This window comes from Strix aluco, chromosome 25, assembly GCF_031877795.1.
Source record: "Strix aluco isolate bStrAlu1 chromosome 25, bStrAlu1.hap1, whole genome shotgun sequence".
NCBI lineage: Eukaryota > Metazoa > Chordata > Aves > Strigiformes > Strigidae > Strix > Strix aluco.
In genome coordinates this window covers 4,523,660-4,799,314 of record NC_133955.1, presented here as the reverse complement: position 1 = coordinate 4,799,314, position 275,655 = coordinate 4,523,660, and the positions used below count along the sequence as shown (strand labels likewise).

The 275,655-nt window shown below is 53.5% G+C and overlaps 7 protein-coding genes across 24 annotated transcripts; 3 read left to right on the top strand and 4 right to left on the bottom strand.

Annotated features, from left to right (window-relative positions):
• The first annotated feature begins 22,808 nt into the window (after positions 1-22,808).
• LOC141934509 (green-sensitive opsin) lies at positions 22,809-28,486 on the top strand. Its single transcript, XM_074850012.1, has 5 exons — positions 22,809-23,297; positions 25,142-25,310; positions 26,724-26,889; positions 27,011-27,250; positions 27,459-28,486. Exons 1-5 carry the CDS (start codon positions 22,937-22,939, stop codon positions 27,588-27,590), a joined length of 1,068 nt encoding a protein of 355 aa, XP_074706113.1. The 5' UTR covers positions 22,809-22,936; the 3' UTR covers positions 27,591-28,486.
• A 96,480-nt stretch (positions 28,487-124,966) lies between these two features.
• Positions 124,967-176,667, bottom strand: GRM4 (glutamate metabotropic receptor 4). Of its 8 annotated transcripts, none has more exons than XM_074850332.1 (11): positions 176,531-176,667; positions 167,128-167,910; positions 158,083-158,299; positions 146,578-146,713; positions 143,878-144,032; positions 143,420-143,560; positions 137,436-137,636; positions 136,396-136,532; positions 134,910-135,845; positions 129,012-129,258; positions 124,967-125,848 (listed from the first exon to the last, which is right to left on the bottom strand). In XM_074850332.1, the coding sequence occupies exons 2-11, from the start codon at positions 167,644-167,646 to the stop codon at positions 125,799-125,801; spliced, it is 2,739 nt and encodes a 912-aa protein (XP_074706433.1). In that variant the 5' UTR covers positions 167,647-167,910; positions 176,531-176,667; the 3' UTR covers positions 124,967-125,798. The 8 variants fall into 8 exon arrangements, with proteins under 8 accessions (XP_074706433.1, XP_074706434.1, XP_074706435.1 ...); XM_074850333.1 differs by lacking the exon at positions 176,531-176,667 and adding an exon at positions 175,176-175,205; XM_074850334.1 differs by lacking the exon at positions 176,531-176,667 and adding an exon at positions 174,093-174,136.
• Positions 176,668-197,537: 20,870 nt separating this feature from the next.
• On the top strand, positions 197,538-206,803 carry HMGA1 (high mobility group AT-hook 1). 6 transcript variants are annotated; one of them, XM_074850355.1, is made up of 6 exons: positions 197,538-197,615; positions 197,846-198,021; positions 202,708-202,816; positions 203,663-203,746; positions 204,214-204,264; positions 205,610-206,803. In XM_074850355.1, the coding sequence occupies exons 3-6, from the start codon at positions 202,715-202,717 to the stop codon at positions 205,664-205,666; spliced, it is 294 nt and encodes a 97-aa protein (XP_074706456.1). In that variant the 5' UTR covers positions 197,538-197,615; positions 197,846-198,021; positions 202,708-202,714; the 3' UTR covers positions 205,667-206,803. The 6 variants fall into 6 exon arrangements, with proteins under 6 accessions (XP_074706456.1, XP_074706457.1, XP_074706460.1 ...); XM_074850356.1 differs by having other exon boundaries at positions 197,547-198,021; positions 202,711-202,816; XM_074850359.1 differs by having other exon boundaries at positions 197,547-198,021; positions 203,666-203,746; positions 205,613-206,803.
• A 365-nt stretch (positions 206,804-207,168) lies between these two features.
• On the bottom strand, positions 207,169-209,199 carry SMIM29 (small integral membrane protein 29). Of its 3 annotated transcripts, none has more exons than XM_074850352.1 (5): positions 209,145-209,199; positions 208,374-208,546; positions 208,248-208,273; positions 208,053-208,158; positions 207,169-207,606 (listed from the first exon to the last, which is right to left on the bottom strand). In XM_074850352.1, the coding sequence occupies exons 2-5, from the start codon at positions 208,482-208,484 to the stop codon at positions 207,544-207,546; spliced, it is 306 nt and encodes a 101-aa protein (XP_074706453.1). In that variant the 5' UTR covers positions 208,485-208,546; positions 209,145-209,199; the 3' UTR covers positions 207,169-207,543. The 3 variants fall into 3 exon arrangements, with proteins under 3 accessions (XP_074706453.1, XP_074706452.1, XP_074706454.1); XM_074850351.1 differs by lacking the exon at positions 209,145-209,199 and adding an exon at positions 208,785-209,117 and having other exon boundaries at positions 208,366-208,546; XM_074850353.1 differs by lacking the exon at positions 209,145-209,199 and adding an exon at positions 208,785-208,883.
• Positions 209,200-213,217: 4,018 nt separating this feature from the next.
• Positions 213,218-246,265, bottom strand: NUDT3 (nudix hydrolase 3). Of its 4 annotated transcripts, XM_074850377.1 has the most exons (7): positions 245,741-246,265; positions 245,254-245,573; positions 233,787-234,209; positions 231,797-231,907; positions 223,806-223,850; positions 222,965-223,049; positions 213,218-221,971 (listed from the first exon to the last, which is right to left on the bottom strand). In XM_074850377.1, exons 3-7 carry the CDS (start codon positions 233,895-233,897, stop codon positions 221,802-221,804), a joined length of 522 nt encoding a protein of 173 aa, XP_074706478.1. In that variant the 5' UTR covers positions 233,898-234,209; positions 245,254-245,573; positions 245,741-246,265; the 3' UTR covers positions 213,218-221,801. The 4 variants fall into 4 exon arrangements, with proteins under 4 accessions (XP_074706478.1, XP_074706480.1, XP_074706477.1 ...); XM_074850379.1 differs by lacking the exons at positions 233,787-234,209; positions 245,254-245,573 and having other exon boundaries at positions 245,741-245,908; positions 246,030-246,262; XM_074850376.1 differs by lacking the exons at positions 245,254-245,573; positions 245,741-246,265 and adding an exon at positions 241,729-241,958 and having other exon boundaries at positions 233,787-237,256.
• A 2,493-nt stretch (positions 246,266-248,758) lies between these two features.
• RPS10 (ribosomal protein S10) lies at positions 248,759-255,255 on the bottom strand. The gene is made up of 6 exons (XM_074850380.1): positions 255,183-255,255; positions 253,994-254,143; positions 253,349-253,520; positions 249,848-249,925; positions 249,409-249,464; positions 248,759-248,846 (listed from the first exon to the last, which is right to left on the bottom strand). Exons 2-6 carry the CDS (start codon positions 254,141-254,143, stop codon positions 248,805-248,807), a joined length of 498 nt encoding a protein of 165 aa, XP_074706481.1. The 5' UTR covers positions 255,183-255,255; the 3' UTR covers positions 248,759-248,804.
• A 1,281-nt stretch (positions 255,256-256,536) lies between these two features.
• PACSIN1 (protein kinase C and casein kinase substrate in neurons 1) lies at positions 256,537-274,000 on the top strand. The gene is made up of 10 exons (XM_074850296.1): positions 256,537-256,724; positions 268,808-268,940; positions 269,337-269,493; positions 269,636-269,871; positions 270,031-270,186; positions 270,538-270,713; positions 271,036-271,156; positions 271,240-271,364; positions 271,679-271,872; positions 272,228-274,000. Exons 2-10 carry the CDS (start codon positions 268,878-268,880, stop codon positions 272,335-272,337), a joined length of 1,338 nt encoding a protein of 445 aa, XP_074706397.1. The 5' UTR covers positions 256,537-256,724; positions 268,808-268,877; the 3' UTR covers positions 272,338-274,000.
• The last annotated feature ends 1,655 nt before the right edge of the window (positions 274,001-275,655 follow it).

Below are 275,655 nucleotides of genomic sequence, written 5' to 3'. Positions count from 1 at the left end.
ATAAAGAAAGTAATGAAAGTGGCTGAAATACTGTGGCGTAATATCAGAATTTAATTAAAGATAATGAAAAAGTAGTGATGAATGCATGCAGGCTGTCTGTGCATCGCCGTTTTTATGATCGACACATGATACCGGAGTGGTGGAAACTTGGTGGACCCGCAGGAATGGGACCTGCAGCAAGTGGGAGCTGGTGGGGGCTCCGGGAGAGCTCAGCGTGGACACCCACTGCTTGCTACCATGAGGCTGGAGATGCTAAACTGCCTCTGCGACATAAAAACTTCTTTAGGGATACTCCTCCTTTCACACCCACTTTGTTGCCGTGCCCTTCTTGTTGAGGGCACCAGACAAAGCTTGCCTCGCTCTTCATGATTTATGCAAGAAAGCATCAACAAGATGCTGAGATTTGTTAATTTGGTTAGCAACAACAAATATACACTTAGTAGAGGCCAGGGAGCCCATTAAAAGAGCATACTCAGTTCCGATGGGAAGTGTGAACGTGCTAAACCAAGCCTCCCCTGCTCACTAACTGGAAAGCACAACTGACAGCTAATAATGTGGAGCAGTGTCTAATGTAAATACCGAATTAGAATATGCTCTTAGTACACAGTTTCTGTAAGCTCACAGCTTTCAGTTTGGAGAATCTCTGCCTAGACATGCAGATGTATGCTGGCATCTAAGCCTGAGCTGATACAAAGCCATGAATTAAGTGAACTCCTCCTGTTTTGGAGAAAAAGAACAATAGCAAAAAAACCCAAAACATCCTTTCAACTTCTTGTGTTTCTGGAGGTCAGGGAAGTTACACCAGGGCAGAGTTTGGCCCAGCAGCCTCACTGCATGACCTTTAGAGTGGAGAACATGGGAGTGGTGTTTGACAACTGGAAGGCTGGGGAAAAGCTGTGATTCCTCTGCAGAAGGGAGGTTGGCAGTGCCAATGCTCAGCAGGAGCAGATGCCTCTTCTTTGTGGAGAGAAATCCACGACCTCTCTCCCTTCCTCCCTAGCAAGACAACCCTCGGGAGCATCCCTGCCTTCCCTGGAAGGTACCTGGACACCACGGAAAAGGAAGAAGGAGAAGACAGCCCTCTGTCTCTCAGACGTGACAGAGCCTATATCCCCATGAACAATCACCTATTTGTTCCCATCACCCTGCCCACAGTGCCGATGATGAGGCTGATGGTGGATTTTCTGCTTTTTGCAGCCCCTTCGTCATCCCCACAGCTCTGGGCAGCAGCAGAGGCTGCTGGGGCGAGCACAGGCCTGCTGATGCTGCAGATGGGCTGTGATGCTCAGAGATGCTCGACTGTGAAAAGCCAGTTTCCCAGCCCACGGTGTAGCTCTCAAATATCTTGGCTGTAAATATCCTGAGCTGGATGTGGGAAGATGGGACAGCGAGGAGGGGACAGCCTCCACCTTCCCTGCTAGCCGAGAAGCTGCCTTAGGCCTGCTGGCAGTGACTCAGATATCAAATGGGAAGAGCAGGCGTGCTGTGCCGTCTGCTTCTCCTCTTGAAGTAGCAAGACAGGTCTGGTGTAAGCAGAGGGGTGGAAATAGATCTGCACCATCTTCATAAGGTGCCTGGAGAGGGGAGCATGCTGCACCCCAAAAAGCACGGGCAGCAGATGAACCCTTCCACCCCTGACTGAGGGGCTGCTGAAAAAAACCCGCCATCCCACCCCCTCTTCTTATCCCATGGCATTTGGACGACAGTCCTGCATATGTCACCAGGGGAAGTGTCAGATCTTACTTAGGAGCCGACTGTGCCAATTTAACACCCTGTCACTCACAGCCACAGCACAGGTGTGACCCAAGAACACCGCTTCTCATCCTCCCGATCATATGTCATGTCCTCAGCCTGATGAGCTTCTTATTAGGTTAAAAAGTCAGCACTGATTTCATTTTTTCCTCTCCTCCTTCTCCTCCTTCCCCTGCCTCTTTCCCCCCAACTGTTCAGCTGCTCGTCCTGCAACGAAACTCTTGTTTGGTTTCTAGAGCAGCAAGATCTTCCTACCTGCTTGCAGCCATGGACTTAGGTGCTGCTGGCTGCCAAAGCAGCCTCCCAGGGCACTGTGGGTACAGCTCTGTCCTGCAACAAAACATTTTGCTTCTTAACAAGAGATATAGCCCTGACAGTGGGAATCGTTCCTGGGAGGATGGTTGGGGTCCATCCATCTTCTCCTTCCAGCAGAAGAATATCTGCTTCTTTCCCACTGCTCAAGCCCCTGAGGGTGGAAGGAATTTAATTCCAAAAGCTGAAGGCCCCCTTGCGCCTTGGTACCTATTTGGACAGCAGAGTTGTTGCTGCAGGACAAGACAGGGGGTTCATACGGTTACTGTTGCAACCAGCCGTACATCCCTGAATTCATTTATAGCTGGGTCGACTGGGAAGAGCCATTGGCACAACTGAGGGCCAGGACAAAAGCAGACCTTCGCTGCAGCAGCTTGTCTGGGTCAAAACGTAAGAATAGAGGGAGCTATCCCAGCAAAGTCACACTGGTGGATCTCCTTATGGAAGTCTCTGCAGCATCAGCCCCACCATCACCATGGTGGGAGATGGTCCAGGAAGCAAATCCAAGAGGCTCATGTTCGCTTTCTTCCTTGCTATCACTGGGCAACGTTCCTTCCTAGATGGCCCAGGGGAGCCTGGGAACCCACTTGAGTGAAAGAGCTGGGCAAGAGGGGATGCTATTGACACCTCTGACCTGCGGTGGAGCTTATGTAGGGTTTCTAGGAGCACTTTGCCCCTTAAGGGGAAGCTCTCCTTGTTTTCCCGTGGCAGGGCAAATTAAGGCTGGGGTAAAGGTTGGGGTCTTTCAGAAAGTACGAGTCAACAGTGCCCCCTTTGAAGCAAACAACTTTGTCTCTGATCTTGCCAAACTCTGGTGTAAATGTGGTGCAGCTCCTCCAGGGATGTCCATGCCAGGTCTCCCATGGACATCACTCCACTGCAGACTGGTTTGCACTGCCTGAGCTCCTATAGCCCAGCAATACACGCAGTTGCTTTCACCTTCAGCCTAATGGAATGTATTATTTTCTATCTTCCTCCCGCTCAGACTCATTTACAGTGATTTCATAGCTCAACCTGCCTCAGCAATAATCCCTGCAAACTTTGAGTTACACTGAGCTGATCAGTCCATGGACTAGGAGTGCGCCTTTGAATCAAATGTTAAAGCTGGCATCCACTCTATGCTGGATGTTACATTATACATTGGGAGATTTCTTTTTTCCTGAGGGATGGCTTGCAGCAGAGAGCATACCAAGGAGTGTTGTTCTAGCACAAACACAGCTATTTAAATGAGCCACAGTGAGAACAGAATTTGTGTTAGGTTGGGAGGATAAAATTGGATTGAAATTGGATATACTCACATACATACCATTGGTCTCATCTGTCCTTACTTTACATATGTTGGATTTCCTGCTGCCAGTATAGAGGAGCAGCTCTAAAATAAACCAAAGGTATGTAAATGGAGAGCAATATGTTCAAGTGGAATTACAATTTCACCTCTAGGTTTGTTTGAGAGGCAGAAATAAGGCCAGAGCTCTGCATTGTTTCACACATGCTGTGTCTGTTCGCATCATAGCTATGGGAGAGGTGCTCCCCACAATGATATTTAGATTTATATCGCCTGGGTGAGTAAGAGCACAGGTAGGAACTGCAAATCAGGGCTCCTGCTTTCCCCCAGCAGTGTGGGAGAGAGTGCCCTCCCGCGTCCAGAGCAGGGAGCCTGCTTAGGGCCGCCCAGGTCCACTTGTGTCACCAGTTTGGCTAGGAAATCTGGTAAATATTTGCCTCAGTTTCCCTCACTGCCAAAAGGGAGGACTAAAACTTATTAGTCCATGAAGATTAATTACTCAGGCTTTGCAACATGCTTTGCACTTCTCAGAAGGACGGTGATATTCTCTAGAACTGGAAACCCTCCCTTCTCTTCTTTCCCACACTTGCTGCTTGCCATCTGGCTGAGAGGCATGCAGAAAAGAAGACACAAATCCTCCATTTAATTATACTGCGCATTTTATTATCTCACCTCAGATTTTGTTGTTAATCTCTTTTACATATTTCGTTTACATAAGTGGAGTCTTTTAACTTTAGCAAGCTACATCGCTTTCTCTTCTGATTCTGCGGATATCAGTCAGCTAAAAAGAAGAGAGAGAGGAAAGAACAAGTGTCCTTAAATTTGTCATTCAGTCTTTCCTAGGCTTTATATATTGTTTCCTCCTCCTCAGCTCCCCAACTAAAAACCTGGAAGGCAAACTGAAATCAGCACAGCCAAAGCAGAAAAACAACTCCCACAGGGATGGGGGGGAGCCTCTTGTTTGGGACATTTAAGCCTAGATAAGACAAAGGTCCAGAGATAACACTAGTGAGAGCCATTCCACCACTCCTCAAGTCTGCAGGCAAGAATAGCTACATAACATACTGCCCCTGGATATTTTCTGTTGCAATTCCCGTACACCAAGAACAAAGCCCAGGGCTGGATTTGTTAGCCCTCAACAGTTTGAATTGCAGCTAATTCTGGCTGTAATTAAGTGCTAGTGTTAAGCCCCTGTTCGGGGAGCAAGGTGTTCAGGTCTGACTGCAGGTGCTGAGCTGCCTCGCAGGTGTAACTTGCGTTATAAGCTCTGTTGGAAATTGCACACTGAAGGCTGAGGACTCTTTGGGAAGAGGAGTAGGAAAGTGGGAAGCAGCGCCAAGGGCAGCTGCTGGGAAGTGTTGCTAACAGTCAATATCAGCTCTAGGGCACAGACAGCACCCTAAGAGAGCGAATAACCTTCCTAGAAAAGCATGTACATGAGAGCGGGTGGGGTATCTGGGGACTCAGTAAAGTGAGCAAACATGACACAAAAGCCCTTCTGAGGAATATAAATATCTCCGTGATGATAAGCTGGTGAGAGAAGGGAAAGGCAGAATTCCCAAGGCAGAAATCAACCTCCTGACAGTACCGTCTGGGGTGTCCTGTAACATCTCTGCTAGCAGTTTCTCCAGGACATCTTGGTATTTTTCCAGCTGCCTTGGGGTGAGCCACATCCCAGCTCTGACAGGGACAGCTAGCTGTGGAGGAAGGCAGAAAAGTCAGAAGGAAAAGCTGAGGAGAGCAGGTTGGGGTGCTTTGACCCCACTTTGCTCAAGTCAGTAGAGGGGCTAGGGCTGATTTGAAGGGGAGAGAATGATCCTTGTATGGGGAAAAGCAGCATTTTGAAGTCAATCCAATCTTGTGCTGTTTAGAGTGCCAGAGTTTTCATGCATTGGGTCATCTATGGGCTGATTCAGAAACACAGATAAAGGTACCTCCTGGCAACAGAGATGTAAAGAAGAAAATAATTTCTGAACCTTATAATCCTCCGCTATCTCACACCTTGACCATTCAAGCCATCAGCTTTACTGATGCTGGTGAAGCACCCTGCCCTAGTAAAGTCTGAGGATGAGACATCATCCTGCCTCCAGACTGACTGACTTTGAGCCAGCTGTGGCGAAGTAAATAGAGTTGTTCAGGTCATGACTGGAGGCACAGGAGGGCCTGTGCTTGCAACGGAGGTGGTGGGGGGGTGAGTGTTAGACACTGGGATGTGCCAGTTATTTAATGCTTTGAACTGTGAATCCTTGCCGTTTAAATCCTATTATTGATTGTTGCTGTGCCACGTTTGTGAGAGTAGTTGCACATTAACCTGTGTCTTGGCCAAATTCCAGTCTAGCTAGTCCCGCTGTCTGTCCCGCTCAGTCTTTCCTGCAGTTTGGGGTGGACCTACGCTCTCCTTTTGCTGGCAGAGAGAATGGCCAAGCTCACCACAGGAGTGGCTGTACGGTCAGGGCAAAGAGTTCCCTGTATTCAGGTGGAAAAGCACAATTTTCAGCCTTGGCTAACCAGGTAAGCATGCCTTTGAGGGCTTAGACTGGCACTTAAATCCCTAAAATTGGCAATTTTCTGCTCTGTATACAGACTTTGGGGGAGTGTGGCTGTATGAGCCCAAGTTTATAAATAAGGTCTTGCCAGTGCAGAGGACCATGAGATCAGAGGTGACACTGGGAAGCTAATCTGGACCTGGGTGAAAAAGCGACAAGTTAAACCCGGAGCTGAAGCAGAGCTGCAAATTCCTGCCTTGCAGTTGGCTGCTGTTCACTGAACGGCAAAGAAAAACCTCATGTTGTTTCCATCTCCCTAGGGGAGAAGCCAGGTGGGTCTGAGGGCTGACCAGGCTGCTGAATATCCAAGATAATTTATAGGGTGGAGGCAGAACCTTTCTCTGGTGCAACCTCGCTCAGTTGCCTGCCAGGAAATGGGTGGTATTCCTTTACATTGACTGTGAGCGCCCTGGTTACACCCGCTGTCTTCTCATGCAGCACCACCCAACACTGCTCTGTAGCCAGCCCCTGCGGGCTGACTCTTGGGCTCCTTGTCCCCCTCTGTGTCCTCGTGGGCTCCTTCGAGTCGCGTGGTTCAACGTACCTGGATGGTCTTGACCTTGTTGACATCTGCAGCGGGTTGCTCAGCGAAGCCTTCCTCTTCCAGCTGCTGCAGCGAGGTCAGGGATTTCTTCTGCCCTCCTTTGTTCCTCTCCTTTTCCTGCAACTTCAAAGCAGAGAGCAAACGGGGCAGCGATGCTGGGACGCAGCATCGTGCGGATACCAAACCTGTGCTGCACCGAATCAGCAGTGTGATGCCCAGAGGCCAGGAGCCTGCGGAGCTGGGCACAAAACCAGAGGGACCGGAGGTCTAACCGCTGCCTGGAGCCAGTGCAGCATCCTTCCGCAGGACCACAGCTCACTGGGAAGGGACCCATCAGCTCTGGTCAGCGTGGCCTTGGGGACTGTAATTCTGACATGCAGCAGAGGCTGCAATGCTGGGTGTAAGGTCAGGTTACAGGACTGCGTGTAAAGATCTGTAGCAAACATGACCTGGTAGATGACTCCTTTGATCTGTGCAAGATAACGCTGTCGGCAGGATGTGGTAGCCAACTATAGTGACCTTACAGAGCTGTTCCAGAGGGCTGGTCCTGGTTCTTTCCATAGCAGTGGCAATGAAGTTTAACAAAAGCCTGCACAGCCTCACTGCAAATGGAGAGCTCTGTGCAGATGTTACGGTTTACCAGCCTTTCTTGCAGGTCTGTAATGTGAGTCTTTTCCCATTTATGGGGCTAAACTTGGCTTCAGAACTCTTTCTTCCCAATCCCAAAAGAAAAGCCAAAGTTGCTCTGGGATATGACAGACACAACAGGACTTGTAAAATACAGCAAAGGCTGTGTTCAGTGTCAAACTGACTGCTTGCTGTGCGCTTGATTCAGTTTGGGTGTGTGCTCAGAGGAGAAGAGCAGCCTTCGAAAGACTGATTTCACCCACGTACATCTAGAAGACCCTCAATCACTAGCAGACACGTAGCTACAAGGGTTGTGATGTATGAACAATCGATCTGGGGATTGTGCCTGGGTCCCCATCATCTTCCTCAAGGAGGCTGAAGGATGACTGTACTCCCCCCACAAAAAGCAATTGCTATCCAGTGAGCGGGTAGGTGTTGGAAACAAGATTTCTCCCTGGTATCAATGGGTTGTGTCGTGCGGGGGAAGCTCACTTCGGCTGTGTTTAAGAAGATGCAGTCTCTGAGGCTGCCTGCCTGACACCTTTCAACAGTATTAGTTTCACATCAAAAGAAAAAACATTCTCCTCTCCGCACATCCCAGAGGTGACAACCATCTGGAGGATCGTTAATTATTTGTTACAACAAAAAGACCCATCAGTGTGGTGATGGGAGGCTTCAGCTTCTCTATAAAAATTACAGCCACTAGCATGGAGGAAAGAAAAACAAGACCCACTAACTGCAGATGATAATCCACACAGGTCTTTTAGTTCTTATGTCAAGGAGCCTAGGCTCTTCCTTTCTAGTCTCACATCTTAAAAGTTGTCTCTTCCCTCTCCCACAGCCCTTAACTTTGGGACAAGTGGGGGACTGCCAGTATCATAGTATCTCCTGTTTGAACAGGAGGGACAGATGATGGGAATGACAGTGGCGCCGTGTGCACTGGCAGATATTGGGGCATGAGGGAGGAAGAAACACCTTCCCTGGTTTATTCAGGGCTCCAGCTCCTGCAGTACGTTTCTTAGGTGTTACCTGCATTTTCTGGAAGTCGCTCTGGGTGAAAAAGGGCACAAAACCTGCGGTCTGTTCAGCCAGCATAGACACCACGTACACCAAGAGCAAACCGGCCACCACCTTCTTTGAAACCATCATGAGAGTCTGAACAACACAGGAAAGAAGATACCAGGGTGACAATGGAGAGGGCCATTTGACAAGAAAACCCCTTGGCTTTTGATCAGCTGCAATCTAATTTATTCACCAGCTAGCTAGAGGTATATTTACTCTTCCAGTTGCTCCTGAGCTGAGAATAGAAGTGTCTTGACTGACAATTCTCCTCTCAAACCTTCTTCTGTAAACAGATTTGTTCTTGAGCAATATCTCCAGAGACTTCAAGCCCAGCCCTTCAGTACTGTTAAAGACTCCCTCTGTTCTGCAAGCTTTAGCCCTCCAGCTGTACTGGTTTAAGACCTGCACACATCCAGCGCAAAACGCTCCCATCAATCCCACTGACAGCGAGGGAGACAGAGTGATGCCGTAAGAGAGAAAAACCTTAAGACAGCTGTTTTGTTAAATTTTGTTTTCATATTCCTCACCCCTGAAAATCTTCCTTGATGGACTGAATCTTTTAATAAGCCTCATGGGGTCCAAGGGAGCTGGGAAGGGCATTTGCCAGCCTGGCTCCATAAGAGCCTAGTATAAAGGGCTTTAAAAACTGCCTTCTGAAGTGATTTAACAGCGACTTCACGTCAGAAGAGGACTTACGTAAACATTAAATGTTCTCTTTAAATATTAAAATATTCTCTCTGGATGAATTTAATGAAGTCTGGTCCCACAGCTTAACTACTCTACCTGACTGGAGCCAGATCCTTAATTAGTTTCAGAAACCTCTTGGTTTGGATGTTATTGAAAGGACATTGTTAGGTCAAATTTGACCCCTAAATTAGATTTCCCATAAATATCAGCTAGTATTGAACCGAAGGCTAGTGGAAGTTAATAAATATTCCTTTTCCGTAGCTCTTGCCAGCCGTGAAGGCGGCTGTAGCCCCTTTCCTCTCCCTTGTCACTGCTTAGGACAGCACTGGTGCCATCTCCCCCCTGCCCAGCCACACTGGGTCATCAAAGCTCTCAACTGCGTGGGGACATCACCCTGGGTGACCCCACCAGATGTACCATTTGCTGCAGTGATCAAAAGGGGATTTCGCAGGCTCTCCCCTTGTAATACAACACGTTGATACGCATATGTGCTGATAACATGGTGTTATCTCAGTAGCATCAATCTTTTGTGCCTTTTCATTTATTCTATCACTGCAATAAAATACTGCTAGATACAAAGAAATAAACCCAGTCGCCTCCTTCATCTCTTATTGACTATCCCTTTGTGAATTGATTTGCTCCCTCTTCCCCCGGAGAAACACCCTCAACACATTACTCCAGTCAAAAAATGTAATTTCTGAATGTCCCTTCCTTATTTTGTAAGCAGGACATGTCTTTCAGACCTGAGATCTCTAGCTCAATGCCTCTCCAGGCAGATATGTACTTTGTTGTTAGTGAATTGGCTTCCCAGCTACAAAGAGAAATCACAAAGCAGGAGGATCCCAAGTTCAGCATCAGCACAACAAAGTACTGCGGTCGCGTGGGGCTGGGTGCAGCATTGCCCAGCTCTGCTCATGCCTGTGTAAAATGGGGTGAAATGCCAATTTGGGGGCAGGAAGGGGTGAATATCCACCTGGTAGTGATGTGAGCACAGTGACAAGACAGCACATTTATCTACCGAGCTGTCTTCCAAAAAAATCAAATCATTACTGTCGATAGGGGCTGTCTGTGACTCATTTACTGTCTGTTCAAAGCAGCTCCTGAGTGCAGAGGGCACCCAGGGCTCCCTGCGCCTCTGCAGCACGCTTTGGTGTCTGCTGGGTGCTCGTGGCAAGCAGGGAGGCAGGAGCTGGTGGAATCGATAATCCCATGATGGAGGATAAGCAGAAAGCACCTTTCCCCTTGTTTAAGCATTGATTTTGTTCCCCTCTCCTTGTCAGAGCTCTCTCTACTGAAGCCAAAGCGTGCTGGTAACACCATCGCCTACCTGAGCACCCATGACTGCCCACCCCACCGAGCTTGCAAAAGGGAGCAGAGACCGAGCACCCACCTGGCGAGCGCAGCCACGGGACACTGAAGGTCAGATCTCTTCTTGCTCCTGTCCACACCTGGATGCTCCTGCTCGCTTTCCCACCCTTTATATACATGTAGAGGCACCAGTGGGCCATCACTTACCTGCGCAGGTGCCCACACTTCCAGCCGAGCTGACGAACGGCTGCCTGGCCTGCATGGAAACGAGTTGCCAGACAGGGAACATTGTTAGCTGCATTGGATTTTTAGGAGTTTCTCGTTTCCAGGAAGATCCCCTTTCCTCCCCAAGCTTCTGCCTTTAGGCTGGCAGCTGTTCTCAGTGGGTCCCACAGCTGGACAGGGGATCTCTGCCTCAATTTCCCGGTCTATAAGATGGAGAAATGCCTCTCTCCCAGCTTTTCTATTTAGCTTATGAGCCCTCCAGGATAAAGCATTTCTGATGTCAGTGTACAAGTGGTAAAATGATGCCTGTGTCTTAATTATATTCTACTGTAATGTGGACAAATCACAATAATAACAATGTTGCCACAAAATAAGCATAATGCAGAATGAAGCTTGACCCACCAGCATTACAAAAAGCCCTGGTCCTCATGGGGAGCTTCAACCACTCCAGTATCTGTTGGAGGGACAACATAGCAGGGCATAAGCAATCCAGGAGGTTCCTGGAGTGTGTTGATGATAACTTCCTTCTCCAAGTGGTAGAAGAGCCAACAAGGAGAGGTGTTGTGCTGGACCTTGTCTCACCAACGAGGAAGAGCTGGTGGGGAGTGTGAAGCTCAAGGGCAGCCTTGGCTGCAGTGACCATGAAATGGTGGAGTTCAAGATCCTTAGGGCAGCGAGGAGGGTGCACAGCGAGCTCGCTACCCTGGACTTCAGGAGAGCAGAGTCTGGGCTTTTCAGAGACCTGCTTGGTAGAGTACCAAGACTGGAAGAATGAAGAGAGGGACTTTTTACAAGGGCATGTAGTGATAGGACAAGGAGTAATGGTTTTAAACTGAAAAAGAGTAGGTTTAGATTAGCTATAAGGAAGAAATTCTTCACTGTGAGGGCACTGGAGAAGCTGTGGCTGCCCCTTCCCTGGAGGGGTTCAAGGCCAGGTTGGACGGGGCTTTGGGCAACCTGGGCTAGTGGAAGGTATCCCTGCCCATGGTAGGAGAGTTGGGACTGGATGATCTTTAAGGTCCCTTCCAACCCAAACCATTCTATGATTCTAAGAAAAAGCATAGATTTAACGTAATAAATCCCCTGGCAGGATCTAGAGCTAAATATTAAAATAATAAATAAAACTATACATGCTGAATCTATCACCAAAGAGCTTTATAAACTGAACAGACAAGTGGAGACATATCAAAGCAGTCCAGGGGATTTATCTGCCCACTTTGGGTCTTCATGAGGTCCCTTTTACATCATAACTGAGCATCTCACAGTCCCGGACACACCTATCCCCCTCAGGGACACAAAACTGTGCATCGACATCACTCTCCAGACAAATGAGGTGCAGAGAGAGCAAGTGACTTGCGTAAGATCTCATCTTTGCTCTCCCAAGACCATCAGACAGGCACTGATGCTGGACGGTTTGGGATCAGGCCAGAAACGTCCTGGTGCTTCTCACAGACAGGTTGGCTACGTGTGAGGAAACCTGAGAGCAACCAGGCGAGAGATGCAAGAGGGAAAAATGAGTTGGGAAAGCAATGAAATCCTCTTACATCAAATGGCTTTATGGGGTATTACAGCAGGGGTGTGCAGCAGCATTCCTGCCTGGCTGGCTGAAAGCTAAGCACTGGCGGTATGTGCCGGAGGCAAGGGGGAAACAGCTATTGCCCGAGCCTGCAGAATGACTTTTCTCACCTAGCTCCATCACAGCTAGTCAATACGACATGTACACACTGCCCTGCACGCTGGTCCTCACAAGGGACTTGCTGCTGTCGCTACAGTCAATAACGCTCAATTTGGGCCAAACCCCTCCTTAAAAAATGTGGCAGTCACTAAGATGCTTCCCAGATCCCTGTGCATTTACTGCAGCTTATCACCAGGCAATGAAGTGGTCCTAGCTATAAAACTTCCAGAGAGGTCAACATAGTTTTTCTCCCTGGGACCATGTGTATGTGCGTCGATCAAAAGGACATCTCACACGACAGGTTATTTTTTTTACCCCCTCCCTTTGCTAAAGAATTTGCACAAAGCCCATTGGACACTGGTTCTCATTTTAATTGACTTTTCCAGCATTTTTTGCATGGTTATGATGGATGCAGCTGACGAGTCAGCAGATGGTGTTGGGAAGTGACAAATTAATTACCAAGAAAGGTCACTTTTTCAAAGCACTAAACTTTCCCATGTCTTGTCCCCTTTTACCTCAAAAATGTGGCTGGCTGGCAGGTTTCCCATCCATCTGCAAAGAAGCTTTCTGCATTGGAAAGGACAACCTTTAAAATAAAAAGGGAAGATAAAAATTAATCATATCTGTATTAGCTGGATGCTGTCTGCCAGATTCACCTCTTAATTATGCAAGAGTACTCAAAAAAGAATGGAAACGGAGACCTGAAAATAAGGGACCTGACTCCAAGACTTCTTCAGTGGAAGCACCAGAGTGGGTGGGAGCAACAGACACCTTTTTGCTCCGGGTTTGTCCAGTCCATAAAAACATTTTTTCGCATGTCCTCATTGCCAATGCAAAATGAGGATAAATGAAAATAAAAATCACTGGAAATCTCAATCCCTAGCATTATAATGCAAAAAAACTGTCCTGCTGCAGTCCCTGTAACAATCTGCAGGCTGCAGGCCCCCTGAAACTCTCCTTGTTTTATGAAGCAAAATTGCAGCAGAGGTTAGAAGCTTAACAAAAATATGATGTACCAAATGGAGTTGCTTGCAGTTCTGCTCGTACCTAAAGTTAAATGGTTGCCATAATTGGGAGTAATTTTAACAGGAAACTGGCAGTAGTAGTAAAGTCCATTAAGCCATGTATCAATTGCAGTGTCAAGGAATCAAGAGAAAATGAGCTCCCTGTGCCAGCGACACTGAGCATTTGTCTCCATGTCCTGTACTTTTCCCTCCAAGTTGCTTCGTGCTTGGGGTATTTTGGCAAGTGGGTTGCATAAAAAACAGGAGGTAGAAGCCAATATGAGTCTGAAGCTGAATTTCAGCCCTAGGCTAACGCAGCGGGCGGAAGGCACGTGGGGAGAGTGTGAAGGACTGAAATCCTGCACTGCTGCTCCACCTGGCTCTTGGTCAGGCATTGGGGTGTCCCCCAGCAAAGCTCCCGATTTGGGGGTGAGCGTCAGAGCCATAGCACTAGCCCCGACAGCCGCGGGGGGACATATCACCCTCTCTTCCCCTATATCTGACAAGCTCCTTGGATGGGGCTGGCACGTATGAGAAGGGAGGACACGGCTTTGCGCGTGTCCAGTTTGCTCTCACAGCCCCACCAGACCACAGCAGCCATCCGGCTTGGAAAAAGTGTGTCTCCCAGCCCCAGTTCCCCTTCCCGATGCTCACAGGAATATCTATCTCACCCTGCTCACATTAAATTATTTTTCCTTGGAGTCAGACGGGTCAAAAACCTGGCGCATGCTCTGCTGAATTGAACGTCTGCAGTCACACAGCTGAAGTCGACATGGGTAAGGAGTTCATTTTAGGCTCCCTGCTTTGGAAGCAGGAGCAGAAAGCTCCTTCTCACAGCCCAGGCACCATCCTCCAGCTGCTGTCTCTGCATGGACGCATTACAGATTTAGCAGGCGCCGCTGTCTGTGGCTGCTGAACGTTCCTGATGAATAAAGCACCAGTGGCAAATTTTAATGCAGTTTTCAAAATATTAACGCTAGATAAATATTTGAAGAATCACAGGCTTAAAACACATGTTAATTTGCAGCATAAATATTTTAAGGGCACAGACTTCCCCCTCCCGTCCCCACGCTTGCCTCGCGCCCACTTCAATTCCTCCGCGGTGTAATTCACGGCTGCGCAGCAGGGCTGGGTGAGAATCAATAGCAGGGATTTAACTCCTGCTGACTCCCCAAAACAGTTCACCCTTCTGGTTCTAGCAGCAAATAATGATCTCTTAGATTAATGGGGAATTTGTCTCGCGTTGTTTCTCTCTCCTCCCACTCTGCCTGGTTCCTACAACCAACCCAGAGACCGGAGGCTCTTCTTGCTGACGGCAGTGAGCTGTGGACGTCAGACGTGGGGAAGGAGGTGAAGGTTTGGATGTGCAGCAGAGGGTAGGAAGCATCCCACCGCTCGCGTTTCAGAGGCAGCGATCTCAGTTTTACCTGCGGCTGCAATGTGCTGCCACTCTTTCAGCACCAGCATCTCCAAGAGACCCCAGATGGAGCGGCATCCTTGCAGCAGACCCATCTCCAGCAGGATTGCGCCGATTTACATCCTCAGCAACTCGCTGAGCTCCTCTGGGCCTGCAAGGCACCTACAAGAGCTTCCCACAGACGTTCAAAGCCTGACAAATGGGTGCTGCACCCCGTAATGCCAAAGCCTCTTTGGAAACCAGGCCTGAGGTGACCTGAAGTGGACACCCCCAAACTGGGGACACCTGGAAATTCTGCCTGTTGCCTCAGTTTCTCAATGGAAGGACAAAAGAAAGAGGAAAACGTGTTTCTGGACATAGCCTGGATGGATTTATCTTCTCTACCAGTGGTGGAGGAGACAGGCACTGGCCAAAGTGTCCTATCCCAGAACAATCATCTTCCGTTGGAATTAAAATTTTTAAAAATCCCTTTTTGTTATAAAACAGATTTCTATGCTTATAAAAACTTTCTAGTCTCTCAAATAAGGAAAAAAAAAGTAAACAGGAGAAAAATGTTTCCTTGCTTTGTTTTTCTTCATTTTTGGTCACTCCTTCGCCATTCTCTCCCAATCTGGAACAAGTGAAGAGAGAAAGGAGAGGAGGTGAGAAAACAAGATGGGATGCATCTCATCTGTTTCCATTTTGGTTTTCAAATCCAAACCACCGGGTTTTCACTTGAAGGCTCAGGAATATTTTTAGAAATGGTAGAAAAATGCAGTTTCATGCGCAGTGAGGGGCTGCGGCTGGCTCGTCCCTCGTGGCTGGCAGCTCTCCCCCCGCACCCCGCTGCCCCGGCCTCCGAGATGCTGCAGGCACAGGGCTTGGCTGGGGGTGACCCAGGGGCAGGCGAGGGGTCACAACTGGCCGTGGGCCACCCTGCCTTCATCTGATAATCCGAGTCCTGGGCTGAGGCTCTGAGGCAGGGAAATCACTTAGCATTTCAGAAAAGGAGCTCCCTACCTCACTCGCAGGGAATATTTATTAGATTTGATGAAAGAGCAATTTAGCCTTTACACACACCAGGCACCCACTGACCTTTTATTTTCTTATTACCTCCTTTTACCCCCCCTACTGTTCCCGTATCAAACAACAATATATCAGGTTAAGCATAGCAAGACGAAACACTAAGGCACCAAGAAGTGCATTAAATCGCTGCTTTGCAGGGCCGCTTGCGCTGTCAAATCAGCAGGAGGATGATGTATGATATTCTTGCTCACACGCGGGATGCAAAATTCAGTCCTGTGGTCACCGTTGCAGATGAAGTTTGCAGGTAAGCCCCGTCTCGCAGCAGAAGGCAGCGGTTGTTTTGCTGACAAGGGGAGGTAAGAACCGTCAGGATCCAACATCCAGCTTTTGCAGTTGTTGTCCATGGGGATTATCTGTCCATGGGAGAACTGTAGCATGAAAAGGCATTGCTGTGCTCAGTGCTGCCAGCCCCCAAGAGATTTCCTGATACAGTGGACTGGATTATGCTGGATGCCCAGGATTTATCAGTGCTTTCAATTGAGAGTCACCCGTCTCATTCCAGAAACCCTCAGCAGTTAATAGCAGTTTATCTGCAACACGGGAGAAGAGTTTGCTGCTGCTTTATCTCCTTTCAGGCTTTCAAGGCACCAGTTCATTCTGCAAGGCAACAACGAAACAGGGTCAGATGACTTCAGGGTGAAAAAGAGACAGCGCATGTGGTAAGTCAATGTGCTCACTGGTGAGTGTTTCTCATGGGAGAAACCTGGTGATTAGCAAAACCGCAGCATATCCATCCCAGCTGGGACATGGGGCCAGGAAAACCAAATGGAAAACTCTGACAACAACAGAAGGATCTGCAGAGACATTTGGGCCTGTCCAGCCAAGTCTGATTCCAGCACAGGACTCAAATTTGATAAAGTGCCCATTTAATCCATGGATATTTTGCTTAGGTGATGAATAGCAAACTCAGTGAAAAGCCTCTCAACCACAAAGGCTTTGGAGAGCTAAAGAGTAAAGATTGGAAATTAAGGAGAATAAATATTAATGAAAGGAGTAGAAAAATCAATAATTTTCCCAGATAATCCTGCCATTGCTTTGCTCATCGTGTGGGGCTGTTGCATTTACTGTTTCTCTCGTGCTGTAGGACCACGTGCTCACAGGGTTTGTGCAGGGATGCAGCTGCTGCACGAGCTATGCAGGGACTGGAGGGAGCACACATCACACGTGGAAGGGAAGAGGAGGCAGCAAATGGGAAGGGAGCAGGAACTGGAAAAGAAGAGGGTCATTGTACCAATGTGGGATTCAACGTGCAATAGGAATCGGTGCAAACCCCTCCACTGGTTTCGGTGGCTGCAGGTCAAGCCCTGAGCAGCACCGTTACATAAAGGGATGGGGAGAAGCCCGGGATGGGCTGGATGAAAGAAATTAATCCAATTACAAGATGAAGGTTAAAGGGAGAGAAAGGAGACGTTTGGTCTGGAGCAAATCCCTAGAAGGCTTTAAAGCAGGGACAGCAAAAGGACAAAAAATTAATTGCAGTCCAGGATATCCAGCCACCACCAAGAGGAATAGGGGCCTCAAAATGGGGCGAAAGCCAGGGGATGGGGTTCTTCAGCTGTCTGAGAGTAAGGCCAGGGCAGTGACATGAGGGATTCTTCCCGGAACACCCAAAGTACCACCAGGACAAGGTTTTTCTGGGAGCCTGAACACCGGGTTGGCTGTTCATGGTCCTACAGGGACATTGGAGCATGGAGCCAGCCCAGCCCGGCTCCAGGGAACAGCCCTGCTGGAAAGCAGAAAACAAACAAGCAACCCCCAAATTTCCTCTGTATCATTTCCCAAAAGATTATAACCTAGCTGGCTGTGTCACAGCAGTCTCCAGGCTTCCACAGAGAAAACCAAGGGCTCTGCACTATAAATGAAAAAAAAAAATATTGACCCAGTTATGACAAAACTAAACAGCATGTATAAAGCATCGCTGCAGAGGGCTACGAACATCCACAATAAGGCCCTCAGGAATAACAGGGTTCAAGTTCAAATGAGATTTACAAATTAAAAATAAAAGAGCTGGATTATTTCTATTTGCCTAAATCCCCTTTTCTGACTGCTCAGCCGTTCTAAAAGCTGGGCCACGGCAGGTGCTGCTGGACCCTGCAGAACGAAGGTGGTGGTGCTGTGCTCTTGCATCCCTCTGGAATTAAATGAAAGCCTTTCTTTTGCCTCTCTGACTTTGCAGTTAAGTACCTGCCACTGGTTGGGCAAAACAGAGCTTGGAGAGGAGCTGGACATAGATCCCTGACTCCCAGCTCTCCCTATTAACTCCTGCCTAACACCTACCTGGCTCAAATAGCCCATAAACCCAAACAAAATCCAGCAAGGGATTGACCGCAGTTTGCAAGACAGGAAGATCTCACAGGAGCTGACAGCATCTTCTCTCTTGCATTGTCCAGCACTCTCGTTGCTCCCTTGCACAGCTGCTAACACAGAGAAATGTGCTTGTGCTGCTTGGATTTGCTGGGCTGGGCTGGCTGCTCATCCCGTGGTGCTGCGTGGCCGGTGAGACTGTCTTGCAAACCTGCCTACTCTGCTACAGCCCTGGTTTATCACTTAGTTAAAAGTGTTGACAGCACCACACGGAGTGGTGCAAGTTCACAGCTGAGCCAGCATTGCTCAGCTCCTTGGCAAGAAAATGACGGGTCCCAAAGACTTTGTATCTCTCCAAGGAAATCCTACGGTGCTTGTAGAGATGTTACCTGGATCAGCAGCAGGAGGAAAAGCCTGGGAGGTGACAGGGGCCTGCTTGCTTGCAAATACCATGCAGATGAGATGAGGTTGGCAGTGGTGAAGCTCTCCCCACTTCCCAGCTGCCTCCTGGCTCTGGTGTATCCACCCCCTGTGAGGCTGTGCTGGTGGGGAGAGCCTGGAGAAGGAGTTGTGAGGGGGAACCTGCACGGAAAACAGGAGCTGGGATTCCTCCTGCCCAAACTTTGTGGGTGCAGCCCTTTGGGGGCTGCAAGCAAGGCAGGAGTCAGGCTTCTGTGTGCTCTTATTTTGGGGGGACAAAAGCAAGGGCATGGTACAAAGAACTTCCCTCTGCACCACCAGATCCTTGTCCTGGATGGAGGCAAACCCAGAGGAGCAGCAGGCAGCCGGTCCCAGCATTGCGGCTGCTGGCAGAGGGCACAGCTGCCACCTCAGAGCCACCAGCCACGGCTGGGTTAATCCCTGCTGGGGGAGAAACGGCCCACCGAACCAAATTGTAAATATATCTGTGTCCTCCTCCTCCCTGCCACACATTTAAATCTATTTGATCCACTCTAATGGATTGATCTACAAGTTTGTGCACACACATCCTGCCTTGGACAGGGCGGCTGGCAGCGCCTCGCCCATCACGACCTGTCAGCTCCACTCAGTCTCACCTCCACCAGGGAATGAATCCAATTACAGGATAAAGGGTTTTCTTCCCCTCCATATGGTCTCTATAACGCTCCAGCTTTATCTTTCTTTAACCCCTTTCCTGGCGAGGAAGCTCACAAACCCAGCATAAGCAGCTCAGTGCAGTGGCCACACATGGCGGCTATCTGATATGGGGAAACAAAGTCTTCCCAGGGCAGCCGGGGGTACCGGAAGGCACCACAATATTTGCACCTTCCTCCCTCTTCTCCGGCCCACCAGGAAGGAATGAGTCCCTCCAGAAGGGAGATTCAGAGCAGCACATTACAAAACCAGCCAAAAATCACAAAAGCAACGTGATTTTGCATTCAGTGGTGGTGCTCACGGCCAAGGTTTAAGATCCTGTGCATTAGTCCACCACCAGAATCTAGGCACAGATGTTTGCTTCATGACTGAGTTCTTTTGCTTTTACATTTCTCTACATCTTGCTCTGCAAGTCGTTCCCTGTGTGCCCTTGGGCAAGTCGCTCCCATGCCTCTGCCCAAGCAGCAATGAAAAGCCTCGCACAGGATGGGGAGAGGCACCGCAAAGGGCTCCCAGCTGCCACCGCTCTGGGAAATCCACCTCCCCTGGCACATCCCCATGGTTTGCTCTGCCTGTCGCTCGAGCCCAGTGAACCAACCGTATCAGCTCAGTGCAAGTTAGTTATTTGATTATAATTATCATTTCTTGCTTTACACAGGACATGAAAGCCCAGAGCAGCTCAGGGCTCCGTCACGCATTGTGCTGACAAACAATGAATAAGAGACAATCTCATCTCAAAGAGCTTACCAAAGCAGAAAAAACCTGCAAGAGGGAAGGAAACCTTTCCTCTTCTTAAGGACAAACACAAAGAAAGCAAACCTCTCCTCTCACATTAAACAGGGCCTGAATTTTGCTATTGCCGCCTTTGTCATAGAGTCAGCATAGAAAACAATTGAGAGCTCTCTGGGAGACAGCCCATAAAGTCCCCCTGCTAAGAGACACCAAATTAAAGGCATCACTTTCCATTTCTGTGACAGAGACGCAGAGGGAACTGAGGTTGCATTCAGGACACGTCCTGGAGGAACCAGCTATCCCCTCCGGTGTCATTTTCCTACACTGAGTTTATGCGAGGCCTTCAGCACTGCTCCGGCTGTCACTGACCCGCGGAGAGCTCTAAATCCACCAGCCTTGGGATATCAAGCCTCAGCTCGAAGGGGAAGAAAGCTGAGTCCTGAGGACAGCTGGGAAGGGACAGCCCCCTGTTAGCATGACAGAGGCGACTCAGGCTTACCTGCTCCATATTCAGCTCCCAAAAAGGGGAAGTGTCCTGGTCTAGATCTAGTTGAAGGTCTGGTGGAAGTTCTCTTGGTCTGGTTGTCATCAGTCCTCTGTATGAAAGGTTGCTGGGTACCATGCATGAAGCCAAATCTGCTCCACACCTCAGTGAGTGGAGAGGGTCCACCGATCAAGGAAAAGTCTCTGTGCAAAAATACTGCTGATCCCTTCCCCCAAAGACAGACTGTCATTTCACCTCTTCTCCCCATAGCTGTGCTTCATTTCTACAACTCTTTACTCTTTAGAAGACAGGACACCACAAAGGTGTGTCAGAGTCTCACAGAGATGGGAGGTGAAAATTACTTTCTGGGAGATGAAAATTAACGTTCCCATGAGATAACCCTGTTTGTATACAAAGCCCTGGATTTGTGTACAAAACCTTGGAGAAACACCAGAGCTTTCAGATGCTGCTGGCACTCACAGCAAGGTCCAAGGCTTTTGAAGGTGGACCATCAAAGTGGTCTTCAGCTGAAAAGAGTTGCTTTCTACCAATGGAAGTTGTGAGGGACACACTAGAATCGAGATGCACATCTGTTTATGTGTGTAGGGTTTCTGGGTTCTCCTTTAATATTCAAATATTTTTGCAAAAATGTGCCCAACTTTTACATGTCCAGAAGCTTGACTATGGCCAGGAGAGGCACAGAATACCTCCGGGGAAAGCTTTATGAGAAGTAAGGCCATGGGACTTCTCCACAAGAAACTCTTCCCCTCAAGGAAGACTTAGACTGGGAATTGCATAACTGGTGGTTTCACAGGACATGCAGTGAGATACTTCTGAGAGGCACAGATATCCCATAGGGAGTCCTTGTCGCAGGGCACCTGAAGCTGATGTGACCCACTTACTCTCAGCACATCCTAGTTCTGCTCCTCTTGGATCTCTGCAGACAGATCAGCGGGTCAGCGATTAGGGCATCATTCATCCCACCCACACCCCTTAGCCTTCCGCTCCTGTCCTCTGGCTCTGAGACACTCCAGTCTCGCAGAAGACCTCATTCATCCAGCAAGACAGCATTGACTTTTTCCATCCACCTTGCCTTGGCAGAGGGCAGCGGTGAGGAGGCGGCTAACAGCTTACCGCATTAACAGATCAGGGCCATTAATGTCACCAGATGTCAGAGATTAATGGAAGAGCTTCCCTAAGGCGCCTTAGGCAGGTCTCCTGGAGAAGGAGCACCCATGACCCAGAAGGAAGAAATAGGGAAAGAACTTGGATGGGATGGAGCATTGGTGCTCCAAGCTGGCACCGACCCTGCTGAGAAGGGTTTCAGTCTCGTGTGTGCTGGGATGGGGATCCCACATGCCGTGCTGAGTGCCAAGAGACTGGGAGAAGCATCTTTCCATCCTACTTGCTCTCCCAGTGTGGCTACAGGCTGGTGCTGGTCTCTCTGCACTATCTCTGGAGGGAATTTGGGACATCAGCATTGCTGAGGCTTTACCTTCCCTCCCCAGGGGCACTCAGGTGCTGCTTCTCCAGCAAGTAGTGGCACTTTTTCAGGCTGGTTTCAGAGCTGTGGTTAAGGGCCCACCCTAAACCCCACCAATCCTTGCAAAGCTGCAACCCAGATCAGCATCCCACTTGCTGGGATGGGGAGGAGGCTCGGGCAGGAAACACTCGCCAGCAGCTCCTCGGGAGACGGGGACCCCCGGGGCTGGCCATGCCCCATCCATCCCTGCCTGATAGTGTGCTCCCTCCTGTCCTGCCAGAGATCCTTGGAGGATCAACTGAATAACATACATCCTTTAGCCCAGGGAGGAGGCAAAGCAGAGGAGGAAATTCAGTCCTTTGCACTCTAGCACAACCAGGGTGCATGATTCAGGGTGTAATACAGCCAAGAGACCTGCCCCCAAAATTCTGTGTTTACCAAGATTGCAGTCTGTGGGATGGGAAGCGGCTTTCCCTCCTGCTCCATGCAGAGGTGGTCCTTGGCCATGTCAACAGAGCCCAGGTTTGCTCTGTGATGGAGACATGTACCCATATGGGGCAGCACCCACATTGAACCAGGCACCCAAACAGGCAGAGCCAAGCCCACACCTCAGACCTGCAGAGCTCGGTCCAGTCTTCCCCCAGTGCCCTCCCCAAGGTCAGTGGGGCAGAGCTGGGTGGTCCTCAGTCCCCAAACATTCCCATGGAGTCCTTCAGCCACTCAGGGACACCCCAAAGGCTGTGACCCACGACAGACCTGAGCACAGATCCATTTCCCCATCAGTTGCCCAAAGCAGTCACTCCCCAACTCACCACCGCTCCTCCTCCCTTTGTCGCTCTTCCAAAGGACTCCCCACTCCATCCCTTCCTTCCCCCAACTCCTTAAACAATATTAAACACTTAATGGCAATTAATACGCTTTAATGCAGGTTTTGGGGCCAACTGGCTGCTTAGAGGGTGCTTAAACCATCAGCCCCTCTCAATCCTGTTGCCCTTGTCATACAAAGTTAGCCGAGCCCCTAATCCAGCCTCCCCCCGCACTCCCTCGAGGAGGCCGAAGGGTATAAAACCTCCCCTGGCACACGGGCACTGCCAACCCTCGATGCGGAGCAGGGGCAGGGCACCACTTCCCATCCCCTCAGGATTTACCGTTGTTCTTAATTTATTTTTTTTGGATTGTGAGGGGGGAAAATCCTTTAGTTGGGTATTTTTCCACATTGAGGGGTGGGGCTTCCTGCTGTTTTGTTTTTTTAAATTGGGGTTGAAGCAAAGTTAGCTACAAAATCAGAGCAGCTGCTAGAACATTGGCAGGATGAATGGGACGGAAGGTATCAATTTTTACGTGCCTATGTCCAACAAGACAGGGGTGGTGAGAAGCCCCTTCGAGTACCCCCAGTACTACCTAGCTGAGCCCTGGAAATACCGCACCGTGTGTTGCTACCTCTTCTTCCTCATCTCTACTGGTTTGCCCATCAATCTCCTCACCCTCCTGGTCACCTTCAAACACAAGAAGCTCCGGCAGCCACTCAACTACATCTTGGTCAACTTGGCAGTGGCTGACCTCTTCATGGCCTGTTTTGGCTTCACGGTCACCTTCTACACTGCCTGGAATGGCTACTTCGTCTTCGGCCCCGTTGGCTGTGCCGTGGAGGGCTTCTTCGCCACGCTGGGAGGTAAGGGCTGCGGGGTGGGAGCTTGGGTCTAAGGGCTAGGCTTGGCAGTGGGTGATCTTTCTTCTTTGGGGCTTTAGGAGCCCAATTCCACCCTTTCATCATGCTGTCGGGATGCCTGCAATGCCTGCAGTGTCCCTCCTGTGCAGAAAGCCATCTCACAGGCCGCTGCGGTGTTGCAGCTCGTTGCATGGGGCAGCGCTCACCACGCAAGGCACTGCTTCCCTGCGGCTTAAAGACAGGGATAAAGAGAGAGATTTATGCAAGTTTGATCTTGATGCCAAGACGTGCCCATCTCACAACTAGCAGGGCAGCAGCAAGGAAACGAACCCCAGGAAGGGATCCTTGTTTGCAGGATCAAGCCTGGGGTGATTTGGCCACGCTGCCCAGAACGCATTCAGGGGGTGTCACACCGAGGTGGCATGGCTAGCAGAGACCCGCTGGGAATGACCACATCATGTCCTTGAATCAAGGTCAAGCATCTTTGCCAAAAGCCTTTTCTTGGGAAAAGGTGAAGCATTTGGGAGGGTTTGGGGAGGGAAGAGACATCCCCTGGGAGAGGGACCCCACAGAAGGGGTACAGACATGGAGAGGAGGAGTTCAAGACAAGGAGAGGGGTCACAGCTTATCTAGGGGCTAAAGGAAGATGTGGCAGCTTTTAACCAGAAGAGAAGAGCAGCAGCGTGGAGGGGAAGGAGGATTCAGAGTAGCACAGAGCCAGGGAAACCAGGCCCAGACTCTGCAGCAATTGCTCAGCTCTTGTCCCAGTTGTACCCGATTTGGGTGCCCTTGGGAGCTTCCTTATTTCACTTCTCAGGGACATGAGAGTCGCTAACGCTTCGCCCTGCAGAAAGCCCCCGTGCAAAACAGGGAAAATTCATTTTGCACCCTGTGCCCACGCAGCCAGCCGGGCCCACACAACACCTCGTGATGGATCTGACAACCGCTAATCCTTGCTGCAGAGATCCATAACCACTGTGAGGACTTCACTTTTTTTTCCCTAAATGGGGCAATTTCCTGCAATGATGCTGATCTGGAGGAAAAAAAAAAAAAAAAAAAAAGGATATTCTGCCAGCCAAAACAAAGCAAAATGTCCTGATCTAAGCCAAGGATTGAGGAAGGGCTTGGTCTTGGGTCAGAAGATCATATGGGTCTGCACCATTTCTGATCAAGTGAGCCTGTGGGCTTTCAGGCAGCATTACCTGCCCTTCCAATGTTTGTATCCAGTAAAGAACAAGGAGGCTCCTGTTCACAGGGAAGAAAGTTTGATGGGAGGCAGTCACTGTGCGAGCAGCAGGTCTCCAGCGAATCCCAGCACAGGGTGTAGTTATCAGCAGATTATCACAGCTGGGGGCATTAGCAGGCTTACAGCACCGACTAAACGCTCCCAATCCCCTGAAGTTTAATTATCCCTTATAAATACATGTGCACGCATGCCCACCCACACAGCCTCCCCCTGATCCAGCACTGGCGGAAGGCTCATGAAATACACATTTACAGGCATCAACAGGTTTAGATGCATCTGGCATCTTTGCCGGAAATTGTGCTTCCTCACGCCCAGGTGGAATTCACCCCCTTGATTTTTAAATTATTAAAAAACCATCACGATCCCCTCCTCCATTGCCAGCATCCCGCTGCGGCACAGACGCTCCCCTCGGCTTCCAGACCTTTTGCACGTTATGGCTGGGAGATTCTCAGTTATTGAGTAGGATGCTGGTTATCCCTTGCTGATCCCCAACTCCTCAGTTCCCTCTGCTCTTCGCTGCAACCACGAGACCATGAAGGGAAGATCAAGCCCAGAGGAGCTCTTACCACCACCATACAGTCTCTTTCTCTCCCTCCCGCAGGCCAAGTCGCCCTGTGGTCCCTGGTTGTCTTGGCCATAGAGCGCTACATTGTCGTCTGCAAACCCATGGGAAACTTCCGCTTCTCCACAACCCACGCCATGATGGGCATCGCTTTTACCTGGATAATGGCCCTTTCCTGTGCCGCTCCACCCCTCTTCGGCTGGTCCAGGTGAGTCAAAGGATGCTCAGCAGCAGCCCCAGCTGCTCTGTAAGCACACCAGTGGGACAGGGGATGCACTTGTGGCTCAGATGTGAAACTCCCTGGGCTCCAGGCGAGCGAGGCAATGGGGTGAGTCAGAACAGAAATGGGACCTCAGTCTCACGATGGCTTGGTGTCCTCTAACCAAAGGCAGCCACAGGCTCAGCATCTCCAGCTGCAATAGCCCTTCGTGTTCCCTTTATGCTCTGCAGAGAAAGGGGCTTTGATAGGCACAGCTCGCCTCACCCGTGCTGTGAAGAGCCCATTTCTCTCTGCAGACCACAAAGAACGTTCGGACAACCAGGCCAGCAGGGAAAACTGCTCCAGGGGTGCAAACCTGGGCTTGCTGATGTGCTGCCACACCAGCATTGTTCCTGGCAGCTCCGCAGCACCTTTCCCAGCACCCTTGCCCCTCTCCCCACGAGCCCATCTGTCCCACTCCCAGCACCAAAGCACATTTCAGCCCCCCACCAACAAATGCCCCTCACCAAAAACAGGCAGTGCTGGCTGCTCACACCACAGGCTGCTCACTGGCTCCAGCGAGTGGGTTCTCTGGGCAGCCAAAGCCTATGTCTGGCTCTTGCATGTACCCGCATCCCTGGCTGGCAGCTGATGCAGCAGCCAAAGGCCCCCTGGAGTGTAAGGGAGGAGCTGAGGAGATGGAGGCAATTTCTCTAATGCTGCAGCTCCAGCCCTTCCTGACACCCCGCTGCAGAGCTGCTCTGTGGGGTCATCGCAAGCCCCTACCAGCCCTTTGGGCATGTGCAAGAGGTGGCTTTGGGGCAGCAAAGTCCCTTCACCATCCACCTGCGATGAGGCACAGAGACATGGTCCCTCTCCAGCCTTGAATTGGGATCCCTGCCCAGGCAGCTGGTCCCTGGCTCCCAAGCAGACCTGAGCTGCATCCCTTTGAGCCAGGGCCCCTCCAGCCACAGGCTGTGCATCCCTCCACCCTGTGCAGCATCGGGGACAAAGCCCACAAGAGCTTGGACCCACCAAGCTGGTGGGTCTCATCCCCACTCAGCATCCTTCAATCTGCAGAGGGAGGGCAGGTGGCTCCCGGCAGGCGAGTGCTCAGCCACGTAGGAAGGAAATAAACAGCCCATTCCCTGTGAGAAAGAGCGAGTGTGACAACAGACCGATGCCATATGCCCCAGCACAACACATCGGCAGGGCTTGTGCTGGCCCCAAAGGTGCTGCGCGCTGCAGAGCCAGTGAGACTGGGTGCACAGGGCACAGAGGAGAAGCGAGGGAAGAGCTCACCCAAAACACACATGTCCCTCCTCAAGCACCGTCCATCCTTGGGGAATTTGGTCCCTAAGTTGATCCCCTCTTGTCCCCAGGGAGGGTCCTGGCAAGGATCTTAACCTTTCTCACTGGCAGATACATACCGGAGGGGATGCAGTGTTCCTGTGGCCCTGACTACTACACCCACAACGCCGACTACCACAACGAGTCCTACGTCCTCTACATGTTCATCATCCACTTCATCATCCCAGTCATGATAATTTTCTTCTCCTATGGGTGCCTCATTTGCAAAGTCCGAGAGGTAACGTTGGGAGGAGGCATGGGGGGCTAATGGAGACAGGGTGGGCAGCTCGGGCAGGAGAAGGAGGTGGTCCTGGGGCAGAAAGCTGCATGGTGCCCCTCACCACCCCCTCTGCCCGCAGGCAGCTGCTCAGCAGCAGGAATCGGCCACAACCCAGAAGGCCGAGAAGGAGGTGACAAGGATGGTGATCCTCATGGTGCTGGGGTTTATGCTGGCCTGGACGCCCTATGCTGTGGTGGCGTTCTGGATCTTCACCAACAAGGGAGCAGACTTCACCGCCACGCTCATGGCAGTACCTGCCTTCTTCTCCAAGAGCTCCTCCCTCTACAATCCCATCATCTATGTCTTCATGAACAAACAGGTGAGATGCCCATCTCGTGCAAGGTGAGCCTCTGCCCTTGGCTTACCAGCACGTCTGGGATTACCACAGGCACCTTGCTCTTTCCCAGAAGTGGTTGAATCAGCCTGGGGGGAGCAGCAAGCTCAGGGGCTGCTGGGGGCTCTTGGTCCCACAGCACGTCCCCGCTGGCCCTTGATACCATCGTTCTCCATTTCTCTCCCCTCTTCAGTTCCGTCATTGCATGATCACCACAATCTGCTGCGGCAAGAATCCCTTTGGGGATGAAGACGTCTCCTCCACCATAGCCCAGGGCAAGACCGAGGTCTCCTCCATCTCCTCTAGCCAAGTATCACCTGCATAGACCATGGACAGTTTGAACTGGGGTGATCCACCAAGCTCGGGGACCAAGCCAGACACCCACAATCTCATTTCATACTGTCACTCCCTTGTGCACCAACACCCTCCCCGGCACGAAAAGTGACCTGTGCATGTACTGCAGTAGCTCCCCCGCCTCGGGCAGGCCCCCAGCCCCAGGCACGCTCGCTGGGACACCCCTGCACCCACTGGTGCGAGCACGGCACACTGAGCTCTTCCACACTGACACAGCCCCTTGCAGGGGAACCCAGCTCCCTTCCCCAGCTCCCAGGAGCTGGTCAGCATTTGGGGACTGTCCCTACATTTCCTGAGCACCAGCAAAACCCCCTGCTTTGTTCACATCATGTTAAAACAGCAGCAGCCAGTGGGAAACCCCAAACTGTGATATTTTCCTCCCTGCCGCCCTGAAACGCGCTCCCCGCTAGCATCCCCTTTCCCTGGCGCTCAAGGGAGTGTCGCAGAAGTATTCAGGCCTCATTTGCAAAAACTAAGTACACCAACAAAGCACCAGTGCAAAAGCCCCAGAAGCATGAACCCATGGCTGGAGTGGTCCCGACTGCCCCTTGGCAGTGCCCGAGCCTGGGGCTCGCCGGAGCTGCACACCCCGCTGCTGGCACAGCCGATGGAAATCAATACCCGTAGTCTTCATCAATCAATATAACAAATGGAGCTGTGAGCAGCCTTCGCTTCAAGCCTCACTCCCTGTATCCCCAGGACAACACTGTAGATATATTTTTTTTGTCTTGGAACCTGTAAATATTTGCTCACATACTTTGAAGTCTCTATCTTTCTCAGCCCTTTTCTTTCTCCTCCTCCTCCCGACTCCAAGACAGAGAAACCGTCTTTCACCTCGACTCCTGCCAGCCGGACACGCACGGTCAACCTTGGAGGGTGGGACCGGTACCCAAGCACTTTCCTGTACATATTTTATAAATAAATAATATCGTGTCAACACAAGGACTTCTACGGTCAAGAAGTAGGGATTAAAGAAATAAACAGAAGCAGTACAGAGAAAATTACAGATGCTCAGTCCTTGTCCTTTCTCCTGGACTGCGTTGACAAGTTGCTGGTGTCCAGCCAAGCAAACACAATGCTGCTGTTGGAGACGCAAGCCCGGAGCTGTCTCAAAAGCCACGGGAAGGGGGATCTGTGGGTTAGTCCAGCCCAGATCACAGAGGGCAGAGCGGTGACCATCCTCAGCAAGTGACAGCCCCGATGATAGCTGGAGCACCAAAGGAGTTTAAAGGCAAAGAGACACACAGACAGGCCACAGGACAGCCGGTACCACCATTTGTACCACGGCCCTTGCTGCCCAGCCTACCACCAGCCATTATTTTTTCATCCTTTAATATTTAAGTATCCCCCACGTAGTCTTAAATAAAGCTTCAGCAGAGAGCTTTTTGCAGAGTTCAAGTTCCCCTCCCTGCGGGGCCCTTCGAGTCAGCGTCGTTAAGGAATTGGCAGAGTCAGGGAAAAATTGTTCCCTGTGTCAGTGAATTTGTTACCGAGCTGGCTGGAGAGCAAGCCCGAGCACATTCATTGCCGGAGCTCTTGCCCTCTGCCACCCTCCCCGTTTAGCACACACGTGTCCTCTCTCAGGCATTCTTCCTCCTTTTTTTGGTCCAAAGCAACCAAAAATAGTGGGAAGCCCAAGGCTCACCCCTGGGATGGGAATGCAGGAATAGAAGCCACCTTTTCCTCCAAACCACCAGTGCAGCTGTGCCCTGGAGGGGTGGGTGGTGGAAAAGGATGCTGCCCCCAGCCCCAGCTCTCCAGGCACCCTCCTGCCTCCACATCCAGAAGGTCTGCGCCTGCATCCATCCAAATCTGGGGTTCCTGGCCAGGGCCCGACACGGGGGTCACCGCAGGAGCAGGTCTCGGCACCACTCCTGCACCGACAGCTATACTGAATAATTCATGGCCCTCTCTCCCCGGTTCTCAGGAGCCTCCTTTCCTTCGCCTACAAAGCAACAAGCCCATTTCCTTTTGTTCTGTGAAGCGAGGGAGAAGCAGAGGAGCAGAGGCACCGGGGCTTTTTTATAGTGAGTGATTGAACACGCCGCGTTCAAAGGAGGCCTCCTCGGCATTGCTTATCTCACCCCCTGGACTTTTGAGTGTAATATATTATGGAAACGCAACCCTCCATAACCACACGCCCTGAACAGAGCACGGTGCCTGGCTGTGTATCCCCCCCTCCCCGGCTTTTTTTGCTTTTTTTAAATGCTGCAGTTATAGTGGAGGGCTGCTCGCCTTTTGCTGCCATGCAACGACACTGGAAGAATTCGCAGAGATGTGGCAGACCCTGGAGGGGGATAACAGCAGCCTATGACCCCTAACAGGGAGCTCCGGAGATCTGGGGACCAGCTCGGGGAGGGCAGAGAGGGATTTCCCATGGGCAGGAGAGGGATGGAGCAGAGTGTCCCGGCCCTGTGGCTCGCTGGGCAGATGCCAGCAGCGATGCCTTCTGGCCACACTCACCAGTTGTGCCACGGCCCGTGACACCGCGGCAGCTGAGCCAGAGCCCTTCGCAAAGCCAGCAGAGGTCACGAGCACCCAGCCCACCAGGGATGCTTTGCAGAGGGAATTATCTCCAACGGAATAGTTTTACCTCCTTGGTGCATCTACCCCGCTGCAAGGAGCCTTCGTGGGGTGGATATTGCCTGGACAGGCTGTGTGTGCGTAGTGCCCCGAGTGTGGCTGGCTGGTGATGCTCTTGAGGTACAGGCAGCTTGAAATCAGGCAGGTTGAAGTCATCCCTGATGCAAAGGAGGAGCTGCTTTATTTGGGGTGGAGGCTGCCAATGGGAATAAAAAGATAAAGCCACCCAAAGAGCGCAGCCCTTCTCCATCCGGGGTGGCCCTGCAGCTGATGATGATGCTTGTCTCCCCTTGAGCAAATCCCTGCAAAAAATTAAAACCTCCAAGTTGCAGCACTGGTTTCTCCAAAACTGCAGGGGTAGGGGAGGAGTGTGGCAGCCAGACAATCTGCAACCAAAAGCTGAAACCTCATCCAGTCCTTATCGATTCAGCCGTTCAGTAGCAGAAAGAATCTCATCGAAGGGGTTTCTCTTTTTGTCCACCCCTCCTTGTTTTAAACACTGTTTTTTGGAGGTGTTAAGTCATAATTTTCTTGCAACTGCCCGCCAGGCTATGCTCCCCTCATTTTTCAAATCCAGGGACTTTTAAAGATGTTCTTTATCGATCCAACACTTATTTATATGCAAACAATAGGAGAAGATGGTTAGTTCAGTTATTAAATTTAGAGAGCTGGCAAAAGCCATCAGAAGATATATCACTTAATGGGAGATTAAGAGGGAAGCAGCAGGAGCCCAGATTTCTGACCCAGTGTTTCAGATTGTTTTGTATATGTGTATCTATGTATTTTTACTGCTCAGATGGCAACATAATAAAATGATACAATTGTGCACTTTGCTCACCAGGTTTTATCACTAATTGATTTTGCAACAGCTCATCTAACCTCAATTCCAAAGGCTTTTATGTGGGCTCCAAAGGGGACTATCCTGTCCAGTGGCAGCTCTTGGCAGAAGGAAAGTCAGGGCTGGGGGCTGCAGCCAAACCAGGGAGCACAATGGGCACAGGGAAGAGCTCGAGCTTCATCCCACCATCCTCAGCGAGACAGAGCTTGGGCACCATCCCCTCGCCACCCTTGGCGTGAGGAAGTCAGGCCCAGCCTCTTCCTCAGCCCAGCCCATGGTGTTTGCATGCCCCAGGCAAAACTGCCCAGGGCTTGGACCTTGTGGCAAACTGAGCCAGCCGAGAAGCTGTGCAGGATTGGACCTGGCCCCACCCCGGAGAGCTGGTGGCACATGTGTCACTCCTCACCCTCTCTGCTGGGACCGTGGTGTGCTGTCACTGCTGCTGCTGCTGCAAGTAAATCAATATTTCCCATGATTTGGAAAGGCAGACAAATGGGAACCTGATTTCAAGATTCCTTAACTCATTTTCATACAGTTAAGCTTTAATCCATCTTCATTACGTTTCCTTTTCACTGAAGCTGCTCATATTACAAGGACAAGACACGCAGTGACAATTATTTGTTCTTTAAAATTTGATGAACTTCATATACAGATTGGATCTGGGCACAGCAGAACAGCTTGGCATATCCACGAAATAACCATTTGGGTAAATAACCTGGGGCAGGAGCTACCCTATATGAGCCCTTGGAGAACCCACACCATTTCCATATGGGAAATCTCCATGTGCACCACCCCCAAGGAACTGGGAGATCCCCAACCCAGCCACAAGGTCCCAGCCTTGAAAAACCATTCAGGAGTTCTCTCTTTCCACTTTTCCATAAATACAGCGATATTTTCAGACATCGTTTGCTTGCAGTCAGCAGGGATCATTCCAGCATCACTCATTCATAGCAGGTAATTGCACACAGAGCAGGTACCGTCACCTTCTCCAGCGCCGCTGGCCTGAGGTTGCTCAGCAGGCCCTGGCTGCTACCACCTAAATTCACATTCAATTGAGGAAAGCAGCCAGACTTAGCCAGGAAACCGTGACAGCTGGAAATTCAGGCCCAAAGGGCATTTCAGTGCCTAACTCTTATCCCCGCTGCAGCTGGGATTGCTCCTCCTTAGCGGGGTATTGCTGTCTGTTTTAGGAAAACCGCAGTAATTGGCTCCATTCATTTAAAATCAGTTATCATTTGTGCAAGCAGCAGTCAGGGGAAAAGCAGCTTGTAATTAATAACATCCCTAATTTAGGAGAATCCACAGGGATGAGGAGGGAGAGCTCAGCAAGGAGCTGTTCTTTGGCCCTCGCCTCCTCCCTGTCCCACGGTGGCTGTGGGTGCAGCCCAAAACCCCACGCCAAGGTGCTGGGACAGGCGCAGGGTGTGAGGCTGCACAGTTTGAGACAGGATCCTAGCCCAGTGCCATGCCATACAGCGCTCATCCTGCCCCGGGGCTGATCCCCTTCAGGCTGGGACGTTGCTTTCTGGGGTCTCTCCTGGGATATATTTATCACGTCAGAGAGCAGAAGTGGCAGCCGGGATGCCGGAGGGTCTGGGTCTGTCTATTTGTCTCTGCCAAAGGAAAAACGTCTCCTTGTCTGGCCACACCAGGAGCCCTGGAAACAGCAAGATTAAGATTAAAAAACTCTCCCCTTCCCACTGTGCCATCACACTCACAGGCTGGGGGATCCAAATCCTACTCCAGCCCCTTTCAGGGGTGCATGGACCCCAGTACCATGGGGAGAAGCTGCCCCTCAGGGGAAAAACTGTTGGGGTTACAGCTTGGGAAAGGCCAAAATTTCCCCCTGCCAGTGCCAGGGGACGTGCAAGGGGCACATTGCAGCACCCCAACAGCCTCTCCTCCACAAAGCTGAACCAGGGAGACCCAGGCAGTGTTTGTACCCCCCAGGAGGGTGCCTGAGCACCCACATTTGTGCCACTTTCCAGAATGAACATCCCCAGCCTGTGCCAAGGCTCTCCGAATCCATCACCGCTGCCTGTGTCACATTAGCAGCAATAAAAAGATTCAAACAGCAATTCCTTACTTTTATGAACAAATGGCCCTGGATGGATGATTCAGGCAGCATTCAATTTCCAGAAGAAAGTGTCAGCAAAAACCCAGCCTCTTTCATGTAGGTGGATAACTGCAAATAAAAGTAGGGAATTATTAGCACTTAATACTTGGTGGGTTTTTTACTCCCTAGTGCTCTTCTCTGGTAGATGCCAAGCACTTCAGATAAACTAACAGGCAGGGGGGCCCTTGCTGAGGGGAGATTCACAGATTGCAGTGATGGCTCTGGGCACTGAGACCATCCCCATGCAGCTGCCAGGACTCTCCTCCAGCCTGTCCCCTCCAGAGCCCGTTTTTTTTTCCCCTCCCCACAGCCCCTTCTCCCATCTCCTCCATGCCCCATCCATCCCCTCCTCACCCCTGACCTCCCATTGACAGCTCGCTGCCACCAACATGGGAACCTCAGGTCCTCCCAGCCCCCGGTGGCACGAGCCCCCAGCCCCGGGGGGCTCCAGGGCAACTTCCCATGAACCCAGGGCTGCTCCTGCCTGTGAACACACCAGCCTCCTCCAGACTCTATTTCTCCTTCATCAAGACCGCCTATATTTTTCTTGTTCATCAGACTGACAAATGGGCAGAAAACAGACTTCTGGCTATTTCCTGCGCAAGCTGCCCACTCCTCCTCTCCCCTTGGTGATGACTGAGAGCTGAAGAAGCAGGAATAGCATATAAATTTCCTCCCTCCTTTAATAAATACCTCTATTACCTAGCGCGTTCTCCCAGCTCTCTCCAGCTGGCTGCTGCAGGCTCCTTCTCGCTCGCTTGGTGGCTTGCTGCCCGCCAGGCAGACGTGATAAACTGAAATTTTCATTTCTATGGGGAATAAACAGCAGGACTGAGCCCGGCTGGCTGAAGGGGCTGGGAGCAGCACAGGAGGGGAGAAACCCACTCTCTGGGGTCTGGCTGCAGCTTTGCATCACCACGCAGGGAGCCAAATGAATCCATTTATTAGGGAAGGTGGAGTTGGGGCTTGTCTGACTGCATGGCAGCAGATCGTGTCCTCTCTTCAGACACCCTGCCCTGGTCCTGAGGGGGAGGAGGATTCCCACAGCCCCCAGGGACCCCGGCGCTGGGGGTGCAGCTGGGCTCATCCCAGGCACTGCCGTGCGCCTTGGGATGGGCCTGAGATTTAATGCAGGAAGGGAACAAGGAGAAGCCATGCTTAAAATCTCACCAAGTCGGTGCAGGGGGAGCAGAAGGGTTTGATGGCAGAGAGAAAGCCATGGCAGAAGTGATTTGCACTGTGGTCAGCAGCAAAAGCGGTCTCCTGAGGCAGCTTCTTTCTGCTCAGGAGCAGAAGTGATTGCAGGTGACTTCTGTTGGAAAAATGCTGATGGCAGAGAAAGCTGTGACATCTCGGGAAAGGTGAAATGCCCGTCTGCCACCCCTGCAGAAGGCTTTGAGCACAAGGAGAAAGCAGGGCACCCAAAGGAAAGGCATTGTTGAGGTAGGGGATACAAAGAGAGACCCCACACCCATGTTGGAGCTCCAGCTCAGGGCCTCTGGAGAGCCCACGCTGGCACGGCTGGGGTGGCAGGGGATGGTGTCTCGGTAGCCCTGCAGCTAAGCAGCCTCCTCCAGCAAATCCAGGGTGCCCCAACCTCCTGGGTCCACATAACTCCCTTCTGCTGGGGGCACAGAGCAGGAGGGGAGACAGCCCCCAACTGACACCCACAATGCAATCAGTAACATTTGGACAACGTAAACCATACCAAAAAAGCCATAAAAATACAGAAGCCAGATGAAGCGAGCTACAGACCTTGGGGCACAGGGCAATCTGTATGATTTTCAGCAAGATGAGAGCATCCTTGCAGTGGAAACCCCCACGGGTGTCACTTGACATCAGCGCAGCTCTGCAGGCGCCATTGCATCTCTGCCGCCCAGAGCTCCTGCCCAGGATGCGTCAGCGCCATGCAACAGCTTGTTTACTGAGAGGCCCTGCCCAGAGGCAACTCCTAAACACATTTCACTCCATATGATGCTACAAAGCATCATGCGAGGGGCAGGATTTGTCCCCTGCCTTGCTTTACTGAACAGCCTTGGCACGCGTGCCTGAGCGGGGCGTCCGAGAGTGTCCCATGCAAACCCGACTGCTCCACCCCGCTGAGGCTGCCTGGATTCCCATCCTCAGCTCCAGTGCACAAATTAAAACAAGCCACAAGGCTGGGAGCCTGATCCCTTGCTGGGTTTCTCCTCCCTTTATTCCTAACCCTCTCCAGCTGCTGTTGGGGTCACCCAGGACAAGGCTTACTTTGTCAAATGAAGAAAGCACTGCAGCAGGGCAGCAGAGACCTTGCTCCATCCCTGCCCCAGCTGGTCTGTGAGACAGGTAAAAGCCACCGGCTTTTTACACACCCAGTATCGCCAACAGGCCCTCAGGGATCAGGCTACCCCCTCTCTGCATCGGGCACATCCCCTGTGCTTTGTGCAAGCAGAGCTGCTGCAGTCCCACCATCCCTTCTCCCACCCACCAAGCAGGCAGCGCTGCTGTCCCTGTTCCCTCCAGAACAACGTTCTGCTGCAGCCCACGAGCCGCCCTTGGCTGCCTTCGCCCTCGCAACTGGATTGATGGCAGTGCTTTGCTAAGCCTGAAAAAAACCCACTTTAAAAAGGAGTATTAGGGGGTGGTAGCCACCCAATTTCCCCCATAGCCGGCACTTGGTGTGTCTCATCTGTTTCCTGGAGTCTATTTAACTTCTAAATTTAACAAGCTCCTAAACAAGTAATAGCAGCAAGTGGCAGCGCCTGGCTCCCAACCTGCAAGTGGCATTTCAGGGGCCAGGCCGCCATCAGCACAAGCAATGGGAAATTTCTCAAATGTCTCTTTGATTTATGGCTCTAGTTAATTCTCCAGGAGGCCTGCAAGCTGCCCCAAGTGCATGAAACCTCAGAGGGATAAATAATTTACCAGGTGGTTAAATATTCTTTAAAGTCTAGAGAACGTCAGCAGGAGCGCAGATTTTGGGGAATAACACAAAAGTAGAGATTGAGGACAAAAAGAGGGGGAATGGCCCGAACTGGGCACTACCGTCAGCTTAGTGCTGAAGAAGCACTAAAATGCAGCAGCAGAGCCAACACTGCAAGAAGGAAAGGACCAGGATATCCCATCGCTGCTGCATCTCCATCCAGCAGGATCAGACACAGCAGGGAGCAGGCTTGGCCAGGGGTTTGAGGGGAATATCCCACCCAGATGTGCCCCGCCAGCTGTGCAGCACAGATGCGCAGCGTGGGCTGCTCTGCTGGTGCCAAAAGCTTTTATTAAATGGGGAGCAGAGAGGGAAGCAGGGGGAGGCAAACAGAGAGGCCGCCTCGCCTGGCAGGGCTCAAGCAAAGCCACGTCTTGCGTTGGGCGATGCTGACGCTCAGTGCGGAGCAGCTCCAGAATGTGCCCGGCACAGGCTGGTGCCCTTGGAGGCCCTGGCATTTCGGCAGCAGATGCTTGATGAAATGGGATGTCAAGGGGATGATTCCCACCTCCTCTTGCTCTTTTACCCCCCCTGAGATCCTGCCAAGGTACTGAGAGCAGGGAGGCTCTTACACCCTGCGCTGGAGGGGAACGACCAACCTTTGGGCTGATGCCGGAGGAAGACCACGGTGCAAGAGCCACCGCCGACCGAAGCGGAGGGATGGAGAGGAGAAACCAAAGTGCCCCCCTGCAAGCCTCCCAGCACCATTTCAGCCTCAGGTCAGGATGTTTTGGGACTTCCAAGAGCAGCAGGGCAACGCCAAGCCCCACCGGCAGCCCCGAGCCCCACCAGTAGCCCACGGTGCGTGGCAGGAGCCCACGGCACATGCAACCTTCCCACGGCACCGGGGCTGACTGCCGGGGAGCCCGGGAGAGGTAGATGGCAGCAAAGCCTATTTCTTGCAGCAGCCGGGATGCGACAGCCCGGTGCCCACTCAGACGCCATCCAGCCATGCAGGCCACCGCACCGAGCGGGTGTCTACAGACAGTCCACTCCTTTGCTTTACCCACAGCCTGAGTTTTCCACCACAGCTCCTTTTCCCCAGGTTTCTCTCCTTAAACATGATTCAGAGTTCAGGACAGATCTTAATTTCTCCTTGGTTAGGATGTGTCAAGCAAATTAGCCAGCCAGGTGTATTTAAAACACCTCTGCCTGGTGCTCAGCTCCTTGCCTGCCTCTCCTCCTGTCCCCTCATCCCCGGAGCAGGGAGCTGGTCACCCCTGGGTACCCCTGCAGCAGTGCCCAAGCTGCCACCCTGAGTTCAAGTTTAGGGGGGGACAGTGACTGTCCTTTCAGGGAACACACGGCATTTCGCTGCAGACAACCTGTCCTGCTCTCCCCTCGCAGGGAGGAGATGACCAACCCCATTCCCTCACTACGTCTCCAATCGTCCTCCCCAGCCCTTTGCTGAATTTTTCCGGTGCCTGCTGTGGCTCAGCGCATGATTGAACAAACCAAGCAATGCTTTAAGGAACAGGTTCACCCCAAATCCTTCCCCAGAGGAGCCCTGTGGGGTCCCTGCCCCTGTGGGTCCCACGCTGATGGGGAAGATGGGCAGGTCTGGCTGATGAAGACTGGGAAGGGGAGCCCACACTCAGTCCCAGTGGGTTTCTCATAAGTGCCCCTGATAAATGGATAATGAATAATTCACTTTTGGCTTTTGCTTTATGAAGTATTCATTGCATTCAGGCTTCCTGAGGTAATTAACTATCCTATGAGCCCTGTGTAACACAACCCGGCCACAATCCATCTTCAACACTTCATTAGCAGGTCCCCACACCACTTTAATAAATTAAAGTGGAACAAATACACAAACAAAGCTTTCCCCTCGCTGGGACACCCCAGCCCCCAGGGAGACTCAGCCATCGCAGCCCCAGCGGAGGGAACTTCCACGATGGGAACACGTGGGTGGGTGCCAGGGTTGGACCGGCACAGGACAGGCACCGTGGTGCTGGGGACAGGCCACATATCCCCACCACAATGAGGGATTTTTTGCAGCTGGCTCAAGACAACTGGTTTCTCCAATCCTGACACACTAAGGCCTGAGCTCTCAGCAGTCCTGGGGCACTAGCACCCCCAAAATCAAGCCATGCAGGGGTCTCCAGCAGAGACCTCCCCTTTCAGACCAAGGCTGTCCCCTCTTCTTGCAGAAATAATACAAAATTTTACCCCTTCTCCCTACCCAGCTGCAACACCCCACCACAGAGTTACTCTCTTTGGCTTCCCAGCTCACCCATCTCATGGCCCCAGCACTCCAGGCTGTCGTCACCACTCCAGGCCCATCCCACCCCACATCCAACAAGGGACAACGTGGGCTGGATCCATGCATCGAGTTTTGCCCCACTTTGGGCAGCCCCAGAGAGACCCAAGTCACTCATGCAGCCACCACCACCGGTCTCAGCCCAGAGGTGAGCCCACCACAAGGTGACACAGCCAGCAATGAGCACAGACAGGAGCGAGACTCATCGCTTTGATAGATGTATAAAAATTTCCTCCAGCCGCTGTTGCTGAGTCAGCCTTTCTGACTTCTATAATTTACAGCAATAAACAGCAAGATAAGAGCAGGCGCATGTGGGACACGGCTAACCTGGGCGTGATGAGCGATGGCTCTGCCAACAGCCCTGCTTGCAGGGATGGCACCAAGCTCAGCACGTAATTAAAGCTGGCTTCTGGAGCCGAGCTCAGCTTGCACCAGAACGCTCAACGCCAGCCCCTGACTGCAGAAGGAGCTCAGCAGAAGGGGCAAGTGCCAAACCTCAGCACCGGGGTCTCCTGCATAGGTTCTACAGGGGCTCTACCAAAGCCCCAGGGGGCATTTTACCAGCCCCAAGATCTCTGCACAGCTACACCAGCTCCTCTCCCTGCAAAGCCTCCCCATGTAGCAACCAGCCCTTTATCAAGGGCAAAGTCCCAGGTATGCCCTGACTGCTGCTAATCTCCAAATTGCCCCAGCTGGGGCTCAGCCCCCTTCTCACACCCACCAGGGCTATCAGCTCCTTTTCTTGCCCTGCTGCCACCCCCAGCTGGCTTTACCCCACTCCCTGCCCTCCCCAGCAGCTTCATGCCACTTTTTCCCTGTTTTTTTTGAGGCAAGCGGGGCTGCTGGGCTTGTCATCTCCACTACCACTTATTGCTGCTAAAGATGCATATTCCCAGGGTCCAGGCCTTGCCCTTGCCCATCACGCCTGTTCTGCCTCTGCCAGCGTGTCCCTGCTGCAGCTATGACCAGTCTCATTTCTCCTTGCCTCATCAGATGCCTAATTGAAGATCATCCCCCATCCCACCAGCTTCGCTGTGCAAAGCCTGGCCTGGAACCTCCATTCCCAATGTGCTGCTCTCCATGGGGCTGCCTGCACACACGGGCATCCTGGCAATCCCAAAACTGGATTCTTACCTCTGGCATCAGCCCGGGATGGGGTGGACAGTGAGAAGTGGCACCCCAAACACAGGGAAAAAGCATGTGCTGGTGTCCCCTCCTTAGGGGCTGAGTGACAGCACCACACCCATTGCTAAGAGTCATGGTGAAAGAAACTCATATCCCTGAGCTGGAAAACTGATGGGATTTTATCTCAAAGTAGCCAAGCAGCTCAATGGAGGTCATCCTCTGGGTTAGGAGAAACAGCCGAAGCAGCTCAGCCTCTCTCCATTGCCGGAGGAGATGGGATGTCCCCGTGGAGCCACTTCCACAGCAGCTCAAGCAAATATGGCCCTAATGGGGAAGGCACGTGCGCTAAATCTGGAGTTGTGTATCCTGGCCCCAGGCTAGGCCATAATATACCTTCCTAGTCTGGGTACACGTGTTCTATCTTGTTATAAGCCATGTTAAGGAAAAAATTTAATAAAACTACTATATGGTAAAGAAAAAGCAGCGATGCTTGATGAAGATGTCTGCCCAGGCAGCGCAGCCTCAGGTGGAAGGGCCGGGCTGCACATCCCAGCGGGGCTGCGGGATGGAAGGAGGCGCGGAGAAGGAAGCCATGGGGCTGCCGCGGCCCCTCGGACAACCGCCTCCTGCGGCCAAGAGGGGCTGGGGGCAGCGGGAGCTGCAGGTCGGGGTTTCCAGGTGCCTTGTCCCACGGCCATGTGTCTGCCCGGGTGCCATGATCCGCTGCAGTGTCTGCTTCAGGAGCTGTGCAGGGTGCAATCTGCAGATGTTGGGTTTTGCTTTAATGCACTGCGTTAGCCAGGCAGAGCCAAGGCATGCAATTTTCATTATATGATATCAACATTTAGCTCTAGCACTGGCAATGTCAACCCTAATTATTTTCAAGAAGTCTTGAGGGCTGCAGGGATAAATCAATATAAATAACATGTTCATAAACTCTGAATCGTGTTCCTAACAGCATTATGGCTTTAATTTGAATCTCAGAAAGAGGGAGCTTGGGTCAGGTGTCCCCCTCCCTTTTTCTTTCACTTATTAATCTTCGCTGTTTGTCCTCATCCCCCACATCCCACGAAGGAGGATGCTGTGGGATGAAACGGGGAGAGCAGCTCGAAGCTGGGATGGCTCCGTGCTTTTCAGCAGCAAAAAGGCGACGGCAACCTGCCAGTCCCACCCCGGGGAGGCACACGCCGAGGCCCGCCAGACAGCCACCGGCACGCGGCCGGATTCGGGCCCGAGACGCTCTTTTCTCCGGCGCTCGGGCAACCTCCTCCTCCCCGGGCTGCGGCGATGGGGCTGTCTCGCCTCCCCCGCCTGCGGTGCAGATGGCCCGGCATATGGGCAGCCTCCCCTCGCGCTCGCACCTTGTAAGCAGATTCTGTCAGGTTTAAAGAGGAAAAGCTTAATTAAGCAGTTGTGTGTGTACAATTACGTCCTTAATTATCTCCGCGTTTCACTTGTTTGTTGTTTCGTGTTTGCAAGAAGTTTGGTAACAATCAGGGGCGACCGTTCCCTGAAGCAGGAGCTTTCCCTTCTCTTATTTTTTCCTTCTCTCTCCCTCCTGCCTCATTTTAGGGATTTTTTCTGGACTGAAGTGAGCTGCAGAAAGAGCCTTGGCTGGGCAAGACCCCGTGAGCCCCGAGCCCTCCTCGCCGGAGAGTTTCATCATCTGGCTGGGTTTCATCCTCCTCAGCTCCTGCTTTTACCCAAACCAGAAGCAGGTTTCCAGAAGTGCTGCATACACAAAGTGCAAATCGAGCTGGTAAAAAGCTGGTTTAGCCAATTTTTAGTATTTCACCTGTTTGCGCTCCAGCCAACGCTCCAGCCCAGCCCCGGCACAGCGCTGGCTGGGAAGCACCAATCCTCGCTCCAAACACTCTTGAGTATCAATAGACCCTGTGAGAGCATCGGCAGGGATGGTGCTTAATTGCACCCGCACCCAGGGACTTGCATCCAAGGGACAGCCCTGCCTAATTAATTCCTGCATTTATTCCATTCCACCCCATTTCCCAGCTTGGGACACTTCTCCGTCCCACAGCGAGCCAGGCATTGTCCCCAGGGCCATCTCGGTGTCCCCTCGCCACCTCCTCACTCCCAGGCAGGGTTTAGAGCTGCCTGCAGAGATCAGGGACAAGAAGTAGCAAAAGCAACCGGCTTAATTTGTGGCGGTGCTTTTATTTTATGTGAGGAGCATTAAACAGTCATAAACATCCGGAGTTAGATATTGGAGCTGGGAGTATTTTTATTGTTTGTAAGTCCTCGAAATTTTGCCACGTTTATGAAGCTTTTATTAAAAATAACCCCAAATTCTTGCTTCTCTAATTGAGTGTATTTCAAAAAACATGTGCCCACTTTTAATATGCGTGTATATGTATATCACCATCAGTTAATTTTTATTTACTTTGTAGTGAAACTCATCTTCATCCTTAATTCCCAAGCCCATATTTGCTTTAAAATCAGAATTGGACCTAACAATCAGCCATATATTTAACGTGCCATTAAATTCTCAGTTCTGCTTTCACAGCTTTCAAACCAGTCGGCTTAAAATACAGCAGCGATCCCCCTTTTCCCGGTGTACCAGCAGGCCAGGCAGCGAAAATGAATCTTCATGCAGCTGAAAGATGTCAAGTGCTGGGAACGAGCCCAGAGAGAGCAACAGAAATGATTGGGGGGCTGCAAAGTGAGACCTACGGGCAGGGATGGAGAACGCCGAGGTTGAGCAGTTCAAAGACAATAGAGGGGAAACACAATCACAGTTTTCAAAGGTGCAAGAGCACTGCGGGAGGGGAGAGGTATAATCTGTCCCCTGGGTGCACAGAAAGGAATAACAGAGGTCAGAGATGGAGAGATTCAGGCTGGGCGGGAGAAGAAGCTCTGTGGAGAGCTAAGCACGAAGAGGGAGGCAGATGGGGAAGTCTGGGGTCTTTGGGAAGAGGCAGAACGAGCGAGCGGGAGTGTTGAGCAAAGCTCAACCTCATCACATCCCTCCGACCGCCATGCTCTGTCCCAGCCCTGACAAGGGGCCGTGTCCAAGCCTGGAGCTGCAAACGGGGTAGTGGAGTTGGCCATCCCTGCCGCCGGGCTGGGGGGAAGCAGAAGAAACTGGGGATGATCCAGTTTTCCCTATTGCCAAGTTTCCTTGAAAACCTGCCCGCTTGGAGGGGCAGCAGGGAGCCCCCCTCTACTTCTTTGGAGTGTGGTGAGATGTCAGCCCGTCCCCCCTGCCCGCCTGCCTGCTGCTGTGCTGCACTTGGCATCCCCAAAGGGTGCTCGGGGCAGCTCCGCTCCCCCCTCCTGCCCCGCTCCGCTCCCCGTCCCTGCCACTGCAGGGGGGAACCCCAGCAATGGGGGCCAGAGCCGGCGAGTGCCACCGAGCAGGGCCTGGGGACCCCCGTGAGTGGCACCTTGATGTTGGGGAAGAGAGGATGAGGAGACAAGTGGATCACAGCCTGTAATTAAACACCCAGGGAGGAGGTCTGTGATGCTGGAGAAGCCTTTCATCCAGCAGTCAAAGCACGACTTCCCAAGGGATGCAGTGAAGGCGCCAGCGCTTGGAGGCTTTTAGTGATGTCTCACCGCAGCCTGGCTCTGGTTATGGGGTGCAGCGGGGAGAGGCTCTGCGCAAGGAGCCGGCAGCATCGGCGTCAGAATCAACACAGCAAAGTACCCACTGCTTCTACCCAGCCCTCAACATCAATCATGCAAGGGCGGCTCAGGATGCAGGAGATGCTCATGGCTGGAGCACAGGGTAGAGAAATGCATCTGCACCCCAAAACCATGTCCCCGGGGATGCCGAGGAGCTGAATTCAGGGAAACCAGGGCTTGTGTGGCCCTGCCGTCTCACCTGCGCTCCAACACTTGCCACCGACCTGCCCAGGCATCGTTGCGCTCTTCGGCCGAGCACACTGCAGAAATTAAACCAGCCAGTGCTGACGGCAAAAAGCAAACGCGATATTTTAAAGTCCTTCTCAGCGTAACAATCTCGGGTACTATTAATAACACTTGTAAGGGGCTGTTCTTGAATAGATATGATTTTTATCTTGACGGCGTCTCTTTAAATCATTTTTATCCCCACGAAGTTTGCAAGAAGCATATTTTCTGAGCACCATTTATCTTGCCAAATATCCACCACCCCTGTTTATTACTCACTCCCTCTTTAACTGCTACCGATGGGACTGGTCCCCACCCTCCACTTCGGCACTGGTTCCCAGCTCGTGATGCTTCTCTTCCCTCCCTCCCTCCGCCCTACAATTCCCCTTCGACACGTGTTTTATTGGTGGCAGCAAAATGAAATCAAATGCTCAAATCTCTGTGGCTGAGAAACCATCAGGAGGTAGGAAGGGGTGTGCGCTCGGCTGCCAAACATCCTTAGCGTATTTGCTCCTCTCATTTCTTCAGTTAAAATTCAAGTTAATAAAAATGCAGAAAATTCTCCATTTTTCTCTGCAGAAAAGTGGCCACAACCCCTTTGCTGCTGCAAGTAGCTCTTGCCAAAGAGCCGGTACATCACATCATCCTCTCCCTGCTACATCCCTCAGCAGCTCTACACCTTCAACAATTTTAGAGGCTCCAGACCCTGGGAAGGGACCCCCAGAGTTATGACAAGCTGCGGGGATGGGTGGGTTTGGGCAACTTCTTAATAACTTTTACACAAAGGCAGCCTGGTGGCTCTTAAATCATCCCCCAAGGGCTGCACCCCATGGGGATACCGCCTTGAGAGTGGAGAAAGGGGTTGCAGGGCTACTCACTGGGGCTTCTCTGGCAGTGGCTGTTTGGAACCATCTTGCTCCCAGCAGCTGGAGCCAGCGGGGCCGGGAGCGCGGCGCAGCCCTCGAGGAATCGATCGGCACATCGGCGCGCGCAGAAGCGAAGCGGTGAAGTGGAAACGTGGCGGAGCCGGGGAGCAGCAGTGCCGCCTCCGCGCGGGTGGCTGCAGAGGAAGGGGACAGGAGGAGGGTGCGGGGGCATCGTCGCCCACTGCGGTGCTGAGGCTGCATCCTGGGGAGCTCCTTTCTAGAGGGGAGCAGAGCCCAGCCACAACGCCTCGGGGATGGTGGATACAGCCGATATCATTTGGCACAGCCTGGACAGGCCAGCACAGCCTCAAATGAAGGTCTCAAAGGGTATTTTGCCTCCACCATCTCCTTGCAGGGGCATGAACTACCCCAAATCCACCCCCCCTGCCTGAGCCACCCCCTCCCCTCTTCACTTGCAGCTCCTAAATCTTTCCCCCACGGCATGGACACTTCAGTAATTGCCAGGACAAGCCGCTGGAGCACATCAGTCCCTTGTGCTTGCTGGGCTTCGGTCCCTGGGGAAGGAAGGACCATGAAGATGGTGAGTGTTTGATCAACAGCTGAGCTCGCAGCCACAGCAGCATCACTGGCTGTCCCCAACAGTGTCCTTGGTGCGACAGATGGACAAAGGCACGTGAAAACTTTGGGGCAGGGAACGTAGAGCCGGGCAGCAGGAGGGGCGGCAGCAGGGGGCATTCCCGCTGTCACATCCATCACTTGCTTGGAAATAAAGACTTTTTTAGAGGAGAACTGCAGAGAAAGGAGCGGATTCTCTGATACCACTTGGAAAAAAACAGTTCTGCTTTCAGATGGCCCACGCTACTCCCTCGGCGGGGCGGAACATGCCCCAGTGCTCAGGCTGGCACGTGGAGACCAAAGGTGTGTGAAGGTGCCTGTCGGAGCAGGGCTCCGGGATGCAGGAGATGCAGGTGCAGCACCAAGACCCTCACGGTTTTAAATGCCTAAGGGAAGCGCATCCCCATCAGGGACCGTGGCCTGAAGGGTGTGATACAACCCCTTTTTCTGCCGACCAGCCCTGGGCACACCACGCTGGCTGGCATCGCATGGCGAGACGGAGGAGACAGCAGAGCAGAAGGTGGAGCAGCCCTGGGCGAAAGCAATGGGTTGCAGCACGTAATTTAATTGGAGTGAGAAGGGAGGAGGGAAGAAGGAGCGCCACACCAAACAAAAAGCCGATGAGAGCTGGGAGTAATAAAATATTCCGAAACTAGATTAAGAAATTACAAGTGGGGAAGGCAGAGCACTGGCTGGGTACGCGGTCCCGCCACAGCTGGGACCGGAGCACACACCTCCCCGCGGTATTGTGTGTTTTTATCGGATGAGGCAGCTTGCCATCCTGCTGTGAAAATGAATCTGCTTTTGGTGTATGATTAAAGCCAAGCACTCCCGCTCCCCTTGTTTCTGAAGGCTTCAGAGGCCTTTTTAAAGGAACACCTGTTACCAGGACCTGGTTAATGACTCATTTGGGGAATACTTGAGGCTCTTCTATGCTTAATAGGTTTTGCATGAGCAGAGGAGGGGATCCAGGAGAGACTTAAGCGCCTGGAAGCAGCGGGGTTCATCGGTCCCCACAAGGATTTGCTACTCAAAGTGATTGCCTTCGCCCCCAGTCCCGCTCTGCCCTGCAGGGACGGGACCATGTCACGCCGCGGGGCTTTAGCCGGAGCACCAGGGAGGTGTTCCCCACCTGTTCCTGGCTTGCCAGCAGCGGAGGAGCTGGCTGCGTTGCTGATGGGTCTGGGAAAGGCTGGAAATTTCCAGGTGCCGATGAAGCCCAGCCACGCAGCCACCCTGAGCGGGTGGATCGGCCGGCTGGCAGCTGACAGCTCCTGACCTTTGCAGCGCTCAGCTGGAGCAATAAAAATGAGATTCGTTATCTCCTTCTTAATACGAATTTTTGGTGAAAGACGGGAGTCTTCTGAGTGTTTGCGCTGCCAGGCACAAGCAACATGCCACTTCCTAGCGAGAAAGTGTGAGGTGGTGCAGTTACAGAGCACAGGCTCCATCTCATCCTGCTTGTCTTGCCAAGAAAAACCATCCATGGGGATTCCCACCCGTTAGCAGGAGGCAGCGCAGCACGGCCAGCCTGAGCGTTGTGCCAGGGCAGACAGCACCACTGGGAGAGGTCCAGTGCCCACCACCGTGCAGAGAACATCGGTACTGGTGGGCTCGGCATGGCTTTGTAGGATGGTGCCTTGAAACCCCACCACAAACAGCCACTGTGCTGCAGCCACTTCCTTTAGGAAGGACAAGAAAGCGCTCAAGGGGTGGAAGACGGTGAGCAAAAGGAAACCATCTCCTTGGAAAATGAGTCCAAGAGGTGTGGAGGGCCGAGCAGGGGCTCTGCCCACGGGCTGAAGAGCAGCCAACAGAGGAGTGGACGCTTCTGCACATGACACAGGCATGGCTCCTTTTGTAGGGAGTTTTTCCTTCCCAAGGTGTGGGCAGAAGGCACCTCCCTGCTGTCAGCAGTGCTGCCGGTGCCTGGCAGTGGGTAATTAAAGCCTTTTATTCGGTGCCTGGAGGCACGGAGGCATCAAGGGCTCTTATCAAAGAAGAAACCCAGCGGGCTGGCTTTGTGCAGAGGGGAGGGAAGAGATGCCAAAGCTGCCTGTGCTGGTTTAAAGAAAGTTTTGGCTTCGTTCTCCTCTCCTAACTCTTTAAATCCACCTTGTGAACAACTAATCCACATTTATACATTGCTCCACAGCGTTCAGCTGGGTAGAAGCCAACTCCTCCTGCTGCAGTCGGGGTCAGCATGAGGGGTCAGCCCCAGCACGTGGCTGAGCGGCTCCATCACCCCACAGCGGTCCTTGTCCTCCTCTCTTGCCCTGGATCAGGTTCAAAGGCCCCATGGCTCTACGTGATAAAGGGAATTTCTCCCACTCACCCCAAACATGCACCTTGCATGGGATGGCGATCCAGGGGTTCCTCTAATCAGCTCTGATGTGGCATCTGGAGATGCTCAGAGACCATCTGCAGTGTGCAAAGGACAACAGCAGCTGCTCAGGATGGGCAGGAGGATCTGTGTCTGGGGATGGGAGGGACAAACAGCGCCCAAAAAGTGCTGGCAGAAGTCCTGGCCGCAGCCCTGTAACACACACACACATGCAATGCTGAGGCCACACACAACTCAGTGCATTGTGGGTGGCAGATGCCTGCTTTGCTGCAGCACTCCAGGCACAGCACCCCAAGAGTGGTGTCCCCAGCCCAGGTCTGGGGGACCCACACCTTCCCCACAAGGTGACAGTGGCAGGTCAGGGCTCAGCAACCCTTGTCTTTTGGGGAGCAGGAGGAGCACAGAGGGGACATGGACAGAGCTCCGAGGTGGAGTGAATTTTCCAGCTCTCAGATACAAGGAAGAATCATAATGTCATTTATCATCTTTAAAGATACGCAGAGTTGGCGAGAGAATGAATTCTTCTTCATAACCCAGTTCCCAGGATATTTTTACTGTGCATCATAAATTATAATACCTTTTTATTTTTGCTTTATGGCCTGTCCCTTGCCAATTCTGGTGATCTACATCCTCATTCACCCCCCCCCCCCTCACAGTGCTTTAGGAACAATCCCTGCCTGTCTATCTCCTCCTCCCATCAGCTCCCCAATCTCTCCCCTTCCACCATCTCTTTTTCTCCTTGTCCACCCACGCTCTGCACCAAGATGGGGCTGGAGAGCTGTGAGCATCATCAGCCCAGCAAGGAGTGAATGGTTGGCACCTCTGGGCTGCTACAGAGCCTTGGGCAAGCATGGCCCGTGGCCACCGCTCCAACCCACCACTCTTGCAGCAGCACAAGCCCCCCTGCAGTGGGAGGGAGACCACTGCTCACTCCTGGCAGCACTGCACCAGCCCAGCAGCTTTCTCAGGACCTCCCGGGGTTGCTGAAACAGCCTCGAACACACCTTGCCCCAATACACCTTGTTTTACAACACATCTCCAGATATTTTCAAGGCTAGGATGGCTCTGAGCTTGCTTAGCTTGGCCCTGCTTCAACGCAGCCTTCTTTCTCTCTGTCGTGCATGGTTTTTGAGTCCTGTTTGGTTTTCTGCACCAGTGACAGCCCAGGCAAGGCAGTGGTGTGGGCCAGGGTGGGGATTTCAGCTCTGTTTGCATCTAAAATTCAAAAGGGAGCAGCCCAGTGCAGATGAATTTATGTAAAACTGAGCAGCCCTGCCTGAGCCAGCTCAAGTGATCCCAAACCCTTGGTATGAACCTCAGAGGAGATGCAGCCCACTCAGGACAGCCTTTCACACCACCACTGATGTCTGCTTACTGCTACCATGATGCCCGGGACCCCATGGAGATCCCACTGCTCGGCTCAGCATCACCACAGCACGATGATCTCGGCAGCCATCACTTACTGTCAGCCTCGCCAGCATCCTCCCATCCCCACCGCCAGATGGGACCAGCCCAGCTGAAAGGTGCTCAAGGGCATTTCCCCCAGCTCTTTCTTTGCAAAACCCTCTCCCATTACAGAAAGAGCTGTTTGCAACCCACACTGGGTGTGCAAACCCCCTGCAAGAGAGGGGGTACAGCGAAACAAAGAGACTTTTTAGAGACTTCAGGATCCTTCCAGCAATTACAGCCCAACTCCGCACCCGTGGTGAAAAATCAGTCATAAAGCAGAAAACAGAGGGAGGAGAGGTGAGTGTTTATCCCTGAGAAATATGGAGATTTGCCGCGATGAGGCTGGCTAAGAACATTACATTCGGCATGCTAAGCCGGAGAGTTTCAGCAGGTTTATTCAGGGCTCAGGCGTTAGGCTCCCTATCAGGAGAGAGGCTTTAAGCGTGTCGGGGATTTACAGGCAACAAGAGAAGAAAACAGCTGGCTCCTTGGGAATAGCCTGGCAAGGCTGACATCTCAGACAAGACTGTATTTTCCTTGCACTATAAGATGTTTAGGGGCAGTGACTGCCTTTCCGAGGCCGATATGGGATTTCCAGGACTAATGAAAAAAACTCAGTCGCAGTCATTCACATTTCCCATCTTTTTTCACAGAAATTTGTAGCCTGAGCTAAGCACCCGGCAGTGGGAAGTCTCTCTTGCTCAGACCCACGCAAATGCAGCCTCCATGCCCTTAAAACAAGCATGTGGGATGGGCAGGGAGGAACAAGAACTGCTAAATGTGTGGCTATGGGCAGCTGGCAGCGAGTCAGCGGCGGGATGGGAACCGCACTTGGCTCCCGTCCTTCCCCACCACATCTGGGACTTTGCCGAGAAAAATTAGAGTACGGGAGCAGGTTAACAGTCAGGAAAATTATTGCTAACAACACGACCAGGGGCTTGTTCCTTCCCTTTTTATTGGAGACTGAGTGATTACTTGTAGGTAGTTAAAAGGCAGGAGCTGTGTGTTATTGCAGGGGATGCTCGGGAGTAACAGGAGGCTAATTAATGAGCAGCTCTTGCTGGCTGCCGGGGGAACATTCCCAAGGGCCATGCTGCAAGCCGGAGAGCGATGCCAGCAGAGCGGGTTTGAGCAAGCGTGTCGAGGTAGCACAGCACGGGGGGATTGAGGAGGCTGGGAATGAACCTGTTACTTGGCGAGCGATGCTCCCGGCTGAGGTTTTGTGTGGGGCATGGGGCACTGAGATGCTCAGGGTTGGGCTGCAGAACAACTCAGGCCAAATTGCCACTTCAGCCCTGGGAAAGAGAGGACCTAAGAGGCTCGTTGGCATCTGCCAGTGGGTTTTGGTGGAGCAAATGGGTCATCTCAGCCTCGCTCAGCCCTGGTGCATGGGCACCAGCGAGCACTGGGCTCGGTGGCTGCATCTGAATGCGACCAGTTCTGGGACTCCCAACTTCTGATGGGGCTGTAGAGGTGGGGGCCAGAAGAAATGGCTCCGTGCATGCCCTAGGACATTTCTAAGCAGATGGAGACAGGATAAGGCCTGCAGTGCCTGAGGACATGGGGACACACAGGCCGTGGGGCTGCCACAAGCAGTCTGCCCTGTGAGATGAGCGCGCTGGGAGAGGGGCGGGTGGGAACAGGACAGCAGTGACAAACGAGTTTAATTCCTGGGCAGACACCGACAGGAGGGGGTGATTAATGGGAGGAGCACCTCGTCGAAGCCTCAGGAGCTCAGGGAGCTGTTTTGGTAGAGGATGGAGCAGCAGGGACCAAAGCTTGGAGGTGGCAGGCTGGGAACCAAGTTAGAGACCAGCCTCACACCCGGGGGACAGGACATAACAACCACGCACAAAGTCCATCTCCCTCCTGTCCACTCTGTCCCTCTGACCATCTCCCAGATCTGGGTCCTCCCCAGAGGTTCACAAGCAGGATTAAGACCCTTCAGTCATTTCTCCTGTCCCCTTCTCTCTCTCTTACCCCATCAAACACACACACTGGCACATCTGGGGCTGGTGCACACTCGTTCCAGGACCCTGTTGCTCTCAGGGGTAGATGCCAGCCAGGGGACAAGCCACCCAAAGTGATGGCGATGGCCTGCCCCCATGGGAGGCTGCTGCCTTGCCCTACATCTGAAACTGAGCAGCTGAAAGAACAGCAGAAAATATGGGAGGCAAAATATTTAATGTGGGTAGCTGCGCAGAGGGCCATAAAGAACCTGATTAACACTGCAATCATCAGCCACTATTTCACAGTAACAATAAAGCGTCCCAGCTGGTGCTGCTGCTGGTTTTGGGTGGCCTCACAATGCAGCGATGGCCAGGTTTGCACAAGTAGGTTCATGGGTGCAAGGAGGAAACCTCTGTGCAAGCACCACTTCATCACCAGCAGGTATTCTGGGAAAGTCCTGTCCCCACAACCCGTGGAGGAGCACTCAGCCCTTGGATGTCCTCTCTGCATGGGGCAACACAGCCAGCTTAGAGAGGGAAAGGGAAATGTGTTTTGAACCAAGTTTTTCCAGCAATAAACTTGGTTCTTGCTAATTCAGCTGAAAGCCAACAGCACGTGGAGCCCATGGGAGCAGGGACTGTGGGGAGCAATTGCGACTAGCACCAAGACATGGATTTGACCCCATGCGAGGGATCCAGGAGATGCTGTCTGGAATATGGCTCTGCGGCAGCAGCACGGCCGCGGGACAGCAGCAAAACCATCAGACTGAGCAATTAATTACTGCAGCAATTCAGAGCCTTAACACTGACAGCCAGCTCTGCCCCAGTGACCTGCAGCAGGTCCCTGCCCATCGGCACCTGCCTGCTCCCCACCTTCAGAGGGGGAATTGAAACGCAGCCCTGGAGACTGCAGCAGCACCGACTGTGCCGGGGCACCCGGCACCTTCCCTCCTGCACACAGATCCTTGCCTGGGCTGCTGCTCTGACATTCGCCTGCTGCTGGCCCCATCCAGCTCTGTCCCTGCTGCAAGATCAGTGCAGAACTGGCTAAACGGGAAGCTGGACAGCCTCTCATGATGTATCCACGCTGGAGGATTTGGACTTCGCAAAGACAAAGCAATGCCATCAGTGCTGGCTCAGCTGGAGGACCACAAGCAGCCAGGCTGGGTACCAGGGGTCCAGCCCTCATCTCCATCCCCGTCCGGAGCCGCCGGTGCCCCCCACTCCCCCCAGTGCGTTAGTCACTCTCAGCCTTGGTCCAGCTCCAGCTGGCTCCTCCGCCTGATCGGGGAGACAGTCCTGGGCTGACAGCTCACCGTGAGTGCCAGGAGCAGCCCCTCATGCATTGGGCACAGCAGCTGTTAGCACTGATTAAAAAAGGAGAAACCCAACAATTATCAGCCTGTGACAGCCAGTCCTGCTGCCCGCAGCCAGGGCTGCCGGAGGCAAGGGAAGGTGAGCCAGCCAGCCCGGGCAGGGAGGCTGGGTACCCACTTCCTCCACAGAATCACAGAATCATCTAGGCTGGAAAAGACCCCGAAGATCATTCAGTCCAACCATCAACCCAACACCAACCGCTCTCAACCACACCATATCCCCAAGCACTACGTCAACCCGACAACTCCCTGGGATCCCCCAGCACAACATGGATAGGCCAGAAAACACACATGTGCAACTCCCACACCAGTCGTGCCCACAGCGTGCACGTACCAAAGGTGACAAGCTCCATAACGTAACGTCTGCACGTGGCCGTAGCTGCATATAAATCTGCCAGGACACAGCACTGCGTAGGCTGGGGGGCACCCAAGGATCTGGGTGTGCCTTGCCCAGCGTGGGCCAGCCCAGGGCGTGAGCACAGAGGCAGGTGGGTGCACGCTAAGCACACGCATGCCACCCTGGGTGCACCGGGCTGTACAGCGCAATCATATCTGTGTCTGGGACACGGCTGGACACGCGTGTTGCTGCCGCGCACGTGGCGAGTCCCTGGGAAAGCCAGGGCTGCAGCCACAGCTGCTCCTCCGGCTCATGGTTCTTGGCAGCCCTGCGTCTCTGCGGAGTTTCTGAGCCGCCTTCTCTCCCACTGTGCCTGGCCTCCTCATTAATATCTACCGGTTGAATTATTTATTACAAACAGATGTTAGAGTTTAAAGAGTGTTAAGAGGATATCCTTGGCTAATCAATTTATTTTTAACTAGTTTATGTATTTATTACAAACAGAATTTGGACTTCAGCTACCATTTTAAATTATCCCTCATTCATCATAGTGCTGCATGTACTGCTTGGATGCTCGTGCTGTGTCCTTGGGGACCATGAGTGAGCCACAAATCTGGTGTTGGCTGGCCAGGGAGTGGGTTTGCTTATTCCCTCTTGCTTCCAAACACGACATAAAATTCAGACACGGATCTGAAACACATTGCAAACTCCCCCGCAGTGAGCTTTGCCTTCAGGGGCAGCAGAGAGCTGCAGCCGGGCTGCGTCGGGGTCTTCTGGCAAAGAAGAGAGGAGGGAGATGTTGGTAACAGGTAGAAGACTCCAGGCCACAGAGGAAGGAGGGGGAGAGGGACTTTGAACATCTCTCTCCATCTCCCCTGTCCATGCAACCCTCCCCAGAGCCATTCAGGCAAACCCTTTGCCATATCACCCTCCTGTACCAGGTGCCTCTCTGGGAGCACTCCGGGATGCTCCTGATTCACACCGCTGAGAATCTGACCGTGAAAATGCCCTGAAGGTAACTCTGGGAGGAGACCAAGCAAAAGCCAAGACAAATTAAGTGGGTGTAGTTTGTGCACCACAGCTGCTATCTGCAGACCTCATGACCACAAACCCAGCATGGTCTCCAACCCCTTGAAAATATTAAGAGCAACTGGGAAGCAGGAGCAGGGGTAAGGGAGCATCTCCCAGGCTCCAGCCACAGCCAGAGGCTCCCAGTCCCATACTGGGCTGTTACAGCCTCTGCTGCAACCTCAGCCCATGCCAGGGCACATTTGGGAGATGCCAAAGCACATGGGCAGGAAGGCGGCTCATGTGAAAACACAGCCCACATCCCACCAGACATCACCACCTTCACCAAACGGCGCACAACCAGCAACAGATGCTTTGCTGCTCACTGCCGGAGCCGTTGCAAATCCCCCGGGTGAATCCCAGGCGTCTCTGCACCAGTTCATCACCCTCTGGGAAGCACCAAAGTCCTAAAAAACCTGTCAGCCATGAGGGACTCGAACAAGGTTTCAGCTTTCAGCTTGTCACCATTTCCAAGAGGTATTGTGGAAAAAACAAGAAGGGGAGATGCTGGAGGAGGAGGAAGATAAATGGGGCTGAGAAGGAGGAGGGGGAAGGAGAGAGGTGGGAGACAAAAAGAGGAGAGGATGAAGCTGTGCATTGAGCATCGCAATTAAAGCCACCCTGAGCTCACCCAATTAAACTGACTGGAGAGAGGAGGAATCCCAAAGGATAATTTCCTGGCAAATTGCTTGTTTGTCTCTCTCAGTCTCTGACGCTGGAATGCTTTTGTGTCAGTCAAGCCACGGAGTTGAGCCCTGGGGAGAGGAGAGAGCAATGTTGGTAATTCAGTGGCCAAAAGGCATCTCTTCCTAGAAACGTCCTCAAAAGTACCATAAATCTGAGTAAACCTTATCCATAGCTACCCCAAAGCAGCGAGAAGAGACAGGACCAGGAGGGATGGGGATGGATGGGGCACCCTAACCCTCCTTGATCTGTGGGATGGACTTTCTGCCTTGTCACTCCCGTCAGGGCACTGCTCCTCATCTGTGCTGGTGGCGTTGCCCCTCTGGCTTGGGTCTGGGTCCCCTCACCTCAGCAGGGGACTGGCTTGCTACAGCCTGTGCAAGGACTCCGTTATAATCTGTGAAAGAGTAAATGTGCTTATGTGTATGGGAAGGAGAGCGGAGTTAGGGAATTACTGCAGAAGGAAAAACGCCAGGCAAATCAACAACGGCATGATGAATGCTGCGTCCATCTTGCTCCTCTCCTTGGCTCATCCATAATTCACAGCAACCTCGAGAAGACGCAGTGGAGGAGCACAGCCACCATGGCCACAGCCCCGTGGTGCCCACGGCTGGGCTGCTCCAGCCCGCAGAAACACCAGGACCGTGCTGGGGATGGGGAAGGAAGGGGGCAGCCAGCTGGGAAGGGCCATGAGGTTTGGGGGAGTTTCTGCTGAGCTGCGGAGAGAGCCATGTGTCCAACTCCTGTGGGACATCTCTGCGAGACAGGGGGTTTGCAGGGACACCTGGAGCATCCAGCCTCGTTCACAGAATCACAGAATCCCAGAATCATCTCAGTTGGAAAAGACCTTGAAGATCCTCCAGCCCAACCATGAACCTCACACTGACCGTTCCCAACTCCACCAGATCCCTCAGCGCTGGGTCAACCCGACTCTTCAACCCCTCCAGGGATGGGGACTCCCCCCCTGCCCTGGGCAGCCCATTCCAACGCCCAACAACCCCTTCTGCAAAGAAATCCTTCCTAAGAGCCAGTCTGACCCTGCCCTGGTGCAGCTTGAGGCCATTCCCTCTTGTCCTGGCGCTGGGTCCTTGGGTCAAGAGACTCATCCCCCCTCTCTGCACCCTCCTTTCAGGGAGTTGGAGAGGGCCATGAGGTCTCCCCTCAGCCTCCTCTTCTCCAGACTAAACGCCCCCAATTCCCTCAGCCGCTCCCCATCAGACCTGTGCTCCAGACCCTGCACCAGTTTTATTGCCTTTTTTTTGGACAATTTATTCATAGAGTAGTGCTGCGCTGCAGAGCAGCCCCTACAAATGCCCACTGCCTTCACCTTTTTCAAGGATCTAAACATCAAAAACCCCCAGCTGGTGAGCAAGGATCAGATGAGGTCCTGTTCTTGCACTTGTCGTCCGAGGCAGAAGCCTCCCCCTTCCGGGGAGCAGCAGAAAGGTGTCCCAAGGCCCAGACAAACAGCGTGTGCACAGAGCTCCTCAGACATCTTCATTCCGCACACATGGCCCTGGCCATTCCTCCGTGCTGTCAATAAAGCCAGAGGCAAACAAGGACCTGGAGATTTACTGCTCTTCAGTGCTAAGGGCCATGCTGGGTGCTTAAACCCTGGAGTTATGGGAATCAGTGGAGTGCTGTAATACCTGGCTAGACACAAATGAGCAGCTGCCGTGGCGAACAGTTCTGGCTCAGAAAGTGCTCAGGGAGTCAGAGAAAATGCAAAACCCCAGAGCGTCCAGCGACAAAGCCCAAACCATGAACCAAAGGGAGGAGACAGAGCTCAGAGAAGCAGCTTCAGCTCCAAGAAAACCAAAACCCACCAATAAACCAGGCAAGAGCTGCAAAGCAAGGACTTTATTGCAGGGGGCTGAGGAGCACTCAACAGTTTGAGCTCTTGGACACCCTTGGTATGGGTGGGAGCTGGGTTAGACCCTGAGGCTCTCACAGTGCATCCAGGATCCCCCCAGCAGCTTGCCCAGAGGGCAACGGGGGGAGCCCTGTGCAGGTATCGGCCCCCTCCCCAGCCCTCCTTCCCTGCTCCCCACAGCAGGCAGACACCGGCAATCAGCGGACTCCAGCTGCTTTGCCAGCACTGAGTCTCAGGCAGTCAATCAAAGCATCAGCTTGAAAGTGTTAAAGGCCCGTGTCTGTCTTTATTATAATCACAGCACTACACCTTGTCGCCGCGTGTGCCCTAATGCTGCAATATTTTGCGCATGATTTCACCAGCTGCTGCTGGAGGCATTAGGGAGCTGATGCTCCTTCGCTGCTCTGGGTGTTTGCTTGCTTGTTTGCAGTTAAGCCTCTTTTTATACTGACTCTTCTTTATTTATTCTCTTTTTGCTTTACAGAGCAGTTGCCCCCTCCATGGCTGGTAGCACCTTTACCGACACTCAGCCAAAAAGCACACAGAACATCAAACAAGGAAGGCTTGGACCCAGGGCGGGAGAGGCTCAGCGCTGTGCTGCTGGGGCTTGAGTTAACGTACGTGGACTTAACACGAGGATTCAGCCTTGTTGGCATTTGCCATAATCCCTGGCCAAGCGCGGTGTGCAGGAGCTGGTGGGGCAGGAGGAGACTGCTCAGCTCCCCAGCGGGGAGAGCACAGGGGGGACTCCATCCCCCAGCTCCTCTGCTCTCCCCCTGACCCCAAAAAGTGCACAGGGTACAGCCTGGAGCCCCTCCTGTCCTCCTCTCTGGCCATAGGGGAGGAAAAAGCCCTATTCAATGGGCAGCTCAGCCTGGGTGTCTCCAAAGAGCTCGGGAAATAATAATAAATGCAGGGATCAACCATGGAAACTTGATTAAAGAAGGATAGCACCTACCAGAGAGCTCCACAAACACGGGGCTTTTCTGTCTGACCCTAATGCAGAAAGATCTCGCAGGCAGTCAGAGCACCCAGAAGTGCTGCATGGCTGGGACTGTCTGCTTTAGGGCACCCGTTGGCCACAGACACGATGGTCCTATGCAGTATCCAAGGACGGGCACCTATAGCCTGAGGGCACAACACCAAAAAAATAATCTCACCTTTTTTTACTTTCCCTAAATGCTACCACTGTCCCCTGATGGGCTGTCCCTCACAACTGCCCCCACTCCGGCCATCGGGTAGAAAACAGAATATTGTAGGAGATTAATGACCTTAAAAAAATGTAATTACACAACAGGGCTCTGCTCTTAATAACTGCGTATTTTACTTGTCAATGTGCCTTAATTGAAAATGAGTAGGCGATACAAGTTGCAGTGGAGTTGGCTGGCAAGCCTTTAACGCTATATTAATTGTAGTAATTAGCAGTCACTTTATGTTGGAGTCATCTATAAATAGGGGGTCCATTAGTTTAGCAAGAGAGTGTGATTTAAAATGCAAATAAAATTCCAACTATACATATAAATCACTTCTTTCCCCCTGCCCCCCAAATTTAGTCACGAAAGGGCTGTGATGCTGCTCTGGATGAGCTCTGATGAGTTTGCCCTCAGGAAGGGAAGCGGTTTGGTTGTTTGTCATCGCAGGAGCAGCTGGGATGGTCTCAGTCAGCACCCCAAGGAGACCCTGGCAGAGGGGTTTGCCCCCAGCAGTGACTTTGTTTGGTGTTTCCTCAGCTGTGTTGTTCTGCCAGGTTGCTGGGTGGTGGGCAGCACCCAAACCAGCACCCCGGCACTCACCAGCTCATGCCTCAGGCTGCCCAAGGTGGTTGGAAGGGTGTTGGATAAATCCCAAGAGTCGCACAGTGAAGAAGCAGACCACAAAGCCAAGTGCTCAGCGTCTCTGTCCTAGCGTGGTGGGAATGCTGCAGGGACCACCTTTTGGGGAGAAAAACCACCCAAGAGACGTAAAGACACAGGGAAAGGGAATGCAAGCACCGGCGGAGTGAGCCATTGCTCCAGCGATAGGGGCCCCATCACACCCAGGCACGCTCTGATGCTCACAGCCCGTTAATGACATGATCCACTTATTTGATTATTACCAAAGAAAGAACAAGTGAGAGAGAAAGAAGGAATATTCTTTTATTAACACAGAATCACATTAAATTAAATCCTGTAATACCAGGGACAAAGTAACACGCTAAAATAAACTACTGAATCCAAAAATCCAAAAAGCAGAGCTATTAAAAATTAAAAAACAAACACAAAAACATCTTTTTCACTGCTGACCAGTTCTTGGTTTAAAAGACATCATCCATTGCCCCCCGCTGGCATGGCTCCTGCCTGCTGCTGGGGTGCAAATCTATTCCTGCACAGCTATTCTTGAGAAGGGAAGAAACAGCGATCTTGGGGAGAAAAAAAAAAAAAAAGAAAAAAAAAAAAAGGAACAAGCAAAGGAAAAGGAGATGAGAGGTCTATCTGCCACAGGAGCAGCTCCCATTCAGGTGCTGTAAAAAGCCCCAGCACATTCTAATTGAAGATTTCACCCATTCAATAATTTATCTTCCTCAAAATTGACTGTATCACACAGATGAGAGAGTGGAAAGGAGCCGGCAGTTCCCTTTCCTCCCCACTGCTCTCCATGGGCATTGTGGGCTGAGAGAGGAGATGGGTCGGTACCCCTGAGCCCCCCGCTCTGCTCACCCTACCTCTGCCCCAACCTGAGACCTGGGAGAGGGGCTGCGATCCTGCTGCCCCCACCACCTCTTTTTTGCCTCCCAAGTCACTGGACTGAACCAATACGGAACAAACTAATTCCTCCAGACCTCGTCCCATAGTCGTTCCCCCATTGCCCTCTGCATCCCTTTCTCCTGTCCCTTCCTCTCTGTGCCATGAGCAGCTCCAACCATGTTTCTCCAGGGAGGAGGAGAAGGAGGAGGAGGAGAGTGAACCCCAGGGCACCCTCATCCCTCCACAGGATACAGCTCTCCAACCGGCACAGCCTGTCTGGGAGAAGAAATCCCACAGTGTGCAAAGGGGAAGAGGAATAATGCTCCTCCATCCACATAATGAAAGGCTTCTTGAGACATAACAGACAGGAAAAGCCCCTCGGTCACAGCCTTTGCAACGAGCTCCTGCTAATTACGGCTTTAGCTCCAAGCACATTCCCTCCTGCCGGCACTGGGGAAGGAGCTGCAAGCACCAGAGCCGTGCCGCTAAGGAAAGGGGAGGCTGTCTGCCACGGTGACTCACCAGCGATGCCAGGTCAGGACTCAGTCCCCTCTTCCTTCAGGAGGAGATGCACAAAGTCACGTTGTTGCACGGAGCAGCAGTGTGAGGGGACGGCCGAGTCTGGTGGGGCAGGAGGAGAGGGGTCAGCTTTGGGTCGGTGAGGGGAAAGCATCCTCTCCACATGCCCAAAGTGGAGATCTTGGGGAGCCCACATCCACCCAACCAGGAGGATCAGAGAACAAAGACAAGAGTGAAGGGAAGGTGAAAGAGCTCGCATGGATGTTTCTGAGCCCATATTTGAGCCCAGTAGATCAAGAGTGCTTCACCTCAGCAAATTCCCGCTCTGCTGCTTGACAGAGATGCAGGAGTTTCAGCTGCTGCTTAGCAAAAGCTGAATGAGCAAAAACCAGAGGAGGGGACTGGGCTCCAGCTCTGCCCCAGTGTGTCCAGCAGCACAATCAAGGTCCCCAGTGTCACTGCTGTGAAGTCCCAATGGCTCCCCAGGGAAGGACCTGGCTGGTCTGCCCTGATGCTGCATCGGGTACTGGGAAACCTCAGCACCTCCAGCTCACCGGGTCCATGGTTCAGCTCTGTCTGGAGCCACGAAACGCCTTAGCTCAGCCTTCCCCATGTGCTGGGGCTCGGCAGCCTGGCTCTGCACTCTCCCTTGAGCGCTTCAAACCACAGGCATGGGGTGATAACACCTACCTCTGGCTTCAGGGAGATCAGGAGCAAAGCTCTGAAGCCAGCAGAGCTGGGCTGACGGCCTTCAGAGACCAGCATTTCTTATCAGGATTCTTGCTAAGTCTAGAGAAAAAAAACACCCCGAGTATTGCAGTTTACTCACAGAGCGGCCAGACACAGAGCAGTGATTTGCCTTCAGATGCTTTCCTGTGGCCCACACTTCATCCATGTCCACAGGCTCTCTTTGGAGGATTCATAAGAAAGGCCAGAGTGAAGCTGAATATTTGTAGATCCATCATGGTTGCTTTGCCCCTGGCAGCCAGCTGGAATCATCATATGGTGAAGAAGTGGGAGGAAGCAATCAATAAAGTGGATGTATTTTTACCCCAAAATCTTCCCCAGACTTGGAAGAGCAACTCAAGTTTCATCAAACACATGAATAACCAAAGCAGGCGACAGGTCTTCTGCTGTATGCTGCCTTCTCCGTAGGAATTTAATGGAGAACCTGGGATTTATATTGCTCATACCCTCAGGTGTGAGTCCTTTGTGACGACGTGGCTTTCCCTGACCCCTCTGCAAACGTGTCCTTTCCAAGGCTCAAAGGAAGGGAGCAATGGCTCTGTGAGTGGAGTGAGTTGTGCTTTGAGTGCTGCCTCTCAACGACATATTTATCATAAGAGGGACAGGGAAAAAAGAAGATGAAATAGCATGAAAATAAATACAGAAGCAACTTTGGCATGGAAGGCAAAACAGGATTGATCTTTTGCTTGACTTACTCTGAAAATTGCTTCTCCACTGCCCGTTTATGCACATTAATTGAACGGCTGGCCCGGCTGCGCGTCTGTTTAAGTCCTCAATCAATCCCCTTTCGGATGACTGCTAGATCAATAGGGTGGTAATTTAATAAAGGACATTTTCAGTTGGCTTTTAAAAGCCACTGATGGGATTTAATTCTTTCCTATTTTTTAAGAAGAAAAGGGGCAGTGGGAAAGGAGAACCAGGGGTCAAACCACGATCCATTGCATTCCCCTCCCAGCAGCATCCTTTTCAGACAAGGCTTGTGGTGAACTTCTCAACTCTCCTAGTCATTCTTCATCCTTTTTGAGACGCGGCGCAGCCGCCTGTGAGCAACACAACAGCACTGGTGTGACACTGCCTCTGTCACAGCTCCCACAGGTTGGCAGCAATTTCTAGGAAGCAAATTTTAGGATCGTGCCCTTGTGCACCTCCCACGAGCAGCAGCAGTGAGCTAGAGAGCACCCGGGAGCCCGTCCCATCCTCTCCCTCACCAAAGCAATGTGAGTGAGTTTGGCAGCACTGCTGGGACGTGCGAGAGCACCCTCATCTGTGCCCAAACTCCAATCCTGCCCTCAACATTTGCACTACAGCGATCAGTCCTCCAGAATCTTCAGAGATCCTGGGGCAAGGCAAGCTTCAAGCCAGTGCACCAAAGTACTGGGGACAACACACCCATCTCCAGTGGCTTTTCCCAGCTGAAAAAGCTGCCAAGTTCAGGGCAATCAATGATGCCTCAGGGTTGTCTGTCCCTTGCAGGAGGTTAGTCCAAGGGAAGAGGCATGTCCATGCTGGATGTTTAATCACTAGGTTGAAAAACCAGAATCAGAAAAGCTCTACCAAAAGCTCCTTCAGAGTCATGAAGTGTGTACACTACGGCTTCACCAGGCAGGAATTAACATCTCCCTGTCCACTCCAACCTCTTTTCTCTTGTGCTGCTGGGTTTCAGCCCAGAACTGGTCCCTGTTCTGGAGTGCCTGGCTGGCCTTTGATGTGCACCAGCCTCCCGCTCTGTTTAATGTCATTCTTTATTCCCAGCACCTACACAGTTCAGCAATGAGAGCAATGCACCCTCACACTAGCACGGCCAGATTCCCCCTCCCCAGCCTCCACCTCCAGCCTGTCCATGTTTAATTTCCTCTAATCGCTTTCTTCACAGCTATCCTCTCTAAACCCTTTATCTTCCTCCAGGCTGCAATTCCCTCCCTTTGCTACTTCTCCATTTCCTTTCTGTGATGCTTTGCCCACAGCTATCAGCATTACAGTGGTTTAACCAGTGCTGTGCTGGGAGAAAGGATTATGTCCCTGCCTTCTGCTCCAGTGCCCCTGGCCACACATCCCAGGAGTGCCTTTCCCTGCCAACTACCAGCGTTCATCCCAGAGGCCATGCCAGAGCCAGCTCTGCCCGCAGTGTTTCAGTCCAGCACCACTCAATCATTTTTTTTTGTCATCAATATGTGGCTTTTAGATCATGTCCTCGTTAATCTGATTAATGGTCTCCAGGCTTGATGCATCTCTACACTGCACTCAGCTCCTTGCATGGCTTCGCTGGACTGTGGCAGAGCTTCCCCTCAACACAGTTTGCTCCAACCCTTAGGCTCAACCCCCAGCTTCAGCAGGGTACCATGGGGCTGGCAGGGTGAGGGACTGAGAGATGTGGCTTCCTTCCTCCCCATCCTGCTGGGATGATCTCTTGGAGGAACTTGCTTGATGCTGATACCACTGGAAACCCTTGATTTGATGACAGGCAGGTGGGCAGCGAGCTGTGGTTGCTGCACCGAAAACATCCATGTGATCTGGCTGCAAAACTTCCCGTATTTATTTTCTTACGAGCCCTCATCAGCGCACAGGGAGCTGACACGGTGCCCAACGGCGTTCCTGGGGCAGTGAGGTCCTGAAGGCTGTTCCTCGAGAGAGGCTCTGGCTGGACACCCTCACCCTGCTCTGGAGCATCAGCCGTGCATCACAGGAGAGAAACTGGAGGAGCCCAGATCTATAAATAAAAGACATGAATTAAACATGACTCTTGCATTTTCAAGGGTCAAATGAGTATTCGGTCACTTAGCAATATCATCTACTCCCACAGAGGGAAAAAAGGGAGAATAACAATAAGTGTTTATCATTACTTGTTGTTTATCAAGTGACATTTTGAAGGACCAAATCTCAGCCCTGCTGTGAGCGTGGGAGCAAAACTCAGTACCACGCACAGTTCCTTTTAAACACACAAACCTCCTCTAAAAAAGGCAGGTGATGACTGCCCCCATTTTAAAGCTGGGCAAAAATATTCACAAAGATGCTAGATAGATTAATTTGACATACTTTGGCAGAGACAGGAACACAGCCCAGCCTTGCAGCTTTACCAGCCTGCTTTCCAGGCAGGGAGCTAACGAGACCCACACATCTCCAAGGGCAATAGTAAATCCTCCTAGCAAATGTGCCCTGCGATGGCAGTTCCCAAATTTCAGGTGCTCCTCTGAAACATCTTATAAACTCCCTAATTTGTCTTCAGTCTGCCCAAACAAACCTCCCAGCACACTGCAATGCAGGTGCTACTGGTGGAGCTGAAAAGGCCATGAACACCACCTCGCTCGCGCTCCCCAAATACCAATTGCCAGTCCTATCAGGGAGCGCAGAAAAAACAATGAATGGCGATGGATCAGAGGTGTCAAGAGCTTTTCTGCTCCATTGCAATCGCTACAAATCACAGCCAGATTTTTCATTTCCAGGCTGGTAATAGATGAGAAGAGGCCCAAGTCAAGCTCCTAACGCCTGAGACTCTCCCCATCTTGCTGGAACAAAATAACTTCCCACAACCCCAATCCAAGCTCATCAGTGGAGAATGAAGCCATAAAAGTCAGAGCTGCACATCCAGCCTCGCAATCCCGGCTTCTGTATTTCAGGACTCTGTCAAGCACGAGAAACTCCTTCTCACAATGCTGAGACTTTACATGATGAAACCTGCCCAGAGTGAGCTGAGTTGGGGACTCCAGAAAACTGACAGTGCTTCCTGCTCTGGTGTCCATCACCATCAGCTACAACTGCACCAGTGACATGCCCTAATTGGTTTTAACACACAGGCAAGGCGGGAGAGCGAAGGGAACCACCTATTTATCTGCTCACGGGGCTGCTTCATCTATATGTCACTCCCCATGTAGGAGAAATTTCATGTAATATCATATTTCCTTTGGGTTAATTTACTTACAGGTGTCAGATTGACTTAATTCCTGGTCTCCTTAATTGGCCCCACTGTTAATACCAGCTCGCGTGCCTCTGCTTCTCTGAGGCCTCTGTTGCTCTTGCTGCAGCAGCCGCCACCTCCTTCTCCTTCACCTGCCAAAAATATCCCAGCACCAGAGATCTCTTGTGGAAGGCAAGACCCTCCCCATGTGTGCGACAGATCAGCGGCAGCCTGAGATTGAAGCTGCAATTAAGAACAGCGAAGGCACGAGATGTTCGCCCCCAAACGCAACCTGGTGCCTCGGGAGTCTGGCACCGTGGCAGACTCGGGACTGCACGGAGGGGTGGGCTCCAGGCAGATGGGGCTTCATCTGTATTTTTAAAAGAATAAAGACACTGCTAAAGTGGATCTTATCAAGAGCAAGGTGCACAGCATTTCCAGCCTTTGGCCCTGGGAAATCCTTGCCCAGGCATTGCAAACGCTCACAACCTTCGCAGCCTGCCCAGGCAAGAGCCCCCAGCACTCCCAGCCCCGAGCTGCTTCCCAGGACTATCGGGAGTCCGGTGGCTATCAGGAGTCCAGTGTTGGTTGCGTGGTGCAGCACCTCCTCCCCTTCCAGCATACCAGCCTGGCCTCGCAGACGCTGTGAGCAGAAACCCCCAGGCACACCAGCTCTTCCAGGCTCAGACTCCTGAAAAGACTTTTAGAGTGAGCAGCACTGACAACAAATGTATTTAAATTACAAAAAAAAAAAAAAAAAAAACAACCCAAAACCTGATCTGCTTTTAAATTGGAAAATAAATTAATTGCACAGAAAGCAGAATAAAAAATTATTAAAATCTATGTAGTCTTCCGTATTTTCCTCCCAAAATTAGCAGGCTGGATGCTCAGCTGGTGTAAATCTCCTTTAAATGGCATTCATGTTAATGATCCTACCCTGATTTACACCACAGGAGAAATCAGCTGCTTCTATGCCTGGGCCTTTTCGCACATCTGTCCTTTGAGAATCAATAAATAAAACTTGAAAATAATATTCATCCACCATTTATTCTGCTTAATTATTTAAACTTCAGATGCTGGAAATAATAAAGGAGTAATAAAGAAGAGATTTACCATCCACCACAATTGCTGGAAGCATCCCATGTTATTTCGTCCTTTATTTTTTAATCTCTCTCTCTCTTTTTCTTTTTTTTTTTTGACTCATCAAATTGAATCAATTTATTAAAGTTGTTGCAAAACTGATTTGCTCTGATCTATTGGTGGTGATGAAGAGAAATGGGCTGCTCTGCTCTCCCGTGTCCCCCAAGTCCCGCTCATTAAGAAGGATAACGCTTTGCCATCTAGGGAGCAGTTTGCAGAATGCCTGAATGGTAAAGACTGATTAAAGGCAAGACGTGACTTTGGAGGGTAAATGATACTTGTGATGATGAATTGCAAGAAGGATACAGCCAAGAGATCCCAGTTCCTAGAAGACAGGCTGCAGAAGACAAATCCCTACAGAAATCTGACTGAGCTTTCACAGTAACTTTGGAAAGCTGGGATGGGCAAAGACAACTTACTTTAAAAAAGATATTTTCCTTGATCTCTGGCCTCCCTAGAGCAGCTGGACTGGTGGCAGGAGGTGAAACATCTTGCCCACTGCCCAACAAATGGCTGGGAAGGGTTTCTGGATTTTTGGAGCTCTGGTCTTGGACAGATTCATCCCTCCAGGCTCCATCAGGACCTCCTGACCCAGCCCAAACTCCACCTGAAAAATCATGCTATGCTTCAGCTGCTGGAGGATTAATGAACCTGCCGGCAGCGCCAGATGAAAAGGAAAAAATTGCGCAGTGAGACACGAGCTGATAAAGCTGAGTTTCTGTTAAACATGGGGGCTGGGATCAGGGAAGGGTCCTGCAAGGAGCCGGGCTGCGGAGCAGGGAGAACCTACAGCACGCCAGCCCGAGCTCCCCGGGACCATGAGCAGGAGCGGCAGACAGCTCTCTGAAATGAGAAAGTCACCGTGCCAGCTGTGACAGGCTCTAATCCCAAGTGCTTTGACAGGCCTGTCACCTGCCATGTTCTCCCCGCACCCCGCGGAGACGAGCCGGGTGTCCTCATCACGCCAGCTCCTCCAGCCCATGATGCTGAGGTTGTGCCCCAGGTCCACACCACATGTTTGCTAAGACTATTTCTGGTCCCACCATCACCCTGCCCGGCGCATCGCATCCCCCATCTGCACTCCAGCAAGGTCCTAAGAAAAACCAAGAAGCAACCAGGTATCCTATGATCTGCCAAAAACCCCAAACCAAGCAGGTTTTGCTGTTGCTTATCCCCGGGGTCACACACCTCCGCTGACGCCATGGCCACCAGCAATGCCAGCACATCACCGGTGCCAGACTGGCACGACACATGGCAGGATTAGGTCTGCACGCCTCTCCCCGCTCCCTGGCCTCGTGCTGCCAGGTGCTTCCTCTCTCCCCGGTTGCTGTTTCCAGCTGCCTGCACGTCTGCCTGCAAAGCCCCAGCTCCCGCCGGCAGCTGCTTTGCCAGATGGGCTGGCAGCTGCGACGCCACCACCCCCCTGCTCAGCACCGACCCGCCGGCAGCCCCCCATCCCGCGGCGCTCCCTCACCAAGCTGGCACTGATCCTCTGCACCACGGCAGCTATGGCTTCTGCAGAGAACATTGCTGCAGAGCCCATGGGACTTTGTGACACAGGTTTTTTGGGTCTCACTCGCCTTCAGCTTGCAGGTCAAGTCAGCCCATAGCTCTATGCATGGGGTGGGGCGCACAGAGACACAGTCCTGCAGAGACACAGTCCTCCACTGCGGGTGCCACCCTTGCAAGCAGCAGGATGTTGCAGCACTCAGAGGCACCAGCCGGCACGTCTTGGCACCCCATCAGCAACGGTGCCAGCACCCATCGCCAAGGTGGGTTCCCACCCCGGGGACTTGGCAAAACCCCCGGCAGCCCCATGGCTAAAGCGATGCGTGGTGCTGGACAGACCCACTGATGAACCCACAAAGCAGCTCACAGAATCACAGAATCATCTCAGTTGGAAAAGCCCTTGAAGATCCTCCAGTCCAACCATGAACCTCACACTGACCATTCCCAACTCCACCAGATCCCTCAGCGCTGGGTCAACCCGACTCTTCAACCCCTCCAGGGATGGGGACCCCCCCCTGCCCTGGGCAGCCCATTCCAACGCCCAACAACCCCTTCTGCAAAGAAATCCTTCCTAAGAGCCAGTCTGACCCTGCCCTGGCGCAGCTTGAGGCCATTCCCTCTTGTCCTGGTGCTGGGTCCTTGGCTCAAGAGACTCATCCCCCCTCTCTGCACCCTCCTTTCAGGGAGTTAGAGAGGGCCATGAGGTCTCCCCTCAGCCTCCTCTTCTCCAGACTAAACCCCCCCAGTTCCCTCAGCCACTCCCTATCAGACCTGTGCTCCAGACCCTTCGCCAGCTTTGTTGCCCTTTCTCTGCTGCCCTTCCCCTCGCGCTCCCCGCCGGGCTGAGTTACGGCATCGCTTCCCCGAGGCGGGTGCCAGCGGGACGGCTCCGGCAGCACCAGCACAGCTTCCCTCCTCCCCCGCTCCCCGACCCATTTCCCCAAGACAGCTTTTGCTGGGTGCAATCGGAGTGACTCGCACCATATGCCGCAGATCCGAGCGCCCACCAGGTTCTGCTGGCTTTTGAGAAAGAGGCAGCAAAGTGTCAGGACTCGTGCGTTATACGTTATACGAAGCATGTCGGTATCAGAAAGAGGGCAAAGCTGCCACCCGCCTCCCAGCAGCCTGCCTGGGGTCCAGCTCGGTGAGATGCTCAAGCCAAGGAGGATGCCAGGAGAGAGACTGGCTCTCCGGATGCCTTGTGAAGGTGAAAGGCACCCGTTTCTGCCCCTCCTGAGTTTGCCGGGGCCCAGTCGGTGCTCAGCACCTTTCTGCCTCCATGGGAAAAGCAATTAAGCCCCTTCCAGCAGCAAAGGCAGATGCGATACCAGGGGGGCTGTATTTCCCAGATCAGAAAGGCAGTTTGGAGTACGGGTCTCTGTGCATCAGAGACGTTAGCTGAGGGGAGAAGCAGACTGGGCTTTCGGGGCACAGCGCTTGCTGCAAGGCAGACAAGCGGGGCTTTCCATGACCATAAATCCCCCCAGGGCTCTTTTTTGCTGTGCTGAGGAATCGGCACAAGCACCGCATCCCTGTTTTGCAAAGAGTTTCACCAAACATCAGCCAAATGCACAGTTTGCAAGAGCAGCCAGGCAGTCCCAGGTGACAGGTACAAGCCTAAAAAAAGAACAAAAACTATTCATAAGATCACAGACCCTAATCCTCAAGTCTCCAGCAACAAAGGTCAAACAAACAAGCCCCAGCCCAGCCAAGGGTGCACCAGGGCCAGGGACTCCCGGTCCACCACCTTCCATACAAGGTCATTGCAAGGTCATCTTTCCTCTCCCCCGAGCAACAGAAATAAATTAAAATTGAAAAAGATGGGAAATTATTCACCATGGAGATTTTGAGAGCCAGCAATTAATAAATAAAAATAAGTATTGCTAATACCAGGGCTTTATACAGCATTTTAAATTGCAAATTACTCCTGAAGCGTGTATTATTAATTAAATCATTTGCATCCACTATGGCCCTAATATATAATTATTTATCCTGATAAATAATTTGTGGAAGAATGTAAGGCTGCACTAGACTTGCAATAAGATCTTTTTAGCAAGTGGACTGAGTCTGCTTACTGCAAAGCCTTGTCTATATTTATAACCACTCAGTCCCCGGTCCCCCCCGGAAAGGCGGGTGGCCGGCTGCTGTCCCAGGTACGCAGGGACCTCGGCAATGTTCACGCAGCCCTGATGGAAACTCTTGCAGGAGGTTTGGTTAGATTGTGCCTTTTGGGTTCAGCAATCTGCTGGTGGCCCTGGGACCGGCTGTGCAGGAAGGAAGAGGAATTGCTGTATCAAGCTCGGCTACCAAAACCCCCGCAGCAGCAGGCTACCTGAATCCTTTCAGAAGATGCTTTTGCAATCCCTTCTCCCTCTGCCAGCACTGCCCTGAGTGATGAGGCTGGTTTACGGCTCAGAGCATCTGATCTCCAGCTTCTGTGAACACAAACAACAATTTTCCATCCCACGCGCCTTTCACAAAAATGCCTTGTTTTCAGGGGTGCCAAGGCCTGGAGGCGTTTTGAGGGTTGGGCAATGGTGGCGAGCTCACGGCCAGATGGATGTTTGGACTCTGTCCTTCCAAATCCCACTAGAGGCACCAAATCCACATCTGTCATCCTCGGACCCTGCAAGATTACAAGCTGCCAGAGGAAGGATGCTGTCTTGGCTGGCTGCTGGATGGCCGGAGAGGACAGGCTGGAGGCGCGGGTGGGTTCTGTGGTCCCTCAGGCTCCTGCCTCAGGGCTGCTGCCAGACCCCGGACAGACCCAGGGCAAAGATAAGAGCTATTCAACTGTCTGAAACCAAGGACAGACCTTGAGTTGGGGAGAAGGAGGTAAAATGAAGAAGGAAGCCATGAATTAGCATAGGCTCAGAGACCAGCCTCCATCCCAAGTGCCCACCATCTCATGCTGGGGGCTCAACCTGGGACCCAAGCTCTCCCCCAAAGGGGAGGACCAAGCGGCCCTCCCTGTGAGAGATGCAGGCTCATGTTTTGCTTCGGAAAACAAATCCTTTCAGCAGAGCCATCCCCTCCGCAGAGGTTAATTTATTAGCAGGGGAGGGAGGAGCCCCGTTGTTTTAATGAAACGTTTTGGCTGGGTGCACAGAAAATGTATTCACCTAATAGACCTATTATTCCTCCTGTATAGCAGACCAACTTCCCCATTGTGTTTTATCCTTTACTGCGTTAGAAATTTAGTCTTTTATTCTGCCTTCAAAGCAGAAGCTGCCAGGCAAATGAATGTACGGGAAGGTTTCAATGGATATAAAGCTCAAGGCATCCCTGCGTGCAGCAGGCAGCTCCGTCAGGCAGCCCGGAGAGGCACGAGGGACGCATTCACCATGAACCTGTGCTCATTTTCCCTGCTCTCTTCCCCAAAAATCTATCTCGGCAGCCTCCCCTATAATATACCCATCCCTGGGGTGACTGCATGTGACAGCTGCAGTTAATACTTTCCTGCCACAAGATGTTCCAGCGTATCTGTCCCTTTGGTGTGTAAATTACAATTATTTTCGGTGCAAGGGGAAGGGAGATGAAGTTAGCTCTGTTTTCCGGCTTGGAAGGCCTGGCTGAAAAATTACACTATGCTTTCACAGCTGTTTCTCGTGCATTAGACATAACTATTTTAAAGCGGTCCTCATCAGAAAGTGATCACTCACGAGGGATTTCCTCTGCCTCCTGCCCCAGCCTGCCAGATGAGGAGTCAGGATTCCTGTCTGGGAGGCTGATGCAGAGGATGGCCATGAGCAAGGCTCCTTGCCTCCACCTCCCCACCTGCAAAATGGGGCGACCGACCCAAATCCCAAAGGAAAGACAGCGTGGGGACAATGCAGACCAGGGCAGGGAGCTGAGTGCTACAAGAAGCAGCATCTCCAGAGCATTGGAAAGCTGTAGAAAACAAGACAGACAGAAAAAGGGGAGAGTATTCAGCACCTGCTCTTGCTTTTGTAGCACCGCTGCGGCCGCCTCCCCGCCACGACACCAGGCTTAAATCAACATACGCTTGCAAAAAGTCTCCATTGGCACAAACTGCACGGTGCCAGCACCAGGTATCATCAACTATTTGTTCTGGACATTAAAAATACAGCCCTGGTTGGAGGTTGTTTTCCCTCAGCTCCTAACCCGTAAGAAGCCTCCGCTACCAATCAATAGGTTTTTAAGTCCCTCCGCCTGGGAAAAAAAAAAAGAAAACAAAAACCAAAAAAACAACCTCACAACTAACAGATTAATCCTGTCAAAAGAGGGGGAAAAAAGCCACCTAACAGAATCACAGACCGAAAAGTTACAAACTAGCAATAGGTGACAAGTAATTATAGAACAGGAAAATGTATAGGGAACTCATTTGGGTGAGCCGCGACTGATTAACAGTTGCAACATTTATTTTCTTTATTTATGGCCTGGCATTGCAGAAAATTGATACGAAACACCCCATATACTACACGGCTGGTGACATGTTCAGCAAATGAAGAGTCTGGGAAGAAATCAACCTGAATTATACCCACTGTTACTCAACCTCCCCTTTGCGCCTCTCCCATCCTTTACAGCAAGAAGCAGCGGTGACACAGCACCACTGTGGCATCTCGGCATCCCCCGGCTCAGCAGTACGTGGGGAACAGCCAGGTCACACCTTCGTGGCCGTGACCTCCTGGGTAGAGACCCTGCAGCTCTTTGGCTAGCACCCGCGCTGTTGGCAGCACTGTGTGTCCCCCGCCGAGGTTACGAGGCTGGGTGAGATGTCTGTGCTGGCTCAGCAGCTGCACTGCCTCACCCTCCTCTGAACCCAGCTCCCCGGAGGGTGCATGGCTCACTCTGTGGTTTAGAAGTTAATTGGGGTGGGATTTAGCCCACGACCCTTCCACCTAAACACCCTGGCAACCAACAGAGATGCTTAAATAGGAAGCAAACCCCTTCCTCCCTCTGCTTTTACCTTGCTGAAAAGCATTAAACATTAAAATTAACGTTTGAGCTTTTTGCCCTTCAATGAATGAATAGCAGCAGCTCATCGCAGGCTGGTTTTGCTCCAAAGAGAAGTGCATGAATGTGCTGTAGCCCATCTTCACAGGACCAAGGGCTGGAGCACCCAGGGAGCAGGATGAAGCCCACACCCCATCGGTCTCCCCCTTCTCAAGCGCTCAAATCCACGTTCTACAAGGAGAGCCACCCCATTCCCAAGATAAAAGAAGGACCATGAAAGGCTCCCGGTCCCCTAAATCAGCTGTGGTTAAAAGGCTGTTCTCACAGGCAGCTTTCCCCAGGGATGAAAGGCAGCCGTGGCTTTGATGGAAAACTCACTGTCTGCAAACAAAAGTGACTGCGAGCAAATGGCACCTTGCAGAGTGCTCTCCTCGGGGTGCAGGGGGGGCCCGGGCATCCCCCAGTGATGGGGAGGGGAGACAATGCTGCAGGCAGGCTCAGGAGGCAGAACAGGCAGCGCCAAGTAACTTCAGCTCCGTCACCCAGAGACCCAGTGAAACAGGCCTCCAGTGCAATGTTTTTTGCATTGGAAAATGGCTTTTTATAGAAACTTCTCAACAGCTGTAAAAGTTCATTATATCTGGAGGGGGAGAAGCTTTCCAGCATGCTTGGAACAGAACATCTCCTTCTTGTTTGCCTTCAGAAGTGCCATCTCTTTTCAAGATCCTGTGTTTTGTGCTGGAGCGTGAATGGTTTTAGTGCAAAAAAGAGTTGAAAGGAGAAAAGCTTCAAATTTGTTAAAACCAGAATACTTCAGTTCATCCAAAACAGGTTTAAAAATTTATAATTTCCTTACATTCTCTGTACTGCAAATGTTTCCCTCTGCTACCATTTCCCCACGAACAGTGGTTTCCCAGTTTCACCCAGGTTTGGGCATGTCTGCACTTACCCTGCTTCTGCTTAGGCTAACAGGGTTCCCCTTTCCTGTGCCCGGGCAACTCCCCTCGTCTCTTCGGTGCCATCTCCACTCTGCCTGCTCCCGCCAGGGCTGCTCAGACGCTGTCGGCACTATGGAGGACACTGCAGCAGACTGAAATACATGGGTGAGGGTCAGTAGGTACCACCTGTGAGAAAAAAGTGACATTATTAGCCCCCAGTTTCTGCTGTGTAAGTAGAAGTCGCCTCTGACCTTCTCCCTGAGTTAGGTAAAGCTCAGAGTGCTCCTTTAAGAGGGATGCTCAGTTATGAAACACGGTTGATTTAAATGCAAATTACTGAAAAAATACAACTTTCTTTATTAAAATGCAAATTGCACGTCAAGGCTGCTGCCTCCTGCATGTTTCCCTGGCTGCTCGACAGCGGCTCCAATCGAAGCCCCGGGACTCCCGGGTGCTGCCAGCACACGGCACCTCGTGCTGCCACCCCGGCGTTTCGGCAGAGGAGCCGGCGCGGTGACTGCTGAGGGGACGGGGTGCCATAGCTGAGCCCTTCTGGAGGAGCTGGGTGGGCGCAGTCCCGGCGAGCGTGGCACAGAGGAAAGTGCTGCCTCGCTGCACAGCACGTTTCCCAGCCTGACTGCCTCCCTCCAAGCTCTGTGTTGTGAAAGATGTCAGTCTGCTACAGCCTCATTTTATAACAAGATGTGGAGATCAGGTGTCCCAGAACTGCTATTTTGAAGTGAATAATTATTGTTTTCACATTTCCTGAGATCTTTTCAGATAATTTGTTCCTATAGGAGCAGAAAAATTAAAAAAAAAAAAAAAAAAGAGGTGACCAGGATAGATGCCAGGGAAAGCAGAGGCACTCACATCTCATAGCAAGGGTAGGTCTGTGGCCAGCAACACCCTTGGGACCAGGACCCTGGGTTTGGTTCAGGCTTGCTGTATCGCAGAGCCACCGAGCACACCAGTTACCACTGGAAGAAGCCCGTAGACCTGAAGGGCTCAACCCTGTGTGGGTCAGCGAAGCCATGGGGAGAGGGATGAGGGATCACATGCAGCAAACACCCTGTGGACCCTGCAGCAAGCACTGCACAGGCACAGTGAGGGTCTCCAGCCTCACTGACACCGGGTTTCTCCAGTGACACGCGAGCAGTGACCCCCACAATCCTCCAATCTACCCGCATGACGCTTGCAGAGGCTCACAGTGCCCATGTCCCCCTGTTACCTTCCCACAGCGGTCTGGTGTAACCAGGCTCTTAGTCCCTATGAAGCAGGGGGAGAGTAAAACCCACAACCATTTCCAGCAGGATCAGGAACCGCTGCTGAGTGGTGGGGGAACCAGCACCTTCCAGCCGCTCACTGCACGGCATCACCTTGTTCTTCACCAGGACACTGCTGAATCTGGATTTTTGGGACCGAGGCAGAGATTCATGGGGGAGTCCCTCCCTTGCAGCGTTTCCCAGTAACACCCCATCCTCGCAGAGCTGTGAGATACCGAACAACCTGCTGGCAGCCCCACGATTTGCCACTTTGCCCAACTCCTCTAGGAAGTCCTGGCTGTTGCACTCAGCCACCAGCTGGCTCAAGTTGCTGGAAGATTATTAAAGATAGCAGGGACTGGAAAAGGTCCAAAGTGGCTCATTCTTTCCAGTAAGCCCATTCCCCCAGGAAAGCATTTAATTGCTTTTTGAATGATCCCACAGCCTCTGCAGGAGCCTCGCCTGACCACCCAACCATCCTGGTATTTATTCCTCCATGGGGCCTGTTTGGACTTTGTTTTCCTTTCACTTCCTATTACTGTTCCCCTAATCCTCTCCTCCAGCTCTTTCCTGCCCTTCATCCTGCATCTCTTGCTCTGTCCTTCTTCGCTTTGGCTTTCAAACATCCTTGTTCTGATATTTAGCAAGGGAAATGTCACCACAAGACACTGCGAGGCTTAGAGATGGACCTGAAATCAAATGCCTACACGTAAACAGCCCAGAGCACTGGCAGGGTGCAGCTGAGCAAACAAAGTCCGGCAGATCACGACAGGACAGGAGCAAACCTCTAATTAATGACCTGAGGAAGGGGCTGCCCCAGGTATGTCTGAACTCCCTGCTGCAAAACCACTGGGGCAGGGACTGACCACACAGCCTGGGCTGGGGGCAGGTCAGCTCCCGTCCTGGTCACCTCTTCCATCTTGTCTGTTTTGTAGGAAGAGTGATGGGGGAGAGGAGGCAGGGGCTGGTCTCCCCACCATGGACAGGAACCTGTGCCAGCTGTTACGGGATGCTAAAGAAACCTGGAAGAGAGCACCATAGGAGAACAACTTTCCTACTTTCAGCTATTTATGGAAATACCTGTTTTGCTTAGGTTATTTTAAAAAATATATATAACAAAGCCAAGGACCAAACAGACCCGTGAAGCCCCCACACCTCTGTGCAACTCTGGAGGAAGTTCTGCCAAGCGAAGCCCTCAGGAGCTGTCTGACAGGTCAAACTCTCCGTCCTCCACCCCCTTCCTTCCGCACCACCACCGTTTAATCACCATTTGGTACTTAGCATCCAGCATAATAGGCTCATCGTCAAGCATATGCCAGCTTCGTGAAGCATTACTTCATCTATCATTGTCTCCCAGGCTGTCTCAGCTACCTCCCAGGCATCAGTCCTGCACCTCCCCAAACACTCTGTGCAAAGGCACCAAGTGGGCTCTGAGCCAGCGCAGAAGTTAGAGCTCCTGAAGAATGAGCTGGACTTGCTGTTCCCTAAACAAGGCCCTGCCTGCTGCTAGTAGAGCTGATATATTTATTTTCATTAAATTTAATCCAGGGATATTCTTCTCCCACCTCCCCTCCAGTTTGGTTGCTGAAGCAGCAGGGCTTGGGAAAGGAGCCACCTTCCAGTTGATTTCTTATTCAGAGAAGCCAGGTCCATGTTCCTGTCCCATTTAATTAACATACAGGGAGAATTGGGTTGCACTGGAAATCACTGCGCTCTGCCTCACCGCACATCACAGAAAGCTGCTGCTGAGTTTCCTGCTCCCAGCCTCAATGCAGGAACAGCAGCACCGGGTCAGGGCAGAGGCTCTCCCCAGTTGGTCCACCCGCTGTGGGGCTGTCACCTCTCCTCCCACCCAAAAATCCCTCGTGCCAGCTGAGCCATCAGCCCCAGCTAGAACAGGGATGCTCCGAACCGCTGCCACAAGATTTGCTTTTGGGCTCCAGCTCCTCCCGGCCCAGGAGATGAATTACACCAGCTCTCCCTACCTGTCACCCAGCCTCTCCCAGGTGGCAGGATCTGAATCACAAATGAAATATGTCTCCATCCCCCTTGTTCCTCTGCGCCTGGTTTTGAAACAATAGCTAAATAACCTCCCTCTCCTTGGCTGCATAAATCACCCGGACAGGCTGAAGTGACATGGCCAAACAGCTGAGGTTTGAGGCAGTTTTTCTGGCCAGGGATAAAAGTAATTAAAATAAGAGCTAGAGAAACTCTGTGATCACCTTGACTTCCAATGCCAGGCTTGAGTTTAGCTGAGAAAAGATGTATTTGGGGTTTTGGTGGAGCTGGCACGGCTGCTGCGGGTGGGCGCAGCACAGGGATGCAGCCAGCGGGAGCTTCTCAGGGTTTGCTGCTCCATCGACAGAGAATTTAGGGGACCTGATATTGTTTCTCTGCCCTGCCATGGGTCACTGGAACAGCCCTTGTCAAATCCCCTAAGCAGGGCCTGCAGCACCTTCAGTGTGCAATGACCTGCAGCGCTGAGGTAAACTGGCATGGGAAGGAGGGAAAGTTTTAGGGCTAGACAGAATAAAATACTTGTGTAATCAGTGCTAAATTATGTAGCATAAGTTACAGGGAAAATATCCTTCAAGACTAAATTTCCCATTGTGAAGAATTGCTCCCTGTTTAGAAGCACACTAATTATTCCCTTAAACAAAGATGAGCTATAAGTAATTTAACGGTTTTATCACTCACACTTTGCAATCATGTAACTGAGTGAGTAGCAAAAAATAAATACCAGAATAAAACGAAGGTGGCAGATTCCCCTCTGAGAGCAAGCAAGGACACAGGACTGCATTTCCTGTGGTTGCTATAATTGGCACATTAGGAGATCGGGGTGACTTGGGGCCCAAGGGACACACTGCCCAGGGAAAGCTCTCCCCCGCTCAAGCTGCAAAGAAGAGATGTCAAGGCCCCATCCTGCCCATCGCCGGTGTTCAGTCACCCTCCCCTGCCTGGGTCTGATGCTTTCCAGACCTGGCAAAGCTTTCAAGCTCTACATGGCAGAGAGCCCCATGGCTCTGGGTAATGACTAAAGCAGCCCTTTGCCTCCAGACCTGTTGAGCCCACACACTGGTGATTCTGTTTTTCCTAGGTGTTTAGGATGATGGCTAGATTTCACCTGCTGAATGATCCGGCTGCTCTCAAAGTCAGTGCAAGGAGGTCCCTCCTGTTCAGCTGAGCTTCAGGTCAGGCCGTGGATTGGTAAAGAACAAAAGCCTAATCCTGAATTTCTCACCCTGCGCTCCACACACATTTCAGAGCCGTTTCTGCATTGACTTTCAGAGCCTTTGAATCCGGCTTTCCCACGCCAGAGACCCAGGCTGGGGCTATGCGTTTAACAAGAATGTAATAAAATGCATCTCTCCCCTAGTAGTTAATTCTTATTCAATGCATTCTTAATATTCAATTACTATTTATGTAACATGTGGCAAAGGATTATCCTATTAAACCTAAATTAAGTGCTTCGTTCATTAATTAATACATCTTATTTCAAGTGCTGCCAACATTTATCCCTGGAAACGTAATATTTAAAACCAAAATGCACAAACGAAGGAAAGGGAGCCTGTTTGCTTGTTGCTTTTACATTTGCTTAGAGATGCTAATGAGTTATGGAGCCTGTACAGTATTCACCATCAGCTCTTCAGGAGGAGAACCTTCCCAGAAGAGCAGCAGAGCAAAAAGGCCTGGTACTTTAGAGATGGTGTCTCCCTTGGTAAGGAGGCACTGGAAGGTCAGTCTCTTCCATCCCTGTGTTTCCTCCATTTCAGTTTTAACACAACAGGGAAAGCTCTTCTCTTCCCCAGTCCTACATCCGTCTCGAGAGCGTGCTCCGCCGAGCAAACACGCAAGCAACCCCCAGCTCAGGTTTCCTTGGGGACCCCAGGTTGTCACCATCCCGTGGACACAGCAGCATCACGGAGCTCCCAGCTTTGCGGGGTCAGACCTCAGCATGTCGCTGTTTGTGGCTGGTGCTGCCTGCACTCAAATCCTCTGCAGCACTGCGATTACTGCCAAGGGACCACTTGCTGGTTATTACATCCCTAAGCTCCTTGGAGAGCTACATCCCGGCATCACTTGACCTCTGCAGAATTACCCAGGGAGAAATTGTCCCGTAAGACCTACAACACTGACAGCAAGCGCTAGCAAATAGCATGAAGTCTAAATTAAGTCAAGAATCTCTTTTCGAAACAAATTCCTTCTTGAAGAACCAAGCCCAGACTTCATTACAACAACTCAATTATACACGAGGCTGAGCTCCAGTGCGCTCGCAGAGACAAGAAGTTCACTGCGAGTATTTCATGCTTCGCTCAAATTATAACTTCCCTTCAATGCAAATGGGAGGTTCAGCGAACAACACACATTTCCCCAACACCGCCTGGAAAACAAATTACAACAACGTCTGTTCAGAGGCAGAACTGGAGATTCTGTATTGGCAGAGCCTGGCCTGGGCTGGATTTCTGTGAACTCACTCCAGGGACATTTTAGGGTGGAAAAGTGGGGTTTGATTCCAAAAGTCCCCCATCTCTCAATAAGGGGAAGAGCAAATATGAGGCACAAGAGCTGTAAATAAATTTTTTAAGCCCCCGGGTCTCTCTATGCCAAAGGAACTCAGTAGGACTAATTTTTTTTCAAGCCATCTTTCACTCCAAATGATGTCTTCTGAAATAAAACGACACTTCTGGCAGGCTGCAGCTTTGCAGGAGGAGAAGCCGTGCTCGCAGAGGCGTTCAGGCCGGGCCAGCTGCCATTCTCCCACTCCTCCTCCCCGGCAGCATCCCCGGGGCCGCAGGAAGCTGAGCACCCCACTCACACCCCGGGGACCTCATCGGCACCCTCCCCACCACCAGCAACGCTGCTGAAAAACCCCCATCCCCAAATTTCCACTTTCGAGAGGAAAACTCAGAGCAGCAACTTTCACCTACCAGCAAACAGGGACCCAGAGACCCCTCATGCTGCAAAACCCAGCTTAGGAAATATAAACAAGGGCTTCTGTACCTTTTTGGAAGCACCAAGGAACTTTTTTGTCTCCTTTCCCTCCTGAGTTTCCAGCTGTCACTATCTCGGTTTCCATCAAAGCAACAACTTCTCCTGGGCTCACAGGGAGGTCACGAGATTTCGTGTTCTTTACAAAAATCCATCAAACCACCTCTGAAAAACCAAAAAAAAATAATAAAAAAAACCAACCTGCAGGAAATCTTCCTGCCTGTTATTTTCTGGATGAAGGGGAAAAAAAAAAAAAAAAAAAAAACCAACAAACTAAAAAGAAGAAGAATTTACAGGTAATTTCCTTGTCAAAAGTTCCTGTCTATAAATACAATCAAGATAAGACTGACATTGCAAATAGCTCCTTTTCTCTCCTGAATGAATTATTCAATTCACCACTGATCCTCTCTAACTGCTTTATATTGCCTTCTGCTTTCCTTATTTATTTTACTTTATTTAGTTCTGTAGAGAAGCGCTGCCAATAATTGAAATGAATTCAGGCAATTGCAGGATTCAACAAATCCCTCCCGCAGCCCCCTCAGCTCAGCCCAAGCCCCCGAGCTCCTCATCTGGCCCCTTCCCCACTCTTCTCTCCAAGCTGCCGTGAACCATCTCTGGGTCAAAGCACCTTGCATTGATCCAGGAGTTTTTCTTCCCCAGGAGCAACCCCTGATGGCAGCAGCATCGTGGCTGGTGTCTGGGTTATCCCTCCCTTGGGATGGGAGCTGTATTTTGGGAGAGGTTTATCCAGGCTGCAGAGAGCCCTCAGGGTTAGGGGAGCCCTGTGCACCTGCCTTCCCATCCCCAAAGGATTGAGGAAATCTCATCCAACACCCCGGGAACGGTGATAGCCCCGCTGAGTTGTAAACTAGTCCAAATCAAGATGCAAATTTATGGTTTAGTAGATTAGAGACAGCTAAATTCAGGCAAATTCTCCTTGGTCATGTCCCTTAATTGCTCATCCTTGCAGAGATGACAGCCTCTGTTAGGGAGCGGGGGGAATCACAGCTCCGCGTGCCTGCAGAGGATTTTTTAAGACAGACCGAGATCCTAGTAACACATCAATAAAGAGCCACGCTGTAGACAGCATTTGAAAGCAAGAGAATAATATTACTACTGAAAAAAAAATACCACTCCGCAACCGCACCAAAAGCTAATAAAAATATTACTTGAGAAACAGAACTGTTTCGAAGCAGCCAAATAATATCCACGATGATGATTCAATTACACAGAAGATTAGTGTCGGTCTGTCTGTGGAGCCAAAAGTTTCTCAGTGAGGTTTTGAACTGAGGAGCAAGTGATAACTTCATAAACCTGAGCGTAATGGGGGTGGGGGGCCCAGAAGAACAGAAAAGGGGGAAAAACCAAACCAGTAGCCAGACAAATAAAATCTCATTCTAATCACGAAACAAATCATGTGGATTTTTATTTTTTCCCCAGGAGCAGGTTTCAGCCAGGGCAACATTTCTTTAGGTTATTGATTAGCAATTAGAGAGGTGTTTTAGCTGCTTCTCTGCTGTGTCCCTGTTATTCCCTCCAGAATTTCAATTGCACAAGACCTATTTCCACCCTGCAGCAGGGCCAGGAAAGCATTACTGCCTGACCCCACGGCCTTACATTCAAGTCCTCACTCTTGCCAAAAAGCCTCAGGGAGGAGTGGGGAGGCAGCTTTTGGAAGAAGAAAAATACTTTGGAAAGGATAAGAAATAATCTTGATTCAATCCAGCAGGAAGCTTCCCCCTTGGCTATTGAGAAGGAAAGGATACTCTTCCAGGGAGGTAGCTGCTAATAGGGAGAGCGGTGCTGGGGACCACAGGCAGTGGCTCCACGAAGGTGCTGGGCACGGGACTGGGATGTGGAGGTCGCTCGGCTCCGTGAGCACACGCAGTTTAACCTGCCGGTGCCTCCGTTTGCCATCACCCGCACTGGGTGGCCCCGTGAAACACCCCGGTGACGTCTGACAGCCGTCACAAGAGCAGCGTGAAGGGCAGGAGGCGGGAGGGGAGGCTCTGCGGAAAGGAGTGATGGAAACCCGCATTAAAAGCCATAAAACCCCAAGCACATCCCCGCCAAGAATCGACGGAGGAAAACCACCGGCGTCTCTGAGGAAGGACGCCTTTAACAGCAATTTTCAAACCTTTTTATTTGGTTCCTGTAAAAAGGGGAACTTAAAAGGAAAAGAAATAACAAACTGATTTCTCTTCAGATAATTCACAAGGGCTCCGAGTGCATTGTAAATGTATGCCTTTATCCAACAGGCAATTTGATGAATTTCATAGACTGCTTTTGTATTGCTTGTTTGCAGAGCAACATCCTCTACGGAAATTGTGGCTGGCTTAATGCTCTCTTTAGCACACAGCATAATTGCCCCCTGCAATTTGTTGCCTGGAAAGGTTACCAAAAAAGAAAGGAAAGGAGAGAAGAACAACTTCCATGCCACAAAGATGATCAGGGGCTGGAGCACCCCCCCTGTGAGGACAGGCTGAGAGAGTTGGGGGGGTTCAGCTGGAGAAGAGAAGGCTCCGGGGAGACCTTAGAGCGGCCTCCCAGGACTGAAAGGGGCTACAGGAAAGGGGGGAGGGACTCTTAATCAGGGGTGAAGGGATAGGATGAGGGGTAATGGTTTCAAACTGACAGAGGGGAGATTTAGATTAGATGTAAGGAAGAAATTCTCTCCTGTGAGGGTGGTGAGACACTGGCACATGTTGCCCAGAGAAGCTGTGGCTGCCCCCTCCCTGGAAGGGTTCAAGGCCAGGTTGGACGGGGCTTTGGGCAACCTGGGCTAGCGGAAGGTGTCCCTGCCCATGGCAGGGGGTTGGAACTATATGATCTTTAAGGTCCTTTCCAACCCAAAGTATTTGATGATTCTATGAACTTTGTTGACTGGGGAACAAGGGAGAAGGAGAGAGAGAAAGTCAATGGCATTTGAAATGCAACTTATTCCAGGCCAAGGCACGTAATTGCAGAAGGGTGCAGGCCAGTCCCGCTCCTTGCAGCTGAGGGGCTTCCCCAGCACAGACGAAGCCATGGCTGATGGGAATCAAGCTATGTCAGCTCCCTCAGTTCACCCAATAAGTCCACGTGTCCGAGGCAGCCTGTCCACCTGTGGTGGCATGGGCTGGACGTCCCCCCTCACTCTGCACGTACCCCCAGCCCATGGGACACATGGGCAGAGCAGCCCATAGACCCAACCGAGGGCTGAAACACAGACACCGGAGAGAGGGGAAGCAGGAGGATGAATGGCAAAAACCAATCAAGAAATCAGCAGAGGAAGGGAAGGAGGAAACCCCAGAGGAAAGGCTGGAGAAGGGGGTGGAGAGGGGGCAGCTGGCAGGAGGAGAGCGTGCCGGAGAGGGAGGATGGCAGAGGGGAGCGCGGGAGGCGCAGAGACGGCAGGCAGTGTTTATTAATTTTCTGCTTGGCTGCGTTTGGTACCATAGCTCCGAGATCATGGAGCCGCTCCACACTCTATTAAATAATTCAATCTGTGAAGAATCCAAGTGTGTAAGCGAACACTCTTATGCATCTTAAAATTTAATTGCAGAGCTAAACAAGATTAAGTGCAAGGAAGACATAAAAGATATGAAAATAGATGCCACGGCTTTTGTTTCTCTTGCTGCCCGAGCCCTGCACAGGAACCTTTCCCCATTTTTCACACTACGCCGCTAAAGAGCCTGAGCCTCTTTTCATCTGCTCCCCCCCTCCTCTTGTTCTATTTACAGCTGTGTTTGCAAGCAGCAAGCTCGCAAATCACTTAATATCCATTAGAGCAGCTCCATTCACCCTGCTAGACTCCTGCTCTGGCAGCCTTTCCATTATAAATCCTCATGTTCAAGGGTTTAGGGAATCAGCCGTGAACACTTGCTCCAGCAGCCCCTTTGCCCAGCTGGAGCCCGCTGCCTCCCCCTACCCAGGCTGGTGATTGCTTCCTCGTTCCTGAAATGCTTTTATCCCCCTGCAATGCCCCCCCATGCATGCTCGGTACCCGTAAACCAGCAGCTCCAGCGGGTAAAGCTGAGCGACCTGCAAGCCAGGTGTAACCCAGTGGCTGCCTACACAGACTGGGTCGAGGGGATGAAAGCATCCCCGTGCCAGCACTGTGCTGGAGCAGCCTCTGCCCTGTGCCACTGCCTGGCAATTCTGCATTGGCACAGCTGACTGGTGAAACCTCAGTCAAGGGGCAAGAGTCTTGGTTTTCAGTTGGAAAGAGGTGGCGAGCCTGTCTCTTGGGACTGGAGAGCAAAGGACAACCCATTACTCAACGAGGCTCAAAATCCAAGACCCCAAAACCAAGCAGAAACACTTGTTAGTTCATTCCCAAGCCAGCCTCACATCTGAGGTGCTGGTGGCTGAGAACAGCCTTCAAGGTTCAAAGCCCAGATGTGAGCATTAGAGATTTGCTCAAAACATCTGCAAGTGCACGAAAACACCTGGTCCTGCCCCAAAAGCAACATGCCAGACTCAGAGCTTGCCCAGCAGCCCTGGCAGCTGGTCCAGCCATACTCCCACCTTTCATACTGAATCCCAGGGGCATCACTCAGCTCTCAGCCACCGCAAAGACCCCCCAAGGGGGGATTTTGGGGTGCAGACACAATCCTGGTGGGAATACAGGGCTGAGCATCTCCTTGCTTGCTCAGGGTCTGCACCTCCCAGCCCTGCTCCTCCGTTTGCTCACAGCTGCAACAGCATCGCGGGGATGGCTGAGCTGAGCATCGTCTGGGAGGGCAAAGAGGGAAGCGGGAAGAAGGAAATACAGGATAATAAAGGGGGAATAACGGAGGACTTGAAAGCTGCCTTTGTGCTCCCGTGGTTTAATAGGAAAAGCCTTGTTCCTGCTCACTGAGCATGCTGGCCATCAGCCTCTGACACAGGCAAGCACCTTTAAGCACTTCTGTGGAGAAGAGAATAAAACCCAAGTGGGGCTGGAGAAGCTGGTGTCACTGCAGCAGAAGGAAGGAAAATTCCACTCCATTTCATAGACAAAGAATCTGTGACCCATCGAGGCCAGAATTCACACCCATGGAGAAATCGGAGAGCCTGCTGCCTCCAATCTGCAGGATTTCCCCAGCTTTTCACCCAAAAGCTTCCCACTGTCCCTGAGCAACAGCCAGAGCTCTCCCCGGGGAATGGAGACACTTTGGGGGCCTAGGGAGACCCTCATCCCTTCACCAGGTGACAAGAGACCTGCACAGATGTGAGTTTGGGGGCGATCAGTATTTTGTGAACTTCTCTGCTCAATGAAGAGCTCTGTGCAGAGGGTAAAGGAGCATCTGAAACACTTTCCATGTCGAAGTCAGGAGGGGAAGGCACAGGCTGGGCTCTAACACCTCCTTTGACAGCAGCACCCTGCTCTGGTCGGCCTTCTGCGGCTTGTCCCAGCCCTGTTCACCTGCCTTTACCCACACTGGGCTTCTCCCAACCCCAGTTAGCTCGGCACGGGTAGCCAGTCAGGATCCACATTCGAGTGTGATCAGTGCTGCAGGAAATGCTGAGCTTTAAGCGGGTGTTTATAATGTCAGCAGCATTACCCCGTGGAGTTATAGCCACATGCAGTGGGAATCATCGCGTGCCATTTATTTTACACCAGCACGCACGGGAGCCGTACAAAATGTCACCACAAAAAAAAAAAAGTGTCACACAAAGTTGGCGCATTTTCTTATCTTTGCTGAAAGATCAATCAAAATGCTGACTCTTTGCACAAAAAGCAAGCTCAAACATCTGCAAGCCCGCCTTCACCCAAACAAGGCGTCACTGGAATTTCATCTTTGTTATTACACACAAGCTCACAGATGTATTAATATAATTTCTTGCAAAGGGCAAGGAGTGAAACGTAAGGCTACTTTGTCTTCATTTGTTTTGCTGCTGGGCTTTTTGTTGTTGATGGCTGCTGTTACATGGGCTGTTGGGGATGCAAACTGCCACAAAACCTCGCAAACTTTCACTGCTTGAAGTCTCACCAGAAGCCTCCCTCTCCCCAAAAGAGGAGGAGTGTTTGCTGGGCGGGGAGACGAATAGCAGAGCAGCCGAGACAGCAAATAAATAAACTGCAAGCAAATAAATAAGCTTGGTGCACCAGCCCATTGCTGAGGCAGGTGTGTTAGTGACAGGGGACCCAATAGTGCTGGTTAGACATGCCCTCTCCCAAAAAAATTTCAGAGGCAGCACATCATTTCTCAGGCCCATCCACCGCCCCACACGCACATCCCTGCACACACCCCTCCGGTGACAGATTGCTGTTATAACATTTATAGTGATTGACGGATGGCATAGCAACAAGTGAATTAAACAGGCGCTCGCTCTGACATGAGTGGCGGTAAATGTCATAAAAGATCAACCATTATATTCCGAACATGGCTTTCCTACCTCTGAGCGAAACCGATTTAGGTGATTTAGTGGAAATGAAGACTGCGGAGAGCACACGGAGGAGAAGGGGAAGTTTGGAGCGGTGCTGAACTCCGTTCAGAGCCTCACCAGGAGCCACAGTGTCGGCATCCATCGGTTTCTATCTATCAGGTAGAGGCCCGAGGTCACCCCCACAAGAGCAGAGGATCATCCCATCCCCCCAAATAAGAGAGAGACCGTGCACGGGCACTTCTCAGCTCATTTCATGCCAGGGTACTGTGTTCCCTCCCTTCCCTGTCACATAAGCATCACACTGGAAGCGGATGAGGCCAGTAGTGCAGGTGTGAGATTCATCCACTGGCTGTTTCCAGATGGCAATCCAAGACATCCTGATGCAACCAGCCTCCCAGGACCTGCCTGCCTCATACAATGTCAGGAGACAGTTAAAAACCTATTGCTTTCACTCAGCATCCCCAAACAACCCAAGCCATGCGCCTCTTCCCAACTCCGTCACCCTCCCAGCACTCCTCAGAGACAATCCAAAAAAAAAAAAAAAAAAAAAAAAATCTGTATTCCAAAGACACCTGCCCTAAAAATAATGTTATTTTGCAGTAGTGCCACTTTAAATCTTGAGCAATTGAAAAACCAATTTGCACTTAGAAACATTCAATTTGTTTGCAGGTGTTTTCCCCTTAAGTCACACTGGGTAATCGGGGCTGGCAGAGCACGCAGGGGAGCCCCAGACAGGTGCCACAAGCTTTGGCACCAGTTGATCTGAGGACGGTTTGTGAGACATGACAGGAGACTCACAGGGCTGAAGGAGAGCTTCCACATCAGGGAAATTAATTTGTCATGTCAAACGAATGGGGTGAGATACAGGGGCTGAACAACACAGGGACTCACCCACGTGCACATACAAACCTTCCCCATTTGGAGGGGAGATGCTGGTCCTATGGACATGGTGGGGACGGAGGGGGACACAGGGGATGGAAGGGGACACAGGGGAAGTTCAGCTCTTTGCCCATCTGAGAGATGGGAGGTGAGAAAGTTCAAAGAGGGGAAAGGGGCCAAGAGGTCCTGCTGTGGGAGAGCTGCCCTGGGTGAAAGAGGGCTGACAAGAGGGCTGTCCCACAGCAGAGCATGCAGGGTTAATGAGTAATCAATGGATATTTTGATTAACTGTTCATCTGTCACTAGAAAGTCCCATGTACCTAAGGCCATGAGTTTGAGCTGGAAGGGATGAGAACGCCAAGAACTTCAGCTCTTTGCAATAAGAGCTCGAATCAGCTATTCCCAAAGCTTACCACAAGAAAACTCAGTGCAAATCTCAACTTGTTTTGTTCAGGAATTTTCTGATTTTTGTTCTTCTCCCACCCAGCCCCAGTTCCCCTGTTTTCCAAGGGCACCTCATACAGTGCACATGGAGAGCAGCATTGCCCAAAGCAGGGCAGCTCCATCCCACACAGCTTCAGCCAGAACCCCCACAAGGGCCCGAAATCACAGCTCCGACTGCTCCCTCCCGTTGGTCGATCTTAGGCCAAAGACAAGACAACCTGCAGCATCTCCCACCGCGATGCCCCGCTCCCTGCGCTCGCAGCCGTCTGCGTTTGCCATCGGATGGAGCTCAGCTGGCGGACGCTTTCTTCTCTTACCAACAGCTATTTGCTGTCGGCACGAGGACAGGGGATTACCGGTGAATCTAGGAGATGCTCTGCTGCATAATGAGGGTCACAGAGCATCCGCAGGAAGCTCACGACTGCTGACACGGGATGGAGCTGGGATGGAGATGCTGAGACACAGTCTGCCACAAGATTTTCTCTTCCCAGCAAGAAGGAAGAGCGACTAACCCCAAACCCAGCTCATACATCAACTTAATCGTCCTCCCTGACACCCAGTGCCCCAGTCCCTCACCTTCCAGGCAGCTGCTTTAAGGTGTGCAGCTATTGATCCTCCGGATGCCCGTGTGATTGGAGTCTAAAAATCTAATGCCTGAGAAGTCCAGCCGAGCCCAAACCTCTCAAATCATGTTGACACGTTTAGGAGGTGCCGGGCGCTTCATCCTCCCCGGTCCGATATGTAATTATGTACGTGTCACCATGATGTAGGTGTTTGGCAGGGCAATAAAACCCCAGGGGCCCTGACAGCCGGCCACTGCCGTTCCACGCTGCCCGCGAGAGCGTTTGCTGCCAATTTCTTTCTGTAGTTAGACTGGAGGAAATAAAGCTCAATAAAGCGGCGTGTGGATCACAGTGGAAAGTTTGTCTTGAAAAACAGGTGGAGGAGATGTCAGAGGGCTGCTGTCACCCCGGGCCTGCACAGGTTTAAGTGTTATTCACCTTCTCTCCTTCCTGCTGCGAGGTTAGAGCCAGGCAAGGCTAGGGAGCAGGTAAGGGCTGAACAGGGCACCCTGGAGATGCAGGATCTAACCCTGCACCTTTCATTTCTCTGCTTCAGACAACAGCAGCCTGATCCCACCAGACCCTGCTGTTATCCAGAGATTGTCTTCCTCTCCCCCTGCACGTGGGGATGGGGACAGGTCCTGGAACCTGCTGGAAATGTGGGTGCTTCCCTCTTCGTGGGCTCCAGGGCAGCCCAGGCACGGTGGGGTCCCAGTGGGATGCCCTTTACTGCCTGTCACACACAGCCCGTCGGGCTGGCAAGGGCATCGATGGTGGCTGGGTTTTAGCATGGCGCAGCCAGATCCACACCAGCCCTTTGGCCAGCAGCCTCGCGCTGGGCTGCAGCAGCAGCCATGGCAAATTCCCTCGCTGATTCCCTAATCCCTTCGAAGCCCTCGAAGGCTTTGTTGCTGCTTGGGAAGTTCCCTGCCAGCCAGTGCTGGGAGGCAGCAGAGCTGCTCTCCTGGCTGATGTTCCCCCAAAGAGCACAAACAGTTCCCAGCAGCTCAATTCCTCCCATCAGGGCTCAGGAAGCACAATTTTTCTTCACTAATATATCTTTTGCTTGATGAGCTGTCGATGGCAGGAGGATTTAATCTCCCATACCCTTGCTCTCTCCCAAATCCACTAAGGTGAAGGCACTTTATTACAGAATCACTCAGCTGTCCGTTTCTATCGATCACGCCTTGGCATGGGTGACCTTGGATCGATAGGCTGCCGATTATTTAGTGCCTGTTTGCCCACATCAGATGCCAGCAGGGCAGGCACCAGCCTGCCTGCACCCAGGCTCTGCCTACAACAGAGAGCCCAGCACAGCTCCATCCTCAGGAGCTCACAGGCAGGAGCAGGAACCCACAGCCAGTCTCTAACACCAAGTCAAGATGCTGGGGTTTGCCATCGGGGTACAATTGGTCTCTTTTTCACGGGGACTCAAGCCTTGGGTTTGACATTTCCCAGTTCAAACACCCGTACCCTGCTCTCAGGGTCCATCCCCAGCAGCACAGCTCTGTTGCGGTGCAGACTCACCCCTGGCTCTGCCCACAGCCCCTGGGCAATCTCCTACCCACAGCTTTGCCTCTCCTAACCCAAGATCCCCATCAGGAGAAGGGCAGCGAGACCCATACCAGATTCAGTGATGTGCAACACTGCTCCTCAGCCCAAGGGTGCGGGCGATTGCCCCCACTTTGCTCTCAAGCCAAAACTCCTCTCTGCAACTACCTGATGATTCATCCACCTCCAAGAGATGTCCCCTCCAACCAGCTACTGCCTTTTTAATCAAATCCTTTACTTCCCTTTCCCTTTAGAAGCCAGAGCCATTTTTCTATTACATACTGATTGATCAAGCCTTCGCGAGCAGGCTGTCAGCATCTTCTTGATACTTCATTTCCAATCCCCACACAGCAGGTTGCTGGGCTGAGCCCACTCGCTCCAGCAGCAGCAAACAGATACATAAATGCACACAATTAAGGAGAGAAGGCAAGGGGAAAATTGATCCTACTTTTGATTTTATGCCCCCAGCTCAAAACCCTGTATCAAAGAGAGGGAGCAGCCAGCGTTAACCCTGAAACAGATGAGCAGAGGAGAAGGACAGAGAGGTGAGCCCGTAATGTTGTTCAGTACCAGGAGAAAGACACTCCATCCTTACGCTTTGCAAAAAAAAAGCAGGAGAATAGGAGAGTCTCCAGGGCTCCAGCATACCTTGTGCTAATGAGTTGTTTTCCACTGTAAGAAACAAGGAGAACAAGCCCAGTTTCTGATAAACAAGGGCTGTGGCTACAACAGGCCAAAGATCAGCTGCCCCTGAGGAGAATGCTGACGAGGTGGTAAAAACATGAAATGAAACCCTCCTTTCCCTTCCTCCCTATCGCTTGGCAAAGTAAATGACTCTGAGGTGCGCAGGTGCGGCTAGAAAAGGCACAGCGGTCCCTTGCCCGAGGCGGGGTGCTTCCCCTCCAGTGACCCAGGCAGACTGGTAGCTGCAGAAGCAGGGATGGGGTGCCCAGGGAGAAGTGATGCTGCATTTCAGCCCCTTGCCCCATGCTGGCTCTGGCTGCAAGGAGACTGGAGCTGGTTGTGCTCCCCTCATGTACCAGGCAGCCAAAAGTCCTGGGACCAGAGTTGTTTGTACTGCAGCAGCTCTGATACACACGGAAGAACTCAGATAATTAGCACCAAAAGCAGCTCCACAGTTCCCTCCTGCCCATCTCCTGACAGAAGCAAGCAAAACAGTGTTGTAACAGCAAGGAGAGAGGAGAAAATACATGTTTTCTCCCTTGCTCTCTCCCTCCTTCCGTTTCTTTTCAATTATCCTCTGCTAAGCTGCTGCGGCACTGGCAGTCAGTGAGACTCCAGGCCCTGGCCCACCGCGGGCTCCTGGGCTCGCAGCAGACCCTGAAGGGGCTTTGGGAGGGCGAGTTGTGCCCGTGCTCTGCGGGACGGACCCAGGCCATGAGCCCGCCTGCCCGAGCGTTGCAAAACCCCACGTCACGCTGAGATCGAGGCTGGACAAGTCTATCCTCACTGCTCTTTAATCAAGTGCCAGCCCCAATTTGAGCACAAGCCAGGGGGGTGCTGGATCAGGCCACACACCCCCCCCAAGCCCAGCCTTTCCTAGCTGCTGGCGAGCAGCTCAGCACTGTATCACCCGCTGCCCGCTGGCAAAGAGCTGCCTTATCTGTGCAGGCGCGAGAGCAGGGCTGCCCTGCCTATCAGCGATCGGTGGATTACCAGGAGCTTATCAGTTTATTAAGGGACAAAAGACACTTAGCAGAAGGGTTTTGAGACAGTGCGAACGGAACGGCTGATAAGAAACAGCCCCAGCTTCTTAGACATGCCACGTCTGGCACATCACAGGCAGCGGGACCCTGTTACAAAATAAGTATGTGCACCGAGAGCTTTGGGCAAACGATAGCGCTCATGAAAGTCTGACAGTGCTGCCTTCATCTATGGGGAGGGAGGGATGGCTCCTGGCAGCACCACCCACTCGCCCCGCTGACAGCCCGGCTGCAGGACTGGGCTCGCTAAACCTGGCCTGGCTGCCTCCTCCTCCAGCTTCTCTGGGGCAGTCGCTGGCCCACAGGCTGCACCGCCTCGACGCTCAGCCCGCCGCCTCTCACTGGGCTGTGCTACGGACCCTGCCGGGCATCAGCCAGGACTTTTGGGGTTCCCCAGGTGGGGTGGCAGCGGACAGGCAAGCACTTGTGGTGCTCAAGAGCAAAAAAACCCAGTGTGGACAAAACACCAAGGCAATGCACATGAATGCATCAGTGGAAAATACCCAAGAGTCTTTAATTTTCCTTCCAAAGTTTCAGATAACTCCATTGCTTCTTCTCCTCCCTCCCCCCCTTTTTTTTTCCTGTTCCTTTTAATTAACAATGTAATGGAACTCAATCCATTTGCAATCTATTCTGGCAAGAAACAACCCTCCCTGGACTCCAAATGACCTGACTAATAGGGTTAGAGGCTGTAAAAAGTGCAAGACAAAATTTTTAGCTTCCTCATGCTAATTATCTTCTGTGAGCAACACAGCTACAATGCTACACAGAGCAGCACTGAGCCGCACAGGCTGCCGAGGGGACGCGCAGGGACAGGCGAAGGCTGGCTGCCGAGGGGGAACACGCTTCGCCTGGTCACACTCATTGCATTTCAAAGCTTCAAAAAAAAAAAGATCTGAATTTTCCCTTGCAGCACAGGATGGATTGAACATAGGGCACAGTCTGGCTTCGTGCTCCTCAAGCTCCTGGAACACGCAGCCCAGTGTGGCCAGTGTTTCTGGGCATGGGAAATAGGGAAGGAGGAGGTGCAGAGGGACTGGGAGACGGGACAAGCTGGTGTTTTGCCACTATAATGGTAAGAGGGGAACACGGATAAATAGGCTGACAGCTAATGCTATTTAGAGAGGGACAGACACAGCAGGTAAATAATGATAATGATCTTCTAACGAGCTTGCATCTGCACAGCACCTTGCCTCCAACTGAATCCCAAAATGCTTTACAAAAAAAAAAAAAAGTCCAAACACAATCCCCTAGCCCTTTACTTGTTTATTGCCAGAACTGAAGGTGTGGTTTGGGAAATACCGACTCGTCCTGATGCTTTGCTGTGCCCAGCTCTGGGTGAGAGCACCCTGTACCCCCAGGACAGCTCCCACACTGCATACCAGGACATGGAGCAGTTTCCAACCAGCCACCAAGGCTCCTGCCTTTAGGAAAAGCCACTCCTGCACTACATCCTCTGTTTTTTCCAGCCAGTTGCCTCCAAGTTCTGGGAACCATCATTTAGGGCCTCCTGGGCTATTTCTTTTGGTACGTGACCTGAAAATGAATGCTCTGATCCAGCCCTCGTTTTTCTCCCAAACTCAGAGCAGAAGCTTTCAACATACCTGTTTTAGCACCACCTCCAGATCCCGACCATCATACAGGTTAATCACCATTGTAAACCCGAGCTGTTATTACCTCTCTGTAGGCTGGGAATATATGTGTTCCCCCAAGCTGTGTTCTGAAAGCACTTGTCTCCATAGACCTTTGGGGTAAAAGTTCAGGGCTATTTCTTCCAGTCCAGCTCTGCTCTAATTTCCAACTCTATTTGTTCTATTGAGTGGTTATCAAGTTAAAAATGCAAGGACTATAGATTTCTTTCCAGCTTAAATATCTGAAAACAAGTGTGCTAATGAGCAATCTGACCACCATAAAAATGATTACTGACAGCACTTCAAGTACCCAACTTTACTGCCTTTAAAACCACTAACAGCAGCAGAATACAACAGAGCCATCAATCCAACCTTGGCCAAGGGGAATTTCTAGATGAATGCTTATAGGAGAAGAAAACAAGCAGAGAGGAAGAAAGAAAAGCCAGGAATCCAATCATCTCTTGCCAAAGCTGCTCTAGTCCTTCTATGACTATTTCAGGTTTAAGAAGGAGGCCAAAGGGTAAGATTTTCAGGTGCTCCTAAATCTATTCCACCACTGCAACTCCGCACGGCAAAGTATCACTCCGGTTGCTTTCAAAGACCTTCTCAATGGCCATTGCCATCCTTGCAGCATCTTCTAATGATGTCCAGTACAAAATCCCAGGGTCTCACATCAGCCATGGCTCTGCTGAGATGGCAGATATCAGCCATGGGTCTGCTGACCCCAAGGCAGCTCCTGGCAGGGTCTTCCAACCATGGGGTCACTAGGACATAAAAGGCCAGTGTAAGAGTCTGAAAAGGGGAAGGAGACTCAAAAGCTTTGTGTCAGTGGGAAGCTACATTAAGCCCAGGGAGGGCTTGCTGAGCCCCAGCTCTCATTGCTGGGAGAAAGAGAGGTTTCCACAAGCGAGCAGTCCATGCATACGTGATCTGGATCTAGTACGGAGATTAGCAACACTCTGAGCACACGCAAGCTGAGATTTATAAAGTCACTTCCTCCAAGGCAGATAAACATCTTAATCTCTTAGTCCACTTTTAATAAAAGCTTGACATTAAAATATGTTTACACATTGTTTTGGATTTGCTGGGGACTTGTGGCTTCAGTCCCTGGCTGCTGTTCCCTGTGGTCGCAGAGATGATCTGGCTCTTGGCTGGAAAGGCAGCTTCCACCCTGCAGAAATGCAAATGTTGATGGACTGCGAGGGAAGATGGGGCAGGAGGCTAACAGAAACTAGAGACCCAGGTCTGGGGATCCGCTGTGCAGACTGAGGGTAGGTGCTTCATGCACCTAAAGACGGGAAGGAAGTGGTTACAGGCAACGACAGACACACAGACAAGGCAAATACCACTTCCACCTCCTTGATTCTTTGTGCTCACTCTGACCCAAGAGGACTGGCTGAATGCCATGGTCTCCAAAAAGCAGAGACACATCACCCTCTCCTCACAGCCGAGGGCTCCCATGCAGCTTCGGGAGCAGGACAAACAGCGGGGGACAACACTGGCCTCATTCCCAGCCCCTAAATTCACCTGACCCCCTGTGCAAGTGCAAGATGAAGATGATGCTAGTGCTGCTCACCCACGTGTTGGCTGTCCTGTCCCATCCAAGTGAGAGTTCTGCATCCTCCCAGCACCCAGGACAACAGGGATTTGAATTTTTTTCTCATAATAAGCCTGAGCCTCAAGTTGCTTCTCTGTTCAGATGGGCAGGAGGAAAAGGGTGCCAATAGCCAGAGACTGCCATCAGCTTGGCACCTCTCCCAGCTCTATATTAAAAAAAAAAAAAAAAAGGTGCTTAAACTAAATAGGATCAGCCTCAGCAGTGTCAAGAGCATCAGGCCACAGGATCTGCAGCCCTTGGTACCCTGAAGCCAGCCCTAACCCTGCCTTAGCCATAGCCTAGGATGCTTCCTCAGCACAGACAGGGTAATCCATGGCATTCAACACCCTCCCTGCAAAAAGAAATTCACAGTATGGCATTTTAATCTATAATAAGCAATCTAGAGTCTTTCTTGCCCCAAACCCTACCAGGCTGACATAGAGGCATAACGTAACCGGAGGTCGATGAGGAAAGCACATAGCCCTTTAAGACTCCTGGAGCCAGACGAGGACCCTAATTGCAAAGGCTGGTCTGAATGGCGTGACAGCAGCGATGGACACGAAGCAGGCTTCTGCTGCTTCAAGGGAGGGAGGAGCAGGGATAAGGCAAAAGCCAGGCACCAATCTCGATCCCAAGGAAAACTGGGGTGGGGGGTTCATCACCTTCTCACACACCGAGTGGGAGCGGAGCCTTACTCCATTGCCCATCCCTGCTCTCCGCAGTGCCGCAGGGACCCTGCTGCCCCAGGCACAGCAGAGCCTCAACCAGGGCTTCTTCCTGCTGCAGATTTCCTCCTACACTCTCCCACACCCATCAGGCAACCAAGCTAGGCTTGTCTTGGCAGGTGAAAAAAAAAACCAACAAAACACCGAACCAAAAAACCCCACAGAGCTACTAGTCTACAGACTTCAGCTTTGAGGTATTTAACAAAATCCTGCCCTTCTCCAGTGCCTGATAACTGATGTTCCAGTTTACGCTGCCCATCTGTTAGGATATAATCCTCACTGAAGAAAATAGGGGGCATTAAAAAAAAATCCTGCACCATTTAAACGCATTATGGAGATTTATAGGTATTTCATATGCTCCTTTGTTCCTCTAGTGATTGCCTATTTTAGGGCGCTGCTCTGTTTTTGCAAACAACCACCTATTCTTTCCCTGCCATCATTTTACAGCCAATAAAAGGGAGCGGTGCCAAAGACAAAGTTATTTAACACATAGTTCTAACATCCTCTGGAACAGACAGACAGGAGGGACAGAGCCAGCACGAGGCCGTGATCCGAGCACAGATGGGATCCTCTCCCCGTGCCCTGGCACAGTCGGCAGCTCCTGCGCTGGCACGAGCAGGGCTGGCTTTACCCGACGCTGGGAAGGGTGGCCACAGGGATTCTCCCTGGGAGAGCAGAGCATTTTTAGACCTCTCAGGAGCTGGAGCAAGCCTGCAGCCTGCTTGCAGGAAAGGAAAGGGTGGGCATTTTGTGAGGACAGGCCTTGGATGGCAAATCAAGTTGATGTTCACACAGGGAGAGTGCAGACATGCGCTCTGCCCTCTCTGTCCTGCTGGGTGCTGCTGCCAGGACTTTATCTGGGGAGTGGGCAAGACAGCTCTTGCCTCCCCTCTTTTTACTGCTGCCACCAGCAAGAGGGAGGAACCAGCTCTGCCTTCTCCCACCCAGCTGCCTTGTGCCAATGCATCAATATGTCCCATCCCGTTCCGCCAGCCCTGAACATGAGGAGACCCATGGGCTGGTGGGAAAGCAAAGACGCATCCTACAGCCGTTAGGTAACAGGGAACACACTGGCCTCATCCTCCCGTCCTGGGCACCACAGGGCAGCGGGCAGCACTGCCAGTGCCCACATCCCCAGGCAGGTCCCTGCCAGATCCATTCACTGCGAGAGCAGGTCCGGGAAGAAACTGTGAAGGATGCAGGAGGGTGCTTGAAAATGGCACCAGTGACTCTGCCACCTCCCGCAGCCACACTCGAGATGAGGTCTCTTTCCACTTCGGCACCAAAGGGACTCTCTCACCTTGCTGACAGCATGAACATGCCACAACAGCACAGGCACATGAACTATTAAAAAGGTTTTTCTGGGTAAGATTGAATGAGGCCAGAATTGCAGGAGGAGGAGGAAACCAGCTTAACTCCAGATTCAAGGCGTAAGCAAGAGATTTCCATGCTGGCATCTGGGCCACAGCAGACAGATGAAAGCAGAGCTGGTTCAGGGTCACGTCCTGGGTTGTCACTGAACTGTTGTCCCTCCGCTTCACTCTTATCCTTTGTCTACCCATCTTGTCCATTTAGATTGCAGCATCTTTCACATCTACTAAGAGCACATCCCCTCCAGCACGAATAGCTCCAGTTAAGAAGGCCTAATCGCTGTTAAAACCGCTGGAGTGGAATCATTAGTACAAATAAAAAGGAAAATAAAAGGGAGGGGGAAGGGCAACAATCTTCCCCCTGGTCCCTACCCATCCTCGAGAGCCCTGCATCCGCAGCAGCCAGGCAGCCCATGCAAAGGGTCACGGTCCCTACGCAGCTCTGCAGAACTGTGGAGGTTCCTGCCCTGTGCAATCAGCCAGGAGCAAACAAAGTTCCCAATCCCAGCGAAGCAGCAGCACACAGCAATCCAGCCTGACTCAGAGGGCACACTAGGATTACAGAAAACACACTCCTGGCTTCAGATGAATTAGAAGCAAACCACAAATTGCTAAAACCATTGCAGGGGATGAAAGCAACTTCACTACTAATTGTGTTCAAAAGCAGCCCAGCTTTGAGGATTGGTTTTGCAAGAGCCACCGTGGGCATTCTTGCTCTGCTGTGGTGGATTGACCCTGGCTGGATGCCAGGTGCCCCCCAAAGCTGCTCTATCACTCCCCTCTTCAGCTGGACAGGAGAGAGAAAATATAACAAAAGGTGTTGTGGGTTGAGATAAGGACAGGGAGAGATCACTCACCAATTACCATCACAGGACTTGACTTGGGGAAAATTAATTTAGTTTATTACCAGAGTAGGGTAAATAGAAATAAATTGAATCTTAAAACACCTTGCTCCCACCCCTCCCTTCTTCCCAGGCTCAATCTCACTCCTGATTTTCTCTACCTCCTCCCCCTGAGTGGTGCAGGGGGACAGGGAATGGGAGTTGCAGAGAGTTCATCACCCATTGTCTCTGCTGCTCCTTCCTCCTCAGGGGGAGGACTCCTCACACTCTTCCCCAGCTCCAGCGTGGGCTCCCTCCCACAGGAGACAGTCCTCCACAAACCTCTCCAACACGAGTCCTTGCCATGAGCTTCAGCTCTTCACAAACTGCTCCAGCGTGGGTCCCCCCGGGGGTCACAAGTCCTGCCAGCAAACCCACTCCAGTGTGAGCTCCTCTCTCCACGGGGCCACAGGTTCTGCCAGGAGCCTGCTCCAATGCGGGCTGCCCACGGGGTCACAGCCTCCTTCAGGCACCCCCCTGCTCCGGCGTGGGGTCCTCCCCAGGCTGCAGGTTGGCATCTGCTCCACCATTAACCTCCACGGGTGCAGGGCACAGCTGCCTCACCATGGGCTGCACCACAGGCTGCAGGGGAATCTCTGCTCCAGTGCCTGGAGCACCTCCTCCCCCTCCTTCTTCACTGCCTTTGGTGCCTGCAGAGTCATTTCTCTCACATAGTCTCACTCCTCTCTCCAGTTGCAATTGCACAGGTTTGGGTTCCCCCCCCTGCTTCTTAAATACATTATCCCAGAGGCGCTACCACTGTCCCTGATGGGCTCGGCCTCAGCCAGCGGTGGGTCCATCTTGGAGCTGGCTGACATTGGCTCTGTCGGACATAGGGGAAGCAATTCCAAGTCAGATTTGCTTTAAAACCCTCCTGCATTTGTAAGCCTTGCTGCCCAAGCCCTGCACTCCTGCTGGGATCTGAAAGCCCAAAAGTTGAACTTGCTGGCTCTGATCAGCCACCTGTAACGGGTCTCCTGCCACACAAAACCAAGTGACTCTGGCTGCTTTGCAGAAGGCACGCAGGGAGCCAGCTCCTCTGCTGGCACCTACGGCTGGCTCGGCAGGTCCAGGGGGACAAACAAATTGCAGCCACCAGACCGGGCTGACACGGGTACAGAGGCACCCACAGCGACAAAGCAAGAAAGGGTTGTTTTTATACACCTTCTTGTCCCCAAAGGCTGAGAATCCAATCGCAAATGCTGGATAAATCCTGCCCTCGCACGCAGCAGAGTTCATGCTCAGCACATAAGGTAAGGAAAATTTAAGAGCTAGGGAGGTTAAAGCATTTCTCCTGGGGGCCAGTAAGCACAAGACACTGCCCTGCTACACTGCACAGGGCTAATCCAATCTCTCCTCTCCTTTACAGCCCCAGTCCATAGCTTCCTACAACAGACTGGGAGAGGATGTATCAGGGAGCTGCACAGCACCTCACAGCCCTGTACAAGTCCAAACTCTTCAGCCCTCTGCAGCTGGGTTATGCAGAGGAAGGACAGAGCGTGGCGAGGGAGCAACCCACGGACACCAGCAGAGCACAGCTTGTGAAGCCCTCCAGGGCTCTGGTCCAGGCCACAGGGAGGAGGGAAGGGACAGAGATGAAGAGGGAAAACAACATGATTCCTTCTAATAAAACACTGATTTTATTAGCTAGAAAAGTCAAATGGCTTTGCAGGAGAATGAAAACCAGGGCAAGCTGCCCACACTGGCCAGATGTAAACTACAAGCCACAAAAGCACCCGAGTCCTTGACACAACTCCCAGACAGATGCAGATCACTCTGCTGCTCGTCCCAGCAGCTTCTTCCAGTTTAAATTATCCAGCCTCTGTCCAAGAGAGGTGCTGAGGCTATGCTCTTAGACCAGCCTCTTGCAACTGCATCGTCAAAATCCCAGTTACATATGCAAACACAGCCATCCTTGGGAAAAGCTTGGAGCAGGTCACCAGGAACAATCCAGGTCCACATTTATCCAACCCAGAGCCTCTCCAACCTACGCAGAGAGCTTTTCCACCAAGAAGCTTCATGCAGAGCTACAGGCTGATCCAGAAACAGAAAAAACTCAAGGCTGGCGGTGGCTCTTTAGGGCATGAAGCTGTGTGGCACTGAACAGACAGCAGCACGGAGAGGGGAGAGAAAAAAAGCCAGTGGTCCCAGAGGGATCACTACAACTCCACGCTTTCTCTTGACTCTTGTGAGCATTGGTTTCTAACAACTTCCCTCCCCATCTCAACCCAGTGCAATTCTCTCATCTCCCCCCGCACTGAGGGCTCTGACAGTCTCTAAGTCATGTACCACGGCCAAGAGAAATCAATTTGTGATGAATCAGGCGGTTCACTGGCGACATGGATTGCCACTTTTCACAAGTACTGCTTGGAGATCACGCAAATACATTCACCAAGCAAAACACTTCAGAGAGCCTTCGCAAGCAATTAGAGTCCCCGGGCTCCCGTCGAGGAGTGTGGGACATTAAAGGGAACATGCTCTGCACAACCACAGAAACTCAGATTGGTTTGTTGACACCAGGAGATTAGTGTTTTTCTCCTTACTTGCAAGACTGCTCCCAGTTCCCAGGGAAGGGCAGAGAAGTCTCCTGCAGAAGAACGCTGGTCTTACTCTATTTATATGGTCTTTCTCAGGTAACTCTTTCCACTCTGGTTTTGTCAAAAGAAGGATCTATCTTTGAGTCTCAGCCCTTCCCATCACCTCTAGGTCAGGCATGGCCATCCTCACAGCCTCCATCCAAGGTGCTACCACCCCAGGAGACCGGGCAGTCCGGTTATCATCCTTGGCAGACAGAAAACACAGTCATGCTCTCAAGCCTTGGCAAGACACCAGCTCCCATCGAGTCCACAGGGATTGTACATCCCCAAATCCCCTCACTGCTTGGACCTGCATAAGGGACTTAGACAAGTTTGTCCATGACAATCGATGAGAAAGGGATGAACCTGCATCAACTCACGCCCCATTCACCAGTGCTTCAAAGCCCTAGGCTGTCCTTGCTTCACCTCCATCAGCTGTTTTATACCCTCCTCCCATCCTTGGAGAGGTGACCTGCAGGGAGCTGGCACAGGACACCCTGCTGCCCAGCAGGGACAGGGGTAATCACGCCAGTACAAACACGAGGTTGTATAATGAAGGCATATTTACATCCTAAAGCTTGTACAGCGTTGACTGAACTAATTTCATTTAAGTCAGCAATAGGTCAAGCCAACAATAACTTGCCTCTGTCAGACCTAGTAGAAGGCCCGGGGAGAGTTGCAGGAGGAAGAGAAGGAAACCCTTTTATCCTAATTAAAGCATAACCCAGCATAGCTCAGCTACCACCTTTCCAACACCTTCCACCAAACTGCTTAATCACAGGCAAATGAGTTTTGGTAATTACAGCAGGAAGTGATTTATCTTGGGGTCCAGAGGTTTAGTAGCATGACCTGAAGAGAAAGCTGGTGTCAGCAAAGAGAGATGCTTACTTGCAGGGGGATCTCCGAGCCACGCAGCCAAGCTCCAAGTCTCTAAATCCCTCCCTGATCCATTCCAGAGCCAGTAAACATCATGTTTATGTCTGCTCAGCAGACCCCTCCGGGGATCGTCTGTTGTGTGCTGTCTGGCACCAAACATCTTCTCCAGGAGGGAGCAGGAACATCCCCGGGAAGGGAAGAATCAGCGCAGGAAGGCAGCCACCTTCTCCACGCACAGACAGTTTTGACCTGGCTGAGCAATCTTGTCCCAAGGCTGTCTATTTTTTCCTCTCAAGACAAATAAAGATGTTTCTTCCAAGCTGGAAGGGGATTTGACCACTGGACTATCCCAGCTTAAATTTTTTCATGCAGCATTGTTTTGTTATGGCCTAAGAGAGCCAGACAGGCCACAGGGGCACTTCTGTCCCTGGTCACAAATACCCAGGGAAAGCGGTGAAAAAGGGCACATGCAGCAGCTCTCCCTTCCCTATATTCATCACCTGCTTCTGCAAACAGCTGGGAAAGGAATTCCTCAGCTTCACTAGGGTCTTGTCTCAGCAACTGTGTTTAAGTCAATATTCATTTGCTGTATGCGGCAACTTTAGTTGGGTACTCAAGAAAACAAACACTCCTGCACAGCACTGTCTGGGAAAAGCAGGTTTTGACTTAGCAACATCTCCAATGACTTGCTGTGGAAAGGTCTGGAGCACGTGCTGCTTTCCTTAGCAAGCCGGGGAATTGGTGCTATTGACTTTAGTCAGTAAGATCAACATAATGTTTGTTTCTGTACACGGTGCCGGCAATTTAGACTGAGCAAAAGGTTCTGCAGCCAGCAACCCTAGCCCAGTCCTGCTCAATGCTTTATACATGCAAATAAGCACAATGGCTTCATTTGAAAGCTCAGCATGAATTTTCCATCTCTAAAGCATCTCCAAGGAAAACAGAGCACAGAATTCATTCATGACAGGCCATCACAGTCTATCTCCTAGTCCCTGGCTCAATGTCCCTCAAAATCAAGAGGAAAATCCTTTCCCCCAAGCTCTGAGTTTGGAATTAATGCCAGATCTTGCAAAGCACTCAGGACCTAGAGCGAATTCAAGGGCTGAACACTTAGGAAAGCTGCCTGTCCAAAGGCTGCCCCAGGCAGACTGGCTGCTCGCAGCCACCACTGCTTTCTCTGGCTGCCAAGAAGCCTTTTCTACAGTCTCCCCTTTTTTGCCCAGAGCCTTGTCCTACATAACTTTACCAGTTACAAGTGAGGGACAACACACCCTGAACCTCCAAGCAGTTCCTTCTTACCAGTTTAAAAGAAAAATTAAAAAAAACCCAGCAACCGAAAAAACCCCAGCATATTGTCACTGTCATGCCAACAAGCCCCCACGAAGACAAGACACTGCTTTCATAGCTACTGCATGTGTGCGAGGAAGGGAGCTGAGGCCAAGAGAGCCCACATGCATCAAACTCTCTCACACTTTGGACATCTCTGCTGATCAGTTCTGAGATGCTGAGATCTGTTACTGCCTACCAAAAGCTGGGTACGTGATCTTGAGCCCAACACAGCTCCCAGTAACAACTCCTATTCCAAATGCATATAGGAGATGGGGCTGATGGAGCTGAAACAACTTGATGGCCAGTACAGGCAGTCTGCAGCAAAGGCAGGGTTAGAGTCAAGGGCTCCAGGCCCCCAGCCCATCCCCAGGCAGCTGCGGTCAGCCAAGTGCCGAGAAGCTCGCAAGGGAAGTTTCTGAAGTGTGTTTATCAAAGCGAGCTAAATAAATACTGCCGCTGCTTAACAGTCCTCTTGTAGGCATTTACAAACCCAGGCACTCAAATGTGAGGAGTTTATCTAGCAAAGTGCTTTCTTCTGCACTGGATGCTGCCGGGAGTTTTGCAACACAAGTCGCAGGTGGGGAGACAAAATCCAGCTCAGAGGTTCTGCCAGATCCAGAGCAAGAAGCTGAGCAAAACCTGACACCAACACTGCTCACAGGGCCTGTATACGGGCATTACTGGCATCCACCACACGCCCTGGGAGATGGATAAACCCTGGTTTCACAGCAGGGAGAGAGAAGCAGCTTGTGCAGAAGCGGGATTACTGCTGCAGACCACCTCTCCTGGCAAGTTTGCATGAAGGGCTGAGCAGGGTCTTGGCTGCACACCCTGGAAATCCCTGCAAGTGGCAACCCACGTGCTCAGTGGGAAGCAGCTTGGTCCTTTGGATTAAACTGGCAGAAGCATTAAAAAAAAAAATCAGAAGCTTCTGTTACACCCAAAAGCAGCAGGTTTATGCACTTTTGGAAACACTTCCTCTGAAGAGTGGACTAGATCAATACATAGATAGGAAGCACAAGCAAAATACAGTCAGAAGTCCCTTGTCTTACTCCACACAAGCTCACATGGAAACAAAAAAAAACCCCAAACAACCCATCACAAACCAAAAAACATTACAGTCAGGAAAGCCGAGCAGGAACAATGAATTCTTGATTTCCCATATTTTATTTTCCCCACCAGCAACTTCCAGATCAAAACCACTCAGTTTACAAGAAACAGCAAGTTCATTTTGTCCCCCCAGCTCAGGCTGGGGTCTGCAAGTCAAGCTGAGCTCTTTCCACTTCATACGCCACCAAATCCCCAATACGAGATCCTCACATCAGAACCATGTTTACAACCACAAAAAAATGAAAAAGGACTTTCATTTGTCTCTCTCAGGACTCCCTGAGTCGTCCTTGTTATGGAGCCTGTCCTAGGGACTGTGGCAGTGACCCCAGCACTCGATGCTTCGGCCACAGCCTCTCAGCAATAAGCAGGACAACCCCTGCCTCCACGCTCTGTCCAGAGCTGGGACCAGTGCAGAACTTGCACATTAATTAACGGTTAATGAAGAGGATCAGAGTGCAGACATCAGTGCCCTCTACTGGGACCAGTCAGAAGGGCTTATGGGGGAGTTCTGGGCACCCTGTGCAGCTCCCAGCAGGGCTGGATGTGCCCAGGTTGGTGCAGGATAGAGGCGATGCCCGCTCTGGAGGCTGGTGGGCAGCATGCCCTCCCCAGGCGCCTTCCTCCCAGCTCCCCATCACCATCCCACCACATCACCTCCCCACACAGCCCCCCCGTCCCCGAAACTCTGTGTTTAAGACTTCTGCCATCAGGCAGTAAGAAATCAAATGGTCTTATCAGAGAGCATTAGGACTAACATGCCTTGGCCCGCTGCCTCGCTACCGAGCCGTGCTCCAACCAGGCTCAGCGCCTCGCAATCTCCTCGGCAAGGCACCTCTGTGGCTCTGAGCTGAATCAAGTTTGACAGTGCTCAGAAAAAGAAGATCCCGAGGGAAAGGAAAGGAAGGGGGAAGGTGGGCTTTACAATTTATAAAACCACTTTCAGTTTGACTGCATTAGCTTTGCCTTAGGCTCCAAAACATGACGAAAGCCAGCCAGCAAGAGTGGGGAATGGGGGAGGAGAGGGGGTATGGCAACGAAGGAGAAAGCTGTAATTGCAATTGCTGGAATTCACTTTTAAAGCTAGCTGCTGAATACAGTAAACACACTCTTGAGTCCAGGGAATAAGCATTGATTTTTTTTGCAAGTGTTCCAGTGAAAAGCTTCAAATCAATCCTGTTCTGTCAGACACTTTTGCCTCTTGGCCTCCAATTACTCACTCTCTACATCCACCCTTCCCATTTCTCACCTTCGCTGGTGATGCTGAAGGAGCACTATTTTACCAGGTATCCCACCCCATACCAGCCAACGGGACCAGGAGGAGCCGGAGGGGCCCACAGGGAGCCAACGCAGCAACGCACAACCTCAGCATGTGAGAGACTTCGCCTGCAAAGCACACGTGGGAGCGAGGGACAGCCACGGTACGGAGAGAGGGTACGTGCGTGCATGGGTGTTTCTTCCTCCATACATGCCATGGGAAATGTTTTGAAGGTTCAGTCAAGCTCTGCACACACACACACAGTGCTTTGTTTTTCCCTTGCCTCCTTCCAACCCACAGGGATGCCTCACAGTGAGGTGCCGAGTCCCAGGCTGAAGCCCTGGGCAGAGCACAGGACACACGGGAACTTTTTGGGTTTTTTGAATTGAAACTTCAGAGTCTGCTGCACAGAAACACCACGGACTCCGTCTCAGGAGAAGCCTCTTCTCCGACTCACCTCCCAAAAAGTCCTCCAGCTCTCCAGGTGCCACAGAATCAAGTACATTCCCAAAGCTTCATTTTTTAGCAATGGCTAAGTCAAGGCAAAAGATTGGATTTTTCATTCCAAGCATTTGTAGGCTTGCTAGTAGCATTCGGTCTCTCCCAAGTTTCTCAGAGGCAGAAGTTAAGAGGGAAGAGCTGTGTCTGGTAACACACGCTTGGCCAGCACTTCCCCTGCTCAGGTAACACAGATCCCAGTGAGTCCTACCAGCTGCAGAATCCCAGCTGGCAAGCTTCAAAGCAAGGGAAAAAAAAATTTGAGGGAACAACTCAACACTCTTGTAAATTCTGCAGAGACATGCTGTAAAGATTTTACAATAAGCATGGCATTGACTTTGATTGTCTCTCTGTGTCTAATTTGGGAAGATAAGATGTGCGAGAGAAGAACCACTCATGAGCTATTTGTTGTAGGGTTTTTGATGCTTCCTAGGACTCTACCCCCTGGATTGCAGCATTTCATTAATCTGCTCCAGGAACAGAGGAAGGAATATTAGGTAGAAAGCAAATCTAGATTGTGGGCTTGGGACAGCAAGCCCCGTAATCACACAGAAGATGAGACACATGCAGTCTCCTATGAACTCAAGGCGAGGCAAAGCTGATTATTTGTCACGTTTTAATTCCAGGTGAGCCTCAACAACTGCTCCTCTGCCCCTGTAGCAAAGGGAAAGCTTCAGCTCGCCATGATCATGACATGCTCTCACACTGTGGAGACAAGGGGACAAGTGCTCTGCCAGGGAAACACCACCCATCACCCACCCCGCAGGAGAGCCGAGCTCTCCTTAGGTCACACTTGCAAGAACTGATCAAGTACATCCCGCTAGAAAGCCACAGCTGAAATTTCCTGGGCTCTGTGCTTCTCTAAAACAAACACTGATGGAAGCAGACACTTGCATCCCATGGGCTGCTGCCACACATGCTCTCCCTCTTTCTGCCTACCTCTTTGTCCCACACAGATCAAGACCTCCTGGCACAGAGAATTTGCTTTCACATACTTAACTGCAGGTGTGAGGAAGAGTTACCATTGTAGTGACATGACCTTCAGCTATTCACAGGCTAGACATTTCCTTCTGACAGCTCCCACATTCACCCTCAAATTATATGTACTGTATATGACTGTTAAGAATAATCACAGTATTTGTAGTGGTGTGTTAGGCACCAAATTATGTATAGGCAAAGCGATTAGAGAGCAGAACAAAGTGGTTGTTCATGCAGCTAATGGCCAAAGTACCACTATTTTCTATCAAGACAATTTGCAGCAAGCATAGCATCTTCTCACTCCCCAGCCAGGAGCAGTATTGCGTGAAATCTTCAAAAACAAATATGTTATCAGAAGTCTCAACAGCAGAGCTCAGAGGGGGTTGTAACAGCCTTGATAGCTTTTAATTCTTCTCACCCCACCGCCTTTCCTTTCTGGCCCAAGTAGCTTCTACTTCGATCTTTGACTGTGCATTGCTGCAGCTCAGTTGTGTGTCTAACTCTTAATGGCATAAAAACTTCTGCTGACTACCATCTTTGGAGAAAAACCTGCTCTTTAGTTTGTTTACTAAAAATCAAAATCAACTATCCATCTCAATTTCCTGTCCTACAGCCTTCAGTCTCGGTCTCACATGCAGTCTCATTTCCCAGCAGGAAGCCAGCATATGCTCAAACTGTACACAGCATCTGTGACACTGTTACCAGTTTTGTCACTGGTAAAGACCTCTGGGTCCACCCAGAGCCTCGCACAACAGAAGCTCAGTGCTGCAGCAGGTCCACCACAGCCCAAAACCTTTGGCCCACCGTGGTCAACTACTCTCCCTCCTTTTATCCATGGGTCTTCTCCAAAAATAAACCCAAGCAGCTGCCTTTGAAAGCCTGCCTAAGCTTGAGCTAGAAGGCACTACCCATGGGGTAGGAAGAAAATACTGGAACTTCTTCTAAGCAGATGAGGAATCTCAGGCTGGGGGCTGATGAGCAGCTTGTACCAGCGATGGAAAAGACGGGGTGCAGCAACTGCAGGGAAGGAAGTGGTGAAGCTTTGGAAGTAGAGGAACAGGAATGCCGGTGCCCTTGATAGCTCTCCCGCCAAGGTTGATGGAGCTGCCAGGAGATACAGCATGTTCTCTCCTATTGATCTATCAATGTCTGCTTTACAGAGAAGGGATACTCACTTCTGATAACATAGCAAGGTTGCCACTGATGAAAATCAATGGATCTGAGCTACACAGCCTTCATTTAATTAGATCACACTGTAAATACGTCGGGAGCAGAGGAGAGACATTCTCCACAACCACCTCTGCTCCGTGTTCCTCTCTCCAGTTTTAGACAAGTATCTTCCTGGGATTATCAAGATAAATGGCCTTGATCAACAGACTTTTGCTGTCTGTTCTGTAGCCAAAGAAAGGAAAAGTGTACTTCTCCATCACCTTGGTCCACAGCTCGTAAAGCCAGCCAGGAAGAGAAGGACACTAGAGATGTACAAGCAAATTACTGGCAATTAGCTGTGTGAGGATGTGGATTGGATTAAGACTGAGTGCGAGATCAGGCAGCTTTTTACAAGCTAAATAAGCAACAAGCAGTTTGAGAGAGATTTCTCCCCATTTACAAGGCCAACCAAGGCCAGGTTAATTAATCTCTCTCTCCAGTTGCCCTTCTCACTAGGGCTTGTTCTCCGCTTTGAGCAAAGCACCCGAGACAGCTGCTCAGATCTCTCACATTGCAGGGTGATGAAAACAAAGGCACAGATGAAAATTGCTTTAGAGCTTAGTCTCTCAGAGAAAACAAACGTGCCCATGCTGTAATTAGGACTAGGAACGCAAAAAAGAACCAGATCTTTGACTGGTGCTTAACCAGGAATAGTAAATAAAAATAACAGCAATCCCTTCCCACATACACACACACACGCACACACACACAAAAAAAAAAGGCAAAGAAAAGGCAGGCCTATTTTTCTGAAGCTCGCATAAGAGGTTGGTTCATCTCTCTTGATCCTCGTACAAAGGCAGATCCCAGGCACAGACTGTGGTTCTGTGCATGCTAAAAACCAGCAGCAATGCCCTATCAAAACAAGACATTCAAACACACACTTCTCCCCCTGAGGAGAGCTTATACACAGCACAGACACGCAGTTACGGTGCTTCATGAATTGCTCAGAGCTATTCAGATCCAACAGCCAGGGCTGCAGTACAGAACATCATCTTAGAGTGGTGGCACAGCCCCCTGCAATGCTCCCAGCCAGCAGCAAGCAGCTGGGTTAGTGACATGCCAGCACTTCCATTTGGAAGCTGCCCTTCCTGCTCCTCCTCCAGACATGTTTTAAAGCATTTAGTAACAGTGATAGATTCTCACACATTTGTTTTAATGAAAAGGTTCCTAGCAGTGTTTGCTTTAACTTGCCATTAACAGCACAATTAGAGCTGCAAGGCCGAGCTGAACAAGTGCCTCAGCCAGCCCTCTCTGCACAAACACTGCTTCCATCCCCTTATCTTGAAAAGGCAGCACATCTCAGCTCCTTTTCTAGAACTTACGCAGAAAACAGAAGGCAAAAGTGCAGCAGGCACCAGCACCAAACATTTCCACAGCCCTGCAGTAGGCCACCAGTTAAACCGACAAGCTCTTAACACAGCTAGTAAACATATATGTGCAAGTCTCCTGTCTGTGGAGGACTGTAGAAAATTACAAGTCTCTGAGTTTACTGGTGGTTTGGTAATAGAGTTGACGGGCAGCATGATCTATCTGGCTGTCCGGAAACATCAGTCAGCATCAGGATTTGCCCTGTCCCAAAAGAACACCTCTGCTCTCACAGAAACCCAAAGGGCATAATCTGCAAAAGGGCACACAAAACAAGCAGCAGGTCAGAGGGTTGCAAGAGCTCTCCTGGCACAGCTACCTCGGTGGTAGGAGAGTCTGCAGATACAGCAGGGCTGGCAAACCTTTTCTCACAAGAGATAGGCTCCCAACCCTGCTGTCTTCCATCTCTTTCAAGGTCTCCCTTCCAAGCGTGTCGTACCATCCATCAGCCCCGGCACAGCTCTGCAGCACCATGCAGTCAGTCTTCATCTGTGCAAGAGGCAGGTGCCAAAGTCTTGAGTCACCAGGCTCACATCCCTGCCACAGCCTGCCAGGGTCCTGTGAGCTGGGGCCGCAGGGAAGGAGCACGGTCTCCATGTATGCCTGCTGCCCCACAGGATCCAGCCACAGTCACCAACACACTTGCTGAAAGACTGATGCATTCCAGGGAGGAATAAGACACCCTTAGCAACAGCTCTTCCTCCTCAGCATAGGTGATCTAGAGAAATTGTTAAAACATGCTTTTCTCCGGGTTTTTGCGAGGGCTCTGCTGACAGAGGGACAGGCCCAGGGAAAGAGGCTGTGGAGTGAGGCATTCATCCTACAAACAAGGGGGCAGAAGGCAAGGGCGGCTTGATCAGGAGTTGTCAGCAGTTTTTAGTTGGAAAGATTACAGCAGTGATTCTCAAGGTAAGGGCTCTCTACGAAAAAAAGGACAAGGAAGGGGAAAAAATACCTTTATTTCTAGATTATTTTATCTCTTAGACCCCTTGTTATCAATTTCTTTGAGATATGGCCATGCATGTCAGCAGGCAAGTAGTACTCCTTCGTACTGGCTGCAGAACAACTCTAGAACAGGAAAACTGTCCCTGTCCCAGTGACCTCAGTGATTGACTCCTCTTTTTCTATTGCTCTTTATCAGGGATAGAGAAAGAGTAAATGGAGCATGAACTGAAAAAAGAACAAAAGTCAACAGAAAGGCTGAGTTAAGTTACAAAACAGCACATCTCCAAGACTTGGATTCTTTTCTCAAATGTGGTTCAAATTGGCTAATGTATTAAAAGATTACTGGGGTAGAACGATTAGGATAGATGGACAGAATGCAATCACAAGTGCCTCATTTCTCTCGGAAGCTCTATTAATGGACAAGAAGCCCTTTCGCACATAGATAAACCCAAAGTAAAGGGTAGCTGTAAGGAAGACAGAAGGAAAATGCCTTCCAGGGACGATGCCTTCCAGTTTCACCAGCAGCTTGCCCGGGCCTTCTCTAAGCTTCCCTGCATCAGCATGCACACAGCCCTCTGCAACAAAGACAACTTCCCTGTCACACATCCATAGCAACAGCTGATCTGTAATTAATCATAATGCCAAGTCAGCCCTGAACTTTTTCCACTCTTTCCATGTTAATTTCTTTAATTTATTTCTGTAATATTGCTAGTCTCATGACTTAACTTTTCTCCACGCGACTGTAAAGGGGAAAGATCTGGTAATAATTGCACAGCCATATAAGACAGGAAATCATTTCACACGTCAAGTCCCAAAGCCCGCTTTGATCTGGGGCTGCTCATGTGAATGAACACAAATCAATTGGCTGTGGTATTGACACCGTAGATGGGCCATAGGTGTTCTCCTCCTGTTTCAGGCGACATCAGGACCCACAGCCACAGTTCCTAGAGCCCCAGTACTGGGAAACATGTTCCTTGTCCTCGCTGACTTTGACAGAGGTATGCCAGCTGGCATCAGGGGAAGATTTATCCCTTGTCACACAAACCTGTCCTGTGCAGAACTCGACAGCAGCGGTGGGAACACTAACACCCAGGAGCAGAGTTATCTTAAGTGGATTTAGCAGACCTGGGCTCAGTTCTCAGATTTAATAGCCTCTGGCCTGGGATGGCCTGGCCCAAAACATGACACAAGCCAGTCTGACTAGATTTAGTTCAGGGCTCCACACTAGCACCCTCTGCAATGCTGCTTCCTCCCTCTGAGCTCTTCCAGCCAATGTTTGTTAAGCCTTATCACAAACTGTAAACCTCAACCCAGAGTTCCCGTCACTGCCTCAAGCACACCACCCAAGCGTTGTTACATCTGCACGACTCAAGCAAATCATTTAATCTCAGTACCTTGTTTCCTCTAAGGGATCGTTTCTCCTCTGTTTCTTCATCTCTGGGATAAAGACTACCCCCAGGTTTAGATACAGTGTCTCGCACCGAGGGTCCCTGGCCGTGCAGATGGGGTGTAGCTGCAATGGCGCTGCAAACGCTCTCCCTGCTCCCAAGCCCAGACAAGCCAAGATGCAACAGCCATCTCCCCACGGGAGCTGCACCAGCAAACAATTCGTTCCCAAGTGACTTTTACACAAGATACAGCTTCCAAAGGCTAATGACAGCACACGTGCTCCCGCAGCACGTGGAGCTGACCGAATAGTTTATCGCCTTCCCCTCAGCTTATTACACCTCGGCAGCTTTGTATCTGGGAAAAAGGAGCACTGAGAAACCATTTCCCTCTGAGCTCTCTAGCAGGGCCCGGCATGGCTTTGAAAGCAAAAAAGCAGGCAGATAGACACAGGCGTGGTTTCTTCTGGGTCAGGTGGCTGCTTTATCTCCGCGAGAGGTCTGCACAGGCAGCGGCAGTGCAGGAGCCCCACACACATCTTGCCAGTGCAGTCACTGGTCCATTCAGTTCAGCTTTTCACAGGGAGAACACGGTGCCTTTGAAAGATTTCCGATTACCAGCAAAAAGGTCAGGCAGCACATCAATACTCTAAGCAGGCACAATCCAGGGAGCCACGCAGATACTCCCCTGCACACCCCAGGAAAAGAGGCAGCACCCCCACTCACACAGCGCGGATGTGGACAAAGAGTCTGACTTTACCTATCAACTGCTTCTGATTTCCCCGAAGTACCATCACCCGGTTTTGGGGAAGTGCAGGCACAAGGGGAGACTCTTTGCCCTGTGAGGGATAACAGGGTGACGAAGCTGGGCCACAGCAGTTTGGCTCAGGACACTGAGCAGGTGAGCCAGAAGCGGGACCAGGTCCCTCCATCACCCACAGGGCACCACGCAGGGAGCTAAGCCCGGCCTGTCGCATCCAGAGCGGCTCCTCTGTGCAGCGGAGCTGTGCTCTCTCAGGCGGAAGAGACTGCAGCTCCCCTCCGCACACCGAAACCAGCTCTGTTGCCAGTTCCTTCCAGTATGTAAAACAAAGAGATGTCAGCTCCTGGTGACAATGAAATTACAGTTTAGGGGAGCCTTGTACCTGTCAGGAAACAAAGCCCTGACCCTCCAGGCTGTCTCCAGAGCTCTGCAGATTGCTCAAGCACCATTGTTACAGGTTTTGTTTCTTCTTGCAAATGTGGGAAGAGAGAATCATCGTCAGCCACCAGCAGCAGTAAATACAGACGTGGTGGAAACAGCCTGTGAAATTAATGGAAATGTCTTCTTTCCTCTGCGAGGAAAAGAGGAGCCTTTGGCAAAAGGGCTGGAAACTCAGAGAGTCTCCTGCCTTCTTCAGCGATAGTGCCACGACCTCCAGCACGTTGGGAGAGGAGAGAAAAGGCTCAGCTGACGCAGCATCAGCCCCACATCCTGACCTCCAGCTCTGCAGGTCCCCACGGGACGCGGCGCACACCCCAAAGGAAAGAAAGGCGAGAAATGCAGTGTTGTGGCAGGCACGGCCAAGAGCCCTCCCTCACCCAGAGAAATCATCTGGGTCTGGCGCAGCAGCAGGGATGGCCGGGAAAGTGAGCTGGGGAGGAAAAATGACTCAGATTTAACTCAGGTGGGCAGCAAAAGTTCAACCCTGTTCGGTCCTCGGTGGGGGTGAACTCCAGTTGCCAGCTCAAGTTAAGCCCAGGGTGCCTGGCTTTCCTCTTCTTTCAGCTCAAACTCAGTACAGACTTTTTTTCCCCTCCTCTAGTGCAGATCAATCTATGGAAATGAGCTCCAAGACAGGATTGTGTTGTTTGTGTATGCTTTAGAGATGCAATATAAGGCAACTAACGGCATTCTGGAGCCTCAGGCAAACTCCCTGCAGAGAAAACACCAACGTTTTTATAAAGCAGCTTATTCATTTTGCAATGCAGACCCCCCCCTCGGGCTGAAGGAAAGCAATGAAGACAGGCTGGGCAGCGGCTGCCGGTGGCACCACACGGGTGGGCCCCGCTGCTCCACGCTAGCAAAATGGCTGCAGCGTCAGCGTGCAGGTAGGCTTCCCTGCATTGACAGCAAGAAGCTGGGCTGTTGTGGAGCACGCAGAGGGAGAGTTTCTAATTAAAATCCCCCAGGAAACTGCTTGGGAAAAGAAAAAGTCACAACTGCAAAATTTCTGACTGAACCATTTCATTTTCGTTTTATACTACAATAGGAGGAATGCAAACAATAGCTGAAAGGAAACACTCTGATTGTCATGAAGCAAAGTGCCACATTCATTTTTTCATCAAACATGGATGAACCCTATTAAAAAAAAAAAAAAAAAAATCCATTTCCTCACTTCATTATCTTCCCCCCACAGAAAAACTGTCCCCTCAGGAAAGCTCATTGTCGGCTCCATTCCCAACCACTCACAGCTCTGTCGCCCTTATCTGCGACCCCGAAGGTGCTCTGGCTGCTTTTGTACCCAGACCTGAGCGATCTAGCAGGGAAAGGCTCAGGAACGGGCTGGTCCCCACCCCGAGGGGCGCACCAGGCCGCCATTCCCTCACCGCAGTGCCAGCACCATCACAAAATGGCCGCCTCCCCTCATGAGGCCCATATAGCGCCACAGCTTCTCCCCATCAGGCCCGCCATGTCCGGCTACCAACAAAGTGCTCATCCTCCTCCACAGCGGCGAAGAAGAGGAAAATGAAGAAAATTTGGCCAGCATCACTGCCATGAGGACCAGGAGGGCCTTGCTTCCCACCATGGCGCCTGCCTGGGGCAGCCCCTCGCAGGGTGACAGGGCCAGTGACACCCGTTCAAGGCGGGATTCACCCGGCCGTGCTCGCTTACACTGTTACCGTGGTAACGTCCGCCCGGTACAGCGCGTGAAACACTCCATTCGCTTATTGATTGAGCCGCCGTCAAATTCAATCACAAGTGAAAATGGATTTTTTAATGCGACTATTAGCTGCTTTTGAAAGGCAAATTGAGTTCAGTTATACCGAGTCAGCCATCAAAAAACAATTTGCCGTCAGCCAGACGGTCCGGTGAGGCACGCAGCCCGGGGAGAGCCGCGGAGGGGAGGAGAGGCCGCTCGCCCACATTTCAGGAGGCCTGAGCCGGGAATGGAGGGGAAAGAAGGCTTTTTTCCTCCTCAATAATGCACTGGGTGAGGAAGATGAGGTACAAGGCTGGGCTTTGAGGAGCTGGCATGGACACTGTCCCACGTCTTTGCAACACAACAGGGCTGGAAAGCCATCACCTTCCCTGGGGGGTTCAAAGATGGCAATATCAATGATGGGGTTCATCTTAAAAACCCAAGCTGGGCTTCAGGATGAGCAAGATGGAGGCTCTCCCCAAACATCAAGGTGTACGAGAGAAGCCAAGATCAGCAGGATACACGACGCAAGCAATTACAACAGGCTCCTGTCCACATCAAGAAGACCAAAGTGAAGCCAAGCCAGCATCACCCACCTCCATACCACCCCACATCCAACATGATTCAACAAAGCTCATTTCCTTCTAGCAGCTGGAAAATAAGATTTTTCCCTCTTTGATTAGGGAAGCAGATTCTCATTACTATGTTAAGTGAGGATCAATATTGCAGTCAAGTCTGAAATCAGCCCTGTCTGGTGAGGTGCTGAGCACACCAGTTTCCCCAGTTCAGGGCTGAGCACCATCCCTGGGGGGCACAGACAGTGTTGCTCCAAGATGGCTTCAGAGGGGCCAAGATGTGGTGATGCAGGAAGGTGGTAGGACAGGACAGAGAAGCTTTTTTGCTAAAACTTCAAGATCAGACAAAACGACTCTAGATGGGGCTGAGTTTGCCTGTATGCACATATCTATATATAAAAAACTCTATCTGTAAAAAACACTTAAAAATACATACTTTTTTTTTCCCTACAGAGCTCAAGAACTATAATATAGTTCATTAATTATAAACACAATTTTTCAGAAGCCCCAAGAGCCTGACTCAAGCAGAACTCAAATAAATAAATAAAAATCCAGCTTAATTTCAGGATGCCGGCCTTTCCCATTGTCCTCTCAATCCTGTGAGCATACTTACTCACAGGCATTATTAAAAACTTGCAAAAGCAGTCCAGGAATTTCAGTAGTGGCATAATGCAGAGAGATCTGCTTTCAGAGAGTCTGTGCTTCCTGCAAAGCTTGTAGTCTCAGCTAATGAGAGCTTAACCACATGTTTGTGGCAGATGAAATAGTATCATTTAGCAATTATTATCATTCAAACATTATTTATTTAACCTGCAGCTACATTATATTGACTGCAGAATTGCTGTCATTTTTACTTCTGATGGCTCTCTTATCGAGCCGAGGTTGAGAAATTGTGCTTGGTGTTCCCAGCACAGGAGACGTTTTCTCCCTGCACGCTCACCCTCCCTGCAGCCAAACCCAAGTCTCTGCTCCAAGGCTGGTGTTTGGTGTTGGCATTACAGGCCATCTGACACCTTTTCCTCTGCCCCATCTTCCTCTGCTAGGAATCCATTTGGGGAATTAATCCTTTCTTACCATCAATACAAAGCACCATGTACCAAAGGGTTCCAGATGCTGAAGGACAAGTGGACTTTATGCCACCTTTGCAACCTCCCCAGCTGCTCTAAAAGTTCATATATAAGAGCTGTAGAGGTGTAGCAGCAGCTGAGGGGCTCTGTGCACCCCAGAAAAGTCAAAATGTGGAGCTAACAGCCTGCCTTGTGCTGAAAACCCTTCTCCAAGGCAGGCTGCAGGGAAGCAGCAAGGTGGGTCACTGCCACCATCCCTGGTTTTTGCAGCAAAATAAGTACTGAGGGGTGCATTTCTCAAGATCTGAATGCCAGCAGGGTAAAAATCTGTCCTCCATCTCTCTCTTGGTACTGGTTCTTCTCTCACACATCCCTCCCCTGAAGCCTAGCGAGATGTATTCACACAACAGGAAATCCAACATTCTCCTTCGCCTTTTTCTTTTTTCCTCTCTTTTAATTTTCCCCAGATGTAAAGGATGAAGTCATCTCTCCTCCGGTGATGAAACATCTGCCTGGAGAGGCTTGCAGCGCAAGGCAACATATTTTGATCACCGCTACATCTAATTACAGAGAAGAGAAGAAAAAAAAAAAAAAATCACAAAGCTGGGTTTGGAATTTTTTTCTCCCCAAAACACAAGGCATCTGAAAAATAATAGAAAAGCAGCAGCACTGACAATCAGACCGGAGGCAACTTCCCCATCAGCCTTGCAAAACAGCCCCAGAATAGAGAGCCCACTTGGAAAGAGAGGGATTTCAAAGAGTGAGATCAGGGAAAGATTAATTACTCATGCCAAGGTCACATGAGAACCAAATTAGAACCTCGGTATCCTCAAAGCCAAAGATCACTCAAGTCAGGACACGGCAGCAGGCCTACGCACCCACCCTTTTGGGTTCACCAACATTTATTCAAGGTCAAGTTCTTGCTGATCCCTCACACCCAGTCCAATGCACAAGGAAAGGAGGGATGGTGGTGGAGGAAAGACATCTGCAAGAACAACACTAAGCCTTAATGACTGACAGGTTTCAAGACCAACCAAATACTTGATCTCCAGGAGCCAACATGCAGAGGGAGCAAAGGCTTGCTCTCAAAATGGAGAAACACTGCCTTACCCTAGACAAAGCCAGTGACATTGCTCCCAAAGGAAGTCGAGGTTGTTGTAGGGAAGGTCTGAAGGCATTCAGGTACAGTTTAAAGCAGGCAACAGCAGCGGCAGAGCCCTCACATTGGCCTCAGTTCCTGAAGAAAGCGTGCTGTCAACAGGAGAGGTCTCAAAGGCACGGCAGGCGTCACCACCCACATCCCCTTGATATTCAGGAGGGGCTGATTGCTTCCCTTGTTTATCTCTTTGAAAATTTCACTGTGAAACATTAGTGGGGTGCAGCCTCCAGCCACTCTACATGTTGTTCACCGCAGGAAATAGAGGTTTTAGAAGTTCAAAATAAAGCCCTAATCACAATTGTTGCCATTTCCCTGTCTTGCTCTTCAAGCTCAAAGGGAGTCCATGGCTAACCAGAAACAAATACCACCTCTAACAAGACCTTGCATGGCAAGGAACCAAGCGCAGACACCTGGGGAGCCTACTCAACTGCTTCACTGGAGATGTGATGACAGGCTGTTTATAGCAGCTTACAGAAAGGCAGTGCAAAATAAACAGAAAGCTACCTTCCTTCCACCCCTCTCCCCACTGAATTTCAAGGGAAAACTTGATTTCTTTCTAAATGTTTCAAGTTTCCAGAAGAGGAAAACAAAACACTGTCTGTGATGAATGGAGTTTGGCAGCTGTTTGGGACAGGTATGGCACTTAAAGCCATGGGAAACTGGCTCAAAACCTTCAGATGCTGCAAGGAAACAAACAGTTGATGGGAAAGATGCCTGCAGACAGGCAGGGGGGTCCCAAGTCCCCATTTTCTTTCACAGATATTTGTCGCCAGCGTTCTGCTGGCAAACCGTCCCCTATCCATTTTGCCAGCAAGCTCTCTTCTAAAGCAATTGCTCAAAGGATCATATTCACCGCTTCTTATCCTGCTTGAGCGTAAAGACACACAAGTGAGCAGCAGGTGCCTGTCTCAAGCAAACAACGTACACTGATTTAATCCAAGTCCATCTACACACAACGAACAGGCTGAAATAGCTGGAGCATACAGACCTCATCACCACCGTGAGAAAAACCAAAAGGATACACTTAGAAATCATGCCTGCCATAGATGTTCTGGGCTGTTCCTGAAAGGCCACATCCCTCTACGTTGTAGGTTTCCACCAAGTCATGTCTGTTCAGGAAAAGAGAAAAATATGACCCTGGGGCTTTCCAAAATGGAGTTAGTCCTCCAGATTCTCCCCTTTGAGCATGTGCGTGGAGGGAGCGCGTAGTCATCTCTGCAGAGCACCACGTGCTTCCATTCCTCAAGCAGCCCGGATATAGTGTTGACAAGGTCAAATGCAAGAAGAAAGCTCACCCAGGGCTAATGGGAGGCAGAGATTTGAAAGATTAGTCACCATCCAGATGTCTGCGTTTGCAGGGAAATAGAGAAGTGCTGGAAAAAAAACACCAGCTGATGAGGGGTGGAGGACATGAGAGACGCAAGCTGGTGTGGGACTCAGACTCTGGTGCTCAGTCCCTGGCTCTGCCCCCAATCCACACAGCATCTGCTTTCCTCTCTGCATGCCCCCAATTCACCTCTTGGTCTCTGTCTCCTCTCGGGGCACTGGAAGCTCTCTGGGGCTTGCAAGGGCAAGTTCTTCCAAGCACGACCAAAATCCCCAAGTCCCAAGTAAGCAGGGTCAAAGGGAGAACTGGTCCTGACCCTTCGCAGGGCAGCCCTGAGAGTAAGAGAGGTTTCTTCTCAGCTATTTCTGCTGTCTTGCAGGACACAGGAGAGTGTTCCCAAGCTGATCTGCCAGTCTATTTGGAGCATCAATGTTTGCCTAAGCAAATAGCTCGGAAAGCTCCACAAATAGCAGGAGAGTTGGCTAATTGGAAAGAAGTTGGAGAATCACAGAGAAAAACACATGTGGGCAGCACCAAAGGCGACAAAGAGTATGGCTGAAGGGGTCTGGACACCCCAAGGGTGCATTTGCCCTCCATAAAATGTTATTCGTGGTCCCAATGCCTCTGTCAACAACACTTTCTGCATATGCAAATAGGACCATACTCCTGCAATTACATGGCAATCAGAGGCAAATTACATTCTTGCTGTTTACTTTCAGTGTCCTTAATTAATCCGGTTATTAAACGATTAATGAAGCTTGTTTGGTGAAAAACTCATAGCATTTACAGCAAGAGCTCACACATACACCCGGCTGGCATCTGGCTCTGCAAAACCGGCACGCTGGGCTGGAGGCAACAAGTCCAACCTCAACCCCCGCAGCCAGCAGAGCCGGGGTGACCTGCCCCACGGCTCAGAGGGGCTCAGGGCTTGGGTTTTCCAGCCAGCCCTCCACTCCAGCACTGCCCCACAGCCAGGCAAGGAGCTCCGTCCTCCTGCTCAAGCTAACCACGCAACCTCAGCCTGCTGCCCACCCGAGCAATGCAGCTGCCACCCCAGCGTCTGGACAGCCCTCTCCAGAAAGGCTGGGATAGTCTGGAGACACAGACCCACCCTCGCTTGCTGCTTCTCTCCAAAGGCCACAGAAACCATAGCGGCAGCCCCCACCAGTGCAAAAGCTGCTAGAGACGATTCCCAGCTCCATGCAGCCACTGGCCTCCGTTTTCCCTCTGCTAGCAGCCAGCTCCCAAGACACCCTGCCCTCCCCAAAGGTCACCCCAGCTTGTGTTTGGTTAAGCTGCCGATAATTAAGTGGCATGTTCATCTAATGATCAAATTGCTGCACCAGGAGCATGAAAGACTGAGGAGAACTAATTAAGAAGCTCATTTGCATACTCCAGCGTTTCCGGTGCATGTATGAGGTTCCCATAGCAACCAGTACAAAAGCTGATGATGGTGTGTGGGTTTTATTGGGTTTTAAGTGCTGTTCCTTCCTTTTGTTATCCCTAGCAGATAACAAAGGCTCTGCAAGGAAGGTGGTGTGACACCTGGCTCGGGAGGGGGATTTCTGCACAGCGAGGAGGAGTGCGAACGTGCTGCAAGTGTAGCGGGGGACTGATCCTACTCACAGTGCCATTCAATTCAGATACCTGGAGAGGTATTTTGGAGATGGATGCACAGCCTGAGGACACGCTTGAACATAAATCCCTGACCTGGTACTGCTCTATCAAAGAGACTTTCATGAGTCATTTTGGCCGCAGCTCCATAAGGAGCAGACAGCTCCGGAGAGAAGTTTTGTAGGGGATTGCACCAAATTTCACAGCATCCCAGCATACAAATACCCTGTGTTAGGGGCTGGCTGCAGGGACCCCAGGTTGCTGCTTGCAGCATCCAGAACGTGTCAAGCACCATGGGACTGGGCCAGAGCCCCTAAAGACTGCATCCCAGTATGGGCAAGAAGAAAACTGGGCATGTGCCAGTGAGCATGTCAGCTCAAGTCGCAGCAGGTTCCCATCACTGGAACACAGTCCAGCACCATCCTCCTTTCATCATGTCACTTTTCCTAAGCACCATGATTTTTTTCCTGCTTTGTATTTCTGGCAAGAACCCTTTGCATTTAGATAAGGAATAAAGCCTGGGATCAGATCTGAACTCTGCAGCAGAGAAGATCAACGTTTTAATGAATTAAATATATTCTAAACTAAATGTAACCTCTTAGCGCTCAAAAATTTGAGCGAGACTAACTTAAAGAAAAAGCCAACAATCCAACTCATTTCAGCTCTCTCTGGCTGTGAACTGGCCACAGGCCAATCAATTATCTTGAATTTATTCGTTATTCAACTTCCCTCCAAAAGCCAATTTCCAGGCTGTGAATTGTAGGTGAGCAGTTCCTCTCATTTCAGACCAGTTTGCGGGGAAGCAGCTTCGCTGGGCTGCCCAGAGCAGCACTTGGCCGAGGGCCATGCACAGCGTTACATGGGCTGGAGCGAGGCAGGACACTCTAGCTGGCACGTTTGGTGTTAGACACTGCCGGGGGGATTTAGAGGGACATAGGTTGTTTGACATCCAGCAGCAGCATTTACAGATGCAAATACAGCCCAAGCTGCAAGGAGCATCCCCCAAAGGCTGCACAGCCCTGCCAGGCCTGGGAAGATACATTTAATTCCTCCCCATTAATTTGTTATTGTGCAGGGAGGACATACAGTGTGAGCTACGTAGCCCTGCATCAGCAAAGCATGTTTTGTCACGGAGACCAGATGCCTGCAACTGAAACACGAAGACGCAGCATGCACACAGATGTTTGCTCGGCTTGGCAGGGTGGTCTTGGGGGTGGGAAGCTGCAGGGGTGAGACCTCAGCTGTTCTGCTCCAGGCTAAGCCCACCCTGGGCTGCCCCCGAGCCTGCAGGTTGGGGTGCAGGCGGAGCAGGGCTGCCCCCCTCTCCCAGGGCGCTGGAAGGAGAACGATGCTGAAGACCACAAGCAAGGCAGCAGAGGAAGCAGCGTTGGTACTTCATGCAGCGCGCACACACCCCACAGTTACACTGCAGCTAAAAGGCACCATCAGGGCTCGTGGACACCCACAGCTCTCACACCTCCACTTGAAACACTGCACCTTGCTGTTACCCACGCTAACACAGAAGGCACCCTTCCTCTGTCTCCAGTCTACCCAGCACCCTGGGAAGATCTCCTAAGCTTTCAAACTGGAAGAAATCCCCCTTGCCCATCCAAAGCTGTCTCCTCCCCTAACATTGTTTTCATTTCCCCCTCTCCCCCCCTTTTTTATTCTCAATAAAAACATAATTACAGGCTTTTAAAAAAAGCAAATTATAGTGACATACTTTAATTATCTCCAAGCAATGGAGGACTAAATTACACAGTCAGGGAATCGGAGGTTACCTAAAAATAAAAGCAAGAAGCTTCATTAAATGCTAATTGCAGCTTTCGCCACTGAAGTGAGATTTCAACACAATCTGCCATTGACTCGCTTGGCCATACAAGAGAACACTGGCACTGGGGAGAGACCCTCTCACACACCACACACATGCCTCCATCCACGGCTGCGGGCTCCAGCCGCAGGGACCGCTTCGCTGAGGGGAAACCAGGCAGTCGGCGTGTGCAGCTCCACCCTGCCGCTGGTCCTTCCCCAACCGCAGGGCTGGGGTGCTTCCACCTCCCTCTGCAGCACCCACTGTCCCCCTGAGACTACTCAGAGGCATCACCCATCTTCTCATAGCACTGATGTGCTTATCACAGCTCTCCGTCCTCCACACTGCATTCCCACAGCCCAGGAAAATTAAGTTCAAGATCTCCATTTGTATCTTCAAAGCTCCCAGTGGCCCAACAAGGGCCTGATGCTCCAGGCCAGAGGTTTCAGCTGGCAGCGGGTCTCATTGGGAGAAACGCTTCATAGCGCAGAAATTAGCTTGACTTGCTTGCCGCAGAGCTGGTCCCCCACTGCGTAATGAACCACAACATCTGCCACAGGCTTTGCTGCCTTCTGCTCTAAATGCAAGTCACACCTTGCTCTGAGCAGCACTCCGCTCTCCTGGGGCCAGAATGGCACTCTGTGGCTCTCCCTGTGGGAGAGGAGCTGGATGGAGACCTGTCTCAGAGCACGGAAAAAAGCACTTTCTACTCCAGCCTGCTGTTTCCATCCCCCTCCTCCAGATTTGCTTACTAAGGAGCTTTGCCATGACTTCAACAGGAGGTCTGCAGAGCCAGGTGGCAGGGGAGTGATTTTTCCCAAGTCAGTGCTATGGAGGAGCAAGGGATGAGGTGGCAGGCAGACTGAGAAATTCGCAGAGAAATTATTTTGTTTTTCCATTTCCTATCAAGTTGGCCTAATTGTGCCGCTAAAGTCTGTAATTTGCCTCTCACAGAAGAGAGTTAATGACAGGTTCCACGCTGCTGCTGCTCCACGCGGTGCTGGGGAGATGAGCCCACACACAGCTCCCCATTCCAGCCCCTGGCTGGGCCGTGAAAAGGGCAGCAGGACCCCAAGAGTTCCCACTTGTCCCTGGAAAGGGGAGCTCAGGAGATGAGCTGGGGGTTGGGAACAGCAGCCAAGGCCAACAGAAAGTTCAAGGAGGGAGGAGATACAAGCACGCAATGGAGGGAGACAGTACCAGCTCTGGTTTCTCCCCCCGCTTCTCAGATTCCCAGAAAAAGTTAAAAACACGCAGGTCAACCACTCAGGGAACTCAGGCAATTACTGCTATTTAAATTCAACAACTCTTCACAGAAATAAGGGGAAAAAATCAGACAAGTGCTTTTAAGCTGTAAAGGAGGCAAGGAGGAGAAACAACAGCACAAATTTCAGGACAAGCACCTTATTTTAGAAAAAAAAAAAAAAACCCACATAAAGTACCAAAAACTAGGAATATAGTATCTAGGAATCAGTATCTACTCTGCTTTTCTTCTGCCCAGCCACAGGCAGCAGAACTGCCCTCAAAAATATTAAGGAGAGCAGAAACCCGACACTAACAGAAACCAGCTATCTCCCCCAACTGCCCCAGCAGCAGCTATCACCTCTCTGCAGATACCAGCACCAGAGCCTGCCTAGATCCACGTCGCTCTACATCCATCTCAATTGCTTATAGACTGTTCCCTTTTAATTAGCTTTCATAATCAAATAAGAGTCTAGAATTAAACAGCACTGTATCATGAAACGCGGTATAAAATTAACCAGCCATGTTCGGAGGTCACTGCATCTGCTGCTGAAACGCACCCAGCCCTGGGAGGGATACAGGTCTATTTAGCAGCACACGGTAACGGTGCCAGTAAGTGTAGGTTTTAGCTGGTAAAAAATGGGGCCAATTAAAATCCTGTTTCAAGACCAGCGAGGTTGGATTTGTGCAAATATTTTGCATATCTGTTTAAGAACATCTTTATATCATTTAAGCTAAAGTCTGTAAGGAGTAAGACTGAATCACTGCAAAGCACACTTGCACCAAAATAAGTACCCACATGAGGACTCTTTTGATTTAACACCTCACCACATCCATCAAGAAATCGGGGTAGCTATTGTGTTTCAATAGGGTCTGATGCAGAGGGGAATATGAATCTACTTGAAACCACATTCAAAGTTTAGCCAAGTGACTTCTTCCCCAGGCACCAAGCAAGCATCAAAACCATCCCTTTGGGATGTGCTGTCCCAGCCACCAAAGCCCAGGCCCCGCCACCCAAAGCAACAAACAGCCCCTGGAGCCGCTGTGCATCGCTGGCTGCCAAGGGCCATAGCAGAGCTCTCCCTTCTCCACACCTTTCTTCTCCAACACCCCGCAACAGCACAGCCCGAGCAGGGCAGGACACACTCCAGGGCTGGCTGCGTTTCCTCAAGGAAGCAGTTTGAAGGCAGAAATGTTTGAGAACAAGAGAAGCATAGAGCAACACCTTGAAGAACTATTTGCACATGAAAAAAAAAAAAAGCTTATTCAGCAGAGCAGAGCAGTTAGATCAGCACAGCTCTCTGCATCCCCCCTGGGTAGAAAGCATCAACCCTGGGCAGACGACCTCGCTAGCACAGGTCTCCTCTTTCCCACTGCCTGTCCAGCTCTGGTGTCGGCACCATGCCCCGCAGAGCTCCCCAGACCATGGGGACAGACGAGTCTGGAAGATCTGCTTGGTGGCAGCATGGTCAGTCCCCAGCCACAGCCTCTCCAGAGGACTCAATGCAAGGGAAGGAAAGGAGATGCTGCAATTAAGGTAGAATCAGCCTTTCCAGTCATTATCAGGCAGAATTCAGGGTGGAAAGCTGCTTGTAAAGACAGTAGAGCAGCATCTCAGAGCTGGAAACAGCAGCAGAGACAGCAACTCAGGTTCTCTGGGAGCCCTCTGAACCAGGCGGCATTTCACAACCGATCCGACAGTGATGGATGCGGAGGGAACGGAGCAGTTGTTTTCTCCTGAGAAGCTCTTTTGACAAGTGTGATCTTATCAAAGTTTCAAGCTTTTCATTACATTTCTTTTTTCTTTTTTTAACTCCTGCCTTCAAGCCACGCTCTGTCCTCTCCATGCCGGCAGGGAACAGTCACGTTTTCCTTCTGGCACTGATCAATGGCTGAAGCTCCCCGCGGTGCTCAGAGCAGCACTGAGGCCTCCCCTCCCTGGGGCACACAGCCTGTGTGACCCTCCAGAGCAAGAGCTGAGCTATGATTAATACACAAATAGGTCTAGAAACATGCAAAACACTGCAGGTAGCTTCATGCAGGCTCAGAGAAGGGAATATATGGGCACCTTTGGGCTGGGAGAGACATATGCAAAAGCACCAGGAGACATCCCAGAACCCTCATTGCCTCTGAGAGGTCAGGACACCACTGTCAGCTCCAGGGCTTCTGCTGGGCACCTAAAGCAACAACCTGCCCAAAAGCTAGAGGAAACCCACCTCTCTGGGGCAGGCAGCACCACCTTCCTCTGCGTCCTTTCCCCACCCTCCATCAGCTCTCCAGAAGACAAGCTTGGACCATCCTCTCCTTACCCAGCAGCAAAAGTTTTGGGCCCCTCACTCCAAAAAGGCCATTGAATGACTCGAGCGTGTCCAGAGAAGGGCAACGGAGCTGGTGCAGGGTCTGGAGCACAGGTCTGATGGGGAGCGGCTGAGGGAACTGGGGGGGTTTAGTCTGGAGAAGAGGAGGCTGAGGGGAGACCTCATGGCCCTCTGCAACTCCCTGAAAGGAGGGTACAGAGAGGGGGGGGTGAGTCTCTAACCAAGTAATAAGTGATAGGACAAGAGGGAATGGCCTCAAGTTGCGCCAGGGAAGGTTTAGACTAGATATTAGGAAGTATTTCTTTACAGAACGGGTAGTCAGGCATTGGAATGGGCTGCCCAGGGAGGTGGTGGAGTCCCCATCCCTGGAGGGGTTGAAGAGTCGGGTTGACATAGCGCTGAGGGATCTGGTGTAGTGGAGAACTGTCAATGTTAGGCTAATAGTTGGACTAGATGATCTTCAAGGTCTTTTCCAACCTAGACAATTCTGTGAAACAAGCACAGCCACCCCCCTTTCCAAGGGCCTTTCCCAGAGCACAAGGACAGACACCACCAGCAAATACAGCAAACCTCCCCAAAACAGGCAAAACCAAAACTCTTTGAATAGCCACATATCTTGCACTCCAGGCTGTGCTATCCCAAGGACAGGCTGGAACCAGGCTGGGCAGAGCTGCTTTTGTTAGCTGGGAACTCCATAATTAGCCCAGGTTGGTCTTGATGGGGAGGGTGGAGCTGGCCCTGCCTCTGAAGGGGGCAGGGGGCGGGGTGAAGCCCTGGAAAATCCCTCTGCTCCATCCCTCCAACCTCAGCCTACAGCTTGGAGAAGAGCAACAGAGGAGAAATCAGCCCCTTCTGGCCCAGATCCTGCCCCAACCCCTGAGCACTGGTGCGACACAGCGTGTGCCCCAGGGCACTGTGCCAGGGTGGTGCTGAGCTCTCCTCTCCCTGTCCCAGCCCCTCTCGCAAGGACCCCAGTCGCAGCAGGATGGCCTGGGGAGGAAGGACACCGAGCCCCATGCTGTTCTGGAGCACTTGGCCACCCAAAACCTTCCCTGTCAGCCAAACCCAAGACACCTCCTGGAGCCTGGAACGAACAGTCACCAAGAGACAGCAAACGCTGAGTGCAAAACCATGGTTTTTTTATTAGAAATCTCCTCGTATAAAAATGATCATGCTCTACACAGTCATCGAATAATTCATAAACATCCAGGCACTGAACTTTGTTTTTTTTGTGTGTTTTTGTTTTTTGACTGGTCAGTACATAAAGCAGACATATTTCAATCCATATGGTCATCACATACATTAATTAACCACCTATAGAAATCAGCACTTTGAACACAGTCTAGGTTTTATTTTATTTTATTTTGTTGTCTGTTTTTTATTTAAATTTTATGTATTTTTATTTACTTTTCCTTTTTGCAACATATAGAATTTGGTAGGATATGGGAGAGAGAGTGAAAAGGGACAGAGGAAGACAGGAACAAAAGAAAATGGAGGATTAAAAAAAAGAAAGAGAAAACAGAAAGTTCTGCACAATCACAAACAATCTCACAAATTCCAGAAAAGGGAATATGTTGGGTGTCTTTTTTTTTTGCCAAGATACAGAAAAAAAACCCCAAAGATTTGCTGAAGTCCGTCACCTCTTCCCCGTGCTGTGTCCCCCCCCGTTCAACTGTTCTTCTTCCTCTGTGGGGAGGCATGCATTGTCACGGTGGTCGGTGGTTTATTTTTATTGTTTCTTTATTTATTTTTTTTGCTGCTGTTGATTGCCATCTTTCCCGGGAGCTCTGCCCAGCGGCCCCACCAGGAGCGTGTGTCCCCCCCGCTGCCACCTCCCCGTCCCGTCTGGGTCCCCCTCCAGCGTCCTGCGACGAGCGATGTGACTCAGCTCCCTCCCGCGTCGTGGCATCCGCAGCCTCCCTCTACACCAGGCAGTTGCGATCGCTGGAGCTAAATCGCGTGGTTGCTATAGCTGACGTAGGTCTGTTTGGTAGCCAGTGCTGGAAAGAGAGACAAACCTCACATGTATCATTAACGAAGCCCACCCTCCCTTTCTGGCTCCCGTCCCATCACCCTGACCCAACCGTCGTGCCAGGAGATGCTGGCGGGGATGCGACGTGGGGTTTGCTCATGGATCCGGCCAGCGCTGGCACTCAGGATCGTTCCCTGTGAGGGCACTGAGCCGTGGCAGAGGGGCTGAGCCCCACGGCAACCCTTGGGGGCTCCCTAAAGACAGCTCATCCCGAAGAGAGAGCCCAGGATGTGACACAGGGGATGTGTGCTCAGGCTCCCATTCACTTCCCTCAGCAACCTCTTACAGACAAACCCGCGGGTGCTCCCTGTTCCCAAAAGCTCAGCTTGCCCCAGCCCTCCAAGAGCACAATTTGGGGTCCAAACTGGGTGCCCCGCACCCCTGCACATGGCTCCATGGCAGCTGGGAGTTGAGCAGCAGGGCACTGCCAGCGCCAGCAGCGGGCGGCATGAAGCCAACCAGCCTGGCTGCATCCCTCAGCCAAGGATCCCTGTGCCCGTGCGCGGGTGCTGGAGGAGCAGAGCACATACACAAACCTGCTGCCACCTTCCAGCTCCCCCAGCCCTTGGGATGGGGTTGAACACGCCAGGAGAGGAGACAGCAATGGCTACAAAGCCACCACGAGTCCCAGACTGACACCAGAGGAGCCGCAGCAAGGCCCAGTGCCAGGAAAACACCAGATAGCAATAAATCCTCCTGCTCCCCGCAGGGCTGTACCTCTGCCTTCGGGCTTGGAGGCTGCAGCATATCGCTTGCTTTTAGCAGCAGCCACAGCTCCAGGAGGGGTGGAAGCGGCAGCTCGCAACGCCCTGGCTTGCCTCAGCGCTTCGGCCAGGCACGATGCTCTGCGGAGATCCCACCATGGGGTCCCCAGGTACCGCGGGGCTCAGCAGACACACGGACACCCTCCAGCCAAGGACAGGGATGAGCACTGGGACAGAGAGCAAAGCCCAAAACACCACAAGCAGCACAAACAGGTCTCCTCTGCAGAGACCAGCACCATGCAGAGGGGACACCCAGCAGCTCTCCCTCCGTCTCGGTGCCTCGCTGACAAATGAACCTTGCTGCAGATTTCAGACTGGTATTCCCAGATAACAATTAGATAGGCCATAAGAAATTAGAGCTGACAGAGCTATTTGTTAGCCGCAATGTTTTCATAGCCAATCTGCCCATATCAAAGCCCTGCGAATTATTTATTCTGTTGTTTATTTAAGGATACGTGACCCACCAGTGACAGAGTGAAAAATGGCCCCTCGGTCCTGCACTGACAACCCCACTGTGCCTCCTGCCCCAGCACTGATGCCGTGCCCAGCTCCCCGCCTCAGCACACCTCAGGAGCACGCTGCCAGCCCCGCTCACACCGAGCTCCCACATTCCCCATGCGAGACACATCGGAGCCAGAGATGCGGCAGACGGGAGGCTCAGGTCTCCCTGCTCCTGGCACATACGATCCTCAGAGCCTCCTGCTGCGAGTCCCGCGGGGGAGAAGGATGCTCACTGCAACAGGGAGCATATGGGAATGTTTGGGTTCAGGTCCCAGATGAGGCGCTCGCTGCATCTGGGCCTCGGAGCCCTGCTGCAAAGTGGGCATTGGCCCTTTGTGCCAGCAAAGCCCCGGCCAGGAGCTGATTGTGGCTGGAGGGAGACAAGGTCACGCATGCACAGCGTCACAGCCTGTGACACCGATGCCATGGGAAGTCTGGCACCAGGACAGGGCTGGCATGCTCCCAGCAAGCCCGTACTGTGGGGAGCCCACAGATACCCCCAGTCTGGCGTGGAGCACAGACGAAATGGGGGCAGACCCCACTGCCACGTTGGCATAGGACATCAGATCACACAGATCTGCGACAGCAGCTGACAAAAGCCACCTCCAGCACGGGCGGCGAGGGCGGTCTGACCATGTTGCTGCCCTTCACAATGCAGATAGGTAGATGAAAGAGCCGATTATGCAGAGACATCGCGTACAGAGCCACCGCCAGTGACAGCCATTACACAGGGCGATGTGGATATGGAGGTTATTCAGAGATGCCAAAGGATATTAAATAGCTCAGGCTGGAAAGAGAGCGAGCATGGGATTACAAAGGCAATCATGGCTTTCCATGGAAATGTTTGGTCTCCATTCCACTGATGCTGGAATCCAGAAACTCTGCTGGTACATGAGGAACATTTGTATTTCCATGGGGTTTTCTTCAGATTTAGCCCAAATGGGATTTCCCTTCTCAAAGGACCCCGGCAGCATTGGCTCCAACCTTTCCTTCTTCCTGCAAGACTCTGTTTTTGGAAACCCAAATGCAGAACAGACACGCACCCACTTTCCCAGGGTTTCCTGAGCCCCCAGCCTCTCTTCCCAGGGGAGACTGGTGGCTGTTCCTGTGTCAGCCTTAGCTCCAGCCTGGCCCCCCAAAACAGCCCACGGGCAGACACCGAACACCCTTCCCCATCAGCCACACCAGAGCCTTCCCCAGAGCAGCTCTGGGCACCCAGGGTGGGCTGACATTAGGATCCTTCTCCAGGAGTTTGAGCAGATTTCTGTGTGCCCCAGCCAGCATCTCACCCAGCAGTGGCATGAGCATGTCTCCAGCGTTATTCCCCCTGCCACCCACCCAGCAGCATTTCCCATGGGTAACGCAAACAGGCCTGTGGAGGGATGGGAGTGCCAGGAGTGATCCTGATCAGAGGGAGTCAGGACACATCTATCTCAGCAATGTGGCTGTGGTGATGGGAAATGGTGTTTCTTGGGTGGGAATAAATTAACAAAGGGGGAATCTCCCTTGCCCACAGTCGGAGATGACGCTGTCCCCTCACCAAAACCTGGAATCCCTGCACATGCCCCGGCTGGAGCGCAGATAACCGCAGCACACCTCCCTCGTCGGGGTGGCTTTGGGCACGGCAGGGAGCAGAGTGGCCCCCAGCCCACAGGACGCATCCCTGCCCAGGCTGTCCTCACTCCTGGGGGATGGCAGGAGGCAGCTGAGATGTCCCTTTGCCAAGGAGCAGTGCTGCCGGCACTGCTTGCGCCCATGGAGGACAGCACGGCTACGGCCCGCCGGCGAGTCAAGGCTTTGGGCTTCCTGGCGTCACACCAGCCCCCAGCAAGGCCAGCTCCCCAACCCTGCAGGGAGCCACGTTACCTTGTGTTTCAAGATTTTCGCAGAGCTCCGATTTGGCCTCTCCATTGGGGCGGAAACCTCCTTTCTGAGAGAACTTGTTGGACATGGTGGCTGCTGTCACCACTGCCTTGAGGCTCCGCTTGCGCTTGGGGACATTCTGCTCCGGGTGGAAGAGGATGATGTACACCTTGGGCATGTAGAGCATGCCCAGGGACACCGAGGCACTCAGACTCACCGAGATGGTGAGCGTCGTGGTCTGGATGTACATCTGCAAGACACAAGGGCACATGCTGAGACCCACCACGACTCTGTAGGATCCAGAAAGGGTCAGCTGGGAAAGGACAGGAAACAGAGGAAGGTGAAAATGTTGTGGTTAAATAAATAAAGGGGTAGGGAGCCAGGGTTGGAAATGTTGGCAGTTTTGGACCTTAAACATCAGACTCGATTTGCTGCACGGGTCAAGCTGCACCTAGAGAGGCCTCCAGCTCACTTTTGTTGTTTCCCCACCTGCAAACACAGGGAGGCTGTGCTGGTGCCCTGACCCGTGTTTTGGGGCCCTGGAACAGCCTCCCTGCACTGAGACCCCTCAGCACCCATGCACGCTCCCACAGAAACCTGCCAGCACCCCAACTCAAAAACATCAACCGAGACGGAGTCCCTGCGCCCTCTTCACCCTCCCTCTCTCCTCCCCAGCACTCACAGCACCCTCCACCAGCCACAGGGCAGGAGCTCCAGAGCTGCGCTGATGGGCACAGCAAGGACACCCACTCCCAGGGCCCAGTGCGGGGCACCCCCTGCTCCCCCATCGGCCTTCAACAGGTAATTCCCATTCCCCAGCTGGCTCCCTGGGCCGTTGTCATGTAAGTCACATATTACACACCGACGTTGCCTTTCTGCAGTCAAAACTAATTTCACGCTCACTGTCCAGGACTAACAGTGACAGATGTTTTGCAAAATGAAAGCCCATTAATCTGACTGTAGAATAATCCATTTTTCTATGGAAAGCGTTTGGCAGGCTCCTCACAAGCCGGGGGCATCTGAAGCAGGCAGCAACGGGAGGGAAAGAGACCCCCTCCCTCCACCCATCCCCACCTCTTGCCCGGAGCAACACAGGAGGCCAGGCAGGCAAGCCCCTCCGTGAGCATCCCTGCTCCCCGCACAGGGCTCCATCCTCTCCAGCATCCTCTCCTCCACCGCGTAGCTCACAGGCCAGGTCTCCCCAGGCCAAGCAGGGAGAGGGCTCTGAGTCTTCGGGTGCCTTTGCACACACCTTTTTTTCTTTTCCAGCTGTGCTTGGACACTGGGGCTGTTTTGCGGGCTGCTAACGAGGTATTAGAAGGAGGCTGAAGGCAGTTTCTGAACTTTATCCCATGGCTCAGTCACAGCGTGGTGCCTGGGGTTTCTTCTGCAGTTGTTTCACATGGGGGATTTAGTGTGGTGCAAGGAGGCAGGACCTGGAGGAGCCAGGGGAAGCCCAGGAGCTGCAGCGTCAGTGAGGGCAGGGGGTCCCCACCTCCCCAGCTGCACACACTTAACCTGGGGGCTCATTTTCTGGAGGCAATAGAGTGAAAAAGTGATTGAGGACAGAAGCTGAGCACAGAGGCTGTACACGGCTCCCTGGAGAGAAGGTGCATGGAGGCAACTCCATCCCATGAGGCGTCAGCTCCCGGCCAGGGCTGTCATCCCACCCCAGGACCTGTGGGTCCCAGCTGTGACCATGCAAAGAAAACAAACACGGGGGCCCAAAGCGTTCCAATTCAACCCAAAAGAAAACAAGTAACAAAGCTTCTTCTGAGTCAGTTGCAAAGTTTCATTTGTCCCCAGAATAAAACCTCTTGCTGTCACATGTGCTGGTTTGTTTATTCCACCTTCTCTCTATATGCATGCAGAGTCAATCTAGGCAGTTTTTGGAAATAAAAATGTCATTTCATCAAGGAAAGTCAAAACATATCTCTGTGCCAGAATATCTGCTATTTTTTCCTTTTTTGTTTTTTTCCTTTTTTTTTTCCTTTTTTTTTTCCCACCGAAACTCTCCAGACATTGCCGCAAGTGTCCTGGACCAGAAGGACCAGACTTGCTGGGAATGAGGGCAGCACTGGGACACCAACTCCAGGCACCCCAATCCCTGTCCCAGGGACCAGCACAACTCTGCTCGGTGCCAGCATGACACGCCATGGGACACGACTGAGACTCCACAGCCCTTCACCTCCCCGGCTCCCCCGCCTGCCCGCCCTCCTGCTCCTCAACAGATGCCTTTCGGAGGAGCCTCACTTTTCAATCCAGCAATTTCCATAATTCCTGCCTCTGCAGCGACTCCCACCTGTGCCTCGGGACTCGGAGGCGTTTCAGCGAAGAAGGAGAGAGCAGCTGAGTTTGAGCTCAGACAAGACATCTCCGTGCACGCTTCCCCCTACGCGCCTGGGTCAGGGCTCCATCTCCCAGTGCCACCGGGGACTCCCCTCTGCCAAGACCCAAGGTGCCACCAGCTCCAGGCTCCCCATGCTCCCCCCGTCTCCCATCTCTTAGCCCTCCTCAAACCCCTGCAGCACTTTTGGGGTCTCACAGGGCCACCGTGGCTACCTTCACCCTAATGATGCATTTGACAGAAACAGCCCGCGCTAACCTCAGCAGCTTTGTGTCACACCACAGCAAGTCCCTTTTCAGCTCAGAGAGAAATATTTTTAGCCTGGAGTCTAAACACAGCCATGAAGCACTGCACAGTTAACCTTTTGCCACATCAAAAAATGACCATTTCTCACCATTTTGGTTCCTACTCTCTTAATTGGTTTCCAACCTAGGACCCCACTTTGCCCCTCTGTTAACGACACTTGCGCTTCCTCCAAAGCCCTTTGAGGTGTGCACTGCAGTTATCAAAGAAGTTACAGCTCCTGGTTCAGCAGCATCCGCTGCTTCGTGGATAGGATCAAAGAACACAGCCCATCTCTGACTCAGGACGATGATGCTGTGTCGAGGGACTGCAGCAACCCTAAATGACCCAGCACAAGTTCCCAAGCCCAGAGCTGTGCTCAGCCTTTGCCCCAGGGATGGATGAGCCCATCCTGCCCTGGGGGGAACAGCGCAGGCTCAAGGCACAGCCCTGCACAGCTTGTGTTTGTCCCAAAGAAAATCTCTGCCATTAATTGGCAACCCCCGCCTCTGAATCCAGGCCTGACCCAGCTACGAGAGATTTTGCACTGCTGTGAGTGCCATGGAAGGGAAAACCCACTCAATCCTCATCCAGCACTGCTAACTAAACAAACCACTGGACAGTCCTTCTCATTCCTTCTTCCCTCCCTCTTTTCCCCTGCTGAAAGCAAATGTGATAAACAGAGAACCAGACAATGACACCACTGTTCAGCTGCCGCCTTATCAGCGCAGGAAATTGTCTCTTTCTTTAGATCCTCTGTTATTGCTATTTCTGTAATCCGCTGGGATCGGCAGGGATAAGAGGTTCTTTTGAGAAAAGGCTTGGGGGACTTGTTATAATAATATGCCACCTCCATGCAAAGTTGTAGGCACAAAGTAAAGCAAAATAAAATAAAAATGGAGATTTTTATCCAGCTCCTCCAGACTGTGAGGCAGCCTGGGCTGCAAGCTCAGAGGGGGTGGGGGCAGAGGTGCCGGGCGGCCTTTGGAGGTGTGGGTCTGCCCCGTGGCATCCTCAGGCCTTGAGCGGAACTCCAGCCGTGTTCTATGGGGAGAACAACAGCCCGGCCGATGCTCCTGGCTCTTCTTTTCCCAGGTGTGCTGACCCTCCACGGAGCCCAGCAGGGCCCCGGTCCTGGCAGCAACAGGGCGAAGGCAAGGGGATCCCTCCCTGCGGTGGCCTGTGGGTGCCCCCCCAGCACCACCGCGGGGTGATGCCAGTGCCAACACCCCCAGTTTTCATCCCAAGGACATGCTCAGAGCCAGATCCTCTGTGCAGGCTGCGTAATGACACCTTTTTGACCTTTTTCTCCCCAAGACTGTAAACCAGCAGCTAAAGCATTGTGGCAGTACCAAGCACCCAATTGCTCCGAGCATCCCTTTGAGCACGTGCATCACCCTTCAGCCATGGCCTGGAGACGCGCCGAGCTCACGTCCCCCGGCGGCACGGCCGAGCGCCAGGCTGAACCACCACAAACCCCTCCTGGGATTGCTCAGCGGACGCTGTGGCAGCAGCAGGCTTTGAGAAAGAGAACTGCGTCCAAGGGGAGTTGGGAACATCACTTTTTCCGCCTCTAATCAGCTTGTTAGCAGCCTAATAACAGAGAAGCCCTGCACATTACAAGCCCCCGAAGTGAGGCACAGCCTGTTGTCGAATTGCTGCTTGACAGCCAGCTTTCGGCAGCCCTAAATTATCCCATGACAAGCTGCAGTGAAGAGGTGAGCAACCTTGCGCATAATCTACAATCATTATCATTTCCATCTTTATTACCCACAGTATGCCGAGCACATTAAGGAGGCTTTAAGGGAGCTTTTGTTTTGCAATAATTTCTTAAAAAACCTGCTTTCTTGTTAGTATCTCCCCTGCCATCTCATCAAAATGGAAATGCTGCAAAAGGCTCCATTTATTTCCTTTAATCCTTCACACTTTTAGCCAGTGCGCTGGCTTGGTAGAGACTTTTTGGTCGAGCCAAGGTTAAAGGTGCTGGTACAGACCTGGCCTCCTCAAGGGGTTTGATGCTCTGAGCAGAGACAGCTCTCCAGGACGTGCATGAAACTCTGGTGTCCACAGCAAAAGATCTCTCAGCAAACCACCCCTGCCCCTTTGCAATAGGTGTTGCCAAAAGTTGTGGTGTCAGCACCTCAGCATCACGGGGGACACGCTCAGGGGAAATTATCCCAGTCATGATGGGTCCAGAGAGGGAATCCAAGCAGTAGGTCACTCTGGGGATTTCCAGGGAATAGCAACATCGAGGTTTATTTGTCACAGGCAGCTCTGGGCTGGCAGGCGTGAGCTGTTTGCGTTTAACATAAATGCGATTCTTGTTTTGGCTGGCAGGCAAAGGGGATTTGGGTCTCATTCATGAGATTTTTCTTCTTTGTTCTCATTCCCTCTCACATGAGCACAGAGCTTCATCCAGGCTGGCCTCGGTCCCGTGGGTACTGGCACCAGGACCACCCTCCAGGAGCCGAGGACAGGGAGGAGGACAGACAGACAGTTGTTTCACAGCACAAATCCACCTCTTGGATTATCAGGCCTGGCCTCGTCTACACTGTGTGCAAAGTCACATCCGGAGGCACAGGGGATGTTCACACCCCAAGCCCCTCAGCAAGACAGAGCTGCTCCACGCCCCCCTCAGCGTTGTGCCACCCTGCCCACTGCAGCCCAGCCGAGCAATTTGTTGTCAGTGCCATGTTGCCAAACACACAGGTGTTAATTAAAATCACAGCAAAATGGTAATCGAGTGAGAAGTCACAATCTGCCCTGCACCCTGGCAAGTGAGGGGACACACTGAGGGGTTGCTCCGCTCCCTCTCCTCTTGCCCTTGCCCTCCACTGCTTCCAGCTCTCGGGGATTTCAGAGAGCAGCTCCATCTCTCCAGCCTCCATCACTGACTCAGCACCAGGAAAAGGTGCCAGCTGGGCAGTGCTTGGTACCTTTTCCATGCAGAAATGGTGCTCATGACACTGGTTCTGCCCTGGGGACTCATCCTCCCCAAGCCCACACAGCAGCAGCACTGCTACCCCGTCTGGAGCAGGGCAGCGGGGTCAACAGGGCACAGAAAACCAAAGGGAGAGGGACGAAATGAATCAGGAAGGTCTCTGCTCCCCAGTAGAGCAAGAGATTTGCCAACCAACTCTTCCCACCATGATTCCCAAGCCAGCAGGAGCACAGAGAAGCTCCCCTCCTTGCTTAGGACATGTCAGCCTCTCTCAGCCCTTGTCCTTGCAGCCCACAGGGCCACCAGCCAGACCTCTCCCCTCCTCCCTTACCTTTTCCGCTGACTGCGACGTCCCAAAAAATATAGGGATGAAGGCTAACCACACAATGCAAGTAGTGTACATGGTGAACCCGATGGGTTTGGCTTCGTTAAAGGTCTCTGGGACCCCGCGGGTCTTAATAGCGTACACAGTGCAGGTGACCATGAGAAGCATGCTGTACCCAAGCAAACAGATGAGGGAGAGGTCCGAAATGTCACATTTGAGGATGCCCCGGGCAAAGTGGGGGTTTGTAGTCCGCTGGTCCTCGTAGTCAATGACAGAGTGGGACGGGTCTACGATGAACCAGATGCAGACGCCGACGAGCTGCAGCGAGATGAGGCTGAAGGTGATGACCAGCTGGGAAGCAGGGCTGATGAACCGGGGGGCACTCACCGACTTCTTGCCCTGCTCAAAGATGCGGTAGATGCGGTTGGTCTTGGTGAGCAGGGCGGCATAGCTGATGCTCATGCCCAGCCCGAGGAAGATGCGTCGCAAGGAGCACGTGCTCAAGTCGGGCTCAGCGATCATGAGGAAGGTGGTGGCGTAGCAGAGGAAGATGCCCGTCAGCAGGACGTAGCTCAGCTCCCGCCCCGACGCCTTGACGATGGGCGTATCGTTGTAGCGCACGAAGGTCACCACCACAAAGAGGGTGGCGATGATGCCCACGATGGCGATGAAGACAGGCACCACGGCCCAGGGCGAGCTCCACTCCAGCTTGATGATGGGGATGGGGGTGCAGCTGGTGTGGTTCTCGTTGGGCCGCTCGTTGAAGTGGCACCGCTTGCAGTGGAACTCGTCCAGCTGGTACTGGTAGCCGTCGCAGCGCTCGCAGTGCCAGCAGCAGGGAATGCCCTTCACCAGCTTCTTCCTCTCGCCTGGCTTGCAGGGCAGGCTGCAGATGGAGCTGGGGAGCTGGCTCCCGCCCCCCGGCCACAGCATGTTCTCCACCTGCGGGGAGAGACAGCACCAGCCCCACTGACGCTCAGCATCTGTCAGGCATCCCTGGGGCACAGGAGGGATGCCCTGCCTCTGCTCGTGGCAGTGTTGCCCAGATTCAGCCCCTCACCCCATCAGTACATCCGATGAAGGACCCCAGCCCTACCCAGCATGGGGACAGGGAGGTGGTAAAACTCTCCATCAGCCTTTTGGGTAGAGTCAACACCAGAAACCCAAAACAAAGTTCCTCCTTCCCTGGGAAAATGCCCTCTGCTCTGTTCTGGCTGCTCCTTCCCTTCTCAGGACTGTAAAGTTGGATGCCCAGAGCCTGTGGGATGCAGTCACACGCACTGATGGTGGGTCACCATGGCTGAACCACAAGGGTGTACTCAGGGGACACCCTCCCCCAGGTTTGGCTTCCTAACTTTGCACCCATGGGCTCCCTGGCTTCCAGCTGTTACACCCTACATGGCCTTGATGGGTGCAGAAGTCTGCAGGACCTTCCCCGTGGCACGGACCGTGCATGGCCACACCACAGGCACCAGCCAGCCCCCAACCTTACTTTTAGGTGGAGGTGGTCGGTCCATTGCCCGATGACTTTGTACTCAGGAGTGGAGTTCCTGATCTGGTACTGGTAGATGTCATAACGCCCCGGCGCGTCTCCATTCTCATTGAATGTCACGGGAGTCCCAGCAATGCCTGCAAGAGAGGGAGGGCTCAGCACCCACAGCACCTGCCACAGCACCCTGGGTGATGAAGTTGAAGGGGGCTCTGGTTTGATGTTTCCCCCTTGGTGTGGGGTCTCTCACTGCTGGGAGTGCCACAAGCTGCCAGGACAATGCCAGCACGGGCACAGGGTGGAGGAAGCAATTGGGGAAAAGAAAACCAACCCCAAACCCAAGCTGGTGCAGGGACCTTAAGGTATCAACCCACCAGCCCCCCAGGAGCCAGAGCTCACTGAGTGATGCCAGGCACCGAGCGCTGTTACGCCAGCTGGTTTACTGCTCCTTTTAAGAAAGGGGGGAAAAGCAGCTTTAAACTTAAATCAAGTGAACTGTGCAGATAAACACTAATGAAAGGAAGGAAGAGAAAAATCAAGCAAGAGGGAAAAATAAATAAAAGAGACACTGCAGAGGAGATCACAGAGTGGAGATAAATAGAAGTAATAAGGAGGACAAGACAGAAAATGTTTATTAAGGAGATAGAGCAGAGGAAAAGATGCATTTCCAGAGATCTGAAGACAGACAAGAACATGGCAGTGTGATTCAGCGGGACCTCTGCCAGCAGTGGTGTGAGGAGGTGGCAGGGGGGAGCGGGCACAGGGAAAGGCCAGGCAGGCAGGACGGCAGGGCGAGGGCAGGATGGCTGCCAGGTTACTCTCCAAAGGCAGATCCAAAGGAGATGTGGAAGCTCAGACCTCCTCATTTGCTGATCTGCTGTAAAACCACCTCATCTCTGCACCCAGCATTTGCAGTGTGGCGGGTGCCGAATGGTAACACAAATAAATTGTGGGTGCTGCTGTGTGACCCATAACGGGGGACAACCTGGGACACCCAGCCCCACGGGGATGTTCCTCCCCCACCACCCCGGGGATGGACAGACCTGAGAAGTTGACGCTGCGGATGTACTTGAGCAGCTCCACGCCGTCCACGGGGTCCATCCTGGGGCACAGCCCCACCTTGCCAGGGCACAGGTTCTTGTGCATGTTGTGCAGAGCGTGTCCCATGGCGTAGACGGCATCGATGACAAACTGAACCTTGCCCTCCTGCTCGTACGAGGAGTCCTGGCCGATCCGCTCTCGGTCTGCGGGTACACATAAAGCAGGGCTGCCATACCCCTGCCATCCCAGCCATTCCCCACAGGGATATTTCTGCTGCAGCCAAACCCTTGCAAATAAGCCCACTCTGGACTGAAGCAGCTGGAATTTCCAACTCCATTCCCAAAACTACAAACCCATCAGCCAGCCAGGGCACCTCTTTCCCAGGGGGAAGCTTATGCTCCCTAGGCATGTCCCGGGAAGGAGCAACAGGGCACAAATGCACCTCTAACACCACCAAACTGCTCCCAAAACAAAACCTTCATTGCAGATATGTTTCATAGTGTCAGACTAAGGCATTGGCTGTGTCTGCACTGCCAGGGCTCAGGGCTCGAGCTGAAAGTCCTCCCATCACCTGTGTGAAGAGGGACAGCCGGGGGAATGCTGTGGCTCTCACCTCAGCCCCTCTGAGCACCACACCGGGAAGGTTTGGGGTACGTGAGCTGGCCTCTGAAGGCAGGAGGAGGGTGACGTGCAGCCAAAAAACGCATTCACTGAAGAAACACCCAACCAACCTCCCTGTAATGTAGTTCTGAAAATGTGGGTGCTGGCACTCAGCTGTGCTTCCCCATCTCAGTGCCATGGGACATCCCCATACTCCCAAGTCCCCCCCAGCAGGATGCAGGCTGGGCTGTGATCGATGTCCCATCTCACCCCTGTGGGCTGACCTCCTTCATCCTGCCAGGAGCTCTTATTGGCTCAGACTCTTATCAGCAGCGTCAAGGCACTGCCAGGCAATATCCACCACTGGCTGCGTGTCCTTCATCTCAGTCTCGAAGCCTTCTGTCACCCTGCTCCCCTCGTCACCCCCTGCCACCCTCCCACGCCGCTGACCCCGCAGCCCTTTGTAGCCTCCCTGGCCATCCCAGCTTGCAGGATCCTGCAAGGATCTGGTAATTACCAGCGACAGCTGCCTGCCTCTCCTGTCATAAGTGCCCTTAATGGGACTAGAAACATGTTAATCATTTAGCAAAAGACACCGATTAATGTAGCACGCTGTTAATTACAGCTAAGAAAGCATCTCCCCTGGGGCGACACCGCGACGGAGAGCCACGGCCTCTGCACCTCCATCACCGCCTCTGCGGCACGGCCGGGCACCCCGCCAGGCCACAGCTCCTTCAGCAAGAGCGAAAGGGAAGGAGGGTTCCTCGGGGAGCTGAAGGCACAGCCTTCATCCTCCGGAGAGGCAGAGGCATCCTAGAAAGCCATCCAAGGGTGTCCAAAATTAATTCTGGCTTCACTGTGCACGGATGCTCCCTGATGCAAGGAGGGGATTTATGGTGACTGCAGGGACCAGGGCACAGAGCTGGAGCAGCCAGAGACAGAAAAGGCACAAGCAAGCAGCGGTTGCTGATTCCCTCCCTCCCCGCTGCAGGAAGGTGGGATGAAACCAGCACTGGATGCGGAGCAAATCTCCGCCGAGTGGGGACGGCCCTGAGAGCCGCGCGCCCGGAGGTCCCTGCGCCGGGACGGAGAGTGAAACGTGCCACTGACAAGACACTAAAGCAAATTGATAGTGAACTGACCAACAAGAAAACATGATATCAGGGAGGTGAATTTATAGCCCATCCTTCAAAGTTATAAAAATGCTTTTGGACTACGTGGAGATTACTCATGTGAAACCCGTCAAGTTATCCTTTCTTCCACATTATTGACAAGAGCTATTAATCTTCTCCCTCAACTTTGGGCCTTTCCCTGCATTCATCTCTCAAGGCGCAGACAAGCCACTCTATCTTGTCAAGATAATTACCCATTAAAAAAAGGGTGTAATAGACTATCTAGGGGACCTGAGCCTGTGGGTACGTCCCAGCCCCGCTGCCACCCCCGGCACTGTTCTGCTGCCCCACAGAGGCTGCCGAGCCCAGGGGACACACAGGAGCCAGGACTTGTCCCTTCCCAGCTCCTCGGCTTCCTAGCAGACACCTCAAATCCCAGCCAGGTCCCAGCAAGTAAAATACAACCCGCTGTGATAACACAGGCTGTGGAGGCTGAATTTTCTTTCCAAACATCCCTCTGGCTTGCAGCGAGCAGCGTCAGCCCGGCGCAGTGGGAGAAGCCGGCTCCAGTGCCAAAACTGAGCCGCTGCAGATAAGCAGACGTCTCCGGGGCTGTCTGTCGGGCACCTTGCCCCAGGCCCCAGCTGCTTTTTGCAGACAGGAATTAGGCTGGTGCACAGAGAGGGCAACACGGAGCAGAAAGCTGAGGCTCATTCCTGACATGGAGACAATAAATCTGCGCCAAACTTGCAGTAGATTAGGGCCACAAAAGGGATGTGACCCCGCTGATTATAATAGCAGGGTCGTGTATCGTTCTACAGGGCTGATAATTAATTTTCAAGTGCGTGATGAGCCTCCCCAGGCACCCCTCAGAGGACGGATGCAGCTATCTTCTCAAGCGGTGGATGAGACGGGATTAGCATCAATTCCCATCACATCGCCGGCGCCGGCTTTCGGCAGGAATTAATCAAAATCGCTCACAGCGCTGCTCCGGAGAGCTGGAAGACAGTGTCGCCTCTGAACCTCTGACTCTCATGGGTGCTGGCAGCAGCACCCAGCACCCATTGCTGCGTTTTCAGGCTGGGTGAGCCCATCCGGGGCACAGGGACTGTCCCCCCATGAGGGATGCTCACTGCATACATCTCTGCAACGAGGGCTGGAGCTGCCCTCGCAGCGAGGTTGGCAGTGCCCATTTGGACAGCTGGTGGGTCTGAAGGAAAGCTGAGCAGAGGCATTGCCGGGACATCTCTGCCCACTCAGACCCAGCCTTGGTCAACAGGAACATTTTATCTTCTTAACTACCAGGTGAACAGTGCAAATCCTCCTCCGTTGGCCTGGCTGGGGCACGCTGTGCTGGAAAACAGCCAGTGCCACAAAAAAAACAACCCCATATTAAGAAGAGACAGGAGAGAAGCAAAACAGAAAGGGAAAAGAATATGAGGAATCACAAATAAAGAAGGAAAATCAAATAAAACCTTCTCCCCCCCAGCCACGTTGCTGCTCTGCATCTATCCGCAGTCTGGTCAGGCAGAGGTGAGCGCATGGAGAAATCCCCAGCCCTGCTTCAAAGCAGAGTTACCATCCAGCCCTGCTAAACGAAGGCCATTAATTAGCTCTCCTGGAAAAAGATTAGCCCGTAGGGCCTGGGAGCACCCTGCAGTCCCTCTGCGGGTGGGATGTGGGGGGACGCAGCCCTGAGCCGTGCCCCGTCCTCCTGCCCTTGCCACCCCATCAGCCCAGCAAACCCAGGGCTGCTATCGGCTCCTCCATCCCCACCCGCAGCATCCCAGCACCTCCCCGTCTGCATCCCCACGTGTGTGAATTATTAACAAAGCAGAGGCTGGCAGGATCCTTTCCAGCCCGGCCACGAGCAGGGCTAGCACCTTGCCCAACCCGGGGGGATCGGGGACACAGCCCAGTAGAGGGAGGTTGGAGGTGGGGAAAGATGCTGAGGAGATCCTACTGCAAAAGCAGCTGGGAGATGGGTCCTGGCCTGACCCCGGTCCCAGCAGGACAGCCTGGGGATGGAGAGCACAGGTCCTGATAGGTGCTGGGGTTGGTCTCGGGGGTAACACGAGCAGTTGCCAGCAGGAATTGCCCCAAAACCTGGTGCCCACCCCAGCCGTTGCCCCTCCGCTTCCTCCCAGCTCTCCCATACATGAACGAGCACTGTGAGCTGTCCTGTGCAGTGGTGGGACACTTCAGTTTCTTTTTTGGGATACAAAAGCAAGCAAAGCTGGAATTCCTCTGTGCATGTTGGGCTCTACCCAAACTTGAGGCTCATGGGGAAAGTCAGTACAGTTCTCTCTAGAAAACAGCCCCAGACAGGACATTTGCATAAGCCATGCAAAGCAGGAGCACGTAGAACCACACAAGCTGGTTATTGCTTCATCGTGCATTATTTCTCCTCTCCGTTTATCTGCCAAGCAAATGTTCAGGAGATAATTTATTTGCTGACAAATTCAGATAATTTAAAGACAGCTCCTAGGACATTTGCCATATCATGGTTTCAGCTGCCTCCACTAATACCTTGGCCCTGAAATATTGCTTGTTTAAATGCTACATTACTATGAAGATGAAGAGATCAGCAGTTTGCAGGACCTGCTCATGCATTTCCTGGTGTCGGGGATTTCTTGATGCAATCAGGAAAAATGAGGAGCTCTCAGCTACCCAAGGCCATGGGCACAGGCAAGTTGTCTTGCATGCCCTTGCTGCTTACGAAGCTCACACCTATGCATTAGCCACAAGTCTACTTGGGGAAGCTGCAGCACTGGAAATGCCTTGTGGGGACAGAGATGTGTCCCCAAATCATCAGCTGAACGTTTGGGGAATGCCTGCAAGGGAGGGGAGGTGGAAGCACCATCCCTCTCATCCTCAGCAGTGGAAGAGGGGAAGAAAAAAAACCCCTTAATGATCAAACTTTCCAGGCACGGCCAGGCCCATCCACCTGCTGGCATGCCACAGCTTCCACAGACATCCCTCCCATGGGAACAGGGGGGACGTTCAAATGTCTCCAGGTCCTGCCACATCACAGCCTGCACGCCACTGTGTCGTTATCTGTCTTCAGCCGGTGCCAAGCAGGCAGTAAATCTCTCCCATCTCTCAGTAAACATGTCACCTCCTTGAGCCTCCAACCATCACCTCAGCAGCAGTGCTGTCAGCAAGACAGATCCCCTGGTCACCTTGTTTACTGCATTAATCCCTACAAGCCTCTTTTAGCTGGAAATAGCTAAAAATGCACAGTGGGGGTTAGGAAGAGGCTCAGGGGTCCTGGGATCAGGCTCTGCCAGGACAAGGTTCCCTGCCTGCAGCAGCACAGGGGCACATCCACAAAGCAGTTTGCAAGGAGACACGGGCAACGGCCACTCCAGCACGTGCCCTGGGGTGATCACCCCCTCTCCGGGCACCCCTGCACCCTCCCTGCGGGCATGGGCATGCTGAGGCCACAGCCTCAGTGCTGGCTAAGCCAGAGCCATATCCTGACCCTGCACTATTCATTGGCCTCATTTCTCTGCAGCCACCGCAGCTTTTTGACTGCTCAGGTGAGAGAGGAGCTGCCTGTAAGGGAGCAAAGTGGCTTCAGCCTTACATGGGTCAACGGTGCTTCTGCCAAGCATGCGATGGGAAAGAGGCAGTTGTCCCAATGCTGTGAAACAATGCAGAATTGAGCCCCAAATCCCCCAAATCTGCGTCGTTTTGTACCCGCAGAAGACAGGGCCAAGGGAAGGAAGAAGCGTGTGTGAGCAGCCCTGGGAGCTTCGCACAGGAACTGTGCCTCTGCACACACACAAACCAAGCAGGCTCCACACGCTCCCTGGATCACGCACAGCACACAGGGATGCACGAAAACATCTTTGTGCAACACTCCTGTCCACTTTTAAGCGAGGCGCTGCCATCGCAAGGCCAGCAGACACAGGAGTACCCCCACAGGTGAGCAGCTCTGCATCCCCCACGTTCCCCACGCTGCAAAAGTGCCGGCGTTTCTCCAGCTTTCCCCAAATTCCCACCTGGCTTTTTGCTTAGACCAAAAAACCATGCTCATAACTGAGTCCACCACACATTAATTGCCACGTAGCTGCCTTGAGCTGGGGTGGCAGCTCCGGAGCGATAAGGACGTGGCTGAACTGAAAGGCCATAAGGGAAAAATAAGTGAAACTTTTCTAACACCTGCCCTGGGCTCTCTGCCATCGCCTTCACGTCCCCGTGCACCCCGTGTGATACGGCACCACATGCCCACGAGCCTCCGCTCGCCTCGACACCCCTATGGCTCTTACTGGTGCACTTCTTGATGCTGCTGCCTTTCTTCAGTGCATGCCGGCTCAGCTTGCAGTGGAAATTTTCCTCCCAAAACTCAGCAAACCAGATGTTTCGGCGGTTGTTGTCCAGCGTCCTGCTGGAGAAGTAGCGGTCGAAACCTGCCCGGGGAAGAGGGGACGGAGGGGATAAATCTCTGGGATGACAGAGAGATGCTTAACGTGGCCCAGAAGTCTCCAGACAGAGGGGAAGGAGGGTCTTGTGGGTGATGGGGACTAGGGACTCATAAGAGCGTGGTGGGTTTGTGTCCGAGCTGCCACTCAGGCAAAGCTGCAGGCTGGGAAACCCACCTGGGGAAGACCCACTGCAAAACACGGAGTCTTTCACAGCCAAACCCTTGCAGTTAAGGGGATGCCATTGGGGGGGGACCACCAACCCAAGGCGAAGCTGAGGGACCCCACCAAGCGCAGCCCCTTACCTCTGACAGAGACCCGCTTGGGCAGGATGGTGACGGAGCCCTCGGCCACCTCCTCCAGGTGCAGGACCGGGGAGATTTTGGAGCCCCAGCTGTCCGAGCCCATCCAGATGAAGTGTCCTGTCTGATTTGCCCTCTTGGCCGCCTCCAGCACCCTTCTGCAGAGAGAAGCAACAGGCGCTGGCACTCGTTGGCACCACAGGGCCAGGCACTGGTTTGTGTCCAGCCCTAGAAAAGCGGGGACGCTGGCACGGGGCAGGGCTCAGCCCTGTCAGCACCTCCCACACTTGGTCGGCACCAGGCACCATGCACGACCTGGTGAATACAGATACATGAGAGCAAACCATGCTGCTCAGCTCCTGCACCCTCTGTCCTCCCCAGCCCAGGCACACAGGCTGCTTCTCCCACCTCATTTGCATATTTGCTGACTGGTAATTGAATTTCCCCCTTAATTACCCAACATTAGGAAAAAAAAAATCAGGTTATGCCGCAGCAGGCAGGAAAAGCAGCAGCACTGGAGAATGCACATTGCTCTCAGCTCCCATCGGCATTGCAAGCCATGAGAGAGAGCCAGTGCGGCCAGTGCCCAGGCTAGAGCTCAACTGGGCTCTGCTGGGCTCAACTGGGCAGCTGAGCAGCAGTGGGGAGCTGGAGATACCATCTGTCCTGCTGAGCATCCCTCATCGTGGCCAGATACTCAGTCCCACATGCTTGCATGTTCCACCGGTGCCAGCCAGTCCAGAAAATCTTAGTAGGTGGATGGGAGATTTCCTGGATCCGACCCTCGGGGCTCTTTTTCCCCAGGGCTCACTGTCCCCTCAGGGGCTTCTGTGGGTCCACAGCCCCATGGGAGCAGGGCCCAGGGCAGCTTTGTCTCCCCATCTCCCCGTGCAGCGAGGAGGCAGGGTTGTGCCTCACCCCCCGCCATCAGGAGCTGATCATTTCAAGTCCAGATGGTGTTTGAAACATGTAATAAGGGGAAAAAAAAAAAAAAACCACACATACAAATTGAGCCGAAAGTGGAGACAAGACAGGAAGAGGCAGACGTGCTCTGGGAGCCGCGGGGCCAGCAGGCAGCCGGCTGCTCAGTGCTCAGCCCAGGTTGCCCTGAGCTCCGGGCGCATCCCACCACAGGGAGGTCAGCAAAGCCACGTCCTGCTCCCAGCACAAGCAGCATCCCCAGCTGCCCGCGGTGGCAGCATCTCTCCGGGACACGTTCCTGTGAGACCCATCTGAGCCAGGCAGAAATTTGAGCAATATCCATCCCCGGAGCGTCTTGCTCAGCCGCATGGCCCCGCACATTTTGGGAGAGGCCACACATCATCTTCCAGGTTCCGCAGCCCAAGCTGGCACGAGGGTTGGGATCACGGCAGTCTCCATGCCCTGGCTAAACCCACGCTTACCCGGCGCGAGGTGGGTGTGCGTAAACCACTGTTCATGGGATGTAATCCTATTTGGATGGGTAAATGTTTACAAACCCGTTAATGGGGCTTGCCATTTACACAGCGAGGTAAATCCCCCGTTTCTCACCACACACCCGCGTAAATGTCAGGTTTGCAGACATTTCTATTAAGGAAGGAAAAAAGAAACTCAGAGCGTTTGCACATCTGATGTAAACTGATTTAAAATCGCAGTTTACCCACATTTACATAATGTTTGCTGATTAATAAATTAGATACTTAGGAAATCAGGGGTAGTTCCATGTGAATCATTCTGCTCCATAAACAACGGGAGCTGCAAGACATCACTTCGCCTGCAGAGCAGCTCATCACCTCGAAGCGTGGCTGTGTCCCCAGCCCCGCCAGGCAGGCAAGGCAGCAACGGGAGGTCCCCAAAAGGCCCCCCTGGACCCATTCCTCTTCCACGCTGGGGGCTGAGGCTGCACAGCAAAGAGCAAAGCAGAACCGGCGCCTGGATCCTGCCACGGCCAGCGCTCAGCGAGGCCCCACACCAGGGCTGAGCCAGCCCGTGAGCAGTGTGAAGCAGCCGGGTCGTGACAGCAGGGGTTCCCAAAGCCAGCAGAAAGTGGATTTTTCCTCCTTTGAGCTCTGTGTTGCTGTGGTTTGATGGCAGCAACATGCCAGGCAGCCACTCTGAAGTCAGCTCTGGTGGATCCCTGCTGCAGACACGTCCATGCCAGGCTGCAAGGTGCATCCTCTCCCCATCATGGACATGTCTGTGCCACGCTGCAAGGTGCATCCTCTCCCCATCACAGACACGTCTGTGCCACGCTGCAAGGTGCATCCTCTCCCCATCACAGACACGTCTGTGCCACGCTGCAAGGTGCATCCTCTCCCCATCACAGACACGTCCGTGCCACGCTGCAAGGTGCATCCTCTCCCCATCGCAGACACGTCTGTGCCACGCTGCAAGGTGCATCCTCTCCCCATCACAGACACGTCCGTGCCACGCTGCAAGGTGCATCCTCTCCCCATCACAGACACGTCTGTGCCACGCTGCAAAGGCAGCTACATAGGCCCATCTGCTCCACGTTGCAGACACATCTACACCACGTTGCAGACACATCTGCACGCTGCAGGCACGGTCGGCTCCTGCTGCAGTGCCCAGCTCCTGCCATGAGCACCCTGCATCCCACGACCCGGCCAGCAGCATGCGCAGAGCATGTGTCGGGCTCGCTGCGGGTGCCCTGAAGTACATTCCCCCCACCAGCCTCCCCTCCCAGCCAGGCCGGCCCCTCCGCACCTGATATCGTCTTCGTTAGCAAAGATGATAACGGCCCGCGCATGGGAGGTCTCCAGGAGGCGGCGGATGATCTTGTCGAACTCTCCCGGCTTGGGCTCCCGTGGGATCTTGACGGACTGGGCCACACACACCCCGCCTGCAGCAGAGAGAGCCCCAGCACTGAGACACCCCCACCAGTCTCCATCCCCTGGGGACAGCCCCTCTCCCATAGCTCCTCAGCCCCACAACAGGGGCTCACCTACACCCCAGCCACAGTGAGGGGCTCAGCACCGTGCCATGTCCGCAGCCCACTGCCCCCAGAGCCCCCTTCCCACCACCCAGGCCCCTGAGACATGTACTCAAGCCTTCCCTTTACACCTCCACTCCCAGGTCACTGCCTTCACCTCTCCTCTCCCTCACAGCTCAGCCCTTCTCCGCCACCTTTCCTCCCACCCCGCAGCTCCTCTCTGCCTTCCACTCACTCCTCTTAGTACTTGTCACTTCGACCCACAACCACATCACGCCCCGGCCCCCTGACAGACACACGGTCCCATCCCAGAGTCTCAAAGAGGGTTTTCCAGCCAGCTCCAAGCACCAGCCCCTCATCAGCCCAGGACTGGGTTTTGCAAAGGGCCCTGCATGTGCAGTGGTCAAATACTGGCAAAAACAGCCCATGGGAAGAGGAGATGATAGGCTGCAGCCCCGGAACGAGCCCTTCGCCCCTGAGACAACAGCCTGGCCCTGCAAAGGGTTTTATTCCCATCCCTGCGGCACCAGCTGAGCTCCCAACTCAGCTTTCCACGGGGCGATTGCAAAAGCAGCTAATTAAAATTAAAAGCGACAAGGGGAAGCTGGCAATTGGAAGAGTCCCCACACATGGCTGCTGGGCTCCCAGCCTCCAGCTCTGAAAAGCCAGAGCTCTCCTGCTCTGGCATTTTTGCAGATGCCAATAAAAAGAGAGATGGGAGAGAAAATTAAACATTGTGGGACCTTCTGGATGTAATTGATGGTCTCAATTTGCATAGTAAATGACACGGCTCATACCTCGCCTGCCACTAAAAGATCCCAGCTTAAGCAAAGGTCAGAGTAATTAGCACATGGTGGCAGGGAGAGATTTCCCAGCTTAGGCCCCTGGAGAGGAGCAGGGGGAGGACGGGATGGGGACAGACATCGAGGCAGAGGCCTCCGGGATGGGATGGTTTGCTCCTTTCCTCAGGGCTGGAGGAAAACTGGAGTAATTTGGCCCCTTGCAACCAAACAACAGAGGGAGGGGGGAGGATCTGATGGGTCCTGAGCAAAGGAGGTTGCAGGGATGGGGATAACAGCATCCCCCAGCGAATACCTGCTGGCCAGGGTAGCATCGCTCACCCCTGGCCCTGTGCAGCCCAGCCACGGAGAGGGGGAGTTTTGGGGTTTTTTTTTTCCCTATGGTAAGAAATTGGGCCAATTTGCTGTTTGTTTCCCATATGGGGAACCAGATGGATGGAGAGGAGGGAGTTGGATAAACAGACTCCCGGACAGACAGATCAGCCAGGCGAGACGGGCAGCAGCAGGCAGCAGCAGGCAGCAGCAGGCAGCGCCGGCAGGACAGGCACGTCCCTGCCTGGGGGGCACTTGGCCCTGGTCACCGCCGAGCCCCCGGCCAGGCCAGGGTGGCACCGGCTGTGCCGCCAGAGACTGCGGCTCCGGCTAAGGAGCTGGTGCAGCTTAATTACAGTTTCCATGGCAATAAAAGGAGAAAAATCCAACAAAAGCAGCAGTTTGCAAACACGAGAACCTTCCAAAAGCCCCGGCGCAGAGTCGGGCAGGTGTGTGCACATGGGAGTGACAGCTCAGGGCTGGCACAAGCGCACTTCCCAGCACGGCCAGAGCAAACCCAGCTTCCAGACTTTCCTGGGACAGCAGCAAGGCTTTACGTGGGGGTCCTCCATGAGTGTTTTATTCCTCTCACCCCAAGCAGCAGCTTTGAGCATCCTGTGGCACTTGCAGGGGCAGCAAGTGGCCCTGGGGGAACTTGTGGCAGGGACAATCTTCTTGTATGCATGGGAAGAGGGGGGGGCAGAGGAGACGGGCCCATAAATAAATAAGAAAAGAGACTAAATCGATGGCAATTCAGAAATGACCAAGTTACTCGGCAGCTCTGTTAAATCAAACTAATGAGGAATGTAACAAAGAAGGGATATGAGCAATTAGGACGTAATGAGGACCTTATTAATGCAGTGGCTGGAGAGCACAGAGCATGTGAGGGGGAACGTGGCCAGGCCAATGGGGTGGGAAAGCGGGGATGGGGGACCCAAAACAGTGGCTGGACGCTGGGAGAAAACTGTCCCAAGGATGGACATGGATGTCTGCAACCCCTGGCTGCACCACCTGGGTCCTGCAGTTTACTACAGCTCACCAGGGCTCTCCAAGCTTAAAAACAGCACAGACCCAGCGCAGGTAAAAGGCCCTGGAGGGTCTGGGAGCCCCACGTTCCTGCAGCGCCCTCCTCCAGCCCACGCACTGATGCAAACACCACTTAACGTTTTTATCTTCTTAATTAATGAAATCTGCTTAATAATGAAAAAAAGAGGTCAAGAGGGTCAGGGGGAGGTGGCTGGGGTGGGCAGAGCTGCGCGTTTCGGGGCAGCCCCGCTCACCTCCAGCAGCCCAGGCTCTCAGCGCCTGCATTATTCATGGCCCCTGGGCGCCGCAGTGGGAAGGGGGATTTGCCAAGCGATGCTCCTACTGTCTTCGCACAAAAATCCATTTAGTCAAAACACTCCTTTAAAGCAAGAAATCAAAGCGAGAAGGCGGCAGCGATGGGGAGGAGGTGGCTGCTCTCCCTCCTCCAGTGGGACAGCGCAGCATCAATCCCAGACTTGGGCCAGGGTCTGGCTCTGGGAGAGGGCAGGAGGTGAGGAATGGGGATCTCTTTCCTCCTCCAGCTTTGGGAAAGGACCAAAGAGGAGCAGGGATAGTGGAGAAAGCCTCCAGGAGCAGCATCCCACAGCTGGAGACAGGCAGATGATTTAAGGATGCTCAGACACAAGATCCCATGTGTGCCATCCCTACGGATAGCAGCATAGGATGCAGGGCTCTTACAGCAAGAAACAGCTTCAAAAAAACCCAATTTGGACCCATTCCCAAACCTCCCGCAGGCTCAGGCAGCAACCAGGCACCTGGAACTGCAGCCCCAGGGTCCAGGAGCACCCAAAGCTGCTTTTGGCTCCTGGCCTGAGCCCCCGCAGCAGTGGCAGCCCGGTCTCATGGTGGCAGAGCCAACAGCTTTGCAAGGAGGCTGCTGGGAAGAGCCAAGGATGAAATATTCAGCAGCCCACATCCGGGGAAGCGGAGACTGACAGGGAGAGTGAAATGGTGGGGACATAATTACAGGAGGTGGCCAGGCGTGCCTGGTGCTGCCGCTTGCAGCCCTTTCTCAGCCGCCTGACAGAGCTCGCCATAACGAGCCCACTCCGGTTAATAAGCAGCGGTTGTCCCGTCGCACCCAGGCGGGTCTCAACGCAGATGCTCATCAGGGCAAGAGGGAAAACCTCCTGTGCAAAACTGGGATGTGCAGCAAGAGTGGCTCTGCAAAGGGAAGGGTTTGCTGTGGGGCTCATCCTCCAGCAAACAACCCACCCTCCTGCCAGCAGAGCCAGGGCAGCGGGGAGGCGTCTGCACCCGAGTCCCACCTTGGCCCCGGGGGCAACACCACAGGGGTCGGCACCCAGTGCCACCCAACAGCCCCGTGCACCCATCCCGGCTGTGTTAAGCTTGCCTGTGGGTGTATCACCCCCACCCCGGGCAGGGCAAAGCCCTCCAGGAGCAAACCACTGCCTGCACCATCCTCAAGCCCGTGGCCGTGTCCCTCCTGCCAGCGTCACCCCCAGCCCGGGGGGCTCTCGGCCTCCGCCGGCATCCCCGCAGCTCGTGCCAGCCGCTCGCCGGGAGCCTCGGGGACTCTCCTCATTACGGTGGGGTTAACGCGTGTTGTCAAACACGGGTCAGGGTTTAATCTCCACCATTACAGACTCGGTGGGAGCGCAGCTGCTCTGGGAAGCACGACGCTGAAGTGCCCTCTTGATTGCAGGTAGATAATAAGCTTTTGCTGTCGCTAACGTACACCATCAATCAGGGAGCGCTCTGCAGGGGCTCCCCACAGAGCCGGCGGCTGCCAAGAGCTGGGCGAGCGTGGGCCTGGTGCGTTGGAGAAGGGGGGCCTGGCTCAACCACATTACGAACAGCAATGTGAATGTCCCCCCTACCGTGACGTGCTCCCCAGGCACCCCGAGGAGGGGATGGGGCTCTGCACAGCAGCCTTTGGCAAGCAGCACCTGCGCAGCTCCCCTGCATGCTCCTGGCCTCCCCTTCCTAACCCCAGCCATTTAAATGAGATTCCCAAGTTAAGGCTTAATTGGCAAGTGGCAGGCTGCTCCCCTGCCCCGGGATTCATTATTCACATCACTTCAAAGCCTCCAGGAATCGACTCATTAGAGGAGAAGTCATCAGGGACAGGGCTCTGTGCCCTCGTGGAGGCAAAGCTCCTGCACCATCATGGGACTGGTACGCTTTGGTCTAACCACAGAGCACAGGATGCCCTGCACGGGGTGAGGACTTGCATCACCCATCCATCCATCCATCCATCCATCCATCCATCCATCCATCCATCCATCCACTCACTCACCCACCCACCCATCCATCCATCTGTCCACCCACCCTCAACACTGCAGCAACAAGTGGCTTTGCAATTTGGGGAAGGCTCCCTACACCCCATGGGTACCCGCACACAAGCCGGGCTGGGGGGAGCGGTGTGATGGGGAAACGGCCCTGCACCATGTCACGAGCCAAGGTAAAATGGCAGCACCAGCGAGGCACTCCGGGTCTCAACACACGTGGCTGAAATCTCTCCTTCACTGTGGCAGAGCCCTAATGACAGCAATACCCAAATTATCTGGCATTGAGGCTGCTCCGCTACCAGCTTGGGTGTGCTTGGGGACACCAACCTGCCTTTGTCACCCAAAACCAGCCCCAATGTGTCTCCTGGTGCAGCCAGATCTCAGCTCATCACCTCCCATGCTTCACTGCAAGGTGGGCATCTTGTCCCTTCCCTCCTGGGAATGCAAAGCCCCCCAGATCCCCACATTTTTGCAGTCTGGTCCCACTTTGAGGATGGAAGGTCCCTCCTTGTGTGTCCTGGACTCTGCATCACACATCCCCATCACTGGAGGCTCCTGGCACTTGCCACCTGCCTCGTCCCTGGAACCGGCTCAAATGCTGCTCTTCAGCGTTTTAAAATCTCATCAGACATTATGAATCTGAGCAATTTGAGCCTGCTTTTCAACTGCCTGCATTGCTGGGATAAATCAATAATTAATGAATTTGCAATGGGGAAAAGAAGGGAAAAAAGCAAGTCTTCAGCTCAAAACTAGGGCCCTGGCCAGGACACTGGGGAGCAGAAAATTCAGGTTTTTCATGTAAGTAAAAACATCACTGTCTGTGTCCACGGGAGGGATCTTCTCTTACAGACCTAATCAGGGACTTGGGTGAGTCAAGCCCCCCAGCTCCTGTAGCCCCCCTGCAGGTGAGCTGCCCGTTGGGCTACATCTTCTTCCCCCTCACCCTGCTCCAGCCTGGAACCGGGAAGAGCCAGGAGATGCTGGGAATTTTGGGGAGGTTTATAGCAAGATTTTGCAGTCTTTCCCCCACCTACTGCTCTGCAATGGGAGCATCGCTCTGCAGTCAGAGGCTAAAGTTTATTCTCTGCAGCAGAGATCCCCACTCATCACATGACTCCAGGAGCTGGGGCTTGAAGTGCTAGACAAGTCCTGAAAGCAAAGACAGCTTTTCCCTTCATTTAGCATAATAATTTATCTCATCCCTCCTAACCCAAGCCCACATCACAGAAAACACCCACACACTGCTTTCACCGATCCCCCAGGGCTGCGTCTCCCATCTCACCCCATCTCGGACTGGACCTCACTGGGAGCTCCCTGGAGCCACCAGCATTTGCCTGGCACGACCCAGCCCAGGTCGCCAGCCCTCAGGCACCCCCCAACAAATATTAAAGAGCAAGATATTGACTCGGGCTGCCTCCAAAGCCCAGGTTTGGGCTGCAAGCCAGAGCCTGTGTGCCAGCCCCAACCACAACTAATAGCTCCTCTTTGCCTGGCCCCGCTCGCTTCCCTCCCTGCTTCCACCACACAAAGGGAGCTCTGCGAGATGTGAAAACAAGGAGTGGAGTTAAGAGGTGAGGACAGTGGTGCCCAGTAGCCCCAGTGCAGCTCTAGCTCTCCCCAGTCCCAGCCTGCCAGACACTTGGCACCCACCAGCCAACAGCTCGAGGGCAGGGAAGGTTTTTAGGTGGGGAAACTGAGGCATGTCTCACTTCAGGCTGGATTGGGGTACACAGTGTTGACAGTAGCAAAAAGAAAAGAAGCAGTGGGGGAAAAGAAATAGGAAAATAACACAGAAAATGTGGTTTCTTCCCCCGAGGAGCCTGCAAGAGTTTCAGGACCCAAAGTGGTGATGGCAGCAGAGCCTGGGTGACCAGACCTGTCCCTGCGGCTGCTCTATCCAACACAAAGAGGTGCTGCATCCAGTAAGAGCTGGGGCTAATTTTTGGGCAGGGGGTGAGATGATAGAGACCAGCACAGAAACTCAGGGGATGGGTATAACCATGATTTTGGCCCGTAGGTGCCAGGGACTCTTCCTGAGCCACACTCAGGAAAAGGAAAGGACCTCTCAGAGATGCCCCAGAGGGAACAGAGATGCCACCACCCTCGGTGTTATCAGCCAGAAAACACCTGCAGGAAAAGATTCACCCAAAACCCAGCCTTCCCACAGAGCAGAGACCCTTCAGGCTCTCAGCACTGTGCCACAAAAAAAGGTCCAGCTTTTTGCTGGCTGCTGAACGGAAGGATTTGGCTGGGAAGCTGAGATGCCGGCAGCAAATAACAGCCCTCGGGTGAGCCACGGTAATTGAGTGCTGACTGCACAAGAACAGCTGTCCTGGGGGATGAAAGGGAGCTGGATCGCCAGCCCCGCTCTGCACTACCGCTCATCACACCGCGCGGTCACGGGGCTGAAGGTCACTCACTTGAACTCCTGTATGCTTTGCTGGGGGGCGAAACTCAGGGGCAGGTACCCACCAGCATCACCCTCCCGGCCATCCCCGCTGTCCCACAGGGATGGCATCCATGGGACCCAGAGTAATGGCACTCCCCAAGGCCAGCAAATAGCCAGGATTAGCAACATCCAGGATTGCACATACAGATCTGCCATAAAGTCATATTCTATGCTTGCTTATGTCTTAAGACTTGGGAGCAGCTTTTTGGGGGTGACATCCTGATGCATCAACCAAAAGTAATGAACCCGGCTAAAACCAGAAAGAGACAGCTATGAATGTCACATGGGGATGAACAAATGCATCACAAATATATATCAGCCTCTTAACTAAAAATATAGAAAACTCAGCGAAGGATAAAACAATAGAGGGGGGAAATGACAGTGTAAAATTGATCCAGACACATGACTAAGGAGTCTTGCGTTTGGCTGGAAATATTACCCTCTTCACAAAACCGAGCACTGCACATTACGACGCATGGCATAACATGCTGCGCTCACCAGCTAAATTACATAAACATAAATCTAATACTTCATCTCCAAGAGCTCCGTGACAGCGGAGATGTCAACGCACGCAGAGCCAAAGGGCTGCGGATGCGTCTGTCCATCCACGGAAACGATGCCACGGATCAGGGTCAGGGGAGATGGGGACACTGGGGACGCCACGCTCCTGGCCCTGCTTGCGCCTTGGTGCCAAGGTGTAAATACAGCTGACACCCATTGCGAGTGCAGGATGCTTTGGGGGAGCAGGGTGTTATGGGGGAGCACTCAAAACACTTAAAAATGGCCAAAGAAAATTCATCCTTTGCAGACATAACATCTCTGCAATGCTAGCACTCAAAAAACCATCACTCTAGTGAATAAGGACTATCCGGCCAGCGGTGCAACCACCAGCAATCGCCAGGGGCCAACTGCATAATTGCCAGAGTAATTGCAATGTATAAGATATAACAGCCCACCCAGGTCAGTCTGTCTCAGTAGCCCAGGGCCAGCCCCGGCTGCAAAAATAACCTGTCCCCAGAGTGAGTTTCTTCTCCCCTCCACAGCAGAGGGGGTCGGTTTGTGCCTTGAGCAGAAATGCTTTCCATTGCGATGGCAAAGGCTTTAACACGAGGCTTTGCTAAAAATTGAAACTGAAGGTCAAGTTGATAATGCATCAGAAAGCAAACAGCTTGAATGCTAACTGCTAACTACAGCAATGAGCATTATTGCCTGATGGAAATAAAAACTGACTCTGAAGACTCAGGCTTGGCATGAAAAATGAAGCGGAGAGCTCTTTGGGAGGGGAGCAGCGAGATGCTCACCCTGATCCCGGGGTCGAGTGAGAAACCCCCCCAGGCAGAGCCAGCGCTGCCCCTGCCGCTCTCTGACCCATGTGGGCAGGGGCTGGCCCTTTCCCCCGGCATAAATACCCCGGCATGGGTAAACTCCGCCGCTTGACAAACTGCTGGAAAACCCTCAGCAGAGGCCAGATCCTCAACTGAGAGCCCGTTTACATCACTTTGACAGGCTGGAGGCACCTTGAAGCAGCAATAAATCGCAGGACCCTTTATGCTGCCGGAGGAGTGCAAATGAGAGTCAGCCATATACAAACAGGCTATAAAAGAGGAGACGAATCCTTCACCCGTTCCCAGTGGCTCTGCACTGGTGTAAAGATATTTGGTGTCAGCAGAGCCAGTTTCATTGGGGGAAGACAAAAAGGTGAAGCAGGCACAGCCCTGGCTCTTCGTCCCATCTTGCAGTCACCACCACAGGAGGCAAGGCTGGGGGATTTTCAAATAAAAAAAAAAAAAAAGAAAAATTTTAAAAAAAAAAAAAGAAAAAGCATGTTCTTGGTCCAGCCACACCGTATTCCTGGCTGCGGAGCTATCTTCCAAGGGCAAAGCAGCGTGGCTGACCCCCGGCGCTCCCTCCCCGGGGAGGTGCTTTAGGGAGCAGCTCAGAACTCCCCCAGGCACCCAAGCGAGAGCCGCTGCCCCGGGGCCCCGCGCTCGAGCTGATATACGGTGGCTCTTATAAATAAACGTATTCCTGCAGCGCGAGCAGGGAAGCAGCGTTACTGCTGATAACGCACGGGCTGCACTTACGCCGCTGTTATACCGCAATTACAGTGGAATTATGCTTTTTGATAACTAAATTATCACTAATGCACATAATCGTTGGGTTATGTGGATACACAAATTACAGGACTGCCTCAGCCCCAGATTAATACGCGTGCATTTCTACTCCATGTACACTCGTTTACTCTGCAATTACGCTGTCATATCATTAACCATCTGGTTATAGGAATTCACGGTAACCACAGGTATCTCAAAAAAAGTGCTCGTGCTGCAGTGGGACCACCAGTCATGACAACTGCTCCTTACTGGTGCTTAATGGAGGAGGAACGTGGGTTCAAATCGTGCCTGTGCATCAACCCGCTTCTCCCGGCCATGTGCACCCAGCCTCCCCCCACCGGGAGCAGTGGCCACTGACGGGGCAGCAGAGCATCCTCTGGCTGTGCTTGCTGCAGGGGAAGGGCACAACAGGGCCAGGCATGGGCTAACGAAGCTGCTTAACCCAGTACTGCTGCCACCTCCCCGTGTCACCCAGCAGTCCCGTCAGCCCTGCCCTGGGCACCCCGTGGGGCAGGACCCGACAGCCCAAGGCGGGCAAGAAAACTCTTTTTTTAGGGTGGAAAAATGCTGAAGATAATGCAAAAATCCCCCCCACCCCCACAAAAGGCTGTTTTTCCTGATTCCTCCCATAGTCAGATGAGAATCTCATTATCATCACTAGCCAGATGAGGCTGCTGTTAGCATTTACAAACCCGGGTAGGGCTAGTGGCAAAGCTGGTGACAGAGCCACAAACACAGCCCTTTAGCCCTTTCACGGGGCTCCCCATCCCGCAGGGCACCCCCTCCAGCACCCCCAAACCTGCCGGGCACCACACACACCCAACAGCACCTTTGCCTCTGCAGATGGGTGTATCCCCCGCAGCAACTCGCCGTCACACCCAGCTGCATGCAGACACAACCCCAGCTCAGCTCAGGCACCCCGGCACCGCTCCCACCCGTGTCCCCATCACAGGACACACAGGCAGCACGCCCCACGCCCAGCCGTACAACAGGCATCGCACCCGCCTCCTCCGAAGCATCCCTACACGCGTCTCCTTGCAAAACTGCAGCCCCGTGAAAATATTTTGCTTTTCAAGTTAAAATCCTGAAGAGCAGTTTCCAGGTTGAATCCCCAGATGGGTTTCTCTGCATATTAAAAGCACAGTCGGCTCCCAGTGCCAGGGCGCGCGCGCGAGACAGAATTAACGCTGTTCCTATTTATAGGGCTTTGATTAGGAGCTCGTCACCTAGAAGTTTTTATTCCCTTTATCCATTTATAAGGCCATAACACAGTTTGACTAGCTCCAGATAGGCTGGTGTCCCACCGATTTTGCCAGAACTTAATGTGCCATTCAGATACAGTTAAGCCAGTAATAGGCAGCAGCCTGTGCGCTGCGGGGTTTTAACTGCCTTGGAAAACACTCTTTAGCTCCCGTCTCACCCCATGCACGCGTTGCTGCGGAGGTGAAGTGGTGCTGGAGCCAGGAGGGACCCCGGTGCTGTGCCAGTCCCTCCATGGGGTCTCAGGGTGGCTCCAAGCTCATGGTAATAACACCCACGACAGCACCACCCGGCGTCCTCACCATCCCAGCCAGTCCCGGGACTGATGCTCGGTCACCAGCAGGTACCCAGGAGCTCCTCCGCCACTCCCGAGGCTGCTAATCCCCGCTAAGCATCCCAGCGCTCCCGTCAGCAAAACGCTTTCTGGCTCCAGACAAATCCTCCCAAAGAGTTTTGCTGAGCATGGACTTTCCGCTTGTCCAAAGCCTATAGACAAGTTAAAGCACCTGCCCTCGGGGATAATTCCACTAAAATTGGGCAAAGCGCACGTTGGTGCCAACTTTATTTTCTGTTAAAACCTGGGAGTATTTGTAAAAGCCTTTTCTTCTGGAACGTGCCCAGCACCATGGCTCAGCTGCAGAGGGAGGAGGTTAGCCCAGCTCAGCGGATCTGGGGTCTCCTGGTGAGCAGGGAATGGAATCTCAAGATGCTTTCCAAAAGGAGCCGGCAGCAATAAAGCCACCTGCCCTGCAGAGTGGAGGCACCTTGGGATTGCTGGTCCCGATCCTGGCTGGAGAGTTTGGATCCTTACTGGCCACCACGTTGCCCCTGCGATCAGCAGGGCTGCCCCAAAACCCGCCCCGCCCCGGGGTTGTCCCCCAAACCGTGGCCCCCACCCCTGCTCATGCACCACTAAGACATCCCAGCTCAGGCCAAGAAGCCCAACCAGATGCATCCCTTCATCCCCATCCATTGCCTTTTCTCCTCCAGCCCCAGCTGCTCCAAAGCCCACGGCGAGCTACCATCCCAGGAGAAACCCACTCACCATCCTCCCTGGACTTCTGGATGAAGGCCTCCACACCGCTTTCACCATAGCTGCCCTCAGAGGCCAAGGTGGAGACATAGTTCCACTTGAGGGCTTTGACAATGTCCACCATAGCTTGGGCCTGGTAGGTGTCGGACGGGACAACGCGGGAGAAGAAGTCGTAGCGGCTGTTGTCGCTCAGGTCTGGTGCGGTGGAGGCGTAGCTGATCTGCGGGATCTGGGATTGAGAAAGACAAAGCGTCAGGAGAAAGAGGTGATCTCCGCCCCACTGCGATGCTCTCGCCTTGCCCATGCTCCCAAAGCCCTGCTCTGGAGGAGAGGGAGGTGGAAATCGAGGAAGACCGTGAGTCAGGTGGGAGCACGTGCCACCAGACAGACATGGGATGCGTCACAGCACCCGGGACCAGCACCTTATGGAGGAAGACCATGAAGTGGAGGGTGATCAGCTCTACTGGGTCTTAGTGGGAACCCAAAGGCTTTGATCTGTGACTTTCATCCATAACTGGGCACAGGAGACACAAAACCACCCCGACCCATGCCAAGACACACATCTCTGCGCCCTCCAGTCTGGTCTGAACCCACACACACCAGTGTCTGGGAAGGGGGAAATAAAAACAAGCAGAAAGTACAAAGCTGCTGCTTTACACTGCACGGAAGCGCCACCGAAGTGCCTGGCTGGGCAGAACCCAGCAGGTCAGGAGGACTCCAGGATCTCCTGAGGAAGAACAGAAACCAGCCCCAGGACAGAGCACCACCAGTAAGTCCCTCTGAGGTCCACCAAGGATCTGGGCAGCCCTGGGCTTTGCAGGGAGAGGTTCAGAGCACCCCAAGCTTTCATTTCTGCATGTAACATGCCTGCCTACCTGTCTGCTTTGATCTCCCCTCTGTGCTCCCTGGGTGCCAGCCAGCACAAGAGCTGTGGGTGTCTCTGGGTGCTGCCTGGGTGAAGGGGACCAGCACCACCCAGGGAAAGAAGGAACCAAGCCTTGGCCACGCAGGCTGGCTCAGCCCTTGGAGACATCGGGGTTTGGGGACCACATGAGGCTCAGGGGCACCCAGCAGGACCCCAGAAGGGTTTCCCAAGCATCGGATGTGCCCGGCACGGGAGACACCAAAGAGAAAAACCTTACTTCTGCCATGGACAGCACTGCTAAGGTCTCCCTTTGGTTTCCTGCCCCAGGAAGGACAGATCCAACCCCACCCCGCCAGGTCCTGTCCACCCAAGCCATAAATAAGCCCTTTAAATTAACCAGAGCTGCTGCACTTCACACAGTACATTAGAATGATTTAGCACCGAAGGATCAAGCGATGCTTAACACTTGCACAGCACTTTACATCTCCAAAACACACCACAGATATTAATTTATCTTAAAGATGGAAAAGGCTTATTGAATTATCAAGCCCAGGCTCTCCCCACTAGCATGAAACTCCCTACCAAAGATGTACTGAACACCCAGACAGCCCCATTCATTATCCCCTCGTCCCACACCCAGGCAGGTGCCACAAACCTCTCCCAGGCACAGCCCAACACCTCCCTGGCACATGGCGAGGGCTGGCAGAGCCCTGGCCAAAGCCTGAGTAAGATTTTAAATTTATATAATCACAGGGGCTGGAGCTCAGCCTCACCATGGCCACAGGGCTACAGAGATGGCAACAGTCCTACCTGGAGCCAGCACAGCCTGGGGAAGGGTCTGGCCACCCACTTCCCTCTCATTTCCCCCAGATGCTACTTTACTGCCAGGACAGAGCACAAGGAGGAGGAACAGCCCAGGGCAGCAACGATCCCAAACCACCCCATGCCCTGGTGGCAAGCAGGTGCAGACCAGCAACCCCCAGCTCTTGAAGGTCCTTCCCCCTCTCCTGCTCCCTCTAATCCCATTTAGGAATAATTCAGTAATCACAGTGTGTAGGAGCACAAACGCTGCCAGAGCCTCGGGGAACTGCAACAGATCCTGGTAGTCCTTTGGGCTCAGCAGGCACCTGCGTCGTGCCGGATGGCCAGTTCAGCTCAGGCCTCTCCCATCACCACTCCCCATTAAGCAATTAGCCAATTCCCAGCAGCAGAGACACTTGGGTGGGCTCGATGGGGAGGGGGCACAGGGAAAGTTTGGGGTCTGTGGGGATCCTAGTTCATGTTATAAGATCAAACCACTTTGCTGGGAGCCTGGCTGGGGGGCAGCATCCCAAGGATGGGGAGACTTGTGCTGGAGCCACCCCATGGACCCTCCTGGGTCTCCCAAACCCCACAGGCCACTCCATCCTCAGCCGCTCCTGCTCCCAGGCTGCATCTCACAGTTTTTCCTTTGTTTCTCTGTTATTTTCCCCTCTTCCACTCCCCTCTTTCTCTCTCTCTCTCTCTCTCTATTAAATGCAATACCGGTGTTATAACCCACGACTCCACCTGAATGCTAAAAGGCCGCTGGAAAGGAACAGCCACCCTTCTACCTACCTGCAAAATATAAGATGAAAAAAAGGGAGAGATGGAGAAGGAGTGGGAGAGGGAAAGGAAGGAATCTTTATCAAGGCACAAATAGGATTACTCCCTGTGACAATCTTTGTGCTCCTTTCCGAAGGGCTGTGATCTGCTCGTTGGGTATCTGTGACCGGGAGCCAGGGCATGAGACTCGATTAAAATTCCGCTCAGCAGGCGAGGCGCTCGTCTGGCAATCATTCATCCTGGGGGGGGGACACGGAGGGGGCTGCTCCATGCCTGCTCTCCTTGCCTCCTCCCTGCCTTGCCCGCAGCGGTGCTGGCCAAAGGACAGACACGGGCTCGGGATGAAGGCGATGCACGCCGCGTGCCCACGCAACGAGGGCAAGTGGGCACGGAAAGCAGCGGTGCCCGCGTCAGAGGAGATCTGGGGGCAGGAACACAGCCCTGCCTTTCCCGAGGATCCTTTCCCAGTGGTTTTTTCTTCGCATGGTGTTTTACTTTAACCAGATCCCTGCCTCTTCAGCAGGCCACTGGTGATGGAGAATTCCCAGCTATTCCCGGACCAAGCTCAGACGGCCGGGGCACGTCTGGGTTTAACCCCTGGGATGCCCATCCTGCCCAAACCCCTGCTGGGAAATGAAGCCTAGAAAATACCTGTTGAGCTACAGGCTACAAACTGGAAGTTGTATTTTAATAAACAAATGGAAAAGAGCTCTTCTCTCTCGCTCCTCTGCCTTGGATGGAAGTGAAAATAAAACACCAGTTCCCACATGACCGTTTCATAGACTTCTTCTGCCTTTTTACCTCTCTGCCTTTTTGATCTCCTGGTCTACAATAGCCCAACTCCTGGCACCAGCTATTTTCTCAGATAAAAGACAAAAGTCCTTTTAGGTCCATAAAAGCAAAATGCAGGCAGGGAATTCAAGGTTCTTAGAAAAGCAGAAGGATGCGGTGGGGAGGGGGAGCTGGAAACGTATCTCAGCTACATATTTGGGTACTGGTGATACCTTGTCAGGCTCATTTCCAGCCCGGGATAAACACCACGGTGGTGGTGCGGAAATCAGTGGGACCAGCTCTCCTGCACCCCAAGGCTCCCTTGTCCCATCAAGAGTGGGGAGTAACCCCAGGGCAGGGGGCAAAATCTCCTTCCTCCCTTTTTTTTGAACCAAAAACCAGAGCCATCCAGAAGCACCCCTAACCTGGAAAAATGTCCCTGAGGGACAGAGCAGGTGGGATCTGGGACTGGGGGTGTCATCCTGGTCCCCCCAGCTCCCTGGATCAATGGATCAGATTTGATCAACCTCAAATGCACTGCAAAAGCACCTGGATTTCATACCCATTTCATTAACGCTGGCTTACAAGCTGGTGCGGCGTTTTCTCTACCAGCAGCAGAGAGAATTCCTCCAGATTGGGGAGAATTAGGCAAAGGCAGTGATTTCCGTGCGGCCCCAACTGAGGCTTAAACCATCAATTTGAACATCAGCCTGAGGTGCCAGGAGAAAAGGAGCCGAAAAACAAACAGTCCATTGCACAGCCAGAGCCACACACACCGGTCGGGAGCATCCCCACGAGAAGGGGCTCCTGCCCCAGCCCCGCTGCTCCTCCAGCAGCCCCCCCATGTCAGAAACGGGGTTAGGAGCAGCTAATTCCCTAACCATAATTATCAATTTCATGCATATCTTATGCAAACCTCTGGTTCACTGACAAGATGGAATTGATTTAATTAGAATTTCCATCATTGAGCCATTTGGACGGCAGCTTTTAATTAGGGAGAGCGTCAGGCACCGCAGGGGCTGGAGGAGTGAGGGGGGCTGAGCGGGGATGGTCAGACCTTGTCATGGGAACAGAGCGAGCTGCAGCCTCCGTCCCGCTGTCCCTTCCCTGGGGTTGCAGGATCAGGCCCAGTGCCAAGACAGGATCCAGCCCTCGGCATCTCCTCGGAGAGCAATAAAGATCCCGCACCCACAGACCCTGGGCTGCTTACCAGGTCTCTGTGCCTCAGTTTCCCCCGGCTGAAAATGGGGGGAACAGCTCCTACCTCGCAGGGCAGGCAAATCGCTTGGGTGTCGCGATGCACTGACACAGCATGGAGCTGAGAACAAATTCCTCTGTTTCCCAGCTCCGGTGCCACCAAAAGGCAGCCGCTCCGGGGTGATACACGGCAGCCACGCTCGAGGGGACACAGCCTGGGGCAGGGAGCAACAGATTCCTGACCTGCCCGCTCCTTTGCCATGACTTGTTAAACCGAGCGTGTAAATCAGGCAGCTCCAACGCTGGGGCTGAGGCCGGCGGGGCACGGGCTGCTCAGTCCCCTTCAATAAATCTGGCTCTTGTCAAGAAATAAAGCACCGGGGAGTGCAGCAGCTGTGGGAGGATCTCCCGGCCAGCCCCAGAATGGGCTTACACCAAAACAGCTCATCTGGGGGTGCCAAAAGCCGATGTAAAACCAGCGATGAGAAAGAAAACTTTTTCTTAATTTTCTTAATTGTCCGTGGCTTCCTGCACCAGGGAGGCAGCTCCAGCAGAAAACCCTTGCACTGCCAGAGGGTGGTTGGATTCCTTTTTCCAAACAATCAGCTCCCATCCCAGCCGAGAGCAAAGCACAGGCTGCAGAGCTGCGGATGCCGCCCTTCGGTGTGCTGCTCGCCGGACCTGCCATCCCCCCTGCCTTTGGCCTCCCACTCCTCCTCACCGAGCAGTGCCGAGCCAGGGACCGAGGCTGGAGCCACCACGGCCGGGGGCTGCGGGGCCGGGGCAGCCCAGGGGAGCCAGGCAGCTGCAATTTGTTTTAATAAACCCAGTGAAGAACAAGGAAATGAAGTGGCAGAAGCGGGTGATTAATCAGAGCATCCCCCGGCCGATTTCCACCTTCCCGGCTTCATGAAGGTTATTTACCCACTAAGTGGGGAAGCATGGTGCTGAATGCAGCAGCCCTCCTGTCCCACCGTCCCCAAAGCCTCAGAGCATCCCCAGTAGCGGGGAGCAGACACAAGCCTGAGGGGCTCAGCACCGGGGGCCTGATCCAGCTCTGCACCCCCACCCCGGCTGCAGCAACCTGGCCCCAGGCAGCAAAACCTCATGTGTCTGCAGGTGCAGAGCACCCCCAGCTCCTGCTACACACTTCATGGGCATCATCCTCCGTTACGTGAATTATTCATGACATACAACACCCCTGCGCTAATCGGGCTTCATGTCCCAGCTCTTTTTGGATGGGGTTAAAAAATGCACCGCTAAACCCTGACGCAGCTTTTTGGGGGATCACATTTGCAGGTGACGGACCTGGTTCCTTTTACACCATCATCGCTGTGATGGTTCAGGAGAAAGTGGGTAGAGCTGGGGCTGGAAAGCTAGGAGAAAGGGGTGGGAAGGAGCTGGAGCGTGCCAGAAAGCTCTCGCAGTGACGCCAGAGAGATGCTATCGCAAGAAGCCGAGACTGGGGATTTGGGGGAAGGTTTTTCTGCAAGCAGAGCTACAAGGAGTGACGAAACCAGCTTGGACAGAGGATGCCGCATCTGCAAGTTGTTCCACTGATGTACAGCTTTAATTAGGCAGTGGCATCTAACGAAGGACACGTTATTTATTTATGAGCGACAAAACCCCTGGCAGGGAGGGGCAAGGCTCGCTGCCGGTGGGGGAAGGCTGGTGGGGGTGCGGGAGGGGAGCAGAGCTGGGGCGGGCCGGGATGCTCAGGAGGGAAGCGTGGGATGGGGCGAGGGACCGTGGAGGGGGACAGCATCATCCCAGGGCAGGAACAGCCACCTCCACCAGGCGTATGGTCAGAGGTAGAGAAGGGGGCTGCTCCAAGCTCCCAGGGATAAACAGGGCGGGCTACTGGGACCCCCTCCCAGCGAAGGGCTCTGCTGGGACCCACCCACCGCGGCTGGAGGGGGCAAGGAGCCGTCACTGAAACGCGGGTGGGCACAGGGAGGGGACGGCTCCTGCCCGCGCGCCGATGGGCGCAGGGGGAGCTATGGAAGCTGTTTGCTCCTCGCCTTGTTGGACTTTGAATTGATTTTGTGCCTGTCCAGCTCGCTGGATGTGCTACAACCCTCCCGGAGAACCACTTCAGCAATTTAAAAATCAAAGTACTTAGAGGGCACTTGAAATGCCCCCGCACTTCCCCCCACCTCCAGCTGCCCACGGGGAGGGGGCACCGAGTCCCACCCAGGTCAGGCAGCCCCGGTGCTCCCCCAGCATCGGGAGTGGGGTCCCCTGTTCCGGCTCCCAGCACTTTGCCCCAGCACCCCCTCGCTGAGGGAACACCGAGGGGGACGTCAGCAGCACTCACCTCATGCCACGATGCCGTGGCAGGAGCCAGAGCTCCGGCAAGCGTCATTCCCGAGGGAATGGGCAAAGGCAACCGCCTGCGCAGCGGCGCCCGGGAAGGCGAATGCTTTGCTGAACCTCGGAGTGGAGTCACCCGCGCTTAAAGGTCAGCGGCAGCGTGAAATGGAAGTTGCCTTATTTTCATTTTAAGCATGTCCCTGCCATAAACCCACTATTTGAATAACAAAGAGCGGGAGCAGTTCTCAGGTCACCGCAGGGGTGAAGAGCCCCCGGAGCACCCCCCCCCCGAGCCCCCCGCCACTGCCGGAGCAGGACTGTGCCCAGCGAGGCAGGGTGAGACCCCACATCCCATGGGAATGATGTCCCTGTGCTGGGGACCATCAGGGAGTGCTGGGTGCACCCACACACGGACTCACTGCTGTCTAGGAAGGGTTGAGCTCTGCATCCTCCCCTCCCGGAGGTTTTGAGGTCTCCATCCTTTACCCACCTCCTCCCTGTCTCGTTGGGCTGAGATCAACTCTGGATTTTAAAGCTGCTGGGAACACCCAGGGCTTCAGACATGCCCTTACTGGGCCACCAGCAGCACCAGGGCCCAGGTGCAAGGCTGGGGCATGGGCACATCTGAGCACCCATGCACAGGTCACAGATGCTTTGCCCAAGGATCAAAATTGGATGAGAAGGGGTAAAAAAAAAAAAACAAAAAACCTAGAAATGAGGTAGGTACCCCCCACTCCTCCGACTGTCACTCCCCTGCCTCCTTTCCTGCTGCCTGCCTGCCTCCCTCCTCCTCTCCGAGGCAAGCATTCAATCTTTTTTGTCTCAGCAAATAGCTTTCAAGTTCCTCCCGCTCCCTCTAATTTATATTATTTTAATTATTGAATAGCTCTCTCACTCATCGCCTGGAACATTAACACGTTTTAAAAAGAGGGACCCAGAAAAATCAAACTCCATCAGCGATCTGTTTTTTCTGTCTTCACTAACAGCTTCCAGCCCTCCCAGGAGGGCACCTGGCACTCTCAGCACACCAGGCCGGCGGAGGAAGAGGAGGGGGAGAAAGAGAAAAAGGAAAATGGCATCAGTCCTCCAGAACCGAGGGGTTTTGGTGTGCTGGGAGGGGAGACAGAGCTGAGACCCCGCTCCAGGGGTAGCACAGGGCTCCCACCACCGCTGGGTGTGCGGAGTATTTACATTTCTCCCTGCCATTTGCTGCGGAGGGGGCTCTTGTTCAAACACTCTCTCTAGCCCAGGGACGTTGTTGTGGATAAATAAATGCACAGCGAGGGGGAAAGTAATTATAAACTCCTCAGCTTTCCTGCGGCTGGCATGGAGAGCAGGAGGGAGTGCCAGTCCTCGTCCCACCACAGCCCTGAGCACTCTGTTCCCCCCCTGCACACCCGGCGCCAGTGGGACAGGACAAGTGTCCCCAGGCTGGCTGATGTCCCCTGGGCTGGAGGAGAGCGGTCACAGCTGTCCTCGCACCCCATCGGCAGTAGCTGCCTCCATCCCGGCAGTGAACACAGCAACCCTGCAGGCATTTGGCTACAGTGTGACCTTACATTTCGGGGGTGTAACCCACACCCCCTTATTGAGCCAGCCCCCATAACCAGCGTCAGGGTGGTCTATACTGAAATGCTCCCAACTACCAGCTGCCTGCAGGCAAGTTGAGAGCGTTAGTCCAGCAGTGACAGACACAGTCAGGGAGGTGCCTGGCACATCTTATATGATGACAAAGGGTGTCTTACACCCAGGGTGCTGAGCAGGACAGCCGGGGCCCCCCCAGGCTGACCCCTGGGTGACACTGCTCCCACAGACCAGTCAAGCTCCCTCAAGTAACAGCTGGGGAGGGGGGTGAGGGCTGCACCCCAGAAACCCTCAGGGAGCTCCCAGGGAGGCTGGACCCTCTCCAGCCTCGGAGGTTTTCAACATCCACCACAACCAAGCCCTGAGCAACCCTGTCTGACCCCAGAGACGGGTGCTGAGCTCCCCACAGTCGCTTTCAGCCAAAGTTATCCCACCCCACACCCATCCTCAGCCCACCTCCCCACCCATCCACTGCAAGGCAACCTCCCTCCCGCAGCCCCGCTGACGCCAGGGGCATCAGCATCCCTTCCCTTGCCACGAAGCCGGGGGAAAAGAGACAAAAATCCTCCTAAAAGTATCGTCAGTGGAGGGGGATGGAGGCAGGGATCCCTGGGGACCTGGGGGAGGCAAGTTTTAAAGGCACTGGCTCCTGCCTACCCCCAGCCATGGAGGAAAAGGCACACGTGGAGAAACAGTGTAAAAACACCCACGCTGGCTTCACCGAGTGGTTATTTTTACCCTACCTTGAAGAGCCGCAGGATGTTGGCCACCATGATGGAGACGGAGCTGCCCGAGGCGCCGATGACGCCGACCACCCGCTCCGGTTTGGTGATGATGGGGGGGCCGCCGTTGACGCAGCGCACCTCGGTGCTGTCCTTTTCGATGAGGGCTTGCACAAAGGTCAGCGACTGCTCCAGGGCGTGAGTGTCCCGCGAGCACGTGTCCAGGATGCGGGCGCCCAGGGTGATGTTGGGGAGCAGGTCGGGGTCGTTGTTGATGCGGTCCAGGGCGAAGAGCATGGCCTCCAGGCGATGGATGCCCTTCTCCTTCTTCAGCTCCCCGCAGGCTTTGCCCTCCGCGCCCCGGCTGTGCACGGGGAAGAGCCCCCCGAGCGTGATGTCCCCGTCGATGCGGATGGAGTTCATGTGCGGGTAGCCCTGGCCCTTGGGCTTGGCGGCACCCCCGGGCGCCCACCCCCAGCTCCAGACACTCAGGAGGAGGCAGAAGGAGAGACGCTCCATGCAAAAATAACCCCCGCTCATCGCCAAAGCCGTGCTGGGGCAGAGCTCGCAGCCCAAAACCCGGCGGCGGTCAGGGAGCGAGGCTGGCGCGGGCGGGCGGCATGGCTCCCGGCGGGCTCCCGCTCGTGGCACCGTCAGTGGCTCCCGCCGGTGATGCCGGGCCCCGGGGAGCAGCGGGGGGCCGGGCTGCAGGGGGGTGCCAGGGTCTGCATGGCTACGCCGGGGAGAAGAGGCGGCGACGGAGACGCGAGCCCAGACAAAGCTTCGGGTCCTTCCTCCAGAGCCCTTGGGGGGGGAGACAGGAGGGACGGGGAGAGAGAGAGAGAAAATTAAGCAGGGGTGTGAAGAAGACATCAGCTATTCCAAGCTTTCACTGGGGAGCCCAGCAGAAGTTAGCACTGGGGGTTATTGCAAAAAAATAGATTTGGGATTCACTTGATTTTTGATTCACACCGACAGCTTTGGCTCAGCCCAAACTGCACCCGGGCAGAGGGGCTGGTGCAGGGGCCCCCGGCTCGCTCTGCCCCAAGGAGCAGGACCAGGTTGGTGACCAGCTCGGGGCTGGAGGGAGGCTCTGGGACCCCGTTCCATCCCATCCCCTCTTCAGGGAGCTGCCAAGGTGGGACAGGCCCCAAGACAGTGCTCAGAGGGGGGCAAACCCCACATGCACCCACAGCCCTGGTCCCTGCCTGCCCTAGAGCATCCCCCCTGCCCCAGGGCATGGCTGGGCACGGGAGCCAGGCAGCCACCTTAAAGCTGAGCTTGATTTAGACCCTGAGCTGATCTGGGGAGAAACCTGCTCTTTAAACAGCCCCTCTATCAAGTGGTGAGTCCCCTCCTCTCCTGCTGCACCCACCAGCCCTTTCCTTGTCCCCATCAATGGCCCAGCCAGACACAAGCTCCTGTCCCCAGCAAAGTAGGCTGAGGCTGAATATCCTCCAAAGCCTCATCCCACATCTGCCAGGCACATGCCCTTGGCGAGGATCAGAGACACAAGTCGCCCCCCACCCCCTGCACCACCCAGCTCAAACAAGGGAGGTGCCAAAGGAGCCAGGGGCTGTTTTCCAACAGGCTTTTCAATCACCTGCCCCGAGCCCCCACGTCGTGAGCACCACGCTGCAAACCAAGCAGGCTGGGAGCTGATCTGTGTCTTAAGCGAGAGCCAACACGGCCAGACACTGCCAAAACCCGGCGTTACAGATCTGAATCACTACCCGAAGCATTGCTGCTCCTGCTGCTCTTCCTTCAGGCCACCAATTTCCGAACCAGCAGCTGCTTCCTTGCAAGCATCCGTTATCGACAGCTTCCAGCAGCAAATATCGACAGCACCGAGGGCTCATCCGAGTTGTGGGGGGAGTCTGGTGTTCTGGCTGCCCCAGGCAAGCAACCCGAAGGTCCACTCAAATTCAAAGTGGCAAGGATGGATGGCCAGCTGTGCGCCAAGAGCAGCAGGCTGCAAAAGCCATCGGACCCCAAGCTGGGTACCCAGGGGGGTGGAAGGAAGGAGCGAATGATCCCTTGGGAAACTGAGGGCAAAACTGGTGGTGAAGGCACTGGGAGCGGTGCCTGGGCGGTGCCCACGGACACACGCTGCATCCCAACCCACATCCCAACGTCTCCGGGAGAGCCACGGGGCATCGGTATCCCTGGCACCAGGCACGGCCCGTGGGGAGCATTTTGGCATCACCAGCTGCTCTGCCCAGAGAAGCAGCAATCGAAGAGCAGCCCTGTCCTGCAGCGCAGCATCCTGGTTAACCATCAGACAGCACGGGGTGAGATCTGGTCCTTTCCCCAGGTGGAAAAAACCCACCTGCTCTGTTAACCACCATCTCACCCCGCTGCCCCAGCACACCACTGCCCGCATCGTATCTCGGAAGTGCCGGCTCCTCCCGAGCCAGCGCTGGAGCTGGCAGAGAGGGCTCAGCCCATCCCAGCCCTTCTGTCCCGGCCCCACACCCTCACAGGAGCCTCCTGCTCACAGCTGGGGGGGACCCCAGGGGCTTTTACCTCTCTCCATCCTCCTGCACGCCCCTGTGCCCCCACCTTGTCTCTTTTGCTTTCACCACAGAGCCCCTCAAGTGGGCACAGGGTGCTGCCACAGTCCTGGCCCTGAGATCACTGCAGAACAGCCCTTTGCCCCCCTCCCCACACCCCGGAGCTGCCCCTGCCCAAGCAGCACAGCCTTCTGCCTCAGTTTCCCCTCTGAGCAAAGGCTCTGCCTTGCAGCCCATCCCTGCTGTCTCCAAGCAGCCGCTGATGGATGCTGCGAGAGCAGCACATGATTAATGCAAGGCACCAAAAAAAAGCAGAGGAGAGCCGAGCAGGCAAATGCATTCCCCAAGCAGGATGGGCTGCAACAGCGAGACCAAAGAAACAGCTTAAATTAATCTCAGCTCAAGTGCAGATCCCAGCATTCGAGCCCACGCCTGCTGGGCCAGATCCTCAGCTGGCCCCGAGGGGTGCAGCCCACCCGAGCCGGCCGTGCCAATCCCCTTTACACCATGGAGGAGGTTCCCAGCTCCGCAGCTGCCCCAGCCGGGATGGCCCCTGCCTCAACTCACCTCCATAAATTATGCACATCCCTGCCCGTCGGAGCCAGTTGAAGGCCCATCTCCAAAGCGTTTCTGACAGCCAGGGCTTTTAAGCAACTGGAATTATCCAGTGCCAAGCTCTTTGCTTCAAAAGGCAGGAGCTTGGGAGTGCTGCGGCACGACACCCGCCCGCCTGCTGCCAGGAGAGCCCCCGCTAGCGCAGCCCCGCTCGGATGGGGATCAAGGACAGGGATCAACCCTCCGCACGGTCCCGTCTCCTTTGCAAGAATCATCCGACACATCGGCAGCGGGAGCGGAGCAGGGGAAAGCTCCTGCTACAGCCTGGAAGCGGGTCAGGCTCTGCCCGTGGCAAGGAGGCAGAGGATGGGGAGACCCAGAGATGCTCAAACACCGCAGCCCCCCCACGCAGCCCCGCACCAGCTGAAATCGGGTCATTTCTTGCACCCTCGCCCCTGGAGCTGCGACATTTCTGCCCATCAGAGAAGGTGTGATGGTCACCGTGTGGACACGGTCACAGGAAAATCCTCTGAGCCCACGGCAGCTCCCGCAGAGCTGGCAGTGCCCCCAGAGCCCACAGCCTCTCCCTTTCTTCTTTTAAGCTTTTTCCTCTCTGTTGTCTCCCCTTTGTGCCTCCTTTGATCATATAATCTGAACGAACTGAAGGTAAAAATATCACGGCAGGCAAGAAGAAAGCGCAAATAATGGGGAGGGGAGGGGGGAGCTGGTTTGAATCCCTCACAGAATCATTAGGAGAGATGCAGCCTGAATTACCTGATGAGCCTGTGCTGCAAACGGCCTGAGCGCTCGTCGGGAAGGGGCAGGAGTCGACCACCCCCTTCCCTCCATCACTCTTCACCTGCCCTGAGCATCGCCACAGCCACAAACAAGCCGCTGCTCCCCGCACAACCCAAATCTTGGTCCCACCCGTGCCGGGGATGCAGCCAGCCCTGGGTGGGGCTGGGCGAGCAGAAGCCCAGCACTTACAGCTCAAGGGCAAGAAGGAAGGAAACCCATCCTTCCTCTGAGGTGTGGGACCGGGCTCTGCATCGCCAGGGAGCCCAGCTCTTGCACCTCCCCAAAACAGCTCTTCCACCATGAGGCTGATCCCGCACATCTGGAGGGAGACGCACATCTGGAGGGAGACACCTGCCTACAGCAGGTGCTTGTGGAGCGGGGAACAGCCCTACCCGCGTGCTACGGGCAGGGAGGGGATGGAGCTGCCCTCCTGCTCCATCTGCTCTGCTCCACAGGGGCAGCACTGCCCCGGGGGAAGAAATATTTGCAGATTTGCAAGGTCAGGTGCAGGTATGCACCCCCGCGGGTGGTAATAAATGGGGTGGGGTAAATGCCCAGTGCATTTATCACAGTGCCAAAGGAAGGAGCAGTGCTGCTTCCTCCCGCTTCCCACAAGCACGTTGTCGGTGAGGAACAAGCTTTGCCATCGCCCTCATCCCAGCCAACGCAACAGCCAGATCCACGATCCGGAAAGCAGCACAAGGACTAATCAAACCGAGCGGATCTCCAGACCCCGGGCACAGGCCCTTGAGCCAGACTGACCTCTAGAAGTGGGTGCTGGGGAGAGCCAAGGCGGTCAAGGGCAGCGCTTGGCTCCTGGGCTGCGCCCCTGCCCTGCGGGTCCCCAGCACCCCAGGACACGGGGCTGGCCCTGCAAGGTGGCATCCTGCCCCCCTCTAGTGGTGGCCGTGCCACCGAGCCACCGGCCAGCACCAGCATCGCCACCCACCGCAGCACCTGGATGGGGCAGGGCGAGGGGCTCAGCTGGGCAGGAGAAATCAAACACCGATTAAAAATTCCCCTGCGCTGCACAGAGCTCCTGCTGCAAAACCATCGCCAGTGCCCGGAGCAGGGACCGTGTCTCGGAGACAAGGACTGGCCATCCCAGGCTTCACCTCTGCAGCTCCTTCCATGCATCCCTGCAAGCACCGCACCGGCTGGGGCCACAGTGAGACACATCGGCACCCACGGGGCCACAGTGAGACACAACCCGGGCTCGCCACGTCCCGCAGAGCCCAGAGATGCTCACAGGCGCTGGGATGTATCCCCAGCCGCATCGCCAACGGCTGCCACTGGACACACGGCCCGGACACACGCGGGGGTCTGCACCCCAGGGCTTTGGAGCCGAGGCCAGCGCTCCCAGTCACTCCCCAGTTGCTCCCCAGGGCTGGTGCATCTCCAGGAGAGGCAGCTGGACCCCCCCCTGCACACATCGCATGGGTTTTGTTCTCAAAATTTCCCTTCCCCAGCCTGGTGTTGCTGCAGTCCCAGGAACAGACAGCCCAGAGGGACCCCCAAATCGCAGCAACCGATCCCGAGAGAGCTGTCTGCCAGCCTGACCCCCAGCCCCGAGGCCAGAGGAGACCCGGCCCATCGCAGCTGCGCAGCACAGCGGGGCTCTTTGCTGGAGCCCCCCAGACCTGCCCCTCGATACAGGGATTTTGCAGCAATGAAAAAGCTCCTTCAGGGAGGGAAATAAATAAATACAGAAAGAAACGGCCCATTTCTCTCCCTCGTTTCGCTCCCTGCAAGCATCCCAGTCAAAACCAAGTCATTTTACTGCCATTAGCTCCGTGGAGCCTGTGCCGCTGCAGGCAGGCGAGTTCACGTCTTGTGCCATCAACCCAAGCGCCAGCTAAGCGCTAATCACCGCAGCTTTATCGCAGCTTTATCGCAGCTTTATCGCCACTGGCAGCGGGCAAAGCCGAGAGGCGAGTTATTCAGATCCCAGCCAGGGCTTATCACAGGGTGGACCGAGCATCCCACCCCTCTCCGAGCAGAGCCCGCTCCCACGGACCGCAGAGCTCTGCCGTCGGCCGTGCAGGACCTGTTGGCTCCCAGTTCAGAGCCAGGACACTCACTGGTTTTGCGCTGAGCCCACCCGGTTGCATCAGGGCTTGTTAAATCAGGCTGAGCTGGTGACACGGACCAGGGGATGAAGAAATAAGGAGCCTGCACCCAGCACTCACCTGCACGAGCCCATCCCTGGCTGCCAAGGAGCCGACCACCTACCAGTCCACCACCAAGGAGATCTCCCCAGCCCAGCCCCGGCACTGGGAGGGCTGTGCCGGCTTCTGCCACACCGGCTGCCGTGAGCTGGCTGGCATCTTTTTGAAAATCAAGGCCGTTTCTTTCCCCACCTGCTATTCCTTCGGCAAGCGGGGCCAGCCGGCACGCAGCACAATATCCCAATTAGTGCACGCTCGCTCTTCCCCGCTTGCAAGCGATTACAGGGAACTTCGCTTTGGCTCCTGGTTTTTTTAATTGCAAGAGCTCCGTGAAGTACAGCAGAATTTAGACGCGGAGGGAGGGGACACCAGGTTAAGTTATCTCTCGACAGGCAAAACCTTAAGTATTCAGGTCAAGTACTCCAGCGTTCGCTAAGAGGAAAAGCAAGGCCACGGCTCGGCAGGCAGCAGTGAGGAGAGACCCCAGATTTTACCATCAAAACCCACCCGATGCGCTGCAAGACGCAGACCCCTGCCCCAGCAATCCCTCGATCGATGCACGAACCGACACCACGACACTTGCATAAGCCCAAGCCAGGGTGCCAACTCGACCTCTCTGCAACCGGGTCCTGCCAGCGCCTGGCTCAGAGCCCCACAGGGGGTTAAGCCGGGTACCACCACCCTCCTCGCTGCCCCAGAGCATCCCCAGAAGGATGCCGAACTCCAAAGAAAAATGCTCCCGCTGGGCACAGATCAGACCCAGGGAATATTTATCATGCGCTATATATAAATAAATATATCTCCTTAACTGCAGGCAAGCTCTCTTCTTCCCCTCGCTGCCCACTGCCAAGCAGGCCAGGGCTAATCCCTCACTTCGAAGGATCGGACGGTGCTGCGAGGGGAAGGCAAGCAGGATCCGGCCGCGGAGCAAGCGGTGATGGCAGCGGCTCACCTTGCGGGAGGCAGCACAGGTCTCTGCCGGCAGCCAGCACGCACCGAGCTCCAGCCGGGAGAGGCCGGAGGGAGGGAGGGAGGGAAGGAGCCGGCGCTCATCCCCGCTCCTGCCACGTGCAGCAAAATCCCGCAATTAATTTTTGATCACCTTCTGCAAATTGGGATGGCGCTGGCTCGGAGCAAGAGCACAGCCTGGCTGCCGGTCCCCAGCGGCGCCCGCGACACTGCCCAGCTCCCCATCACACCTACACCCCGAGACCACAGTCTGGCAGCATGAACCCCTGCCTGTACCCAGCCTGGGAAAGCCCCGGTGGGGGTAGAGAGCCCCGTCCTGAGCCAGGCTTTGCGCAGGGCCACCCACAGCACGGGGCACAGGGAACGGGACCATCCCACAGAGGAAACCCCTCCATTAGCCGCGAAGCTCGAAAGGAAGAGACGGTGCCCGCAGCGGGCGCGAAGCCGGGGAGGGCGGCGGGAGCGGGTTCGCGTACGTTATAATTAGGACCTGCCACATCTTCAAGCCGTTGCCTTTCTGGGAAGAGCTGGAAGGGGGTGGCTGAGCTGACAAATCCATCCTCCTCCTGCCTGATGCCAAAGTTGAAGCACGTGATGCTCTTTTTTGGGGAGCCGGCAGGCTCCTCCGCAGGGCGACGCTGGCCCTCGGGATGCAGGGATGGGCCACGGCTGTACCCGAACTTCAGATCCCGACGTAAAATCCCCTTGAAGCTCCCCCTCTGCTGCCCTGACACCCCGGGGTGCAGCTCAGCACCACCAACCCAGCGCCTGCTGCCCTCCCCAAAAGGGGTTTGCCTGGACCCCCCCAGCCTGAGGCAGCTGGAGCCCACAGCTGCCCGCAGAGACCCACCACCCTTGCCGTAGCCCCCGGCCCTGCAGCCCCCCAGCTCGGCCAGCCTGGCCGAAAGCCGCCAGGATTTCTGCACATCCCATCGGAGCGCGGCTCTCGGCAGCAGGTCACAGGGAGGAGGGTCTCCCCCCAGCTCTCCCCCCAGCCACAGCCGTGCCCAGCACGTCCCCCCGCACCCCCCGCCCGCTGCCCTGGTGCAGATAAAGCCCTGCTTACAGAGAGCAAAGGGAAAGAAGAAAATGAGCTTTTTTTTTTTTTTTTTTTCCCTTTCTTTTGGCACTTCTCTTGGCATTTTCCCGAGCTCCTCGCTGCATTCAACAGATCAGCTCAGTTCTCTCCCTCCCTGAGCCCTGCCTCGGTGAGCAGCCAGTGACGGTGAGCTCCCCCGGTCACCCCAGCCCCACTTCGTGCCATCCCCCCGTCAAGCCCCAAGCCAGAGGTCACCGGGCAGCGGCGATGGCAGTGACTCACCCCACAGCCTCTCCGTCACAGCCGCCGCTGAAGGCAGCGGGCATCCCCCCCCCCTCAAAGCCCGAGGCAGCCCACAGAAAAATAACCCGGCTGGCAGAGCACGGCCAACTCATCACACCAGGAGGAGGAGGAGGGTGGCAGGGCTGAGCCTGGGCAGGCGGTGGGAGAGTTCTCCGTTTTTTTCCCACGGCTGCCAACTTCCCCAGCGGCTCCCGGAGCCACGCAGATCCGCTCCTTCCCAAAAACCACCGAGAAGCGGGAGAACGCTCCGGAGAGGAAAACAAACCTGGGAGCGTGTGTCTGCACCCAGAGCCGGGCTCCCTGCCCCAAACCGGGGATGCCTCCGCGGGGTCACTCACGCTCTGGGGAAGGGTCTTACCCCCCAGAACCCCTCCAAGCTGGAAGGGGCAGCCCCCTCCCCGCTGACCCGGGGCAAAGCACCGGCTCTGCCCCCCCTGCCCTGCCCTGCGGCGGGCTCTGCGGGCCCTGCCCGCTGCGGCGACGTGAGGGCACCCACCCGCCTGCGGCTCGGCCCCAGCCCCTGCCCCGAACCCCTTTTTGCAGCCCCCCCTCCAGCTGGATGAGCCCCCCCACCCACCCCCAGCTCCCTTCCCGTAGCCCACTCCGGGGTGATGGGCACCTCTGGGGACAAAGGTGACAGGCTTGGGGACTGGGGAAGGGGGTGTCCTCCCCCCCACACCAGTGCACCCCACGGCGGGATGCGGTGGGGTGTGGGCGGTGCTGCGGGGGGGCGAGGGCAGCGCTCCGCAGCCCCACAACCATGAGGGGGAGAGGGGGGAGCCGCCGCGGAGAGGTGGGGGGCAGCCGGAGAAGGGAGGGGGGACGGGCTCAAGGAGGGGGGCTCCCTGCTGCAGCCCCCGCTGTCGCAGCCCCCCCCCCTTAAACAAAAATAATAAGGAAAGGCGGAAAATTTGCTGGAGCGTTGCGGGTATGGGGGGGGTGGGAGGTAGAGGGAGGGGGGAAGGAGCCGGGCTGCAGGGAGGGGGAGGAAGGGACACCCCAGCCCCTCGGGGAAGGTTTTGGGGGGACCGGGCGTCCCGGGGATGCTCCGCGCCCCTCCCGCGCCGCCCCGCACTTACCCGCGGGCAGCGCAAAGTTGGCGGCGCCGCCGACCCCGTCTCCGCCCGCGGCCGCTACCCGGTGCCGCGATCCGGCTCCGGCCCCGGCGGGGCGGGGGCACCCCGGGGGGGCCCTGCGGCATGCGGCGGGGGCAGCCCCCGGCCCCCCCCAGCCCCAGCCCCAGCCCCGGCCCGGGGAGCCGAGCGAGCCGCAGCCGGGCGGGACCCGCCGCGCTCCGCAGCCGCGACGAGGAGGAGGAGGAGGAGGAGGAGGAGGAGGAGGAGGAGGAGGAGGAGGAGGAGGAGGAGGAGAAGGAGGAGGAAGAGGAGGAGGAGGAGGGCCGGGGCCGGGGAAGTTTTGCATGAAGAGGCGCTGGGAAGCCCGCCGCCGGCGTTGCCAGCCTTTTAAAGCACTAGCGCACCTCGGCGGGGGGGCGGCGGGGGACCCCTCCGGCTGCTCCCCGGTTCCCGGTTGCGGGGGGAACGGCTGCAGCCCCGCAAGCCCCCTCCGCCCAGCAGAGCCGGGCTGCAGAAGCCCTGGGGAGGGGGATGGAGCCGGCCCCTCTCATGCCCTGCTGCCCCCAGCACCTCTCCCCGCCCGGGCTCTGCATCCAGACTTTATTTTGCTTGTGCTTGTCCTTCCCTCCCTGCCCATCACCTACAGCCGTCACCGCGGCCAGCAACACGGCAGCAGGACTGACGGGTGCCTGGGCCTCCAGACCCCGCCGTGCTAAAGACCTTCCTGCAGGTCACATCCTCTGCTTTCAGCATTTGCAGAAGCGGAGGCCCACGGCAGCTCCCACGGGTGCAAACGCCTTTGCCGAGCCCTGCAAGGATCAGGGTGCGTGGCGCGGGCAGGGGATGGGTGCCCCACGCCAAGCTGCTGCGAAGCTCTGGCTCCCGCTGCGTGCACTAAGAACCAACCCCAAATTTCCCCTCCCCATGGTGGGAGCAGCTCCCCGGGGCAGCGACGAGGGAGGAGGCTCATCACCCCCAGCCGTTGCCCTTCTCTTAAAATGATGCCAACACCCCACTTCGCACACGTGCCCGCGGCCCACGGCTTGTGCATCGCCTCTTTGCGCTATCAAACCACCCCCCCAAGCCCCAGCAAGCTCCGAGGAGCCCATCGTGGTGTGTCGATTCATCAATCCAGAGAAAACACAGCCCCCTAGTAATGGCCATTGACACATTAACTGCTCCGATCCATCATGGTAATGACTGCGAGATAATCGGTCACCGGAGCGATTAGGGAATACACCTGCCAGCACACGGGGCTGCGAGAGCACCTGGCCTGCGCATGGACCCCAGTCCCTGCACACAAAATGGGGGGTCTGGCGGTGGGGAGGGCTTTCTGCAGCTCCACCTGCCCCTCTGAGCATCAAAAAGCAAAGCCCAGCCCTTCCAACACCCATTTCCAGCCTTGGCTTCCCTAAGGGTTGATTTGTGTTGCTCTCTTGGAACAGCAAAACGCCAGCCCCGGCGTGGGGTCAGCCAGGCCCTGGGCAGGGAGAGAGCTGCTGCGAAGGGCCCGGACCCTGCCCCTCGCCCAGACCCTGGTTAGGAGCCTGGAGATGAGCTGGATTTCCAGGAGCACTCAGGATCGCCCGGCTCCCAGCACAATGCCCTGGTCAGGCCTTTGAAGGAGCTACGTGCTCTCCAGAGAGATGCACTTGCCTGAAAAGCTGGCCAGCCGCCCTCCTGCCATTAAAATAAGTGGTGGTATTCCAAGGGATTCAGATACTCACGGGATCATGCCCGGAGCGCTGTCTCCTGTGGAGAGACCAGGCTGTTGCAGTGATTTCGTTTACAGTGAGAGCCGAGGCGGTTCTCGTTGTTATTCTGCTCTGGTGCAGGGGAGGGCAGCCCAGGGAGGGGGACAGCCCGGTCCAGCCCCCCCATGAGTGCACACACACGGGGTGCAACCCTCATCCACTCCAGGAATCGAAGCAAAGGGACTTCTGCGCTGTGGCTGATGGAGAGGGGACATGAGGATGGATGGTGGTGACAGCCCAGCTCTTAGTTGCCATCTGCCCCACCAGGAACCACCTCCTGTCCCCGAGCATGGCTCCAGGGCAGCAGCTTCTTTTTGGGGGGGTCTATGACTTATTTCCAAAAGGCTCTCGGAGGGGCAAGGACTCGCCTGGGCCCTTCAGCACGGGGAGGAGAGCAGCCGGTGGGGGATCCAAACATTGAGGAGCCGCGTTGTCCCCACCACTGGCAGCAGCTGAAACACCACAACAGAGCTGGGAGAGCCCCCTGGGACCCAATGAAGGACCCACATTTGGGATCACCAGGTGACCCGAGGGGGCTGTTTGGACTGGCATGATGTAGGGCAGAGAGTCATGGACAGGAAGGGGTCTGCACCCATTGGTGCCCAGGGCCACCGAGTCTCTGGGAGGAGAGGAGCCCCCCGCCTGCCCCAAGCCCCAGAGAGCCTCGGGGCACACCAGAGGCACCAGCCAGCGCCCCAAGCTTGTGGATCACCCACAAGCCAGGACTGCAGGGGCTCCAGCCACCATGGGATAAGCTTGGCACAAATCCTTTCACCAAAAGCAGCTCTTGGAGGCATCCTGAGGTCAAGCTCTCTGCTCCGGGTCTGGTGAAGCCCTCAGCTCCCAGGGGATTTCTAAGACACGTGCTCTGCCTTCAAGGAGAAAGAAGGGCACCCCGCTCACAGCGTGGGGTCCCGCAGCACTGGGGCAGGGCTGTGCCCCCAGGCCAGCCTGCTCTGCTTTGCCCAGGTCCCAAAGAATCGCTGGGGGAAGGTGTCTGGGCTAAATTACACAGAAGTTTGGACTGAAGCATCACTCGAATTGCCCCGGCAGCCTGCTCCCCTGGCTCGGATGGAAAATAATCATCATCCAACCCCCCCACACCCAGTCTTGGGGACCTAAGTCCCAGGGATTTGGGGGATACTCTTGTCACCGTGACTTGCTGGCAGCATCTCTCTTCTTTTCTTCAAGCCCGTGACTTGCTGGCAGCGTCTCTCTCCTTTTCTCCAAGCCTCATGGACCACACAACTCCCCTTCTCACACCCCATCAGCCAGAAGCCAAAATATCATCAGCGCTCGTGTCACCATGGAGAACATCAAAACACAATTAACATTTGGGAACCCGGCTCAAAACGATGCCATTGAGCTTCCCCCGGCACAATGGGAAAGGCCACGCTGTGGCAGCTGAGCAGGACGGCTGGGGGGGGGGCTCAGGGGCGGATGGGAGATGCCCCAGAAATACCAGAGAAGCAGCCCGGTTACCCCAAGAGTGGTTCAGCAAATCCCGCAAAGGTCGCTGCTGCTGCTGCGGCCAGCGTTCCTCCTCGGCACGTGGGTCAAAAGATGATCAAATACTCCAGGAGAGTTGGATACCGTCAGCAAATGGATGCAGTACCATCCTCCAGAGGATCGATACGGCTTCATCAGGCTCAAAACAAGAGGAACTGAACAAGTCACCACCTCTCCGGTCCCAGGGGCAGGGTTGGAGGGCTACTCCCCAAGCCAATTCCCAGCTCATGGCCATCCAGGAACTGCAGGGTGCTCCAGCATCTCCAGGGCCACGAGTAGCCTTTCCCTGAGCCTGCAGGGCTTGCAGACCCCCGGGCAGGAGGCTCTGGCATGCCCCGAGCCCGCTCAGCCCATGGCTGACTCCCAGCCAGGCGCAGCTCCAGCCACAAAGCATCCAGCATCCCACTGCCCTGGCCCCCATCCAGAGAGGAAGGTCACTGTGTCCACTGCTAAAGCCACCGAGCACCATCAGGGAGACATGCTGCTTGCAATTTTTTTTTTTTTTTTTTTTAATATAGGAAAACATGAAACCGCATCTTATGGACTGGACTTTCCGGCTCAGCTCTGCAAAAGGGCTTTGAATAATTGATGGCCAAGCCACTGCCTTCTCCTTCCTCTTCACGGGTCACTCGCGTCAAAGAGACAGGGGCTCAGGAATCACACACGGTCCTTTTTATCTGTGGGTTGTGTTGTCAGTGCCTGCAATTGCCTTGGGTGTGGATTTAATTCCCTCTGGATAGAAGGGTGGGGAAAACAGATCTTTAATTCAAAGTGAAATATTAATAGAACTGTAATTAGCTGTAATATCTACACAATTAAAAAGCAGGAGTCCCACTAAGAGCTATTTTCGTGTGTATTTAAAGAAAAATAAGTTTGCAGGGTAAGAGCAGGGGGGAGCTGGGAATGTTTTTCTGGTGTCCCACTTGTCTGGGGGAGAAACATGGCCAGGAGGAGCGGCAGTGGAGGGACATGGGCTCCAGCAGGTCAAGGGCTCCTGGCCAGTGTCAGTGACACAGGAGGAAGAAAAAGAGTTTGCAAGAAAAGAGGAGGAGAAGGATTTGAGGGGGAAAAAGAAAGAAAGAAGAACACCTCAACACTTTTGTCCTGCTCCTTGGGGGGGTTTTGTGCAGCAAAGGGAAAGTTTTCCCTGATGTCAGGCAGAGAAGAGCCTTAGAAAGAGGATGGGGACTGGGAAATTCTCTGCTGGAAGTTCGCAGGGTGTTTCAGGCTGGGTATCGAGCGGGGTGACCCAGGCTCACCCCCCACAGCCGTTTGCCAGCAGAAGGTGCGTGAGCTGCTTCCAAAAAGTTATCCTGCGTTGGGCAATTAGAGCGGAGTTTGGAGTTACCGAAGGAATAAACAAAATTGCAAAACAAAACCAAGCAACAAAATAATTCAGCTTGTCCCCCCGCTCAAATTCCTAAATAACAGGCCCAAGGAAAAAAACAAAGCCAGCCTTGGATTTCTTTCCACAAGAAAGAGACTCCTACACACAAACAGCACATGAATATGGGTAATAGATATGGATATTTCAGAGAGCAAAAATGGTACTGACTGCGCTCTTATTGGATCAACATTCACACATTGAGTCCAGGTTTCTCTCGAGGAGTGAGGATAATGGGATGGCGAATGTCAGACCATTTTAAATATATATAAAACTCATTATACGCTTCATGACTAACCAGATTTCGATGGAAAGAGTTGCATTTTAAAGAAATGGGGGGGAAAAAAGCCCATCCGGGCTTGCAGGGAGGGATTAGCAATGAAAGAGGGACGATTCGGCTACAGGCTGTGAGAGACGACAACTTCTCCTCCTCCTCGCAGGAAAGGCTGCTGCGGCCGTGCCAGCTCCCTGGCAGCCCCCCTGGTTGCCTCTTGCCCATGTTGGGGGCTCCCAAGCCCCCACCAGTGGCTTTCCCACAGCCTGGCACCCACATCCCACCTGGCTGATGCGAGACCCCCAGCAAAACCCTGTTTGAGGTGAAACAGCCAGACCTGCCTCTGGGAGACCACCAAGGGGGCGCATTCCCTGGGCTTGTGGGCTTTTCCCAAAACACCCCATGGCAGCGCTGAGGGGATGGAGTGTGAGCTGGGGACCCGGCCCCGCTCCTCCGCGAGCGGCCGAGGGCAGCAGCAGGTACCGCTGCTTCGTGGCAATACCCACCCCCGGCCAAACCTCCTCCAGCTGCAATAGCAGAGCCTCTTGTCAGGGATTTATTCCTCTCTCCTGGATCCATCCAGCCTAAAAATTCCCCTTTGTACCTCCCTGCCTCCGTGTTTCATGAGGACAAAGGACTCGTGCCTGGATTTCTCGGCTCTCGGAGCCCAGAGTCGGGCAGCACCAGCGCTCTTCTCCTCTACAACACTTCCACCTAACGGCAAGAGTGCTGGCAAGGAGACAGCCCCCAGCACCAGGGACACGCACCCCACAGCGACCTCAGCACCCCCAGCGCACCCCCAGGTGCTGAGCAGAGGCCGGCACAGCTCAGTGCACTGATGGATCCAGCCAGGCTCAGACCCCAGTAAAGAAAAAATTGCTGGCTTTGCCCTCGGGACCGACCTCGTGAGCAGGTACCGGAGGCTCCAGCAATGGGGAGTTTTGCTCGATTAAATGTTTGTGATAGAAACACGCTCATCTGGCACAGGTTGCCTGGTCGGTGTGAGATTTCACCACGTGTTTTGCCAACATTTGGCACTCCCAACATCACCGGGGCTGCATTTATTCCCTGCACAACCTGTAACTTGCATCCCCACGTTACACCCATCCGGAGCCAAGCCCTGCACTCACAGCCCTTCCCTGGGGAGTCGCAGCAAATCCATAACCCGCAAAAATTGGAGTTTTCCACCCCGCTGCTCCAGCGCTCAGCCGGCTCCATCCTCTGGGCGATGTCCTGCCTCCCTCTTGTGGCTGCTGCTCCAGCACAGCCACACCGGGAAGTGAGAGGGGATTCGGGAGCCTTGCACCCCACACTTGCACCCTGCTTTGCTGCTCACTGGAGAGCACAAGGGCTGCTCCCAGCCGTGCTCTCCAGTTTGACCCACTCAATGTAACTGGTGTTTTGGTCCCATCCCAGTTAGAAGCTGTTGCTTATAAATGAGGGTGGAAAGAAGCCGTTGCCTAACTCACCAGGGGTCCCCCAGATCCGAGCTGCCAGCCCGAGTGCTCAGCAGCTGAGCTGGTGGCACAAAAAACACAGAGGTTTTTAACCCACTACCAGCGTGGGATGGGCTGGGACATCTCCAGACAGACAGTGTCAGAGTTGTCCATGGACACACATGCAAACGCTTTGACAAAACACATTGATTTAATTTTTCCTCTGTCCCTACTGGGATGCACAGCTGAGCGAGATGCCAGCCCTCACCTGGAGGCAGAGAAAACTGGAAATGGGCCCAAATCTCCCCAATTGCTCCCACCCTCCTGAGAAAGCTGATGGGAAAAAGGAGGGAAAAGGGAGAAGACAGGTTTCTGGTCCCACAAGCAGCTCTCTGCAGCAGGATCCGGCCCCGGCATGAAACATCATCAACACTTCTCCAGCTACCACCCCACAGCACCTTCTGCTCTCACCTCCCCTGATACCCAGCCGTCTGTCCTCAGCACTAAAACCCTTGAAAAGTCTTTAAAAACAAAACAGCCGTGACAGATTCAATGGTTTCAGAGGAGTTGCTCTGTGTCAGGGAGCGCGGGCTCACGTGGCGCAGTCCCAGGGACACGCTGAGCAGCAAGAGGCTATTTTGGGCAAGTGATTACTCCGGATTTTGGGTCTAAACAATACAGAAACACGAAGAGCTGAGGTGCTGTGTTATGTTGGAAAGCTCTCATTGTGCATCTTCAGCACCTTTTTTTGCTGGTGCTCCAGAGAGTGCGGGACCTACCCCTGAACGGGCACAGAGACGGCTCACGCTCATCACACCTGTGCTCAGATCACCCCACATCCCGCAGCAGCACAGGTTTGGGGGTGCTGGTGATGCAGCTTTGGCTGAAGCTGCTGTCCTGCTGCCACGGCAAAGATGTGTGGCCGACGGGGGTGGTTAAGCCCTGGGGGGACACGAGGCAGGACGGGAGACACGGAGCTGCCTAAGAAGCCGGCAGCGCTCGCCACGCTGCTGTTATTAGCGCAGTCGTGTATTTTAGGCTAAATACTGCACCACGCAGAAGCCACTTCCACCTGAGCTTGAAGCAGAGCTGGGGGCAACAAGGAGGGGCTTTTATTCCCATCCTATTTTTAAAACTTCATCTGGCAGCAAGAGCCTGGCACAGCACAGAAGTTACCCCCCCATGTAGCCTCAGAAACACCGGGGTCCCGGTGATGCTGCCCCGCTCCCCTAGACCCGCCCTCCTTTTATTTCCCCCCCTCAATTTTCTCTTTAAAGCCAGAGATGTTCCCCTGTCCCCAGTGCAACATCCCAGGGGCATGGTCCTGTCCCCCAACCCCAGCATGGGGGGGTTTCCCCAAGGAAAGGCGGGCAGGCAGCTCTATCTGCATTTCCACTTGGATACAGGAGGGGTTTTCTATGCACAGGGATCATGGGCAGCTTTCTTTAAAGAAAGAAAAAAAAAAAAAAAAAGGAGGAAAAGGAAAGAAAGAGCACATTTGGTGGTAAAATTAACTGTGACGGCCAGACAGCACATACTCCTTCTGAATCAGCAGGACAATTAGAGGAAAATCTTTATGTATTAACTAACGCAAAAGCCTCTGCTGGTGTGGAGAGTTTCTCCCCTCGTCCTTCCCGGCCAGCCATGACAGAGCGGAGCGGCAGCAGCGCCCGGGGTGCAGGACATGGGCAGGGGACAGAGTGGACCAGAGAGCAGCACATCGCCAGCTCCCAGCCAGAAACAGCCACGAGCCGTCGGGGAGGGACCGGCACTGGGAAGCGCGGGATGCTGGATGGGCCCAGCACCGAGCGTCGCCATCTCAAGCACCCAGCCAGGCACGAGGGTACACAGGAGATGGGGAAAAGCAAGGAGGAGAGCATGGAGCCAGCCAGCGAGGCTGCCATCGCCTTGTTTCTCTCCTCCAAGCACCTGGGGAAGCCACCATACCCCTCTCAAAGGTCTCCGAGCCTTCATCCCACATCCAACCCCCTGCAAAAATTGTCCCGCTCACCCTGCGTGCACCAACCTGCTCTGCTGGAAAGCAAACTGCCCCAAACTGGGATGGATTCACACCGAGGGCTCCTCCAGCACCCCCTGCCTGGTGCTGCGGCGGGGGGCAGACCTCGCCCCCACCCAGGGAAAGGGACCCCAGGCAAGCAAAACCCGCGGCGCCAGGGCAGCCTCCACCACGGAGCCGACCCCGTCGAAACAACACCCGTCTTCTCCTCCCGACTTTTCCATAATTCATGCAACAACCTCCTGAAAGAAATATCCTCCTCAGGCATAAAATATTCATGGCCTCATACTTTGCAAGGAAACACTGTCTTCCTTGGAGCGCGACCAAGCAGTCAAGGCTGGCACGGATTTGCCTTTGCAAGAGTAATTATGTTCCTCATCGATCGGGTGCTGCAACAAGAGGGGCTGAGCTGGGAAGGGCCCCCCCCAGCTGGTATCAGTGTGTCCCCCCTGTGCAAGAAAGCAGCTCTCAGAAAAGGCATAAAGGGGTTCAAGAAGAGGCAGGGGGGATGCTGCACCATGAAGTGGCATCCCAAGAGATTCCCCATCCTCAGGGCTGCACCTCTGCACCAGCAAAGCCATCCCAGAAGGGACCATCTCCCCCAGCATCACCCCAGGTCTGGTCCAGCCCCTTCCCACCATCCCTCGCACACACGCAGCCCCACGTGTCTGGAATTACACACCTGCCACCAGCAGCCCCCCAAGACCCCACCAGCCTCTTGCTGCTCACAATTTGAATGCTGGTCAATTAATTAAGAGCTCCTTCATATTTCGCTCCATTTACAGAGTTCAGCGGAGGCCCCCAACCCCATTCAGCTACACAATATTCAAAACCTTTATTTTTATTTTTTTTTCCTTGCTTTTTTCTCTTTCCCAGCACGGGCAGCACCGCAAGCTCTGGTCACAAGAGCCCAGGAGGGTGTGGGATGGAGGGTCCCCACTACGGAGGGAGCAGCGCTCCAGGGCAGCAAGAGTCCCATGTCCCCAGCTCAGGACCCCTCTTGTGGCACGGAGTGGCATCACCTCCCACCAGTGCTCAGCCTGGTCGCAGCCGGGGAGCGGAGAGCAGCCTCGCCATGGCAGCATTTGTCTCCTTTGCTTGCATCAGCTCAGCACGAGCCGCTGGCGCTGGCTTTGCTGAAACAACAGCAGATGAAGCCGCAGCCCTTGCAGGGTGCTCAGTGGTGCTGCACCTGGAAGTTTAGGGATGGCACCATCAGCCGAAGATGCTTTTACTGCCAAGAGAACAGCTTCCCACAGAGAAACTGTTCTGACCTAGCTATTAAAATTAAATAATAACAAAGTCTCATCCCTAACCCGATCAAACCCAGGCGATAAGCCAAGCCCCTGCTCAGACCAGGCTGCCACGGGAGGTTCTGGCACCCAGATGGGCTCAGCAGCCATTGGGCACCAAACTCCCAGGGGCAAGCAGGTCTGGGGACCGCTGGCGTGGTGGGGGCATCTCCCCGGCCACTGGCAGGGTGTGCTGGGGCACACGGGGACACCCACACTGAAGTAGAGTCCCCAGCCTGGTGACAGAAGGCTCCTTTAACTGCCACTGCTCGGGGACAAGCCCACACTTGAGCAGGGCCGAGCGGCAGCATGTGTTTAATTACTCCCATCTTGTCCAGTGTAATACGCACTGTAATAAAACACGGCCCAGATTTCACGGTTCCTCACACTATAAGCCAATGAAAAAAAAAATAAATGCCTTTGCCTCCAAGTCAGCCTTCAGCAGTCAAACCTCACCCTGAGCTGGGTGCTCTGGCCGTGCCAGGGCAGCACAGCTCCCTGCACCCTGGGCAAGGGGTCTCAGGGGCTCCTCCTGGGCATTGACTGTAGCAAGGGCCAGCAAAGACCCCCCCATCCCCTGGGACAGGGAGGAAGATGAAGGTGGGTGCATTGCTCAGCTCTGAGGGGGCTCAGCAGTAGGGAAGGAGAGGAGGGGTCTGCAGGGTCCCAGGGGGAAGAGGGCACCCCAGCAGCAGGGGATGGGGTTTCCAAGCAGGGGGGGTCAGCGCAGTGGATTGGTTTTCACTGAGCGATGAAAAACGATCTGGAGAAATCTGTGCAGCAAGGATCGAAAGCCAGCCTTGGCCAGGGCCGGGAGCAGTGAGAAATGGGTCCCGCAGGAATGCTGCCAGCCCCGGGACCCCCAGGCTGTCACGCACCCCAGCCCAGGGCCACGCTCCCTGCACCAGCGCTCCAGTCCCAAATCTGGACTCGGCATCTCACATCTCTGGACTTCCAGCAAAAGCCACCAGTGCCTTCCTGTGGCAGCCGCCCTCACTGCAAGCAAGGGGTGGGACGGATCAAGCCATGCCAGGCTCCCTTCAGGCCAGGTGGGAAAGGGAGGAAAGTTTTGGGGGCAATTCTGTGGCCCTACACCCCATGCACACAGGGCTGCGGTGGGGACCGTCCCCTCCTGCCCCACAGGGTGTTGTGCAGCGTGAGCACGCAGCTCCCACGCAGCCGGTCTCCCGTCACCCTTGTGCTGTAGGTGAAACACAAGCCATGTCCTCAACATCCCCCCCAGGACCCTTCCCTAAACCTTCAGGGGAATATCCCCCCCCCGCCCCCCCCCCCAGCCGATACAGCCCACCTCAAGGATGCTGAGGAGCAGGGACCCCCCAGGCAGCCATTAATACCCCCTTCTATTTAAGGACGATGTGTGGGTGCTGGCTGGGGGTGGGCTGGTTCAGGGGTGTTCACCCTCCTCAGGGACCCTGGGGTTTCTCGTGGGGAATGGGGACGCTGCTGTCCTCCCCCAGCTCCCAGTCACGCCGAACCGCCCCCCAGCCTGCACCATCGTGACGCTCCCCTGCGAGGGGAGACACGCGGGCGCCTCTTTGGGCTCCAGCACCTACCCACAGATTAGCAGTTGCTAAGCGAGCAATTAATCAGGGCCCAGAGCTGGCTGGGAAGGTGGGTGACAGCCTTGCAAACTCCCACCCAGCTGCTCTCGTGATGGATGGAGGGGGACTGGAGCATGCGGGAAGCCTCCTGCCTGCCCTCCCTGCAATGAAGCCATGAAGGTGGCAGGTGCTGTGTGGGACACCCCCCCACACCTCACAGGCAGGGGATGTCGGGGTGGTTACAGCCCATTGCACCCCACCGTGGGATTGAGGGCATGGAGGGGTGGGATGCTCAGCCCCATGGTGGCTTCCAGCCTTGTGGAACCCTCCCAACAGCCCCTCACCCCCTTTGTGCCCCCCATAGGTCCCCTGCCAGTGTCTGTGCCCTTTGAAAGATGACTCCCTGGCATCGCTTGGGCCAGGCGCCGAGTAATCGGAGCCAGGAATGACCAGTGACCACCCAGCCTGTTATAGCTGGCCCTAATCCTCTGGCCAGGCTGGATGTCACGTCCCCCCCACCCACCCCGGGGATGGGGAAGCCACATCACAGGGTTGGGACATGCCACGTGTCTGTGTGTCCCCTGCTAGGGACAAACACGCTGCCCCTGCGGCCCTTGGGGGGCAAAACAAGTAGCCTGTGGAGGCTCAGCCCTGCTGCCGGGGTCACCAGCATCCCCCTGTACGTCCCCTCCCCCGTGGGGACTGTCAGGGACGGGCTGCCTGCTGGGAGGAGCAGGGATGCATTTCAGACCCCCCCCCCCCCCCGCCCGCCCCAGCACCATCCTGCTCCCCAGCGAGGGATGCTGGGACAGGCAAAGACTCACTGTGGGCAGGGGAAGGATGCGAAGCCCTGGGGGACAGGGTGCAGGGCAAGGACAAGCCAGGGCTGGCCCCTGCCCACCCTGCTTTTGGGGAGCAGGGACCAGCTGCGGGCGCAGCCCCGGTTCACACCTCCACAAGCTCCCAGCTGGGCTCAATCTGCTCCCCCCGCAGCCCCAAGGTGGGTGCAGCTGACCCAGCTCGAAGGGTGCCCAGCAGCACCCACGCGTGGGGTGCTGGGATGAGCACCAGGACACCCAGGTCCCCCCACCCCTTGCGTGCCTCAGTTTCCCTCCGCCGCAGAAAATCGGGCACAGCTCCAAGGTGATGCTCCCTTTGCCCCGGCTGCAGGGAGGATACAGCTCTCGGGTGACCCGCACCCCACGGCAGCGTGCACCCACCCCACAGGGAAGGAGGGCCCTGGGGAAGGGCTGCCTCCCCCCCCCAGCCCGCCCCGCTGCCCGGGGCCTGTCCCCATTAGGTGGCAGCAGGGACCGCGGTGTCACCGCCGAGCTGGCACCGCACAACGGCAGCGGCCCGGGATGCTGGTGGGGACACCCGGATCGGGCCCCCGCAGCCCTTCACCCCGGGGGGGGGACGAGGCCGCATCCTGCCGGCAGGCGCTGGGGCCACCGGCTCGGTGGGCACACAGGTTTTCTTTCCACCAGAAAACAGTTTTTCAGCCCCAAAAACCCTCTTTGGCAAGGTGGGAATGTGTTCTCCCCAGGAAAACCTGCCGGTTACATCCCAGGACACCCCATCCCATCCAGCCCTGCTGCCTTTCGGGTCATTTATTGACCCATAAAGTGCTGCACCCACACCCCGCCGTCACCCATCTCCCGTTAATTAAACACCCCAGTCCATGGAGGGGGGACACGAGTCACAGCATCTGCAGCAGAGACCAGGGCTGCTGCGGCTCCCGGCTCCTGCCTTTACATCAACAGCCAGTTTGGCCCCGTCCCCCACCCCGTCACCTCCGGCATCGCCTCCTCCTCCTCCCGTTTCCCGGCCTCTGCGGTCACCCCAGGCCCCCACACGCCTCCGGCACGGGGGACGCTGCCAGCGGCTGAGTCACGCGTGACCACCACCTGAGTCAGCGGGACGGAGGGAAGTCCCTCGGTCCCCAATGCTTTTCCAACCGGAGCTGAGTAAAAGGGAAAGTGTCAAGGAATTGGCTGGGAAAAGTGTTTTCTTGGAGCCCCGACAGGGAGCAGCCTCTCCGGCGTGTCCCCTTTGCCACAGTGAACTTGGGGTCACCGGCGGCAAGCGCAACCCCGGGGAAAACCAGTATGGGGTGCCTGGTCTGAACCCTCATGTGTGCACGGGGGGGGCAGTGCTGGAAACACCCCTCCGGGGAGAAATGTGGAAGCAACAGCGAGTGGCAGCGGCCCTGGACACGACTGTCCCCTGAGCTGGGTCTCCTGTCCCAGAGGTACTGGGGATGCGGCTGATGGGTGTCCCCTGGGTGCTGCTGAGGGTGGGAGGATGAGCTCAGGACATGCCCCTGCACAAAACGGGGAACAGCTCGGGGTGGCCTTTCCACGTGGAGCTGACAGAGGGCGGGGAGCTGGGGGGGGCTCCTTCCCCATCGCATGGGGCCTGCAGAGACTCCAGGGCCTGGAGGGGCAGGAAAAATATGTCCCCTGTCCCTTGCACCTTGTGTCCCCCATCCCCTTGCACCACACGTCCTCCAGCCCCCTTGCAAGCCCCTTGCAGGGCATTCCCCCCCCCTTGCTGCATGTGCCCCCCACCCCTTACAGCACCTCCCTCCCCGCCAGGATGCTGCCGGCTGCCGCCAGCTTTGTCACTGTCCTGTTTAGTTTTGATGTGCCACTTGCAATAAAATACCTTGATCAAAAAAAATAAGGCAGCCAGACTCCCCTGCGAGCCAGGCACCAAGTCCTCAATTAATGACCCTTCGCATTCCCTTCCGCCGCGTTCCCCCGTTATGATTTACAGCGGTTCCTCCCCGGCCCTGTCACCCCCCCCCCTTTGTTAGCCCCCACCCCCAGGACAGGCTGAGCAGAGGCAGAGGGGGTCCAGGGAGCACCCGCAGGTATTTTCTCACCCACTGGCACATGCCCTGGGTGTCCCCGGGGGGGAACGGGGAGCTCTTGGTCTGCTGAGGATGAGGAGCCCCCACCATGCGTTGGCCTCATCCTTGCGTGGAGGCTCCCGCAGGCACGGGGACAGCACACGGCTCCATTCCTGTGGTCCCCTGATTTATGTCACCCCCTTTCTAGCAGGAGCCATGCGATGCAGGACCCCGGCTCGGCTGGTGGCCACCCACCACCCACCTGAGCCCCAGCACACTCAGTGCACATGTGCCGAAGCACAGAGGGAGCTGGGAACAGGGCTGGAGCTGCCCCCCACCCCACAGCCCCAGGCTTTGTGCTCCAGCAGGCAGCCCCGAGGAGGTTTCATGTTACTGGGAAACTGGGATGGCGGGATGTTCCCGGGGCAGCCCTGCAGAGACAAAAGGCCATTGTGCAGCACAGCCATGGCTGCGGCCCCAGAGCATCCCAGCTCCCCTGCCAGGGCCGGGGCCCAGCAGCACGCCCCAGGCCCCGGGAGGTGGCACAGCCGGTGACCGAGGAGCACGGGGCACCCACCTGCAGGACACCGAGCAGTTCCCCAAAACTAATGGGATGCTCCCCCTCAGGGTGCCTGAGCCAAAGCAGCACGCCCCTGCGCACCCCCTTCCCCATCCTGCTGGCAGCAGCACCCAAAACACATCCTCGCCCTCCCAGGGGATGGGAGAGGCCCACGCTGGGCTCAGGCGGGTGAACCAGACCCTGCGGCAGCCGAGCAGGGGGGACAGGCGGGGACACGTCCCCTCAGGGGTGCTGGCAGGTCGGGGCACGCAGGCAGAGGTGGCTGCCCGGGCATGGCAGGAGCGTCCCTGCCTGAGCCAGAGCCGCTTTCCAACCCCACCGGCTCGTCCTGCTCACCCTGCGGGCTGCCGTGGCTCAGCCCACGCGCTCCCAGAGCTTGGGATTAGGGCCTTTATGGGTATATTTATGTTTATGGGGTTATATATATTACAGACCCAGGCAGCACCCAGCCCAGGGCAGTGAGCCCCTCCAAGCCCGGCTGCTGCTAGCAGGGGATTAAAAGCAAATCCCAATTTTTTGTTTAAAGGAGGGGGGGAATTCACAGAATCCCAGAATCACCTCGACTGGAAAAGCCCTTGAAGCTCCTCCAGCCCCACCATGAACCTCACCCTGACCGTTCCCAACTCCACCAGATCCCTCAGCGCTGGGTCAACCCGACTCTTCAACCCCTCCAGGGATGGGGACTCCCCCCCTGCCCTGGGCAGCCCATTCCAACGCCCAACAACCCCTTCTGCAAAGAAATCCTTCCTAAGAGCCAGTCTGACCCTGCCCTGGCGCAGCTTGAGGCCATTCCCTCTTGTCCTGGCGCTGGTTCCTTGGCTCAAGAGACTCCTCCCCCCTCTCTGCACCCTCCTTTCAGGGAGTTGTAGAGGGCCATGAGGTCTCCCCTCAGCCTCCTCTTCTCCAGACTAAATCAGCCTGGCTTCTGGAATTGAGCGGGATCCCCAGTGTGGAAGACAGCAGCTCAGCACCCAGGGGTGCTCAGCACCCCGAAGCCAGGTTTTTTAGGGACTGCGAACAGCAGGAAGGAGACACGGCGTGCGTAGGACAGGGACAGGTCGATGGTCGCTCTGGCTGATCAGGGCGTCAGGGCCCACATCTGACACAGGCTCTGTCCCCCCATCAGAGCCATGGTGCCATGGAGAGGGAGGTGGCTTCACCTCTGGTTCCTCTGGCATGGCTGGAGCTGCCCCATGCTGCAGCCAAGCTCTCCTCTAAATCCCCAGCTCCTGGAGTCAGGGGATCCAGCCCCCATCTCCTCCCGGTTGCAAACACAAAATGCCGTGTCCGGCAGCGCAGCTGGCGGGACAGGCAGGGGGGAAACACCCAGCGAGTGCCTGGCAGCGCCAGCACCAGCCTTGTGACTCCCTGTCCAGGCAGCCAAGCTGTCCCAGGGGTGACTTCCCAGCAGAGCTTTCAAAACAAGACAGCACCTGACACGTTTGGCTTGGTCCAGGCAGATTTGGCCACTTCTTTGCAGGCAGAAAGGGCACCCACACTCTTCGTCAACCCGGGCCCCTCAGTGCTGGAGGGTTGGGACAGGCATAAGGCATAATTTTCCCCTCCTTTCCCTCCAACTTTGCCCCAGGGCGGGCTCCACGGAGACCCACGCACACCCGCAGCAGCCCTTCTCCCCAGCACTCAGCCCCTCCATTTCCACCCCATTTCCCCTCCCCTGGGTGCGGATGGGGGGCAGACGCTCATCGACCTGGACCCACACTGCCCTCCAAAAGCAAGCGGAGGAGCCGGCTGCTAGAAATGTCTTTTCCTGGGGGCTAATTATTGATTGTGGACAGTAATAAATATTTCAGCAGGGATTTGCACACAAGCTCTGAGGTAACGGCAAGGAGAGGGAGGATGGGTCTTGTGTGCCCCACTCCACTACTGCCTCTCCTGCATGGACCTGGGCAAATCCTTCTGCTTCGTGGAGGAAGAAGTATTTCTTCTTGTCTGCTGGAAACTCTTCAGGACATGGCGAATCTCAGGAAAGCCCTTCCCGTGGTCTCAGGATGCTCCACACCAGAGATGTCCTCCCAGGAGGAGGAGTTCAGCCCTGCGGTGCCTTGGGAAAGTCAGAAACGTGGAGCATGACGAATGTGATGGTCACCGTATTGCACTGGGCAGGAATTAACGAAGGCAGTTAATCATCTTGGAGCCGTCTGCAGAGCCTTCTTGCTTGTGCAGGCATCACTTATCTTGCAGAGAAAGAGCAGGAATGGGTGGAAACGTGGGGGTGTCCACTCATCCCTGCAGCAACTGGAGGGACGCTGCGTCCCATAGTGCCATGAACGTTGGTCCTGGCCCTGCAGAGCTCAGCCAGCTCCTGCACTGGAAGATGGACACAACCAAAGCAGTAACCTGGGTGAGACCTTGCTGCTGTCCTCCTGCCTGACCTCAGGCACCTCCTACACCAGCTGAGACATGTCCCCTCCCCAGAGACACCAGGAGCATCTGAGAGGCTGCAGGGACAGAGGCTCCTACATAGAGAGAAGCTAAATACATTCTCCCCTGCCTCCATCAACCCAAGGATGCCTGAAATGAGAAAACTCAGCTTCAGAGCGAGCCGGGTCCTGACTGTGACTGCATTATGCAAAACGGCTTGTGCAGAAGGAAGAGCTTCAGCAAATGCTCTTTGTGATGCAGCCAGGACCGGAGTGGTGTGCGGGGATGCTCCAGGCACAGCACAAAACCTCCCTGGCCAGCAAAATCCCGCCAATGCTGAGTAAAAGCATCTAAGAGGACACGGTGCAGCCTGGGCACCAGACCAGCCGCTAACACCGGTGAAACGCGCTCTTCACCTGGCCTTGAACAAGCCTCACCCCCTCTGATCCGCACGTTTCCCCATCTGTGAAATGAGGGTAACGACAGCTGTCTCTGCAAGGCCCAGAACCACGCGGATTAATTAACTGTTGTTCAAGAGGGCTTTGGAGGTGACAAACACACCACGCTCTTAATTAGCCGGGTAGCCCTTCCAATTACCCAGCAACCTGGGCTGAGATATTTTCCAGAGCTGCCTTAGAGGATCCGGTTTCCCCTTTCCCAGGGAAATTAGCAGGAATTAGGCACCCAAATCCTGAACGCAGCTTTGTGGGGCTCAGTGGCAGTTGCTGGGATGTGGAGCAGCGTGGGACGAGATGTCCTCCCCCTCAGGGCCACCCTCCGGTCCCCCCCAGAGGTGGCTGCATTTTGGGGACAGATGATCAGTGCCTGCAGTTTTGCAGAGCCCTGCTGAGCTGAAGAAGCAGGGAATGATTTCAAACACCTTCTTTTCAGGGGACCGTGCAGAGATGCAGCTTTTCCCAAACACTGGGCACCCATTTCCCCATCAGATCTCCTCTCAGGCCTCAAACATTGGCTAAATAAAGTAGGGATACCCAATGTGTGCACCCCCCATCTGCAGCACATGCATCCCACAGCGCCGGCATCACCGTGTCCTGCAAACTCAGGGCTCACACTCTCAAAAGCAACAGCATTAAGCCTATAATTTATCAGGTGATTTAGGAATTTGTCCCCAGAACAGGGCTACAGGAAAATACTGCACTGGTGAGTGTTAAATCCACCCTGCCTCGCTGGGTGAGAAGGAAAGAGCTGTTTAATCAAATTAAAAAGACTGTTTCGGGGTGGGTCCGGGGCTGTTTGGCCACATGGGGCTTCATCAATGGGGCTGTTGGGAAACAAAGCCTGGAGGAGAAACAAAGGCCTCATCCCTGTCCCTGTCCCCTCCTGCCATGGCCGGCTGGCCCCAAAAACACCCGACCAGGGACAATCCTGCCTGCGGCCCAGCGTGTTTCCCAGCTTGTTTGGCTCCCCGGGATAACGTGGGGCAGCACCGCTCGGTGCGACGCCAACCCCGGCACGGCGCAGGCTGCTCCTCCGCACCCTGTGTCGGGCTCAGCTGCGATGGGGGGAAAATTAAATCACTTCTCATTTCCCTGTTCCCAGCCATTTTCACTTTCTGGTCTCGCTGCAGAACTGAACTGCAGGTTGGGTGAACCTCGCCAGTCCTGCCCCCAAATCCGCACCAGCTGCAGGCTTTAACTTGGGAAAACCACAAAAACAAAAGTGAAAATGATCTTCCCGGTCTGAAGTCCTGGGCCCAGCACGGGGCTGTGCTCGAATCCAAGCAGCCTTGCGCTGCTCTGCACCTCACCTCGCTGCACGGGCATCGCACACGCACCGATTTCTTTCTATTTAAAGTGGGGGGCCCTGCCCTGCGGCCCCCTCCCCGCAGGAGCAGATCTCACTGCCACGCACTGCCAGGCTATTGCCCAAATCCCCTGGGTCCTCCTGTCCTGGCAAACACACTCTGAGCACCAAACAAATCCCATTTCCCCAAATCCCAATTTCCCCCCCCCCCCGTTTCCCCTCCCTGCACGCAATTGTGTGCCAGTTCCCCATGGGGGTGTTGCTCCCGGCTGCTGGGAGTGTCTCACCACCTCTCTTTAGTTTTGGGGGACCACAGCAGCATTATTTTGCTTTAAAGACCAAGCGGTCACCCCATGGGTGAACCTGGCTTGGGGAGGATCCAACGTGGGCTCGGCGAGTGGGGAATTGCCAAAAGTTTCAGGCATCAAAGCAGGAAAGAGCAGCCCCGGTTGTCTGCAGCAACCCAGTTACAGCCATTCACTGCCACAGCAGAATAAATAACGAGGGATATTAATAACAACGAGCCTCTGCCAGGGACAGAAACCAAATTCCTCACCAGGCTCACGGCAAAGGGGGGAAGCCTGAGCGTGGCCGTGGGCAGGGCTGAGGCTGCTGCAGGCAGAAGGCACGCTGGCACCTCCAAACCCAGGCAGCACTGCCTGCAGCCCAGGGAGAACAGCAATTTTCACCAAAAAAAAAAAAAAAAAAAAAAAAAAAAAAGATACTCAGGGTCTGCAAGGCCCTTGTCTGGATGCAAGGCCCTTGGATGGGGTCCCAGGTCAGGGAACTGCAGCCAGGCTCAGCCCCAAAACGCAGCGGTGCAAGCGGGGTGATGCCTGTTCCTTTTGCAGGCGTTTGAACACAGGTCAGCCTCGTACAGGGTGTTTTTTCCTCCTCTTTGCTTTCATTTTTTAATTGTCAGAAAGGGACACTGCTTTGATTGTGTTTCAGTCAGGGGAATTTGCAGGGGATTTTAAAAATCCAAATAACAATTAGCAAAAACAGTGCCACAAGCCTGGCTCGGTTTGATTTGTTTCTTCTTACAGTGTAAATCTCTGTGAAGACGTTTTGCACACGCAGATACTGATACTTCCAAGTTTCACATTTTTAAAGGTGCTTTTTTTTTAATAAAAACTTGCCTGAAACTTAAATCCAGTGTCGGCCAGTCTAAAGTTCAGCTCCTAACTCCAGATTTCAACCCTTAGTGTCAGGTTGGTCAAAAGCACCTAAATCAGAGTTTCCATTAAATTTGTGGAGTTTGGGGGAGTTTTGCACAGTCCTGTCACTGAGAGGATGCCGAGCTCTGGATTTCCTTGTATCCCATCAAAAAACCCACCATGAGACCCCAAATGCCTGACATGCCTCGGAAAACATCCCTGCCACAGCGGGGGTCTGGGTTTTGGGGAACCTACCTGGAGAGCTGATCTCGGCTCCTGTTCCAGACCGACCTAAACCACTTCCAAAACAGATCGCAGGAATTCAGGATAAAGCTCTTTTTCTGCAGACCAAGCCCATCATTTGCTTAAACCCCGGACACCCTCAGGGCCGCTCACCGGCTCCCAAAACCGCCCCCCCACCCCGCGCCGAGCCGTGCAAGACTCTTCCACGCCAGCCTCCCTTTCTGCAGTGGTGCTGCACTGAAAAATAAAATAAATATCGTGACAAAACCCACCCAGCCCTGGGAGGCCCCGGGGACGGAGCCCCCACTGCTGGTGCCTCCACATGGGGACCGGAGGGTCTTTTGGGGGGGTTTAACCTGGCAGGGAGGCAGAAAAATAAAAGAGCATCGGGTGCTGGACGCGGTGCGTGGCACAGCCCCGGCCAGTGCTCGCCCCCACGGTGATGCCAAACCCCTCCACGCCAGCCCAAAACACCGCTGCCCACTCTGCGGGGGGGGGGGTATGGGGGGGTGGGGGGCAGCTGGGGTTTACCAGCTCGGGAGCATCACGGGGTACCCGCGCCCCCCCCAGCCAGAAGCATCCCTGCAGCATCCCGGGGAGGTGGGGGGGGGGATGTTCTCCACCCTCCCCCGGCGCTGCCTCCATCTGCCCCCCCGGGGGACCGGGGGCTCGGGGGGAGCAGCCACCGCCCGCCCGCCCGCCGCAGCCCTTTGAACGGACCTATCGGTCCCGGCCCCGCCGCCGCCCGCCCCCGCCGGCCGTGATGCAGCCGGGCTCCTCCTCCCCCCGCTCCGCAAGGGCTGGGAGCTCCCCTTAGCCTGGTTGCCCTTATTTAATTTCGAGTGTGATTTTGCTATTTTTAGCAGCTGGATCCCCTCCAGTAAGGCTGGGAGCTCGCTCCTTTCCCCCCCCCACTCCCCTTCTCCCCCCCTTTCCTATTTTTTTTTTTTCCTCGTTCCCCGCAAATGATTTTGACCCAGCTTCCTTCCTCCTGGAGCAATTTTTTTTTTTTTTCTCTCTCTTTATTATTTATATAAATAAGAGGGGGGCCTGGCTGAGCTGTGGATGCGCGTGTGAGTCGCAGCCTCTCTCTCTGCCTTCTCCTTTCAGATCCGCATTTGCGAGCAGCAGCAGCCGCCGGGAGGGGGGGGGTTTAATTCGCTTCACAACACAGACACGCCAGGATAGAAAAAAAAAAAAAAAACCCAAACCAAAAAAACCCCCAAAAAAACAAACCACCCCAAAAAAACCCACCCCAAGCACCCAGCTCCGAGATCAAGCTGACTGTGAGTGCCGGCCTTCCTCTTTCCTTTCTGCTCCGGGGGGTGCGGGGGGGGGGCCGGGGGGTGTTTGGGGGGGGGGGGGCCCGGGGCTCTGCTCCCCCCTCTCCGCATGCTGTGCACGATCGCCCCCGGTTTGCTCTGTATTTGCAAGGACGCGTGTGTGCGTGCGGCGGGCCGGCTCTGCAATGCCTCTTTTTATTATTCTTGTTATTAATTATTGTTATTAATAGGGTGATGCACCTGGCGGGGCTGCCGGGGAGTGGGGCGGGGGGCTGGGGGGGTCCCTGGTGCCGGTCGCTCTCTGCGTGACGGGACTTTTTCTCCACTTATTCGGTTTCGGGTGATGCAAACGCCCCGCACGGCCGGGGGGGGCCCGCCCGGCCCCGGGATGCAGCCCCCCCACCCCTTCCCGGCCGCCGGTACTGGGGACCCCCCCTCGCCCCATGCCTGGGGTCGCAGGGTGCGGGGGTCGGGTGTGTGGGGGGGGTCGGTGTAGGGCGCGTGGGGTCGGGACCGTGCAAGGTGCGTGGGGCTGGGACGGGGCAAGGTGCGTGGGGCCGGGGCAAGGGGCCAGGCCAAGCCCGGCTCACGGCGTGGGGGGGGGGGGGGGGGCAGACACGCAGGTCGGTGCAAAGTTGCAGTGCTGGGGCTCAGCCGCCCCCCCACCCCCCCGGCAGCAGCCCACGCTGCTCCCCGCTGCGAGACCGTGGGGCCCCGCACCCCCGGCGTGTGTGTGCGGAGGGGGGGGGGGTGATGCCACACAGGGCCGGCTCCACCCGGGGTTTTATTATGCCCCGCAGGACAGGGGCTTCACAAAGCGTGTGATGGTGCCCTTCCTGCCTCTTTTCTTTCTCCCCCACCTCCCTCCTTCCTTTCTTTTATCACTTCCTTTTATTATGCATGCCCAGGAAGGAAGGGGGGGTGGACTTTCCTTAATAGCAGGCCGGGGGGGGGCTTCAAAGCAGCCCCATGGAGGGCTTGTCCTAATGAGGAGCCGCGCACATCCCTTCCCAGCCCTCGCACCCCTGCGGAACAGGCTCTTCAACTTCTGCTTCACTATTTCTTCCCCTCCTCCCTCTCCCGTCCTCCCCCTGCCAGGAGGTGCGGCCGGGATCCTTCTCTAGCAGCAATCAGGCTAGATTTCCTGGGCGTGAAGAGATTTTGATTATATTTTTTTTTTTTTTAAGATCTAAGCCACCGCCTATCCCCCTGCTTCTCCTGGGCTGGTTTGTTTAATCTAAGAGTAGGTGGCGGGAGTGGGGGATTTATGGGGTTATTTGCAGGGAGAGGTGCGGGCGGGTAGGGGAAGGCAGGAGCAGGCCGAGGGACAGCGAGGAGCATCGCTCCGAGGGGTCTTTTGCTCTTTTGCTCCCCAACCGTCGCCTGTGCAAGCGGTGGCTGCTGAGAACAGCCCAGCTCGTGTCGTGGAGCAAATGGGGCTGGGGGACGAGAGTCCCGCGGCTCACCATCCATAGGGATGGAGAGAGGAGGGGTTTTTCCTCCCCCAACTCCATCGATCGAGAGGCAGATGTAGCCCCTCCACCTCCAAACCTGGCAGAGATTTATCCCTCCCAGCCTCGGGGAGCCTGGCAGTCCCCTGCCCGCGTCCCTGGCTGATTCCTCCCTGCGTGGAAAGGTTTTTCTCTCTCAGCTGCTTCCTTTCCTCCATGGCAACACAGCTGCTCCCTCCCTCCTATACGGCTGCGATGCCTGCGAGCGGGGCTGGTGCTGCTTCCCATCGTGAACCCGGCACCATCCCGTGGGCTCGGGGTGCTCCCGGGGCCCGGTGGGTGCCACCAAGCCAGGGAGCATCGCACCGAGCCGGGGCCGCTCTCGGGAAGAGGGGTGCTGGCTGGGAAGGTGCTGGGGTGGGAGAGAGGAGCATCCCCATCTCCCACCCGGGCATCGTCCTCATCCTCATCCCTCTCTGCCGGAGCAGGACGTGGAGCCCTCGGTGCCCCGGGGTGGTTTTGGCTCTGGAGGCCCTGGGAGAGCTCGGAGGCGGTGGGGGGACAGTGGGGACGTGCACGTGCTTTCCCCAGCACCGACGACTTTGCGGCGGCAGGCTCTGGCTCGGGGGGCCGTACCCGGGGAGGGTCCCCTCAGCATCCCTGGCCGGAGCCGCTGCGTGGGGCCCGTGCCCGTCCCCGGCGGGGCAGAGGAGAGCGCAGCAGGGTGGGGGCCATACTGGGCCCATCTGTTTCCAGCTCCAGGAGAGGGTACGGCAGGGCTCAGAGGCTGCGTTTCCTCTGGCAAAGATTGATTTAAAAAGAGACAAAACCCTCCCAGCCCCCGGTTAGCCGGCCGGCGTTTTTCTTTCCTAAATCTAAACCATACTTTTTTTTTTTTTTTTTTTCTAAGAGACTCCTTGAAGGGCTCTGGGATGCTGTGAGTAATATTTTCGGGGTATTTACACAACAGCATGGTTTCTGTCTCCCAGAAAAAAAAAAAAAAAAGGAATCCGAGGGTGGTTTTTGTTGTTGTTGTTCTGCACTCGTGAGTCACTTCCAGAGGGGAGCGGGAGCTGACGCGTGTTTTTTAAAAAGCCTCGAAGGTCTGAGCACAGGACACATGGCTCCTCTCACCCGTGCCATCGCCCTGGCAGGGCTCAGCATCCTTGGGAGGGGCTCAGCACCCCGGCTGCCCCCCACAGCCCCGCTCTCCCCAGTAGCACTGTCCCGGCAGCTCTAACACCATCCAAATTGAAACCAGTTGCTCAAAACTAAGCGTTATTAACCCTGCAGGCAGAGGTAGGGAGAGTGCCTCTGTCTTTACACGCAGAACCGGGCACACAACCTTGTACCTGCAGGAGAAGCCGGGCTGGGGGGCTGCCGTGCTCTGGAGACGTGGGTTAGACCCAGGGCAGGGGTGCAGGGACCGTCTCTGGAGGGAGAGGTGGCCTGGGGGGGGGACTGCATCATCCATTCCAGAGCAACACTGTGATTTTGCAGCCAAGTCTCCCAGGTAGATCCAAGCCCCCCATTTAGGAGCAGCGAGACCAGGATGCTGCTCTCCTGGGCCTATTTTTGCTGGGAAACATCACATCGTTGCTCTGAGCAGGTGCCCCCCTCCCCCAGTATGGCCGTGGTCACCCGGGGGGTCACCAGTAAGCGCCAGGGCTGTGGTAGCAATCCTGCTCCCTTCCCAGAGCCCATCCTCCTGGCTCCTGGGCTGGGAGCTGGGTGTGGAACCGGCCTCACAGCTCTGGAAAAGCAGGTTTTCCCTCCACCCCCGGGGAAGCATCATCGAGGTGGAGAGCAGATGATGGAGCCTTTTCCTCTGCGGGATTTCCTCATGAGCAGGGAAAACCATCCAGCCCTTTGGGACATGCACAGGGGAGGGGACAACCCAGCCTGTCCCTAAACCCAGCCAGGGTGGCAGGAGCAGGGCCAGGGGTGCCGGGTGTCAAGGCGGGGTGGGGGGAGCAGGGCTGCAAGAGCCTGCACCACCCTCCCAGGGCCCTGGGACCCCTGTGGGGATGCCCGGAGGCTCCTGGTGTCCTGCCACCACTCGTCCTGTTCCAACTTGCCGGTGCTGACAGAGTGTCTGGGATTTCAAGGACTCCAGATTAAATCTGGAGCCGCTCTTTTCCTTTTGGGAAAAGGGGACGGGCTCTGCGGGAAGGGACGGCCAAGCTGCTGCTCCCCAAATGCCTGCTGGGGACCCCAGGAGCTGCTTTAGCACCGGGGCACTGGCTAATTCAACGGGGCGTCCGTGCCGTGGGTTTGGGGCCAGATCCCGCCTGGCAGCCGGTTCGTTTTGCTCCCCAGACGGTGATGGGAGGATGCAGGTTGCATCCCCGGGAGGGATCCAGCTGCAAACCCACCCTGGGGGAAGGTGGGGAGCAGGATAGGTGAGACGGGGAGGTTGGAGCACCCAGAGCCTTGCCCAGCTACATGGGGCTGGTCATTAGGGCCACGAAATCGGGGAGCAACCCTGGGGTCCCGCTGCCAGGGTCCAGCCCTGCAGCTTCAGACACATTGCTCCATCCCTGTGCGTCAGTGCTGGCCCAGGCTCATTGCACCAGGGCATCGTCACGGGGACTGTCACCGACCAAAGGGCTGTTTGCAGGAGGGACACGGGTGCAGCAGGGGTGGTTTTGCAGATACTGGCTTTGCAGCAGCGGGAGGAGAGTCACGTCTGCCCAAGGTGCTCTACAATGGGCTTGGGGGGTTAAAAAATACAGGTGGGGGGGTCTCTTCTAGGCATAGCTCTCAGTGATGCTTTTGGTTTCTCCCCCGTGGGCCCTGGCAGTGCCCTGGCACGGGCTGGTCCCCACTCCACACAGGGAGAGGAGTGGGATGTGGGCAAGCCTCTGCGGAGGGCTGTAATGGGGCAGAAGCTGCTCATTTCAGCTGAATTTTAATTCTAAGAGGCATTTTTAAGGGGGGGGACCCCAGTCCTTGTCACCTCCTGTCTGTGCTGATATCCCACCAGCCATCCCCATCCTCACAGAGGGGCCAGGTGGCAGCTGGGGGCAGGTCGAGCATCCTTATCCGGGGGGAGCGGGCGGCAGGGGCATGGCCACGGCCGGGCTGACCCCGCCGGAGGCTCCGGTGGCTCCCCCCCATCCCCACGAGTCACTTCTGTGGCCACCAGTGCCCACCTGCCCCGGGGCGAGGGCTGGGGGGAGCAGCACCGGTGCTGACTGACCTTTCTCCCCCTCCTGCTCCTCCTCACTGCTGCTAGAAGGACGATGAGTGAATCCGGCGCCAAATCCAGCCAGCCCCTGGCCTCCAAGGGGGAGAAGGACGTGGCGGAGAAGAGGGGCCGGGGGCGGCCCAGGAAGAAGCCCCAGGTACGTGGGGTCCCCTGGGAGGGGGGCACCCCACTGCTCTGCCCTCAGGGACTGGGCACCCCCAGGCTGTGGGGCAGCAAGAACCACCCCCACTCGCACCCCAGCAGCATCCCCTGGGCAGGGACAGGGATGCTGATGGGGATGCCCACAGTGCAGCCCCCGTTACCTCCCTTTGGGGAGCACCTCCTGGGTGTTCACCGGCAACAAAACCCTCCTGGGGGGCGTGTTTCACAGGCCCCCAGCCCTGCACCACCCCAGAGCTCCTCCTGGCCCAGGGAAGGGCTCTGGGCCTCCCCTCGCTCCTCCCCAGGCTGCAGCTGAACCTGCCTTTGTAGACGGGCTATTTAAAGCCCCATTAGCAAAAGCTGCTCAGAGGGATAAGATGCTGCTGGAGCCTTTATAGTGCCAACCCCCCCTCCAGCCCCTTCCCCGGGGCAGGTGGAGTTTGTGCACATCGTTTTCCTGCAGAAAAGGCGATTTACTGGTTCTCCAACACTTTGCCAGCCAGTGGCACCAGCAGCGAGCCGGGGCCTGGGGCTGCAAAACCAGTGGGAACCGTCCGGCCAAGCCGAGCGATTAATGCCAGGGCAGGATGGGTCATGTACGTGCCCAGCTGAAGGACGTGCAGGAGCCTGTGCCTGGCACCTGACCGCCAATCCCAGTCCAACCAGTGCTCCCAGTACCACATGCAAGAGTATCCCTGCCCTGGCGGGGTCTGCTGGGGAGAAAGGGGCTTCCAGCCTGGAGCATCCCGGGGTGCTCTGCTGCACCGGGAGCTGCTCTGGGAGTGCAACCCTCCCCGGGGACCCCAAATCTGCAGTGACCCCCCCTCTGTTTTCCCTCCAGCAGGAGCCCAGCGAGGCCCCGACCCCCAAGAGACCCCGCGGACGGCCGAAGGGCAGTAAAAACAAGGCTACCCCGAAAGGCAGGGTAAGTGGCTGGGGACAGGGGCTGCACCAGCCAAGCAGCCGTGCGCTGGGATGTCAGGTCCATTTTGAGCTCAATTATAGACAATTCAGGGCAGATCTACCCCTGAGAGAGGGGGCTCTTGGACCTGGCCCCCGGGGAAGGTGGGGGGAAGCCTGGGACCGCGTGTGTCAGCGTGTGGACACCCGTGATAAACCTGTTTGCAAAAACACGCGACTCACATCCTGCGCCCGCCTTGTGAGTCACGGGGCCAGGGCCGTCCTGGTGCTGGAAGCCAGCGGCAAGGGGGGGGCTGGGGGGGCCTGGCTGTGGCCCCGGGGCCACCTGGGTGCAGCAGCCCAGGAGATGCCACTGGGGTGATGAATTTGGCAGTCGTGGGTGGGAGGAAGGGGAAACGCTGCCCGCCCCCTGGCAGCATCCTGGGGATGAGGGGATGGCCCCAGCCTGACCAAAATATATTTTTTACTCAGAAAGCTGCAGTCACACCAGGGAGAAAACCTCGAGGCCGACCTAAAAAATCGGTGAGTGGGCTTTTCCCTTCCTCCTCCATCCTGGCAGGGTGCTGGGCACTCTGGGGGCACAGCAACCCCCCTGGCTGTCCCCACAAGTATGGGGTAGGTGTTGCTGGTCTGGAAGGGAGCAGAGCACTGAGCAAAAAGGGGACACGGTGTGGCACAGGATGAGCTCCAAACCTGGCCATTCTGTGCCCTGGGTGCAAGCGCTGGGGGGGCTGAGCTGAGCTGTCCCAGCTCCCCAAACTCCCCACGGCCCGGGGAGCAGGAGGCAGCTGGTCCTGCCCCGGTGGCACGCTGGCACACGCCTGCCCAGGCGCCCGCTGCGTCACCAGCACGGCTTTCCTGCAGCCTGCGCGCGCAGCAACCCCCTCCGCACGCTACAGCCACCCTCTTATTTTATGCTTTGCCTCCTCCATTTCATTTTTTCCGCCTCTCCCCTTTCCCCACCTCGGTTTGCAGCCCTGCAGGAGCTCAGGTGGCTGCTGTGCACCCACAAGCATCACCCAGATGGTTGGGAGAAGGTTTCATCACCCAACGTGTACATCCCACCGTCCCCAGCCCCGGGCTGTGTCCCCCTGCCCACGAGCTGCCACCAAGCACTGGGACACAGGAGCCACCCAAGAGCATCCTCAGGGTGTGGCTGCTCAGCCCCAAGCGGGGTTTTGCCCCTTTTCCCACTTAAAATTCCTCGTGGAGGGTGAGGGGCTGAGACCAGCCAGGGCTGCAAACCAGGGGGTCACATCCTGCCACCTCCTGTACCGGTGTCACAGCACCAGGGGCTGTTTTGGGGACCCCAGGGCAGGGAGCCGGTTTGGTGGGGTGGGACCGAGCCCATCCCATGCTGGCGGGGCCGTGCCGGGGACACCGTGTCCCGCTTTGGCAGCCGCCGGCTACGGTGGCTTTTTTATGAATGAAGCGGGAGGAAGCGGGGGCCGGCGCTGACTCACGCTCACACTCAGCCCTGACTCACCGCCGCGTGCGGGGCCGTGACGATGCTCACGGTCGCTGGAGGCCAGACACGGACACACGGACACCCGGTCCTGCCACCACTGGCACCCCTCCGGTGACAACGGGGGACACAGCAGTGGCGCTGGGGACCACGGCCTCACACTTGCAGGGTGTGCGGCTCCCCCCTCCTCGCTGCGAGCCCAGCCAGGGCGTTTCTTACCTGGGATTTAACCTGTAAGGGTTAAACCCGGAGCAAGGCCCAGTCCCCAAATCCAGGAGGGTGCTGGTGCCTCAGTTTCCCCTCTTTGCACAAGGAGCGTGATGTCAGCCCTTCATCCAGGGACGATGGGGGGGACGTCTGCAGCCCCGGGCACCCCCCTGACCGCACTCCTTTGCCCCGCAGCAGCAGGACGAGGAGGAGGTGAACATTTCCCAGGAGTCTTCCGAGGAGGAGCAGTGAAACCTCCCGAACCGGCGCTACCTCATCACCCGACAGTCCCGCGTCCTCAGCGGCCGGGGGAGAGGGACGGGGAGAAACCCACCGCGCCGCTCTGGCTTTTTCCCCCTCCCTCCTCTGCTCCTTCCTCACCCTCAGACAACTGCAGCACTGGAAATGGCCCAACCCAGGCGGCCCCGGCAGCCCCCTGCTTGGGGAGGGGGGGGTACCTGCCCCCGCTCCCCCCTCTCCCCAGCACTGGGTTTCGGGGCAGCCCCACTGGCAAAGGGGGTGTCTGGCAGAGCGCTGGGGCTGGGACCCCCTGACTTTTCTGCACACCCCTGCCCCCCCCAAATGCAGTGATCTCACCCATCCAAAGCGGGTGCTGGTTGCCCCCCCCCAGCACCAGGCTTTGCCCTGGAGCCTCTGCAGGGAAGAGACAGGGGTGACAGCAAAGGTGAGACCCCCCCGCCCCCCAAATGCATTAGACCTTTGCTCTGGCCTGCTGCTACCCCGGGCAAACCCCCCCCTTGTAACCCCCCCAGTCCTGGGCGACTGCACTGTGTGTGGGAGAGCAGCTCTGCGGTGATGCCGGGGGGCTCAGTGCCCGTCCCGGGGGTGCCCGAGTGGGGCCGTCTCAGGGCAGCCCTCTCCTCATAGGTTCTGGTATATATATATTTTTTTTTTTAGTACTTTTTGTTTTTTCCTTTCATTCACAACTACCTCTGGATATTTAAGTTCCACTCTCTGAACTCACAGACATGCTGCTGCTGTGCCGGCTGCCGGGGCACTGTTGGCTCCATGTTTTCTTTTTCGGGGTGTTGCTGGGGGCCGTGGGGTGTTCTTTTTCCCTCCTCTTTTTTTTTTGGGCTTTTCCTTTTTTTTTTTTTAAATTGTTATTTTAAGGTTAGGCTGCTCTGCTGCTCCAAGGGATAGAGGCTGGCAGGGCGGTGGGGTGGGGGGACCGCAGGATGCTCCCCCCCACCACACCACCCCCTGCACGACGGCTGCAGCGGGACCGGAGGTCGGTGCCGGGTGGCCCCGGCGGGAGAAAATTGGAGTTTGGTTTCAGTTTGTTTGGTTTTTTTTTTTTCGGTCCACTGTTAACGACCTTTTGGTTTCCTATTTGCAGTTACTTGAATAAAACATTTTATGGATGTTTGACGCCTCTGCCCTGGACTCTGGGCTGGGGGGGTCCAGCCCCCCACAGCGGGGTGGGAGCAGGTTTTCTCCACGCAGGGAGAGCCCACGGGCACGGAGCGGCCGCTCCGCACGGTACCTTCTCCACAGGGACATCCGCGATGGTGCCAGCCATCCTCCGCGGGGACGGACGGGAGCTGCCGATGGAAACAGAAACAGGCAAAACCCCTCTGCTCCCCCCCCCCCAAAACTCCCATCCTCGGTGCCTTTTGATCACCAGAGTCATGACGCTGCCGAGGACAGGGACATGCGATGCTGACCCCGATGTTGGGCCTGGCCCATGGTCTGGCAGCGCTTGTGCTGCTGAAAACCCAACGCGGAGGCTCTTGGCCGAATGCAGAGAAACACATTTATTTGCTCCAGCACGCGCCGCGCCGCTCCTGCCGTCCGCGCCCGGCAAAGCCCCAGAGCCCGGCTGCTCCCGTGCCAGGGTGCCAGCCCCGGCCGTCCTGCTCGGTGCTTTTTAAGGGGTTGGCAGGGCGGTTCAAGCAAAAAAATAGCAAAAACAGGCGCCGAGGTGGGAGATAACCCGTTATCGTCAGTGCTCACGCGGTGGGATCGCTCCCGGGCAGCAGCCACCGGCATCGCCACGCTACCACAGGCGCATCCCGCCCTTCCCGGCGAAGGCAGCAGCGCCGGGGCTGACAGCATCGTCCCTTGCCTCCTGCGGGCAGGATTCGGCCCCAGCTCTCCGGGCAGCATCAGGCCTTCCAGTCCCTGCGCGGGGGCCGATGGGGCGAGGTGCCCCCCCAGCCGGGCACCACCTGCAATGGAGAGCGTGCCCTCAGCACGCCGGGCAGCTCTTGGGGGGGGTGGGTAGCCCCAGTCCAGACCCCCACCGGTGCCAAGCAGGGGGGCAAAGCAACCCCAAATAGTGGCAGGGTGGGTGGAGAAGCCCCAGGCTCGCAGGCACCGTCTGGACAGCCCAATTGTCCCAAAAACCTCTGGATTACACCCAAACCCTCATCTGGCTCCCCCAGCCCGGCGCCCCATCGGGGCAGGCTGGCTCCGTGGGCTCCCACCCGGGCTCAACAGCCCCCTGTGAGCTCCCTAATTTGGTGCTGCTCAACGCTGATTTTTCACGCCAAAACCCATAAATAGCAATTCCCGGCAGCACCGTGCATGGCTGGCAAGCCACCCACGCAGCCACCCCAACTACACCCGTCCCTAAAACCAAACTCCCAGCCCCAAAACGCAGCAGCTCACCCACCCGGGTGTCCTCGGCCTCCACCAGCAGCTCCTGCTCGGACTCCTGCAGCTCCTCGGCCGGGTCGTAGCTGTACATGGGCAGCAGCCGGTGGCGCAGCCGGTCAAACCTGGCACGGGGAGGGCGGCTGAGCGGCGACAGGTCCCACACCAACACCCCCTCACCCCCCAAACCCAGCCCCACACCCCCCACGCTCACCTCCGCTTCTTCTGGACGTACATCACCTGCAAAGGAGAGCAGGGGGAGGCGTGAGCGGGCGAGGGGCTCGGGATGGTGTTTGGGGCCCCCCCCTCCCCACCCCAGGCCCTGTGCTCACCCACTCACCGCAGCCAGGAGGGCACCGAGGAGGGTGACGAGGAGGAAGGGTCCCAGGACGTAGCCCACCAGCGAGTCGCCCGCCGTGCCCGGGGCTGTGGGGGCCGTGGCGTTGCTCATGGCCCAGCACCGGCTCCTCTCCGCATGGGGACGGGGGTGTCCGGCCCCGCCGGACGGGACGTCTGCGAACCCACAGCCGCCCCGGTAACAACCCGCTGCCCCGGTATTAACCAGCCACCCTGGTAATAACCAGCTACCCCAGTAATAACAACTACCCCGGTAACAACCCGCTGCCCCAGTATTAACTAACTACCCGCTAATAACCCATCACCCCGGTAATAACCCACCGCCCCGGTATTACCCCCCCACCCCGGTATGAACCCCGGGGCCGGGCAGGACCGCGGGGGCCGGTACACGCACCCAGCCGGGATGATGCCCCCCGGGACACGGGGCCCTCCCCGGACGCGGCAGAGCCCCCGCTCGGGGCCGGGGGCGGGCGGTGTGGGGCAGGGAGGGGGGGTCACCCCGCACACCCCCCGCCGCAGAGCTGGGGCCGGGGGTTCCGCTCCATGCGCAGGAGGAGCGGGGAGGTGGCGGGGGGGGGACACGACACACGCGGGGCGAGCGCCAGGCGGCACCCCCGCCCCCTCCCCAGCCCCACGCGGGACACTCCGCCCGCCCCCCCGCACCCCCTCTCTAATTCCGACCCCCCCACACCGTCCCCGCACCCCCGTTGCCCCCCCCCCGCGCATCCCCCCGCGCGGCCCCGCCCCGCCCCACCTGCGCGCGCCGCGCACCGCCCGCACCCGGAACCCGCGCGGCGCGTGACGGGCGGGGCGGGGCGGGGCCTGCAGGGGGCGGGGCCTGAAGGGGGCGGGGCCTGCAGGGGCCGGTAGGGGGCAGCAGAGACCGGGCGGGGGGGGGGATGCGGGGGGGGAGTGAAGGAGAAAAGGGAAAAGGGGGGGAGAAAAAAGGGGAAAGGGGAAAGGAAAGGGGAAAGAAAAACAGAAAAAAAATGGAAAAATGAAAAACAGGGGAAGGGAAAAAGAAAAATATCAGAAAAAAGGGGAAAAGGAGGGAAAAAAAGGGGAAAGGAAAGGGAAAAAAAAAGAAAAAAAGAAAAATGAAAAACAGGGGAAGGAAGGAACAAAAAATTGGAAAAAAAGGAGGGAAAGGACATGGGGGGCACAGGGAGAATGAAGGGGAAAGGAAAGGGGAAAGAAACAAAAAAAAAGGAAAAATGAAAAACAGGAAGGGAAGAAGAAAAAAATCAGGGAAAAAGAGAAAAAGAAGGGAAAGGACATGGGGGGCACAGGGAGGGGTGGAGGAGCAAGGGGATGGGTGGAAGGACAAATGGGGATGGAGGGAGGGAGGGATGGGGGGCCGGGGGACACAGCTGGATGGGGGCACATCTGGGGGCGCGGGCAGGGGAACAGAGAGGGATGGGTGGGTGAGGGACAGATGGACGGACAGATGGATGGAGGAAGGATGGACGGACGGACAGATGGATGGGTAGGAGGTGCGTCCCTGCACCATTAGCTGTGTGGATGGGCAGATGGCCAGCGGGACGGACGGACGAAGGGATGGAGACACGGGTGCAGGGTGAGATGACAGACCCGTGGGGGCCGTGGTCCCGCTGGGTGCCCGCACACAGGCTGCCCCGACAGGGTCACCCACAGCGGGGGCTGCCGTGGGTCCCCTCCCTGGCCCGGGGCTCATGCTGCGGCCGATCCCTCCCTGGGGCTGGACCCTCACAGACCCCAGGAGCCCGGGCAGGGGCTGTCGCGGTGCCGGTGGTGCCACCCCCGGCGGTGGCAGCATCCCAGCCCTGATCCCCGGCCGCTGGGCTAATCCGCTTTGCCCGCACGGGGACCAGATTGTCCCGCTAAGTGGGTCAGGCGGGAGCAGGGGACACCAGAGAGCAAGGAGCCCCATCTTGCTTCCTGATAGCTAAAGAAAGATAATAATAAGTGAAATGAGGTGGAAGAGAGGAGCCTGGAAGTGGCGGAACCGGGGAGATGTGGCCCCCAGTGCCCCGGCTGCTGGAGGGACAGGGCATGGTGCCACCGCAGAGCCCCGAGAGCATCCTGCGCCGGCGGGATGGCAGCGTCAGGGAAAAACTGCTCCTGCCCTGCAGCCCCCGGGATGAACACAGCCAGGGTCACCCTCCTCCTGCCTGTACCCCCTGCCCTCACCCCCTGCCCAGCCCACAGCGGGTCATTTTTGCCTCCTGGTCCCTGCGCCAGCCCCAGGATGGGGTTTGGGGACCCTGCTGAGGCACCCGGCCGCAGGGCACTGGGGAGGCAGGAGCGGAGGCGCCCTCGGCTGGGTGTGGAGTGGGGGATGCTGGAGCCCCTTGAGCAGGGTGGGAAGGGGTGGGGGTGGCTCGTCCCCATGCTGGGGGGATCCCCCAGCCCAGAAAATGGCACCAGCTGCCCTGAGAGCACCTGACGCTGCTGTTCCCATTGTCCCCAGTGGTCCCACTGGTCCTGGCAGCCCTGCGGTGCACAGCACCTCGCTGACCCCACGGTCCCCAGTGGTCACACCGGTCCCATTGTCCGTGTTGACCCTCCCTGCCCCAAACAGCCTTCCCAAACCAGCCGCAGCCCCCCCGACCCCCCCCCCCCCGATCCCCATCTGCAGAGGCAGGGGAGCATCACCTCCAGCCCAGCACCCATCTCCCCGTGGGAGCCGGGGCTTTGGTAGCACCGGGGGAGGCAGATCCTGGGGGTCAGCGCTGGCGAGAGGGGTCTGGGGGAGCCTCGTACGCTGAGCGCGGCATCACCCCCGCGCAAGCAGCAGCTCTCCTTGCATCCCCTCCTTCGTGCCCAAAGGGGCCAGGATCGGGCCAGCACCGCTGCAAAGGGGGAAAAACACGGTGTGGGTGGACCCCCCCAGCCAGGGCTGGGGGAGGGGAAAAGCATCCACACGGCGTGGGCTTCCCGCTCCGCCACCATCCACCGCTGCCCATCCCCTCCCAGCCTGGCGCTGCCGTGCTGCAGCTAAAAATAAATCCAGCAATTTCTAGGAAAGTTCCTTGGAGAGAGCAAGCGAGCGGGAGCGAGCGGGGGCTGGTGGCAGCAGACAGCCAACGCAGCCGGGCTGGAGGAGCGTGCGGGGTCCTGGGGGAAGCAGCATGCTTTATCAGCAGACTAGGGGGGATCACCAACCCCCCCCTGCATGGCCAGAGGCAGCCCTGGACACTCACAGTATTCCCAAATCCTGGGTGAATATTTTTTTCCCCATCCACCACTGCCCAGATCATCTGGATGGGGGAAAAAGGGGAGTCGAGGCTGGGGCAGTGCAGGGACAATCTCCCCGTTACTTACCCCCAGGGTGGGGAAGGATGGCGGGGGGCTGAGGGGGGCATCACCACCCATCCTGAGGATATGGTGAGGGGGATCAGCCAAGGGGGCAAATTTTTAGCAGGCGATGAGAGCTAGAATAGTTCCACGGGGTATTTCTGCTCCAAAACCCGCTGTGAGAGACATCAGCCCCCTCTTCTCCGCTGCTCAGCCCCCAGTAGATAATTGGGCACAGCTTTGCTGAGCCGCTAAGCTCCCGTTTAAGCAGCTAAGCATGAGTGGCCGGATTTCCAGCCAGCGCATCCCTCCGGCTGCTCACCTGGCCAGAAATACCCAGGTGGGGGGAAGCGCTGCTGCCCATCCCCGTGGAGGCACGGCCCGCTCCGGCTCTGCCTTGCTGCTCGCCCACGAAGGCGTTAACTCCGCCGTCAGCAGAGATTAATTTTGCCCTCAGCTCTGCGCCGCAGCTGCAAACGTGAGGGTGTTGTGCGTGAGGCGGTGTGTTTTCCCTCGCTGCGATAACGCGGCGCAGGAGGAGCCCGGTTGCATTCAGATCCCGAAGGGAATTTTTGCAAAGGCAGGGAGTAAGAGCTGGATCTCCCAGCCAGGACGCCTTCACTTCGCGGATGAACGCGAGAGCTCCCACGGCTGTTATTTACAGCCTCGCTGCTGCGATCGGGCTGCACATCAGGGGATCCTGCCCAGCGTTTTGTTTCACATCCCAAAAGGAGGAGGAATCCCCCCACCCCGGCTGAGCGACAGCCAGACCAGAGCCCTGGAGTTGGGCAAAGCCAGTTCACTCGTCCCCAGTCCCAAGGTAAATATGCTGCCTTGGGGCATCAGCAGAGCCCAGTCCCCAAGCTGGGGAGAAATGGGGGTGTTTGGGGTAAGGGGCAGCTCTGAGGGGCTGTGTTGGGCACCCGTGGGGAGGGGAGCTACCCCCAGCACACCCAGCTCCCCCCACAGCCAGGCCCGGCGCAGGGCAGAGGGACCCGGTGGCTCTCGCTGGAGCGTGCAGAGGCCGAGGAAGGTGCTGAGCAGCCCCATCCCACCAGCGGCGAGGAGAGGGGGACCCGCCGGAGGCAGGCTGCTGCCAGGCGAAGATCCCTGTCCGCTCCCCGAGCGTGCCCTGGCACCAATCCCACATCCCCTCCGACGGGCTCTGAGATCTCCCGCCGCTCATCTTCCCCAGGCGTCAAACCTCCAAAGGCTTCGGGATACCTCGAGCCTGACCATGGCCTTTGGGAAAGGGGTCAGACAGCAGTAGAGCCCAAACACAGCTCAGGGCCAGAAACTGCGGAATGAGATTAGGCTGTGCCTTAAAATTCACCCCGGGTTTATCACAGGGTGCCCTCCCCACTCAAACGAGCCCATCTCAACATCAGGCTGCTGGTGACAACCCTCCAAATTTTCCTCTCCAGGCTGTGAACGTACCAAGCTACTCCAGGGAGCACTTTCTCCTCCAGTGACACTTTATGGCCCAATCTCCACGTTCATGTACAGGGGTAACAGCGCCGGGAAGAAGAGAGACGACGCAGCAAGCAGAGCCGTGTGTGAAATACTGGCGTGTTTATTGGTTGGCACTAGATTACAGCCTACACTCTTGTCAAACTTGCATCCACGATTTTTTTTTTTTTAAATTTTTGTTTTTAATCTTTTAAAGACAGTGATGACCTCCCCCTCACACACAACTCAAACAGAGGAAACACCTTGAGAAAGGAACCAGACTGCCAGCTGCCGTACACCAGTGCAGCTTCACGCCGTCTCAACATCTGGCTCAAAACACACCAAGACTCATTGCAGAAGAGGGACGGGGGTTTGTAATGACACCAGAGCTGAGCGTGGAGCAGATAGAGAGCCCTCCGGTCTTTCTGGAAACACTATGGATGAAAAGGTCAAGATTATGCAGGTATACACTATACCTGCCAGCCAAGACTAAGCAGGAGCAAGAGAGCACCTGCATTATTCATAGGTTCAAACTAAGATCTGAGCCTCAAAGAAAACAAAATGTGTTTTCTACTGAATGCATTTGACTTTGAACAAATGTGTCGTAAGTAAGAACAAGTCCAAGTCAGTAAGAAAAAGCATCAGCTGAAATGCTAGATTTCCAAAGTGCCCTTGCAGTTGTAAAGTGTTTTTGCAAATCATTTCAACTTAATATATCATTAAAAAAACAAGTTAACTTTACCAGAAGATTAGAAACACAAAGCACTGGAGTGAGGAACAGAAGTCTGCAGCCAGAAAAATAAACCAAAAGAGATTATGGGAATTACAAGTCCAAAGCCACCTAGAATTCACAGAGAAATGGGTATTTAACTTACTTACGATTCATTGAAAAATCACTGACAATCTCAGGCTTCTTTTCATTCTAATAAATTAGCAAGTTTGTTCTCTACATCACTCTTCCTCCTCCAAACTCACTGACGTTTCCATGTGAAAGCTGGGCAGCAGCAGCAGCACAAGAGCCTCCGCTGAGACATCCCGACTGACACCTCCACATCCCCCGGGAGATCGCTCACCGCGCTCCGCTGCTGCCATCGACCCCCCCACCCCACGCCTGGACACTTGAATGATTCAGAAAAGTATCCACAAGGTTTAAAAAAACCCATTTTCCACAGAGACTGCTCACACTGGCGCTGCCAAGCAAGAGAGGTCGGAGCAGGTCAGTACCTGGATTAGTAACAAAGTCTTATCCTTGGTCGCGAAGGTGAGTTCGAACGTACCAGCTCAGACACGAACAGAAGAGACGGTCAAAGCCCCGCGGCTTTGATCTTGGAGGTATCTCGGTTCGATAAGGAATGGAAAAGCCTAAGGCAGATATGCTCATACCGACAGACATCCAGCTCGTGCCGGGCGCAGGGGGATGCACCCCTGTTATTTATCCCACTGCCAGGCACACGCGCTGGTGGGGTCTGGGATCCGGCTCTCCCAGCTCGGGGGTGCTGCCAGGGAGTCTCGGGTACAGAGAGTTCACAAAAAGACTGAGCAGAAAATGCAAAGTGATCGTTCCAGATCGTCTGATTTAATAAATAGGAAATAGGACATACAGGAAGTTCAGCAAACACTCTTGGACCTCCCAAGGTTAACGTCTGAGGCAATTCTAGAGCCAATTTCTCAAGTATAACTTCAAAATTCTCACTTTCCCACCAAAAAAAAAAAAAAAACCAACAAAAAAACCCCACACCCCTATCAACTAGCACCAAAAAGAGATTTCATAAATCTCCTAAATACATCTTCAATCCAGTTAAGTGTTCTTTTTCACCCATTTACACCTCTCTCAATTATGTACAGACCTCATGACACTATACCCAGTAAAACACGACACGTATCTACACGCCACCTTCCACCACTGAAGCCGAGAGTCCTCCCTGACTGTATTAAATTCATTCTACCATTGAGGAAAGTGAGGATCATAGAGATATATGTATGTTATAGTCTCCAAGACTGAGACAAGATGTGAGCATACACCAGAAGCAAGGTCACCCACATCCCCAGGCTGTGATTAGCCACTAGATGATGCTATCTTATTAACCAGGAAGAGCAGAGCCAGGAGGGAAAACCCAGTCATTTAAAAGCAGGACCAGAGCAGTGGGTGACTTACACAAAGCTGTGGAGTGTCTTTAGAAGATAAAAGCTCTTCACAACAACAAGCATCTGCAACAACTTTGTTTCTTGGTGCGAGTTTGGCTAAAGAGACCGACTGATTTCAATCCTCTCCCCAGAATCGGCACCGGGCGTAGCTTCCACTCCGGGAAAATTAAATATTCAATCTTTCACAAACTCCCAGATCGCCCACGTTTGCTTTTACTGCATGCTTTGCACAGGTTGCAAAACTGCATTGCATCTGGCTGCCTGAGAAGCACAAAACATGTCAATCTGGGATAAAACCGCATTTGTGAGAACGAGCAAGAAAATATGAAGTTGTTATAACTGGGAAAGACAAACACTCGATCTGTGCAGCTTCAAATATTTTGCTCTTCTGGAGAAACCAGTGTGTTGCAAAACGGTGAACACATTTTCTGCATGGAAAAGTTGAGGCAGAGGCCCGAAGTCCGGGCTAGATCTGGGAAGGGATTCCTGACATTCCCTACCCACATTTTTAGCCACTGAATACTTTGTGTCTGCACAAGGGAAAACGCAACACTAGCAGATTCCAAACCCTTTTAATTTTTCAGTTTATAGAGTTTGCTTTAAGGCACATTCAAGATCACGTCGAATTAAACTGCCTTCTTGCTCAACAGGAATCTGGGAAGTGCACACAATGTCTATCTGCCGAGTGAAATGCTTACACCACAGCTCCTTCCCAGCCCCCAGCCAGAGCTCTTACCTTCCTCCACAGCAGCGAGACCGCAGGCCACCACCAGAGATGCCACAGGTTGTCCGGGTGCAGCCCTCCGCGGCCACCCATGGGTGCAGCCCCCCCAGGGACAGCTCTGCTCCTTTTCCCCACCAGCACCACTCAGTGTTTTTATGTCACAGCGCAGCCGTTCGAAAACACACCTGCCTTGCTAAGCTGGAACCAAATCAACCAAAGAAGGAACCATGTCCCCAGAATGGAAGAAAAAGGAAACAAATCCCAAAGGATGTATTTTAAAAAGACGCAGAGAGACAGCACGCGCATCCACCTGTCCGTGCCACCTTCCTACGGCAAAGCAAGGCAAGAGATGTTATCTGAGGAGAGCCCTGGCTGGGCTCGCTTTACCTGTACATCTAATAGTTTCTCATAGTGTAACGTACACAGAGCTCAGTTAAATCACAGCAGGTTTACTACAAAGAACCAACGGCCGCTCCCAAGTATTTCTCGCACCTTACTGTACTGAACATGAGCAAGGGATGGGGGAAGAAACAGCAAGTCTTCAACAGCCAGATACACTCTCCCCATGTGATCCACGCAGCAGCTTAAAAAACCTCATTATGAAGTGCCTCTCCATCAAAGCCCAAATTTTTATCCCTTTCTATTCCATTTTAATTACAGTTACTGGCTAACAGAGTTTTATCAGTAATACCAGTCTATGACTTCAGCTCTGTTTAACAGCATTAAACACAAACAAATGAGCTGACTGACCATCAGCGACTTCTGAATTATCTTTTCGCTACAGGTGATGCAACTGCCCTACACTTACTGAACAGCCTCATTCCGACACCCTCTCTTTGCAAGATTCCTCTCAAGATATTTCAGCTGTAAAACCACCCAGAGGCTACTTGCCTTATTCCGAGAGTTCAAAATCACGAACAAGTAATATTTACCCTATCCAGTGCTCATGGCACAGCAGCCAGTGAGCCAGACTGCCATCACATCCCGCACCCTCTCAGCAGTCACTGCCTCAGTCCTGAAGTTTTTACAGTTCAAAGTCTAACGCATTTTCAATTTGAAAAAATAGCTATTTTTAGTTTGCAAAGCAGCCATTAACTCAAAGGAATGTCTTGCCAAATGATATACCTGGAGAGGCAAATGCCAAGCACTCGTACTGCCAAGAAGCCCCTGCAGTTCTGAGCAAGGGTTTGCTGAGCTCTGCCAGAGCAGCTCTGGCTAACCCTATGAGAGCACAGCACAGCTCCGCCAGTGCTGGTAAGAAGTAGAAACACTCTGTAAAGATAAAGGAGGTACAAGCCTCCCCTGGCTTTGTAACAATACCAAGTTTCTCTATTGCCAATAAACTACTGTCTAGAATTAAACAATCCATCTTTGCGAAGAAACCAAAAGACATCTTTGTGAAGCGACCAAAAGTACTTTAACAGCACCGAATGCCAAATTTCAGGGCGAATTGGAAAAAAACAAACAAACAAACTAACCTTCTTTGACTTTTCTCTAGGCATCTCCCAGACAAGGCATCACCTCCCGGGCCTGGCAGCGTCCTGTCACAGCCAGGCACCAACACCAGCACGCAGAGCCGCATGGCACGCCTGTTAGATACTGGGGGAAAGCTTCACCAAATAGGAAATGATACACGTCACTTTTACCTGAAAAAAAGGTTCTTCCTTCTGAAACACGCCTTTGAAAAGCCTCAGCGTGAGCAAAGTCATATTTGAAACCCAAGATCCATCTTACAGTAACCATGTCAAGACAAAGGCGCTGTAGGTTTTCTACTGCACACGGTTTCTAAGTTGACATTAACCAATGCATCGAAATCCCTGTTCCACCGTACCAAAACCTTATTTGAGAAGGACCTCCTAGAGCTCGGTACGTACAGTTTCAGCTCCACTAAGTTCAATTACACGTGGCACTCTTCTGCAGAGGGACATCCACTTGCCTCTTGAGTTTTATGCATCAATCGAGGTCATCAGAAAGGTATTGGATCTGGCAAATCCTGCTGGAAGAATCAAGCAGCAGCCGCTGGAGACACTGGTACCCCAGGGGTGTCTTCCTTTTCTTCCTGCTCCCATGCTGGAGTCAACAAATGCCAGGACTCTACCCAGCATCAGCTTAAACCACCAGCTAACATTTTCCTGCCACAGCAGTAATCCAAGCTGGTCTGTCAGACGCTTCCAGTGACAGAAATCCAGATTTTTGTAAGTATTTTGAGGTTTAAAAGATCATCACACTAAGCGGTGGTGTAAGTGCTGAATGCACTTGTCTTCTCCCATTAAGGTCTCAAATACATTTAAAAATCCAGATGGCAGAATGCAACTCTGCTATATGAGGATTTCTAATTTTGACAACACCCGAGGAAGTGAATCAATGTCGAAGAGCGGGAACTGCTCAGAGAACCTCCCTGCGCTGAGCAGCGGGTCTCTCTCTTCCTCTTTCTTCATCACTCATCTTGCAACCCTGAGGTGACACTTAGGTGCATAGAGAAATCCAGTATTCGAGTGCTTCAGGGCTGGTAATTTTCCTCCTCTTCCTCGCTGCGGGCAGACTTGCTTCCTGATGTATCAAGAGTGAGGTGTCCTTGTATATACCACAAATACACGTAGGAAAAGCAGCAAGGGAAAAGGTAACCTTATCAGGGAAACTACCCCTAAGAAGTTGCAGAGGACACTGAAGTTTTTCATGAGACCCCAGGGTTCAGAGGTGTGCCGCCAGGTCATTAAAGGTAGCCCCTCTGAGCTGGAGGCTGAACATCACCAGCACGCCTGGCACTGACCACCAACCGGATTTCAGAGAACCAAGACAAGCATCTGAAACCTGAAACTTGAGGGTGACTCGACGAATTTGCTGCAAACTTACAGGATGTCTAAACGAAGCACTGGTATTCCTCTGTTTTAACTACAAACAGACCACTGCGCCAAGTACGATGGAAGCTAAGTTGAAAGCCAAACTAAGAACATTATTCCTCAACGGGAAGCTGAGACACATCGTAATGCTCGATTTAAGGGGCCAGGCTAGACACTACATCATTTGAGGTAAGAATCCCACTATCTCCAACACTAGCTCAATATAGCACCAGTTTTAGCAATGCTGGAGTCTAATCCTACAGGGTTTTTCAGCAGTTGGTCATGACAGCAGCCCTAAGCAGTTTAATCAAGCAGACACTAGTCTGTACTGCGAAACCCAGAGCACGCGCCATCCTTAGAACAACTCTTTTGTCACTAATAAAGGTAGTTTGATTGTCGGTCCCAAACCAATTTAACATCATTTTGGATAAAACCACTTAAACTGCTAGGGCACGCAGCTATACCAGTTACTAGAGAAGAACCTCAGATGCTGAGGAAGACGGGAATTCGTGTGGTGCAGGGAGAGATTCACAGGCCTAAGGCCTGTTTTGAAATCCACGTCTGTTGAATAAAGGCTATTTCTACCCCAGGAGCTACTTCCAGTTAAGAAGGCATAATATCAGCCACTCGATGTTAACTGTGTTAACAGCATCAATTCATGCCACATTAAAACACTTTCTTGGCACAATTTATTTTTCTGACCCAAACAAATAAGCCATTAGCAAATCATTAACAATATTCTACCCTAAATTGTCAGTTTAACAGCCCTGTAAAAACATTTTTAGTTTAAAAACAAAAGTGTGCATGCTGTTGATATTAAAACTGCAGTTACTCTTTCAGGAGTACCAGCTGTTTTGTTGCAAACCATTTTCAACATACTAATCTGTACAGTAAAGACAAAAACTCAATTGAAGGCAGTAGATGGCTGTGTTAGGTGCCACTCAGGGCTCGGTAACAGCGGACTGTCTGAATTTCTTGTACGCTTCCAGATACAATATTTAAGCCCTTTTGAGAGTTTGGTTCAGGCCGATCAGCACAGAGTAAGAAAGCATTGTACATTCGTCTCTAAGTTGAAGTGAACTGAACTGGTGTAATTTAGGCTCAATTCCAGATGCTCGGTTTCAAGCTACTTCTTGAATAACGCCTCTCAGCTTTTTCTTATGCGTGGTTTTTCATGTTAGCGATCACTGGCACTGCTTTTGGCCTTGCTACTCCACACTGATGAAAGCAAGGAGAACAAGTAAAGGAACAGAATAGGATCTTAAAATGAACAGCTTCTTGCCAAACCAGCAAGGATACCATTCCCCCTTGTCCCAGGCTCCATGGATATTTCTATCAGATTTTCATATTGTAAGCGCTTCTCGGGAACAGAGAAAACTCTGGAACAGCGAGTATTTATTAGAATATTTTTTGTTAAATAAAGAGGAGGAGAAAAAAAAAAAGGAAAAAAAAAAAAAAGAGTACTGCAGATTTAATTTCACATCTTGGCTATGCTCTGACAAAGGAGAAGTTACTGAATTCAGCAACTACTTCTTGTCCCAAGCCAGGGATTAATTAATGCCCCTCCCAAAACTTGTACCTGTCCCAACCCACCCCCCAGCCCCAACCCTTCCCATTTTATTTCCCAACTAGACAACACTGTTGGCAAATCAAGACAGCATGAAACTTACATCAATAAAAACAACAAAAAAAAATAATAATAATGTGAAGCGTGCCAATGCATCAGGGGAACTATCCTATTAAACAGTGTACTTCTCCAACTAGCAATTCTGCTCGGGAGTCAGCTGTACCTTTCACAGAGGGAGAGTTTAAACATTTTGAGCATGCTCCATGGTGCAATTGTAAGTGCTGCAGAACCACAGGACAAGAGATTGAACACCTGAATTTTTCCCCCAGGACTTCTTTTCAGGGACACACATGGTTATCCAACCGAGGGTTCATGCAGTAACACTCAGTAAGTACAATCCAATGCTTTAGCACAAATTACAAGTATCCAGTTCAGCACGGTATAAGGCATGTGGACAAGAAGAGACATCAGCAGAACGCAGCGGGATCAGCAGAACAGCATTGGTGATTGACGCTCCAGTTTGTCAGACTTTGACCCCACTTTGAATCCCCAATTCCTACCACAGACAATGAAATTCAGTTTCTATCGTAGCGTTTCTGAGGCTATTTATTTTTGGCCAAGTGTTAGAAGACCAACTCCTTTTTGTTTCATTTTGATGTAAATGCAGAAACATTGGCGGAAGCTGTAGGAGAAGCAACGGAGCAGGAGGGATGTCTGCAGGTGATCAAAACTCTGCCCTCAACTTCAAGTGTCACTGCACTAAATCAGGAGATACTGAATGGGGAGTAAACTGGCCCAGCCACTAGCACTGTCACAGAACGTATATTTTTTTAAAAAACAGAACAAAAGGCAAACAGATTAATTATGAACCCTTCTTTTCAGAAGCAGACCAGGATTAAAAAAATTCCCGCAAAATTAAAATGTTAGATTCTCCATCTAAAAAAAGTTTATACATACGTGCTGAAAGTGACCACCACACAGGTCTGAACAGCACCTTACAGTACAGACTAAGACTTAAAGAGCTGATCTCACATTTGAAGTCTTTTAATTAAAAAAAAAAAAAAAAAAAAGTGGCTATGGCTGGGATGACACAAACGGGACACTTCAGAACACAAGGCAGAGGCGAAACTGGCAGCCTCGCTCGCCAGGCCATGGAAGCGGTGTAACGGGAAAGGGGCACTTCATGCACAAAATGTATTTTACAAAATACATATCCAAAAAAGCAAAAAAAGCCAACAAAAGAAAAAAAATCCCACCTTGCACTAAATTGCAGCACTCTTAACACTTGCTCTGCCACAGGCTGCTGCCCATGCCTTGTTTGATAGAGGAGGCATGTGAAAAAGGGGAGAGGGGAGGGAAATCCATGTTTCAGTCTTTTTCTCAAAATTTCTCTTATAGGGACGTCTTCAGTCATCTGATGTCAGACACGGAGCTCTCAGAGTACGTCGTGGTCATGACAGGAGTGCCGTTGTTTGCCAAGCAACCTTGCCTCAAGGTTTCAAAATATGAGGCCTGCACTGGTTTATGATACTGCAGAACTTTTATGGCATCTTCTATCTTAAACCATTCCCTTTTCCTTCCTGTGGGCAAAAAGAAAAATCAGAGCTGCAAGAAAACAATGCTATCCTTTCTATGTTTAAATATTGCTTTTGATACAATCGTTCCACTTCATTTTCAATCATTATCACGTGCACTAATGCTGCAAGAATAATTTCATTGCGTAATAAAGCATCAGTTCAAAAGATACTGAGGAACTTTCTCTCAGGATTCTCTGATCTCGAGGGCCACCTACTCCAAACACCACACTGATGGCTCCTCTATCCCCATGACAGGTATCTGTTTAGGGCAGTACATCCACTGTCCAAACAAACCAGTCTTGCATTTCCCAATTTAAAAAAAAAAAAAAAAAAACCAAAACAAACCCCACACATCTATTTTGCTATTTCTGCAATTTCTATTCAAGTCAGATACTTATTTTAAGACAACCCACAATAACACACACCAACCATCACCCAATTTCCATCAATTTGCAAGTGAGCCTCTACTTCTGGTGGACAGCACTCATTTTGCTGTCCTCAGCGCTCATTTTTTAACTCTTTCCATAAAACCTCTTCTGTACATAGCCTGAGGAAAATCACATCACAGGTGCTATAGAGCTATTGACAAACCTCGTGCAGAACAACACCTTCATTTTCATTTGGGAACGCGATTTAAACGCAAAGATTTCAAAAGACAATGGGGAACGACTAATCCCACATGGCCCATGTATGTTTTCTTCTAGTCTTAGAAGGGACAGCTCTTCATGCTCTTTGCTTTGTATCTTAAAGTGCAAGAATTAAATACAAAAGCTGCTGTAGAGGCAGCTGTACAGCTGAATTGACTACTCTTGGGCCACAGAGGTTACAAAAGCATCAATTTGACCACAATTTTTTTTTTTGCCAAGCAACCAAAGAGCACGCCACCGCAACTTTTCTTGACCACTCTCACAAGGATTCCAGCTCCCAGAGGGATGCTAAACTGACGTGTTTTGTCTGCATCAAACCAGTTAATGCTAGCAAGTACAAAGAGCTTACCTATATTGACAGAGTCCTCCCAGTCTTCCAACACTTCTGTGACGATAAGTACGTAAACATATGTCCTGTGTTTCCTGTCCCGATTCTAGAAGGCAAGGGGAACAGGATAACAACAAAGCTACCAAGGGAAAAAAGGCAGGTGGGCACATGGCGGCTACAAGCTGCAAGCTGCCTCACTATGATGCTGCAGTACCTCTCACAATGTAGCTTGTTCTTAGCTATTAAAAATTGTTGCGTTCTAAATGAGACGCCTGAAAGTATTAACAGGGATTGCGGCCAAAACGTCCAGTTCCTAATCTGTAAGGAAGTATTTGGTGGATGGATATGCTTATAAATCAGTTCCTCAGCTGGTGAAAAAACAAAACCACAGGAAAGATTTTTATCTATTTCACACAACTCCGAAATAGTTAGTGAAAAAATAACTATAAAAAGAGCTGTGTCTGGTACCTGTTGACCATGTGTCTCAGCAGCACTCATCAGGTGTGACCGCACACGCTCCACCAGTTGCAGAGGCCAGTTTGGCACCGGGTGATGGCAGGTGCTAAGGAACAAAGGAGAGCCCTTGCTCCCCAGCTGGTGCGTGGCCTCTTTTGGCAGCAAGAAAGGTATGGAGGCACTGAAAATAGTCACTGTTACACTGGCTTATCACTCATGATTTCAACTGAAGGGGAAATTGCAGATAATCACTGGGAAGATCAGTATACGTTTTTATTTAAACAGGGAGTTTTAAACTTTTTCTTTCAAACAAGTTATCTAGTTTACTTCACAAACTAGGAAGTGATTTTTATTCCAAGACAATTTTCTGCATCAAAATTTCACAGCCTCAGTGTCTGAAACTTACCTCAAAAATTCCCACTAATCTTCCTAACGTCCCTTTCACTCCAGCCTATGAAAAGTTCAAAGAGAAAAAAAACATGCTTTAACAACAGGTTAGTACACATTTCCTTATTTGTTGTGCAGGCGCAGTTCCTTTAGAACAGGAAGCAAATGCTGTAAAATTTTGTTAATCTGAAAATAACACAGTCACAAGAAAAATGACAGAAATGTATCACGAGCTCTAAACACGCATTCATTCCCAGAAGTTTTTCCTATATTCAAACAATTCTGAATTAAATGTGGAGGGGAAAAAAAATTATTTGATGATTGCATACCAATGTACTCCAAATGATCAGAATCTCCTCTAAAGGTTATTATAGACTATGGATAAAATTTACTCTGGGGTTTAGCAGTTTTACCCCTTTAAAATTATCGTTTAAGAAAATAACTTTAAAATACATATAAGACATCCACTTACACCAGCATGACAGCTACTAGGTATTTCAGGGATGTCCTGCATACGTTTGAAGTAAGCTAATACAAACATAAAATACTTTCAATGTTGTAATGGGGCCTCCGCAACAGGAACAAGACTATTTTTGATAGAACACAAAATGCAGATGCACGCTGAAAGAAGACTTTTGAATCAAGCACAGACACAAATCAAGAGAAGATCTAAGCAACAGTTTTGTCTTCTGCTTGAATACTACTGAGGCTCTACCCACTTTATCTGATTTGCTGTCACTTTTTATACATCCACTCACTGCTGTGGCTCAGTCGCTTTCTCAGAGTGCTGTTTCTCGCCTCTGCTCTCTGGTGTTGCATCATGCGTGCATGCAAAATGCCATCCCAATCTTCTGCCCCCAGACCCCTCTTTTTTTCCCAAAAATTTACATTCCCTTCTTTTTACAACTCTAAATGGTTGGAACTCAAATGCTACAGACAAGATGAGATTTTGCTTCATGACTTAATTGCTCTGAGACAACACGCACAATCTGGCATACAACCCAGCCACGTTGGGAAGGTAAATTCAGCTGCTGTCTCTAGCAGCTCGGACACATCCTAAACAGTTCAGGAAAATGGTGTCTCTGCTCTTACAGAAAAGTTATATAGACCTGATTATGTCCAGCTTTTTTTTTTTAATTAAAATTTTTTTTAATTAAAAAAAATTTTTTTTTTTTTTTAAAATAAAGATGTTCGGGTGAGGGCAACTAAATATAAGACAAATTCCCTGTCCTGAGCAGCTGAGATACACCGTTTCCCACTTGTTCAGCTACTAACTAGCTGCTGTACAGTTATATGTTTTTAGAAAGGAAGAACTTTTATTAATTAAAATATTTTCCTGGTTAAGTTCCCAGCCTACTAAACGAACACACAGAAATACCAAACGACACCGCCTGAGCACACCTCACTATTGCTTCTACCAACAGCTGATGGCAGAACTGCCCCAAGAGAGAAGGATTTGTAGCTCCCACTACTACAAGCATTCGTGGAAATCTATAATCCTTTCTGTAATGTGCTCCCTGACCTCTACTTCTAGGAAGGAGCTTTTCAACTGAATCTTTTATGTCGGTTTTGGATGCAAAATTTATTGTCTCATCAGTGTTTCTGACATTTTGCTCAGCCCATAGGTGGACCACTGACTATTAACCACAAGGCTATTTCTGGAGTCAAACAGCAATTCCATGAAGGTCAACGTACGCGTGTGTGCGCACACCAGCATGGCTAGGGGCAGATAACTGGTTCTGACCTTTGCGGATGAGTGATTTTACCTCATCTGCAAAACTGTTGCTGCTAACCTTGACTAATCTCTCTCACAAGAGAACTGGAAGGCAAATACTTCAAATGAATTTCATTCAAAGAACTCCTTCAGTAGCTTCAAACGGTGGGTTGTTTTTTGGGGTTTTTTTGAGATAAGCAACCATATCAATCAGCCAGCAATAACACAGAAAGGAACACAAGGCTTCCGCCTTCACAACATACATACATAAATATATTAAAAGGTGAAGTGTAATCAAATGTTTCAGGTAAATAACTGTCTTAAACTGATTTTCTTCACTTGTTCCTGGAGAAGGCTATTGAATTTCTGCTCTCCTTACTTACTTGCAGAGGCACTGAATCAAAAGCCAGGGATGTTGTTGTGATGGTTTAGTGAACTCTCAAGCCTGACTAGAAACAAATTTATCTCCAGGCAACTAGCCAGCCTGGAAACTAAACATGAATACTGCACAGCCAGTCTCCCAAGCAGTTTATCCCCAGCTCCAAAACTGCGCTTGAAGTAATACAGGCAGGTGAGGAGCCCTTCCTTCTGTTCTGGTTAAACAGAGAGGCGATGGAAATAACACTCTGCCTGCAAACTAAGCTCATCCTTCTCCATTCTGCCTAGGCTTATCCACCCAAAAAGGCACAAAAAGCGATGCCAAGACAAACACGCACTGTAGGAAAATCATGTTGAATTATCATTTGACAACTCAAAAAAGTGGTAAGGTTTTCTTCATGTATGAATTTACCACATGTAGTAGTAAATGATGACATAAATTAATGGTTTGATTCAAACAAATATTGGGCTGTTTTTATAAAGTGAGTCCTTACCAACAACTGCAGAGCACATCGGCCATTACATCTGGGGACCAATGGCTCTCTCATCCTATTTTACTGGTATAATGGATTTTAAAGACAACACACAGGACATCTAACACAGACCGATTGGATTGTCATATACCTATTTTTGATAAAGCACTTAATTCACACACAAATAGGAAAGTCATAGTCTCTGTACAATCATGTATTTCATTTAATGGAACAAACGTGAAAGCGGAATTCATACTCATACACAAGTTTCTAACATATAAGTTGCCCAAGGCATTGGAGAAAATAACCTGTAGCTGTCATCACTAATAAAGCAAGCTAGGTAACGAGCAACAAAACTGCCAGGCTCCTCTTTGGGCAAGCCCCATGCCTCTTGCTTTCCTATGGGCCAACCCCTCAGCACCTTCCCGATATCCTCACTGCAGGACAATGAGCATTTTCTTGGAAAGTTAAAAGCGTAAATCACAGGCTCATCCAGGATTGAAGCTGGATCTAAATCTTAATTTGCACCAGATGACTCAGGAATTTTCTCCTCGGTAGTAAATGGATTGAGAATCCTCCACCCTCATGGGGCACAACAGTAAGTGTCTGGCAGAGACAGCACCATTTATTTGGGCCCAAGTCCCCCCACCAAGCATTAGAAGTGCTGCCCACGGAGCCCACGCCGCAATCCTCAAAATACACACACGTCCTAGGAGGATGGTATTAAACCCATCAACAAGGGGCAGGAGAGCACCAGCAACAACTGTTCCATCTGCAGGTGTGAAAATAAATCAGTCAAACAACAGTATTCCCCAGAAAGAGGCACACTCAGGTATGAAAAAGGACTGAGCAAGCTTGCAAAATGAGCTGCTTTTTCACTGCCCTGCAGATCCAGATCAACTTCCAATGTCCAGGGCAGCCCTCACGGGAGGAAAAGATAGATCTGGCAAGAGTGCATCAATGTCACAGCAACAGCCAGCCGCCCCGAAACAACACACGACTTCAAACCGCTGCCGCACGCCCAGAGGGGTGGGCCGAGCGTTCAAGACAAGGAACAAAAATCTGGAGGAAATGAAGCTTTACTAGTTCTGCTGCTCATGGAACAACTTGTTTTAATAAAGAAAAATTACTGAAGACATCCAAGAACAGCAGGTTCAGGTTTCAAAGCTGAAAATAAGTTCGGGTCAGATGCAAAAAGCAGCCTGCAGCAACACCATCTGTTCCTAGGGACAGCTTTTATTTCCTTCCATCTGAGCTAAGGAAAATGTGGGTTGGAATTTCAGCTATTTTACTTTGCTCTATTAGGCTCAAAGCCTGCATCTACTACAGATTACTGCTGGGCAAGAGGACTGTGGTAAAACACCCAAATCTTTGCTCTAATACTTGCAGAGAAGGTAGTAAATCACACCCATAAAGACTGCTAGCTTAGACAAGTTCTAAAGATGCCAATTACAGACCTGCTAGGCAAATTTTCTTGCTGTCTCTCCTGTGTCTCTTATTCATCTAATTCTTTACAGCATTACAACCAATATATGCTTTTACATTTGTGAAAAAGAAATTAAATACCACGACAGAGCGAAGACCTTTACAATGTTGCGCTCATTTTTATGAAGTTTAGAGTACACAGGGTAACAGACAGTAGTGAACTTGGTCCACTATTTGCACTGAGTATTACTAAACCTAGGAAGAGTTCAATGCCATCATCTCAGTCATTCATCCATGGTCCTTGCAATATTTTTTTTTAAAAAAAAAGCCTTCCTATTTTAGCACAGAAAGATATCAATATTCATATTCTAAACCACTAACGAAATACATGAAACAGAAAAATTATTTATAAAGCATGTCTAAGAGGGGAAATGAAAAAAAAAAAAAAAAGAGAGAGGTCTAGTAACCAGATCAAAGTACCATCACGATGGACTATTTTTGATATTGGCATCAATTGCCTGTTTGATCACAGATCAAGCACAACTTATGTGGCTTTTGATTCCCATGAAGAAAGCACGACTAACACGCCCATAATTTTATAGAACTTGACATTTACTAAGTATTTAAAGGTCAGGATGTGAAAGATGCTGTAAGTGCAAAATGAAATGCCTTTGGGTTTAACAGATGAGTGTGGAGGCTTTTTTCAAAGTCACTCTATAATAAGTTTAATTTAAGGCATCTATTTCTAAAACATGTTCTTCACCAGTTGCTCACACCCATAAAAAACTCTTATTCCTAACATAAAATTAATTTTGGTAAGAGAATGCAACAGCAAAAAAATCCAAGAATGAGAAGCAAAAAATACACTACACTGGCGCTAATGACTGTTTTAGAAGGGCACACCATTTTTCTTAGGTGAACCTTAGAACGCACCTAGAGTTTACAGCTGTGTCAGACCGACTACATCATTTTTCAATAATCTGTCAGAAATAAGTGGTTTTATTCTGAAAAGGCTGCTCTCATTCAGAGCTAGCGTGCTTGTCTACTGCTGCTTTGCCTAAAAATAATGCCCAAGAACTCAAGTCACTTCAAATTTTATGCAGACAACAGCAAGCGTGACAAGTGTTGGTACCTGTCTACTTCAATACTTCTGCTGGTACAGATTAATACAGATAAGGACTATCTCAAACTAGGACAAGGACTTCTAACTCAAACTGGTACAGAGGGATCACAGGTTTCACTCAGAAACAACAGTTCATTTTTGGAAGAGTCTTCTCAAATTTTGAAAATCAGAAAGAGGGAAAAGTCAGATTTCTTTTTATGACAATTATTCCAGCAATCACATGGATAAACTCAAACAAATACATGGGGAAATTAAAACAGCGAATGCAGAAGTTAAAAAACTTAGTTTAGGGAAGCATATTTTAAAAAGCAAATGCATACCATGCAAAGAAGAATGAATTGAGAAAAACCAGCCTATTGTCATCTTCAAAGACCAAAAGCAATTGAAAGGGTAATGAGTCCTTCCAGCTCTTCCAACTGTCTCTTATTAAAACAGAAAAGCCGTACCAAAGTCGGTGAAAGCAAGTCCACAAGTTTCTTCCATAACTTTGACCAGCACGCAAACCACCTTCTTTTAGGATGAAAATTACTTTGTGTTCATCGACACAGAGGAAACAGGATTTTCCCTGTCCCAACACAAGCAGCAGACTCTACCTGGCTCAGCTAACCTCTTGTATCTTTGCGAGCCACAGACATGCCTGTCCCAGGAGAGGGGCAAAGACACCAAACCTACTCAGAAATCGGTGTCTGCTACAATCTACCTGAAAAAGCCTCGACTCACATGAAAGGATGAACAAGGATTACCAGCTAGCACGCACACCAGCTGCCCAGCAAGCAGCCTCCTAAAATACCTCCCCTGCCAAATCAACAGCACAAGCCGGGAAACTGGGGGCACAGAAGTCCTTTACAGCTGTAATATAACAAACATTCCCCTCCTGCACATTCCCCAGCCACATTTTACAGTAAACAGCTCACTGAGCTTAAGACAGTTGATGTACATTATAATTTTGTGTGCGGATCGTAAGCAGCGCGCTGGAACACAAACCTCTTTGAGGAAGACCTTGCACACCTAAAAGCTCGCCTGTGTTTTCCACCCGTGTCAGCAAGCCTCATCACGAGCTGGAGAAGCGCTCAAGTAATTTTATACACGTGACAGGCTGCTCTTCTGCAGGCGGCTTTCAGGAAGGCCTTTATCGTAACAGCAGCTGATAGCTCCATTTCAGATTCCCACCCTGCGTTCGCATCACAAGCTACTAGGTGCCGTGGAGGTCAGCCGTTGGGGTAACCCTGCTGCTTTTGGAGCTCTGGATGTTTACTGTTTGTCGAGTGGCATTCAAGCAGATAGGTGCTTCGCTGGGAATGACTCAACCCTGCCAGGCTGCCACAGTTTGAATTACATTCTCATTCGGCACCGGTCCACGTGAGCGAGGGAGCACCAGCTGAGCGAGAAGGGATTATCTCAGCCAGCCCAAACCAGTTTCTTCACTGCAGACTGAGCCCATGCCAAGGCTCCCTTTCAGCCACCGAGCTGTCATGGAAAGAGAGCGACTCTTCCAAGGCACTGTGCTGCCCGAGGAAGGGAGGGTCGATACAGATTTATTTTAAGGATTTGAAAGGCAAAGCCATGCATCTCCTGAATGAACCCTTGACTTCTGTATCAAATAACTTAATTATTAATAACGATTGGTTGTAAAGCAGGAGTCTGCAGCTAAGAATATGTCTATTGTTCTGGTTAAGCTCACTTTGGCTTGTAATGTGTTTGAAAGATCACCGAGTTACTAAAAAAGCAGGAGCTGTATTAAAGCTGGAAACAAAATTTGCAAGCAGCAATCCCCGGTACTAGAGGGACCTAAGGACACTTGAAAAAATAAACTTTGACTGTGTAATCTTTCATATCTTTCTGATAAACTGCTAGATTACAAAAACATCCAAAGAGAAACACACAACTCGGGAACTGCCACATTAAATTAGTCCAAAGGCCCAAATATTCAGCATTTTGTTAGACAGCAGCATGTACTTCCAAATACTTCAGAGGAGAACCTTCATATACCAGACAATTAAATAAAGCAACTACTGAAGAAGCTTCCTCCCAAGTCCCATCAATTAGCTCTTGATTTCTGTTCTGCAGCACAAAGATTTATAACCCTCTTGAAAGCATTTTTAATCCTGCCTTATATAACTGTGAACCTACTTGGTCATCCATATGTAATCATTTAATTGTTTCTGAATCCAAGCATCTCCCTAATTTGATCATATTCAGAAGCACATTCTAAAGACATGTTTTACATACAATATTGTCAACTGCAATTTGTTGTCTTTAAATTCCTTAGGAAAAATTTCTTCCAGTTTTAAGAGAAAAATATGCCTTTTCCATACAGATCAAACTTGTGTTTGAGCACCTTTCTGAAATAGCTTCAAGTAAAAAAAAAAAAAAAACACAACACACAAAAACACAAACACATTAGGAATTGTTCCTTATAACTCTTATGATCAATTTCTCTTATTCACACAAAACTCAAAACATGTACTACACCAAAACAAATTGAGGTCCCTGTATTTCAAGTGTCTTTAGTGGCTCATAAAGTCTTATTTCTACCTTCTACCCAAGTATTAGATAGCTCCACAAAAGCACAGCTATTTTTTGAAGTTCTCTTAAGAAACTGTTCCTCATACGGAGAAAACAAAACTGAGAATCATCATATGTATTGAAATACATTAGGTTAATTTTATCTATTTTCAGTTAAAGGTACCAGGCGAGGAGAAGTTCACTCTGAGAGCCTTAATTACATTCCTATGCTATCTTTATTTAGGACTCCAGTTTCCCTCCCACATACAATAGGGATACCACCAGTGACCCCTATATTCCTCTTTACCTTAGAGATGAAAACAAATTCACAAAGCCTTGGCTGACAATCAGCAGCGAAGCTCCAGGAGCTCCCATTCTTGACAAAGACTCACCTCTTCACAGACTTCTCGCACAGCAGCCATGTTGGGCTCCTCCTCGGGCTCCATGCCACCCCCAGGGACAATCCATCGGTCAGGATGACGACTACTGCTAACCAGCAGCACCTGCGGAGAGCAGAGCACAGCCGATGTATCAATGCAAGGCAACGCTCCTTTTCGGAGCCCAGCTGAAGAGAAGTTGTCCTTGCATCTCTCATACCTCCAAATATGACCAGTCCAACAGGAGTCCTTGAAAATACTCCACTTTTTCCAAGACAATTTCCTTAGCCCCTTTCAGACAGCTCTGCAAACTACATGATCAGTGACACCAAGGCACTCCAACACTCCAAATTATTTCAGCCATTACCTTCTCACAGCTTTGGCGCATCACTGAATAAATTATGGCTCTGCATACCCAAACAACGATTTGCTATTTAACACAGCATCACAATACTTACAGTGTAAGAGTTCACTGCTGTATGTAGTCTTGACAGCTTAGGATACCCATCAGACAACAACACAAGATGGCACAGAAGCTGCTCAGCACTTTCACCCTTTGCAGAAGTAGCTTGATTTAATTTTATTGGTACCTTTGTCCTTGTCTGCCTCTATTACACTAATGACATACCAAGCCAGGTAACTGCCTACTAAAATATTTATGTGCAGTTGTTTTAACACAGATTTTCAACTTCCCTGTTTGCCTGTTCTTTTGCAGCAGGCACCAAAAAGTTCAGCTCTGGACCCAGCACTTGGTTACTTTTGTTTTAGATGAGGTTGTTCAAGGAGATATAAGCAAAATACAAGCCTACGTTAGACCACTAGGAAAAGGCTGCATAGAAGGACAGACTTTTTTGAATCAGGAAAATGCTTCAACCATTTTCACAGCAGTAATTTTTCATAAGCATGCTCTGTGGCAGTTTTTCTTGAAACACATTGTATTCCAGTGTAATTCTGCTCTGCACAAGTTCAGTTTTTGTTTTGTCGTCTTCCAGAAACAAAAAAGCTAACTAACAATCTCAACTGGCTAAAAATTCTCCCAAAGAATATTGAGACACTGTGCTTATTAAATCTGCTTGCAATACATCCATGAGCAGAGATGGAAACTAAAAACAAAACTAATACTGTTTTTCAGCTCTCTAAACAAAGCTTGTTCATTAGAGTCATCATGCTATACTTCATCATTTCACTGGCACAAAGCTTAGAGCCAAAGCGACTTGCTCCAGAAACTTTCCAACATACCAGTCCAATTAGGTTACAGGCCAGCTCTAACAGTTTCAATCAGATATTTCAAAGTTAAAACTCTGCAAGACGCTAAAATCCCAGGCTTTACTGTGTAAATGTTGATTTACCAGTAGGATATGAAAAGATTTGCACTAATTATCCAGAGGAAACCTACCTACAGAATTCAAAATTAAACTTCTGAAACAAAAACAAGCGTAAGATTTCCAGGGTTTCCAAGTTCTTTTATCTTTTGAAAATTCTCATCTGCCAACCGACCACCCTGCAAACTGATTTTTCGATTTCCAGGGCCACCCAGACCACGCCAGCTCGGCACAGGGAAAGGAGGGGGGCCAACAGACTAGAACACACCGGGGTCAGTTGTGGGGGTCCAAACCACAGCTCTCAAACCAGGAGTAGCAAAGCTTCAGGCAGAAACTGAAGAGGGGTCACAACAGACGTTCTGGCAACTGCTGGTCTAACCTTTCCTAAATCTGGAACTTAACTCGGTGTTCTCAAATGTCAGCACTCCTCTAATCAGCAATTTTCTGTGGATCCCACCAATAATAGTGTCTCAAAGCCTCCTCTGCCTGCTTCAGTCAGAACCCACACCTCAAGCCTGCAATGCATGAAGAAACATCATTTATCAAACAACCCCATTTAAATCCCCGAGCACTCCCCAGTCTGTCTACTGAATTAAGGCAAATACATACTAGAAACTAATTAAGCTGAACGAGCTACCTTAATTCTGCAGGTTCCTGATGGAGGTGCTCACTGCCTGACCCACCTTCTGGCTTCGGTTGCAATGGAACAGCATTTGCTTCATAGTAACATCCCATGGCGTTTGGCCTTCTTCAAGAGGAAGACAGAATTCCTTTCCCCTCAACATCCAATCCATATAAAACACGATCGGTAAGCCATGCCTAAATAGGGAATGTAAACTTCATTCATCCTCAGAGCCTTCAAGGCTCGGGACAGCAGCCAGGTACCGTGGCTGGGGCTGCAAGGCCGTCACCAGCAGCCACCTCTGGTTTCCCAATATTTGGCCACTGCAGGCTCAGCACACAACGCGCTCCGCCGGCCTGTGCCATCTCCCCACGGTACCTTTTCCTATTACGTTACAGGACTTTTACCTTGTCCTGACTCATTACCAGTATCGTACACAGGAGAGCGTGGACTGAAATTCCTAGCTTCGGGTCAGCAGGTGATTCTGAGGACAAAGTTAAAAGAAAAGTAATGGGCATTTTAAGTATACACTTTCTTGCCAGGTAACAAAGCATCACCTTTGTCATTTCCAATTTCAATTCAGAGTTCCAGCTCAAAAAAAGAAAAAGAAAAAGAAAAAAGAGATTAAAAAAAGCTGCAGAAACAGATCTTTGAAACTCAGCACAGCACACTTCATGCCATTGAACTCCTGCCACCTTCCACTTGTGAGAAAAAGTATCTGCTAAGAAAATCCCTGAACAAAGAGTTGTACAGGAAAGCCTGCTGGAGCACTCAGACTAAGACAATGCTTTAGCAACACACTAGTAGGAACTTTTAGGTGTAAACAACAGTTTTAGGCAAAGTAAATTAACTTCAGCTGCTCTGGCAGTTGAGCGTTTTCTGAATAGAATTAACATGAACAACCCTCACTGGGAAGGAAAAGCCTGTCATTCTCACACTTTTATGTAATCAGACTATTTCCTGTTTAATAAAAAGGAAATCCCATCAAGAGCAAGCAGGAAACATGCCCTACAAGGTCATTCTTTTAAAACAACTTTAAACAGGATATTGCTACCAATGAGCTCTCCCAAGACAAAGGGGCCTAGTTCAAAATGAGGGTGAGACACTGTTGTGTTTTAAAAACCCACACATCTAAAAAAGTCCTGTGTCCCAAGACATGCAGCGCATTCAAAAGGAACAAGTAAAAAGGTCGTTATAATCCAAATCATAGAATGGTTTGGGTTGGAAGGGACCTTTAAAGGTCATCTAGTCCAACGCCCCTGCAACAAGCAGGGACATCTTCCACTAGATCAGGTTGCTCAGAGCCCCGTCCAACCTGACCATGAATGTTTCCAGCTATGGGGCATCTACCACCTCTGTGGGCAATCTGGTCCAGTGTTTCACCACCCTCATCGTAAAATATTTCTTCCTTATATCTAGCCTGAATCTACCCTCTTTTAGTTTAAAACCATTACCCCTTGTCTTATCACAGGCCCTGCTAAAAAGTTTTCTCCATCTTTCTTATAAGCCCCCTTTTAAGTACTGAAAAGGCTGCTATAAGGTCTCCTCAGAGCCTTCTCTTCTCCAGGCTGAACAACTCTCTCAGCCTGTCTTCACAGGAGAGGTGTTCCAGACCTCTGATCATTTTTGTGGCCTCCTCTGGACCCACTCCAGCAGGTCCATGTCTTTCCTGTGCTGAGGACCCCAGAGCTGGACACAGCACTGCAGGTGGGGTCTCACTAGAGCGGAGTAGAGGGGCAAGATCACCTCCCTTGACCTGCTGGTCACGCTTCTTTTGATGCAGCCCATGATACGTTGGGCTTTCTGGGCTGTGAGCATACCTTGTCAGCCACCAGTACCCCCAAGTCCTTCTCCTCAGGGCTGCTCTCAACCCCTTCATCCCCCAGCTTGTACTGATACCAGGGGTTTGACCCATGTGCAGGATCTTGAACTTGGCCTTGTTGAACTTCATGATGTTCACAGGGGCCCACTTCTTGAGCTTGTCCAGGTCCTTCTGGATGGCGTCCCGTCCCTCCGGTGTGTCAACAGCACCACTCAGCCTGGTGTCATCCGCAAACTTGCTGAGGGTGCACTCGATCTCACTACATCATTCATGAAGATATTAACCAGTACTGGTCCCCGTATGGACCCCTGAGGGGCACCACTTGTCACCAATCTCCATCCAGACATTGAGCCGTTGACCAATACCCTCTGGATGTGACCATCCAACCAATTCTTCATCCACCAAACAGTCCACCCATCAAATCCATCTCTCTCCAATTTAAAGAGAAGGATGTTACGGGGGACCGTGTCAAAGGCCTTACAGAAGTCCAGCTAGACGACATCCGTAGCTCTTCCCTTGTCCACAGATGAAGTCATTCAATCATAGAAGGCCACTAGGTTGGTCAGGCAGGACTTGCCCTGGGTGCAGCCACGCTGGCTGTCTCCAATCACCTCCCCGACCTCCATGTGCCTTAGCACAGCTTCCAGGAGGATCTGTTCCGTGATCTTCCAGGCTGACAGGGTGGTAGTTCCCAGGGTCCTCCCTTCTACCCTTTTTAAAAATGGGCACAATGTTTCCCTTTTTCCAGTCACCAGGGTTCTTCCTTGACTACCATGACTTCTCAAATATCATGGGGAGTGGCTTGGCAACTACATCAGCCAACTCCCTCACGACTCTGGGATGCATCTCATCAGGTCCCATAGACTTATGTATGCTTAGGTTCCTCAGGTGGTCACAAACCCGATCTTCTCAAGGCATATTGTCACAAGGCAACATCATTCAAATATTTTACAAACTGGCCCAAAGCCAGTAAAATGAGATCTGCTGAAAACCAACCTCTTTCTGAAAACAATTAATATTTGGGCAGAACAGCCCAAATGCTGTTTCCAAGATAAGAAATGCATACCCTTGCAGAAACCTTTTCCCCCGATAGCCGGATGGGTGAACATAAAATACCTGGGGAAGCGAAGATACCAGCTGAGCAGGTTGCAGAAGGGAGATGTAATAGTTTGTATGTCTACCACAACAAGGTCAGAATAATTTTCTAAGTTTCAGAATAAGCATGTGATATAGCATAAGGCTAACTTACACCAAAAAACCAAGACAGAGAACAGCAACTATGCATTCATTTTACAACATAACATGATAAAAAATGTTATTCAATTGCTCAATTAGACTAAACATTTTTCAATAAGATGAATTTTACAAAATAAAGAGTACAGCTTTTTAAAGGACCATCTCATATGTCTTTGATACCTAAATTTTTGCTCATTAACTTCTTTACTGCATAAGAACATTCGAGTATATACTAAAGAAGATATTTTAATCAAAATAGTCATTAAAAAATACCAAAAATTACTTACTTTTTAAAATCAGGCCAAAACACAACGGAAGGTTGACACTTTTATTTTATTCTTGCCAGGCAACTGTGTTTAAGATGGCTACTGAGACTCTTGGCCTATGTGAGATTTTGGGGGCAGATTTTGGAGCCAAGTCTTGCAGTCTTTTTTGGAAAAGCATTTGCAGGTATCACGTCACACGGCCAAGTTCTGTTTTCCAGGATTTGAAAGACAATTATGTCATTTCAAAGCAGGGAAATGAGCAACACAAGCCTCTTTGGCAATGCACAAGGCAGCCCTGAAGTAGCTCCCACACACAATCAATGAAATAAGAGAAAGGTTAGAAAAATAAGCAAAGTTTGAAGTCGACAGCAGGGGCTCCTAAACAGTGCTAGATTGTAGCCCTCGTGGTAAGCAACCTTCAAAGCAGCATGCAAACAAAAAATCCAAACAAATCTAGTGCAGCCTAAAAACTTTCCCCCAGAGGAGACAGGAAACATGCAGAGACATCTAAGGCTGCCTGGACTGCCACATGCGGAGCTTGGAGCTCCATGGGAAAAGGGGAAAAGAGTTTGTCACCGGGATAAATCTGGGAGTCCCTGATACACAGTGCTGACCTTAAAACAACCTAATTACATACAAATCTGTTGTATTCACATCGGGGTTTGGTTTTTTTTTTTTCTTTTTCCACAGAAATAATGGCTCTCTGCAAAACAAAAACTAGGCAACCAAAATAAGGCAGAGAATTAATTCCCAGCGAACAGAGATTGCAAGATTCCCACGTTCTTTCATGCTGTGGTGGATTTAAACAACCACCACCCATAAATAAAACAAGAGTATCTACGCTATAAGGAACATGATTCCTAGAAAGAGGAACCATAGAAGCATTACAGCAAAGACGAAAAGGGTTACAGTGTTATTAGAAGCTGGGCTACAATATTATTAGAAAATGAGCAGTGAACTTTCCAGACTTCCAGGAAAAGACAGTCCTACCCACACATGCCAGCCTAAGGACAATCAAGCTGGCAGACTTAAGAAACAGCAGACAAGATGTTAAATACACGGGGTTTGGCCCAACCAGCATCCTGCTGCCAGAAGTCAATCTATAGCTACTGGCTACTGAAAGGGCCTCTGCACTTTCTTACATGCCTTCTATCAATATTAAGGCACAAAATCATGTATTTTGCGTAGCGACCAAAGCATAAACCTCCCAACATTTAAACTCACTCCACACTTCAGCATTATTTATCAGAACACAGACTGCAAGAAAGTAACATGTCTCATAACACACTGTAGTGAGACTGGTGGAGAAGATGGCTGACTTCAATGATTTTTGCCTGTACAATCTGTCTTTGTTTGAAAGTTTTAATTTAATAAGAGTCTCTGTATTCTGGAGTTTGGAGTTTAGCTGTGCTAGCAGCTCTCCGATTTGCCCTATGACCAGGCAGGATACTGTAGCCGGTGCAGCTCTGTGCCCAGCATAACAAAGATCTTTTATGCTTTACTCAAAGTTAACAAACATTCTCACAGTCCCTATATATTATTGTTACTGTACTTAATGCTTTTATACCTGACAAAACTGAGATCTTGATTCAACCACATCAAACCAACTTTAAACACTAAAGAACCGCTGACAAACGGAGTTCAAGAGGAACAGGAGGGGAAGAGACACTGTAGTTAGCAAAGCTGTGCAAAAATTAATCTAATTTAACTGGCAGAAACACAGCTCAGTTACACTACAACAAAACACACATTTTGCCAAACTAATGCAGGATGGTCTGAACACACACGCCAAGGCTTACACGAGGGCTTCTCCCACCCCCTTGGTATTCAGGGCACGTTATGAAGTTAGCACATAGTAGTAACAAGTACAGCCTGTGGTCAGCAAGGCTACAGCTGGCTTTAAGCATGACAATGGCTTTAGCTAAGACAGGAATACACACAACCTCATGAGCAAGGCACAGAAAAACTCTCCTGACCATAACAGCCTGCCCTCGCAGGAGCATTGCTGTTCCTCAACAACACACATTTCCTTAGACAAGTGTTATTTTCACACACACATCCACACCTTGCTCTGTGGCATAGTGTGATTTAACCTCCAATGCGGTAGCTAGAAACTGGAGGCAGGAAATTAATGACAGAAAGCTAGAAGGGTGAAAGTGTTCACGCTACAGAACTTGATAAAAGTAAAGCATAAGTCTTGGCAAAGGAGTAAGAGGTGAACTGGAAGAAGTTCAAGTAATTTCAAGCGTTTGGATCGCACCTACAGTACTATAACCATAAAGGAAAAAATAAAGAAAATCCTGTTGGTTTTTAGGCTACTTCCTAGAATAACAATAATAAACCATCACGTACTGCACTGCTACACTGGCTTCAAAATACCAAGGGTCATATTACTGTTAGTACAGTTTTCTTGTGACTTTAGCGACTGCTTACTCTTACTGAAAAACACCATAATCAGGAGTCTTTTCCTTCCATCAAAATTATGTTTTAGATAACCACAAAAATTATCTGCAACATGCCTTTCACAGCAGGGACAGGACAGAGAAAACAGCTGAAATGCCTGAACCAGCAGCCACTTGTTTCAGAAGCAAAGGGCTGATAAGGAGGCACTCCCAGCAAAAGCCCCCAAACCCGATAAGCTATTTCTGCATGTCAAAACCAGTTTGTTGACCACTCGGTACTTCCACAACTTGTCCAGGTGGACTTTTTCCAGAAGGAATGCTAGCTTGTAAACTGCCTTTTTTAATAAGGGGGGGGGGGGGGGGGGGGGGGGAAAAGAAGAAACGAAGGGAGTATTTTGGTCTTTTACGCAGACCAAATGACTCTGGATGTCAACAGTTGCGTATGTATAAACTTATTGTTTTGATTAACAAGTCCTATTCATAAAATAAAGCATGCAAAAGCCCTACAGCCATGAAAACTCTTGAGAAGCTTTTCAAATATAAGTAGTTAATTCTACGCAAACATCAATATATGTTATTTACACAAGTAACCACCCAAGTCAATACGAATGAAAATAACATTCAAACCATCTGAAGCATCTTTAAAAAAATCTGCCCAGTATGTAATTGTATCCCTCTGAATTTCACATGTTAACGTGAAATTTCTGAGAACAAAGAGTTAGTGTGCATTATCCACTGCACAACAAAGACAGCTACAGAGACACAAATTCTGATATAAATACACACAAAATTTGAACGATCCTGGACCAGCCTGTGCAGTCAGTCTCCCAGTTGGGCTGAAAAAGAACTACTGTTTAAAGAAACTGAGTATCTGCTTCCCAACTGCTGGATATTATATATATAAATATTTTAATATAGATATACACACACAGCATCTGAACGCTGACGTTTACTATACATAAGGTAGAATTGAGAGTTTCTTAATTTTGTTCTACTCAATTTTTCTAAGCGACCCCATCACAGAGGTATGCAAACCAGGATAATTTTCCTTATTTAAAAAAAAAATAATGATAAAATCCAAGCCCATGAGCATTTTCCTTTGACTGAGAAGGGGAAGAGGTGTTTTCCAGACCTTGAGAGACCATCCATGAGAAGATTAGGTCCTTTGGCAGCACTCCCAGCTGGGCACACCCCCCAACTGCTTCTACCTGCCTCCACATAGCTTGTCTGAAGAATGCTGAGATGAACCAAGTCAGGGGACTGATCACCAGTTTAAAAAAAACAGCTGGGACTGGGACACGACGAGTGAGGAGAGAAAGGTAGGAGAAACAGCTACAGCCTCTGGTCAGGCGATAAATGAATTTAAGATCAAAGAGGTGCCAGAGAAGCGTTATGGGGAGAAGAGACAGCGGCCACCACTGTCAGGTCCTTCTCAACACACCTAGGGGTGCAGTAGCTCTCTCCTCTTTGCATAGTCATCACTTTCCCTAAGCTGCAGTAGAACAAAACTGACTCAATTCTCCAGTTTCACAACAGCTCACAGAGCTTCCAGTAGATTACGTGAAAATTTAACAATTTTCATTCTTTTGTAGTTTGGGAAAGTACAAGAGACCATGGAATTGCTTGTAAAATTGTTTATGAAAGCTGCCTTTACGAAAAAGCTAAACACTTTTTAAGATGAAAGCTAGGTGTTGCAGAGCTTTATTCTCTTGCTCTTGGAGAAAACTAGCTACAAGCACAGCCAAGAGGGACAGGAGAAGCACAAGCAAGAGAACTATTTCTAAACTGCCCTATATCCTACTGGAGATGTGGTAATGTGTTAGCAACAGACAGGGAGAACTTGATTTGGTTTCAACCACAACCCTTTTATGTAGCTGAAGGGAAGGTACAGAGTCAAGCTGAGCCATCAGAACAAAGATTCTGAGTCTATATGGACTAAAGGACGATGATCATATGACACTGGGCTCCCTTTACATCCCAACAGTGAAGTACTCCGAGTGTTTTTAGCTATTATTATTTTTAAATTGAAGCAAACGCACAAAGGATGGCTCAGGAACACCGTGCGATCATCAACATAGTCTACAGTTAAAATTTGTGAAGTGCTGTATTACGTCACAGCTTGGTTTCAAACTGACCCAGGAGAAGCAAGAAGGAAAAGGTTAGTTTGCATTCAAATTACTTTCCCCAACTGAAGCTGTTGTGGGGCTACATAAACGTAGCTTTTAGTGACCGTATTGGCTTGGCACGCTCACAGAGCGGCAGAGCCAGGGCGCTTACCAGACGCTGTGTGAAAGTTCTGTTTTCTCATCTCAATTTAGACTTCATTCACAATTAAGAAAAGACGACCAATCCTGGATCCTATTCTTTCCGAAGCATTTCCTTCAAAAGTCTTTAAAAATACCAGTTGTTAATGAGCAGCTTGTCCTTTCACCAGATACAATGCAGGCATGCTTAAACCTGTAGCTACACCAGTGCAGGACTTAAAGCCAAATGGTTCCTTTTTATTTCTGTTAAAATATAACACAGAGATGCTGCCATTGAGCAGGCTTCCATCTGCTTCTTAATAGTAAGACATTAGTGACATTTTCTGGAACATTTCCTCATTGAAACAGCTGGTCTATACAAAAAATACTTGTGTTATTTAAAAATAACACCATAATAGCAATATTGAGAGGCACTGACATCACAAGCAAGAAAATGAGTGATTTCAGAGATAACGCAAGACTTGGGATCTCTTGATCTGCACGCTCTCCTTCCCCACTTGTGCAGAAGCAGCAAATATCAAGGGAGTTTACACCATTGGAAAAGATGAAAATAGCAGAGTCCTGGCGTTCGGTCTCCGAAAGGGCCTTTGAAGTCTGTTCACACTCTCTCTGAGTCTGTTGACTCCCCTGTTCTCCCTCCTGCCCAAAGAGGCATCACTCTGTGGTGGCTCACTGTTTATGAAACAACACAGATACAGATTTTTTTTCCACACAGCCCAATTAAGAAATGTATTTTTTGCTCCATTAGAGATTCATGTTTAAATGAATTCTCCCTGTATGTTTTTTTTAAGGGAATATGTAACAAAGACATCTTTTCAGCCAACGTTTGGTCTTCCAGAAATGTTCCAGAGCTTCTTTCATGTCCAAAAGTAGTAGCTTCCAAATGCAATACAGAGAAAATGCGCAACCTCGAGCAGCATACGGAAAAAATAAATCACTTAAAAACTGAAAAGGATATTAAGCATTATTATGTTAAGACTCTTTATTTGCAAATATAATGCCTAACCAAAGAGATGCTGTTTTAGCAATCTCCATTGATTGCTAAGATTTAAAGAAAATTAAATCAATGAACTGATGAGTTAGGGGTAAACACCTACAAAGAAAAAAAGTAGCCTCCTCTGTAAGCAGTAACAGAATTTTTCTTATTTCTTCTTGTTCATTGACAAAACTGTATAATTCAGGAACTAATTAGAGGTTTAAAAAAAGGGAAAAAATTTGGTTTTTTAAATTCATAGCAGGAAATGAAGAAGAACCACAAGAGATAAGATCCACTATTTCTTAAGCACTTAAAAGAAACAGTAACCAGAAACAGCCAGTCCTAGAAAAAAATAATACTTTAAAATACAGTGAGCTTAAATTATTTATCAAAACATGTTTGTTTTCTTTTTAAACAGTAAGCTTTTAATGGGTCTTTAACTAACATACTTTGATTGTTTCTTCCTCCCCCTCCCTGGAGAGGCCTTTTAAATAGATCTCAATTTCCATTTAAATAGAAGTAATCAATAATAAAATGTCAGTAGCACACAAAAAAATGTATTATTCTCCAAGAGAAACGGAAATCTTTCACAGACATGTTAAACTATATAATTAACTGTGTACAGATAACACCTTTCTTGTTATCAAAGTGCAAGTAGCAGTAAGAGCAGACAAGTAGACTTCTCTCAAATAAAAGTTTATTTAAACACCAACAAGTGAGATCTAACCTAAGAAATAATTAGAAAGAGAAATTCATAAAAATCAAGGTTTCTTGCTTGCTGATTTAAGTAATCGATACAAGCGTAACTTAAATGGCTTCCAGGCCTTTTGACTAAGATGAAGAGCAGTAGCTGTGAAAGGAATCCATTCTGGCACGCCTGTGTTCAGGGTGGTGTGACTCGATAACACCTTTCCTAAACGCATTTGTTGAAAAGGTCCACTTCATGACCAGCCACTGCAGTAGGTATGTAATAGATGAGAACACAGGACACAGCTTCAGCTCTGCGTTAAATACACAGGTACCATAAATAAATACGGCGTTCGAAAGGCTGTGTGATGTCCTTAGGAGGCTAATTCAAAGTAAAAACTATAATTCATTGCTTCACTATTTCTGTGGCTCACTTATAAAAAAGCACACACATGCACATACTTGAGGAAATCAATCTACATCCCATGCTGCATCATTTACAAAGCAATTAGTGCTCCTTTATGGGTCACAGAGCAGTACAACACATCACCTGATTTTATTGGGGAGATCAGAGACAGGGCCAGTCACCAACAGCGACCAAAGCTCCAGTGAGGAAACGATGCTCGCGTGAGAACCTCTATTGCCCTGATACACGAAAAGTTTTCCAGAGCTTCGCTTGCTGCCCTCGTAACAGACCCATGGAAATGACAAGGCACAATTAGCACAGAGAGACAGCTACCTCTGAACTCCCCCCTTTGAAACGGGAAACAGATTTTTCTACTCTAGGTCTTACCTTGAAACTAAAGGCTGAAATTGTACCAATTTAAATTAAATGAGATTTTCAATCCACTGAAAGTTGTTGCAAACCACAACACAGACACAACTTTGACATAAAAATGGCTTTAAAGCTCAACCATAAACAAACCCAACCAGCTTAACCTACACTGAAAGAAATCTGTCACAAGTTAGCATGCCTCTAGAACGAGTTTACTTTTCCTTCTTCAACCATCTCGGGCCAGTATTGTGAAACTGCCATGTTAACAAACCTTTGTGTCACCAACACCGTAAGAGCCCACTGGCCAGAGGATGTACCAGACCACTGCCGTGGGGTAAGCTGGAGCCCGTATGACACTGCAAAATGAGGAGTTGTAAAATAAAGACTAACAACCACTCAAAAGCTGATTGCATCAGGCAACTGTTAAAATTACATTTCTATTTTCAACCATACTGCAATCAAACATGGTCAAGCATCTAACTCTTGAGAAGAGTTGCCACACTTGCCACACAAATTGTGTAAAATTGCATCAGGAAACGCAGGTGCCTTCAACCATCCACGCTGATTAGCCCCAGTATTATTACATGATATGATTACGTTCTTCATAGTTAGTTCAAAGTATCATAAATTTCCTGAAAGTCCAGCTACAATGAACGCTTCACCAAAACATACTGTTTTCATTTCAGACCGTTTATGCTTGAAATGTTGACACTCTTCACCATGACAGCACAGCTACAAAGGGTTTGTCAAACCTCCTTCACCGTGTTAAATAATAACTGAACAGTATGCTAATTTACTTTCCTCCAGTGAACTTGTCTGCATTCCCTTCCGATTTCCTGTAGCTACAAATATGATAATCAGGAGAACAAAGACTTTAGCACAACCACTCAGGAACCAGTAAATGAAATGAAGTATGCCTGATTCCAGAAGAAGCAAAAAAAGACCTGCAGCCTAGCTTGTCCCGAGTACCCAAGCCCACGCTGAGAAGATATTAAAAAGGAATAGTCAAAAACTGCACATCTGAGTAAAGTTTCTCCTTTTAACTTCACGGACAATACAACCACTTAGCAACACGGCCGTTCTTAAACTAACCAACCTACCTTTAATTCCCACTTCCTCCCAAGCCTCTCTGGACAGCAGCTTCTGGCACTCCATCAGTCCCCTTTTATCCCAGTTTCTTTTTATAAATCCAAGGTCAGGTTTCCTCTCCCATCTCATGTGATGTGCTGGACTGAAGTTCTGCCAGCGTGGTCGGTCCACTCAACTGCCAAATCCCATCCCGTGCCACAACACTCCTTACCAGACTGTTCCACCACCCCATGATACACAATCTTTCATTCTGGGCATTTTCCTCATGTTTAGAGGTGAAAAATAAAGAAGAAGGGGAAACACCAACTTTCCCAGCGATGCTTAATTGCACCTAGGAAAAAAAAAAAAAAAAAATCCCGCCGCAACCAAGTCACACCCGGGCGGCTCCGGGGGCACAGGTCGCTGCTCGGAGGTCCCCTGCGGGACCCGGCTTCGCCCCCACCCCTGTCCCCGAGGGGGGACACAACCCCCGGCCGGCCGCGGTCCCCCGGCCCTCACCTCCTCCTCGCTCTCGCTGCGGAAGCACAGGCAGGCCGCCCGCTTCTTGTAGCCGTCCCCGTCGTAGGTGCGCGTCTGGTTGGACTTGAGCTTCATCATCCTCCGCTCCGAGGGGGCGGCTGGGGTGGGGTGGGGGGCGGCAGGCCGGAGGACGGCGAAGCCCGCGGCCTAGAGGGCGGGGGTGGGCAGGGTGGCGGCGCCGGGAAGGACCCGCCGGGGCTCCCGTGAGGGGCGGGCGGGGAAGGACGGGGGGGGGGGGGGGGGGGGGGGGGACGGGACACACACACACAGAGGGGGGCCGCCTCCCCGCGACAGTCTCTTTCTCGGTCTACGCTCTGTCTCCCGCAGGCCGGGAGCCGCCCGCTACGCGCTGCCGCCTTTCGCCCGCCTCATCCCTCCCTTCACTTCCAGCCGCTCCGCCGCCGCTGCCAGCGCTCCGGCCACCGCCGACGACGACGACCGCGACGCCATCTTGGGGCACGCTACGCAAACGGCGTAGAGCCGCCGGGCGGGGGAGGCGGTGGCTGCCCCCTGTCGCTTCACGGCGCGCCCGCCACGCAGACGGCGCAGCCCGGCTTCCAGAATCGCTCCCCCCCTCCCGCCCCGCGCAGACGGCGCCACCACGCCTCCGCCTCCTCCCTCCGCCTCCACGCCGAGCCCTCTGCGCCAGCGGCACGGCGTAGGCCGCCTTCGGGAATAAGGCTGTTCGTAAGCCGCCGGGCGGCTGCGTGCTGGGGCGCCCTTGGCAGTTACGCAAAAGGCGCCGGGGCAGAGCCGGCCCCCCGCGCACATGGCTCCGCTTTGACAGCGGCTCTACGCAAAGCGCGCAGACGCTGGGGAGGGAAGAACGCCCATCTTGCGCAAGGCGGGGGGGGGGGGCGGCTTACGCCAGTGGCGGAGCGAGGTTGCGGGGGTCCCATTGTACCCCACGGGCGGGAGCGGAACAAACCGGGGGGGAGGGATCTGCACCCCGGGGAAGCAGGGAGTGGGGGTCCTCTACAAGCCAGGTGGCCTCAGCTCGGGAAGGCACCAGCACCGAGCCACCTCATGGGGGGCACTTGCAGGGCCCCCTGCTATTACACACACTCCTTGCCCCCCAGGGGCCTTTTTAAGCATTTTTTGGCTTCAGCCTCAGGGCACAATTTCACTGGGCAGCCTGTAAGCCCCTAAAATTGCACCCCAGGAGTGGCTAACATCAGCATCACCCCATTTTGCCAGGGCTTGGCTTGTTTGCAGGGCGATCGCAGGCAGAGGGGTGCCACTGTACGCCACAGCCCCCCACGGCCTCCCCAGCCCCAATTTTGTGTGCTCCCCCAGGAGGAAAACCCTGGCAAAGGGTCAAATACTTCTCTGAGCGGTATTTGCCCAGCAGTGGTTTGGCTTCAGCAGCCTGGTCTCCGCCACACCACAGGAGACAGTCAAAAATGGAGGGTAACCCAAGAAGCCTTTATCATTTTCTGACTCTGCACATGGGTGCAATAAAAGGCTCTTTGCCAGGTGTGGATCCCACTAGAGAGCACCCAGGGGAGGCACCATCCAGAAAGGAGACACTGTTAACAGCCATGCTCTCAAATCCCCCCCTCCACAGCTCATGAATGCTAAAAAGCTTTGAGAGGATGAGGATGGGATCCTCTCTGCCTCACAGAGCTCCCATCCCAAGCTGGACAGACTGGTGGGTCAGGAGACTAGTAGATTAAAAATGTGGAGGCAATACTTCCGTTGTGGAAGTCCATTTAGACTGGGGCTCTTCACCCCAAAACAAAATCAATTTTTACATGCTCATCTGGATCTTCCCTTTAAACCTTCCCTTCAATGAGTCAAATATTCTTTTGGAAGAAAACAGCATTTCACACCAATTGCCACACACTGAAATACTCCAAGTGATTTGAAATAGTTGCTTAATTTCACATGAGGCTAAACGTTTTGCTGAACGCAACATTTCCCAAACAGAATCACAACTATAATGCATAAATTGTAAACATTACTACTCCACTGTAGGATAAAATAAGCAGCAACTTAGAACAAGAAGCCCCAGTAGAGCTGGACAACCCAGAAGCTCACTAGTTAAGTTGAAAAAAAGAGCTTGGAAAAAAAAAAGCACATTCCCTTTAAAAGCTAGGCTGTAAAGTGCGTTCTGGCAAATCCAGCAGGTTAGTCTGGATTAGGTTTAGCTAAATCATAACCCACAAACTTCAACAGAGGCAGATGGATCAGTCAAAGATTCGAAACACCTAGTCTCTCCCCACAGTGCTAACTCCCTCAGAAATAAATTTTAAAAAAATAACCTCGTGCCCACCATTTCCCTCACCCCAAACTAGGACTGGAATGAACTCCTTTCCCCCTAGGTTAGCATCTAGCCCTTGTGTGGTATCAAGGCTGCCCTGAACGAGGTACCATTTACCACGCTGCAGACAGCCATTCCCAATTAGCATCATCCCCTCATTAGCTGGCGAGTGACATCTACTGGCTGCTGCACACTGCAGGGGAGCGGCTGCGCTCCCGCCCCAGCTCTGCTCAGCTCCCGCCAGCAGCAGCTGCTGCCACAAGCACCCATCCTTCTCAAGCCACGGTTAATTAATCCAGTCATTTCAGAACTGGGGTAAGGAAAATGCTCACCTGCCTGCACTGGTTGGGTCCGATTCACAGAGGGCCTCAGGCTGACACAGCTGAACTTGCTGAATGCTCTGTCTGCAAAATAGAATTGTCTCTCAGCCCGGCTTTACTGCATTACTGGGAATTACTAGAAATGAGCATCTTCCTGAGGAGAAAAACTGCCTGCAGCACTTCTGCACTGCCATGAACCAAGGCTGCTCATTCCTCCATGAGAATCACCTCTATGCACTAGCAAAGCCCTACCTCAGTAACCACCAAACCTACAAACTTCCTTTTCTATAACCTGTTTTCTAATCACAAGTTACTCCACTACTGTTGTTACACATGCCAAAGATTTGAGTCACCTCTCTGCTGCATGAGCTCTAGATTTATGCACTTAAATAAGACACAGTGATGCAACCCAGGTGGCATTTTCACCTATTTTATTATACACAAAACATGAGCAGAAGTTCTACTGAGGAGGCTGACCACGTCCACGACCAAATCCACCTCTCTGCAACAGAAAAGGAAGAGCATTAGAAGTCACCGTATTAAGCAAGTGACAGCGACAAATACACAGCAGCAAGAACCACCAACATCATAAAAGAGCTAGCTGTCTTTCCTCAACTTCGCATTACTTTGCTAAGCATTCCCTCTCCAAGAACAGCCTAACTCTGATCTGCTTGAGACTGGCCACCTGACCCAGGTTAACCAGATGAGCAATACCAAGAACAAAATCAACCCATCCTAGTCAGCTCTGTGGATCGTGTCTAAAACTTTTCTATTTCTGATGTAGAAAATCATGCATTTCCTCCAGAGAGCTCAGCATGCTTCTCAAATGTGTCACTGGCTTCCCGTCACAGCAGCGAGGCCATCAGGTAGTTTCCCCAACAGGAATGCAGCTGGGCATAAAGGGTTAACAGTTGCCAGCCTCTCTCACACAATGAGAGCCAAAAACCCAACCCCAGCTGGCACACCTCAAAAGCACCACACTGCAGAGCATGCAGGTATGACCCATCCACTTTCTCCTAATGAAAAACTCAATAAAGGAAGCAAATCTCAATGCAAATACTCACAAATTGGAATTCAGTGGCTGCTCCAGCACCAGCCTCAGCCTTCTTGTCAGCGCCAGCTGAAGAGAGAGAAGAATGAGTTACTAACCAAGGAATCCACGCCCCAAGTACAGTGCTCCTGCTTGGAATCAAAGCTTTACAATCAACTAAAACTGAGGCGAAACACAGCAAAATAAAATAGCTATTATAGAGGCTGTTAGAAAGTCACTGAACCCACCCCAGAGAAAATCCCACAGCCCAGCCTGACAGAATTCAAAAGACTCCTATCCATAAGCAGATAGAGATGAACTGTTGCGTAAATGCCCAAGCTACGCCAAGAGTCTAATTTTCCTCTTTTCTTCTTGAAAGGAGGCCAATACTGAAGACAATTCTCCCAAAGAGATAACCCGCCCAGAGAGCAAGGCCAGCCTGATATTCATAGAGCAAGATGATGGACACTCACGTGGAACAGCACTGCGTCTGTACGTGTCCCTGTCAGCTTCTCCCCGAGTGAGACGCGCGGGGCGTTCACCTTCCAGACCTGAAAGGGAAAAGAGCAACATCAACTACATTGCTTACCCAGCACACAAACAGCTCGCTCCATGGGTGACCCTGCATCTCAAGGTGGGAAAAAACCCTCCAGCTGAGCATTAGATCTACCAACAGAGCTGCACCTTAACAGCTCAGCGTAGATAAACCTACACAAAAATGTGATATAGCAAGAATTTCATTTTAAGGGTAAAATCTGCACCAGCTTGTGCTTGGGTTAAAGTTAAATAATCTGAAAAACGGATTTACAGCATCATCTCAACAGTCTTCTGGCCTTCAAACAAGAGCCAAAAAATTAATGATAATAAAAAAAAAAATCAGAAATACAGGGAATCTGTCACATCTGACAAATTTGTTCATAGCCAAGTCACAAACTACACAACATTCTGATCCCAACCTAAAATACAGCTACACTATCAGTATCACAAATCCTCCACAATGGAATAGATTAATAAAACTAAGAGCAGATTATCTATGTAACATCAGATTAATATCAGACAGAACACTTGCAGGGAAGAAACAGATGTGGTGGAACTGGCAGCCTCTGTGCCACTCTTACAGGGTTCACCCTGACCATCAAACATGAAATACGCTCCCCCAGCACCAGGCCAAGGTCTTCACGCTCAGGCAGCAAGACACATTTAAGGGCAGCTGCTGCCTGGCACACCACAGTGTACTAGCAGTCTCAAGCATGCGGCAAGAAACATAAATCACGCGCTTCTACAGGCTTGATTTATCCTATAGGCATTAGTTTTCCCATACAAAAACCAGTTCTTATAATAGATGCTTTTATGACAAAGAGAAACACAACCCACTGCTGTGCAAGCAGAGTAATGTCCTACAAGTGCTTCTGTGTCCTTCCCTTCTGTCAGGTTAAACCATTACAGCACATCCCCTAGCCAATGGATTATTTTAAACTTCAGATCTGCCCATCCTTCACGTCTAACAGTTCAATTACATCTGTAACAGAGACACAAATTACAAATATCAAATACACAGTAATCCAAAACCTGCTTTAGACTAACTGCTCCAGCTTTTGTGCCAAACCTTACTTGAGAAAGTCAGTAGCACTGCATGGAAGTACCAGCAAAGGCCCCAAACCCCCCAGAGGTCAAGCAAGACCCATCAAGCCTGGATTCTGCACCACCATCCACACATGGCTCTGCGGCTCCTGGCCTGCTGCAGCCTGAGGCAGGTAATCACAGAGAAACAGCACAGGAACGGGCAATTTGTGCAGCCCTGCCAGCTAACCCTGCCGAGGTGCGGACTGAATGAGGTCTGCGGCACTGCACTGAAATGGCCTGAGATGCTGCAAAGGGAAGCTTCCTCACAGCAGAAACCCCAAGTAAATTTTAGCCAGGATCTGTAAGTCCCGTCCCCCCCCCCCCCCCCCCCCCATCAGATACGCAGTTTCTTTAGCTCGCTGGATAAACACAACATCTAAAGAATAAATTCGATAACATCCAAAGCTACTCAGAGATCAAAGAAACAATCACTTTACTAGTTACAATGCAATTCTTTCCTTTGAAGCAGACGATGCTACAGTTTTGCTAGGCTCAAAAACAAGTTGCAGGAGAAGCAGGTGAAGGCCTCAGCACCCCATGCCCACAGCCTCCGGCCCCAGCGCAGTGCCCAGTACTTGGGGACGGGATGCGATGTAGCTCAGAAGCAGGAGTAGACTCCTACCATCTACCAGAAAGAGCTTTGTCATGCAGGGACTCCCCTTTCCACACAGCAAGTCCCGCTTTAAGGGCAGGATGACATTCTACAGCAGCATTCCTGGTAAACACAAGAGGCAACTCCACACAAAGCAGAAGACCCACCATCTTCTGCCTTGAGGGAGAAGAAACATCTCTTGCCCCTAGAGACCTGGCAACACTGTTCTGCCAACCACAGCTGCAGTAATTTTCTCTCTCCTTTCTCTAAGTTTCCAGAAGTTTTTATCTCCCCAAAGATCAATTTTACAATCCATGTTCTGCACTGTGGTGTTTCTTCTCTACTACTGGACAAAAAACCAAGGAAAACTAAGCAGAAGGGATTTCGCAGAGCATTTCTAAACACATACAAGCAAGGTAACCATCCCTCCTATTCCAAATTATGAGCTTGGAACACAGTACCCTTCTCGGAACTGAACTGAGGGGCATGGTGGCTTCAGCACATTCACTTCAAGTTTCTTTGTACTACACTACTATATGATTGTATGAACTGCACTACTATATGACATTGCTCACAATAAATGGTATCAAAATGCTTCACAAGCCATTCACAGGCCAAAACCAAGCATCCACAAGGAAACAGTGTAGCTTCTGCCTCGTGTGGACTAAATAGGAAGGTCTGGAACCCACACTTTATTATTTAATACTGTCATTTGCAACCAGAGAAGAATACCTTCTGGAAATAGAGTTCAGCCATCTGCAAGTGGGTCTACAACACATTTTGCAGGGAGGTGCCTGTGCAGAGGCAGCTGTGGGCAATCTGAGAGGTCAGCATCAACAGCACATCTGTTTCCCTGACCAGCATCTCCTTCACTTTGGGGTATGAAAAACCCACTGAGAAAAAGTAAGAACTACAAGCCCAATATATCACATGTATTTGTTGTAAATCTTTTAAAAAGCAAAAGCAGCTTTAACAATCTGAGTCGCCTAACAGCATGTCAAGCGCACGTGATAAAGGCAGAACCCTGGATATGCAACCGGACCGCAGGTGCCACAGCTGAACCCCCCATGAAGCACATCCAGCACTCTGGCTTCACTTTCACTTTCAGTCATCAAATCCTGTGCCCATGTGCTACACCTGAACGCAAGTTTGTTCCCTATCTCGGCAACCCTAGCCAAGGCCACGCAACCTTTACACAACAGCCTCCCAGGCAGTTGTTCTAAGGGGAACTCAGGCAGAGACAAGGTCCTCTGTACCTGCTGGGCTAGACCAGCACTGCACACACCATCTTCCTGAGGGAGAATTGCAGGGATTGCTGCAGGCTCTTCCCAAAAGAAGAGTTTTTGAAAGCCCCGGCAGCTAGAGACATCCCCTGTCTTGGCCCTCAGCCATGTCTGGGCACCACCTGGTACCTCCATCCAGAACCAGCAGTTCCAGCACGCCCGCGCTCAGTAATTCCAGTCACTTGTGTGACCAGAGAAAGGCAAGTCCCACACTCACAAGCATTTCTCCCAGTCAGTCTCACAGCTTTCTCCAACTTTTCAGTAGGCCAGTGGCCACCAGACTAGTGCCAAATACAAAACCAGCAAAACCTATACATGTCTCCTTGATCTATTAATGTTTATACCTCCAAAAATCACAGCAACTCAGAGCAGTCTGGGCTGGAAGCTGACTGTCCACCACACCAGCACTAACACACTTAACCTCGTTCCCTGCTTCCCCCTGCTGACTCATCAGTCACCTCTCAACCGTCGCTTACCTTTGGGTCGTGGTCTGCCAGTCTCCGGGCGGCTGCGGCGCAAGGTTGCGGGGACGATCTCAGGGGGGAGGTGAAGGTAATCGCGCAGGTACTGGATGCCCTCGTTGGTCAGATACCAGTAGAAATGCCTCCACGCAAACTGCTCTTTCACATAACCACGGGATTTCAGAGACTAGAGAGAGAATTCTCAATTACTTCATGTGTGATCCTTATCACTGTTCAATATTTCAATCAACAGCCTCACCAAGTGCTTTTGTGAACGCAAGAGCTTATGAGGGGCATGTGGGGAATAAGAATTCACATGCCCAGGACAAAATTACAGCATCATTCCCATTCTGTGAGAAAACACAAGGCTATCACACACAGAGGTGTCATAGCTTCAACAATGGAGCTAGACATGTGGATCCACAAAGGAATAACTTTCTATGGTCTGCGGGGAACAACAAACCAAAGAGCAAACAGCAAAAATCAGAAAAATGGGAAAATAACTGTAGTAGGAAAGAAACAGCAAATGCAAGGCAACATCTGACAATGTTTATTTGGTAACAGCTGATGATGTTTATTCATAGGTAGGCAACAATCTCGCGTGCCCAGATCCCAGCTGGCTGGCAGCCCGGCCCCCGCAGCCCGCCCTCGCCTCCGTACCTGCATGGCTTTCATGACATGGAGGTTGGGCACGTTCTTGTCGACGAGCTCAGGGTGCTTCGGCATGTGGACATCTTTCTTGGCCACCATCACTCCCTCCTTAAAAAGGAGTTCGTAGATGGCAATTCGGTTCTTCTTGGGCATCAACATCTGAACGTGAGATAAGCCACAGGCAGTAAATACTGCTGATTTAAAATAAATGCACTCAGGAGTCTACCAGAAGTAATAAAATAACGACAGCGCTAGTTTGTACAAGATGCCCAACACATAAATAACACCCCCCAGATTTCCATCTCCTACAAGACCTTTCCAAACTACTTTTCAACACCTGAGCTGCTGGGTGTCCCTTCCCATTGTCTTCCCGCAAAGGAAAACCGAGCAGTCCAAACTTTTGATCATTAACATTAAATCACATCACCATATTAAAGACTGTAAACGATCTTATGTCAGTCAAAAACAAGAGACAAGGGCTGATGCAGGTGGAGCAGAGACACAGCTCAGGGTAAGGTGTGTTTTGGCTCTACCAGCCAGAGGCCTGAGGACACTTGTGCTGCTGTTGTTAATTCACACTTAAGTCGGGAGGTGAGGAAGCCTCTCGCCCTCCCCTCAGAGCCGGGAGCAGAGCCTGGCAGCACACCTCGCTCGCCCAGGAGCACCCCCGAGGCCCACAAGCGCACACCAGAGCCGCGCTGCCGCAGTCGCACCCCAGCGAGGGAACATTCAGCTCCGGGCGATGGTTCCCTGACACGCCGGCACACACGGAGCTCCTGAGCGGCTGGGCACCGCGGTCCGCCGGCTCCGAGCAGGGCAGAGCCCTCGGTAGGTCGAGGACCTCCACCACGGGAGCCTCTCGGGGTGGAAGGCCCCGGGGTTACCGCTGGGAACTCAACGGGGCGTCCGCCGCGGCTCGTCGGGAGTAGGGGGAGACCCTGGAGCAGCCGCCCCAGCCCAGGACCCTCCAGCCCGAGGCCTGCCCCCCCCTCCCCCCGGTAACGGGACCTCCCCGCGGCCTAGTGCCCCCCGGTCCCTCCCGCCCCGCAAACTCGGGCCTGGATCCCCCCTCCATCCCGGAAATCCCCCCGCGGGGGGCCGGGCCGGGGCTCCCCACCACCGCCAGGCAGCGGCGCCACGACGCCGCCCCGGGATGGCGCCGATGCGAGGCCGATGCGGGCCCGGAGCGCGGCCTCACCGTGGCGGCAGCGGCGGGCCCGAGCGCGGAAAGGAGGGCGCATGCGCCGCGCAGCCGCTTCCGGCCTCCTGAAGGTCCCTTCGGCGGAGGAGGTGGCCGAAGCGCTGCCTGAGTGAAGCGCGAAGGCCCCCTCCAGCCCGGGCGTGGGGTGCCCGCTGCGGTGCCTGATGGGGATTGTCACCGCCGCTCCGGGCAGGCGGCTCCGCGGGGTCAGCAGCGCCCCCGGCCCCGAGCCCTCCCTCCGCGTCCCACCCCAGAGCCGCCCCCTCCAGATCGCCACCACAGACCTCTCCCTCCACGTCCCCACTCGTGTCACCTCCTCCATGTCCCCACCCCAGCGTGGCCCCGGGAACCGACACCAGCGCTGACCGTGATGTCACCCCCCATTTTGGAGGGGAAGCGGCTCTGCGGGCGAGCCCGGGCCTGTGTCCATGCAGGGACACGAGTGACATCCCCACATGGCCTCAGTGATGGCCGGGCTGTCCCCAGCCAGGGGACACTTTCTGATCCCACCCCGGGGGTACCAGGGCAAAGAGCCACCCCCCCGCTCCCCCAGTCATGGCTTCCTCCCCCCCACGGGCAGCTGCTTCGTGCCAGGCACCGGCAGTGATTTCGGGGGGGTCTGGCTCCCCTGTTCTGAGCACAGGAGCGTGGCAGGGAGCCCGGGGTCACCGGTGCCCGGTGCTGTGCCACGGCACCCCGGCTGTCACCACACTGTCACCCGCCAGCAGTGCCCTTTGGAGCTGTAAAGCGCTGGCTGGGGTCCCGGGGGAGCCACGGGTCCCACCCTGGGCTGCTCCCCACCGGGCTCACACACCCGAGCAAAGGGCTCAGGACTCGCTCCAGGCACACAAAGTCCCCTTTGTGCCCCAAAATGCCCGGCCAGGAGACAGGGGCCACCTGCAGCCCCCTCTGCCAGGCTCTTGGTCCAGGGAGGGGAGGTGGTGGCCCCAGGCGGGGTGCAATGGGGGGACGGGAGCTGTGTCCCCTTAGGGCCACCCTGTGCAATGTCCCCCCACGGACCAGGGCTGCTCCTGCCCTTTTGGAGGTTTGAACACCCCGGGAGTGACAGGACCCCGCTCCCGCGGCTGGCAGAGGGGAGACGTCCCCACTGCCCCCCACAAACACCCCGGACCCACATGGCACCCCCAGCCCCTCCCTGGATGGGGAGAGGAGAGGGGAAGGGAAGGGAAGGGAGGCTGCGAGCAAACGCTTGCAGGGGAAGGGAAGAGGAGAGCAGGAGGGGACAGAGCCACACAGAGGAGCACGGGGAGGCTGGGGACCCCCCGCCACCGCTGCCAGCCAGGCCACGCAGAGCTCCCAGCTTATTCCCATCCGTCTCCGCAGTCGTGTTTTCACCTTGTGCGGCCGAGGAGTCGTTACGCCGGGCTGGCGATTGGTTGGCTAAAAATGCCTCCCTAATCTCCGCGCTGATCTTTACCCCCCTCCTCCCCATCTGCTGTGACCTTCCTGCCGATGTACAGAGCCAGCCCCGGCGAGAGGCAGCCAGCCCCGCTCCGTCAGCGTCCCCACGTCCCAAAGGTACCGGCCATGCGGCTCCCGCCGGATTCGGGGCTGACTCGGCTCCCGGCGAGGCGGGAGGTTGGCGTCGGTGGGTTGGCCGGGGCTTGCCGCGACGAGGGTTGCCGGCATACGGCGGGTGACGGTGTCCCCAGGTGGCGGATGGGATGCCGGGGGCTCGTGACGGTGCTGAGGTCACCCCAAAGTCCTCTTTGGTGGCCCCTGGATGGTGGGTTTAAAATGGGGGTGTCCCCCCCCCGCCCCGTGCTGGTGGCTGCTTGCTGGGAAATGAAACCTGCTTCAGCAGAGCAGCTCCCTGACCCATTTTAAGTGATTTCCAAACTTCTGCCGGGTTGTGCCACCTGGGGCTCGCCGTTCACCTCGGGTTCCCCGCCAAATTTCGGGTTCACCCGTTTTTCCTGGCCTTGCGGCATCTCTGGCAGGGTGGGAAGGCGGGGTGGTCCCTGCCCGGCTGCCTTCACCTCCCGGGGTGCTGGGGTCTGGTGTGAAGCAGCAGCAAGGGGCAGGGGTCTGGCAGAGGTCGGGGCAGGGGTCTGGCAGAGGTCTGGGCAGGGGTCTGGCAGGGGCCTGGCAGGGGACAGAGCTTCTGGGGGCTCACGAGATGTGGCACCGTGGGGCTGGTGGGATGTAGCACGTGCCAGCCCTCACACAGACCCTCTCTGCATGCTGTGCCCATCGCCCCCATAGCCCACCCAGGCACCCACCGCACCCAGGGCTCCCGGGGGGCTTCCCGGGGTGGGGGGGCTGCTGGCCCCACACACTGACCACCGGGCCAGGGGATGTCCCAGGGCCACGCTCGCCCTGCCAGGCTGGAGGCTGGCACTGCTGGTGGACCAGCTGCTCTCAGCTCTGGGCGCGGGGTCCCTCCAGCCCCCCGTGGATGTGTAAGGGAGGGCTGGGACCCAGCCGGGACAGCCTGTGGTTGGGGGGGCTGGCAGCAACCGTGCTCATCTTCCCCCACCTCCCTGGGATGCGTTCAGCATTGTCTTACCCAGTGAGAAACAGGCTCCTGCCCCAAACCCTGCAGTTGAAGGGGTTCAGCCTGCACCGACAGCTCCTGCTCAGCTCCTGGGTGCTCTGGGCTCACTGCAGACCCCCCCCCAGAGCTCCCTAATCCCGTCAACTGCAGGGGCACAGCTGGGCACTGCAATGCTGGAGCAGCTGGCAGGGAGCTGAGGCTCTGCAAGGCGGTTTAGGCTGAGCCTAGACACTGCCGGGGGGGCTCTGCCTTCCCAGCTGCAGGCAGGGGCCAATGCTCACCCCGCCCCAGCCCACCTTTGCTCCCAGGGTGTGAGCTCTGGAGGAACACAGGGCAATAGAGCTGTGATTTTGGGGCTGTGCTAGCGTGAGCAGGGTGGTCGGAGGGACCACCCTGGGAAGCCAGAGGGAGCAGCAGGGTCCCTGTGGGGTGTGTGGGGCTGGGGGAGGCTCGTACCCACCCGGGGGTTGTGCCTGTGTGTTTTGGGGTGCCCAGGCAGAGCTGGAGGCTGGCACAGCCCCAGGGCAGGAGGGGCTGAGGGATGCGGCACGTCCCAAAGCGCCTGGAGCTGCCTGGTGCCATCCTGGGGCTTTGCTAACATTTTATTGCCTCGTTTCTTCCTCTCTGGGGGAGCAGGGATGGAGTTGGGGGGAGGAACCTGCCCCCGCAGGGCAGCCCCTGGGATGCTGCGACAACTGCAGCAACCCCCAGGAGAAATGCATCTCCTGGCTTGTCCCACGGAGCAGGAGGGCTGCCTTTGCCCACCTCGTCCTGCCGTGCTGCCCGCCTCTGCCTGCATCTCCTCTTCGCAGCTCTTGCGCCCGCCTTGGAAATGGCAAAGCAAGCGCTTTGCTAAACGGATTAGAGCATCCCCGGCAGCCTCTTGGGCTGCTCCTGCTTCCCTCGTCCCCTGCACCGCCTTCCCCGGGCAAACCCCATCCCTAAGCCAAATATTTGGGCCAAGACCATCACCGCAGTACCGCTGGCCTGGCCAGGGGAACGCACCACCAGCCCCAAACAAGGACTCGGTGCCACACTGCGGCTCCCACCACGCCTGACCCCAAAACCCCAGCTGAAGGGTCCTTCCCACCTCCTGGGATTTTGTGTTCCCTTTGTAGAAGTTCAGGGAAAACTGGGGAATTCGTCAGCCACTGGCTTGGCCGCTGCTGATGGTGCTGACTCTGCCCCGGGGTCTGCACCGATCCGTGACCCCCCCAGCCGGCGCTGGCGCCCTCCTGTTCCACCCCCACCAGAGGGGCTGCAGCAAGATGGGAGCTGGATTTAACTGTGAAAGGATTGAGGAAGACAAGCCCAGGCAGCTGGCAGGCATCGATTTATGACGTGCACAGGGGCAGGGCAAGAAAGGGAAGGGAACATCAGCGCTGGCAAAGTGTGTCTGCGCCGGGGCCACGTCCTGCCGCGAGCCAAAGACTGGGTTTGGCTCCATATGGGATCCCCCTTGCTGTGTCCCCAATCCTGGTGGTCCCTGTGGCCGTACTGGGAGGCGATGCTGGGATGGAGGCCGGGATGGAGCTGGGATGGAGCTGGGCTCCTCCAGCACAGCTCAGCAGGAGGAGGAGACCTCGATGAGCAGCTCTACCCAGGGACAGACTTTGTCCCTGCAGGGCAACCAGCCTGGCTGGGGTTTGTGCAACACCTTGAAAGCAAACACAGGACCCTGCCGTGCTTCTGCAGATGAATCTTGGTGAGGGAGAAGCTGCATCCAGCCGGCACCTTCCCAGAGGGGCCGAGCCGGCATCTGGCTGCCCTCAGCGTGGCACAGCGTGGGGGGAAGGAGGCAGCGAGGCCCCAGCACCGCCGTCGTGGGCAATACTCATGGGCTCCTCCCAGGCAGCTGCTTGCACCCAGCTCTGCGCAGTTTCCCAGGAAAAATGGAACCTTTATGTCCCATCCCCGGCCCCTTCCCCGGAAGGGCTCGGAGGATGCCCCCAGGGCCGGTTATGAGCAGACAAGAAGGGGATTGTTTTGGTGGGAGCTGGGTTTCTGGCAGCACCTGCCCCGCGCCGGGGCCCTCCACAATGGTTGCCTTTCTGCGTAATAGCTGCAGAGCGGCCAATTATCCTCTGCAGCTAATTAGAGATGCAAAATAGCCCTGCACTTGCATTCTCCCAGAAAGCCCGAGAGGGCTCCTGGGACCAGCAGCACATCCGCAGCGGGGGCACAGCCTCGGCGTGGGGCGAGCGCGGGGGCACTGGCCCCATCCGGCCCCACAAGCCCATGCCCCCGGCGTCGAGTGGGAAGGGGCAGCAGGAGGCCGGGGATGGGGTTGGGATGAGCGGGATGCCAGGATCCCTCTCTGCCCCCATCCCCAAGCAGCCGTCCCTGGAGCACCATGGGCCGGGGGCTTCCCCATTGCTCCAGCCAGCTCAGCAGAGAGCACCAGAACTGGGGGCTTTGCCCTGATTTGGGAAATGCATTTTCCTTTTCCTTGCTCAGGAGGCAGGCAGGAGCAGGCCACGCTTGAAAATCCCCACTTTATTGGTGCAAAGGCACTGGTGGCCAGGTGATGGGCAGAGCAGCTGATAGCTGGTGGCATTTCTCTCCTCTCCTGCCCGCACCATCCCACTGCACAGGCAGGCTGCTGGCAGCCGCGAGAGCACGGTGTGGGCTCATTTGCTCTGCTTCTCGGTTTGCCGTGGTGCTCAAAGAGCCATAATTTCAGAGCGGCAAGTGGCCCGATAAATCAAGGCTTATTTCCTGCCAATATTGGCCGCTGCTTCCCACAAGGAAACTCATTTTACAGGAGGGGAAATGACTTACCGCAGGAAATAGTAAAGCGGTGGGATGGCAAGAGACAGGGAAAAGTTTGTCGTGGTTGAGTTTTTGGTGAAGGAACCCGCTGACACTCATCACGGGAGCCTTGTGCTGCGGACGCAGGGCTCCTGCCTGCCACCAGCACTGGGCAGCCCAAGCTGCCGGGGAAGGAGACGTGGGTCAGTCCTACCTGCACGGCCCACATCTGCCACAAAGCTGGTGGCACCAGGAAACCCCCCCAAGTCACTGAGGTGCTCCCATCACCCTCCTGGAGAGCGTTTGTCACCCAGTGCTTAATGCCAAGACCATTTGCTCCTCTGCAGCCGGGCTGCTGTCAGGGCAGAAGGCAGCTGGGACGGGCTGGCAGCGCCTGCAGCAACCCCACGCTGAGAACTGCCAACTCATTGCATGCAGGGATGATCACCCTTTGGTTCCTCACCCTGAAACACCAACGGTCAAAGATCCCCACAGGAACCACAGTCCATCCCCGCTCCCGTGTTGCGATTGGGGAGTATTAGACCGCTTGGGTCTCACACGCTGCTGCCAGCTGCAGACAGACATGAAATATTTCGGGGGCCTTTCTGTCCGCGATGAGGTGGGCAGACACGCTCGGCTGGCACGAAGCTGGATGGAGCCGGAAGGCAGGCAGGATGGAGAGCCCCACCGAGCTTCATTAAGCAGTCGAAGGCGCTTGTTAGGGGAAAGCTGAGCCGGCGTTGGAGGCCGGCAGAGCCTCCCGGGACCGGGTCGCATTCTCCGGGCAACCCGATCCCGGCGGCAGCGGCCTGGCAGCCTCATTACTGCAGCTTCTGCGGGCGGCTTCGGTTACTCGGCTGGAAGCGCTCGTCTCCAGCTGGCTTTTAATTTCCCTGACATCACCCGCGAGATGAGGGAAATGCAGGCGCGGTGCATTCGGGCAATTGAGAGGGGGTGAGCCTGTCGCTACCCCCACCTGCATCCTCCCGGCTCCCTGACAGCCCCCCTGCTCCCCCCCTGGGACCCCCATCCTGGGATAAGCCCCGGTGACCCCGGGCACAAGCGCTGGAGGTCGGGGGGAGGCAGATGGCAATGGGGAGGGAGCTGCCCGGCTCCCTGGCCTCAAAGAAGCCTTAGGGGGGTACAGCCCCCATCACCCCCTTCCCCAGCCCCCCTTTCCCAGTCCAGTCCTGCTGGGTGGGAAGGACCGTTTCTGCTTCTCCTGCCAGCCTGTTCCCAGCTGGCACATTTGGCAAGGAGGCATCACCGGCTGCCTCTCCGAAGGCGTTTTGGGGTGTTTGTTTCTGCAAAAGCTGCAGCTCGGCCCTAAACCCCTCCCTGCAGCCCCTTCCTGGGGCCCGCCGAGGTGGCAGAGTGCCCGGGGGAGGAGAGGAGGGAGCATCCATGCCATCCTGTGCAGGAGGGACAAGGACCTAAGGAGCAGCAGGATGAGGGCTCCCAGGTTATCCTCACTCACTTTTTGGGGAAAAAGCCTCCCAGCAGCACAGCCCAAGGGGGAAGGAGCCCGTTTGAGGCCTTAACAGAGTCCCGCAGCGACAGGCAGCGCTGCTGGGGCCGGACACCCACGTGCACCCGGCCGCAAGCTCCTGGCACCCCCCCGCCTGCCCCCATCCCCGGGGCCGCAGCACCCCATGCAGCGAGGTGGCCCTGTCCGGTGGGTGCTGAGCACCCACCTGGCACCGGGGGCAGGTGCCTTGGCCACTGTGCCCTGGGCGAGGGTCTCAGTGGGGCTGGAAGGGGCTGGTAGCAGCGTGGCACCCCGGGGTGGGTGCAGACTCGGGGGGGCAGCAGGCCAAGAAGGAGGAGGAGGAGGTGGGGGGGGGGATGTGTTTATGTCCATCCATCCCCCCCCCGGATGATTTTTTGCAACCTTTGCAGGCAGCGGCTCCATCCCCGGTTGCCATGGCAACGGGCGGCTGCAGGCAGGGTGCGCGCCCGCGGCCGTGCGCGCCCCCGCTGCTGCACGGCTGGTGCGGAGCGCAGCGCAGCGCAGCGCAGCCCGCCCGTCCCACCGCGCCCGGCGGAGCCCCCGGGCCCCCCCCCCCCCGGCTTTCCCCCCACCCCCAGGCCTGGCCCAGGTAAGCGTCAGCCCCTGGCGGGGCTTTCCCGGGGGGTGGGGTGGGGGGACAGCCTGGGAAGGGGCAGTTGATGTCGGGGTCCCCTGTGGGGCTCCGTGGGCCCTTTGCGCGGGTGGGGGATGGGGGGTGCGGAGTGCCTGTGTCCCTTGTGGGGATGGGGGAAGGGCGGGGGGTGATGCTGGGGAAGGACCAGGCGATGCGGCGTGGGTTTGCACCCCCCCAGCAGGACATGGTGTCCCCTGAGCCCTTCTGCAAGGCAGGGAGGCCCAGGGGGGACACGACCTTCACCCCCTCCGTGTGTCTGATGGGGTGTCGGGGCAAGGGACACCCCCTCTGCGACGCTGCCGTGCTCCTGGGTTTGTGCCTCAGTTTCCCCAGCTGCAAGTGATTTGGGGGACTTGTGCTGTCCATGTCGTCGCTGTCCCCTGCCCAAATGAGTGCCTCACCCCATCCCTGCAGCCCCTCTCTTTGTCGTTGTCACCCCAGCTTCCCCGTTGCTCTCCCCCGCAACCCCCTGCTTTCCTACCCCCTCTCTGAGCCCCCTCTGGCTCCAAGTCTCCTTCCCCCACCACAGACAGCTAAAATCCCACTGTCCCTCCACATCACCCTGCTCCTGGCAGCCCCATTCGCCTCCTGTCACCGTCAGCTCCGGGTCCGTCCTGCCAAGGTAGAGGGGACAGGACCCCCCCACACACACCAGCGTGTGACACTCTGGTTTCCCCCCTCCCTGCTGTGGAAGTGAGGGGATGGCACTGCCGTATCCTGCACCACCGTTGTTTGCTGCTTCTCGGTTTAATTGCAAACCTCATCTTGGGATTTCTGCCTAAACCCTGCTCCTAGGACCACAAAAATCCCTGCTCGAGAGTCCGAGCATCCTTGTTTACAGCGACAAGCTCAGGCGACGGGGCTGCGAAAAGCTGCAGAGCTGGGAGGCGAGTCGAAACCCCACAACCTGAGACTCAGCCCCGTCTCCCTTCCCCAGGCCTGAGCACATGCGTGGGGTTGACAACCCCGCTCCTGCACCTCGCCGTGGTGCCCATCCACATTCCTGGCACATCCACCGTACCTGAGCTGGGCTGCAAGCTCCCCCGGAGAGAAACACTTGCGTTATCTGCAAACGCCGCGCACATTTCCAGAAATCTTTGCGCAAGGCTTGTAAAATCCCTAGAAGACTTTGATGGGTGTCCTGCGCTCTGAGCGGGGTAACTTTGGGGAGCGCTGGAGGAAGGTGAGGGTTTCTGCAGAGCGCACACAAAATACGAAGCTGTTTGCTGCCAGGGCTTGGAGCAAATGCATCTCTCCTGGCTACTGCAACCTGGCAGCACCCATGGCACGTGGCCCCCACCCCGGCTGGCGAGGTGGGCGTCCTCCTGGCTGCACGTGGGACTTGTGGCTCCCGGTAATGCTGCGGGATCACTGAACCTCCTTTGCAAACACCCCGGTTTTGGGGAGCCTGTAAGCCCTCACCTGAGAGGGTCCAGCAAGTCCCTGTTGCAGCCAGACCCCCCCAGTCCTCAGAACCACCCCGGGTCAATGCAGACACCCTGATTGAAACAAGGCAGCTGCCACAGGCGCATCCCACCACAGGATTCACTGGAAAAGTGGCTCCCACAAGTTTCCCACCGTTGCCTACATGTCACCTCCAGGACCTGCTGCCCTCGCAGCCACCTCGTGCACTGCTCGAGCAACCATGTGCACTGGATCCAAACCAGCCCCACGGCACTGCCCTGGCCTAAATCCCACGGAGGAGCACCCACCGTACAGGGGACACCCGTCCCCTCCTGTCTGGCCACGGTTCTGGCCACGGTTTGGCTGTTTGCCCCAGGGCTCTGACCCTGCTCGTGTTGCAGCCAGAGGGGCTTTGCCACGGGATGCAGGATGGGGCCCTGATATGGTTTGCAGCCTGCTGGCACAGAGCTGGTGGCTCGGGAAGGGCCCAGACTCACCTCCTGCCAGCCCGTGGGCTTAGTTTGATAATGAGGGGGGAGGACGCGTGTTCAGGCCGCTCACACTCAGCCTGGAGCCCTGGGCTCTGCTCCTGCCTCCTCCTCGCCCAGCGTCTGGTGCGGAGCTGCCAGCGTGAATCAGCAGCACCCACTTAACCGTTTCCTCGCAGGGTCCACGTCGAGGGGGGGACAGTTCAGCCAGGCCCCAGCCCAGCCCCTCTGCGCCCCCTCACTCCCTGGGCTGTGCCCCTCGCCCACCCCACGGGAGAATTTCCCTGCCCCAGCCCCGTGGGTTGCAGGGCCCAGCCCTGTGCCGGTGGGAAACCCGCAGCCACCCGGCCGGGTCAAAGCTGAGCAGCAAAGCAGACGGCAGCTCCCGCAGCTGCAAAGCCTCTTGTGAAGCACATCGGCATCACCGGCTTTGCCCGAGGACCTACCGTCGTGTCGGGGGCATCCCACCCCCCACACTCAGCCAGAGCGGGACCAGCACGTTGGTACCTGCGGTGGATGCGGGGCTGAGGTCGGGCCCGTGTGACAGCGTGGCAGCCCCGGAGCTGGGAGATGCTGCTGCCAGGCTCCCCTGGGCTTCTTCAGCTGTTGCTTGTCCCATTTGTCTTTGCCATGAGTGGTTTTCATGTGGCGATTAGCAGTGGTGCGTCGTGGTGGCGTTTGGTGCTGCACCCCCCTGACAGATCCTCGGCCAGCCCCATGCCGAGATAAGGGAGAGCAAATGACCTTCCCTGTGGCCAAAAGCCCAAAGCCCAGCCTGACTCCCTCCCCCTAAACCCCTGCACTCATCCTTGGCCTTGTGTGCTTACAAAAGGAGCCAAAACGTTGCAACTATTTCACATTGCAGCCTCATGGACAGTTTGATTTGACAGGCCAGGTCAGTCCCAGTGTTTAATTGCAATAAAACTGGCTCAGACAATTGGGTCCTTTCCAATTGCTGAGCTTCAGCTTTACTGCCTGGAGCCCCCGGGTGACTACAAGCCAACAGTGTCCAGCAAATTACCCTCCCGTCCCCAGCTCACGTGCTTGGGCAAGCAAGGGTCCCCAGCGCCCTCGACTTGGGTGGCAGCGGCTCCGTGTCGGGGTGCTGCGGCTGCGGAAGGGGTTTGCACCAGGGAAACGTCGTGTTTTGATCGGTGTGTGCTGGGGGTTGGTGTCGGGGAGCTCCCCGCTTGCTCTGATTCCCCCAGGTTGCCCAGCATGGCTGCCCCCTTCCCCGGATGCTTTCACCAATAATTAGTGGCTGACTCCCCCCCAGCCCCGTTAGTGCTCACACCCCCGCAGCAGGGCTCACACCCGGCCCTCTCCCGTTCACCACGAGCGTGAACCTCCTGCCGCGGGACGGGATGGGGACAGGGATGGGGACAGGGATGGGGACAGGGATGGGGGCACAGGCTCGCTCGGTGCTCCACTCCCCTCCTTGCAGCGCATCCACCACCATCCCGCCTTGGCAAAGGGCTCTTTGCAGCAGGAGAACCCACACCAAGAGGCTCTGCAGCCCCTCCTGGCCCCTGTTCCCCCCCTGGACTCCGCAGATGTGCAAGCGGGCAGGATGGGGATACATGCAGGCAGCTGCCTGTCCCCTCTATCACGTCCCCATCACCTGCTTTTTGGTTGCGGCAGAGGTGCTGGGGCCAGGGCAACCAAAAAACCTGGAGGCAGAGCAACAGGCCACCCAGATGTGGCCTCTCCCTTGGGCTGGGGCTGGTGCCTGGCACCTCACTGGGGACCCCAGCACCCAGGATGGGGTACCTCCATCTGACAGCGCACCCCAAGGCCGCTGGCACATTTAATGGTGATGTAACAGCAAAAGCAAAGCCCTGGCAAAGGCGAAGGGAGTGGGGAGAGTCAGGGGCCTGGCTGGCCCCCCCGGGGGACCCAGCTTGTCCCACTCACCCTTCCCAGGCCCTGGGGAGCCGTGGGAGGGAGGCAGGCAGCCAGCGCTGGCCCAAAGCTCTGCAGCCCCTCTGCCAGGGGCAGGGGAGGGCACAACCAGGCTGCCTCTGCCTGCGTGGGCCCAGGGCACTGCCAGCGAGGGCTGCCGGTTGTGGGAGTACGGGCAGCTGCCCGTGCCCGCAGCGTAGGCAGCGCCAGCCCTCTGCATTGCAGCAGCCTCCTGCCTGCGCAGGGTCGGCGGCCGTGTCCCCGGCCCCCGTGGAGGGCAGAGACCCCCCTGCAACGCTGGCGGTGGCTGCCCAGTGGGTGAGACGAGCTGTGGCAGTGCTCAGCGCCGAGTGGGCTGACGGGGAGAGAGATGCAGGGGGGCGGCTGCCGCGGGAGCAACCCAAGGGCACGCGGGGGCAGGAGCTGGGACAAACTTCATCGTCACTCGATGCCAAACGCTCCGTCGCTTCTCTCGGGCAGCTTCGTCGAAATGTGGGGCTGGGGTGGGGGGGTGAAGTTGAGCCCCCTCGGCCAAGGGTGCCCGAGTGGCAGCGCGTGGCTAGGGCTGGCAGCTCGCCACGCCGCGGCTCGGCCGCCGGCACTGCGGGTGCCAGGCATCACCGCTCGCCGCCTTGATGCGAAGCGATGGACTGCGCCGGCGGGGCTGTGGGGCTGGCGCATGGCGGCGGGGGGCACCCGCGCGTGAGCGTGGGCACGCGAGGATGGGCGTGCGTGGGGGTGCGTGGCGGGAGAGCGGCAACAAGGCAGGAGTGTTAGCTGGGAAGTGATGCAGAGCCAAAAATAACCCCCGGGCTGCAGCTCAGACCAGGTAACGGTGAGGAGCGGGAGCTGCGGCAACTATGTCCCGCAGCACCCCACGGCCTCAGCTGCCGGCGGCTTGGTGGGGGTGGCTGGGGCCAGCTGACGTGCCTGTGGGTCCTGGGGTACACCCAGCCATGGGTGTGCTCCCTCCCCAGGGTCCCCATCCTGGCCTAGAGCAGAGCTGGGGCTATCACCCCAAGGATGCCCTTGCTGTGCCAGCAACAAAACAAAGAGCCAGAGCCCGGAGGCACAAGCAAAGACCCCGGCGCTGAGCGCTGCACCGTACCCTTGCAGGACCACCCGTGGCACCTGGCGGGGTCCCTTGGGGGCTGTGCCACCAGGTGCTCTGCCACAGCCTGTGGGTGTTAGGGTCGGGTGCTTTCACGGGTGGGGAGGACAGTGGTCGTGCCGTGGGTACGAGGCAGGCGCGGGTGCCGCGTGCTGCCGGCTGCGGGGGGACGGTGCTGGCTGCGCTGCGCACCGCCGCGGTCCCCCATCCATCTGCGTCTCGGCGGCTGAGCGAGGGACAGTCACGCGTTTATTTTTAACCGGCTGGGGAGGGCGGCGGGGATTGGTGCCTCCCTGGTTATATCACTAAATCCCTGCCAGGCCCTGTTAGTTCCAGCACAGTGAGCCCTGCGCCGTGCTCCAGTAACTGTTTCGGCCCCCCATCCTCCTGGCCTGGCCCATGGGCTCCTTGGGGCCAGCTGTGCGCACAGCTGGAGAGTGTGGGCATGCTCCAGCTGTTGCCCACGGGTGGGCACCAGGACACCAGGGCCCCATGCCCCCAGCCCTGCCCTCCCACCCCGTTGCCCTCTCCCAGGTGCGGTGTGGGATGCGGACAGCCAGGTCTCCATCTCCCCGGGTGAAGTGATGGTGCACAGGGACCACATCCCGCTCCCGCAGCCCTTTTGGGGACATAGCAGGAGGAAACTGGGGCAGTTCATGGCCACTTTGTCCCCATCCCAGTGGCAGATGCCATGTGGGACAGGCCCAGCGCTTGCCTATGGAAGGACTGTCTGGATCCGGGGCAGGATGGGGATGACGAGGATGCTTATGGCCATTGTGATTCCCTCTTCATCCCCCTTTGATGCCACCCACCAGCCCCTGGCTCCATCCCCAGCTGTGGCTCTTGGCAAAGCGGCAAAGGGTTAAGCCATGCAGCGGGGCCACGTGATGTTCCGGGGATGCCGTTTTTCTGAAGATCAGGACGGATTAGGGTAGAATATCAGGATGAGAATTTCTTCGGGTGGTGCATCCCCCCCCTACCCCACCAGCCCTGCCATGGCCTCTCACCCCACACCGTGGCTCCCCAGGGATGTGTGGTGCTGAGCCAGGCCCCCAGCTGGCGAGCTTCCCCCTGTGCTGCTCCCCACGATTCCCCCTCCCAGCACAGCCAGCTCTGGGGGGGGTTTGGTTGGCACCAAGCAGATGGCGCGTGGCAGGCACGGGAGGGGTCTGTGGGTCCAGAGCTCGAGTGGGCACCGTCCCCATCCCCTGCAGCCGGATGCTTGTCCCACGGTGCTGTGGACAGGAGGGATGAGGGTCCCCTGCTCACCCCCCCGCCACGACTCTCCCCTCTTCTCCCCTCAGTGCATGAGGCTGGTGTTTGCCCAAGAGCCCCGCAGCGCCCGCACTGACGCCCAAGGCAGCGCCGGGAGCCATGTCGGGTTCCTACGACGAATCGGCAGCGGCCGTGGAGGAAACAACTGACAGCTTCTGGGAGGTGAGTCCCGGCCACCCTCTCCTCCGGCGGGGCCCCTGCCGCTGTCACTGCATCCCAGAGTGTCGCCCAGGCTGGGGGGATGGTGCTGCCCTCCCCTCCCGCAGCGAGCCCTGCCTGTGGGCATCCTTGCCGCGGTGGCTCGGGAGTCTGAGCCAGCTCTGCTGAAGGTCTCAACCTTGGCTGTCCCCGAGGGGTGCAGAGTGATGCAGGGGACCGAAAGGAGTTGGGGTTGAGCAGTCCCAAAGCAAAAGCTCCATCCCTGCACCCCCAAAGTGGCCAGTGCTCCCCCCATCCCCACTCCAGGCCAGCTGAGGCTGAGCTGGGCAGCCCAGCCACAGCTCCCACAACTCCCTGTCCCTGTCCCTGTCCCTGTCCCCATCCCCATCCCCCTCCCAGGTGGGGAACTACAAGCGCACAGTGAAGCGGATCGACGACGGGCACCGGCTCTGCAATGACCTCATGAACTGCGTGCACGAGCGGGCCAAGATCGAGAAGTCCTACGCCCAGCAGCTCACTGACTGGTCCAAGCGGTGGAGGCAGCTCATCGAGAAAGGTACCATGGCTTCCCCAGGGGGAGGCTCCCTCCAGCATGGCTGGGTCCCACGGGTCCCCGTGCACCATCACAACTTCACCTGGTAGATGAGGAGGGGGTAAGGACTGTGGAGTGACACTCAGCTGTCCCCTGTGCCCCCCAGGTCCCCAGTACGGCAGCCTGGAGAAGGCGTGGGGTGCCATCATGACGGAGGCAGACAAGGTGAGCGAGCTGCACCAGGACGTGAAGAACAGCCTGCTGAATGACGACTTTGAGAAGGTCAAGAACTGGCAGAAGGACGCCTACCACAAGCAGATCATGGGAGGCTTCAAGGAAGCCAAGGAGGCTGAGGACGGCTTCCGGAAAGCCCAGAAACCCTGGGCCAAGAAGCTCAAGGAGGTGAGAGGAGAAGTCCTGGGGCACCAGTGCCATCTCCCAGCTCCAGCTCTGAGTGCCCAGGCCAGGCTGGGAGAGCTGGGTGGCACATCCCTGCAGGCAGAGGGATGGGCAGGGGGCTGTGACTGCTGCTCTGATGTCCCTTCTCTCTCCTCACCACAGCTGGAGACAGCCAAGAAAGCCTACCACCTGGCATGCAAGGAGGAGAAGCTGGCGATGACCCGGGAAGCCAACAGCAAGGCAGAGCAGTCCAACACCCCTGAGCAGCAGAAGAAACTCCAGGACAAAGTGGAAAAGTGCAAGCAAGATGTGCAAAAGGTGCAGGCTGCTGCCCTGCTCCGGGCTCACGGGGCATCAGGCAGGGAAAACCAGCAGAAATGGCTACCACACCCATTTTCCTGCACTTCATTCCCATTTTCCCATCCCTATGCTCCTGTAGAAGGGCAAAGACTTGCAGGCAGTTCTCAGGGGAGTGTGAGCAGGGCAGAGATTTACCCCTCCTACTGTGACAAAATCTCTCTGGCAACCAGACTGATTTTGCCCACAGAGGCTCTTGGCTCAGTCTGGGCTCCCCAGCGTGGTGGTCCACAAACCAGACCCTCTCAGCACTCAGAAAGGGCCTCTGAGGTGCTCGAGGTATAACCAGGGTACCCTCCTGCACCTTTGCAGACTCAGGAGAAGTACGAGAAGGTGCTGGACGAGCTCAACAAGTGCACCCCGCAGTACATTGAGAGCATGGAGCAGGTCTTTGAGCAGTGCCAGCAGTTTGAGGAGAAGAGGCTCAACTTCCTCAAGGAAGTGCTCCTGGACATCAAGAGGCACCTGAACCTGGCCGAGAGCAGCAGGTAGGTACCTCCTGCGCTGGCTGGGCAGAAAGTCCCCACGCAAGGTCTCCTTGTGCTGCCTGGAAAGCAAACCAAGCCCCGGAGGGACCGAGTGCTTGCAGGACAACCCATCCCCTGCAATAAAAGGGAGAGGGGTTTCTGGCCAACACAATGGTCACTAAGAGGTATCAGAGGGGCAGGAGGGCTGTGCAGGAGCCTGGTGGCCTCCAGTGCCTCATAGGAGTGACGAAATCTGGGCACATCCCCGTCCCGTCCCATCCCCGGGGCACCCCGCCATGGTCCACTCCACCCACAACACCCCGACCCACATCTCTCCCTGCAGCTACGCCAACGTCTACCGGGAGCTGGAGCAAACCATCCGCCTCTCGGACGCGCAGGAGGATCTCCGGTGGTTCCGCAGCACCAGTGGCCCTGGGATGCCCATGAACTGGCCCCAGTTTGAGGTGAGGCTGGGCACCCTAGTTAGAGTGCTGGCAGCCCCACGGGGCAGCTGGGCACTCAGGGACAAGTTGCTTTGTGCTTGCAGGAGTGGAACCCCGACCTGACACACACGATAACACGGAAGGAGAAGCAGAAGAAGGGCGAGGGGGTGACCCTGACCAACGCCAGCAGCGCGGGCGAGATGGGGGCACCAGCGGGCGAGCGTGGGAGGTGAGGGCCAGCGGGGAGAGCAGATGCCACAGGAAAGGCATGGTGTTTGCCTATGCAAACATTGCCAGTGCTGTGGGGACACACAAGGGGACATGGGATGTCCTGGGTGACAGCCACTGCTCTTCTCTGTCCTCCCTTCACATCTTGCTGGCCTGTCATTAGCTGGGGGTCCTGCTCGCCGCAGGCCCCACTCCCCTGTAACCTTGGGAAAGCCGCAGCATCCTCCCAGGTGCTGGTGGCACACGGTGCCCGCCCACCCCACCACCCCCCTACCCGCTCTGACGGCCTCTCTCCCTCCTTCCCCCACACCCCAGCGTGAGCAGCCACGACCGCGGGCAGACCTACAGCGCCGAGTGGTCCGATGATGAAGGCAGCAACTCCTTCAACACCAGCGAGGCCAATGGCGGCACCAACCCCTTCGACGAGGAGTCAGCGGGGAAGGGCGTGCGGGTGCGGGCTCTGTACGACTACGACGGGCAGGAGCAGGATGAGCTCAGCTTCAAAGCAGGTACGGTCCATCGCTGATGCTGGGTCAGCCAGGGCTCATCTGCTGGAGCTGCAGGTCCCCCACGTTTTGATGTGAAATCCCTCAAATAATTTCTGAGTTATCCCAGCCCTTCGAAAAGTTGAACCGGTAGAAAGGGGAAGGCACAAGCTGAGCCCAAAGCTGGGTGGGACCAGAGAGCTGGTGGGACAGGGCACACGAGGCCTCATGGGTCACCCCTTGCCTTTCTACCCTACAAACCTGCGTGCTCAGGGTCAGCCCTAGAAACCCCCAGCAGCCCCATCCAGGGGAGACACAGGGTGGTAGAAGAACTTCCACCACCTGCAACAAGCTCTCCCCTTTCCACCTTCCTCTCCAGGTGATGAACTAACCAAACTCGGTGAAGAAGACGAGCAAGGATGGTGCAAAGGGCGCTTGGACAACGGGCAGCTAGGTCTCTACCCCGCCAACTACGTGGAGGCAATCTAAGTCTTGTGGTGTGCTCCTCGTTGCCGTCAGCAGATAAACCAACCCTCCGTTGTCTCCATCTCTCCACCAGCCAACCAGCCATTTTGCCGTCTGGTCCTCCACTCCTCACAGTTAGAGATTCAGACATATTTTCCGACCAAGCTTTTATTTTTTTAAGAGTTGTCTCCGAAGAGTATTTTGCATAGTCGCTTTCTTCTTCTTCTAAGATAACGTGAAGCGAAAGATGACGTCGTTCGTTCGTCTACATTAGTTGATTCTTTTTCCGAGCGAAAAGCTGATACCTCAAGATCTTAAAGCCCAACCAGTGAGAGCTCCTGATTGGTTGGTTTTTAAAGATACTGAAATCATGAGCCGCCTTCTGATTGGCTGGAACTGTTCTGAAATGCACGGCACTGAAGCTCCTGGGACCAATCAAATTCATCTCAAAAAACCAAGAGGGATTGGAGTCTGACTCCATTTTTCTCGTGTTTCCATGTTCTTCTCCCTGGTTCATCCTCCCTCCCCGAAGGAAGGGGATGAGTGTCCCCTCCTGCCCCACAGCCACCCAGCTCCATCTGCGGGCAGGTTCCTGCTCCCGGGCAGGGCTGGTGGCAGATTGATGCCCAGGTGAGTTGGGACCAGCCCTGCCATGGAGCTTGGTGGCATTTCCTCAGCTTCCTCCTCCTCCTCTTCCTCGTGTCTGGGCTGTCAACATGTCTGGAGCGGGTGGAGGCTCCCGAGCTGATGCCCCACGTGTGCTGCAGGGAGCAGCATCACCCTTCATGAGGGCAGTTACCCAGCGCACACCAGATCCAGGGTGAGGTGCCCCTCAAATGCTGTTGGGGGAAGGACCCACCGCAGCCGATGCAGCTGGAAGCACCTTCATGCCCAGTCTGGGATGCTGCTGGGGACAGACCCCATCCAACTCCCTGAAGAGAGGCAGGAGCAGAGCAGGGAGGGGGGATAAGCAATGTCCAGCCTTGCACGGTGCTGGCAGGAGCTGCAGCCAGCCAGAGGATGAGGAGGGCTCGATGCAGGCAGCAGACCCTGGCCCGGGCAGCAAAGCAGCTGCCTGGCGAAGACGGCTGAAAACAAGACACCAAAGCAAGGCAACAGCCACAGGCTTTGCCCTTTGCTTTTCCCCCCAAGGAGCTCTACCCCTCCTGCACTTGGGCTCTGCAACCGGCTGCGGTGTGGGTGTGACCCCCTCAGCACCCACCATGGTCACCCCAACCCCTTTCTCCCGGGCACATTTGCCATCCCGAGCTCTTCCCTACAGATCATCTCTCATTTTTTTCCATACCATCACCCTCAGCAGCATCGATGCCATCATCTTCCCACACGCTCCTCCCGCTCCTCTCCTGCCCCCTCCGTTGGTTTGTGAATTTTTTGGCCCCAGGGATCAAGTGTTCTCGCGGAGGCAGGAGACGCACCGTGTGCTGGGCACAGTGGGTGAGAGCCGCCCGGCCCCCACGTCCCCTGCCAGGTATGCAAATGGGAAAAAAACCACAAAGTCAGAAAAAACCCAACCAACCACCTGTCTCAGCAATGCACCCCGGTTTTTTGTACATTGATTGTGTAATTTAAGAAGTATATATATAATATATATATATATCGTGATTGTATTACCGTGGATACAACAACAAAAAGCAGCAAGTGAAAATAACTGAGCTCTGTAAGCATCCTTCGGGTTTGGGTCCTCGTTTGCCTCCGTGCGCCGGTCTCACCCCCCTGTGGAGGCTTTGGGGTTACTGACCCCCCGCCTGGGGCGAGTGCTTGAGCTCCCCGTGCCCCAGGGAGCCACAGCTGCAGCCACTGCACCCCCAGGTAGGAACACCCCCACGCTGAGGCTTTGGGGTGCAGCGGAATGGGGGGCTCGGATGCATTTCTGGGGTCCTGGGGGAAAAGGGGGGTGCAGGGTGGGGGAGCGGCCACTGCCTTTGGGAACTCCTGTGCCAGCGTGCCAGGCAAAGCCTTGCGAAGCCCAGGATAAAGCAGATTTTGGAGCCATTCCCAGCACCAGCAAAAGCAGCAGCCCCTGATCCCAGCGCTCCCAGTACCCTGGGCAGGAGGAGATGGGGAAACCCCACCATGGTGGGTGGATGCTGCCTGTGAGCCTTGAAACCTTGGGAAAAACAATTTACAGGTCACCCACCCCTCGCCCCTACCTGGAGAGCCAGGACAGCCCCAGGACAGGGCAGCAGCCGAGGGGGACAGGGCGGAGGGAGTGGGACCCTTCAGAGCGTGAGGGGCACTCCCTGGGCTCCCAATGGGGATAGGGCAGAGAAAAGGGATTTATTTCCCCTTATTTAAGGGCTGGAGCTGCAAGGGGTTTGGGGAGAAACCCCGGCTGCAAGCCCCATGGTGCCGGCGGCCCGTCCCGCTGCAGTGGGCATCTGCTGGGTCAGGTCCCCCCATCGCTGGGGCCGCTGTGTCCCCGCGTGCACCCTCCCTGGCTGGCAGCAGCTTTCCTCACCGTTTACCCCCTTTCCTGCCCACCATCCCCGCAGGGACACGCAACCCCCTGCCTTCACCCGCCCCGCCAAAGGGAACTGCGAGAGGGACACGAGATTTGGGGCGCCAGCACCCCCAGCCCACCCTCCTGGTGCTCCCCGTGCCATCTGCGGGAGCATTGGTCGCACACAGGAAATCACAAGACACATTTTGATTCTTTTTCCCCCCATTTCTTTTTTTTTTTTTTTTCCCCTTTTCCAGAGGCTGAGGCAGTTTTCCTCCTTCCCCTGCTCCTCTCCTTCCTCCAGCTGCCTTCCATCCCTCCAGCTGAGATGCTTGCAAGGCTGGCCAGAGTGCGTCCGCTCCTCTGCCGTGTAAACAGTACGAGACAGGCAGAACAAAAAGAAAAAGGCAGGAGCCGTGACAGGCAGCTATTTTAAGTTAAAAAAAAAAAAAAAAAAGATCAACAACCAGGTGTTTTTTTCCTTTTAAACTTCCACAAAGCATCTCATGGGTACCTGGGCCATCTGTCTACCCTCAACACTTGAACCTAAACCACAACTTGCTGCCAGCCAAAACCAAAAAGCAAATAAACAAATAAAAAAATTATAATATAAAAGATCAACATCGCCAGGTAACTTGGACTCTCATGAAATGTGTAGTTTAAGCAATCCCCAGTTTTCCGTCCCAGTCCGGGCTCAGCGGGTTGCATTTCAGATTTTCTGTCCAGAGGGAAACGGCAGAGCTGCCATCTCCCTTTTCCCAAGCTCAGGAATCAGGCAGTCCAAATAAAATCCAAATCAAGGGAAGAGCCCCGTACCAAGCCAAGGACCTGGGGGCTTTGGGGGGCTCTGGGTGTCCCCGTGCCCAGGGATCCAGCTCAGG

Bases quoted from the DNA above. Each gene is read 5' to 3' on its own strand.
- LOC141934509 (XM_074850012.1), top strand. From the start codon at position 22,937: ATGAATGGGACGGAAGGTATCAATTTTTACGTGCCTATGTCCAACAAG. The intron at 23,298-25,141 runs GTAAGGGCTGCG...TCCCTCCCGCAG, and splicing joins CTTCTTCGCCACGCTGGGAG to GCCAAGTCGCCCTGTGGTCC. The intron at 25,311-26,723 runs GTGAGTCAAAGG...TCTCACTGGCAG, and splicing joins CCCCTCTTCGGCTGGTCCAG to ATACATACCGGAGGGGATGC.
- GRM4 (XM_074850330.1), bottom strand. From the start codon at position 171,023: ATGGAGGGAAGGGGGTGGTCGACTCCTGCCCCTTCCCGACGAGCGCTC. The intron at 158,300-167,127 runs GTAGGGTAAAAA...TCTCAATCCCAG, and splicing joins ACATCCTGCGGCTCTTCAAG to ATCCCGCAGATCAGCTACGC. The intron at 135,846-136,395 runs GTAAGGTTGGGG...CTCTCCCCGCAG, and splicing joins CCGACCACCTCCACCTAAAA to GTGGAGAACATGCTGTGGCC.
- HMGA1 (XM_074850355.1), top strand. From the start codon at position 202,715: ATGAGTGAATCCGGCGCCAAATCCAGCCAGCCCCTGGCCTCCAAGGGG. The intron at 202,817-203,662 runs GTACGTGGGGTC...TTTTCCCTCCAG, and splicing joins GGCCCAGGAAGAAGCCCCAG to CAGGAGCCCAGCGAGGCCCC. The intron at 203,747-204,213 runs GTAAGTGGCTGG...TTTTTTACTCAG, and splicing joins AGGCTACCCCGAAAGGCAGG to AAAGCTGCAGTCACACCAGG.
- SMIM29 (XM_074850351.1), bottom strand. From the start codon at position 209,116: ATGCGCGGGGGGGGGGCAACGGGGGTGCGGGGACGGTGTGGGGGGGTC. The intron at 208,547-208,784 runs GTGCGTGTACCG...GTGGGTTCGCAG, and splicing joins GGGGGCATCATCCCGGCTGG to ACGTCCCGTCCGGCGGGGCC. The intron at 207,607-208,052 runs GTGGGTGAGCTG...TCTCCATTGCAG, and splicing joins TGGAGGCCGAGGACACCCGG to GTGGTGCCCGGCTGGGGGGG.
- NUDT3 (XM_074850377.1), bottom strand. From the start codon at position 233,897: ATGGATTGGATGTTGAGGGGAAAGGAATTCTGTCTTCCTCTTGAAGAA. The intron at 223,050-223,805 runs GTAAGTTTCAGA...CTTGCCTTCTAG, and splicing joins GATTAGTGGGAATTTTTGAG to AATCGGGACAGGAAACACAG. The intron at 221,972-222,964 runs GTAAGCTCTTTG...TTTTGCCCACAG, and splicing joins GGAGGACTCTGTCAATATAG to GAAGGAAAAGGGAATGGTTT.
- RPS10 (XM_074850380.1), bottom strand. From the start codon at position 254,143: ATGTTGATGCCCAAGAAGAACCGAATTGCCATCTACGAACTCCTTTTT. The intron at 249,926-253,348 runs GTAAGCGACGGT...TTTCCCTTTCAG, and splicing joins TGGCAGACCACGACCCAAAG to GTCTGGAAGGTGAACGCCCC. The intron at 248,847-249,408 runs GTGAGTATTTGC...TTTCTGTTGCAG, and splicing joins CAGCCACTGAATTCCAATTT to AGAGGTGGATTTGGTCGTGG.
- PACSIN1 (XM_074850296.1), top strand. From the start codon at position 268,878: ATGTCGGGTTCCTACGACGAATCGGCAGCGGCCGTGGAGGAAACAACT. The intron at 270,187-270,537 runs GTGCAGGCTGCT...GCACCTTTGCAG, and splicing joins GCAAGCAAGATGTGCAAAAG to ACTCAGGAGAAGTACGAGAA. The intron at 270,714-271,035 runs GTAGGTACCTCC...CTCTCCCTGCAG, and splicing joins AACCTGGCCGAGAGCAGCAG to CTACGCCAACGTCTACCGGG.